The sequence below is a fragment of the Ammospiza caudacuta genome, chromosome 2, assembly GCF_027887145.1.
Source record: "Ammospiza caudacuta isolate bAmmCau1 chromosome 2, bAmmCau1.pri, whole genome shotgun sequence".
NCBI classification, from domain to species: Eukaryota; Metazoa; Chordata; class Aves; order Passeriformes; family Passerellidae; genus Ammospiza; species Ammospiza caudacuta.
In genome coordinates, this window is record NC_080594.1 from 113,891,048 (window position 1) to 114,179,405 (window position 288,358).

General features: G+C 39.7%; 4 protein-coding genes across 13 annotated transcripts; 3 read left to right on the plus strand and 1 right to left on the minus strand.

Annotated features, from left to right (window-relative positions):
• The first annotated feature begins 519 nt into the window (after window positions 1-519).
• On the plus strand, window positions 520-5,911 carry NYX (nyctalopin). The gene is made up of 2 exons (XM_058800435.1): window positions 520-544; window positions 4,512-5,911. The coding sequence occupies exons 1-2, from the start codon at window positions 520-522 to the stop codon at window positions 5,909-5,911; spliced, it is 1,425 nt and encodes a 474-aa protein (XP_058656418.1).
• Window positions 5,912-21,800: 15,889 nt separating this feature from the next.
• On the minus strand, window positions 21,801-207,024 carry CASK (calcium/calmodulin dependent serine protein kinase). 10 transcript variants are annotated; one of them, XM_058800520.1, is made up of 27 exons: window positions 206,797-207,024; window positions 157,799-157,911; window positions 127,747-127,852; window positions 121,614-121,691; window positions 120,212-120,284; window positions 102,188-102,290; window positions 91,955-92,130; window positions 89,681-89,803; window positions 87,265-87,348; window positions 85,603-85,702; window positions 80,510-80,527; window positions 72,719-72,840; window positions 57,245-57,322; window positions 55,871-55,951; window positions 51,883-52,071; window positions 51,329-51,407; window positions 48,933-49,018; window positions 47,829-47,897; window positions 42,281-42,349; window positions 40,876-40,911; window positions 37,908-38,104; window positions 37,438-37,553; window positions 32,589-32,654; window positions 32,415-32,495; window positions 30,758-30,960; window positions 28,901-28,984; window positions 21,801-23,237 (listed from the first exon to the last, which is right to left on the minus strand). In XM_058800520.1, exons 1-27 carry the CDS (start codon window positions 206,853-206,855, stop codon window positions 23,061-23,063), a joined length of 2,766 nt encoding a protein of 921 aa, XP_058656503.1. In that variant the 5' UTR covers window positions 206,856-207,024; the 3' UTR covers window positions 21,801-23,060. The 10 variants fall into 10 exon arrangements, with proteins under 10 accessions (XP_058656503.1, XP_058656502.1, XP_058656504.1 ...); XM_058800519.1 differs by having other exon boundaries at window positions 32,589-32,669; XM_058800521.1 differs by lacking the exon at window positions 80,510-80,527 and having other exon boundaries at window positions 32,589-32,669.
• Window positions 104,023-107,237, plus strand: GPR34 (G protein-coupled receptor 34). The gene is made up of 2 exons (XM_058800530.1): window positions 104,023-104,052; window positions 105,790-107,237. The coding sequence occupies exon 2, from the start codon at window positions 105,812-105,814 to the stop codon at window positions 106,955-106,957; it is 1,146 nt and encodes a 381-aa protein (XP_058656513.1). The 5' UTR covers window positions 104,023-104,052; window positions 105,790-105,811; the 3' UTR covers window positions 106,958-107,237.
• Window positions 113,856-114,896, plus strand: GPR82 (G protein-coupled receptor 82). Its single transcript, XM_058800531.1, has one exon. It carries the CDS (start codon window positions 113,856-113,858, stop codon window positions 114,894-114,896), a length of 1,041 nt encoding a protein of 346 aa, XP_058656514.1.
• Window positions 207,025-288,358: the final 81,334 nt, after the last annotated feature.

Consider the following 288,358-nt stretch of genomic DNA (forward strand, 5'->3'; position numbering starts at 1 on the left):
GTGTGGCTGAGGGCAGCCTCACGAGCAGGAGGGAGGACACAGCCACTGCCTGGCCAGGTAAGAACGCATCCTGGTGGGATTTCTGTTGGGAATTTTGGTTTCCACTAAGCTGGTTGCACTCCTCTGTACCAGCACCTATTTCCTGGGGATAAAGCCAGTCCCTCACTGTTGGTGATCCTTTCCCACCTCAGATGAGAGGAATTTGCCTTTGGCATGGCTTGTGGGAAGGACGCAGATGAGCTCCTGAAAAGCAGCGGCACAAAGCTGCAGGATTCCCTGAGAAGGTCAGTGGTGGAAGACAGATACTCACCAGGAAGGTGCTGGGGACTTCTTCAGTTTGAAAGTGTGTGAGAGAAGAGCGTTTTCCTTCATCTTCCTTACTAAATATAGATCTTTTTGTGGAAAAATGATGCAGGGAAATGACAGAGGATGAAACCCATCTCTATTCTTCCTGTGTGCTTTTAGATCCCTTAAGTTTGCTTGCCAGACCTGAAATGCCACTAGAGAATAATCAAGGTAATGTTTGCCATCGTTCTTCTAAATGGTGAGTATACTCTTACTCTGCATTATCCAGTAGTAGATTAGACAGATCATTTGGAAATGTGGTGGTTAAATATTCAATTATTGCAATCATTGCCTCTTTACCTTTCTTAAGACTCTGCAACCTTTATTTTTTGTTTCTTTTCCTTTGGTCTCTCTTTTTTCCAAATACTGAGTTACTGTAGTATTTAAAAGAGTGAAAGATATCATCCATGGGAGAAGATTTTTTATTCTTTAATGTCACAAATGTTTTTGACCTTACTGCTCCATTTCACCCTTATGCTCAAACACACATCTCATTTGAGTGCTCAGATGTGTCACTGAGGGGCTGAAAGCTTCCAGCTGCTGCCCTTTTCTAGGGAAGGGAAAGGAGTGAGGTGGGAAAGATGGGAATGTTTCAGGCTGTGTTGATCAGAGGGGATCTCACAAACAGGGAAGAGCTGATCTCTTTTGCCCTGAGCAAAAGCTCTCCCAAGGATTTGGTGCAGTTCATGTGGAGGATTTTTTCCAACTTCCTTTTCAGTAGAAAGAGGGGAAATTGCCCACTAATGCTGCATTGCTGAGGGGTTTCTCAGAGCTCCTGTTGCTGGGGGGATATTTTCTCATTGGATGGTCCTCACACTCTTGCTGTCCATGTCCCACACATTGCAAAGATGCTCTTGTAAATAGAGATTTTAGAAGCCTGCTATGAAATGCCCCTAGCAGAAGACCCAGATTTGGCACTTGTGTATAAGGAAAGCAGGCTGGATATGGCTTGGGGGCAGATATTTCCTTTATTGAGTGATTAGAGGAGAAGCAGGGAAGGAAGGAGGAGATCTGGTTATCAGCAGGCCCATTCCTACACTGCCCACCATGGGCACAGCAGTGGGTGGAGGTCTGCTCTGAAGGCCAGGGATGTGCCTGAGCTTGGGGCAGCTGGAGCTAAACATGGAGCTTGCCCAGGACAGCCTCATCCATGGGACAGCCCAGGCACAAATGCCCCTCTGGATGTCACCCTGAACCCACACAAGGCTCCCTACCAGCAGCAACCCTTGCATCCCTCATTTTCCAGACAACCACCTGCAGTCAGACATTTGGGAACAGGCAAATCCTTAATCTGTCTGGCCCTCAGTTTATGTAACAGCCTCACAAAAACAACATATGTCCCTGTTGGCAGGCAGAGGGGAGACTGGTGCAGAGGGGAGCAAACAGGGCAGCCCCTGGGCAGGCTGCACAAAGAAAGAGCAATCTGAGACCAGCTTATTGTTCCTCTTCTTGTCCTTAAACTCCAGCTGTTGTCAGGAGGATTGAAGGGGACTTTCCTTTGGCTGTGGCTGTTAGATAAGGGCATGGGAAAAAGGGGAAGAGCAGACAAACAAAATGACAACCTGTCTAAAATCCTTTCCACCTCCCAGTCCTTCACTATCATTTATCCTTGAAGTGATGTTGTTTTGCTAATTCTCCAGTCACAATAGTGTGCCCAGGCATGATGAGACCTGAATTTTGATGAAGAGGCCACAGCTCATCCTTTTGTGATGCTCTCTGTGTGTCTGAATACCTTTCCTACATGCAATAACCAGCATGGTTTGAACAGACCCAGGCTCCAGGGCAGCTCCTGGGTTGGTGCCCTTCAGCAGGGACTTGCCCAACAACTGGTTCTGCAAATCTCTTTTACACAGGCAGTGTAAACTCCTAAACACAGCCCCATGCATGTTGTCTTTAGAAAGGATGGAGGGAAGGCAGAGCAGTTGTAGCCCAGACTGTTGTTTGTCCTGTACATTAAAGCCTTAAGGACTGCAAAAATAAAACTTGATGCTTGCTTCTGGGCATGTCACCTCATACGTCTGTCCTGTTAACAGTGCCCATGGGAATGCAGCTGTAGGGGGCAGTCCCTGTGCTGCACACCACAGGGAGAGGCAGCCCAGCTGCTGGGAGCTTCCCCCTCTGGACACTCAGCAGGAGCATGGAGGAAACCCCCCTGATCCCAGCAGCACAGGAATAGATGTGGCCGTTGGTAAAGCTGTTGGTGTCTCATGTTTTGCTGAAAAAAAGAGAAAAGGGTTGTGTTTGTATGGGAGCTAATAAGCTGCAGCAGAGAACCAGTCAGCAGCAATAGCACCATTTTGTGCTTGTGACTACATGGAGATTGCTGGTGTGGCTGCTCATTTTGTGGAGGAGAAGGTAGGGGGTGTCTGGGAGAGCAATTAGGGAAACTGCCTTCAGTTCTTCCTCTCTAATGAGTTTATATTCATGAATCAGAGAAAGGAAGGGACCTAAAAGATCATCTCATTCCAGGCCCCTGCCACGAGCAGGGACACCTTCACTAGCCCAGGTTTCTCAGAGCTTTATTTAGCCTGGCCTAGAGCACTGTCAGGGCTGAGGCATCCACAGCTTCTCTGGGTACCCTGTGCCAGATCCTCACCACCCTCACAGTATATAATTTCTTCCATATCTCTAAATTTCCTCTCTTTCAGATGGGAAAAGCATTTTGAATTAAAAAAAAAAAACACTTTTAAGATTATTTTTTTACTGGACTTTTTTTCCCTGCAAAACTCCTGTCTGTGGAGGCTGATGTCTCCCTGTACTTTTGCTCCTTTTTGTTCTTCTCTCATTTCTCCCAGGAGCCTTCTTCTCTTCCTTGTTGTTCACCCACCTGTGTGGGACTAACCTGGGAGGAAACCACAGCCTTGCACCTCCCATGTCAGGCTGATAAAGGACAAAGTGGCTGCTCCTATCAAACATGAGGCACTGTGGTGGCTCTTGAGAATTGGCAAAGCAGCAAAAACTGTGCTTGAGGTGCAGAGTTTCTCATCTATTATGAGATCATGAAGCCAGCAGTTAATATCTCTTAGTTTGTTTTCACTCATGCTGCCACAGCAGTACACAGTGGGAATGTGTTTTCAAACACATTGCATTGCATCTCCTTGAGAGCTGAGAGTTCCCCTTCCAGTGCTGCACCAGCTCATGGCTCTGGTGGAGAAACGGAAGGAAGGAAGGAAGGAAGGAAGGAAGGAAGGAAGGAAGGAAGGAAGGAAGGAAGGAAGGAAGGAAGGAAGGAAGGAAGGAAGGAAGGAAGGAAGGAAGGAAGGAAGGAAGGAAGGAAGGAAGGAAGGAAGGAAGGAAGGAAGGAAGGAAGGAAGGAAGGAAGGAAGGAAGGAAGGAAGGAAGGAAGGAAGGAAGGAAGGAAGGAAGGAAGGAAGGAAGGAAGGAAGGAAGGAAGGAAGGAAGGAAGGAAGGAAGGAAGGAAGGAAGGAAGGAAGGAAGGAAGGAAGGAAGGAAGGAAGGAAGGAAGGAAGGAAGGAAGGAAGGAAGGAAGGAAGGAAGGAAGGAAGGAAGGAAGGAAGGAAGGAAGGAAGGAAGGAAGGAAGGAAGGAAGGAAGGAAGGAAGGAAGGAAGGAAGGAAGGAAGGAAGGAAGGAAGGAAGGAAGGAAGGAAGGAAGGAAGGAAGGAAGGAAGGAAGGAAGGAAGGAAGGAAGGAAGGAAGGAAGGAAGGAAGGAAGGAAGGAAGGAAGGAAGGAAGGAAGGAAGGAAGGAAGGAAGGAAGGAAGGAAGGAAGGAAGGAAGGAAGGAAGGAAGGAAGGATTTGACACACTTATCTCCCCTGCCCATTGCCAGACTCAGCATACACTGCCCTCCCCTTTTCCACACCCAGGAATTCTGTAACCCACCCACAGCTCCTGGCCTTCAATGCATTTCTGCCTGCTCCCTGGCCAAACCATGTCCCCATCAGGCAGAAGAGAAATACTGAATTCTAGGTGAGCCCCCTCTTGGGGAGAGGAATTAATCAGAGATTATATTCTACGTGACATATATTCTCAGCAGGTTTAGAAAGCCCAGAAGATTTTTAGGAATTTCACACAAGAGCTCCTCAGTCAGCACCGTGTACAGGTGGCAATTAGCTTGGCTAGAGGGGAGGAATAGACGGTGTAATTTCTTTTTGCTGCTGTAATTGATTTGCTAACGATGCATTCTTCTCTCTGTGGGGATGGCAGTGATCCTTTGGGTCCCCCAGGCGCACGGGGCGTGGGCCTGCGTGCGCTCCTGCCCTCCCAGCTGTGTGTGCACCCCGGAGCGGAGCTGCTCCGTGCGCTGCGACCGTGCCGGGCTGGGCCAGATCCCCAGTGAGTTCCCCTGCGAGGCCTCCTCCATCAACCTGGATAAAAACAGCATCAAGTTCCTGTCCGAGAGGGCCTTTGGGACGCTGCCTTCCCTCAAGTCCCTGTCGCTGAACCACAACAACATCTCCTTCATCACGCCGGGTGCCTTCAAGGGGCTGCCCAGCCTGACGGAGCTGAGGATGGCCCACAACGAGTACATCCGCTACCTGCACACCCGCACCTTCACCGCGCTGCGCCGCCTCGTCAGGCTGGACCTGGCCGACTGCAACCTCTTCAACATCCCCGACAGGATCTTCATCGAGCTGCCCGCTCTGCAGGAGCTGTTCTGCTTCCAGAACAACTTCCGAAGGATCCCAGGCGCCATCAGGGGCATGGAGAACTTGACCCATGTGTACCTGGAGAGGAACAGGATCGAGGCAGTGGCCTACAACTCCCTGCAGGGCCTGACCAAGCTGAAATACCTGAATCTGCAGGACAACAAGATAAATGTCATCCACGAGCGAGCTTTTCAGGGCTGTCAGAGGATGGAGTACCTGTACCTGAATGACAACTTGATCAGTGAGCTTCCAGAAAACTCCTTTGATGGCCTGAGGCGTCTGAAGATGCTCAACCTGGGAGGGAATTTTCTCAGGAACATTTCCAACACGTGGTTCCGGGACTTGGGGGAGCTGGAGTTCCTCTACCTGGACCGCAACAGGATCAGCTACATCGAGGAAGGGGCTTTTGAGAACCTCACCAGCCTGGTGGCTCTGCACTTGAACAGCAACAACCTGACGACGCTGCCCTTCTCCGTGTTTGAGCCCGTGTACTTCCTGGGCCGCCTGTACCTCTTCCGCAACCCCTGGGAGTGCGACTGCCGCCTCGAGTGGCTCAAGGAGTGGATGGAGAACTACAGGCTGGTCAGGGACATCCCGTGTGCCTCCCCCTCCTCGGTGGCAGGCGTTGATCTGACGGACGTGCTCTTTGAGAGGTCTCCCGAAGGTTTCTGCCTGGACCCGGAGGAGCTGAATGTCACGTCCGAGCGGCCGACCCCCAGCGAGGAGCCTTGGTCCACCACAGAGAGCAAGTTCAACAGCCTTATCTCCAAACTCCTGCTCCAGATGGGCCTTCCCGAAGAGGTGGCAAACGCCACTGAAGTGTACAGTAACAGCACACAGCTGGACGGACAGACGGAAGGGGTTTCTTCTGGCGTGGGGGAGGACAGAACCGAGGCTGGCTCCTGTTCCTTGTACCTCCCAGCACTTCTGGCAGTGATTGTTCTGCTGTGCAAATAGTCCAAGGGCTGGATGGAGCAGGGGCTCTGCTTAAGTGTTAGACCCTGCACCTACTTAGTCATCAGAGTGGGCCTCTGATATGTAAAGGGCTCCAAACTCTTCCAGGTTGGGTTTGCTGGATCTGGCTCCAGATTCTCCTGGGAGCTGGTGAGATCTGGGTCCCACTCTGGGTGACAAACCTGCCCTGTAGCAAATGGCTACTCACAGGGAGATGAGCAGCACTAAGGCTGAATTTTGCCTAGAGATGTGTGATGTTCTGCTGGGAAAGGAGGGATAAGGGGTCTGTCTGTGGGGTGTTTGTTCCATCGGGCCAGCTTCAGAGAGTAAGAGGCTCCATGGTGACTCAGCTTCATGAGAGAAAGATGAGGCTGCAGAACTGGGCCCCTCTTCGTGTCCTGACAGACGCCCACACTCATGGCAGATGCTGCAACAATGGGAAACAATTCCTGATTTCCGCCAGTGGGTGCAGGAGGGAGCAGGGCAGTCCTGGGCAACATCCTGGGATGCAGCACTAGGCCTCATGGAAACATCCAGGAGACATGTACAGGCCTCATGGAAACATCCAGGAGACATGTACAGGCCTCATGGCAACATCCAGGGAATATGTACAGGTCTCATGAAAACAAGGAAAGTGCCCAGGGGGGGCACCTGCTCCAGGCACATATGGGGTGGGCACAGTATTTTGGCTGTGACCACAGACAGGAGTTTGATCCTTTCTCCTCCCTGTTATCCTGGTACTGGTGCAGGAGAATCAGATGGACCCATGTTTGTCCAAACATTCTTCTCTGAGGCAAAGCTACTTAAACTTCACTTACTTATTCCCATAATCTCAGTGTGTTTAATTTTTCAGTGAATATATTATTTCAAGGAATACATTTTTTATTTGTAGATTGTTTCAGGGCATGGCTGCAGGGGCAGAGCACAGTGATGACAAATGCAACCAGGGCCTATGAAATATTTTGTATTTCCACCGCTAATATGTACCATGTAGTGTGTCATACTATGCCATACTGGTAATTTTCTTTTATACGATATCTTAAGTGTTTTATCTTTGAAATCTTCAATGAAAGCTGCTAATATGACCAGAAAAAATTATTTTATGTATCAAAGCAGATTAATAAAATAATTTGATATTTTACCCACAAAAATAAATTAACTGCTCAAACCTAAGTTTTGGGTTTTTTTGAGATCCTTGAACAACTCTGGTGATATTTTTTTGTAGGCTACTCAACTGGGTGCACATAAGTGTCCTTTCAGGCCTAGAGCAAATGGCAAGCTATTTATTGCAACATGAGTACTTTCACTTAGAACCTGACTGTGCTTATGTTTGTGTTAAGCAGCAGCACTTGAAAATATAAGAGACTATATAGAGATACTCTTCTGTCCAAAAAGATCTTCTGCTTTCTAATTAGTGCCAGAGATTTCCAGAGGAAAGCTGAGTACAGGGAAAACCAAGCCTGCCATGTCTTCTCAGTTATCTGACCACAGTTTCCCCAGGGAATCAGAATGCCAGATGGTTTTATAAATGCCTATTTGACCTGTTCCATGAACTAAATTCAATGAGTTTGGATTTCCAGCCTATTTATGAATCCATTAATCTTCTTAAGTGCTAAATTCATCTGAGTATTATAAGAGGCTGTTTTTCAAACCTAGTCCAGCCTGGTGCTGTAGAGGCATATTAGGTTAAGGATGCCTTTAGAGGAGCACTGTTTCATCCTGTCAGGGGAGGTTTAGCAATGGGCCTGGCACAGATGATAGGACACAAATAGTTGTATTTCACTTCCTGTAAGTACAGACGCCTCAGAGCGAATTGTTTTTATAACCCACAAATTAATTTTCTGTGCTGGGGCACATTAAAGCTGAAGATCACCTCACTGTGCAATTGCTGAGTGGCTTTCAAGTCAATCAGTGCTTCAAAGATGCTCCTGCTTTACCTGCAAGATGCAGATCTGAACGTGAAGCATCTTAAAGTGTTGTTTTTAGCAGAGGTTCTGCTGGCAGGTGATGGGCAGGAGGGCTGTGCATTGCACTCAGCTGTGTGACAGCAGGGAACTGACCTTGGGGTCCATGGTTTAAGTGTCTCTCGTGCTCAAACCCCTGCCTGGCCCAGAGAGGTTTCCCTGTGCAGCTCTGACACAGCCTGCAGAGGGTGGCTGATGCTGTGCTGGGTGTAATGTGTTCATCCTCCCTGCAGGAATGGGACAGACTGTGCTCTCCTGCTCTGAAATCCTGCTCTGGGCTGGGAGATCAGCAGTGTGTGTTTGCAGTGGCACAGAGCAGCTGGCATGTGGCACTCCAAGTGGGTTGGGAAGGTTTGTGAGTCTGTGGTTGCTTTTCTCCTCCACTCTGTGCTGCTCATTTCTTGAGGAGACACTTGAACTGCTTGCTTCATTCTTTCTTGTTTCCCAACTCTTAGCAAATGGCTTGTTTCTCTGATTACTCAGGCAGGTGACAACTTATAATTACATTTTGTTGGATAAATAGTTTGGATTTTTTCTTTATTTTCTTAGATCAGACTCTCTGCAAAATTGTGCTTCAGCCGGTAAACCTGAACCAGCTGCTGGTTACAAGTCCATGGCTCAGAGTCCCTTCACAAATCAATGCTGTTTTCAAAATCTCCCTCTGGACTGGGACACCTCCAAAGATGCCAAATCTTTGTCTGTTTGGAATAACTGCAAATATTTTTCAGCAAAGTGATGCTCCCAGCCCTGCCCTCAGCACGAGGTGCTGAGATTTTATTTGAAGCAGTGGGAAGGGATGGCTGTGAGCTGCCTGCAGTGAGGATACACCTTCTGACTGAAGTTTAATCAGAGAGCTGGTGTTCCCAGGCACCTGAGTTCTGGGAGAAGGCAATTTGTTTTAATGTGTGGTACCTGCTGACACTGCACTGCTCTGCACTGGTGCAAATGCTTTACAAGAGTTACTGTTGGAGCAGAGGGGAGAAATTGTCAGTGTAAATAGAGGAAAGAAACAATTTGGTTTTTGGATATAACCTCTGAGTCTCAGAATTCTGTTGCTATGTTGCTCCCCTAGGACCATACTCAGTGTTTTAACATGAACATCTTTATGTCCCCTCTATTTTCTTTAAATTTGCAGCTATTGCCTGTAACTCCCCTGTGAAATGAAGCCATTGGCTGTTTTGCTTCTCTTGTGGATTATCATAGAAACATGATGTGCAGGGCATGAGGAGCTGCTGTCCTTTGCTGGAGAGGCAGCAGCTGCTGTCTGAGACTGACAGCTGCTGGCCAGCCAGGACTCAGGAACTTCATGGCCAGTTTTCAAGGGTGCTGTATTTTGGCTAATTCTTGTCTTCACAACATCTGGCTGATAGCTTTTAAAAATTTGAATTTTAATTTGTTTTCCTTAAATAGTTTTTGTGCTCACAAATTCAAGAGGAACCAAATCAACTGATTTAAATTCCAGAAAATTCTTGTGCCTGCTGTGGAGGATATTAACCCTTGCAAGAAAATAGCCAGTCATGGTCACTCCTGCTCCAGTGTGAGCTTCAGAAGACAAGGATAGCTTGGGTGAGAAAACAGTGATTGCAAATGCCTGTTTTTACAGAATCAGGGAATGGGATTTTTACAGAAACACTAAAATACTGATCCTTCCTCTTCCCCCACCCAAATCTGATAGAGATCGGTGGAGTTTGAAGGATCTGCTGCAATAACCTTCAAAACAGTTTTAAAAGAAATTTAAAGAAAATGCTAACCATGGAATAAAGACCAGAAATTATAATTAAAAAAAAAAGATCTCACAAGTATTACTTCAAAGAAAATCATATAGCTAATATTTAAAACATCAACCTAAACATGTGCAAGATCAGCACCAAAGTTCCATTTCTCATGGGACAAGGCTGGTCATTTAAACTCCAACATAAAGATGAATACAGAAAATAGATATTTCTGGACAGAGAATTATCTATGCCTCTCACCCAAAGCTTGATTTTGTTGACCCTGTGGTTACTTGAACCAGTCTGATCTTGTACTCTGTGGTTAGGTTTAGCCTTGAATGGGAGAAGTTTATTTTTTCTGCAGTTATTCTCAACTTTTACCTTCACCACATCCTTTGATTTTTTTGTACTTCCTCCTTCACCTATCTTTAAAAGGACTGTTTTAAAGTTAATTTTCAACTTGCACATCATAAATTCTCAATGAAAAATACTGAGGCATTTCAAAAAAACATAAAACTACCATATTTTTTTTCTGTACACACCTGGTGGTTTACTCTTCATGCATATTCTATGTATTTGCCATTTGGATTAGCAGCTGCTTTCACTTTGTGCTGGTTCAGTGGGTTTTGTCCTGTGTCAGGAGCTTCTTGGCGTGGCTGGAGGTTTGCAATGAGGCTTGAGGCTTCCTTGTTCTGCCTCCCCTTGTATTCCACACCCTCCTTTCCACTCCTCCTCTCCTCACCTGCTTGTTTCTGCTCTGTGCCCTCACTGTGCTGCTCCAGCAGGACCAGCTGTCATTGAAACTGGATCAGTCAAAACCAACACTCAACCCTTCCCCCTTTTTTTTTTTTTTTTTTATGTCTAGATTCCCTATTATTTCCCCTAATATTTTGTAAGTCAGGTTGGGCCAGTTTAAGTGGTTTAAACTGGGGATAAGTGGAATAAAATATTATTGTTGTATTTGAAAGGGGGACAAGCTAAATGGGAAAAGATGGTGCTCAGTTTCTGCTCAGTTTGCTTAGGCCGAGGGCAGACCCACAGGCACAAGGATATGGGGAAGAGGCTTAGGGAGTTCTTGGGCTTTGTGGGGGCAGAGCAGGGGACAAACAAGTAAGCACTGAGCCCCTGGTGAGATGAGGATGTGCTGGACTCACAACAAACTGTGGCATGCAGCCAGATGTAAAAATATGTGTGAAAATATAAGTGGTTTTACTTCTGGGCTTTTGATGATGAGAACAAGGCTGAATGCACAGAGCCAGGGTGGGCAAATGTGATAAATCAGTACCAAAGGACAACCAGCTGTGCCCACAGAAATTGGGATGGAATTGGCAGCAGCAATTCCTCCCAGTGCTGAATGATTGTGTGTCAATGTGCTGTGACAATAAGAAATACATCAGACTCTAAGAGGACAGGCACTTTCCTGATGTATGAGACTGGTAAAGAGCCAGAGGGCAATGCACAGAAATAAGTGATAAACTTGCAATCAGACAAAGCTGGTTCTACAAAGATCCCTTCGTCTCTGTTGAAAGCAAACCTGAATCCAGATATCCAAAGCTGCATGGATCATGGGCAGTGTGGGACACAAATGACCACAAATTCTAGGGATGGGTGAGACATCTCTGCTCTGTGCCACAGGGCACAATGACCTGCACCAGAGGAACTCCTGAGGATGTGAAGTTGGTTTTGATTCACAGAGCTTTTCTATTTTCCTAAGAATAGGGCTGGGTTTCTGTTTTCTTGGCTCAGACCTTGTCTGTCTGTGGTGGCTCCTCCAGTGATGCTGCCAACCTTAATGACCAAATCTCAGCTGTGGATCTGTGACATCTGAGGCACAGCTCAGGACACCCCTTGGCCTAAGGTTAACAGAGCACAGGAGGCATTTATGCCAACACAAACCAATAAAAATCACCATGGAGCTCTCAAGGATACAGAGCCTACACTTTTGAGAGGAAATTTTTTTCATTAAATCGCTAAAACAGGACAAATCACTGAAATCAGAATGGTTTGGGTTGGAAGGGATCTTAGAAATCACCTAGGTCAGGTTGCTCAAAGTCCCAGCCAATCTGGCCGTGAACATTTCCAGGGATGGGGCAGTCACAACTTCCTTGGGCAACCTGTGCCAGTGCCTCACCACCCTCACAGTAAAGAATTGCTTCCTTTAGCTAATCTAACCCTTCCCTCTTTCAGTTTAAAGCCATTTCCCGTTGTCCTATCACCTTATTCTCCTGTAAAATGTCCCTCCCCATCATTCCTGTAGGTCCCCTTTATGTACTGGAAGGCTATGGTGAGGTATCCCCTCAAAAAAAAAAAAAAAAAGTGTTTGTCAGAAGGAATTTGGAAAACAAGAGACAAACCAGACAGGAGGCAGATGCAGGTCAGCAGGAAAAGGAGAGTTGCAGCTGGTGTCACACTGGAGAACAGGGTTTAGAGAAACAATGTCCCAAAGCTGTGAACTGGAAATAAACAAAACAAAACAAAACAAAACAAAACAAAAAAACGTGACTTAAATCCATGCCACAGACTGCAAGGTTCTGGATTTTAAGGTCTGTGGGCAGCTTCCTCGGCTCAATGAAGTGTTCCTGGTGAGTATCTATGCTCCCATCTTCCAGCCCTGGGAATTTCTCATCTCTCAGTCTTTGGCCACCACAGAATCCCAGAATATTCTGAGTTGGAAGGGACCCCAGGGGAAGATCTTCCACAGGATGCTGCCTGTGCAGCAGTATGAAAAGTGCTAGTCAGTGTTTCAGTAAACCCACCTGTCTTTGGGGCATGGATGCATCTGTACCACCCACTGAAATCCAGATTTGAGCCCCAAAGTTACTGAGATGGGGTAAAATCTCTGATGAAACCCCAAGTTTCCCTCACATGGGCCCTGCCTGCAGTTACAGCTCAGGGGCTAGGGACAATCCTTACCTTTGGGATTGTTGTCACCCTGCAGCCTGACCCTGGCCTGACTCTGTCACACGTGGTGTCGTGTCCCTGATGCAGCCTGAGCAGGGATGACACTGCAGGAAGAGGTGAAGGGACTCAGCCTGTCCTGCACAGCAGATGGCTCCTGCACAGCTCTCAGGTTTCACATCTGCTGCTCTTTTTCTCAGCCTTCGCCTTTTTATTTTCTGAGTAGAAGCACTTACCTTTCTACCAGTTCATTCAGTCCTACTGTTCCATTTCTACTGACAGGTACCTCAAAAATCCAAATTGGGTTGGGTATGAACTCCTGAAGTGGAGTGGATTACTCAAGTGAAGTTCAGGAATTTTCAAGTGACAAGAGATAAAAAACCTGGCAGCTGAACTATCAGCTTGGATTGAGCAGCAGTGTCACTCTTCCCTCAAGGTTCATTACTGCACACAGCTGGCACTGAGTCTGTGAGACCCAGGCAGGGAGGATTTCATCACTTTGTGGATCCTAAAAGGTCCTTTTTAATTGAGACTGGGCATGTGGACCCCAGCCAGCCCCAGAGCTACAGAACAACCCAGCTTGCAGCACAGCTGGGACAGGCAGAATGGAGAAGTAGAGAGTGGCACCCCGTGATCTCTCACTCTTTAGCTGTTTTAATGATCAAACCAGATAAACATGTCCAAAACATATTAATAAAAGTACATGTCAAGACAGAAAGTCACAGATTCTTGAATTATTTGGAGCCTTTGCCCTCAGAGGCTTAATATCACAAATTCTAGCCAAAGGGGTAACATTGAGCCCAGCAGCCCACAAAACATTTTACCTGAAATCTTGCTAAATTAATATCACAAATTGATGATGTTGGCAGAGTGGAACCCTCAGATGGCTGGCACTGAAATTCCTTGGAGGCTGCTCTGGGCAGGGGCAGCTGCTCAAATCAACAAGGAATTTTCCTGGAAGCAGGATCTCTCTCCTTTTCCTTTCCTAACACTTGGGAAATACCCTAAAACCTTTACTGAAATGCTTATTTTGATGAGTGCAGAAACAGAATATTTTACTTGAGGAGGGTTGTCATGATCAGTTACTTGTACATTTCAGAGAAAAATCTTTTTTATCCTTTATAAAGTTTACTTGCCTGCATTTTTCCTCCTTACAATAAAGGAAAATAAGTTTTGAAAGTTTTAATAATAAACAAAAAACAACCTTGTGGAATTTATCTTCTTTCATCTATGGCATAACCTCATAAATCTTTACTGATTTATGATCCAATAATCCTTACTGGGTTGTGGTTTTGACACAGATTTGTTGCTTTTGTTACATCCACCCTAGTAAACAAAAATGGCTGTAAGGCAGAGTAAGGAGATGTTTAGACATTGAAATTGTTGAATTTAGTGAAAAATGACTGAGTTTTAAAAACTTTATTTCTGCATAAGCCCGGGGTGGATTCTTCAGCATTCAGTAGTATGTGCTGGAACATTGCTGCAACCTATAATATTTATTGCTTATTAATGAAATACTCTACAAACAATTAATCCATGTCTCACACCACAGATAAGTTAGTTAAGAGATGAGAGCTTCTGTAATTTCATCCCCTTGCTCTGAACTCACCTCAGGGAACTGTTGTTGAGCAGAGGCAAAGCAGACAATTGTGCTGAAGCCATCTGAAAATTCATGCAGTGGATTAGCCCACTTCCACAAATGACTCTCATTCATCCTGGATAAAAAGGAGCAGTTTTTACTCACTTTTACATGAATTTTAATTCAAATTAAAATACTTCCAATTGATATCTCCAGTTTTGATTACAGAGTCATTTAGGTTGGAAATGAGCTCTTAAAATAATCTAGTACAACCCCCTTGGTTCAAGCAATGGGAGCTGCAGCAGGGTTTTCACAACTGTGGGCACTTGAATTAAATGTTTTCAGAACTTTTCTTTAAAGTGTTTTTTCAGGAATTTAGGAAAACCATCTAGAGCTTTTGTGCACATGCTGCAGACCCTTGATCTTTCCAGATAAGAATTTCCCTAACATGCTCATCGTGGGCTGCCTGCCTCCCAGTGGAAACTGTGCCATGTTTAGGTTGGTAGCTCTGAATTGCTCGGATGTGCAGCTGCTCTTTATCAAGGAAACACCTGGAGCTGTTGTCATGTCAGGTTCTGAAATCTGACCTACCTGCAAATAGGGTTAGTTAGAATTGCTTGGTACCTGCTCAGAATGTTCAGTTTTTCACAGTAAGATTAGGTATCTCTTGAAAACTACAAATATATTGGAAATCTACTGAAAAAATTAGCATATGTAACATATTTTACCATTGCCTGCTGCCTCACTTTTAACCACAGTTAATATGCCTGTTAATGCCAGGACCAAATTATTTTTCTTTATGGGAAAAGTGACTGGTTAATGCTGGGCATTCTACCTCCAAATACTTTTATATAATTCACTATCCTAACTTATTTTAAAGAGTTTTTTTTCATAGCAAATAAAACAAATACAGTGACTCTGGGATATTAAAAATAAAAGAGCAGGCCATAATATACACAACTTTTGAAAAAACCACCAACATACATGGCTTGGCCAGATCACAAGAGAGCAGCCAGCAGCAAAGCTGTTGTTAATGCTGTTTTTAAAAGGAGGTCAAGCTGCACCAAGGTTCAGGCAATTCCAGGAGCAATTTCTTCACTGAAGGGATGGTTAAGCACTGGGACTGGATGTGGCACTGACAGCAAAGGTTTATTTGATATAATGATGTCCAAGTTTGGACTCAATGTTCTCAGGGGTCTCTTCTAATTTTAATGATTCCCTGACTCTGTGTAATTTACAAAGTATCTGATTCTCTAATTATTTACTTGCATCAAAAATGCTTTGTTATACTTTGAGAATTTCCCTGTTCCTTTTTCTACCTGCAGCTATTTAAAAAGAGTGAATTTAATTTATGTTTTATTAGGTTGATTTCATTAATATGTTCACTGAAAATAGATCTTTATTTTCTCTCCCATTTGCCCAATTTTAATTTCTATTCCAAATTTAATATGAAGGCTTTAAATATTTTAAAATCGTTTTTGCAAAGGCAAACTTCTTGCTTCCCCCCCCCTTCTTGTAGACCTTTCTTGCTAAGCTTTACTGTATTTGTGGATTGGTTTTGGATTTCTTATTTTTTACTGTAGTTAGTCAGTTTTGGTATAAGAAGTACAGTGCTGTGCATTTTTTAAAATTTTGGGGTGAAATTTTAATACCTGCTGAACAAATCTCTATTATGACTTGCGGTAGCATAATGACAGAATCTAAACATGAATAATAGAAGTTGCCTGCATATATTAAATATAAACAAATATGGGGACAAATTCCATTACCTGAAATCCACCATTCCAGTAACTGGATTTCCTCTGCTACAGTTGTTGGTAAAATAATACTGAAATTTTTTGACCACAACTAAAGATCTTTTTTTTGTATCTATGTGGTTTTTTTGGCACATGAAGATTCACATGAACTGAAGATGGCTGAACTGAGTAATAGTTTTGATTTTTTCAGATTTTTTTAATAGTGTAACTCAGCTGGAAGAGATCTTTGGAGGTCTCAGGTTTGAAGTAGGGTCAGCTCTGGCATTGGGCTGGATTGCTCAGGACTTCATCCATGTGAGTTTTTTAAAACCTCCAGGAACAGAGCTTGCACAAATTCTCTGGGAAATTGACTCTGTTACATATGAACTCTTGCTTTCTGCTATGGGTCTCAAAATACTCTTTTATTGTTCAGAATTACCTAATGTATGAATTAAAAATTAAGTCTGGTAGACCCAATATCAGAAGAAAATCTGGAAAAGGAAAAATAAGGCAAGATGAGCTAGTTGATAACAGGCTTGGTTATCTGCAGTAAAATATTTAAAAATAATTAATCTAAATAAAAATAGCTAAATTAACTTTTTCCTTAAAAAGCCCCAAAAAAGGCCTTATAATGAAACCAAAAGAGATAACTTAATATTCTATTAGTTCAACTTTCTTCATAATTTATTTCCATATGTATGCTTTTCTTTAATCTAAGTTTTTTCTTTTCCTTAAGGCAATTTCCTGCTCCTGTTAAAGGCTAGTGGAGATTAAGTTCTTGATGTGAATAGAAACCTGATAGACCCATCAATTTTTAATTTTGTTTACATAAAAAGTTATTTCAATCCATTGCAGTAACTTCAAAATCTGTTATATGAAATGGATTTAAAATAAATTGCAACCCTGATTTCTCTAATATATTAGTGGTTAGAGTAAGACCTTTGAAACAAACTGTGTGATTGGGAAGAATTCCATGAAGTGTAGCTAACATAATAAAAGTTTTACTATAAGAAAACTGTACAATTGCTATGGAATTGACACAATGAATGACACTAATTATTGACAAGCAGCTTAGGTTTCCATTAGCTGGCTTGTGGCTTTTTGAAAGAGAGCAGTAATGCTTGTCATACTTTGGTTCTCAAAAAAAAAAAAAAACAAACCCACAAAACCCTGTCCAAAATAACCACAAAATCAAACCAACTTTTTGCATGGTTTTAATTCACGTTGCTCTTCAATACCCAGTGATCACTGCATGGAGGCACCTCAAGGTGACCCTGGGGTCTGGGATCAGCCTCCACATCACTGAGAGAACAGGACAGACCATGAGACCTTTCTGCCCTCCATGTCCTACTGAAGAGCAAACCCAAGCTGCCCTTTTCTCCTGGTGCCCCATCATGTCCTCTGCTGAGAGGAGGAGGAAAAACACCATTCCATATTCCCTTGTGTCTGCAGCCTGCAGCATCCATTCCAACCAAGCACTTCTGGAAGCCATGATGGATGACTGGTTTTCAGGAGGAGGTTTGTGATACAAGGAGGAAATTGTATTTGGATAGTAAATAAAGGTGTCAGAATTCTTGATTTCTGTCTCCTTCTTTTTCAATAAATTCCACTTTGGTTTTCAGAGCGGCACCTTCCCAGTTTGGTGCTCTTTGTGTCCTCCTTTCTCTTCTACCTTCCTTTACCTGTTCTGTCTCTTTCCTGTGTCTGTCTTTACCCATGGCAGCTTAGCCAGAGTCTCACCTCATCATTTTCCCCAGTTCATTTGCTGGAACTGCCCTGGGTTAAGTCATGAAGGCTGGCAGTGAGTTGTCATTGTAAAATCTTGCTCCACTTGGGTTTCAGCCCTTCAGAGCTTTGCCTTAGAGGGTAGGAACATCTTGTCCTGGAAACTGGAATTCCAGACCATTGCAATTGTGCCATGGATCACAGAAGGTTTCTTTGCTTGAGATGAACATGAACCTTCAGACACCTTTTAAATGAAGGATACCAAGAATACTGAGGGATAAACCACACTTCCTGACTGGTAGGAAAATGCACCTTAAAATCAAGTTTGTAAGAATGTAACTTTGAGGGGAAGCAAGTGGCAACACAGACAGATCCAAGTATGAGGCAATTCTGCTATTTTGCATCTATTTACATTTTGGGAAGAATGATGAGGGCTCCACCTGGATGGCCAACAATGGAGAAACACAGACTCATGTTCCAGCTTTGAGAGGGGCTACAATTAAAAATAAGCAAATTCCACCCTTCCTCATGGGTGCTTCCATTATGCAGACACTAAAACAAGCTATGGCTGCTGCTAAGGGAGAATTGCAAGTATTACTTTGCTAATAATCACCATGAATTCTTTCAAGCATACAGCTACTAGTTCAGTTATCTTCCACACCACCAATGGAGGCTCAAGGTACATTTTAATAAGAACACAGAGATGTGGCGAGATTTAATGAACCTGATTGTCCCATGACAGCTGCTAAGAGATTCAGCAGGATGCATGGAAATGCATAAACACTCTCCCCTCCCACTATTTTTGCTTAGAAAGGTTAAGATTACATGAGAAAACATCAACCATCAAGGTCTGAGAAAGAGGCTTAATTCTGAGGCTAAAGTTTAAGGAGTCAAGAATGTTTGTATTTGCTTCAGTCCAGCTTTCACAGGATTAGAGCAGGAGATTGTTAAAAATCACTTAAGGGGAAGAAAGTAGAAATTACTATAGGTGCACTTACTGTATCAGCAAGCAAAAAACCCCAAAACACTGCAAACATTTACATGTGGGAAGTGGCTTTCTATTTTTGTTTTGCGTAGCATTAGTAAAAATAGTCTCTTCTATTCTAAGCTTGTGCACTTGTCCCCATGGTGTAGACATGAGGCACAATTATTCAGAATTTACTTCTGTTCTGCTGGTCAATGACATGCTTCCTGTTGTGCAGATATTTTGATTTATATGTGACTATTTGACATAATGTGCAGCAGTTTCCTTGCTAAGAGTAATGACTGTCTCTGAGCTCATTAAAGGTGGAGAAGAGATTAGTCTGAGACAAGTCTATTAAGGAAATGAATATGCTTTACATAAAAACTCAGACTTTTTATGGTGCCTGCTTTAGTTCATCCTCTGTCAATTTAGCTTATAAAAACAGATAAATTTCCAATAATAGTCAGGAAATAGATAGATTTTTCTGTAGTTTTCAAAAATCCTTCTCTATGAAATATTTTAAAGCCTGAAATTGAGCTCTAACAACCTTAATTAAAATTGTTGAATACTATCTGCAGTGGAAGAGAATGGGGCCAGAACTGTTTGCATCTAGGATTTTAATGCAGATTTACAAAGCACCCCTGGAAACTCTGGCAGCATTTCCAATTATTTCTTTAGGTAACAGGACTCTGAAATAATTTCCTTATAGAAAAGAATAAAAATGGAACAAATACTGCTTAATCTGTGCTTTAACTTTTCCTAGTGGCTCTAGTACCCAGTTTTGGAGTATGCACCCCAGCCCAATGTTGCTCAGGTTGCAACACTTATTCTTCTTGGCTGTGTTTTCAAAGTCAACTGAGTAACCTTCTTCATGAAGTTTCTTAGGTAGGTAGTGATGTTTCCTTTTAGAGGTGAATGGCACAGCATTGTTCTTGACCAAACCACATACAAAGAAAACCACTGCTAGAACACATGGAAGAATTTGGGTTTAGTGATGACATTAAGAATGTCCACCCGGCAGTGGCCAGGAGTCTAAGCTAGGCTACCATTTCCATGCAATGATCTTACCACTCTGAGACACTGAGTAACCTAGTGTACTTTTATTAGGTAAATGGAAGCAGAGGTTAATGAACATTTATTGGACCAACTTAACACCTTGAAATCACAGGCATCAGTCAGACTGAGAGGCAGCATACTGATAAGATCAAGTTTTCTTTACCAATCTATGAGCCCCTGTACAAAAATAAAGTATAAAAGGGGCAAACAGAAACATTTGTTTCTTCCCAATCCCAGGGCTGCTTCCGAGGTCACATTCAGCATAAATTTAGAGAAGTCCATGTGGTGCTCCAAATTATGCAGTGATATTTACAGTACCAGGAGGACCCTTCTCCACTTGGAGACTGAAAAAAACAACAAACTGTAACACCAGCTTTGCACCTGCAGGAGCCTTCCCCATGCAGGTGAAGCTTCCAGCTCCATTTCTGCAGAATTTTGCCCTCTATGTACCACACAAACAACAGAGACATTCAGAAGGGTTTGAGCAGGGTGGGAGGACTGGACAGACTGAGGAGTCCTGGGCTTGCTCTGTCTGGGACTGTGCTGAAATCTGCCCATGGAGCTCACTGTGTGCTGTGGATCTGCTGAACTTAAAGCCTAGGCAGGGTTTCAAATTTAATCTTTTGCTACTGAAGGTTCCAAGGAAAACAGACTGTGGTAAAGGAGGCAAGACAGGATGCTAAGTGTGTGCTTTACAGTTTTTGTCTCTTGATAAAAGGTTATACAGTAATAAAAGAAACAAAGCTCTCCAATCTTTCTACGGTGTAGCATTACTGAATGGTAGTTCCACTTAAGAGAAGAAAAGGTATTAGTTACATCAAACCACTACTTATTGTCATCTACATAAGGCAGAAGCACCCTCATGGGCCTTGTGAGATTTCTTTCCTTACGAGCTGGATACACAGAATTCCAAGAAATTCACATTAACAGAGTCAAAAGTGTAGTTAAAACATTTATGATGGACTATACTCAAATTATCAAAATTACTTTACCTGTTTAATGCCATAAACATTTGAGATGAAAAATGTGGCACTGAAGTCAGACACCAATGCTCACCAGAGACGTTTGTATTTCTAACATCAGAAACACTCCACTGCTTGATTTTCAGTAGGTCTTCCCATCTTTGTGCTTTGCTGGGAAAAGAGGTAGTTCTGAGAGTGAATTAACCCTTTCACTTCCATGAGCTCAGCCACTGTGGACTCACCACTGCAAGAGCTGCCTACAGGACACCAGCTACGCTTCACCAGGACTGAACAACACAACCACTTGAAAAATTACCTCTTACTGAACAGTTCACAGTTTGCACCATCCCCTCCTTGTGGGGCTAGACCCAGAACAGATGAGCACCTACAACTCCTCTGACAGCTCCCCTGTTTCCTTCCACGTGAGGCCCACGCTGACTCTCATCCATTACTTTACACAAAACCACAACCTCAAGGGACTCAGGTACAGCTCTTGTTTTGGGATGCACAGAACTGTGATTCCAGCTGTGGCACTAAGGACACTCAGCAGGTGGGGTAAAGTGATGGATGAATTTCCCTTCTGTGGGCTGCAAGCCAGGCTCTGGATGCTGCAGGAAATAAAACACCTTTGCCTGCCCTGGCTGGGTGGGAGGAGGCACAGCCAGACTGAGATTGCAGCTGTGGATTTTACAAGAATTGTAAACATATTTGGCCAACCAACCTGCAGAAGGAGTAGGCAGGAGAAAATCAGCCATAGGATTACTGTTGTGAGAAAGATTCAACCTTGAGAACCCTTTTCTGATTGCACATGCAATGGTCCCAAACAACTGGAACATCCCACAGACCAACTCCAGCTGCAAGTTCCACTGTGAGGAAAAAATCCTGTATCATTTAAACATAAACACTAAAATTCATCTTATACAACAGCACAGCCAACCAAACTTTGAGAATTCATTTTAAGGAACAGTGTGCTTCTGACACCTAAAAAGAGGTGGCAATGCCTGCTGCCTTTAACCATTTTCAGAGAAAATGCAGATCACGTGGGCCAGCGAGGGCACAAAGAAGGAAAATGAAGTGCCAGGCCATTCATGGTTACACCTTCTCAGTTGGCTCTGCCCTAATTCCAGCCTTGTGGAAGGAAGCCTGTGCTGACCCAGGAGGAGCAGAGCCCCTGGGACAGACTGCAGGCTGTGTCCCTACAAAGGCTTCCCTTGATGACACTTTTACTCACTGCACGAGTCACTGATTTGCTCTTGAAACTCGCTGTGATGAAATGAAGGACCCAAAAGCATTTAATTGTTGAACACATAAAAGGAAGTATATTTAAAATAAAAAAAAATTGGTCAGACTGTAGAGTCAATTACCATTTTTAAAGGAATTTACAGGGCTGTTGTAGATGAGTCTTTTGGAATAGTCAGTTTATCGCAATGTCTAAACTGGTTTCTTCATTGCACAGTATTTTCTTTTAAAATGTGTGCATCTTTAAACAATTACATACATATTAAAAATCAGCATTTCTTTGCTTCAACTTAATTAAAACGTTAATACTCTCAGACAACACAGATCTGAAATGGTGAAACCAGTAACTGCCCCCTCCCACCTTACAACAAATTAAATTGAGACAAAATTACAAACACATTTCACTACATGATTATTATTAATAAAAATCAGTTTTTCTTTTTTTTTTTTCTTTTTTTTTAGAAAGTTGCCCAAAATGCAAGGGATGTGCATAGGTTTACAACTTAGTCAGAATAATATTTTGCTTTATTCCCTTGGGTACGTGTTCCCATGAACGGAATGTACTTTGCTGTAGATTACAGGTTTTATCAACACAGATACACCAACGGCATGAACGCTTGCGACTGTCCACATGCATTAAGAGTCAAGACCCAATTTCAAATTTCTAAAACTTTTACAGAGTTCTTCAAAGAGACAGTATCACATTATCTGGATGTTACACAAAAAAGTACTTAAAAATACTATCCTAGGAGAGAAAAAAAAAAAAGCATGAGAAAAAAAAAGGCCTTTAAAATTTATGAATTTGTTTTGTAATCACTAGACTAATTACTTCAAATAAATAAAGGAAAGCAAAGTATTCCAATCCATAAAATCAGACTCTAAAAAGAATGTAGTGTTCCACCCCCAAGTTAAGGTAACAGAATCATATTATTATTACTATTAAAATAGATTATAGAAAGCAGCATCTATTTTGTGCAGTTTTTAGGGGCCCTTGAAATAAAAAGCTATGATTTCCAAAAATATAACATTCCAAAAGACTGAATAGTACATACATTTAAAGATACATTTTATTAAAGTTTAGGAGAAATGATTAAAAAAAAAGATACTGTCTCTTTAAATTAGTGTTTCATCTTTTTTTCCCCCTCCTCCTATCTATTCGGACATGACAATAATTATATTTTAGGTCACACTACATCTAGGTAGTCTCTAGGGGCCAAGACCTGTTGACACAAGGTCAATAACGAAGAGGTTTTCCATGTATGAGGTGGTTCCCAGTAATGACAGATTTTTTCTTTTCTCAATTCTCTCATTCCTGGTCTAGTAGACCCAGGAGACTGGGACCCACTGGGAGGCTGTACACACGAGCTCGATGGCTTCCTCCAGGTGCCTGATGGTTTCATCAATCTCATTGTTGATAATTGTTAGGTCAAAGTAGTGTGCATATGTTCTCTGTAAGATCTCCGACTCCTTCTGCAGGCGCTGAAGGGATTCATCCTGTGCGGCAGCCGAGAGAGAAACAGGAGAAAACAAAAGTTGGATTGTTTTGTGCTGTCCCACAACAGCTCCTCAGCTGAGAAGGAAATGGGCAAAAAGGCCTCAGGGAGTTGAGGTGCTTTAGCTCTCCCACCTACAGCTACGGGAATCACATGGGAGAAAGGGCACAGCTCCCTCTGGAAGCTGACACTCAAACAGCACTCGGTTATTGACGTTCTGGGAGACAAAACAAAACACAGCTCTAGAGTTAAAAAAGCAAGGTAGAGGATGGAAGTTTGGAAAAGCAGCAATGGAGACCACATGTGAATAAATCAGACCTGGTGCACAAATAAGAGCTATTGGGCCTAGGCCCCAGTGAGAATGTGAGAAATGGGAGGAGGGGGAGAGGCTGTCAGGAATCAGCTGTTCCCACTTTTGGTAATGTTTTCTGTTCCACACCAATCCTCTGGGTCTGCTTCCTTCAGTGACAATTTACTGATAAGGAAGTTCTCACTCCACATCACTGCTCTGTGGTTTCTGTCTCAGAGCAGGGCATTTCCAGCCCCTCACAGTAGGAGATCCTGGAGATGAACCAGGCAGCTTGGACATCAGACCTTTGTTAGTGAGGTCTGCCTGCCTGAGGCAGCTGCATGCAAAAGGCTTCTTCCCAGGGCTCTGCAGCAATTGTAAGTTTGAATTATCTTCCTGCAAATTTCCTTATGAATTAAAAAAAAACCCAACAAACCCATTTGCTGTTTTCAGGAACCTTGAAATAGCCACAGGAAAGCAATCAAGTCTTTCCTGTCCCACAGGTTTGAGGTGGATTTGGTGCAAAGTGACTCCTGCTGCTCTGCAGCATCCATAGGCTGACTCTACTTGATAAATCAGCTGGGATACACTTTGCTAAACAGACACAGTGCCCACAGCTTTGTCACTAGAAATTATTCTGGAAACTGATTTTTATCCAGCTGTTAAGATGACCTCCACCTTTATTTTTTTCTGTTTCAGTTTCCCAAGTATTTGTAATTACAGTGGCAAGTAGCTGTGGAACAGGAGCTTTCAGGTCCCCTCAAGGAAACAACCTGCTCTGAGACAGTTCTCCTTCCCTGCAGCAATGAAACCAGCCACTTCAGGAGGAGAAGTTCTCTGCCAGAGTTACAGTTCTGCTTCTCTCCTGAAGCTGCAGGCTCAAATGGGGAGGGGGCTGTGTGGTGTGGTTGTCTTCACTTGAAAATTATTACAAATTTCCTTCCAAGTCAGGCAAATACTCCTCACATGCATTTCTGTACAAGGGATGTTCCCTGGACAGGCCATTATGCACCACCTGCAACTCCTGGAACTTCTGTAGAAAATTCCAGTGTGTCCAAATGTAATTTATGCTATTAATAAAGAGAACAATGTGGGTCAACACTAGTATTAAATATTTTTGTGGATTATTTCATATGGCCCAGTGTTTTTAAGTCAAAACCCTAGTTAGGTGAACTTCCAAATTCTCAGAGATTACAAAAGAGACAGCAATTTGTATCGGCTGAGCATCAAATTTTTCCTGCTTAAATTAACCTATAAAGAAAGGTCAGTAACTTGTCATGCAGACTATTTTCAATGCTTTAAATGTATCTAGCTAAGATTAATTTTGTATTTATAGTCTGTCTTGTCCAAATCATAGTGCACCTTGAAAAGAGTTTTGATCTCATGACACAGGGCTAACAGTGCCTGAGAAGCCCCTGGAAGCCTCAGAACTGTTAAGTCCTTATGCAGATTTTGAATTATTATTCAGATTTCCCATCAATGTTACTTTTACCTACAGATTTGGACTTTTCTCACTACAGCATCTATCCTATTGTGACTGACAATGAAAATCTGAAAATCTCACAGCTATCTCATCTTAAAACAAAGTGAACTGGTAAAGTTTACCTTGCACACACAGGTTCCATAAAACTAAGTCTTTCAAAAATTCATTAAATTTCAGGATTTTTCTGACTTGGCTTCTCCCAGATCCAACTTTACTGGGATCAAAGTGGTCTTTATTTTGGAATATCTAAATTTCCCAGCCTGCTGGAAATGTAATACATTACTTCTTTCATATACTTTAATGGGCAGTAATAAGTTTGGGATAAGCCATTGCAGTAAGTTTCAAATAGGTTCAAACTTTCCTAAGCTCAGCAAAAGGAAAAGAGACAAAGCTCTTGATTTTTGTTTCATTTTGGGACTAAATTTCACCTGTGTTTGTGATAGAGTATCTATCTGCACATGTCAGACTTGGCTGTTTTCTCTGAGTCTGCAAGACTTAAATACCAAAATTCATCTTTGAAGCTAGCTGTAATCAAAGTATTTGCTGTAGTAAGTTCCTCTCATCTTCTCTAAAATGTCTTAATTAAATTTTGCATACCGAACATCTCAGCTTATGTTCCAAGAAGGAAATTCTTCAGCAGTTGTGCTCTCAATAGTGTCAAGGAAGAAGATATTTATCAAAATGTTCAGTGAGCTGCAGACAAATGAATGGCCACAACTTCAGAAATTAACATTTGGGAGCACAACATCTGCATTTCCTTCTTCCCTCAGCTCTTGTGCAATAGGAATTTTATGTGGGTCTAGTTGCTGTGTGTCCATTACTGGATCAGACTTTTTCTTCCTAATTCATAATCTCTCATTTTCTTCCTAATTTCATAATCTCTCCTTTTCCACCACAGCTGAAAGGAGTTAAACATGGCTTTATCCATGAAATACCCATGTACATAAAGGCCACCAGTGGCACCTTCACTCTCTGAGGGCTGGGTTTTTAGTCTGAAAGTACATAGAACAACAGCTGCCACTTGTGGCAATCAAAGCCCAGCCCAAAAAATTACTAATATTCCCTTCTAAGGCTGTGGACAATGTGGAAACACCATCAGGCCTTTGCCAGTTTTGCTTCAACAGAAAGAAATTCACAATTTAAACAGTTGGTGGGCTCCACATTTTTAAAGAAAAATCCTTTTATTCTTTGGCTGTAGGAAGTACAACTAAAAGTCTGAAGAATTTGGCTCCATAAGGTTTACATCAAATAAATGGAGCCTGTGATCTCTTTGCTGCTGTCTGGGCAAAGGAGGTAGGAACAGCTGGAGGAAAGAGGAACCACCCCAAGGTTTTCTGATGCACTCTCTCCTCTGTTTTAGCACAACAACCATCAGATTTAAACTTCCTCTGTGATTAGACAGGTGGGGGCACTCTGGGAGATTCCCTATACGATTTACATTGGGCTTGTGCTTTGCAGTTCTGCTCAGGGTGCATTGCTAGATCCTCTGGAAAGGATAATATTTTGTCTCCTGACTCTTGCTGTGTGGGCCTCAATTACTGAGACATTTTGTGTGGTCTTTGACAGTATCATCAAGTGTCTCAAGAGAAGCACTGTTAGGATCAGGCCTCTGCACTGGTTTCACCACAGAGTTCAGATATATATCTGTAAGAATATATTTTTTACTCCATAGCCTCTCTTTTGCTAGCAGACAATTTTAGTGCAGATATCAAAAGTCATTATTATATTAAATTTTGACTCCAATGGTAAAAGTAATGTTGCATGGGAACAAGCAGGTCTACATTCTAGAACTACTGCAATAACCAGGACTACCTTGTGAGCCCCTAGCTGGTACTTACAGGCAGTTTTCTGCACCATTTTGGCAGCTATGTACAATTAGTACGAATGCAGGAAAATGAAAAGAAAAGCAAAGATGAATTTTAAGAAAACATGGGGAGGGGAAAAAAGGACAGTTGTTACAGAAACGTTCTCAAAAAGTGCAAGTAAAATAAAACAAGACAGGGCAAGAGGATCAACAGAAAGGGACACTCATTACGCAAATGAACCTTTCAAAAAGGAAGCATGAATGGGAAATAGGAAACATACACTCCTCATCCTTGTTTGCTGCCCTGCAGGCTGCTACACACAGACACACTTTGCTTATCTGCCCAGAAAACCTTGGAAAACAGGATTCTGTGTGTGGGTAAGGGCTGTTGCTATTACCATTGCCTGCCCCTCCCTTTCCTTTGCTTTAATTGATTGATTAAATTAGCACATTTTGTAAGTGTGGCCTTGGCTCAGCAATTCATGTGCCTGGGTGAAACCCTGCAGGCACAGAGACTTTTGTCACAGGAGCTTAAAACAGGTTTTACAGCACCAACACAATATTTTACTTCTACTAATTCTTTGGCATGAAGTACTTCCCCACCACTACTGTAAAAGGCACATTTCTGTTCTCTTCCCAGTGTATGAGGGAAAATGTTTTCTCCCTTACATGAACTGTCCCAAGTATCTCTGTATTACATCCTAACTGGAAGATTAAAATTTAAGTACCACTGGCAAATGAGTGAGGCCAAGGAAAGACTATTTGGGAGCTGAGCAGGTATGAAGGCAAAAAGCCTGAGCATTTGTGAATTTTACAGGGTACCTGATGCAATGCTATTTGTTTACACAAAGGAAAATTTAGTGTGGATGACAAAATTCTAGTATTTTATCCAGATTGTACTGATTCACAGCATCACACCAGCAGCTACATGAAGTGTCACTTCACTAACATGGCAAGCTGGGCTGTGCTGAGAGATCTTTGTTTTTACACTCTTGGGTTGTACCATTAGGGTGTGGGTCCCTAAGACACAGTGAAATGATATAATGCTGTGAAAGTGAACAGAGCCATCTTCTCCCTCCTGTCCCTCTTTCACTGCTTGTTCTAGCACTGGTGCTTAAAAATTAACAAAACTCCAATTTAGAGCTGAAGTAGCTCACTAAAGTATCTTAGTGAACAAGCAGAATGCCTCAGCTGTCAGTAAAATTCCAGCTTGAGGCCAAAATTCTTCACTTTCCACTTTTGGTTTCAATTATCATGCAGGTTATTTGCATTTAAATGTGTAAGTCTGGCTCCTTCCTTTCCTGCAGGCCTCTGCAGTGATGTCACAGCTCCATGCTTATGATAGTGTAGTTACATTTCTATAGAAACCTGCTCTAGTGACATGGCTTCTGACTTTGTGTTTTGATGATCAAGGAGACATCTAGGATATTTGGAACAGATTCATGATCAAATCCAACAGATTAAATATTTTAATATCATGGTTTTAGGAAGGTGTTTGTGAAAATGGAGTTTGTGTTAGTGTCAGCAGAATTGCTTGGTATCCTTGAAATCAGCAGCAAGAGCAGATACCCTATAAAAACTAGGTAGGAAATGGATGATGTGCACCTCCATGAATACTTAGCATGAATTCCACAAGCAATTACCCCTGGGGTCAAAGATCTCAGTTCTTAGAGGACAGCTGTCAAAATGAACAAGCCTATTTCTGATATTTATTTGCTGTACAGGGAAAATGCTCAAGGTAAAGGTGGGATCAGTGCTGGCATGTCAACTCACAATTGAGTAATTTGTGCCAATGATTTGGAAATGGATCTTTGAGCTGGAGCAGGGAATGAAATGTAAGAATATGTACTTATAAGAATATGTACTTTTAGCATACAGCACATGGATCCTTCCTCTTGAAGCCCACATTTTGAATTATAGGTTCATAAACAATAAATGTATGTCAATCAACTTAATAAGGTTGTGATTAAATTATTTTTCTGCCTCTTCATTTACAAACAAGGAAACAATTGAAGAGTCTGATTTGCACATTTGAACCCCATCCTTAATTCTGTCCCTGCCAGGACATCAGATTGCAATGTGCCATACCTCATTAATGCCTGGGGTGATCGTAGGTGCAGCAATAAAAACAACAAAAGGAGCAAACTCTGCAGTTCTCAGGACCTTCAATGCCTAGGGGAAAAAAAAAATCAGATACTTTAGAGGAAATCTCCAACAATCAATGTGAAGTACGTTTAGTCACACAAGCAAAAGACACAAATTCATGATCTACCAATGCTGGATTTGTTTTAACTGGAGTCAAGATCTTAGTAATACAGACACCTAGCTTTTTCTATTATTTTAAATTTTTGGTGGTCAAAACATGTATTTATCCTTAATTAAAGGGAGTTTATGAGACAGTAAAAGCTTTAGCATTTTCAGAGTGCCTCTCCCCATACAGTCTCAAAGAGTGTGGAATTCTGTTTACATTTAAACTGACTGATGAAATGCCATGTAAAAAAAATCAGGTATACCATAAATAAGGAAAAGAGCCAACTGTGTTTTAGAATATTGATTAGAGTATAAATTTTATTATTATAAAATTATTATTTAAAAAAAATGAAATGCGATGTGAGAAATTTGAAGTGTTTAAAAATTGAGCACAGCACTGAATGCAATAAATACAGCTCCAGGCTCCTGAACCAAATCTGTGCAAAAGAGAAGAGCTCTCATTAAAGAGTTCCCTTACTGAACTGAGTGACCCAGAGCTGCCATGTGTGACACTGTCACAGACCTGGCCTGAAGCGCAGGACATTGGGTTAAACACCTCAGCTGAACTCAAAGGGATGGACAAGATAAAGTCAGACTGCTAAAGGTTGCTCTGGCTTTGCTCTTTTGATTACTGTCTTCTCCAAAGCTTTTTCTTTTTAAGAAACCAACAAAAAAAACCCCCATAATCCACCCTCTCCTTCAGCTAAAAGGTTTTCATCTCTGCTGCCACCAGGAATCACCTCTGTCAGCCTGTTCCAAACAAGAGACAAAGCCCATAACTGAAATGCAAGAAAATCCATAAGAGTGGCCAAGGGAGAACAGGCAAGAGGTGTAAGAGAACCAGGAATAAATCCACAAACAGGCTGGCCTCAATGAGCTGAGATGGATGAATGAGGAAGCTGGATAGCAAAGTGGCTTGCTGGACGTGAGCTGGAGGAAATGTGGCAAAGGCAGCTGTTACCAAATGTAAATATATTCCAACAAAGATTAAAATCTCTTCTGAGAATTGTACAGCTCTTGAATTATGCATATTGAAAAAGTTTATCAAGAGAGTTTGCTGTTAACAGCTGCTTCATTTGAACTCATTAAAAATGCTGCTCTCCCTGAATGCTGTTAAATGTGGGATTTTATTTCTAAGAACATCACAACACCATCATACTCTGAACTCCCTTAAATAGTTTAGTCAGGTATCTCATTTCTGTTGTGAAATTCTTAGAAAAATCTGAACTTCCTGAATCCATTTACAAAGAAACAAGTCAGCAAATTTAAGCAGATAACCTGGGTCACAGTTTTGTCCTTCCTCCCATTTCCTTCCATCTGCTAGAATAATATGAACATCACAATTGTCTATATTCATGTTGTTTCATTTAACAAAACATATAAACAGATCCCTGTGAATTGAAAGTAATGGCTGCACAGATGTTTCAAAGGAAATGTATCAGAATTTTCCACAGATTTTATACAATGAATAAATAAACTATTAGTGTTTCTTCAGAGCCTTGTTTTTCTTCTCTGTGTTCTTCTAACCATATGATTACCAGAATTCCACAGATTGATATCCTGGTGGTTCAAGAACTTTTGTTTCACATCACTTTATGCAGCACTTACCTAGTGTGCAATCAATAAAAAATTTCAATGAAACAATGTTGAAGGATTTGTGATGAGTCCTATTTTTATACACTTCTAATTAGTTACCTGAGGTTCTACATCAAGTATTGCAATTAGTCCCTGCTCATGGATCTTTCGTATTGTTTCCAGTTTTGTCCCATACATTGCATCCTCATGGCTGCCATATTCCAAATATTCATTGTTTGATATATCCTGCATCATTTGGTCATGTGATACAAAGTAGTAATTTTTGCCATTTTCTTCATCTTTCTTTGGAGGTCTGGTTGTGTCTGAAAATATAAAATATTTTAGTACAGAAGCAATATTAAGGTTATATGTGGCTTCTTTTTTCTGTTTTTTTATCAATACTTACTCACGGAACTGAACCTGTCAGATCACACACACAGAGCAATGAAGGATGAGGGAGTCAGAATGACAGGCACTGGGAAAAGCAGGAGTTTGAGGGATATGTGTTGGAAAAAGCAGCAGTGGAGTCCCTAGGGTCTACTGAACTTAAGATACTCATATTTCTCCTAAATCCCCTTCTGTCCCAAAAACATTTCTGCTTTTTCCTTTTTTAAAAAAATTTATGAGGTTCTTTTGAGAGCGAAAAGGATAAGCCTAAAAAACTGTTTAAAAACCTGATTACCTGTGGTCAAGAGAAGTAAAGGCTACTTAGGAATAATATACTTTTTGAATATTGCTTCTACAGACTTATGTGGTAAGAGAAGTATGGCCTACTAATCTTTACAATTAACTGCCATTGTGCCTGACCTGGTATTTTTGATCTGGTTTTCAGTATGCAGGTAATTTCTTCATAAAACATTCTTCCAAACACTTCACCTAATTGAAGGCCCATCTCAAAAGCTACCTACTACACCATGGTTTTGTAAAGGGATGCAGAAAATGCATCTTTTTAGTCTTATTAAATCAGTGAAACAATTTCAGTGCAGGAATCACAGAGCAGGAACCTAATGCAGGCAACCTAAGGCATGCTCACCATGGTATATGTGAGTCCATTTTAAAAGCATCTGCAGATAAAATCACTACTTTCTGTGAAGAAAATTACATGAGTGTCACTTGTGAGCCAGGTATGGCATTTCTGAGGTCAGTCTGAAATAGAGTGAACAGGTAGGGGCTGGATGCTCTTATTTTTGGTGTGCTCAGCTTGAGGAAAAAGGATGCATCTCCAGGAGACCATGAAATGGGATCTGCAGTTCCTGCAGGGTATTCATAGAGGTTGTCATGAAGGGAAAACACCTCTGTGCTTTTCAAAACAACTCACTGGCAAGCAGTGAAATTAAGTGTGTTTTCTTTTACTTAGTGTCATCTCTGGAAACTTAAACTATTTTAGTGCAATACCAGTCCTTAAGACTTGGCAGTGTGAAGTAATTAAGACACTACAGGTTCCCTCTAAATCCAGGTCATATTTCTGCTCACAGGAATGATACACAGTTAAAAATGAGAAGTCTTTTATCCTTCATTTTAAATTAACAAACATCTGGGTAGAGAGATGTATCTCTAACAAGAAGTTTTGTGAATAGTAAGGAATATTTTATGCAAAAGTGGTGTAACTTTCTACCCTGCCCTTTGAAAAAGCAAAAGAACCAGATCCAGTCCCACACAGCTCCCACCTTCAAGGCAGGATTTGTCTCAGCTGAGCTGAACACAGGCAGTAGAAGCAGGAGGGTCTTGTCAAGGAGGACACAAACAATTCTGCAGCACACTGAGCCCTGCTACTTACGAGGAATGGGGTAAGCAAATCTGTCCGGGTGTTTTGTGATGAGCGTATTTTTTATGTGTCTTCTTCCCACACCGTGGGCACCTGAGCCACAACACAAAAAAATCATTTAGAAATATTCCACCAGAAAGGCTTCAAAGCTATGATGCTATGTTCAGAAAAGTAACTGAAAATTACCTAGTAGGACTAGTGTTTTCCTTTTGAATGCTGGCAGCTTTACTACTTCTTCATATGTGACGAGATCTAATTGATCAAACACTAAAACACAAAAGAAAGCCCCAAAGGATAAGAAAAAAAAGGCATGAAGGGTGACAACTAATTCTGCTAGAAATTATAGTTCTATCAAGATGTAGATTTATAATACAAAGTACCATGTTATGGAAAATAAAACCATTCATTCCTTATGCAATTTTAACAAGAGTGTTCATTTAAGAAATTGTTAAGAGCAGTAACAAAGCTACTGAGATGCTCAGCAAAGTTTGCATGTCCTTTCATGCAGTGTTCAGCAGACCACAAAAATCAGCTAGAACAGCATGCCATTCACGTTTGCATTCCTGAGAAATAGCAATACTAAAGAAAAATTTGTGGACAGTGACCGACATGAATGCAATATGAGAACATCTATTTACACTGAAGATAGGGATACTTTCATAATAATGTTTCAACAAGATCTATGAGAAATGCACAGTGTTAATACTTTGTGGTATTTATTCTTTCAAACCACACAACTTACTTGTAATTAGAGTTCTCTTTAAACACACGTGCTAATTAAACTGACATGCTTTTTAAAACTTGTGACAGAATGAAGAATTCTAATGAAAAGTGATGGCATTACAGAAAAGAACCTCCACCATATTTAGGGAAAAATTGTAAAAGTATTATTTCAGATATCATTTCAACTGCAGTTGAAATTGGATGAATTCCAGCATGCCTATCAATCTGTTGTCAATTGCCAGGGAATATAGTGATTGACAAATCAAGTTTTGTTCATTAATAACAGCTTATTCCTCCTGTGCCCACCAACACATCATTTCTGGTAACTCCTGCTGAATTCTAATGACAGAAGCAGGCAGGAGGCAGTTATTTATATTTGTAAAGATTGCAGCAACCAGCAATTGTGGAGCAGAATAACGAACAAGAGTTTTCAGTTCTGTATTTCTGCACGCTATGAAAAGGAGGCAGGAGAGACTCCATCCAAACTGTGGAATCTCTCTCTGAGTGTTTCCAAGGTTTAAGTGGTGTATCCATCTCAGCTATATCCAATCCATCTTTTAGGATGAATGTGGGTATCTCTCAGTTTTTCAATTTGATGGCAGTCTTTTCACCTGAGAGAGTCCAATGGCTTCAGTTTGGTGAAGCTACAAATCAGCCAATTGACACACACAACTCTTTAAAGCCTTGAAAAGATACAGATATGAAAACTTCCTAGTCCATTTGAAGCATTTTGAATTTCATCCTAAAGAAGAATCTCTTTCAACCTTTCCCCAAATACTACAAGCAAGAATTCAGTCATATCTTTCTTTCATTCCACAATGGAATTATTACTCTTGTCCTTTTTGCAACTTAACATTATTTAAACAAATCAATAATTCATTTCATAATAATGATATACAACACACTAAACAGCTTTACCATGCTAACCACCTAAGCCTGCAAGTGTCTTTTTCCATTGAAAAATAATAATGAAAAAAGAAATCAATCCTTTATTTTCTTCTTAAACAAAGCCATGTTATGTTAGATACAAACAACAGGAACAAACACCAGAAATGACACATATTAATGTCTTCATCACAAAGTAGTAGCATGGAGAAAATGTGTCTCAGTCTACATGGATTTAACTAATGATTGTGGGGTTCTCAAATGCAAAAGAAAAACGATTCATTTCTTAATATACAAAGATAGGAGGAATACAGGGCACACTTAAAGACTGAACTTCAATGCTTCTGTGTTACTAGCTGATAAAAGAAAAGGAGTTCTTGAAAGGAAACAGTAAGAAGCAAATAAAGAGGCATTGTCACTTGACAGGTTACTTACATGCACAGAGGCCATTGGGAGTAAGACAGCATGAAAAATGTACAGGGGTCATTGAGATATGGCTTGTAATATATTAGTAAAATAAAAAGTATATGCACAAAATAAACTTTACCATGCAATAGTCTAAACACAAGGCAAATAAATCACATTAAGAAATGATAAACATATTTTATAAAAGCTTGGCAATTTTCTACATTATGCATAATATGGAGCATAGTTCTGGTATGTTCTCCTCTTTTCTGAATCCCTGCAATAACTTTTCAGCAAAATAAATGAAAAATGTATCTGGATATCACTGCAGCATATCTCTAGAGCATTTATAAAAATGTCAGTGTATCTAATAATGGAAGAGATATTTCATTTTTTCTGCGGGCTTTGGTTTAAAACTGACTTTGTGCTGATAAAACATATGATCATGAAATTGCCTGATACTCTAATATGAAGCATGGAGGAAAGAACAACAGGATTACATTTTTCTTGCAAAGGAAAATGTATTTGCTTCTAATTCTAAAAAGTAACTGAAATAATCTCCTGTTTACTTCATAAACTATGTCTGATTTGCAGAATAATCTCATTTCTACTTCCAGTAATATCCCAACATGCCACATCAGCTCTCAAATCATCACAAATCTGAGTTGACTATGAATTATTTTACTGGGTCATTTCTCAGCACCCCAGAGCAGTCTCACCCCTAAGAGAAAAATAACACACAAGTCCAAATAAATAACACACTGCTGATCAATTTATTTAATTTTATACTTGGATAAAAGAGAAATAAATTCTACTTTCCTGTAAGAGCAACATTTTGACAATGATTATACTTGTTTTGGATCCAGCAGAAGAAAAGATCTGGTTTTTATTCTGAAACAGAAGCACTGAAAGGCTGCAAGGGCCAGTGCTGCCACATTTCTGACCAACAATCCTGGATGTGACAGAGCACTTCAGAGAATGTGAACTCAGTGCCACCTCAGTTAAACCTGAACTCACATGAGCACCAAAGCAATCCATAATATTCATATATTGAATACTCTATATTTGGGGTCATTCCCTGGAATATTACTGGCATTACCTTCAGTACCTCAGGGACACTAAGATCAGTAACACTTCTACAAGAAATCTTGATTTCAATCTGTGCTTGCATTAACTTTTTGACTTAGGGGAAAGAGGAAGCTGAATTCTAAAAGGAAATGTTTCTTTTATGGTCATTATCATAATTTTTAACGTTGGTATTTCTAATTCTTGGCAAACACCTGCTCTGATATAAAACAAATAAAGATGTAACACTGCTGGTGAAGGCAGGTGAACTGTGTGAATCAAAGTGCCATTAACCTACTCTGAAATGTTCCCCTATGCCAAGATGCGAAGTCCACATTCCTTTCAGGAATTTTACTGCTAGAAAATCTCTGAGCTAGGTCTGCTCCTACAGTGCTGCTTGCTCCTCCTCCTCCCTGGCTGTCCTTCCCTTAGCTCACTCCCTTGCAGCAGGCCCTGCTTACTCACAAGACATTTTCAGTTCTGTATTGAGAGATGCATTAAGAAATGGACCTGCCCTAAAGAAAAAATATCCATGTTTTTTTGGGTTGTTAGTGATCCAGTTCACAGCATGGCCACAAGAGAAGGGAGCAAGGCTGTGGGAATGTGTGCTGGGAGCAGATGATATCAGTACTGTGGAAAGGCCTTGGCTCATAAAATCCAGTTTACTCTCAACAGCTTTTGTTGTAATTATTAAAATGTGGTTGAGTGTTACTGCAGTGAGGGGGAAACATCAGAACAAGCAGGGTGTTACAGCAGCAAAAGGAAGGAACCTACTTAAAGCTTTCAATCTCTGCTTGTGAGAGCTTTCAGGGTAACAAATAGCTTTATATTCACCTGTGAACATCCTAAATGCAACACTGAATTTAAAGAGTATAAACAACAATTACTGTCTTAGAATTTAGGCTTTCTTAGAATTTACTGCCAAATTACTTTAAAGGAAACACATATTCTGTAATAGTGACACATTATGAGCTCTGATCCTGCACACCTTGTGCAGGGAAAGAGAAATACCTGAAAATATGGATTTATATTGTTTAATCAGTGTGCTCAGGAATGCAACTGAAAAAAAAACCCTAGAAATGAATGTAATACAGAATACTTTCATTACACTGCTTGGACAGGTATCTGTTCTGATTCTAATAAAAATCTCTGCAAGTCTCTCAGGAGACCACAACAACATAAGCATCACAAAATGCGCTGCCAAAGCAGGAGCAACAGAAAAGTGTTGAAAAGCAGTTTCAGCACATTAAGTATTTTATATTACAAGAAGAAAAGAAGCAAATTCAGCTCACAAATGACAGGGTCTGTTCTTCTTTACTACTAAAACTAATGAATTTTACTTGACAAGGATCTCTTACTCTACATTTCTAAAATTTTTTAAAACAATTCATTTTTTCAGCACTCTAAACAGAAGCCCAAACTCAGGATTCAGGCAGAAATCACTGCAAGGAGGATAAACCTCCACAGCTGGTTCTGTTTGGTAGCTGTAAATAACACACTGACAATGCAATGGCTCTTATTCCACTTCCAGCTGTGCCACTTCAACAAAAATGCTCTTTCATGATGTTTTCACATATGTAATCTGTAACTATAAATACATATTAACAAGGATGCTACAGAACAGTCTGTTGTAGAGCACAGTACAGTTATATAGGTTACAAAAATCATATCCTGTTTGTTTCTAATGCTGCTTTACACATAAATCCCAAACAATCTAAGCCTCCATCAGGATATACTATGATGCACTGTTTTTGTGGCAGCTTGCCCCTCACTGACTAAGCTCCATGCTTAAATAGCAAAGACCAAGCAGAGTAATGTTGGCATAATTAGAATATTCCTTATATTTTCCTAAGTAACTCATTAGGTTTATATAATACTGCCAGCTGAACAATTAATGGCAAGGCTTAAACTGCAAAAAATGTAACCTGTTACAGATACCTGCATTTTCTGTTCATACCTGCATTGTGCTTTGCCAAATATTTGTCTTTGTACTGCTTTTTTTTCTTTCCAAACCAAGTACAGCTGGCCTGCTGCTCCTGTTTGGTCTTCTCCATGGCAATACAAGCAACTCGCCTGACATAAGGAGGAGAAAAAACATTTTCTGTTGTAATCAAGGATCTTTAATGAGCTGCACAGAATGAATTAGAAAAGCAAGACATTTTTATAGAACAGGGGTACAGTAAAATTTTTAAGACAGGAATTTATTTTTTAATGTAATCACACATTAAATTGCAGGTAACCCTTACTGCTATGCATACATGAGAAAAAAATTAATAGCACACAAATTGAGTCAATATATAGACTTACAGAAAAAAAAGGAAGAAAAAGAGAAAATAATTCAAAGGCTGGCTATACAACAATGAAAAGTATGAAAGACAGAAATAAAATCAAAACAAAATTCTTTTTTATAGAAAACTTAAGTCATACCATTCCTGAAGTTCAGGAGAAGGAATAAGACCTGCAGTACCATTTTTGGAGTTCTCAAGTTTACCCTGCCACCAGTTATGATCATCTTTGCTAATGATTTGGATAATATCACCAACTCGGAATCTGATGCCAGCTTCTTTGCAAGGAATGAGGTCATCCTTTGCTGGATCATATTCAAATTGTGCTCTTACATAGATCTAGAAAAAAAAGAGTTTATAAAAGACACTGCAGTATCATCACTGCCATGGTATTCAGAGTAACAGGTGAAAATCTGATCTGTGAATGCAGCTACACACATTGGTTGCAACAAACAAAGAAAGAAATAAAAAAGGAAGGTGCCAAAGCATAAGTGATAGTTGAAAATGAAAATGCCCACTCCAGCAAATGATGGAGACATATGATGTTATTTCAAAAGCTCATGTTTTCTACATTCTATAAAACCTGAACAGCAAAAATGTAATAAACTCATGGAGTCCCTCAAACAGTTATTAACTATCACAAATCATTCCAGAACACAAGCCAGCACCTTACAACTCAATCTGTAATGTATCTTCCAACTGAAGTCCCATGGTATGTTTTAAAACTTTCTGTGAGAGGAAGTTTTACTGGATGCTATAAAGGACTTTGGCTTTATTAGTGATCTTTAGAATGAGAAGTTTTAAGATTTAAGACATTTAAAAATATATTTTTCAGGAAGTCCTGCATTGTACCTATCACAGAGTTACTCAGGAGGAATGTGGGAATTCTCTGTATGGGTTTTTCAGTAAAAATCTGCTCCTATGCAAATAAAACTCATGATTTGAGCAAGCTATTCTCTAAAGAACATGAACAGAAAGAAACCAGACTCTAACTTCACAATTTCAAGGATGATACCAATCCTTGCCTTGTGTGTTTCTGAGCTCTCAACTCTAGAAAATGAAAATAAAAGTGATACCCAGTTTGGTTGCTAATTTGAGCCCTTGTGCACCCAGGGAACTCAAAATCAAAATTAAGTGTCATGCCCTAGATGGATAATTTCTACAATTCATGAACTTCCAACATCACCCTGCAGCATCTCAGCCAGCCTTGTATACACTTACTGCTGATTTTCTAACTAAAAATGGACTAGATTTAAAAATCCCCAACAGTTACAAACTAAAATCTTTCTTAGAAAATGGAACAATCACTTTTCAACTCTGCTGAAACTCTGCTCCTGTAATAGCTGTAACTGTGCAGTGTTAGCACTATTCATGGCACTTAAAAAAGTAATCCAATCTGCACCTCAACAGGTGAATAAATTAACTTAAAATGGCTAATCACTTTTCTCTTGTATCTGATGTATTTTTATTGGTTTGCAGTGAGAGCATCAGATGACAAGACCAATACAGAACTCAACTTTTAATATATTATATCTGACCCTTGCTCTGTTATGCATTGAGTTTAAAAAAGCAACCCAACTTATTTTAATTACTTGAGAAATAGGATATTTTGAAACCAATTATGTTTACTTAGTAGTTTGTTTTTTATGAAGTAATCAATAGAAATAACCCCTTATTTTGCCTGAAGCTTATTCATACAAGTCTAAAAACACCAGCAGTATTTTTACTATCTAGACACTTCCCTGCTTTTCAAGTGCCTGCTCCAGTTTGAGCCATTATCCACCATATACTGGCAGCTCATGGAACATTACAGACTTCCTGACACATAAGAATATATCCATTAGCCAAGCCCTCACTGGTTTCAAGGATGACAAGAAAAATATGCTGGTTCAATGGGAAAAATCAGGTAAAAATTGAAAAAATAATGTAATTATAAATGCTGTGAGTAAGAGAAACACCATTATTTTGATATTGCCTAGAAAAAAGTCTCTTCTTTTGGGGAAAAAAACCCTATGAGCAAATGAAAATCTAATATAAATGTCTGGAAGGTGTTTCATGGAGCCTCTCCAGGTTTACATTCAGGCAGCTCCAGAAGAAAATGGAAAGCTAAAGAACCATAGAGAGCTTTAAAAATGGGAAGTGAAGTAAGAGCAAACCATTCTTGTGATAGAAGTTCAAGCCAACTCAACCAGACAGCAATATAAAAAGATTCTCAAAGACAAGAGTTAATGTAGCTGATTGACTTCTTGAATGGAATTGCAAGAGCTATTATAAAAATTCCTGGCAGAGAAGGAGGCTGAGTACACAGTAAAAAATTCAGAGGTAGATTCTGGAAAGACTATAAATAGCTGGAGCAGTTACTGGAGATCAATCACAAATCACTTGATGGTATCTGCTCATTTGGAGGCTGCAGAAAAAGAACAAAATTTCTTAAAATTGCAAAAAGAGAGAGAGGGAATCCTCTGATGAGCCCCACATGCTTCCTTGGAATTTTATGAGAGGGAAGATATTTCTGTGGTCTATGCTGAGTTGCACAACCACCAGATCAAGGTAACAAAGTTTATGGAGGTCATTGAAAATGGGACTAAGGACTGAAATTTCAAGAGAGCATCTTCAGATTTATCAAGCCTTAACAGACACTATCCTTAATGTTTTTCTTTGAAAAACATTGTTAATGTTAATAATTAGTTTCAGATAAACTCAAGCTTTACAATCTTTGTCAGCACAATATTTTAGAGTTTTAGACACCTGCCCTACTTGTCTCCATTCCAGCTAAAATAGAAAATTCATCTTTCCTCTAATATTAAAACCTGAACAGGTCACTGCACAACAGGAAGTCTATTAATGCATTCTGAACTAAATCAACATCTCCAGTTAAATTCTCAGTGAATTTGCAACTCTCACACATGTGGACACATGAAAAAAAAAAAAGTATTTTAAATTAGCTACAAACAAATGAGTTAAAAGAAAAATGAAAAAAATGAAACACATTTTTCAAGCGTAAATGTTTTAGTCCAGCACATACAGAATATGAGTGGGGAGAAAAGGTAAGCAGGGATGTTTGCTAGCAGCTAAGTGTACAAAAATTCCCATGGAGGATATCTATTCACCTGTCGTCCTTTTGGTTGTGTTGTCGATGGCAAGTCCTGCAGAATAAAGTCAACCCAGGAGAAGAAATTTTCATTTTACTTTTTAAGGGTACATAACACTGTTTGTTAGTAATTCATTCTAGATTATAGTAAAATGTTAAGTTAGACAAAAGTATAAAGCATTGACCCATGTTTAGAAATAACTTTTTTCTTAAAGAAAAATCAAACCCAGGCTGTTTAGCAGCAAGCTGAAGAAAGCAGGTAAAAAGTTTAAGCAGATAGAGAATGTGCTTTTTAATAAATAATTCAGCATCTTCAACACAAAAGCACCACCACGTGAAAGAGGCTCTTTATGTGAATGCCTTTTCCATTTAAGTATCAAGTTTTGCTTTCAAAAGAGAGAGGCTAATATAAATGTTAACAAACCTATGATTAAAAATGTATAATGTGATCAGTTGTGCTGAGAATTAAGATTATAACTACTTACTTTCATGTTATAAATTTAATTTAATTCACAAAAATGTCCTAAATTTTTCATTCTACTAATTAATAAGCACTTTACCTCGTGGCAAATTATGTCTAAGTTGCAATTTTTATCAATAGTTAAAGAAATAGTTACTTGGTTTTGGGTTATTTTTTTTGGTTTGTTTTTAGCTGGTCCCATGAACTCATGATATTGACAGCACTCACTGAAGAAACTTGTGTGCAGTTACTACATTGGTCCAAACACAACAAATGAGAAACAAGACGAATTTTAACACCAATGTACTTTGGGAAGAACAGGAGATCGACAGCACCTTTCTACCTGAATACATACAAAACAGAAGTACTTTGTGTTAAAGATGTGATGGTAATAGCTTGGTTTGTAGTGCGGTTTAAAGCCACTTCCTTTTGCTTTCCATATCCAGGCAAGGCTCATGTTTCACACAGTATGTGCACGTACCACGACAGCAGAGAGCACACCAATTCCTTAACTCAGATAGCGGAAACCAGTACACGTTCCAGAGGGCTCTCAAACACAAAACTTAAAAAAAAAAAAAGGATCTAAAATGTCTTGGGATACCAACTGCACAGTTACTCTCTTCCTTCAAACTCTGCTTCCAAAGTTGAGGATGGAAATAAAAGCTTCCACTTTAAACCTCTGCTCAGTTTTGAGGAAAGTGCTGACAATGATTTAAGGATGACTGAAGTGTCACAGTACAGTTATTAACATTTAATTCACTGTATGGCTTTTAATGAGAAGAACATGTTGGAAAAAGCCCTCTAAAAAAAAAAAAAAAAAGAAAATGGGGAGTTACATATGCAATAACCTGGGTTCTCTCAGCAGGACAGAATTTTCCACTGACCACACGATAAGTATAACAGTAATGGCAGATGAGCACCAACAAAACTTTCACACTTTCTCTGTGTGGAACTGGAATCTTACCGAAACAGAATTGTTAGTGCTGCTATGACCATTAGCGGGGGACTGTCTGGATGTAGAGGGGGAATCTCTCTGAAATAAGACACAAGGTTCATTAACAACACAACACTATCACAGGAACACAGAAATATTTCAAAGAACAGTTACATCCACAGCCTTATAACCATTTGCTTAGCTGCTTCATTTGCGAAAGCTTCCACTCTACAAACTCTGTAAAGCTTTTCCACGGCTTAGGATTCAGGTTTGACATTTTGATTTATCTGAGGTAATAATTATTTCTATGTTGCCTTCAGCTTTTTAATAAATAACTGGGACTTCAGAGATCTCACATGGCTGACAACGCAACCAGCCCTCAGTCACACACCAGTCCTGGTTAAGGCACCTGGAAGTTATACCCTGAACAGTACCTGGAATAGAATGAGGCCCATATTCTGTTTTAAAGATGTTTCTGAATATTTTTTCAGCTTTGTGGTGGTTGTTAGTCTCTACTCAGCAAGATGCATCTCCCTGCAGTGCCTCACAGCCACTGAGGAGAAAGCTGGATTCTCTCTCCTCCCTTCTCATCCATTCTACAGCACAATGAGGGTTTTCCTCCAACATTCTTATGGGCTTGAAAGTATCAAACCTTGCCAAAATACAACACTTGAAAAAAGCAATTCCCTTGACCCAGACTACCAGTGTGGCCCTACCCCTCAGTGCAGAGACAGCTGACACAGGGAGCACACTGGGAAATTCTACAGGAAGGATAACAGGAATTTCTGGTGGGTTTTTCAGAGCCATCTTTTTCACATGCCACTTTGACTGCACAGTGCTTAATTCCATGAGGTCAGATAATTGAGCCATCTCTTCTGAAAAGAAAATAATCCACTCATATACTGTTAAAAAAAAAAATCCCTTTTACCCTCACAGGAATTCTGGAATATAATATTCCATGTCAAAAGTCAGCTTAGGAATGTCTGGTCATTTTGTGTAACAACAAGGACAGCAGAGCAAAAGGGCTAAAATAGTTTTCTAAGGAAACAAAGTTAACCCTGTCATATTTTATCAATACCATTATTTTGTGAATAATTAAAAACCTGGAGCTAAACTGTTCATGCAACAGTAATCAGGGATTAATGTCACATAAGTAAGAACAAAACTGGCCCCCCTCAATGTGTAAGGGACTGGGAGAAATCAGCCCTAATTCTAATTACAAAATCACTCCAGCACAAGTTTAAAATATTCAAATGAGAGCAAATAAACCATTCATTACTGAAAAAATATTTAAAAATATAAAAAATGCAAAAAAAAAAAAAAAAGAGAGAAGCCTAAAGGAATCAGTATTCCTTTTTTTCTTTTGTGTATGGATTATCAGCATCAACTTTATGAAATTGTAACCATAAGAACTTTTTCAAAAAGGCAGTAAGTCCCTTGCTTTATAAAGAGATTATATGCTTGCTCTGCAATTCTGTCTCTGCTATTTTCTCACTTTGAAGAGGTGAAAAATAAATTTTAACTTTTTTTAAAATATGGTTTGTTACGATCTGTTGTCAGTGATGGTTTAGCAAGAGAGCAAGGGAAAGCTTTGGAAACTGATGCAAGCACCCAGATCATGTGGAGAGAAACAAGTTTAGAGAATGCCACTATTTCTGGACTGTCTTGAAGGATTTTGCCTTTGAAGGAAATTTTCTTGGTTTGAGAATGTTTTGATTTGTATTCCTCCAACAATTCCCAACACAAGAGAGCATATTATTCAAAGCAAATGTTCATCATAACATACTGAGGAAAATATATATTCTCAGTGCTACTCATGATTTCATTACTGTCAGAAATAATCTAACAAGTTAGTCAAGAGACATTTCTTTATGTATGACTTTTACATAATTAGGCTGTTCTGTCAAAATTTCAAAAACATTTAGATTCTTAATTTTCTAGAGACAGGAGCTTTTTCAAAAAATACCAGACTCTAAAGTTAGGAGAAAAAACTGTATTATGGACAATCTAATGAGCCAAATCAAGGAGCACAGAGATCCTTGTAGAATAACAAGACTGCTTAGGACTGGCCTGGAAAAATTCAGTTTGGATTGTGAGTTTGTTTCTCTATTAAATCAGCAGAAGCCTTTCTTATCCTGGGAACAGGGGCAGAAAAACACTTGGAGGATCCAATGTTTCTGAGAAATGTAGAAAGATTATTATAATATATTTTAGTAAACTCAACTGTCTGGACTTCCCAGCCTTCTCCAGCCCCAAGACAAAAAACACAGAAACCTTTGGGGTCCTCACTATTCAGCTGAAGAGCCACAGAGCCAGAGCCTTAGAGGAAACAACCAAAATTATTTCCAAATGATGGCAAACCCAGTTTCCCCTTGCTTCCCTATTTTGAGGTGTAGTTTTTGAATGATAAACTAAAGTATTTGAGATGCAAACCTATATGATGTCTATAAATATGACCTGATCAAATTAGATACTGACAAAAACAGGTGGAGCAATGACATTGTTGCCAGATTTAAAAAAAGAAACTCAAACAAGAAAACCAATAAAACCAAAACCTCCAATAAAAAGAGACAGAATTTCCAAAATTCTGGAAATACTTTTACATTTCTGTCTTGCTCAAGGAACACATCTGTCAGTATCTTTAATACAAATTTAAAAAAGGTTTAAGACAATAAAAACTCCTGATATTTGAGCACTAATGGAAATCATGGAAGATAAAAGAAAAAGTCCCTGGTGATTATCACCAGGCTTTTAAAAAACTCCCTGTATAAAGGCTTTTCTTCTTAATGAAACAATTTAAGAGTTTCACAAAGGGAATCTGAAACATAAAGAATGTTCATAAGGATTTTTTTAGTTTCAAGAAAAAAAAAAAAAGAGAAAAAAAAGTACTTTTCTTACCATTCTGACATATCTGACACTATAAAAAGTCACTCTGGGTGTTGTGTCAGTGCAAAGTAAAAATGCAAATGTAGCCAGAACAAAATGCTAAATCATTGGGATAAAACTGAAACCCATAAATAGTGTACATAGCCATCAGCCTTAAGAAGGATGTGTTGCAATAGTTACTTCAGTTCATGTTTATGTAAATCTGCAATTTTCCTGGTATCTGATAAAGAAAACAACACCCTGGCCCCTTGTTATCTAAGTTTGTGTGTTAACTCAGGTCATTTGCCATGCCAGTGACTAAACAGGTCACCTCACACCACATCAGCTGATCCAATTTTCACACAAGGGAATTAAAAATTATTATGTCTTCAAGCAAGGTCTGCTCCATGAAATAAAAGATCTGGTAACTGAATGGAAGGCATGAGTACAGGAAAAGCCACAAATACCTAAAAAACCTGAAGTTATTCAGCTGAGATTTTTGCAAACTGCCTAGTGACCCTGACTTACATAGTGTAGGGAAAAGACTTCCCTATATATATGCAGAAATGGCTCAATATTTAGAAAATAACACTTATTTTAAATGACTATAAAAGAAGACAAATATGGCAAGTGAAATTCAAATCCCAGTTATTAAAAAACAAACACTCAATGCCCTCATACCTTTGTAAAGGCCTAAGACAGTAAACAAAAGCACATAATCTCTGATTCTACTAATATGTAGTTTTTTCTTATTCAAGATTAACAAGATGTTTTGCAGTCCAATTATGTGATCCTGGTAGGAGCCTCAAAGCCCCCAGTCCCCAGTTCTGTTTCATATTCCTCTTCTCATAAAACTACACTACATGAGCACCAGTCCATGACTGAAGGAGGGGGGAACCAAATATAGACTGAACTGTTGCCAAAAAATACCTTAACTAGGAAGATTATATTAGTGAAGACCCAATATCTCTCTATTTATCATGCTGGAGGACGAGAAGCAAGATTTCTGTGTTAGTAATGTCAGTCAACATTGAATTTTAGCTTTTTTCAATGGTTAAGGATTTGATTCATTTTCTGAATCACCTTCCTGAAAAATTCTGTGAAAGAAATTCTCTGTGTGCCAAAGGACTAGTGATGCTTTAACGGGATGATTTAAGAATACTGGGGTTTTTGTGTACACCTGTAACTGAATAAAATCAAGCTGAAGCCTTAGTGTGGCTGAGCAGGTGGAAAGGACTCATCCATCTCTGACTCAAAGAATGCTAAATGCTACAAAGTGGGATAATTAGACATGATTTCTTTTTCTCTTTGATCACACATTTCTAGTTTAGCCATTTTCTTCCAAAGAAAGGTAAGAGTATATTTTCCATTCTTCTGTGAAATAAATAGTCATGAAAAGCCTAAAGACACAAAACCAAAGAGATTATCTGCTATTACTAAAACGACAACTAATAGTATTAATTTAAAGCTGTATGCTGAGTCTTTCCAAATAATCATCTTCTCAGCAAGTCTGCAGTTTCACCAGTTTCTGTATTTCAATATTGGGAAGTAAGGTATCTTTTAGTATTAGTCCTCTTTGCAGCACAGAAGTCAATACATGAATTTGTCAGCACGCTGCAGTTTTTTTAAAAGACTTTGCAATTCACGAAAAACTTTCGGTTTCATGTTTATTTTAAGGAAATTGGCCTCAGAGGTGAAAATCTGTCAAACCTTCTACCTCTAAAACCTTTTAATTTTTGTTGAATTCTACTAGAAGAACCGAAGGCAACCAAAAAAGCAGTAATTTTTTTTCCTTGCAAAACAGATTGTTCTGACAACCACAATAGCAGTTTCTGTGTATTCTAGCATCTGCTGAGCCATAAGAACAATTAGGGTGAAATCACAGCTCTAATTAAGATAAGGTGCTTGACTTCAGCAGGGGTTGTGACTTCACTTGGGGAGTTCTAATTCGGGAGCTGTGTGCGCAGCAAAGCGCGTGGCTGAGATTGGCACCATCCACACGCTGCAAATGCCATCTGTGTGCTCACACTGAACAGGGAGCTCAAGTAGCCATTTCATACAATTTAATCCCCTTCAGTTGCAATCTGGAATCTAACTTTGTGAGCAGAAGGGAATTAAACGTTGCTGTGCAAAAGCTGTAATACCAAGTTTCTAGTTCAGCAATAACTCAACAACTCGGCATCTGTTTTTCTTCTGTAGTGACACAGATAATTTTTTCATGGAAACATAATATTAAGCCACATGTAACTGTTACACACGACCATCACAAATTTACCTCAACAGGGTTATACAGAAACAGGTTTTTCAATTAACCCTTAACAGCCCAAAGCAGCAATATAATGTTTAAAGCCTAAAAAAGAGGAGGATCGCTCCTCAGCTCAGGAACTTTAATAGACTTACTGAAGCATGAGTTTAAATGGTCATATTTTAAAGGGGCTTCCTAAAATGCATAAGTTGAGGATCCCCTTTCCTAATTTTTTTTTCTTTAATAGGCTGTAAAGAGTTAGTTAAGGTGCTGATGAGATGAATATGAAGGCAGGGCTGAGTAGGTAGGTGGGACCTACTCGTGTTCCGTTATCTTTGTTGTAAAATTGGTGTGCGATCTAACAGGACAGGCAGAAACAATTTCCCAGAAAGCAGGAACATTCAGCCATCAGCAGGCAGTTAGTTACAGGACTGAGGAAGAAAGGGGATGGCTCATTAAATTCATTACCTCACAGGATGAAGACTGCGTGCGATAACTTGGCACAATCTTGAAGGTAATACTTCCACGCATTTCCCTCTGTGAAAAAAGAAGCACTTTGAGACTAACACCGAAGAGAAAATCTCCAAATTGTTAATGTTAGAAAGGAAAACATCATAGTCCAAGTATGAAAAGCTAAAATGCTATGGATGAGTTGTCATATCACCTATAAACAAACATTCATATTGTCCCCATTAATCTAAACGATGAACATGCATTACCAGTTTGTTCACCTGACCGGGTTTTGAATGCCTGGAATCCAGAATTGTATTTTTATGTGAGAGATTCAGAGATGTGTAGGTTTCTTCCACGTTAACCTTTTCTTTGCAGCTATATTCTTGTCATCTACAGTCTTTTCTACCAAAGTGGCATTTTCTTCCCTTTCATAATACATGTTAAACAGCAAAACTATGCAGTTTCTAGAAAGCTGCATTTTACTGAAGGTAGGAATTTCAAAAACAGTCTTTCATCAAAACAGGACATGGGGTCTGCCATTCTGCATTTACTATTGTCTAAGAATATTTATGACAAGTAGTAACTCCAGAATAGCAGCAGATTGTGACAATGCATTTTCTTAAATGGCAATCTGAATACTCATGAATACCACGTGGCTGACAACTGCAGGACTTGATCTGGACAGAAATCTGAGCAGATCACTTCAAGAGATCTCAGAGTTTCTCCCCTTTCTCTCTTTGGCTGGCTTACTGTGACCCCAAAAACATTCTATTTCCCTTGAAGCTTGTCTAGGATTAGTGATACCATCCAAGATGTCAAGGTTAGCGTTGCATGCAGAAAAATTAACAAGTGTTATGGAAATATCAAACAGACTCTACTAGCAAGGACAAAGGTGGAGTTTTACTGGAAAAAGACAGACTGTCTGAGCTCAAGGAAATGTTTTTTAAATTTTTAACTGTGAGCTCAACTGTAATAAACTGAAAGAACTTTTTGTTGCATGGACATGTAGCCTATCAAAAACACTAGAAAAAGGGGAAGTTAGAACACAATTACACAAAAGTTTTGACTAAATAAGAAGGTACTTTTATAGAGGATATGAAGAAGACTTCAGGCACTTACAAGCATTTTTTGTAGTTGCTCTACAGTTTGATTTGCCACACTGATTCCGTTTATTTCTCTGATTTCATCTCCTACATGTAGCGTACCTGCAGAGTTAACAAACACACAGTCACCTCAGTTTCTACAAACTGAAATAATTCTAACAGAGCACTGTTATTCATACAAAGGCATAAACAGAAAACAACATTAAAATATTTTTTTTGCTAGATTCAGAAAAGAACTTTGTATTAGCTACAAATCTGTGTTTCACAGTGCAGTGAATACAAAGCAAGAGATGCCCAGGCATCTCCTCAGTAAACAGGAAAAACATGTTTTTGTTATTAAAAAATAATATTGAATCAAAACCACCATATGGCCTGGAATATTATAAAGATTCTCTGATACTATTCAAAACATAAAACTGATGGAATTACATATTAGACTGAGAATCAGATTCAATAACATCCCTGTATCAAATAAAATCCCCTTTTCTGCATCATTTCCCATTTCTGTCACTCTGACAGAAGTGAATATTGTTATGTTCATGACTGTAAGGAGAAGTATACATAAAAACTGGGAATAAAGAATGGACATATGGCAGACATGTCAACAACAAACAGACAATTTTTAATGACTGAGACTGGTGTTTCATTTCTACTGAATTCTCTGGAAGGTGTGAGTAGATGGAGTCTTTAAAAGCTTTTCTTCCCATTTCAACTCTGCCACATTTGGAATAAGAACAATTTCAATCACTAGGACTAGGCAGAGCTGGCCTAGAGACAGAAGGCAACTTCACAGCAGCTACAATTTTGTGACTAGGAACTGCACAGTTTGTGTTTAATATTGCTGGACCTCAAATTATACAATTCCTGTAAGCCTCACAGCAGACCTATTATCCAGGCTCTGCTGATATTACCTGGCAGTTTTCCATACAGCAAAAAGAGACAGCAAAGAAAAAATGACCTAACACTCCCCAAAACAAATTCAAGACACAGGCCCTACCAACAGGATTCAAGATGGTGCTTGAGATCACTGTCATATTACACTTGTGTTGTTCTATTCAGTAAAAATATTTTAAATACAGGCTATGCTGAATGAAGCAGTGAATCTAAGAGGCATCTAGAGCACTAACAGAATTAGAAGCATTAAAAAAATAGATGACCATACTAAAGAAACACTGAAGTAAAGCTCAATTTCAAGTGCAGAAGCACTACCTTAGTTAGACGAAGCACATAGAGATTAAATTAAATTTCCCAAATCTTTAGAAATAAAAGATACTGTATAATTAAAAACAAGAGTTGTAATGGGCACAGTTGGATATTTTACCGAGTTTTAGCAGCTTTTAAAAGTTTTATTAGCCCCATTATGGAACACAGTCATGTGAAGCAATACTGTGCAGAGCATCACCACTACCTAAGCACAGTTGGAAGAAAACCTTGCTTCGGTGAATCTTAGAGCAATCTCCTTTTAAAACTCACTTTCAGAAGCAAAATAAATTTCAATTCAGAAGGTCCTCCAAAGACATAGAATTCTCTCTGAATTGCATCTTTGTTTGCATTAAAACTTTTCCCTTTCCTGCTTCCTGACAGATTTTACCATATCAGTGAGACAAAGTGAATATGTTTTGTCTTCCCAATTACCTGTTCCTAGCTCCCTTTGAAACAGAACAGTAGGCTAGAGAGAACTCTTCACTGAAAAATTAAGAAAATTTTTGTTTTCATCACAAGAAAAAGATGGCAGTCTGAAAAAACTGAAGTAACCCTTCCATGGCTGCAATCCAAACTCGCAGTCAACAACCTAGCAGGGAAGTTCATCTGTTTAAAGCAGGACAAAACCCAGTTACTTCTGGACATCTGATCTGAACACACAAAATGACAAAAAGGAGAAGACTGTGGATGAGAAAAAAAAGCATGTTTGTAGGATTTTTTTATGGTAGTGAAAACTGAAAATAAATTTTAGAATCTAGGCACAAGTAATATTTTTATTTCAAACTGAATTTTTGTGATTCTCAACACCAAAAATATAAAGATCCTCAAGAACTGTGTGGCTAAAGCTCTTTCATTTTGGCAAGAGAAAGTACTGCTACTTGTGTAAGGATTTTTTTTTTAAACAGAGGATTAAATAAGTACAGCTCCAAAATTATTGGTGTTCCCATCTCTTGCTAAGCTATACTCAGTAATAAGATGGTAATTATCCTAATTAAGACCTAAATGAAACACAGTGGGCCCTCACCTCAAAACAGTGGCAGACTTCTGCAACTGCAAGGTAACTAAAGCAGTTAGCAGGAGTCCATGCAGGCACAGAGAGACACTGCTATGGAATAGCAGCGATCAAAATCAGGAGAATGTACACAGTTTGTACAAAAGGATCTAAAATAACTGTGTTTGAAGACAAAGCTCTTCATGAGATGTGATTACCTTGCCGGTGAATCATTCCTCCGTGCATAATTCTTGCCACAATGCAGTGGTTCAGCTCATTCATTTTTAAAGTGATTCCCTGGAAAAAAAAGGAATGTTTATACTTTTAAAATAAAATATTAAGCACTGTGATTCTTGAGTGGTTAAGAGTAGTCACATTTCCTGAAAGCCTGAAGGCAGGGTATAAATTTTAAGATTAAAATAAAATCTTTGTCACTCACTTCAAGATGAGCAATAAGACCAGATACTATTTATAAGTGAGGATGCAATACTTCAACATATGAGTATGTAAGGATCTGGTTTGTTAAAAATGTGATTTTATACTGAAGTGTAAAGGCTCCAGTTGGGTTTAAGGACTAATTTGCTGTAGCTTTTAAACAAACCCAGCCCTAGTGGCACAGCAGCAGTGTGAGCGCACACAAAGCGTTTCAAGGAGGATAAATATCTATTCCAGTTAATTGACAACCCCACCTCAAAGTGAGGAAATGACACTAAAATCATCACAACACTGGTCTTTACCAGCCCAGAGGGAAATAGTGAGGCTCCCCCCCTACCATGGGCTCGTCTGTGTTCTTCTGGAACTGCACCAGGCGGACGCGCGTGACGTTCTCCATGTCCATGTCGCCGTTGGCGCTCTCGGGGGAGTCCCCGTTCAGGTAGGGCGAGGTGGGAGGAGGCGTCACCCGCAGCGCTTCGTCACTGTAAACTTCATGTGCCACTACATCATGGGTTTGAAGTAAGGCCTGCAGGACAGCCCAGCAACAAAATGTCACGTTTCCATCATCTCCCATGTCCCTTGCTCATTTCTTTTAAGGGTTTTTTTTGAAGATTTTCAAGGAAATCCAAGATATTTGTGCCCCATTTCCTACTGAAGAACTTTTCCTTTAAAGGAGTAAGATAAACTTTCAGACTGCAAACACCTACACACACTGAGACTCTAAAGCCTGCCAGAGTTAATGTGATTTTTACTGTAGGGACTTCAATGAGAATGATGCTGCCTCCCTTCCCCTCATCCTCTCGACACCTGTAGGGTGAGAGTGAATCCATCTTCTTGTGCACAGACAGAGAATCAGGAATCTCCCTTTCCGTGCAAACCATTCTGTAATAATTACTCTAGTAAAATGGAAAGTTACTCAGATCCCATGATATCTCACTCTAATAAAGGCAGACTGTAGATCAATACCAACTGAATGAAGCAAATACTGTTTTTTTGTTGTTTCCTACCATAATTGCCTCCATACTCTCCCCTTCCCCTACAACTTGGTCCCAGCACAACCACTGAGTTCAAAATGCTTCACAAAAATTAAGAGTGCAAAGCAGCAATCTGCTAAAATACTGCTTCATTAGCTTTCATTAACTACTTCAGTACACTTCTAAAGTGTACTGTGTGATAAAAGGTAACTTCCTAAACACTGTATGTTCTCATTTCTCTAATCGATTTGAAACTATATTTGGGAAGTCAGCACTATAATGATGGAACAAAATTCTCTAAACTAACAATGCTTTGCCCATATTCCCTTCCATTTTCCCATTGCTTCAAGCCCACTTACATATATACTATCTTTAGTTAAATACTAACCTGTATCTGCATTTCCTACTTTTCATCTCATTTTGTCAATCACTAGGCTCAAACTCATCACAATTCCTCTGCATTAGTCTGCTCTACTGCAGCAACATTTTATATTAGAGATCTGGACCATGTAAGTGAAACTACTTAAACAGTATTTAATTAAAATTTGATTTATTTGTGTGTCCATTAATGTGTGGGTACTCCAATGTAGGTTAATGGTTGGACACAATGACCTTGGAGATGCTTCAGTGCCCCTGCTTGTGTCTGTTACACTCTCCACACTTTAATATTACATTTCTTATGTAATCCAGGGGCTTACATTTTATCACATAAAATATTTGCCCTGCTTTATATTATTTTTAGCAATAATATTCACCTTGTAGGAGGTTAAAATTTGGCACATCCAGTATTTTTTAAAGTCCATAATTATACTTAATGACTTCTGAATATGTTCACAAAAATGAACACTACTTCAGAAATACATTAAAGTACAGCAACCTCAATTTAATATTGAAAACATTTAATAAAAAGATTCCTATTAGACCTTACTTACAGATGTCTGTTTTCAGGCATTTCTGCTAATTTTGATAATGTGTTTTTTTCTGTCTATTTTTACTTTGTAGAACATGATAATCCTGCTAAAACTTAGCTTAATGAGAAAACTGCTTTCTGCTGTACTGCAGGATCACTGCAGAGAACAGCACAGAAAGGCATGTGATGATAGATAAAACTTCAATATGTCATTAAGCAAAAGTCTCCTAGCAAATATTTCAACTGTTACAACATACTAAACTTAAATAATAGAATCTTTTACACATGAAATTGGCATATTTGAAAAACTACTAAAAATTGTGAAATGGAATAAAAGCTCTTTGAAATGTGTACATACATAGCAAATGAGGTACTTGACAATGCTTTCAGAATTCTTAAATTAATTACCTACTGAAAGGCCTTCATGCAAAATTTACAAACATTTCTTTAAATTAAAATGTTAAACATGCACAGAATAAATTGATAATTTATTTTTGCAGCCATAAGGCACATGAGGGCAAAAGAAAATTAGAACAGAACACCCTAAGATGTGTTACAAACACATTGGCTTTGGTTCTGTGAAGGCCTGCACACAGTTTAACCCACTTACACTGTGGTTAAGCAAACAAGACAGGTTATACTCTTTTTTCTTCTGATTAGGGATACACATTAGATTAAAAAAAATACTAAAATAGTCCATTACCATATAGGTGTTAATGCACACTCCTACTTATTACACCTAATTGATTACTGAATTGATGTGCTGTAATAACCAGAATATTGCTCTGTACAACATCTGGCAAACACATGGAGTATGGGTCAACAATATTGGTTTATATTATTATAATTATTCCTTTCTATTATAATTATTCCATTATAATTATTCCTAGATTATATACTTATAATTATTCCTTTTCCTAGTAGTTTCCTTATAAAGGTTTTTGCTCTGAAGGGAAGTTTAGCAGAATGCAACAAATGTAAAAATAATTTTATTAAAGTCTGCAACCCATAGAGGTGCATCTGGGAGCAGAAGTGGGAATGATGGAGAGGATGGAGTTGTCCCTTTGGCATCTGGAGACTCTGGGATCTGCAGGTGTGGATCCACACCAACTTATGCTGCCTTAATTGCTGCTTTACATTCCTCCCTAACACAAACTGTTTCTGTTCCCCTGCTCATTCTGGCTCTCCAGCATCCCTGTTATCCTAAATTCTTTTTGCTAAATGGTTAGTTGGGGATTTTTTTTTTTTTTTGGAGCAATTTTCTACTAGTTCAGCTGAGGGCAACATTAAAGTGCAGTTTTAGATGAAAGCCAGAACTACAAGGGAGAGGATGAAAGATGGGGAAAAGGGATAATGGGACTTCAGCAACTGGCAATTTAGCCTGGGATATCACAGATTCACTTGCTGAAATTACTCCTCATCAAAAGTACTTGTTATGGAATTGCAGCTTATTCCTTATGAAAAAATACTTTTCATAGATTTGCAGCAAAAGAATTCTGACAAATGGTTTTAGATTTGTGAGCATATCAGGGAACAGAGATACCTAAAAAAAGAGGATTTTCAACTCAATTTTCCTGTCACTTAATTTGATATATGAAATTTCTATATACCACAATCACTTTTGTTGATACCCACTCTGCAAATAATTTATACTTTAAAAATGCTCTTTCTCAACAGTGCTTCATGTTTTAGTAATACTGTGGGGTAATTACACACACAAAAAAGTAAATAAAATGAACCTGTCAGATTCCAAATGAAGCTGAGTAGGGAAAGTCAAATTCTTGATTTTAAGCTGACAATAGTGTATAGTAGATTTAAACAAACATGTTTATTTCTCAATTTATGAAATTCACCTATAGCATAAACAAAAGAAATCCTTCAAATTAGTGGACTGCAGCAACTTGAACCAAGTTACAAAGCAGTAACATCCCTGAATTTAGGACAATTTTTGCCCTCAAATCAGATTTGAGAAACAAACACAGTAAGTGCTGATATGTAACACAAATTCAACAGACTGTACAAACTACTGATTTGTTGTAAAATAATATCAAATAAACACTTTATTTTGCAATGAATTCACACATCTTTATTCTAAGAAGACCTTTGGCAAAAGAAAAAGGAGGATCCCAGCTCTATCTATGGACATTCAAAAGGATTCATTCTTCTTTCCATGTACAATACAGACCTCCAAAAACACAGTGAAACTGCCCCATAATTACACTACTCCAAACTGGTGACAGTTTTCAGCACAGTAATGAGGACCAATACTGATTCTTTTGCCAATTCTTTTGCCAGAGCAGCAGGTTAGAAATATTAACAGATGTATTGTATGCAGTTCCATCCCTTGCAGATTTTGAGAACTTACTGAAGTTTTCTAACATAAAAAATATTAAAAAAATAGAAAAAAAACCCCCAAACAAATAAGAGCAGGATCTACTTACCATGAAATGAGGTTGTGTTAAAATACGCTTTAGCTCCTTTGCATCATTGTTCTCTGGGTAACATGAAATTTCTTCCAATACCTGCAAAATAAGCAGCAGAAATGTCCCACAGTAACTTTCTTTTAAAGCTATTGAAGAAATTAAACCCCTCACTGCTCAGTCAGAATATCCCCAAATGATTATACACACCAACATTTCTGATACAGGGAAGGGTTTAAGAGAATGTGCCCCTACCCAGCTGCCCCAAGAGAATAAAATACCTTGTTCCAATGTTCTCTCTGAAAGAGATTAAAGCAGAAATTTGAAGGATTTTTATTTTTTAAACTGACAGCATTCCTCCAACAGCTAAATACATGGTGACAGGAATGGAGTGCAAACAGGTGACACACAGGACCTCCACCAGTTGTGCTTCCTTACATGGTCTCAATTTATTAAAGCAGAATTAAAAACACTCCAAAATCAATTGTTAATGACACCAAGTCTAGGTGGGCCATCTGCTACCCCACCTCCAAGCTCCAGATTTTATAAAATCTGAGTCACTTTATCACTAGGGAAGGAGGAGTAAAGAAGCTTTAACTCATTTGCCTGCAATCTGATTTTTCACATGCAGCTAGTTGGAAAATGAAAGCAGAGTATTTTGCTTCTGGAAGCACCCCCAGGATAAACTGACAGCAAATTTTGCAGAACAAGACTTGAGGGCACCTATCAGTGTGACTTTAGTTATTACATGGAGTTTTAAAGCCTTCCTCCTTTAATAGCACAAAAACCAGTTTTCCTATGATGTAACCCCTAACAACTGCACGAATTTTTACTGATAATACATAATACAATATGGGTCTGGGTTTTTTATTACCTGCCATAAATAAGCAAATAACATACTATTTGCAAGGTACAAGAATTAAGAACGTCTGTGTCTATCTTTGATCTTAGTGGGCCACCTTCTCTGCAATTTCCAAGTCTGCTCTTCTTAGACTTATCTATGATAAACTTGGGGTTTTTTCAATTTTAAAAGCTGACACTTCAAAACATTTCTTTTTGTGACTAAATTTTATAAACATCAGATTTCTGGTGCAGATAAATAACCTGAACATGAAAGATTCTGCAATTACCCAGCAGGAGTGTTCCTTTTAACATCACTACAGTTGAAGAAAAGGTTAAATGATTAAACTGAGTAATATTCACAATCCTTACACAGATAATGGAATTCTGCAAGTTTATGCAACTTGTTACATAACTTGGCTAAGCAATGGTAATATTCCAGAAATAATTCAGATAATGAGCCAGAATACACATCTTAATGAAGAAAAGTAAATTACAGCTTAAATACAATCAACCTTTCAAAGTAAAAAAAAACCCATACTTTAAAGCCATTACCTCTTTGGCTCTCTGTACAGCATCACTTGGAGGATTCCTGATTTGTGGTGAAGATTTTGTGTTTATTTTGTCATAAAGCTGAAATAACAAGAAAACAAACTACTGAAATCATATGCTACTTTACATAAATTAATAAGTATTTACAATAGCCTGCTGATGTTACCAGGATTAGGATGATTGTTAAACTGCAAAAGCCCCAGATGTTCTGTATACGAAATCTAGCAGCCTAGGGTTTTGGCTTTTCATTTTTAAACATTTCCTGATTTGAACAGTGCCATAGATTCAGAGTTCATAGGATGACATGGGAAAGTTCAAGAGGTTAAGGGCTTCTGCAAACCTCCCATGCTTTTGCCACAGATTTACAGAAACTATATTCTTCTACTAGAAGTGACCCTATGAATCTTGAATAAATGCTATAAATCAAACATTCTGCTATAAAATCAAGTTAATCTGCATATCTCACTTTTCTCAATAAATCAAACACTCTGAGCAGTAATTTAAATAAACCTTGGAATATGGGAAAATGCTCTTGAAGACAGAACATTACAAAAGCCAAATACTCTGAGAACAGAAAAACAAACTTTCCAAGAATGAGCACTCATAAAAAAGGGTAACCTTATTTTACTAGGACTTTCTGTTAGACAGAAGAATGTCATTGTATTTAAACAGGCTACTGCAAACCTTCCACATTAATTATTTTTTTAAAAATACCCTTTTAAGAACCATTCAACTATGCAAAGCACAACAGAAGAAAGATCTTTCTTCAAGTTTCAAATTAGAGATAAGACATTACAGGCTCTTCCTCATACAAACCTAACACACTGTGCATGTTTTAAAAGAAAAAATGTATACTTAAGAATAAACAGGTACTGTGATAAGCAGTATTTTAAATTAAATCCTTTTGGCTTACAATTCAAGTGATATAAAGATGGTCATGTCTGTAAATATTTCCTAATTATGTTAGATTATTTTTTTGATATATAAGACAGAAAAAAAGCACAAATAACAGTTTTAGAGAATTAGAGAAATTTTTATCACAACAAGGGTGGTGAAACACTGCAACAAGTTGCCCAGGGAAGTTGGAGAATCTCTCAACTTTGGAAACACTCAAAATTCAACTGAAATTCAAAATAATGGACATAAAAAAGCATTCAAAATACAAAAGTGACTCTAAAACCTTCAGCAAACCCTGACACTGCCAAGGATGAGGTGATAAGATAAGAAATCACCATTCAGGCTGCTCAGCAAGGAGTGCTCAGGAGTTTCCTCTGGAAGCTCACAGCTCCACTGTTTGGCTCTGAATGGCCTTGGATGTTTGAAAAAGGGAATCCTGCCAGGACACAGAGCTGCCCTCTTCTATTTCTCACACAACATGAAATACCACTCAGTTTTAGATAGATAAACTGCCATAAATGCAACCCAACCATCACCATCACTTCCCTGGGTTAACAACTTAACAAACATGTTGAACATTTCAAGCCCATACATAAATAAGCACAAAACCAGCAAACAGTGTCACTTCCAAAAAAACATTCCCTGCAGGACAGTTACACCACTCTGTTGGGGAAAGAAAAGTCAAGATAAATCAGTTTCTTCCAATGCAACAACTTCAGCTTGTGCTGCCAAAACACCACTAAACTCCACAGTTTAAGCAGCTTTGAAAGCTTTGTGATAAAACCCTTCTGCTAGTTTGTAGTTCAGGAGACATTTTATTTGTGCACACAATCATTTGTTTTACCTTTTCTTAAATAAATTAACAAAATCTACTCAAACCCCAGCACCTGCAAATTACCAAGTACCACCCTTCTATGCCTGTTAACAATCTGCACTGAGCACTGTGTCCTGACCAAAGCACAGCAGAAAATGCATGACACCCACCATGAATATTACTGATTTTTTTTTTCCTTCTTAAGAGTAATGAAATTACAGAAAAGTTACCTTGAAAACATTTTTATTAGTTATTTCTAGCAATGGTGGAGAAGCTAAGTGTCTAAAGTTGCTGATTTCCCTTGTTACTGTGACCCAAAACAACCAGCAGTTTACAGAAACAATTTCTCCCCCACTAACATGGGAGAGTTATCTTCTGAGATTAGGAAGGAGGCAAAAAGAAAATTAGGGAGCAGAGCTCCACAAAGAATGTTTAGACAAAAAAATCAAGGCAAAGTTCAGACTAAACAAGAGTGCATTCATTTTTCCACAGTGCCTTCATGCTGAGGCATGGCACTTAAATTTCATCTTCCAGGATTTCTGCTTACTGAGGTTTGCTCTGAAGGCACCAAACTATCAGGAGGAACTCTGACAGCAATTAAAAGAAAAACCTTCATATCTGCATTAAGGTTTAAGGATGATATACTACCCAAGGCAAGGGATCTATTAATTGTGGATCTAGAAGATGGCCTCACCCAGAGAATGGATGTGAATTTGGTAGATTCACTTGCATGAGGAGATCTCTTCATTTTGAAATGGCATACTCTAATTTAAGTTAGTTCATGGATTTTTTTTTACAAGAGGCAAGAAGAGCAAAGCTTATAACGTGCATTAATGCACCAGAACTGGTGAAGCAGTTCCACCTCCCTTGCAATCTTTGAAAGAAGACTGGTTTTGCAATATTTTTCAATATTTTTACACTTAAATACTAGCTATAGCAAAAGCAATTTAGAATTACAGCTTGCATAATTAATATGTGAAAGCATTTTAATGTAAAGGTTTCATTCAGACATTAAAAAGAATATTTGCTCCCTTGGATGTAAGAAACTAACACACATTTACATGAGTGTTTTAAAAGTGTGTATAAGAAAACCTTGAATAATACCTGTTTGTACACATCAGAGATTAAAGTGAACATTAATTATATTCAGCCAGGCTCTGTATGCTCCCTGTGGTAGAGAACACATTACTTTGTGCAGTTAGCTACAACATTTTCATCACAGAAACCCATCCTGTTCACAATGCTGCCTCCTTTCAGCAACCCTAAAAATCTAAGTTCTACAGGGAGCACACCAAAGGTGGTTTCTTGTAGAGAAGAATGAACTGGCTCATTCTTCACTGTTCTCTGCAGAAAACTTTTCTATGCAATAACAACAGACTTACAGCAGGACAAAATGTGTGCCCTAATCAAGGCTTTCTTTTTGCTAAGAGTCTCTATTTTCCAGCAAATAACTCTGCCCCCTCAGCCCAGAAACTCAACTTCCAAGAATTCCACTCAGTAATAAGCATAAAAATATAAATTAAAAATTTATAATAATTAAAAAAATAAGTAAAATGACACAGCATATGTAACTTTTGGCATTTTCAGACTTTTGAATACTTTGTAAGTCACTCTCACTCCTCAGCATCAATTATTCTGCACTTCGTAGAAAGAAAATTGAAATTGAGAGCTTGCTCTTGACAAGATAAACAATCCCAACTGATGTATTAATAAATTTGATATAACAAACACGTTATAGTTAATAAACAGTATAGTACTGCTTATCAAAACAACAAGTTTTGATTTAAATTTTGCATGCTAGAACACAAAAGCTCTGAAGAGAATACCCACAAGTTGAGTTCACCATCAGTTCATCAGCTTTTGCAGTGTCAAGACTTTTTGTGTTCTGCCTGTACAAAGGGAGCTCCTCTCTTCTGATATTTAAAGCAGACAGCCCAAAGCCTAATCCACAATCAGGCAGTTGAGACAAAACAACAAACTCTGCTCTTCTGACTACTTTTTCAGATGTGCAGAAATTCCTTTTTAACCATTTCCTGCAAGAGGAGTCAGAATACTGCTCCAATGCAACCCCCATTCAATGTCACACTGAAAAATTTAGATATTTCACAAGTAGCAGAAATGCAGCTTCACCACCTGGTCTGATCCTGAAGGTAATAAAGATCAGATCACAGTGAAATCAGTATTTTAGCTACCCAAACCTCAAAGTTCCCGTGAGGCAAGTGAGAAACTTCTTAAAACAAGAGCTACTGAACTGCTAGAGCATAAAGCCTCCTAATCATTCAATACAAACACACATTTTGTGGGCATCCAGTTGCAATTCAGATCAGGTAATTGGCTGCCAACCTCAAATATTAAACACTGAAACATCTAAAAATAATCATTACAGTATGTCCTTATATATTTCACTTTCTCAACAGATTAACCACAGGCAACACAGTGATATTAGAGGGTTGTTTTTCATCACTTTTAGGTTTTGGGGCCATCTAAAAACATCTTGTCTAGAGGTGCTGCCCCTTGCACAGCAGCATTTACTAACAAAGAGAGGTTTTGCTTTGTTACCTCCCACAGTTCCCTGTCCTGATTCTCCATCCACCCCAGAGGTTTTATGTGCTCTGAGACTGAAAGAAATTCATGACCCACTGAATAAATAATACTCACAAGTAGAAGTATCAAAGAATGGCTAAAATTAAAGGGCCAATTAGATTTATGCTAGATCACATAATTCCTTCTTTTGCCAGTTCTGTTTCACATCTCCTTTCCATGCAAAATATTATAATGTTCCCATGGGTGCCTCTTTTCCTGGGATTCTAAGCTCTCAAGGAAACACATCCCTCAAGCTAATAACTTACAGGAAAACAGAGTAGCAAGGTCACAGCAGAGGCTTTATCTTTGTTTAAAGAGTTTACTCTTTCCAACCCTCTGTTCTCCACTATTAAGGACTGTGCATGAAGTTAATTTTTACCATTTCAGCATCAGACCTAACATTTGCTTCCCAGCATAATTCTACAGAACAGGTTATAGTTCCATCCTGTATCAAAGTCCAAAGCATCTTTCAGACTCTAATTTGTGCCTCCTAGAGCATTTTGGCTACAGCTTCAAATATTTTTCTGTGATACTCACTGTAGAAGAGGAGCATAATCAACATCTGCATGCCAGGTCCTCACCCAGTGAAATGCTGAGCGATTCAAACAAAACCAATTCAACAAAAGGGTTCAGGAAGCAGTTTATCAGCTAAAATCAAGATTCTCTGACAGAGTGTTCACAGAAGACAGTCTGAAGCAGAACATGAATTCTGTCTGAACAAGTGTTTGTTTCTGTCATACCCCAGAACTGGCAGCTGCCAACACTGCAGCTTGAAGCACTGAGACTTTCAGTAACCCTGACAAGGGTTATGCAGATTTGAAATACTCAATTCCTCTGTGCATATTCACATTCAAGCAACACATGAATAATCTTTCCAGTAAAAAATGTTGTAGTAGCAATTGGACCCTGAATTTCAGTTTTAAGTTTGATCATTCACATGACAGAACAGAAATACATACTCTTCTTCAAATTTTAAAAGAGGAACTTTTATCTGCAAAAAGCAGGCCAACTGTACCTTGTTTTAAGAAGTCACCTATATTCCTACATACTCATAATGTGTCTTTTAGAACAGAGTGACACTTGGTGATACCTGCATCAGAAATAAACATAAAATCAGATTTTCTTACACCTTTACCTACTACATGTAGGAGAAAATGATGGCAGCTAAACTCAGTCAGTCCTATGCAATTTCAGGAAGGTGCATTCTTTTTTTTTTTATAATTCCTTATCTGGGCTTCTTCACTTGTTTTGTTATAAAACAAAATGTAACTTTTTGAAGGCAAGAACAGAGGAGAGAAACTCAACTGGACAGAACCATTTTTCTCTGAGCATTAGTTCAGTTCCCACTGTGTGTGACTGGCAAACAAGTGTATTGTAAGGAGTGGGAATGACAAACTTCACTGCACAAACCCTGAAATCCTGGCACGTCACTGAAGCTAAATGCCAACTGGAGAATGTTTAATGTGTATTAACAGGTTGTTAATGACCACATTTCTGAGGCACAGAAGATAATACCTGCTTCTTAGGAGTCAGTGCCTTGCTACGGGAAAAGGAGATACATGAACTGATTTACTTCAAGAACTGATAGAATAAAATTCCTGACCCTTCAATGTGTTGTACGGACAAACTGCCTGTCAGACAGGAAGAGCTGACAGAACAACATCTTGGTAAAACACAAATTATGAAGGTTTATTTTACTGAGGATGAACACAAATGACAGGTGAGAGATACAGTTCCCTTTAGTCAAGGTGGAACCCTGAAATGATTTTAGCCTCCTTTGAGAAGGAAAACACATCCCCTAGCCACAGCCAAAGACTGGGCATATATTGCCTTTGTACTGATCCAAAGGGTAAAAAGGATCCCAGAAAAAATGCTCTTCACTGCCTTCCCAGGGTCTGACAGAGGCAATCTGGTGACATGAGAGCTGTAAGGAAAGCACACAGCCCTTCACCTGTGTCAGCAGCAGGGAGACATTAGACATTACCAGCCAATATTTTATCAAGGATATCTTCCACTGAAATATTTTGTATGCTTGGAGACATGAGGGGAACCAGAAGGTTCAGGGAAAGAACACTGAAAAGGTTTTTCATCCTGTTATGTAGCTAAGTGTTGGTACACTTGTTGTACATCTTTTGATCAAAACCTTAAGAAGTGAAAATGTATCCAAGTTTAAATTCTCTCAAAAGGTTATAATGCTGTAGCAAAACTGCAGGCAGTCATGAACTGTGGGGAAATCACACAAAGTTTAGTCTGAAACAAAGACTACACAAACCCCTGCAGCTCCACACACTGATACAGTGACAAACAGATTCAAGGACACATTTCTGCTTACGTTGGTTCAGACCCCACAGATATTCAGTAGTATCTGACTTGTATATTCTATTTCTTTGCAAGGGTTGAAGTTTCTACCTTCAATGTAAATGAGCTATAAACAAATTTTAGCTCTGTTGTGGAACATATTTCTTTTTAGCAGAGATTATCAAGTGTTATCACTTACTCTGTGAAATCAAAGCCTTACCACTTCAGAGGCAAAAGAGCCAAGGAAAGCACTATATTTGTACAGAATAAAACTCCAGATGTGTGCATTTCTTCCCCCACAATTGACTTTTTGAATTCTGCCTCTGGATTTGCTTCACAGTTACCAAGAGGATTAATATTTATTTATTTCAATAAATAAATCAGAAATACTGATATGGTATGCTACTGGTTATGGTTATGCTACTCCTCAAAACCACAGCAGACATTATTTTCTTCTATTTAATTTCAGGTGTCCCTAAACGCCTCATTCATGTATGATGAACCCAGACACTGGTGTCTAACAGCATTTTAATTCCTTACAAAGCAGGACTCTAACCTAGTAATTTGTCTCCTATTTTAAGGAAAACCCACATTAATACTCATCATAAAAATGTTATTGACTGTAGAAGCTGCAGTTCTCCACCAGTGACAGCAGATGTTGAAGACATGCCAGACAGTACAAAGACATAACCAGTTATTCTGTTCACACTGCAAATGTTTTAACATCTTTTGCAAAGATGAAATATGCCAAACTAGCATGAGATAAAGGTACTGATTTGCACATGGCAGTACCAACAAAACCAGCACAGCAGCTGGAAAACCAAAATTCAAAGGTCCCATTTAAAAAAAGCAAAACTGTCACTCTGGAATGTACCAGTAGTAGTGTTGGGAAAAACTTAGGCTTAGAACAGTATTTCCCAAAGTACTCTGCCATATTAGTGACTTCAAAGACACAAAAATCCCATTATTTCAATAACAGAGTCACTTTTTTTTCTTCTTTTTTTACTGCACTGGATATAATTGAAGCTGATCGTAAAAAAACCAAGGCAGAGCACTTTTTAGAGATGACACCATGCAGCTGATTAGATAAAAGTAAATGTAAAAGACATTGAAGTGCTGGAGGGAGTTTAAGATAAAGGGTCTGGAACAGAAGTATAAACAGAGGGAGCAGAGAACTTGGGGTGTTTAGTCTGGAGAAAAGGAGGCTCAGAGGAGACCTTATCACTCTCTATAACTCACTCAAAGGAGGAGCAGGCTGGGGGTTGATCTCCTCTACCAAGTAACAAGGGATAGGTCAAGAGCAGATAGCCTGAAGTTGTGCTAGGGAAGGTTTTAGATTAGATATTAGGGAAATTTTTCACCAAAAGGGTTACCAAGCACTGGAACAGGCTGCCTGGTAAAGGGGTGCACTTGGCAGTGTTGGGTTTACAGCTGGACTAGATGACCTTAAAGATTTTTTCCAACCTCAACGATTCAATAAGCACCAGGAAAAACAACTCCCTCAGTACAAAAGGGCTTTATAAAGAGATTTATTCCATGGAAAACACCTTGCTACACCCCACAGAATAACCTTTGCTCCTGTCTTTCCCCCACCTTTCAATAAGGACTTTAATAACCAAGAACAGGAACTAACAGAGTTGGGTTAGGCCTAAATTTGGGCTTCATTCCCAAACCTGTTGGCCAAAGTACCTTGACAGGGTTGGACCATCACCCTGAAGAGAAAATGCTAATGACCACAAACCTCATTCCAGGGGGATACAGAACCCATAAAACCAGTAAAATCCACAATAACCAACAAGAACACAGCTCCTCCCCTGCTTTGTGATGTGGAGCATACCTTGCACCAGGAGGTGCTAATGCTGGAATTCACAACTATTCTTGTTTCTCCCTATTCACATGAATTTTTCTGCAAGGAAAATTCTGTATCAATTTTCTGAGAATAAAAATACATAAAAATACACTGCAATGAGATCACCAGCACCTAGAACAGTCACCAGGCCCCAGCCAAGAACCTGAAGGACTGGAAGAAGGAGGCAGAGAGGACCGACTGAATTCAGAGACAGAGGCAGAGCTCACTGGGCTGTTTATACATTGCCTTTGGGTTTTTGAATGCAAACTAAGTGCAGACTGAAGTATCACTGCAAAGTTAAGCTCCCAACACTAAGAAGCTGAAGCATTATTCAAGATTTGCAGCCCAGGTGCTGCAGCATTTCCTTATTTATGTCATTTCTCAGAGCAGATCCCAAACTCTAGGAGAAACAATAAACCCAAGAATCTGAAGGTTTATAAGGAAAAAATCCCAAACACAACAGGTAGCCCTCATGGTTAAAAAGAAACTTGAACTGCACACAACACAAGAAGTGAAGAAAATGTATAAAGTTAAATATGAAACTGATCCTCTTTATCTCAAGACAATATCAATGAAGTTAATTAAATATTTCACAAGTGTCAGGAACACAATGCTATTGTTCTTTGATGTATCAGGGCCCAGTAACTTAAAACCAGACTGAAATAATGGGAATTTTTAGTTCCACATAAAAAAAGAATTTGTGGATTTTGGAGTAAGAGATGTTGGTGCACACAGACACAATGACACAGGGGAGATGACATCAGGCCAAGAAGAACGGGCTACATACTGAAATTCCTATTTAAAATACATTATCAAGCTGAATTTCACTTGAGAATTCACCACATCAGTATCAAGCTTATAAATATTCAAAATGACAGAATATTAGTGAAAAAGAAAACAGGTTAAGCATAACAAAGTATCTCTCACAGTATCACGAAAACTGAGCCAGAATTTTGCATTGTTGGAAAGTGGTGGATGCATAAATTTCTCAAAAATTACTCTCAATTAATAAAAAAGTAACTGTTGGCTCATATTTGTATTAGCCTTGGGTTTAAGAGATTCACTCACTTATCAGTATTACATATTATAAAAATGTGGAACAGTGCCTTCTGCTCTGAAGACTAAATATAAAATAAATTCCCCATTTCATTTGTAAGGCAGAGGAACAGGAAGAACAAGAAAACAATGAGAGGATGCTGAGTGGCAAAGTGATCCACCTATTCCAGCAGCAGAGAATATGAAATGCAAAGGTACAATGGAAGAGAAAATTGAAAGTATTTTAGAGAATGATTATGAAATAATGCAGAAGGAATTCCAGGACAGCTTCTGCTTTTTGTGTTCTTTCAGACAGAGCTTCCAGAGAAGTTACCTGTTGGAGAACAAATGCACTGCTCTGGTGGTGATGATCCTGCCCACCTGCTGAAGGATTCCTCCCCAGTTCTCCCTAAGGCTTGGCCATTGCTCTGTCTCAGTGCTGGGAAAGGAGCTCCCACTGCAGTGTGGGACCGTCCCTCCCACGCCTGGGCTGAGCACGCTGCCTTGCTCTGGGATAAAAGCCAGATTTGATTCCCCAAATAGCAAGGTGCCTTCCTGCCAACATACTTTCTTCTGGTATTTTTTTTAAACAAATATTTTCCATGTGTTTTTGTCTTACAATGATATGAAATAAAGGACAATTAAAAAGATGAAAACAATGTGTTTTAAAAATGATTAGGTAATATTTCACTTAAGCATGACATGCTCTGAGGGCTTTTAAGCAAGGCATCCATAACACACTTTGTGGTCTGTTTTTGCAAAAGAGAAGCATTCAGGTTTCACTAAAACATGTTCCTCCTATAAGTGCTAACAAAATCAGTATTCAAGAGGGTAAGGACCAATGAACATCCAAAAAAACTCACACCACACTATGTGATTCACATATAAAATCATTCTATTCACATCAAAACACAGTAAAACTGGATGATCTAGGAAAATATTTAAGCTTTTTATACCTCTCTGCTAGTTTTAATTTCTACATCATATGATAGATATTCCACCAGACTATTCACAATTTAAAATAAAAGAAAAAAGGAAATGAAAGCAACCTGAAGAGAAAAATCTAAAAGTTTTTTGTTCCCCCCCCTTTTTAAAATTATAAAGTATATATTAGAATTGTTAAAATAATACACTTTGCTCAAAAAAGAGCAGATCAGGAATAAATACATAGAGAGTTTAAAACATTGTCAAGCAGAGGACTATAGTATCAGCCCTGCCTGGACACTGCTGAATAACTGCAACTTTTACAAAGGACATTCAAATTTACTGTGCCAACATCCAGCCTGGGAGGGTAAACAGAACAAACCAAAATAAACCCAGCAGAAAGCTTCAGCCAAACATCTAAGAAGCTAAACTGAGGTTCCAACAACATTCATTTTAGCAAAAGAGAAAATATGTTTCCTTAAAAGTCTGGACTTCAGGACCAAATCTGTTTGGATGACAGAGCTCAAAAGAAATCCTAAGGAAACTCTCAAGTGTGCACAGATGCAGGTTCCTGTGAAACACAACCATGAGCAGCAAAGGATAGCAGACACAGAAGTGAGATTCTCTTGAGAAATCAGCATGCCTTAAATATATGCACTGTGAATATAAATTAAACTAAAAAAAGAAAAGTGGCTGCGCACATAGAGATGATACAAATGGCCAGTGCAAAATTTACTTATCCTCACTTAGTTAAAACCATACGTGTGTAATGTGTTAATCCAGCAAAAAGTAAAATAAACTTTCTTGAAAGCTTGTAACATTTCTATCACAGAAATAACAACACTTACCTCAATGATTCCCTCTATGAAAATTTGTAACAAACTTTTAAAATTCACTGCCAAAAGAGATCAGCCTAGAGAACTATCTCTGCCTTGGGACAGACAGATGCAGACAAAGCCAGCAGAGAGGCCCCAGCCACACAAAAGCTGATATTGTTCTCCTGCTGGGTGAAAATCTCACTTGTAAATTGAGGGACATGTGCATTCAGAGTCAGCCCAGCCAGGGCCCTGCAGAGGTGACCACAGCACAGGAGAATGATTTCTCTCATCTCCTTCAGGGCAGGCAGCTGCACCAAGCAGCAGCTCCTGGGTTTCCATCTGAGCAGAATCCCTTTGATGCACTGACAGAGATGAAACATCATGGATAAAACACCATGGATAAAACTCTACCCCCCTAAGCACAACCTTGAAGCCCACTTTAACAAATAATAATTGAAGTAAAAGACCTCCAAAATTAGTAACCTCTTTACAATTCTTTCCAGTTCTTTATCAGTCCTGCTAACACAGGACAGCAGTGTCTCCCAGGATGTCTTTCATGAAAGTCAATAAAAAAGAATTGAATTCAAGCATTTGATAAGGCTTCTAAAAATCTGTCCATGGTAATAAAAAACTGCTTTTACTACTTAAATTTAACTCTGTTCTTCCATAAAGTTATTTATATACTGTACTGCATTCTTTATCATCTAAATTGGATGCTGGAATGAAACAGTCTATAAAGCTTCATATAGTCATAAATCCACACATTTCTAAGTGACACAGAGAAATGTCCTACAGCATTCACCAAAATTTTGATCATCAGAGATGAACAGAGCAGGAGAAAAGAAAAATCTGTCCAAACCAAAGTTACTCTTTTACTTAAACAAACAAACAAACAAAATCAGTCAATAAACAATAAATGTTTTCTAGGCAGTAAATATTTCTATATGGCTGTTTCTAGAAGGGCCTTTACTCTTTGCAGCAAACACAATTAAGTTTTTAAAAATGAAATGTGAAACTTCTGTGCAGGAAAAAACCCACTCAACACAAATAATAGGATTCTATAAAATCATGAAAAAAACACACAATGAAACTATTCAATAAACTCACATCAGGATATGCTTCTGTATTGCAGAATTTGGCTGAGAGTGATTAGCTACTTTCTAAGCAGTTGGCACATTTCTTCCCCTTGTTTTGAACACTTTTGGCCACCAAGTAAATTAGAAGAGAGCCTTAAGACAGTTACCTAAACAAATTAATCAATTAAAAAGAATCAATAGGATGATACCTTTTGTGGCCTTCAGAGGTGCCTGTCCTCATAACACCCAAGTTAATGAATTACTGAGAAAGAAGATTTCTATTTTGTAATCTGAAAAAAACCCAACAGATGGGTAACTTGCAGCCTTAACAAAATGATTGTTCTTTCCTTCCTGGCCTTCAGAAAAAGTTATTTCAGAGGCAAAATAAGATATTTCAGCAGCAGGCATGATCTACCATCATGTGCTTAATCTAAAAATAAGGATAACTCTTGAGAAAGAGTAGGAACACGAGAACAAATTTAACTGTGGAAAATGGCCACAGAAGAGAAACAGTATTTAATGCAAAGTGACAGCCACAACTTCACAACAGAATAGAAAATTCCTACTTAGTGGGATATAATGATTTATGGGTTACTTGGTCTGGAGGCTTCAGTAACCCCAAATTCTCTAAGAGGAATAAAAGTTTTCCCCGGCAGAACTTCATCCAAGTACAACTGGTGATTTTTCCTGGGAAAAAAAATTGGAATACTATTGATACAAAACCAGAAATCAATCTCCCACATGTAAGTTACTGACATGAAAAAGCTACCCTTCCAAATAACATTGAAACTTGCTTCAGGCTTTAAAAGACTTATTTCAGGACACTGCATTGTTTCACAATTTTAGTTTGTATTTTTCTAACCAAAGTATCCTTGGGAGGATTCTATCATTGCCCTTCCACATAGCATAATGAAAGAAAAATGCTTTTTGATGTCATTTTGTTCTCACAGATATCTTTATAAGGTGCAATTACCTGCATCCCTCTCTGTTTATGAGAATAACTGATGAAGAATGTGAAAATTCTACAACTTCACTGCTGGTTTTTCTTATTTGAAAAGCTAAAATATATCATTACAGCATTACCAGGTCATGAATGAAGTACCAGGAACCTGACTGGTACTGTCAAGAGCAGAAAAAAGCAAAAGCATTGCAGAAGCATGAGTTAATGTCTGGCAGACCTATTACCCTGAAAAATACTGAAACTAAGGCCATGTGGTTTATCAAAGCCCAAGAAGTTATAAGATAACACAATAATGGTTAATAAATATCTAAAACCTTTCTGCATGAGTAACACAAATATTTTGGTTCTTACTACACTCATTTTATTCTACTCCTCTCCAGATTTTTTATTTCTTGTTCATATTAACTGAGCACCTTTCTGTACTGCAGCATGCCATATACAAAGTAATTTAAGCATCTGGTACACAAGCTAGGTGAACTTAAATTGGGAAAAAAGATTCATATTTTAATGCAAATTGCAAAGATGAGTTATTGGAGATGCAATCAGGAAGTCATGAGCTCCTAGTCCCTTCCTCCTGTGTGCCCCATATAATTTTATGCAATGCCTGTTGATGTAAAATGCACGAACACTTATCAGAGAACAAAGATGAGAACTGCACTGTTGTGCCAGGGCAATGCCACCATCACTGAGCAGCAAACCCCATCTCTGGATGCTCCAGTCCAAGGGGCAGCAGTGCTGTGGGGGAGGTCTGCCAGCAGCTGGGGCCACCTCCAGACTGGAATCCCTTAAGCTTCAAGAATGCACAGAATTCAAGTGACTGATCAAACAGTAACAAGTGTACAAATCATTCACTACATTCTAAAGAGTCTGCACACCACAGGACCTGTGGCACTTTTTATATTCAGCTTGTGCTCCTGCAAAGCTGCACAGAGGAACCAGAGCATTCAACAGTTTTGCAGAAACTCTCTCAAGTCTCTACAAACATCATCATCTACCTGCAGATCAGACAGCTAGAATGACTTCTACTCCTATGGCTCTTTCACTGGGTGAAAAACACACACATCTTGTTAGATTTGTGATACTCACTGAGCTGTGCAGTTTTAGACATTGTACAAAAAGGTCATCATCCATGTGATCACACAAACATTTTGGTTTGATCCAGGAGTGCATATTTTAAATTCATTTCATTATGCCCACCTACCATTTTTTTATTTTTCACTGTACACTGTTACCAGAGCATATTTACTCTCAAACAACATTAAAATAAAAGATGCTGTTCACCTACCAGTGGTTATTCAACCCACAGGACTGCAGCACAACTGGCATAAAGTAAAAGCAGTCAGAACACACAGAAGTGGCAGCCCTGGCTCCTCAGTGCCAGCTGCTCTGCAGATGTGTCACTGCTGTGTCACAGCACCTGCCAAGGTGCCCCTGTGCATTTGGTTCCATCTGGAGTTTTTTCTCAGTGCAAGCTGTAGATTGCTTTAGAAAAAGCTGGTCTTCCCTAAAAGCAAGTCCTTTGTCTTCAACATGAAGTATGCACATATCCCAGATAAAAACATCAGGGGAAGTACTTTTTCTGCTACTTTTTTGACTTTTACTTTAGACCTCTGTGCTGTGCACATACAAAGTCACTGACAGCATGGTGTGCTTTTGAATTTGCCATTCAGGGAGTGTTTTGGCACTCAGTAAGACACTGCTGCTTTATGGACTGGCAGCTCTCCAGAACCACAGAGAAATACAGGTTTTAGACGATTGAGCATATAACATACCACGTCCAAATGTGAAAGAGAAATGAGCACACCTTGGTGGGTGCATCACACAAAAAATTTCAGATTTGTAAGAATATCCCCAGACCTGGCCTAAGATTAGTACATTTAATGATAATAATAGAACATGCACAGTTATAAAGTTGTAACTCATGTTTAAAAGAAAAACTAAAATCTAGCCCTTATTAAGGGAAAAAAATATTCTGATTAATTATTTTAAAGCAAACCTATTAACTACAACTCTTAATCACTTACACATCCTACAATACTTTATATTGCAGTCCTAAAAATGTATTTTTGCATAAAGTGCTGGAGGATTCTTACATTCTACAAATAAAGAAATTGATTTTGATATCAAACAAGAAAAGAGAATATGCTAAGGATAAAATAAAATGTTATCCAATGGACAACAAATCCAGGAACACATTCAAATTTTTATCACAGAAAACTTACATCTAGTAATGTGTGAAGATGCTGATCCTGGAAAACACTGTGAAGAAAATCTAAGTCTTTTTCACTGCAGTCTGTAAGTGCATGAATTTCTTCCAGGCTGTCCAGCACCTGTGAGACTGCTCCTATGGGGCAACAGACAGGGGAAAAAAAGAGGAAAAAAATCAATAAAGCAAAGGCTCATGGTAAACTGAACTTTGGAAAAGGAAACTTTCAATTCATCTGGTACAACTGGAATAGGATCTTAAAAAAGCTGGAGTTTTAACAGGAAAAATCACTGAATAAATTTTACATATATCAAAAGTGCTCACAGATAATGTAATTATACATAAGAAATGGCTTAATGGGAGAGAGATCAAAACCTGATTTTATTAAGCTCAGCTTTGTTCTATTTTAGCCTCGCTCCCAACAATGTCTCATGGAGCCACTTGCATTATTGGCCTGTCCTCACCATTCCCACCCCAACCTTCACTTCTCTTTTTGAACTGCCAGGCAACTTCAAATGCATACTGTACAATTTTGAAACATCAGTAAGAATTATTTTGAAATCAAATCCCAAACATTGGTAAAATCAGGAAGAACCAATGCTTTCACAAATATTTTTAAAATCAGCATCGGGATAAAGGAGGGAAGAGGGAGAAACACCTGACCACTGAATCCTGGGGGACAAAAAAGGCTGCAATGTGTCTTTGTTCTGTTTGTCCTGCTTGCCTGGTTATCTCCTACCCTGCTTTTTCAGCAGGGCATGGTTTTGGGTCAGAGGATGATGGGGATGATTTTTATATGGCACGGGGGTGAGAGAGAAGTGAGAGCTATGGAGACAAAAAGGAGAAATAGGAGGCAATATGGAAGGTGCAAGTCCATGAGGGAAAGCTGAACTCTCAGCAGGAGAGGACAAAGAAACGCAACACAAACCCACAGTAAACCACCCCACAGTGGTTCTGTGTGAAACAACTTGTTTAAAAATCAGAGTATCAGTGGTGGCTGCCACCTGTGTGCTTTACTAGGATGCCAACTTTGGCTTATCTCAACACCCATGGATCATGTCTTCACTTTTCCCACTGTGGTAAAAGCATCTGGTAAGAGGCAGCATATCCAGTCAGTGTCTGCAGCACTGCTGTGGTGGTCTGGCAGTGAACAACTGAATGCTTTTTCATAAATAAATTCTTAATTCTGGATACTGAACTCTAGACATTCTCTATTTCACTAATTTCTCATCAATATGCTTATTCTGTTTACTTATACATTTGCCTGTGTCTTTTTGACAAGATAGATAACATCTAAAAAAATTGCTGCATTCCTTGAAATTCTATCTTCTATTGCATGAACAATTCTTATCAGCCCTCCTTAACTCAAAGGCTTTTGTACTGCATTTTCAGAATGTAATAAAAACAATATACCCAACTGCCTCTTAACTACACAAGGAAAAGTTAACTTATTTCTCTGAAAATCTTGAAAAAGTTGAATAAACATAACAAAATAGACAAAAACTACTATACAAGACTTGCAACCTCATGGTTGAGGAGAAATAAATTACAAATCTAGAAGCTCTTGCATCGCATTTAGTACAAACCTAAGCCTAAAATGCTCCTCACAGTTCTCTGTACAAGGTTTGAGAACCACAATATCCCCCTCACTCACAGCTCTTGTCTCAGGAACAATAAAACTTAATTCTCTCCCATCAAGTGTCTCTGACTACTTACACCTATTTGATGGACTAATTTATGTTCTTTCAAAAATCTGTGGCTGTCAGCAAATAAAACAAATGGTTTGACTTTTAGTAGTTGTTGTGCATGAGGTTGGGTGCACTGAAAAAAGAGAAAAATTTGCTTCCTCTTTGATAATGAATAAGAATGCTCATCTGAAAGGAACCATTCACATCCCTCTACCAGAGACACAGCAGGAAACCTGAGGAAATATAAGGACAGGGGATCTGCTGGTAAGAGGATGGAGAGATCACAGCTAAGCCTCAAAGGCAAGGAAAAAAACCCACCCAGGGACCCCAAAAGGACTGCACTGTTTCCTTTCCATGTTCAGCACATCAGTTAAAGACTGATGGAATTAGAGATCTCCAAGCCTGAAGAAAAGTGCTTGACTTTCAGCATCCAGTTGGCAGAAGAAAATTTGTTAAAATTCTCTTTTATTTCTGCTGTTTTCGTGCTCAGAGGTATTTTTATTTTATTTATTTTATTTTCAAGCAAAGCTTCTTTTTCTGGGTTCAAAGCCCTTTCTGTGTATTTGGGGTATTTAAGGAAAACTCAAGAGAAGATTCACTTCAGAGCCTGAGGAACTTAAGAGCCTCTAATACTGCTCAGTGTTGCCCATAATCCCCAAAACCTGAGCCAAATCTGGAACCAGTAAGAAGTGTGTTCAAAGTTGCCTGTAGTGCTGTGTTACTGTGAAACACCAAATGCTCTGGACCACCACATTCCTTATCTGACAGTTTTATTTCCTTTGCAAACTTTATTTTGTGGAATACTCTGAGGGCTTTGAAATAGAAATGAAAATTATGATTTTTCAATATTTGCCATCTCAGCAACCTCTTGAATATTTGGGAATTCAAAAAAAATTAGGGTTTGATCATTAGATCTTTTTTTTTCTCCTGTCCATTGGTCACATTGAATAGGAGGCTGTAAATAAAGTTTCCAAGAATGTCCTTAAGAAATTTGATGGGACTTTGTGACAGTGGCTTTGTTAATCTCACAAATGACAGTTTTTACCTTATGGTTTTATTTTTACCTATAATCTCATGCTTCACCTACTGCCATGCCCCTCACTCATTTACAAATAATGTGCACCTATATGAGAAAATGGCATAGCAGCAATATACTGACAGCATGTTAGTGCTTAAAAAGAGTGAGAGGACAATTTTACAGGAATTTTTGTGAACACTTAAACTCTCTTTGTTACAGACATCCGTTAAAATATCTAAAAGTCCCTTTCAGAAGAGTTTTAAATTCGGGGAAGAGATATTACATAAAATGAAGTTAACCAACATTTACAGCACACGTGTTTCTAAAAAGATTCATATTCAAGCTGAATTTCTAACCTTTGGGGAAAGTGTAAAGCTGTTCAATATTTATAATTAAAACTTATATCCTCTTGAAATAGGATTTAAACTCTTTTCAATATTGCAAGTGCACCCACTTTAACTTTTATCACAGATGATAAAGGACTATTATTACAGTGAATTATTACAGTCATACAAACTAAAATCTCAGACTTCTCATGGTCTGTAGCAGTTACAGACAGAATCTAGAAATATGAAAATTAGAATGATGCATAAATATCAGTAAGGCAGGAAAAATCAGGAAGTTGACTAATTTGACTGGCAGTGTTCATTTGTTTTTTAAGACTCCAGAAATTAAACTCTGTTATAAAATCCTGCTCACTGTCCCAGAATTTTCAAGCAGCCCCAACTTTTGGGTGAGATGAATCTCACCCTGCACCTGAAGTTACTATAAAACCAGATCCAATTGCACAGGAAAGGGTGCAATTCCAGTGATATAAATAGAAGACTCTTCTCTGCAGAAACAGTAACAAAATCCACACCAAACATGGTTCTGTGAGAAGACTCTGGATCCTCCTGTAAATGCACAGAAATGACCTCAATGTCAAAAGGAGCAGGGACACTCTGGGCCATGCAACACAACCTTGTCTTCCCTGTATTCCCATAAGAAAACCTAAGAAAGAATGGTTGCAGCTACTCAGAGTTTCCTGGGGACTGCCAACTGTGAAAAGTTGAAAACTATGAGCTGTCATACATAAAAAAGAGGAAAAACCACATTAGAATGCTTATGACAGTCTCCTCAGTCACCACTAGTACATAAAATGCTTTTACAGTTAGTGGAATGACTTCTTAAGGATGATACCCAATTACTTCTGAGAAGACAGAGATGAATTGAGCAGTTTTCTGCCTACTGAGGCAGATCTGTTATTTATCAGAAACACATTTGCCTTGTGAGGCAGAAACTTGGGAATTTATCTTCACACTGTGTAGTCAAAGTTTCCACAGGTATTTTGTGCAAGGCTCTGCCACCACATTTTTGGAGATGGCCAGTGAAAAATAATTTTCTGTTACAGCTGAATTCTGTCTCTAGAGTCTGTAGTTGTCATACAGTGCACCTGAAGTTGCTATGGACACAGGTTCTTCAGGCTGGAAGTAGGCAAAGCCTTGGTAGTGTTGTTACTACAACATCCAGCTCTTCTGGTCTGCAACAGGTGGTTTGACTAGAGAAACTGAACTTTAAAGGTAGGGAGGAGTTGCTTACTTCTCAGAACAGAGTAAAATAGAATTTTAAATACTATTCCAAGATTTGCCTACATATTCTGCAGTAGCCAAGTGTCCCCCCAGTATACAAAGCAGCCCAAAAGTTTGCTTTTCTGAGGCTTCTCAGCACACCAGGGAGGTATAACTGGCTCCCCCTGTTATGTAACAGGCAGTAAACAGAATCAGGAACCTCTTTTCATGTGACATGATTTGCAACACTGTACAACTGAATAAAGGGTTTAGGTAAAGAGACTCAGCTATTGCTACAAAGCACAGACTACACCCTGAGCGCAAACACGTTCTGATAGAGAGCAAAAGAACTCCTCGGTTTATTTTTTAACACTGAATCTTACAAACCCTCATGTAAAGCATCATAAAAATCAGAAATTCACTTCTGAGTAATGAAAACCAAGAATTCAAGAAGCCTGACATTGTTTAAACACAAAACTATAAACACCTTTTTGCCATTCTCCTGCAATTACTATGCCAGAAAATAACTCTGCAGAAGAACTTATAATAATCATTATACTATTAGCAAATTTTTATGAAAGAGACATTGGCAAAGTCTAAATCTCTTAGATTTGTAGAACCACATGAAATGAAGTTCATAACACCATCCACTCCTTTGTATTGTGTTCATTCTTATAAACTATCTTTATTTGATTGGTTTTTCAACTATTCTTCATGTTGTGTAAACAGGTAAGTAACTGTGTCTTGAAGATTTCACAGTGGTATTTAAATGACTAAGAAAGGCTTTGCTGTCATTTGCAATTTCTCTATATGTCACAGTTCAGTCCTTAAGCCAGCCAATCTACAATAAACAGAAGCTGATTTCTCTCAGCCTCATCCCGTGGCTGCCTTCTCATGGGCAGCTGCTGGAAATGAAGTTAAAAGACCAATCCTGGCTCTTAAAGCACAGCCATTTGAGAAGGTAGGATTTACATTCTACTTTGTTTATGAAGAGGTCTGAGGGTAGTACATCCAGCAAGAAAAGACAAAAAAATCATCAGAAATTGTTAAATTTTACAGAGATCAAATATTAGAATGACAAAACGAAGTCACAGGATACAACCTCACAAAAAAACAAGCATGGGCATTATTATAAAGTGCAGACCCTTCCACTACTTTAACTGATGTAACTTCTCAGATTTAGAGAAAGCCAGCTGAGCACCAGCTGCTCTTCATCACTTGCTAAACATCTGCAAGAATCACTGGAGCTGAGATGCCTCTGATCTCACACAGTAATTTGCTGCTCTTTGCTGTTCACTGTATTCCAGAGCAACTGACTCTGCAGGCACAGATGACAGCCAAAGCAGGTGTACACATGTACATGACTGTAATAGTTTAAAATAAGGTGGCAGATACATGTTCTACATATACACAGCAGTGTAATTAACATGCAAGGCAAGTAAAGGCTCTGTCCTGCTCAAATTTGAGCTATATGGCACTTCATGACTTCTTCCTCCTTGGACTGAAATCAAACAGTGAAGTTTAGAAACACTATAAATTTACAAATAAGCTCCTACATGCACACAGTTCTGTGAATGCTACTGGGAAGCAAATAAGGCAGTGATAAAAGAAATATATGTATATCCATACACCGCATGTATATAAAACAATCAGGAAGAGTGTAGTAAGAGAACTAGAAAGGTGGAGGTTTATGGAGATGACAGCAACAATTCAGAAAGAAGACTGCTGGTGCAAAGGAAGGGTATTGGGATTTACAACTACATTTAAAAAGGTAGGAACATCTAAGGAATACAAGAAAGGAGAGAAAGGCATGTGAAGTCAGAAAAGAAACTAAAGGAAATAGGTGCAGGAGAGAAAAACAGGGAGAAAGGGACTAAACAAAAGAAAAAAGAAAAAGGAAAGGAAAACAAGGGATTAAGTGTTTCCAAACAGCAGATGGAACATAGAGGAGAGTACTATGTATAGAAAACAACAAAGGATGGGAGGGAAGAGGAAGTGGTGGGGGAGAGGACAAAGAGGGCAGCAAGAAACTGATGCTTAATTTTGAAGAGAGACTTTCTACATCCTGCACACACAGGGGCACTGACAGTGGGCAAGACTCCACTTTCTCCTGTCTCCATACTTGGCACCTTCACACAGTTTGTCAACTCTTTGTCCCAGCTACCCCTCACTGAAAATCCAGCCACAGATATGACAGAAGCCAGCCTAGTGTGGTGGCAAAGAAACATGCAGAAGTGCTGTTTTACAAACCAGACCTCTAGCTTACATCTAAGTGCACTCACATGCAACTAAACAAATGAATATTTTAATAGATGAATGCCCTTCACTACCCCTTCCTTAGATCCTATCTTCCTCCTTACAAAAATGTCTAAAACCCCCCTTCTGACCAGCATGAAGGCAGCACACCCTTATAGTCAGTTTGTGGAAGAAAAGTCTCTATGCATGAACAAAAACCCAAAAATCATGGCACAAGCTCTGTATGAGGTTTTTTTTTCTCTTCCCCTACAACTGCTTAAAAATAATACTATCACAAAACTTTTTTACAAAAATCCATTGAACTTTCACTCTCATTTTACTGGACAGGCACTCTGAGTTGAGGAAGTAAGAGGAAAATGAACAACTTCCCCCACAATCTGTAAAATCAAAAGAATGAACCAAACAACAACAACCACAAAATCCATGATTGATCAGAGATGGAGGCAGGGACACATGCCCTGCTGACATGTCCTGACCTAGGACAGAAGCAGAGCTGTTAATCTACAAGTCTCAAACTGCTGCAGGAAACCCCCACTTTCTATAGCTTGTTTTTGGGGAATTAGTTGTTTTTGAAATGGTTGTGGTTTGTATCAAAGGGTCTAAAATTTCACCGCTTCTCTTCCACCTAGTATAGTCTGCAGGTTTTAGAAATACTTGTGGTCCCAGTTTCTCACAAAGTGTGCAGCTGCTTTGCAGCAGAACCTCTTCCCTGTGTGCCAACAAGATTCCTTCATTGAGGAGACACATTTTGGATAGTTATTGAAATCAGGTGTATGCATATCCACAGTGCATATGCATAGATCAGATAACACATATCAACACAGAAGGATCAAGAAAGTTCATGCAAGCTGAGAGAAGAATATAATATTTGACTAATATTACAGTATATGTTTGGTAGTTGAAAGAAAAAAAAGCAAACATTAGTCCATGAAAACAATTTTGGAATGAAAATGCAAACCCAAAATATACTTTATCAATTCAATGAAAATTAAATTTTAGTTCAGTTTTGTTGCAAATATTAAATATTGGGAAAAAACCCCAAAACTGAGGTAATTTTAATACTGCCTCTAAATTAGAACCTTCAGAATTCCCTGGAAATCATCCTTCTGCTTTATTATACTGTTGATTATATATTACACTGTAAACAGATTTAGTCAATACCAAATAATTTTGTTTGAACAGGCAGTATTAAAACTGAAAAAAGCAGAGAGAAGCAAAAGAAAGCAGATTTTTAAACATGCAAAGACACACACCATAGCTGACTGATATGCCTTAAAGGAAAACAAAGGGATACCTACTTTCTGCTGCTAGAAGTCCTAGAAGGAAGGCAGCATTTGGACAAACAACAAACAGTATGAAGATTTCAGAACAAGCCATTTATAAAGCTGCAACCTAGCAGACTAATTTAGCCACAAAATAGTTTCAACCAAGTGACAAGGATCCCCCCAGTTTTTAATATGGATCTTCTATGTGTGAAGCAAATGGCACTGGCAGACTGGGATGGGAGGAAAACAAACACTTGGCATTGGGAAGGCAGCACATGGATACAGTGTTAGAGATCTATTAATACCAGACTTTTCCCAACATTGGTTAAACTATTTTAAAAAACTCATGGACAAAAAGGGATTTTTCAGTAAAAATATTGTAAGAATTGAAGTGATAAAATAATTCAACATACTGCAAATGATGCGCAACATATTAATATACTTAAGCAAAATTTAGCAATGTTATATTGAAATCAAAAGTTTCAGTGAAAAATGTTATGTGAACCATTTAGAAATTCAACCACTTCTTTATTGCTTTTAATTAACAGTATCTTTATGCCCTTTTAAAAAGAAATTAAACATATCAGAGCAAAGATTCAATAGCTGAAAAATCATCAAGTTAATAATGGAATGTTGGAAACACACAAACTCATGATCTCAAAACTGACAGCTGCACTTGTAATACTAGCAAAGGAATTAGTAACAATTATAAGGTGAATATAGTTTTTTTTCCCCCAAGCATTCATATTTTAAAATGTTACACAACACCCTTTGCAAATATTTACAAAATCAATGTTAATTTTTGCATAACAAAGGTGGTTTTTTTTCTTACTTCTGCTGATGAAACTGATGGGTATTAAGATATGGGCTTGTATTGACAATATTTCATGAATTCTAAATCCCATGAAACAACTAATCATTTTAACTTGTGAGTTCAGCCACTTCCATGTATGTTGGAAACAGCGAGCTCACAACTTGTCTGTATCTGTGCTGTTTGACCTTGCTCTGAAGGACTAAGAGATTTAGCTTTATTCCCATTTTCATTATCAAATTTGAAAATCAAACTATCATGCTGTTAAAAACCTCTCATTTGACACAACATTACAGAGTCTGACAAAATAGAAAAGGATTAAAATTTCGATTTGCACACATCAACCCTGAGACAAAATACCAAAAAGCATTTGCAAAAATGCTGTGTGTGGAGAAAATGAGGCAGAAGCACTGAAGGAGCCTCAGTGTGGTTGCTCTGTGTGCAGTGCAAAACTCTGCTTCTGTTTATCTGCTTCCAGAGTGACCACAGAGGCCAGCACTGACATGAATGCAGAAAATACTGCAGCACTGCCACTGCTCAGCACAGATGCAGGAGCACATTTGGCCACTCAGGCTCTTCTCTCGCTCTGAGGTTACCCTGAAACACAGCTTGAGGATCCTTTACAGGAATCCAGACCTGTCTGTGTCAAAAAGTTGCTCTGAAACCTCTTAGTCACAGTTCAGAAATGGGCAATTCCAGCAGACATCAGAGAGTAACAGCCTTTAACAAAAGGTAAGGGTTGCTTTAATTCAAAGTCAGTTATGCAGTTTTCCAAAGCCTATGGACTATCAATTAGCTTAACTCCAGCACTGACTGGGTTCTGAAAATGTGGCTACAAAAAGCTTATGGAAACATAAAGTTTACAAAAAACCTCTTCAACTTATCAGTTTTTCTAACTGCTGGCCTGAAAATGTAACCATTTTGAATCTACTTAACACCCCATATGAAACAGTTGTCCTCAACTCAGCTTCTCAAGCCAAACTCCAAGAAGCAAAAGAGGAAAAATTAAAAGCTTTACATTGGTGCTGTTCATTCCCAGCCTGAGGCACTGTTATGAAAACACTTGCAAACTGTATGTCAGTACATTCAGCTGGGGGACAAGTGGCCAGCATATGACAGAAGGAGAGGAAATCCTGTCTAGAGCTAATGTGCAATCAGGAGGGTCAGGCACTGGGCAGGGAAAGGGAGGGAGGCAGATGGGGAAGGGCAGCAGAGAGCAAATGCTGTGAATTTCTCTGGCACCTTATGGATTTCATGGTCCACTTCAAATACTTCCTACTGGACCAGTTTTCGTCCTGTGACAGATTTAGCCTTCAGGGCTGCTGACTGCTAACTTCTGATTTATGTTTGTTTCAGCATATTAAAAATATCCAAAACATTTGTTGCCTTGGGGAATACACAATTTAGAATGTCTTGAAGATAGGCAACCTGAAAGTCAAATGTTTCACATTCTAGAGAAGACCATTTGCAGCAGGCTTGTCAGCTGGGCTGCTTGGTGGCTTTGCTGCAGAAGTTACTGAACACAGACTGTCAGCAATAAAGCAGCATTGTAGTTTAGAAGTATTTTAAAAGGTTTTGTCACACTCAAAATTCAGCAAGACTGGTTTCTGCCATGTTACCAACAGGATGGTAGCAGGATTAATTCAAGTTTTTCAGAGGATGGTTGCTGACAAAAGAGGAAACAGACCACCCAGTGGTCAGCAAGTGGTTGGAACCAAGAGTTGTTAACACTGTACAAAGGAAAAGAAGATGTGTACAGAAAAAAAAAAACCTGACTGACCTCAAACAAAATTTATCTCTGTTCATTCCCATCTAATTTACCTATGCAATTTTCTGACTTTCACTTGAAGACTCTCTAACAAGAAGATCCTTTGTGATTCTGCATCTACAGAACTCATCTGACTGGCTGCATTTAGTGCCTTCCTATCCTGGGATAACCCTTTGGTAGCACAGGAAGATGCTCCAAGGTTCCAGCAACTCCAGGTTTCCATACTGAACTTTGAGAAAGAACACCTCTGGATTAACTGGGCAAAAAGAGAGAATTGAATTTTTCTGCTTCTGTGTTTGGAAAGCCTGGAAGACAGGAAATGTGATTTGCATAACCTAATAAGCATCTATATTTCTGTATATTTAACTCTGTAAGAATTCTGTATTTGTCTGCTTCTGACAAACCATTTAATTACAGTGACAGGCTTCATGAAATTTTATAGGAGGAATAATTGGCAACCACATATAAAATATTAAATGGTCTTCATTAAGAGTTTATGATCTGGAATAACATTATGAGGTACTAGGAAGGAAACTTAAATAACCTTAGGATAATCAAGTTTCTACTGCAATTCTTGAGTTTTAATTTCTCAAAACTAGCTTGGTTTAGAATCATCACAAGACCCATCCTCCAAGCCAGAAGTATTTGAAAATATTATTAGTGTACTTCTGAAGAGGAAACAAAATAGATTTCGGTATCTAGGAATTCCAGCTCAAATGTTATAATCTCTGAAAGAGAAAGCTGAAAGAGTTGTAGAGTCTTTTCTTGCAAGGCTTAGTATTCAATATTAAATATTTTGTCAGCTGAAGTAGTGGGTCAGAGAAACATGATGAAAACTACCCACTTAGGATGGTCTCCTGATCACTGTGATCCCCCATCAGTTTGATCAACAATGTCAGGTTAGAGAATAACTTTGCTTTCCTGAGAATTCCAAGTTTTTGTTTCAGTTATTTCAGAGATGAACACAAGCTAACAAAGGATCCAACATAGATATTCTTACAATTTACATGTGCACTGGATTCAAGTATTCTGTGAGCAGAAAAAAATAGAACTTGGAACTTTCCTGTATAGTGCTATCTGCAATTACATCACTCTGAGGAAGACACATGTCCTGTTGTGTGAGACTGAAACTGGAAAGCAGAACTGCTGTTTCCAGATTAGGAAAGTTGCCACTGCCAGTCATGTTGGTGGCCATTCACCACTGAAATGGGGGAAGTAGATGGAAACAAAAATTAAGGCACTGCAAGTAGTTCTAGGTGAAGTAAAACTGACTTATTCTTTCTTTAAAAGAATAGGTGGATCCTTCACTGCAAGTACAAGTATCCAAAAGCTGTGTGCCTGAACTTAAGCTATGAGGCTTTGATTACCCATTTGCAATAAAATATCTGAGATTCTCATTCATTTCCATGGGAATTATGAATGGTGTTCATGTCTAAGGACAAAGAAATGTTTTAATTTTAGTACTTGAAGTTGGATTCCAAGAAGTGAAATTGGAGAATTTCAACCAAGAAAAGTTGCCCCCATTCTTATGGGGCATATCAATCCTATATTAATGACATTGAAATAATTTATAAAAAATTACTTGCTTAAATGAAATAATTAATTTATGCAGTCAATACATAATTTTCTCACCTATAAAAATATTGAGACAGAGAATTATCACACAGCAGATCAACACACGCAATTAAGTTCCTGAAATGTCTTCCAGAGAAGTCAGTATATAGCTAAAATTTCCTGCCAGTACTCCTAAATTGTTTAGAAAAATTAAAGACAGCCCTTTTGGTCTTAGGTTTTTCTTTAAGGTTCATTTAAATTGATTCTAAATCCTAATTTTAGATCAGACAAACCAACCCAGACTTTTGCACTGCAAATATTTTGAGCAATGTTATGTCAAAATTAAGATACTAACTAAGGCAGGGCTGTGTTAGTTTAGGGACTGACAGGTGATTTAAATTTCTGAATATGGGCTATGGACAAAAGGATTGCTTGGTAATCTCACTGTCCTGTCCAGGGCCTAGAACACAGCACAAGTATTATCTTCCCCTCTGAGTAAATGTATTGACTCTCCCTGAAGATTTGGAGTCAGAAATACTGTCCAGTGTGCTTTTAACAGGACACAGTCATATTGTTCTCCAAAACAGGAGTCAGGAAACTTTGGTACATAATGGCTCTTTTTCTAAATAACTATTAGTAAGGTATTAGAGCTTTGCTCCAGCCTAAGAATTCAAGACAAAATTTCAATAAGATTTTATAATCAAGTAATATAAAGAGAAATGTGAGATTATAACACTATTTGTAATTAAATGCGCATACACTAAAAAATAAAAAAATCAAACAGAATTTCTGTAGAAGCTTAAAACTGTGTCGAGTTTTACTCTCCATTTTTGCCAGCTGTGAATGCCATTGTGACTGAAAACTATTCATCCTTCACATGTAAATATTAACTTAATATTCAATTTTATGGAATCTCAAGAAATGAGTAAATACTTGGTACTCTGGCCAGTATGGACATGCTGACTGCAGTAAATACACTTTCTGTTAAAATACCTGAGGAGGTGGGGTCTTCAGAGAAGTCTGGCAGCTCTTCAGGGGGGTCACCATAGAAGGAGTTGAATTTGTGGCTTGACACAGCTGCTAGTACTGCCCCCTGAATAAAAATACCCACACAGTCTCAATTACACAAAGCAGGATAACAAAACATTTCCAGACCCCCTGGATCACTCAGTCTCCTGAGGTCTCTTGTTTGTTGACCTTTTCAGAAAAGATCAAATATATTTTCTAGTCTTCACCTCTGCTTCCCTTTTCACAGTGACCATATCTAACAGAAGAGCTGGGCATACACTAATAAACAGTAAAAATATTCTTTGCAAGGGGATTCATCAGAACAGTTCTTTATGTGAATGCATTTTGAAACAGTAACGGTGAAGCATAAATTCACATTGTAGTACAGTGTAAACAAAAGAACTAATCTCTTTATCTTTTCCTCCTACCTAGACTGAGTGGATTAGCAGGAATAAAAATTCACTTTTTAAAGCAAAACACTATGTTTTTATTTTACAAGTTGTCATAATTTGACTCTGACAGCACTAGAATACTTTGACACCCATAATGCATCAATATAAAAATAACACAGTTATACAGACAATTACTGAGCATTACAGGGGAATTTACAAACCCAGAAAATGGTCACCGCCTCTGACATATATTTACTTGTTCTAGTAAATTACACTTTAACCACTCAGGTTTAAATGCCTCACAGTTATGGAAGTATGGATGAATTTAATGAAACATACTGCAGAACAGTGTTTTGGATAAAATGGCATAAAAAATATAATGAAGGTACAAAAGCTCAGGAAACTAAATATAGTGGCCCCCTCTGGAAGAAATCCAGGAATATCTGAAATTGCACCTAGAACAGGAATCAGGTCATATTCTAAAATGTACTAGATAACATTTTAATGAAAGGATTACCTGGGCATACAAACCACCTAAGAGAAAGAGCTGTTCATGAACTGTGGCAGCTGTGCACCTTCACCATCAATCACATGAAACTTTTGCAAAGCAGCAGCTCAGTGTGAATACCTGATTCTGAGTTTTATTACAAGTTGTAAAACAGCCCATGAACTGTAATGCTCCATGTTTCTGTCAAAATTTTCTGAACCTTTCAGTGAATTCAGAAATGTTTCTGTTAAACATTCCATGACAGGAACAGAAGGAAAACCATGTTGCTTTGGGCTGAAATGTTAACATTCTTTTCAACGTGGCTAAGAAATAAGCTAGTATATAGTTAAACATAAATAGGATAAACTGAAGAGTATGTATTTACTCTTCTTCAACAAAGACATTAAAAATTACTATGTTCCTTTTATTCTAAATGTAACACAATAATAACAGAAGTGATTGCACAATTCTCTCTAGTAATTCATATTACACAGAATTACTGAATTATTGAAGATGAAGGCCTCATACACACCTTGGCTGATACCAGACAATTTGCACTGAAATTTGAAAATGATGCACTAAGAAAGAAAGGACAAACAGCCTTTCTAAGACATCATTTCAATAAACATCTGTCAAGGCCTGCTGCAACCTTTTATTTTATTGCTGACTTCAAAGCATGGATTTCTCTCAACACTTTTTAAATGAATCAAGTATCACACAAAATTAAAGATGCGTAATTATACTGTTTTAACACTACATTGAGTTTACCTTTAGTTTTCGTCTTGCATTGAATTTTCTCAACTGTTCTACTGTTTCTGGAAGATGAATCTTGTATGCATAGCGATCTCTCTCCTTGAAAAACCCCACAAAAAACAAACCAAAAGAACATTAAATACAAGCTTTTAATATTCTCTTGACACTAAGAAACCAGACAGCAGCAGCTCATAAATATCCTAAGGAGAATGAGGATTTGTTGCAACTTAAGGAAAACTTCCAGAAATTGAGAGGGATTAAAGTGCTTTGACAGAATTCTTAACTTGGGCCAAGGATATTTTCTTTTTGTAATTGTTTCCCACCTTGCACTAAGACCCCAGTGTTTTGTTTTACTGTTGTGCTGTCAGTCTGAGTCCAGCACTGAACTTCAAAGCAGAAAGCAGTTCTGCTGTTTGGAATTCACAAATCTCAGTGAAGGAACAAGCTCAAGCACTCCTTGACAGGGTGCTGGGTACTTCAGGTGAGGCTGGGAGGTGGGGTAAGTGTCCAACAGGGCAGGAAATGCCAACCCAATGCCAGCCAGGAAGAATTCTCCATTGTAGGTGCAAATGAAAAATGTGCCAATGAACAACTGCAGTGACAGAAGGGACAAAACTTGCAGCAGCCATCTACCTTTTCCCCCTGAAGCTACATAAAAACATTAATTTAATGTGTTTATCACATTGTTCTCCTGAATTAGAGTGAAACCAGAGCAGTCCCTCCACGGCACTAAAGATGTCTCTGTCTCATGCTGTATTTGCTCCTATCTATAAAAGGTTTAGAAAGCTCTGAGTCAGCAGAGAAGGCAGTTTATTGTAGGCAAAAATGAGAGGACTGACTGGTGGAATGCCTGGCAAACAAAGTTGTCATAAACTAAACCATGTGACTTCCAAGAAATAACAACATGGTCAAAAAGAGACCACAGAGACCAAAAGTGCAAAGCTGCAAAGGCAGAACTTGCACATGCACATTACAGAATTGTCTTTTAAACAAACCTAATTAGCTTAGTTGCTCAAATAACGAAAATTACAGGTTTTCTGCCAAAATGATCCTCAACCAAGCTCTAGCTTTGGCATCTCAATGTGGGTATGCTCTCAAAGTGAAGAAAAAGTCCAATTACAAGCAGGTAAAAACTCCAATTACAAGCAGGTAAAACCAGATCATCTGTGTTTGTATGATATTCTGGGATTCCAAAACATTGTGTTCATTTCCATACCCTTTGATATTTGACACACTATGTACATCCCAGACCAAAGACAGAACTTTGCCTCTTTTTGAGCAGAATGGTTTGAAACCTGCAGTTTCCCAAAACACAGAAGAGCTGCCTTTACCACTGTCATTTCTGAGAGATGAACACTCCCAACCTCCTCTGATAAGCTAGACCATTCTCCAGCTTGGAATAAAAGAGTCAGAGGCAGAAAGAGAGCAGAGAAATGAAGAGTGACTCCATTCACTGGTGGTTACACCGTTTACTTGGACGGAGAAGAGCATAGGATCCTGTTCTTCCCAGGTTCTGTCTTTGTGGCTTTCTCTTTGTGTCATGTAGGGCACAGAGAGGCCAGCAGCAGACACCAGATCAGTACCCTTTCAAAATAAGTGCCCTGTTTAAGTTGATGATATTATGACTTTTCTACCCTGGACACCCACTATAGAAAACCAAAGCATAACTAAGGACATTGCCAATTCATCAGCTTCTGCCAAAGAAAATACAGTGCTCTGAACCAGCACTTTTCACCTTTTAATTCTGTAGCACAATCCATCATTCTCCAACCCCAATGTTTAGCACAGACTAGTGATGGACTGCTGAGAAGCTACAGGTGTATTTTCTCCTTCTCCAGTTGTAAACTTTTCAGTGTGCAGCAACTACTCTTCCACTGGCTTAAAGTGTGTTGTAAATTCTGCCATCACTGAAAAATTATTTGATTACCAGATGTCATATAATTGCATGCAGTCACAGTGGCCTTGGGGCAACACTCCACTACTTCCTTCCCTTTTGGTGGGATATTTTCAAGCATCTAATGTAAGGAAGCAGCACAGTTCAGCAGCATAACCTACAGCAGTAGAGTGCATGGCTACATGACTAACAGGCAAGAGGTTTAGATATGACTGAGCAAAAAGGAGATCAGAAATTATCTCTGGAGTTTGACAGCCACAGAAAGACACATTAACACCTTCTTTAAGCTTTATGTTATGCAGCCCTGCTCCCTGCACTCTGGTGCTGCTGAAGATGTCCAACTGAGTTTGCTCTTAAGCAAGAGTTTAAGCCTGGCAATTATCAAAATCTCAGGCTCTACTCCTAGAAAACATTTAAAGCATAATATCCCACATTTTGTACAGTTCATGTCTACTTTGAAAAGCTCAGAAAAACAAAGAAATCCATAGTTTTCTCCCTTAAATGAGAAAGTAGCATGTAAACAGCTGCTTTTACTACCTTTAACCAGGGGTGATTCAGTGCTTCATACACTGTTATCCTCTCTGCTGGATCCAGCATAAGCATGCGGCGCACCAGATCTTTGGCACTTTCAGAAATATGGCTCCATTGCCTAGGATTCATCTGATTAGGAGCAAGAAAAAAAATTAAATTAGTAATAAGAATGTACAAAAGAACTAGCGTTTATCTACAATAATTGCAGAGATTTAATAGTGGTTGGTGCTAGCGAACATTTCTGTGTAATGAACGTAAAAGGAAATTTCTAAGGGTCTTAATAACTTGTAAAAATGGAACACTAGTTACTACTGAAATGGCACAAAAATTGAAAACATAAACCCTGACATGTCCTTATTATGTTATAATCACAGTGTAATTTCTACCTACTCTACATTCTGCTCAGATAAAAGTCACCACTCACTAGATACAGCAAAACACAATTAAGCTCTGTTTAACTGTTAATGACGCATATGATAAATGCAGAAATTAAATCTACTCCTGAAATCAATATACGGCAAGAGAATTTATCTGTTTCAACCCACAGTTTCATGCCAGTGATTCTGGGAAAGAAAGGAATAAGGGAATGCCTGTTGTGAACCACGCTGATCCTGTCCTGAAGGTGCTATGGGACAATGCCTCTTCCCAATAAATCCCTTTCAACTTCACAACAGGTAAAGTTTTTCCACTAGGAAAATAAAAAAGTCCTTTTCCTTTCTTTCCATAGGAAAGCTTAAAAGGACAAGACAATACCAGCAATTGCAACACTTTCAGAGTAGAACTTTAGGAGATACAATATGAAGGATGATTTCAAATATATTTTCATTTTGTGCATATATGCAGGTTTGTGCCCAACCAGTCAAAACGATGGACACCTTATAAAACCATACCAAAGTAAGAAAATTCTTTATGTGATATAAAGGATAATATCCTTAAGGTATTTTTAGTATTTCTTTAAATTATGAAGAAGCTAAGTTTTATTTAAATGATAGACAGCTAACTTTACAAAGTATTGAATGCAAATTCAAAATGATGACCAGACTCTTTTCAATGTTACAATCTGATCATTATAAGAGGTCCATTTTATTTAAAATAAGTATTTACAAAAAATGGTCACTTTGAATGGGGGCCCTCAGCAATGTTATCTGGCTATGAAATGCACATTTATAGGTGTGAATAAATTTTTTTTCCAGCTCTAATGAAATGAAGGTAATTGCAAATTTGACAGGATTTTCACTGAATAGACAAATTACTGTGGAAACAGGAACAAAAAAGGAACTAAGAGGACACAATGTACTGGTTGTAGCTTTTTTTTAAAAAAAAAAAAAGAGAAGTTAACTTGTATCCTTCCAGAAGGTTTTAGCTGCTTAAGGGATTCCATAAAGAAATCTTCCATAAAGTGAAATATCTGTCAATCTGTGCAATCCCAAAACTAGTGCTATGGAGAAATGCTGCTGTTTCCAGGATTATAAAATGGAAAAAATGAAATATGTGCTCCTGACCAAGTACAGTAACACTGCTGTCACTTACATTGTAGCAGGCTGATAAGGTGAAATAATAAATCTGACTGACAGACATCTTTGGGAGTTTTCATTTGTAATTTGCTCATGCACAGCTCATGTATGACCTTGGTCCAAAAGCTGATCTTAGACAAACCCACAGTGAAGTTTCAGCTTTAAATTTGTCTCTACAATGGTGTGTGGGCTGAGGCTGTGACAGCTTCTATTGTGTGCACCCTGACCTGCTGTGGCTGCAAGTGGCTCCTGTTGAATCATCAGCTGCACTTTACTGTACCCTGCACTAAGAAGAAAAATGCTTGCCTGCATTTGTAAAATAACATGCATTTTGTTTTAAATCAAGGCAATAAGATGATGATGAATGTTTATGACAGCTGTTGTTATAAACAGATAACAGATCAAATTTTTGATCTGTTAGCTGATCAAAAATTTTAAATTGTTTATAAATCTGAGGTTACAGCATGTTCTAATTCACAGCTAAACCTCTTGTCTTCCTACAGGGCTCAATGTACAGTTAGGGGCTGATTGTAACACCCATTTATTATTTTATCTGAGCAAATATTTCGATATTCTAATTCCTAGCAATGACACAAAACACATCAGGTACAAGACAGACCAAGGAGGGAAAATAATCTCTTTTCCTGTGTGACAAATTTCCATAAACTTTACATTTAAATCAGGCTAAATACAAACATCAACTTTCAGAAATGTTACCAACAGAGCTCATCTCATTGGAAAAGGATTCATGTATGCTGTCATTTACCTTGTATTTGCCTTTAATAATGCCTTCAAATAATCTTTCCTTGGTTCCATAAAAAGGCAAACAACCACTTAGCAGGATAAACAGGATCACACCACAACCCCAAACATCTACAGGCTTCCCATATGGTTCTCTTTTTACCACTTCTGGAGCCATAAAGTGAGGTGTTCCTACACGTCCTGAATGGAAATAAAAAGAAAATTGAGTCAAAGTGATGTGTGTCAAACACGGAAATGAAGAATATCACTGCATCAAAAAAACCCAGTTTTAATACATTTTGTTCATGGTTTAAAGCTTTAAACACAATTTATATTTTTATATATATGTAGTGAGATAAATCAGCGTTTTCCCTTTTGTTTAATTTTTACTTTAATAAACTGAGGAATAGTCTACCCAAGCTGGCAGAATGTGAAACAAGACCTGTAAGAGCACTGGGACTCTTCAGTAAAACTTGCCATATAAAAGTAACCCATTAATTTGGACAATCTTTGAAACAGGAATTATTTAGAGAGCAAATACAAAGATGCTGTAAAGTTCTAGTCCACACTGATAATTTGAAAAAGCTGCAGCTAATTGGCAAGAGCAGAGTATGATGCTCTGCCCATACCTTGGCTGGTCTACTAAAACTGCCAGCAAAAATGCAAAATGCCAGCAAATGTGGTATTCATTTATTTGAAGAGGGCAGTTTCTTATTGCAGATGAAAAGATAATGCTAATTTCACAGAGTGCTTTCATTGAGTGTAATTAATGCTTTCCTATGAAAGCAAAATGTATTAAGCACCAACTGATCTTCTGAGCAGATAAAACTGATTAGAATAATCTCATTCAATTTCTATGTAACACCAATAAAACAATGAACATTTTAACTCTCCTTATAAATGTTTCCCATTGTAAAGAGTTTTGTCTCCATTGCAAAAATTAAGCTTGGAATGCTCAGGTTATCACTGACACTTCAAACACTGCAGTCTTTGGACTACCCTGGTTCCACCAAATACCAACAGAAGAAAAAGAACATCAGTGTAGCAAACTTTCACCACTAGTACCTCCTTCATAAATTATTGTTGCTTATTACAGTGGATTTCAGGGGCTCCATTCCAGGCCTGCAGCACCTGCTGGTTAGGAAAGCCTAAAATGCACCCCAGAGGATCCAGGGTGTTTGAAGGGCATGTACTCAACTCAATTTTGTCTTTGTAAAGAGACTCTTGTTGATCAACCTGTCCTGCTCACCCTCAGCATGGGAGTCAGCCAAGTCACAGCACTGAGAACACCTGGGGGACTATTTGGACATGGCTTCCTCAGGAAAGACCATCCTTTGGTTATCCCACCTAATCCAGGAACTTTATCTGACCATGTTCTTTTAATTAGTCCTTTTTGCATTAAAGGATTAAAATATTGTCAGAAAGACAGCAGCTTTTCAACCATACTCTTAAGAAAAAAACACCACAATTGCCAAAATTCTTCATGTGGCTTTCTGTTAAACCTTTTCAATCCCAGTTTAGCAGGGAATTCCTCTGCCAAACAAATGTTAGGGATCTGTCTGTGACAAAGGGATGTTACCTCATCACCACCAGGCTAGGCTTAGGCTAGGCTAGGCTAAGCTGGCATCTTAACAAGTCCCTGCAGTCCAGGCTGACCTGACAGCAAGGGCCAGTTCCTTCCTGAGCTAAAAAAGATTAAACCACCAAGATGCTGCAAGTCCAGCTCATCCCTCATATCACAGGAGGAGGAGGAAGGATATTTAGTCTGGACAGAGAAAGAATCCACAGAGGGGAAGATGAGTCATTCTTCTTGTGGGCTGGACACACTTTGGAGGGGTATGGCATAATTTCAGCCTGAGAAACCTCAAAGGCCAAATCTTCAAAATCACATATATGAGGTACAGAATTATCTCCTTAGATGATTCTCTCTCTTTTAGATGCCTGGTGGCAGGGAAGACAAGGAAAATGGAAATCATATACACACACATCCAGTATGCATAACTTGCTGTGATTTTTTCTGCCTTTTTTATGTGCTTAAAAACTTTTATCTGCAAAGTTTCCTCTTTTTTTCCCCCTCTGGATGCCATCACTGGTGACAGGAAAAGCATCAGCATTTCCAGCTCTGCATCAGGCCATGTCTGTGCATAAGCAGCAACACCTGCCTCTTCAAAGAGCATTTTTCTATCCCTCAGACTGCTTGTGTGATGTTTGTGGTGTACCTACCATAGACTGGAAACCTTTAACTCAGGAGATGATCACAGACCACAGAGCTTACCCAGGTCTTGTTTGCCTCAGTAGGAACTTCCTGAGGCTTGGGTGCAAAGGAACCCATGTGCAATGTTGGAGCAGGTGTAATCTTTCTTACATGTTGAAAAAAAATCTTTTGTGGTACTAAAGCACACTTAAATATTTTTCATAAATACAAATGGAAAATTGTATATTCTCTGAAAATTCTGCCTTCCCACCATGCTTTATAATTGCTGTTATAAAATCTGACAAGTGTGGAAAAGAGGGATTACTCTGAAGACAAAGAGGGGAAATCAGCAGAAGACAAAACATCACATGGGATAACAAGCTATTTAAAAGAGGCATTAAGGTTCAGTTGTCTGGAGAAAGTAGCTAATGAAACCATGAACCTTAGATATCAAATGATATCTAAGTTGATTTAATGTGTATTTTCAACAATTATGTACCAGCCCTCTCAGGTCAGGAACTTTTTGTGGTTTCAAATAAGAAACTGCAGAGGTGAACATGGTGCAAAAATGACTGTGTGCTGTGAGAACAGCACTTAAAGGTTTGGGTTTTGGCTTTGGGGTTTTTTGTCAATGCACTTAAGTCTGCTGGGTTTTTCAGTGAAGGGTAACCTCAAGAATATCCTGTGTCCTGGCAAACAGCTGCATTTTCTCCTGGTGTAAATAGCATATTTAGCAGCAACACATGCTATAAAAGCAATCCAATAGCATGATGGAGTGTAGGAATTTAGGTGTCAAGGTGCTGGCACTGGGACTGCAGGGGTGGTCTCTGTGAGGAGGGGCTGGAGCTGCCCCATGCCAGACACAGTTCCAATGGGATCACTGCAGGCACAGCTCAGCCCAGCAGTCAGGACAGTGGTGTGAGAAAGCAGGGAAAGTGTGTGTAAGAAAGGGAAAACCTGCCCAGTAAGTGAGGAGATTGGGAACTGCCATTTCCCATCCTCCCTGAACCACCTGGGGCTGGGGGGTGAGTCAGGAGTGAAGCTGAACCTGGGAAGGTGAGGAGAGGAGGTGGTTAAATTTCTGTCTTTGCTTCCCACTATCCAAACCTATTTGATAATTCAAAGCCCCTATTTTGCTTCATCTGGTGACCTCACATCAGAATGTGAGGCTGCACCTTCACTTGGTGCTCAAGTGCTCTTACAGACAAGTGACAGTCAAAACCCAGGCCCTCTTTGATTATCACACATCTTCTTTCTGGTTCCCTGAAGTTAGAAGGTGTTTCTTCCACCACAGGTAGAAGAATTTGATCTTTGTTGGCCTGGTCCAAACTCAGGACACAATAAAAATCCACTTTGATGAACTGCTTGTCATGGAGCAGAAGGAATAGAGTGGTTTAGTAAAAGGAAACACTACACAGCTGTTTAAGTCCCCACCAGGCTGCTGCCATAACCCAGATGAAAAATGGATGTTGCTTAAAAGCAAACTGAAAAATTCAGTGTTACTAAACCCTAATACTCACTTTTAAATTTAAAATGAGAACTTCATAAATACAAATTAAATTAAAAATAAAACTAGGCTAGGTTAATGATATCCTGTCATTTACCACTGCTAGATTATAATTAGTGGAAACAGTTAAAGACAGATTTGGTTTTGTTAATGCCGATAACAGATCCCAATACTTTAGGTGAGAGGGATGAAGTGGGTACTTATGATGGTGGAAATCACAATTTTATGTCCATGAAAAAGCAAACCCAGAAGAAGCAGAAATGTAACTGGTTGAGACTGAACTGTCCAACAGTCAAACAGGATTTAAAAATGCATATATATATATATATATATATATATATATATGTGAATATGTACTGGAATCTTAAAAAGGCTACAGAAGTTCAGAAGTTTCTGGGCCAGCTGTTGTCCTTGTGACCATTCCACTGGGTTCATCAAAGGAGCAAATGATGATTTTGAAGTTATTCTAAAAACTGACCTGAGCAAGAACTATTGAGCTGCACCTTTGAACTGAACTTAGCTCAGGAAAATGAACAAAGTGCACACATGAACTTACACAGATGGGGAATTTTCCTATGTTGAAACTACAAGAACTGTAAGGAGTATCAGTAACAGCATAAATACAGTTAATAGACAGCAAAGTTGTCTAAAACCATGGATATTCATGGCCCTTTAGCTCAAATATCACTTCTGCTGAAAATTATTTAGCAGAAAATCTGCCTTCTAAGCATGTCCAGTGTAAAATTTTAAAATTCTTCTCAACAGCTCACTTTTAAAATATTTTAGAGATTTTCAAATTTTTTTGGTATTTTGGGAGAAAGTCTGCACTTTTTGGAGGCAGTTTGAAAAAGAGCAGTAGTTAAAGGCACTTTTCTCTGAAACAGGTGACTTCTTCCTTCACAGGCTTTTTATTCTTCACAACATAAGCACACTCATGGATATATTCAAATGACTGTGCATGAAAAAACAACATTTTAACTGAATATAGATTACATGCATGCACACACAGAGGATTTTTAGCTGTATCCATACATGAGAAGAAATCATATAGAAGACTGGAATCAATTTTCTGTCTGTGTCCATTTAGATTCTTTGTTCTAGAGTGGCATTAACTGAAAATCATCACTGTACAAAGACTCAACAGTGGCATGTAGTCCATGTGATACCTGCCTCCATCCATTTCACTGCAAATGCCTACACCAAAGTGTTTGCTGAATTAGGAAGCACTCAGTGCCTGGACAGGGACATCCAGGTTACACTGGAAAGGATACCTTATTTCTAGAAGTAAACTTTCTTACCAGCCAGTTTTTAAGGCATGTTGGCTGCCTGTAAATTTATAAAGTTGCTAATTTTGCTGGTTTTTTCCTGTGGATTAACAGAAAGCTTCAGTCTTCAGGTGCTGTCAAACTGACATAATTTACAAGCACTAAAGATAAATTTTGACTTACCTTTGGTAATTTAGTTTCTATGACTCTTTCCATATTATTCCAGACAATAGGGCTATGCTTTCCACAAGAAGAAGAGTATATACAGAGACCCAATCAGATTTTGTCATCCCTAAGGCAGGGGATTGATGACCAAGATATCAGAAGGAGAGTCTTTCAACAGCAGTAGTATCTGAACGATGTATAAGGAAACAACTGGAACAAATAATTTTTAGGAAAAAAAATGTGAGGTACTAATAAACATCACCATCTGACCTCTCACAATAGTGTAATAAGAAATATGCTCACAAATTAAAGTGTTTCTAAAAGAGTGGGATGTCCAGAATAATGTGGAAGGAATCAAAGAATCACACACAACAGATCAGAGAGGGCAGTACTTTACTACTATTAATTCCTTTCCACATTACTCCAGACAATAGAGATGTTTAAAGCAGGTCTACAGAGGAGATGAGTAGATTAAAAAAAAAAAAAAAAAAGGAAAAAAAGGGGGCAGAAAAAGGGGTAATTTAACTTCAGCACAGAAGACTGTCTGAAGAAAATGTGTTTAAAAGATGCATCAGCAGACAACTGGATCACTAGATATGAGTGTCCAGAAAACAAACAAAGCAAAGTTCACAGGTTAATGAGATTAATTATAATTCATTCAATAGCCTTTTCTGTCATAAAACTATGATGGAGGAAGTAAATCCTAATGATTTCTCAACACATTAACCTCCTGTAAGCACTCTCAAATCAGCCCAGATGTGAAGTGACATTTCTGTGAGAAAGTAAACCACAGCTGTATCTTTTAAATAAAACAAAGTCTCTTAAAGGCAAATCTGGGAAGTGAGTCACATTCTTTTATTTTTCAGGAAAAAAAAGAAGTGAAAACACTACCCTGTAAGAGAAAGAAGAATAGTAGTGTAGGATCTCAGCCTACAAAATTTTACTTCTCTTTGGAAAACAAATGAAAGCTTTGAAATACCAGACTCTGATGATGAAAAGGAAAAAGCGTCTGCGCAGTATAAAACCACTCCAACATTAAAAACAAACAAAAAAGAGTTTTCTAACCTGGGGTTTATAAAACCACCAAGCTCCAGTTTGATGAAGCACTGAAGATGCTGCCCAGAGTGCTGGCAGATGTTCCACCCCTGCAGACATTCAGGATCAGGTTGCTCTGAGCAGCCTCATCTGTTGGAAGGTGCTCTGCTCCTACCAGGGGGTTGGACTGGATGAGCTTTAAAGGTCCCTTTTCAACCCAAACCATTCTATGAGCATTTTTACATTGATGAGAAAAAAAACAAAAAATAAGGAACTCTAAAAAATTCTGCCCCCTTTCCCCCCATATCATAGTTTTAATTAGAGGGAAATTTATGGCAATGCCTTCTTTTGCTGTTTTTGTAGTAAGTCTAAAATACAGCTCACAAGGAACCAAGAGCACTTGGTATTTATGGGCTGTACTGACACTAAGAACATGTAAGATGTTTTCTAATAAGAGAATAATTTACATTAGAATACTACAGGATTTTGAGGCAGCCTAGGGCATCTAACTAATAATACATAAAAATTAATACTGGACTGGATTAGCATTATGGTATCTGTGACCTTTTGCTGCTGAAGGTAAAATGTGAAAGTTAACTATTGACAGTTAACTATCCCCAGATAAAGAACCTCATCCTACTTAGGTCTGTACAGTTATCTTGGCACTAATTGAAACCAGGCGTCATGGTTTGAGAGGAAGTAAGTTTTCTGAGATGCTGTGGTCACACTCATAGGTGTAATTAAGTAGATTAAGTGAAGGAAATATCAGTTGTGAACTTGATGATTTCTGTTCCTTCAGACTTTTATACCATATACTAGCTAAAAATCCCAAGATTTAGCATCTAAGATATTTGATATCAGATAAATCTGATGTCACATTTAAGAAAATACTGTGACAATTCATACTATGCTCTGCAAGAAAACTCTTCAAGGAAGGAGACAGAGATCATAATGTGAGATTAGTCTATTAAATCACTGACTTTCCAGAGGTTCCACTACTCCAGCTGCATCATAACAATGCAACACAGACTGTTTATTGTCTTATGGAACTGTGCTGCTCCTTAAAGGAATTCACTTATAAATTATGTTGTTCACTAACTCCTGTGTATACTGCCAGAGGTCCTTTATAAAGTACTTCAAGGCTTCAAGTCACAATTTTCCACTACTGATCATAAGAAGTGAAGCAAGAAGAGACCTTCAGAGACTGGTAGCTCATGAAACCTATTACCTCAAACTCAGATGACAACACATGAATCTTAGCCATTTATTGCAGCTTAGGGGCAAATGGAGTGGAACAAAGAATATTTCCTTACATTTCCCCCTCTGGCCTTATGAAGAAATGAGTTATGGCTACATACTTTTTGGTTTTTGTACTTTATTTTACTTACATAAAGTAAATAATAACTAAAATGGAACTTTCTTAAAAATAATGTCAACTGAGTTGTTAGCTGATAAAATAGAGTCACTCCTAAAATCTCCTCCATACACATTTTCATCAATGACATATAGTATGATGTCACAGCTTGTTCTCATGAGCTCTCTTACACTTCTGTAAAACAGCCATCTACCTGCTTGAAAGAAAGAATCCTATAGTTACAATCCTTCTAAACTTCACAAGTCTGTCTTTGGACTTATATAAAAAGATTTTAATAACTGGGGTTTAATTTAACTCCAAAACAAAAATTCCTTCCCCAGCAAATTATGCACACTCTGATAAAGATGTCTTTGTCAAGTCAAAAAAATGTTATAGTCCCAAACAAAGCAAAAGCTGTAAGCTTGAAGGCTGGCTTCAAACACACTGAGGGAGAAAATTCCCTTTAGTTTGTTCTCCTGAGGCTACACACAATCTGGGATTGCCAGGCACAGGTGTGTCAAGGTGTACAGAAGTAGGAAAAACAGCACAAACAAAGCACAGGGGATTTCAGGTTAGCAAAATTATCTTAATGCCATGATAGATTTTATTTAATAGAGAATTTCTTTTGTTATGTACTAACCACCAAATGCAGGCATTGCCAAGCTAAAAGGGAAATAATGCTATGCTAAAAGGGAAATAATTGACTATGTCAAGAGGAATCAATGTTTTCCACTAAAAATTAGAAAAGCAATGTGAAAGTGAACAGGTTGGTTATGATGCTGTTCAGACTTCTCTATTTGGAGAATTTCTACTTTTTTTAATGAGACAATTGAGAAATAAGAAGTGCTTGTAAATTATTCTTAGTATTATGACAAAATTTTTCCATATGAATAACACCCTTAAACAAATGTGTAGACAAACACTGATTTATAAGGAACTTATAGTCCAGTTCAAACATCCAGTATTGACAGCTGTCAATATTTCATATAAAACATGTGTTATATTGTAAAACTGAATAAATAAGACCTTGCCAGCTCTGTGTAGGGAACTGTCTAGTAATTTGTCTTCAAGTAGGGTTCTGGCAGGGAAAAGAATTGTCAGAAAACAGAGGTAGTTTGTGCTTAAAAGACTGGAATGGAAGATGAGGAGAAAGAGAGGAGTCAGTTAAGGAGACTTTCCACAGTAAATAAATGGAATGGAATTATTCTGGGTATCCCTGAAAATGAGTGGAATTTGAAGCTGAAAGCCACAACTGCCAATGAAAAGGCTGCAAATTGGAGATGCCAAGTTGAGAAAAAAGGAAAAAAATAATTGTGTGAAGGCAGACCAACATGGCAGAAGTTGAGGTGGAAGAAGCAAAAGATACTGATAAATATCACAGTGATGAGGTTTGGGATCTTCTGTGAGAGCTGCCAACAGAACCCCCAGCAGTGATCACTGCTGCAGGTTGAGCACAGGAGCAGTGAGTGGGATCACAGCACTGGGAACAGCAACACAAAAGGAAGGCCATGGCAAACTTCAGGAAAAATGCAGTAATTTTTTTTTTCAAAGTTGAACTTGAATGTTTCTTGCTAGACAATTGGTAATCTGAAATCACACTGCAAACTGACTACCTCCAGAAGAGTGGCTGAAACAGACGGAGTGGATAAAGTTGCTCAGCAGAACACAAAGAAGAAAAATGAGATAATTAGAAACAAAAGTGTAGAAACTGCCACTAAAAAAAAGCAGTGACTGAGGTACAGATAATTTGAGTAACACAAGAAAAGTAAAGAAAGCAATGACTTTTTTATTACAGCTTAACTGAATGGGTATTTTCTTGGAAAATATGTCTCTAGTTAATAAGATACTTGGATATTTCTAGGGTATCAGCAATATCTGGAAGGAAATGGAAGCTGTTGATATGTTTATATTTGATTTTCTTTTTATTTAAAAAAATGTACAAAACTCAAATTGACACAGGATGTTAAGTGATTAAATTAGGAAATCTGAGATTTTGAAGATGCATGGTACTGAAGAAAGTTATTAATTCAGAAGAAAAAAATAGTAAAACTAAAAAAGTGTTTTGTTGTGGTCTCCTACTCTGGCAATGAAAGCATCAGAAAATTGATTGGGTCTTCATCTGTGCAGGCTGATTAAAGCATAACCCTATTGTCTGGAACAATATGGAAGGCAGCTAGAGGAAATAAAATCCACAGAAAACAAAACACGGTCAAAAAATATACATACGTATCAAGATATTGATATCTTATGCAATAATTACAATGAAATTTTAAAACACAGAAAAGAACCACATGTGAAAACCAGTAAGATTTTGCTATTAACCAGCACAGCATTCTGACAGGAACTGCCTATCCAACAGGGCAGCACTGAGGATGCTGCAGTAAGTCCTTACTCAAGTGCTTCAATGACTGCATTTTTATTTTCTTTGCTTTACCAAGCATGGCAGAATTAAGCCAAAGCTTGTATTAAAGTGGAAAATTCTTTGGGTATTATTAGTTTTATTTTTATCAAACCAGCATGAGCTCCTGTTGAGTAACATTTACAGGGATTTAATGTTTGAATGCACATTACATTCCACTACCAATTTAGCTTGGCTGTGTGCATTTACCATGTTAACTTAGTCTGTAGTGAAATATTATTTTTGAGCTCTTGTTTTGCAGGCCAGGCTGTGTCAGAAGAACAGAACTCTGCAGTACAACATGCACAATACTAAATAACTTAGAAGGAAAATTTCTTACCTCCAGCAACTAGCCCAGACTCTCCTAACTGAATTGCTACCCCAAAGCCACCAAGCTTTACTGGGGCTGAATTCTCTTTTGAGGCAAGCAGTACACAGTGTGGCTGAAAAGACAAAAATCCAGACAAATTATTACACTGTTTGAGAAAAACAATCTGCAATTTAGCACTTATTTTCATAAAGCTGAGAGCAGAGGTTAGATTTTGTTTTTTAAAAATAATGTCTCAATTTCCATAATCTTCTTTTCTGCATGGACTCCTCTTTCTACATTGGCTTCCCTTCTATTGCCCCAGGCACAGCAAAATCCTTTCAGAACTTATCAGAACTAGCAAGGAACACAAAGTGAAATCATGATTAAATGAAGATAAAAAATTCATGTGTATAATTTCTTACCTGGTATTACTTTTCATTTTTGTCTTCCATCCTATTAACCCTTACACTGTTTCAATTCCCCAGCTGAAATATCCTGCCTATGATATGTTTTGTGGGGTCTTATGTTTTCCACAGAGAACATAAAACTCTGTTTTGAGCCTTAATCACAGGATTCACTCAGCACTTCTTAAGTGCAGGAAAGAAAAGGAACACCCCTGGAATATTCCAGTGAGGGATATTCTTCAGGTGCCTAAAGTGGATTCCAGCCATAGCCATCTATATCTTTGATTTTCCACAAATAACAGTGAGGTGTAATATATAAAAATGAAATAACTGAATGAATTATAATTATATAATAAATATATAAGTGAAATAGAATTATACAACAATTCAGATGGGTACTGATTGCTGCAGGAGGAAGGAACGTACAGACAAAATCTATTAGAACACAATTTGGTATTAAACACACATACCCAAACAATTGCATTTAATGCAGAACTTCCTGCATTTACTCAAAGCCTCTCTTTTCAATACCATATTACTTAAAATGAAGAACCTCAAATTTGTATACTACTTCCTGAGAATACATTACTGCTTAAATTGCAAAACTAAGAACTCAAAAAAGTGCACAGGACCTACCAGAAGTTCCTTCTGACTACCTCTGAAGTCATCATCTCTAACTACCCACGTGTTTTTGTAAAAGTTTAAATTATATGAGAACAAAGACCTTCAAAACAATGTTCTTGAGATTTTAATTTAATTTAGGCCTAGTCATATTAGGTCTTCTAGAATCCACTCCTAAATTTCCAATTTATAAATGTAATTTTCAATTCCTGTGCACCACTTGGAAGAGTATTAGCAGGTGGTATTATTGCTGCATACTGTATTTCACTTCTGCCTTAGTGAAATGGTTCAGATGCACACTTTGGGCACTTTCACATCCTCTTGTCATTGTCATTTGGAGTGAGAAAGAATTCTAAAATTCTAATCCCATGCAAGGAGAAAGGTAGATGGGAGAACTATATAAACATTTACAAAATGTACCATTACCCTGTGGTGCTGACTTATCTTTACCCTATACTGGAAAAAAGTGACACTACTTCCACGAAGTATTAAAGAGATGACAGATAGTACCAACATCATCATCACCCAAAAAACCACTGGCACGGCTCACCAGAAACAAAACCTATGAGAAAAAAACTTCCGATCTCCAAATCAGAGCAAAACTGAGAAAAATTGATTACAGAACCTCTCTCAGCAGAACACAAATAAACTGGGTAGACCTAGATAAAAATGTCTTTAAAAAAACAAAGCAAACCAGTTGCAACACCAGTTAAAACTTCCCCCTGTTGCCAATTGTACGAGTCAGCTGGAGCTCGCCACTTTCACAGAGAAGCTGCTGCTGCAGCTTTCTAATAAAAGGACCTGCACGTTTCTCCTCCCCGTCTTCACCAGTGCTTTTGAGAACCAGCAGAACTTCTTAGCACATAAATGGTAAGTGAATTCTTTTATACTTAAGCTATAGTTCTCTTCATTGCAATTCTCTTAATATCTAGGTTTAAGCACGTCTGCTTGCTTAGAGGTGACACAACTTACGAGAGTGAAAAGTTTGTTCCCAATCCATTCGCAGCGTAACCCAAGTTTCTCCCTAATTGATCTAAACTTCCTTATACAAGTCCCCATATCAAACATTTTCACAGAAAAGCAATTTAAACATGAAGTCATTGCAGTAGATGGGTTTCAAGATATATTTGAAAACATTGCAGTTTGAAATCAATCTCTTGAAATTACTTGCCCTGACAATATCAAGTGGCAAGTATGAGAACAGCTGGTTTGGAAACTGCTAATGTACCCTACCAGTTTAATGTAATTGTAGAGTCAGACAACACAGGATGTTAAAATATTTTAGACTCTCCTCTCATGAATTCAGATTCTGTAAGTACATTAGGTCTTCTTAGAATTTTGCCCAAAGTGTTGCCATGTTCACTGCTGTGGCTGCACCACAGAATTAAATGTAAATTTGCATTTTTCAAGACCTAGCATGCAAATTGCATGGCCTAGACACAGAGCTAGCATAAAATTTATTTTAAAATTACATATACAGCAGTATGTATATGGTTTTTTGGTTTTTTTTTTTTTCTGTAACAGTTGCCAGAAAACTAAGTGCAGAGTGCTAAAACCACTTCTGAAAATTTTGTGAGATTACAGGAAAAAACCTCTTTCCTCTGTAAAACTAAAATATTCTAAATAAACATTTGTATGGCATTTCTTGTTGCTATGACAAACAAGTCGAAGGCTGAAGTTTTATCATTATTTATCAGTAAACATCTCTCTAAACACCTTCATGTGATGGCTCTGCAAACCACACACTTCTGGTTTTCCTTTGTTGGTCAAGGCTGAGTTTTATCTTTCACATTGTACCTTCCTGGTCAGCAATAAGCTTAGTGAAATAAAAACTATCCAATGAAAGCAAAGAAAAACATGAAAACAAGAAAGGTTTGTAAACAACCTGTTACTGCATTCTTGTGATTTCCAGCTAATAGTAGTTTATTTGTGTAATACTGATTTGTCTTACATTTATGTGAAGGTACAGATTATTAAAGACAAGCCACTGCAACAAACTGTCTCACAGGGTTACTTATAACACAGCACATAGCCAAATAAATATTATTAATTAAAGAATGCTTTTTTAATTGAGAACCAGTGAGTTGCATGTGAGAGATGTGAATTATTTAAAATTAACACAGATGAGTTTAGACTTCCTTTAATATACTTTGTGTCAACACTGATAATACTCAGCTATGTTTACCTGTCCCTGCACCTTAGATAAATTTTTTTCTGTGCTAGAAATCCTGGTCCCAAGAAGTGAATTTAAAAAACTTATTTACTCTTATAAAGAAAATGCTTAAGTCTGCAGGAAAATAGTTGTAATAGTTGCAGGAAAATTTTTGTAATAGTTGACTTTTAAAACAACACAAAACAGTAATAATACTGTAATTACAGAAATATTTATCTGTGAGTACTCTACATATCTGTTCTTTCTTGCCTGCAGATTACCTAGACATATTATTTTATGAAGAAACGCCTTCTATTCAGCTACACCAATACTTGGTGCATTTATTCCTTTTAGCTACTCCCTTTTATTTTTATATCACATTAGACTGTAGGCTATAAAGCAAACATACTTGAATGGAGATTTAATTCTTAAAATATCTCTTTGTCTTTTTGCAGAACAGCTAAAACCCGTTTTCAAATGATGGATGCAACTTCAGCTGCTTTACCAACCATTGGTCCACACAAGGAAGAATTCTGGAGTAACCAAACCAACCTGACCATAAATGTCTCCGAAAGTCACAATCATGCCAGCTGTTCCTTGGATGACAACAACTCACTGTCACTTGCTTTGATAGTTTTTTACTCCATTATTTTTGTTGTTGGATTGGTTGGAAATATTGTAGCCCTTTTTGCTTTCCTGGGCATTCATCAGAAGAGGAATTCTATCCAAGTTTACTTGCTAAACGTGGCTGTTGCAGACCTCCTGCTCATCTTCTGCCTTCCCTTCCGGATCCTCTATCATGCCACCAACCGCTGGATGTTCGGGAGGGCTTTTTGCAAGGTTGTGGGAACTCTGTTCTACATGAACATGTACATTAGCATAGTACTGCTGGGACTAATTAGTCTGGATCGTTATATAAAAATAACGAAGTCTGTGAGGCGTCCAAGGATGCTCACCACCACCCGGAGCGTGCAGATCTGCTGCACGGTGTGGGCCATTGCACTGGCAGGATTTATAGTGGTGGTTGCTCCATCTTTCTTTAAGACTGAGGACAGCAACTCTACCAAGTGCTTTCATTACCGAAGCAAACAGAATGCAGAGAAGACAGAAGCAATTTTAAATTATATCACTGTGCTCATTTTTTGGATTGTTTTTTTCCTTTTGATACTTTCGTATGTTAAAATTGCCAAGAACCTTCTGAAAATTTCGAGGAGAAGGGCAAATTTTCCCAATGCAGGAAAATACACCAAGACAGCAAGAAATTCCTTCATTGTTCTCATAATTTTCACCATCTGTTTTGTGCCTTATCACATGTTCAGGGTTGTCTACATCACATCACAGTTACAATCCCCATCCTGTTACTGGATGCAGATCATTCACACGTGCAATGAGGTGATGCTCATATTTTCATCATTTAACAGCTGCCTAGACCCAGTCATGTATTTCCTAATGTCCAGAAGTGTCCGTAAGACTGTATTCCAACTGATTTGCAGAAAACTTCATGGAGAGAAAAGCCTAAACCTGGAGAGCACTTCAGACATAAAACTTGGCCAATACGCTCAAGAGCGATTATCTAGCACCACTCCTCACTCCAGCTACTCAAGGAAGAAGTCTGTGATTTGAATGTTTAAATGGATCTCTGTCACTCCAGGTCACCGATTTCAGATCACAAAATCCTCTACTCTAGAGTTACTAATTCTGCCTCTTTCCTCCTGTTAAGAAAAATGAGAAGTCGTACTTCTGGCTTGTGAAAATGAGAAGTTACTTTTCAGAAGAATTTTTTCGCTCTTGTTTATCCAAGAAAACAAATTAGGAAGTTCTCAGACTTTTTTATGTTGGATTAAACTAGAACACTAACTCTTTAGGGACATTTCCACAAAGGGGTTTGAACCTGTAAAAGTAAACTTGTATATATACATTAATATTAGTAACTTGTGTGTGTAAATAATAGATGAATTTTGCAAAAAGTAAATTCTGTCCTATTTGAAAGATTTAGATACCATTACAGATTTTATGTATTTTATATTTTTTCTGTTTTAATAGGTTTCCAAGAGATCAGTATTTTTGCTACATTTATAAATGCATTTTAAAAGAAAATATTTGAGAATTTAGTAACATGTATCTTAAAAATGAGGTGAAGAATACAACATCAATTCAGTTTTAAGTACAGAAGACACTCTTAGTTTTATTAAGCAGCAAATTTAAAATATTCAATCCTACTAAGACACTTGCATTTCCAACATTTTAATGAGTGTCAAGGTCAAACACCTGAGGAAAAGCAAGCAACGCCTTCGGAAAATTCTAAATAAATGAAGGAGAGATGATGTGGGTATTTCCTAAGATTTCCTTCAATGCGACCAATTTGATGACTGCACAAAGTAGTTCAGCAAGGAACATCAACTCACAGAGTAGAGTAAAAATATCAGCCAGGCTCAGGCACTGGTCAACTCCTACATTTCCAAAGCCACACATTCCAGCTGCATGCTTCTTCCCTGGCAGGAGACTTTTCTTTCCATGTGATTAAAATAATTTTGATAATTGCTGATGCCATGTAAACAGCAATGTAATGACAACCTTTCATAGCTACAGCTACGTTTTTAGATACTAAACAGCTTTATGTATTTAGGCACAAACAAATTTCAAACTGTAACATTTCTCAAAAACCAGAGAGCTGAAGGTGGGGAATGTCTGGCACCAAGATGACTAAGGCAGCACAACCATGAATAAATTAAATGTCTGGGATAACAGACCAGAAAGGTGAAAGATATAGAGGCCAGACATAAAGCTCTGTGAAATAAGGATTTATTGTCTTTACACACACAAACAATACTGCTCAAATAAGTAGGTGTAAACAAGTTGGTTTTAATATGACTACCAGTAACTTTTTTAATGCATCATGTGACTGTTAATGCCAAATCTGTGCCAAAATGTGTGGGTTTTTACTAATTTCATAGAATATTCTGATTTTACAGAGGATACTCATAACACTCTGATTGAACAAAGTAAACATAAGGCTTCACCTCAGCTAGATATAAACTTGGTTTAATTTTGATGTAAATTCATATCATTCAGATTTGATGGAACTGGATATAAACATGTCAAAGAAATTACAATGACTAGCCAGTAATTGTTTTGTTTTGTTCTGCCCTTTTTTTTTTTTTTAATAAAAAATTAGAGGGTTTCCTTATCTTCAAAAGAAAGATTCCTAAAAATGTGTAATTTCATAAAAATATGATGGTAACTGACTTTTTCTTAAATATTGCAGCATACAACAGAGGTGTTTGTACAGTAATTTCTGACTGATTCTCACAGAAATTGCATTTCAGGATCTTTTATCTATCATTTTGCCATCCTATTCTATTAAAGCTTCTCTTGTTTTGTATTTGTCCAATGCAATTTTATTATGCAATACTGTCGTTCTACATAATGACATCAATTCTGGTACATCTAGTGGAGTTTATAAACCATAATTTCACAAGATTTATATGTTATCTCATCCTTCTTTCTTTTCTATACTCATTCTGTGAGCAGTTGGTTGATGATACTGAACAGCAGGTTGGGGTGAGGGTGTGGGCTAGGGAATTCAGGAGAGGACAGACATGAACAACAGCAGCTTGAACAAAATGTGATTTCTAAAATTCTTTTGAATGAAGTGTTAGACCAGAATTTTCATTCACAAGGTTTGTAATTCACGGACACAGCAGTATTGCCAAAATAAACTCAGATCTCTTCAGAAGATCAAGTAGTAGTACAGGGTTTTGATACTGATAATCCAAACTCCATTACATTTTCAGAAGTGAAAATCTGAGAAGGAACAGGTCTATAAGAAAATCTAAGGGCAGATATGGCACAGAAGAGGGGAACAGGAACGACCACTTGATCTTGGCAAAGTGCAGCACTAAGGGAGCAGCAGTCACAACAAAGAGACAACTACAAAAAACAATCAGAAAATACTTTTGGATTTCTACAACTCTATAAATCAGTGCTTGAAGATGTAAGATGCCAGATGTATCAACTGGCTCAGAATGGGATCTGAAACTAGACAGCACTGTCATGTAGGAAGCAGTCACGACTGACCAAGAAACAAAAGTAGGTATATTTACTCTTTAAAGAAAAAAATTAATCCTTACATATTTTTTTCTGCAAACAGTTTTCCCAAATTTAAAGGGTAACACACCAGGCCTTACAAGAAAATATTACTGAATAACAAACAGTCCTGAAACATCTTGGGAAACCTGCTGAAAGCCACATTGTGACGTGTCAAATGACCACAGAATCAGTCACTCAAACAGTGTGTCTTACTTCTCCTCTTCCCAGTGCTTCCTGATTACCTGAGTCTCCAGAAGAATTTTAACATGAAGGTAATTCTATTTATTTTGCTTTCTGTATTTAAGGGCTAACTCAACACACATCCCTATATAACTGCATGAACCTCATTTTCCTCAGATCTATAAACACATGAATTTCAGCTGATGTACCAACATGTACCAGTGTAGTGCTGGTTTTGGCTGTGGTTTGAACTTGTGAACAGAAGTGTTGACAGCCAGGGATGCTTCAGCCATTGCTAAGCAGCCCTTGCACAACAAGCAGGACTTGACTGTCCCTAAGAACAGCTCAGCAGAGACAGGCTGGGGGTGCACAAGGACATGGAGGGGACACAGCAGGGACAGCTGGCCCCAGGGATATCCCAGAGCACATGGTGCCATGCCCAGCAATAGAAGCCAAGAAGGAAGCCTGGCTGTGTTGCTATTTTTAGGAACTCACTGGGCACTGGTCAGGTGGGGTTGCTTTCTATCACTTGGTTTTGTTTTTTTTTTTCTTTAAGCTTACTAAACTCTTTCTCATAAACCATGAATTTCCACTTTTGCCCTACTGGTTCTGCCTTCCAGCCCACTGGAGAGGAAGTAAGTGAATGTGTGGGATTTAGGAGCTTTCTGGGATAAACCACAACCATCTACTTTGGTAGACACTGGCAGATTTGATCAGTGTTTCAGACGAAGTAGGAGGAAGACCAGAAGGGGGAGGGTCTGTTCTGCAGCACAGCAGCCATAAGAACAAGAAGGGGAAGAGGCAAAAATAATAAGCTAGGTTTTTACCCTTTTGATTCTTCCCGTCCCACTGAGGGGGACTGGGTGGGCAGCTGTGAGGGCTCACCCACCTACCAGCGTTAAACCACAACAACTTTCATTTTTGCACTGAAATTAAATGCAATTATGGTTTTTACTAGCAAACTGTTTCTGAGAAGAGACAAACATATTATAAAAGAGGAGTGCAACTTATACCACTGAAAAACAAGTGAGAATCCTATTATTCCCAGAACTGGGAGGTTCACACATGGAAGATTTAGTCTGATGCTCTGACAGCACACAAGGCTGTGAGAGACAGTGTCAAAGCCTTGCTCAAGTTGAGGAATTCCACCACTGGGAATTTCCTGGCTTTTGTATTTTTAGGGCCAGAAAACAAGCTGTCTGCATATGATGAAATGCAACATCTGCTGCCTATTGGCAATATAAAATCTAGAACATGTATACACTAAGAGTAATCATGGTTCAAGAATAGAGAAAATTTAAATCATTGAGGTGAGTAATACACATAAAAATAATTATGAAGAACTTAAGAGTGAATGGCATAAAAATGCATGTGTTCCATTTGAGTATCTTCAAACACATTTAGATAAAGCACACTATTTGTAAGTTAGGTGAAAGGAAATAGTCCACTAAAAGAATAAGGAAGGTGCTTGCTACAGCTTAGAACCAACTGCAACTGTATTCCTGGAATTTTAAAAAAACTTATAATACTTCATTACTTTGCTATTGCTCTCAATAATCCATTCCAAAATAAAGTCTGATAGACTCTAGTTCACTACAATAATCTATTATCATACAGTAATTCAGAAAAAAAATGCAGCAGTTATGTCTTCTTACAGCATGAATTATTATCATTAAATTATAAATACTACAGGCAACAGTCAATAACCAACCAAATAATACTAGCAATTAAAAAAAAAACCTGCTAACTGGAATTGTTCACACCACTCTCAGCAACTTTTCAAAATATGCATTCTTGTATCTAAACCTCAGTGGAATGCCACAGCAACAAGTTCTTCTAATACCATTTAAGAAAGTATTAAGCATGTAATAAATAGAAGACTCTCTCTGTTAGAATGATTTTTAATATAATATACATTCAGAAGTGGAAAATTAGGTATAATTAAATCTAACAAGAATTAAAGCACATGCAAACTAATTACAGCTTTACAGCCTAATTACTAATACTCCACAGCAAATAAATGTAATTGTAAATGAGTTCAGCTATGAATTCAGAGTAAGAAGCCAGTCCATTATATTAGAAAAAAAAATAGTAATAATGAGACTGAACAATGATAACAGATCATGAGGCGAATTTATGCTTAAACATAAAGCCAAACTGGCAAAACAAGAACCCTACCAAACTTCTGTTCTCATAAAGGAACTTATGTAGAGGTTATCTTACACCACAGATGTATCAGAAAGCCCAAAAGTCTCAACTTCTGCAGAGGTGACCAGAGTTTGCCCTGTGATCATACCTATGCTGTGGAGGAAGAAACTGTCCTGTGTACACCTCTGGATGCTTTGTGTGAAACACTGCATTTCTTGGACAGTCCATTGAGTCCATTTTCCCTGCCAGAACCCTTGGATGTATCAGGTGTAAATTGTTTCCCCACAATCCACCACCTGACCAGACAGAAGAGATGTGTCCATGCGGTCACTCATGAGAGGACAGACGTGGACACTGCACACTGCACGTGGCCTTTGGGAACAGACAGCTTGTGGAGCTGAAAACCTGTTAAATATGACTGAAAGGACAAGTTTTCATGCATAAAAGAGCAGCGTGAAGGAAAAAAAAGGGCAGTCCTAAAGAGAACTCCTCCACCCCCAAAAGGGGAAAGCGCTACACAAAGGATTGTGAGGTGTTTTTTCTGTGCTGCACCTAAAGGACTGTCACAGCTGCTCTTCCAGGCTATCTCCAACTTTTTTTTTCCCTAATGGAGCTGATCCTGACTTAATTTCAAAGCCTTTTTAGTACAGACATCATATTTTCTGAACTTTAAATGCCTACCTGCCTCCTGACATTGTAAAAGGAAAGCGTGCACTCTGAAAACCCAGTTATGTCAGAGAGAAATTTTTAACTGCACTCTCCAGGTTCCAGTGCCATCACTTTCACTGCAGTAGTGGAGAATAAACAGATACCAGACAGAAATATTTCCTCTCAGCAAAGAAGGTGCCTGCAACTTGTATAGGTAAGCTTAAAATTACTGCTTTGTTTTACCTCATGAAATTCGGTCAATTACAAAAATTTTCATTAGACTTCTAAAATAAGTAAATTCATTCATTCATTCAAAATTCATTAATTCATTCAAAATTTACTTCTTTACTTCTAAATAAGCAAATTAACAATTACTCTGTGAATTCAACTCATTATAATAAAATAATTTAATACATTTTGGTTCAACAATACATATAGAACTTGGTGTACATTAAAATGCAAGAGCTATAAAAGTTAGTTTAATTTGCAAGTTTGTCAAACACTGCCAAAAGCATAGTTTTTCCACTTGGTGTCTGGGCTTTTTACAATTGCTACACCAAACCCTCTTTAGCATCTGAGTTCATTTGTTTACAGCTGTTTTAAAAAAATTATTATTAGTCTCTAAGTTCAAAATCTGTTTTTTTTTTTAATATGATTTGATATGGGGAAAAAAACTAACTAGGATACACTCCACTACAATATGTATGTATATCTATGCATACAACAGTAAAAACTCTCCACTACAGGGTTGTAAGCTGAAATGTCATTTTTTACACACAGTCATTGCACTGAACTTTCATTTCTTATTTTCAGTTTGGAAATTGAGAAAAGACTGAAAAATGAACTTGGAAGAAATTAATGTACTGCAGTTTTCAATAATCACTGTATATATGAAAAAATATAGACTGAGTTGCTAAATGTACATCTAACATTAGAGCTGTGATAAAGTAACACCACATACAGAAATGAGCACAGAATAAATATATATAGTGAGATTCTTGCAGTATACAGATTAATTTATAGTTAAATGGAGGTACAGATACTCTTCTGCATTTCTGGAATTAAAGTAATTCTTTGCACTTAATTTGCTCATTTAATTTTAAATGGTCTGTAAGTGATTTCCAAATTAGGTTACAGACGTTCCAGAAGACTGAGAAATAAACCAAGATCATAGAAGTTATTGCCAGCTCCTAGCTTGAACCTTCAGCTTCCTAATTTATTTTATTAGATTCTATGCACATAAAAGTTTTGGGGTTTAATTTTTCTTCATGAAAACTTCAGTGGAAGAGAATGCCCAAACTGTAACCTCATGCAAACTTAAGGTAACAGCATGAAAAGTCAGGGAGACAGAAAGAGCTCAGATAAAGAGCAAAGAAGAGATGTTAGATGCACATTATAGAAATATTACTTTTTAAATTGTGTTTCAGCTCTGACCACTCAAGGAATCCTGCCATAAATGAACAACTCATCATGTCTTCAGCCATCGCCAGCTACCACCGTAGCTCTCCCCATCCTCTACTCCTGCCTGTTTCCCGCTGGAATCTTTGGGAACATTCTGAGTGCCTCAATATTTTTACGTAAAGTGCCCACCAGAAGGACTCAGTACATTTACCTGGCCAACCTGGTGGCTGCAAATCTGCTGGTTTGCAGCACCATGCCCTTCCTGGCCGCCTACTTTGCCGAGGGGCACCGCTGGCCCTACGAGTCGGTGGCGTGCAGGATCGCCCATCACCTGGGGACGCTGGTGATGCACGTCAGCATGTACGTGACCATCACCATCCTGTGCTCCACTGCCCTCAGCCAGTATGCCACCCTGAAGAAGAACTGTGGCCCACAACACTCCCCAGCTCTGCCAGGAACCCTCCACGGGCGCCTCCTGCACGAGTTCCGGCGGCCAAAGTTCGCTAAATATTTGTGTGCTGTTATCTGGCTGATTGTGCTGTGCATTACAGTCACAGCCATCACCTACAACGTCCTGGAGAGGGTTTCAGGAGAGTTCCCCACGTGCTACAACATCAAGGTAGAAGCTGGTGAACGTCCTGCAATGATTGCAGCTTATCTTGCCACTGTGTGTTTCTTTCTGGCTTTTATGACTGTTTTGTGGTCATACTATTCTCTTACCAGACATCTGAGCAGAATACAAAAAAACACCTGCATTGGAGAAAGACATCTCATTTACAGAACAGTGAAAAGAAACATTCTTGTCATCCAGATGATATTAACTGCCTGTTTTCTTCCATATCATATTTTCAGGCCAATTTTCTATGGATTTCTTACAGATAATGACTGTCCAAGATTAAATTATCTAGTAGAAATTAAAAATGTCCTTACTTGTCTTGCTGCTACTAAAAGCAGTTTAGATCCACTTATAACCCTTCTGTTAGATAAAACATTTAAGAAAAGTTTTTATGCCCTGTTTACAAAATCCACACCAGAGGATCAGAAACGTAATGATGACATTTTCACTGAAATGGGAAGGAATATGGAAAGATTCTAAAAGACTATAAATAATAATTAACTAATTTAAACCTTTAGGCAAGCTTTGATATAAAATGGCAAATATTTAAATAAAATGGTAACATACTGCATTTCCTTTTCAAATCATCTTGCTTGCTGCATCAACATTGGCCATAATAAATCCTATGTGTACATTCAAATGAATCCAAGTTTGTAGAATGAACAGTGTAATACCCATTAATCCATGTAATACAAAAGATGTTTTACATTTGACCTATGGACACTTCCTTTTACCTAAAAAGTCAAGGAAGAAGGCAAAAACTAGGCTGGAGTTGAGGACCCCACTCTCTCTTGTTATCAGCAAAAGTTTTGGACACAGGTTTCCTTTCCAAGAAGGTTGAACAAAGCACAGACACTTTCCTTGGGATGGGTGAATCACAACTGTGCTACACATCCAACAGCCAAATAACCACAGCAAGGCAGAACTGAGCAGTCAAAGCTTTCCAGATGACAAAGTGCTGCTGGCAGGACTGGTTTTAGATCATCAGCTGCATTCTGGGTGAGCAGAGCTGTTCACTACCAAAGTGCTCTTCTGATCTGCACAAACCTAAACCCAAACCCCACCAATTCTGTCCTTCCTGAAGTACAATTTAGAGGGAATGTACCTGAATTATCTCAGCAAAATGCCTGCCTGGTCTTGTTTCTCTTAACACAGTTTTTGAGGGCAGCATAGGCTGCCTAAACTTTTCTAGCCACAACCACTTGTTCCCCAGTGCTTATAAAAAAGGCAAGAAAATTTTAGGAACTACTAATCGAATACAACTTTGTGACAGACTCTAAGCAAGATCTCATTCCAACACTTCTACATAGCACAAAAAATTATATATATGCCTGATTATTTTCCTATGTAATCTGCCTGAGATGATGTCCTTTGAAGTTCTTAACTGCATCAAAGTTTTTCTTGTTTCAAATAGTGGAAAACCTTTTGTGCAGTATAGGCAATTTGAGAAACTAAAAATTGAGTCCTGCACTGATCTAGCATTTGACAGAAGACTTCATGGAGGAAAATCCCCCAAAACTTAAAGGCATGAAGGATGAGGAGAGTTAGAAAACACTACAGCAAAAAAGAGCTCATGTGGAAAATTTCTTTCATTGCTTGGACATGCTAGTGCCAAAACCAGAAGTTAGCAGGTGACATGTGAATTGTTTAATAAAAACAATAAAATAACTCATTTCTATTGCAGTGAACACAAAATCATAAGGCAAACAGGCACAGCACCTGGTTTGCAAAGCAGTTTAGAGACCACAAGAGCCTGTCAAATTTTTGGTTAAGTCACTCAAATGTGCTGCATGGGAAGCCAGCTCATCAATCAGAAGACACGAATTTTCTGAGTGTGTGAGCAAATGACTGAAACATATAAACTTATTGACCATGAAATTTTTAAATGTTCAACTCCAGGTAGGCCAAGCAGAATAAATACACTTTTCTCAGCCAAACTGCTTCTGAACATACTAACAGGTCAACAGGAAAAGGGCTGGACAAAACAAGCACAGAGACCTTGAGATAGGAAGTAGGGGCACAAGAGTGAAAATAAACAGGGGAAAAGAGCATTGCCTGAAGAAACACTGAGAAATGATACTGAAAGTTTTGTTTTTGGAGTCTCTTGTACATTGAATGAGGAAGTGTATCTCAGAAAAAAATGTGGCCACTCAATTGCACCTCTGAAAAAGGGGGTTTTGCAGCCTTAATCACTTTTTAACAACTTAATATGCAACAAAATCCTCACCAAGAAGTCGCTACTGGATCTCAAGGATCTAGTAAGCTCTAGAAAATACAGAAAAAACACCAATTATTACTGTATGTCCCCAGAAAGCATAAAAGAAGTTTCAAAGTGAAAAGACTGGAAGGAAAGTAACATGCAACAGATTTCTTGTTCTGGGTATTCAAACATGGAAAAAGATAAAGAAAAGATTCTATCCTGGTAATTTTTTAAATATCCAAATATACAGTTACATAAACACACACAAACATATATATACTACTTTTACTCATTTTTTAGAAATGCCTAAAAGCAGAAGTGTAGGAGTTGAACTCTACCAGCAAAATCTGAAATGCTAAGCTAGAAGCAGTTCAGGCAATGAAAGACAGAAGTGGTAACTGAGTGTGCTCTCAGAATTCATATCATGGGTTAAGTTCTGTGAAATGCAAAAATCAGTATGCAAATCTATCCACAGGTCAAGTCTCAGGTCACCTGCACCAGCTCAGATGTGTATGTGACACACAGTACAGAGCATAATATTTGGTCCTATTCCCTGGAAAAACTCCCTGGTTTTGACTCCCAGTCACAGAAATATTGAACTGAATCTTAATGACATAGAAGGTAGAATATGTGCATTTTTGCATTAGCAGGTTTTTCTATTTAGATGATCACATGTAGGAACAAGCAGTAATACCTACCCAGATAAAGCCATAATTAAAATTTTGGACGTCTGCATTTTGCTGACAGGCTTACCCTGACCCCCGTTGCACACTAATTTGCTAATCAGTAACATATACAGGTATGTGGAAATCATGGAACAAAGCTGGAGCACTTGGAATGAGGTAAGGATGAAACTTCAGCAACTAAAGCTCTTGATGTGATTAAATTACTCTTACACCTTATATACTCTCACTCTTATATCCCTCAGTTATACTAAAAGGTATTTTTATAGCAACAATTTTGCAACTATGGAAAATTCTACATAACAATAAAGGCTCAGAAAGGATTGCAAAACCTCTTGATGTTTTACTGATAAAAACCATTCTGTTAAAGTTATTGCAAAAAAAAGCCAGTAACAAATGGTACTCAAATTGCAGCAGGAGTTTTACAGGAAAACACAAGAATCTCACTTCAGAGCCATATCCCTCCCTTTCCTTTTTGCTGCTTTCTGACATAAAAGATTTCTCTGTACACAAGCTGCTCTGTAATAACATTTGGTAATGGAAAAGACTTCCTTTCAATGCTGCTATTTTCAACAGTCACCTTCTGGGTATTCCTGACACAGCAAGGTTATGACAGAAGAAAAGGAATTGCTGAGTCCTCTGTCAGTAGGGTGAAAGAACAGGAACAAATGCTGTGGTAAGGGAAAAAATTCTTGACATTCACATTTCTGATGCACAACTGTCTTGAGTTTTCTACCTTCCTGCACCTTCTGTTTTCCTTACCATGTGATCCAGCTTCCAAGCACTGCAGGATCACGTTCACTGAGGGTGAAGTAGATTTGTAATTGTCACTGATTATAAAGCCTTTAAGCAATGCTGAAGGGGCCCAAATGATATACACAGGCTCAAGAAATATCTGGTCTCACAGAGCAATTAGGACAACTGCAGGCCGTCCTGTGAAAGCTTTCACATTTTCATTCTGACATCAGAGGTGAATGTTGGGCACAGCGAGTTCGTCCCAGGCTGGGGTGACTTGGAAAAGTCAGGTGATGTTTCTGGCAGCAGACAACAGCAAATTTTATTTTGTATGCTATAAACTGTCTAACTTCCTAATCAGCCAGGAGCTAAGGGAGCACAAAAACAGCTGAAAGACACCTGAACCTTACGTGGACTAGAAGGCGCTGATCTTCCTGTGCAGCAAAAAATGACCAAGCATTTTACGTTTCAAAATAACATTCACAGAACATCTAAAAGGGAGAAAAATGTAGCCTATATCAGCCTTACAGATTTTATCAAAGCACTTTCACTTTCACCCATTCAGGTAATTTCTAAAGTGGTCATTTAGTCTATTTCCTTTCAAAACAACATCTACAGTGACATCTAGAGCCTGGATACTGCACTTTAATGTGTTCAACTCCCAAGCCCCACAGCTCTGCACTGCTTTTGCCAAAACAAAACACTGCTGGTTTAAACAGCTTTACACCGATACCTCAGACATTTTTTTCCTAACCCATGTAATTTGAACAGGTTAATTTCTAAGGATGGTATTTTAAAAAAACAATCCTGTGAGTCTGAGGTTCTAAGAGACAAGATAGGCACTAAAATAAATCCCAACTTTACCCTCAGCAAAAAGGCCTCCCTCAAAGGCCCTTGAAGCTAACACTTGTTTTTTTTTTTTTCAAGAAAAGCAAGTGGAGCTTTCACAAACACACAGCAACATAAAGATTAAGTTAATTCTGAAATTCATGAGGTACTAAAACCAAGCAATTAAAAGTACCTAGAACCCTCAACACACAACAGGATGAGACATTCTACCAGCAATTAAGAGCTGGCATTCAAAAATTCTGATTTTTAGACTCTGTCTTAAGAAATGACTATTAAAACAAAAAAACTTCAAAAGAAAGCCTCTTAATAATCTTCTTGATTTTAAAAGGAAAGGAGTAAGAGGTTGTGAATGGTCTGCAATGTCTGGGTACAGAAGACCAAATGACTTCTCATAAAAACCACCAGTTCAGTGTCTCTACTCCCTCCCCTCACAGGTCACCTGCAGGAGTTTGAGGCACAGTTTACCCTCCCTCCATCTTCTCTGTTCACTAAAATCCAAGAGTCACTTCTCAAACTTCACCATCAGAGCTTGCCAGTATTTTTCTTACTTCCTACAGTGCTTGACTCACTTTGGATGAAACCAAACTCTTGGAGAAGTGGGAATAACTACTTTAGGCAATGACATTAACAAAGAATATGCATATTCAAATTGAAGAGAGTCAAGCCCACTTGGGTTAAAACTCCCAGCTACTTACAATGAAGTACTTTAGGATAAACTACTTCCATAAATATCCATAGAAACAGCACAAAATTTACCAGATTAAAAGCAGTATGCACACACACTGGTCTTAAACACGGCATTTATCCTCCCAAATTTATTTTTATTAAAGAAGTTTTCATAATAATAAATGTTTATTGGACTGTCTCCAAGAAGCAGATAATATTACTAATATTGTAGCATTGAAGCCTGTGCATCTCTATGAAATCTCAGTGTGAATGAGGGCTGTCATTATGCTGTCAAATTGATGCCAATAAACTACCAATTCCAGTTGAATTTATGCAATTAATTTATATACACATTTTCCTAACAAGAAGAAAATGCAAGCAGATTCCCTATGCATATTCAAAAACTAGAAATTAAACTGACTTTCAAAGCATGTTGTAATCAAATGCATGTACAATTTGCGAATACAGACCTCCTAAATGTTCTATATTGATGGAATTAGGGTGGGCTTCAATCTTACATGACACAGTAAGAGTAAAAACACACTCAGCAAATAGAGATTCCTTTTCTACAGCTCCTCTCCCCTCTCTAAATTATAGAAATTGAAATTCAGCACTTTGCATTATGGTGGTGAAGGAAAAAAAAAGTAATTAAGCCCCCTTACCTTCACATCTCTGTGAATTATATTATTATCATGACAGTAACGTAGAGCTTCCAGTATCTGTCTCATGTAATGACTGAAAAAACAAACACATTATGCATGACAAACCTGCAGGAAAAATTACTATACACATTTAACCATCTAAGTATTAAGAGTCTAACTGTATAAAACAAATCAACCAATTTAATCTCAAATACACAGAGATGAATGGAGAATGCAGTTTAGAACGGAGTTTAGGTTTATAGTAGTGAATAATACAATCAAAAGCTTGAGAATTATTCTGATTGAAGATGAGGTAAATTAGAAAAGAAAAATCTGTGTTTTCCAGGTTTTTTTAAAGGTTCCAAATGTTCAATAATTCTGCTTGATATGACAAGGAAGTCAGGGACCCTCCCTTTTTTTTTTTTTGTAACAAAACACAAAGGAGAAAAGAAAGAAAAAAGTGAGTATCAGTGCCTAATTTATCTGGAAAAGGACTGCACCAAGGTCTTGGCTTGCTTGGTGCAGACTGGAGAGGATCCCTGTTCTCCACTGTGTCCAAAGGATGCCCAAAGAGACCACAGCAGGGCCAACACGTGCAGCAGCACCCTGGGCTGCTTCAGAGCATCACTGTGGCTCAGGGAGCCAATCCTTGTTCTCTGGGGGCTCCAGCTGGTTAAGGGCAATGTTTTTGCCCACAGGAACATCACAATGCACTGGATCAAGCTGCTCAGGGAGGCTGTGGAATCTCCCTCCTTGGAGGGATTCTAGACCCCACTGGACAAAGCCTGAGCAGCACAATACAAATGCTGTGCTGAGCCTGAGCAGGAGCCTCAAACACAGACATTGATGTCTCCTCCAACCTGGCTCCTAGCATGCTAAAAAATCCACAGTGTTGAGAAAAGTAAACAAAGAATGCTGTGGGCTTTGAGCTCAACTATCAGGCCATCAGGACAGTGGATTTCATTACCCTTTTGAAATTTTATAGAGTCTTTCATCTTAGTTAATCTCATAAGTGAAAAGGTGAGGTGACTATAAATACAGTGATACATTAGAAAGAAAAAACCCAAATCAACTCCATCTAGAAAGAAAAAACCAAACCAACTCCACCAGTAAAATTCTCACCCTGTTAGGCAAGTCACTTAATGCCATCACATGAGAGATCCATAAAGGCAAACACAGCCAATTATATATCAGATGTGAAATAGAGTTTTACTCAGTTATCTCATCCAAATCTGTAACTAGTAAATGGCAAAATGCTCCAAAATTCTACTTTGATTGTGCTAATTATTGCAATAAACATCTAGAGTGTGGAAACAGGATTATTTATAGTACAATTTTCAAGTTTTAGCTAACAGATTGTACAACACAATATTCCATTCTTTTCTATTTATCCTGAGGGATTAATTAAAATTATAATAAATACCTGGCTACAGCTTCACTGTAGACAAATCCAGCATCTGCTCTCTTCACAATTTCAAAACACAGGTCTGCTCCATCCATACTGCAGGTAAAAAGAGGCAAAAATGCTTAAAACTGGTAACTACAATCAATTACATAAAAATGCTTTAAAAAATGTATTTATTTCCCTTACATAAATCTTATACTCTAGATACAAGTACAGTGCATTACTCATTAAAACAGCATTTAATGGGTAATCTAATAGAAAATGGCTTGCCACAGGTTAACCATTTTATGTCCCTCAAGTCATGTAACAGTTCTCTAAAAGCATTACCAATACCAAACATTTACTTAATTGTTTAAACTGCTCATTGAACAAGGTGTGCAAGAAAAGTCAATGCTCTGCAAAAAGGACACTGCAATTTAACAATTAGCTCCTGATATTAGGTTGTGTTCTTATAAGCATTCCAAGTGCAACTCTATACTAACAACTGTAGTAATAAAAAAATATTACTCAATTTGAATTTTAAATTAAGACTTTAAAAAATACTCTAGAAATACAGTAGAGTCTTGCCAGTTGGCATTCTCCTCTGGATAATTAAGCAGCCAAGATGAGATTTTACAGCTCACAAACACCTGAGAACACTGACAGCCCACATACTGTATCACCAGCTCTGAAAGTTGATACCTTTTTCCTCTTCTTCCTCATTTTTCTGATCACCAAACTTCCCACAATGAGCAGCACTACACTTTGGATGGAGACAAATTCACAGACCTTAGTCTGAAATTAGGCTGCCATTTCTCTAAAATGAAAGCAGCGTGGTGCTGCCCTTCTTTTCTCTCTCCTGAAAGGGACCTAAGATTTTTATCTAGAAATGTTCTCAGCCTGATGGGGCAAGAAGAGAGCCACGAGTTAACAGAACAATAAAAATCACATAACTCGTGTTTAATAAGGCACTTGCAAAAATATTGAATGTAACACGACATCTTCAGCTTCACACCTTTTCTTTTTACTCTCCACAAAGAATAAAGGAGCCATGGGGCAGGGACCTGGAATTTACTGGCTCATTTGAAAAAATCCCTCATGTCAACCTCTCAACCCTCTCTCAAATGTAGAATATATAAAATGTATGATCAGTTACCAAAAATAAGGAGATGTCATTCTCATGAAGCAGCAGAACCCTTTAGAAGACGAATTATCTGTACTTTATAACAAGTCAGTGAAATTAAAGATCCAGAGGTAGTCAAGCTTTTTAGAGCATCAATAGTTTCTGAGACAGGGAGGGAGGAGTGTGATGTTTTTACATTAATTTTTCTATTACACAAGGTGTTTATTATCAGCATGGTCTTTAACATGTATTTCTACCTCCCACTTACAGATTCCAGCATTTTTAATTGAAATTTTGTACCAGTAAGTGCCAGTTTGAATTTCTTCTTGGCAAATATGTTTGAAAGTTATACTCCATTAAGATGAACTCTGTTGGCCTCCCAAGCACTAACAGGAGTCAGGTGTGCTTTAATCTCTCACTTCAATTGACTATTTTTTCAAGACAAAATCTTTTTTTTAAAGAGAAGATTGTGATTAATGTGTAAAGAGGGCTTTTATCACTCCATTTGATACAATATATTCAAAACATGACATTGAATTTTACTAAAAATCATGAGACTTTTGTCTAGCTGAGGCTGAAAAAAATCCAGAGTCAACCTCAGTTATAAGAAATCCCAGCAAATTCAGTGACTAAAAACTCAGCAACAGCTCAATCACAAGATGAGTTTGCAGAAACTGAAAGCCTTGTATGATAAAAAAACAATAAAGTTTTGGAATACTGATGGAAGGAAAGTTCAGGAAGTCTCAAGGCTTTGTAACTATCAGCATAAGCATGTGAAAACCACAAAAAAAGAAAAAAAGATAAGTTAAGATCCACTGAAGTAAACACACAAATATATGCATATTGAAGACATAAGTGGATGATGAAAAAAAATTTGGGAAACATCAGAACAGTTATAACCTGAGAGAATTCCCTGCCACCAGCAGAGGGAGCTCATGGAAGGGACATGAACTGACTAGGACTGATGTATTTTACATAAATAAAAAAATACACAGAATAAGTAAATATATATATATATATATAAAATCTGCTCTGACACCAGCAGTGACTGAAGAGCAGACAGCATACTGCATAAGAAATCTGTGCTTTCATATTGGGGTATGATAGCTTTGAATCTGCAGACCTAAAGGGATGTGGCTTACAATTTAATTTATAGATGAAGAATGAAAAAGCTTTAGAAGCACTGCTTCATTTAGGGAACTGAATTATTACTTAATGAAAGTAAGATAAAAAAATTCAGAGTTGACATACAGCTCTTACTGAGTTTACTGAGTTTTGTACCATGTATGTTCAAGGCTTGTGCACAATGGCATTTTCCCCCTCACCTGGCCAGTTTTTATATATTTGCCATCTTCACTTACCTCAAATAGGCCAACTACAACCCTGTTAAATATTGCTTTTATGAATTTGAGATTTTAAACCTGAAGCATTTTTACATGCTAGCTACATGAAATGGCAATGCTATGTGTACACAACTATATTTATATATGCATCCTAACTGCTCAACCTTAACACATCAGTTCTTCTAATGTCCCAAGATATAAATCTCTCTTAGAATACACCAAGAAAAACAAATCCACCTATGTATAGTGGTGAGACAATATTGTGCAAATTACCAAATATCAAGGTATTTTGGAAAGCACTCACTGCTCCTGTATCTGAGCTCTTCAGCATGGAAGTACTCTCAGTCCACATATACTGAGGATAAACTGCAAATAATGTACCCATAAATCTAAAATCTAGTTTTCAGACCCTTCAAAGTGAATATTTGCTTTCTTTTAGAAATATTGCAAGTAGCTCTGAGCCTTCTCAAAGTATTCTCACTGATAAAAATCAATGATCATTAGGAAAAAATGTAACAAGCAATAGAATATTAAGTGACACTTGTATCCCACAGAGAAAACACTATTCTAAATTAAACCAGGAGACTGATGGGGACCTCATCAGTCTCTACAAATGCCTGAAAGAGGTTATAGCCAGGTCAGGGTTGGTTTGTTCTCCCAGGTAACAAAAGCAATCACAAAAGGCAAAATGGCCTTGATTTGTGCCAGGGGAGGTTTACATTGGATAGCAGTAAAAATTTCTTTACTGAGAGGGTTGTCAAGCATGAGAACAGTATGCCCAGGTTAATGGTGTAGTCACCATCCCCAGGGTTCTTTAAAAGATGTGTAGATGGGGAGTTTAGGGACCTGGTTTAGTGGTGGACTTGGCATTGCTGGGTTAATGGTTGGACTTGATCATCTTATGAGGTCTTTTCCAACCTAAATGACCTCATGATTCTATACAGCTGCCAGCAAATAACACCAAAAATGGGAAAGAAAATTGCAACTTTATAATAGAGAGTAGAATTGGCCTTTCCCAGATGAAAGATGTCTCCAGAGCCTCCAAGGGATCATTTCCTTCAGAGTAAAAAGCCCCTCTGTGGGGGCAGCTGGGATGTGTGTGAGGGAAATCATTTTGCACAGGTAGATCCTCTCTCACTTTTAATGCAGTAACACCTAAATACTTTTAAAATAATATTTTCAGCTTAGCAATAAGGCCTTGTGGGATAGGGTCTGCTTCTTACTCTACACAGGCACTTCCTCTATTATGGCCATGTGCTTCACTGCAATTTATTACAGCAGCACCATGCAGCCTGCTGGTACTCTGAGATATAGGCCAGTCTAAAGAGTGCTTGGGGCTGTGCATGAATAAGGGGCTCAAAACAGAGCTCATTTTTTGGTGTTAAACCTCATTGCTACTGTGCATCTTCATCAGTGCCTCTATGAATTGCAGTTTGATTTTTTATATGTTTCTTTTCACAAAAGCTTTGAAAATTGGGAACAAATTGTACATTTTCCTGAGTGGTTCAATCAGCGGTTCCCAGGTACATGCTACATTTTCTTATTTCACTTGTATTTTTCCTGTATCATAGGTTTGGCAAGGTATTCAGGGTTCTCCTAGCAGCTGCCCCATGCAGCTCACAGCCCATGAACAGCAGTGAACCAATGCATCATTTATGTGCAAGTGATGGCACCAAGTTTTAGCTTTGGTTATTCCACACATTTTATGTGCTGGGCCTGCCGTAGTTTCCATGCAAAGCACCTGCCAGCCCACAAATCACTCATCACAGATGGGTTTATGTCTCCTCTGCAGATCTGTGTTATCTTCCCCTTTTCAGTCCCTTCAGAGTAGCTAGACCCTAATGAAATCTATTTTATTACTGTAGACAGAAATTTGCTGTAAATCAGTTGAGCTGGTTACAGTAACAGCATAATGAACAGAAAGCAAAATGGAGGAAAATGAATTACCTACATGTACAGAGATGCTTTTGTGCTAACTCCAAGTTTGTTTTTCTGGTCACAGCTACAGAGTGTGCCCCTAACTGATCAGACTCAGACAATGCAGTCTCACTCCACACAAACACCAGCCTGCTGTGGATCCCTGTACCAAAGCATCCCCCCAGCACAACACCACATCCTGCCTCAGCCCTTCCATTCCCTCCCACATCTCAAGCACAGGTGCTCCTACTTTCTCATTTTCTATCATTGCTACAAAAGACTGATGTTTTTTGTGTACAAAGGAAACAAGGACGTACATGTGATAAACAATCATCATCCCTCAAATAATTTAGCTTTGTAATTCCTTCTTTCATGCGGCCTGAAGTCAGGTGCAGTATTTGTGTAGTAATTCTAATTGTTCAGACTTGCTTTTTGAGTGTACAAACATAAATTAAAATTGGATTGTCATTAAAAAATAATTACTGCTTTTGTCTCATATTTCTGAGCTATCAGCATGTTAAAAATAGAAGCAACCCCTTTTTTTCATTTCAGAATCTTGTTAATTATCTGAGTATGACTACCCAAGGTGTACATAATTATTTCATAATAGGGTAATTAAAGTGTCTTGGTCAATGCTTTGGGATTTTCAAAATAAAATGCAAGTCAGTATTGAATCAAAATGTACAGAGAGGAAAGCATATAACAATTATTTCACAAAACTGTAGGTTTATAAACTCATTTAAAAAACGCAGAAGACTTGCAAACAACAATTTTCTGCTTTACCTAAGGTTTTTATTGTGGATTTTCTACTACCTCAGTGGTAAAACATGTGAGAATTATTTTTTATGTGGACATCTCAAATCAAATTCTTGGCTCTAGTGGGTAAGCCAGTTTTACCTAACAAACCTGTGTGATGTGGTTACTCCAACATCAGCAGCTCAAATCCACCAGAAAACACAATGGAGGAAGATCAGAGAAATTTAGGAGGTACAATTACACATGCCCAGACTGACTAGGAATGAATATATGGGGAGCATAAAAAGAAGAGCTGGTAGGCAGAGAGAAAGAAGATCAAATACAAAACATGCACAAAAGACGATTTCACATGTATGGTTGTATCCTTCCCATTTAGATAAAACCTAACTCAAGAAGAACTAATAATTTTCTCTCAAAGAAAGAATGTGGTAATTTCAGGGCTGCCCCCCTTCTTGGTTTCTTGATGTTGAATAAAAATACCTATCCATTGCTGAAAAGTCATATTTTGTTGCTTCTTATAACTAAATTCTTACATTCAAGCTTTCAAAACAAATCTTGTAGACAAAAGCCTCTTTTCATATATTGTGAACAGGTATATTGATTTACAAGAACACTTAAAAACACCAATAACTTTACTTTCTTATCTAATAATAGGAAAGCAGTGCTAAAGAAGCAACAGTGTGGAAAGAAAGAAATAAAATTTCACAACTGGAACAAAATACCCTCTGTTACCCAAAGATGATGTCTACCAGCAGATTTTCAACTTGTCCTTTTACCCTGTAGCCATCAAAAAAGATCATGCCTGTCTTTGGAAAGCCCTGGTATTCACCACTTAGACAGTGGAACACTTTTTTTTTTTTTTTCTTTTTCTTTTTTTTTTTTTTTTGGGACAACCTGAACTTGCCAGAAATAAATATTTTCAAAGTACTCAAGCCATCTGAGCTACAAAACCTACAGGTATGAGCAGCCATACTTTTAGGATTTTATTTAGCAAATGACAACATGGAATGTAGAATCAAGGAGAGAAACTTACAACTCAAAGACCATATAAAGCATTCCATCTGAGCTGTATGTCTCCAACAGTTCAACAATGTGAGGATGCTTCAGCATGTGACAAATACTGGCTTCTCTCTTCAGATCTGTGGAAGATAAGAAGGTAGTTGCAGGTTAGCTATATATTCAAGCTGTTTAGAACACAATGTTTGGAAAGATGTACACATTTGAAATTTCTAAAAAACTCATTAATCTTTATAAAGAACTCTGACAAGTGGATATTTAATTATGTTTAATTCAAATACTCACATATAGCTCAAAATTTAACAGATTCTTGAATTCACATATTAATAGAAGATCTCTTTGGTCATAGACTGAAGAACTCTACAGAAGTTCCTTGAATGTACAGTTGCAGACTACACTGAGATTTTCATCCCAAACATTTAACAACACTGCAGAATTCCCTCCAAATGCACAAGACAGACTTTCACCACACTACAGAATTATTAATAAGTGGAGGTCTCTAAATCCTCTGCTCAAAGCAAGGTGAACTGGAGCAGATTGTGCAGGGTCACACCCAGCTGAGCTCTGAACATGTCCAGGTATGGAAACTCAAAAACCTGCCCAAAATACCTACACCAGTACCTGATCATCCTCAGAAAATAAAGAAGTGTTTTTCTTATGGTTAAATTTCTTGCAGTTTACTTCTTCAACAGTATTTATTTAAAATCACATTATATGAAATGACACTGGTATAAATTTTCATCAGCATACATTAGTTTGAATCTCTGCTCTAGAGGAGAGTGAATAAAGCAGGAAAAGTTGCAGCTAAAAGAAGAGCAGAAATCACTCTGAAATCTCTCAAAGCTTAAAAGATTTTGTTTTAAACAAGTCCTACTTTTTCTGATCACAAATCAATCCTTCTGCACAAAAAGAAATGCACAACACCAAACCACACTGCATTAATTTTCTTTCTTCTTTGTTGAAACAATTTGGTATTTTTGTTACTTAATCATCCTTAAACTTTTTTTCTTTTCACTTATCTACTCGTATTCTAGAAAAAATAGCAAAATCTTTAATGAATAGCTTTGATGATAATTTGATAAGTGAGGAAAACATCAGTCTGAATTCTGAAACAGACATTTTACTTTTCTATTCCCTTTCCATACAATTGGTCATTGTTCAAGAATGACCTACACATGCGCTTATGGAGATATAAAAATATCATTTCTTGGTTTGAGAATATTCTCCATATAATTGGGCTACACTAGAAAGAAATTTACAATGCACTATTTTCACATGTGCCCTCCTACATTCTTAACAGGAATCAATTATATTGAAAAATGCAAGCAGCAAGATGAAGATTTCTTTGTAAATGTGAAACATTTAACAGGTAACTCAGATTTATGCTAGACTCTGGATCTTTCAGCCATCTAGAAATTCAGATGAAAAGCTGAGAGTTTGGAAATGACTGAATTTCAATTAAAAAAAAATGTTCAGATCCACAAAGTGCAAATTTTGTTACCAGAACTTTCATATGACACCTGCAATTTGTGTCCCCTCCCTCACAACCTTGCAAATACAATCTAAAAGCAAAATGACAGAGCGATGCTTTAGAAACCACCATGTAATGGCACCTTAGGAGCTGCAAGCTGAACAGCAAACAGAAATATCAGTCAGTGATACAGGAGAAATTTTCATCAAGAAATTAATGTAAAATGTGGCCTTTATTTGTCCATCTATTTATTTACATGTAATTCTACAACCTAAGGAAACACCTGTGTGTCCTTCACTAAAATATTCACAATATCAGTTCTTACACCACCTCGATGCAGAATAACTACTAAAGCCCCACTGTAACCTTCCCTTCCATCACAAAAGGCAATGAGTTGACACTAAATGGTTCCCATCCCTGTCCTAGCAGGGAGGTTCACTCAAGTACACATCCAGTCCTTTCCAAACAGGATCAGGGATGAGCACTCTGAGGAGCAGGGTAAGGGAATGAAAATCTGTGATTCTGTGAATGACTATGATCTTCAGAAAATTGGCTGCTTGTATTTTGTCTCTCACTTTGTAACAACTTTAATGCCACCACACTTCACCGTGGATCTGATACCTATTTCAGATGGAAAGCCAAGTGGAAATAACCAACATGAAAGGGCAGGAAAGTTCTGCTTTATTTACAGGTGAAAATTGCTCAAAATTTTGACTACTCCCTTAATATTTTGTGGGCTTTATTTGAAAGGAATTAGAACTGAAAGGAAGAAAGTATATGCTGCCATTTCCCTCATTCCTCTGTGTAATATTGCATGAGTGCAGCAATTGCTCAGACTGAGCACCAGCACATGAGGAAGGAGAAACAAAGTGGAAAATAAAATCTCCAAACAGGAAAACAAATGAATAGAAGTTACAGAACAAGGCTTTTTATGACTAAGGGGTCCTGGGGCTAAGAGCAGAACAAAGTCCTATTTTAAACACAGCAGGGACTTGTTCAACAGTAGGCCTATTAAGAAAAAGAAAATGAGGTATAAGGAGACAGACAAGCACGTACCACACTGATTCAAGAAAGCCACAGGGCAGGAAAGAGATGATGGATTCTGAAGTACATTTGGACCATGACCCAAAGGTCAAAGTAAGCCATGTTTCAGACCAGTAAAAAGGAAAGGAGAGGAGGAGAAAAGGCAGAGATGACAAATATGTTTCATTGTTTGCACTTAAAAAAATGACACCAGCATCTACTCAATCCTTTAGCAAATGCTTGTTCTAGACTGAATTAAATTTTACCTCTGCAAGTCAAAGAGGTAAATAAAGTCCCAAGTACCCACAGACACATTATGAATGCAACACAAACCCAAGCAGATGATATCCCTAGAAAAATCCCATTATTGTCTTGTGAGCCACAATATTATCTGTGGCATCATTCTGAATACCACATTGCATGAACTATTTGCTACCTCCTGCTAAGTTTTCTAAACTTCTGCTGAGTATTTGAGCCATGTTGTGTAGTAATAAAGGTCCCAGACACACATCCCATATTCAAATTAACTTTTCATACTCCAGACACCTACAAAAGATTCAAGACAACTCCAGAATCTGCCAATGGAGAGAGTTGGCTTTAAGCAGCAAGAGGTGATGTGTCATTTAGTAGTGGCCATGTGTCCCATATTTACAGCAGTCTCCTCCACTAGTAAACAACATTTAGCTGAAAGAACACACCCTGCAGGTCTTGGAATCTAAACCAAACTGTCATCTTTTACTGGCTGGACTATCTAACTTCATTTGAATCCTTTCTGAACCCTTCATCTATTCATTTTTCTCTTGTTCTTGATATGGCTGAAGAAATTACTTTCTGGTTCATTCTTTAAACCTTCCCTGCCAGCACTTTTTTCAAAATTAAACATAATTGACAACAGGGATAATAAATAGAACCGCAAGTTTTAAAAGCACAAGTTTTATAAGTTTCTTTGCCAGCTGCATGAAAGGTATTGTCACACAATCAGGAAGAGGGACAAAACCCTGGTGTTCCATTTATCTTGTTTAACACACAGGCTCATACTTTACATCACAATTTAAAAAGCATTTACAAGCTATCCTTTTACACAACTGTTACCAATAAATGTTCCAGAATTTCAGTCTGTTTACAAATCTTTGAGGGTTTTTTTAGCAACTGGAGACACGTTAAAGTTTCCATTTAAGACCTGGCTATTTATTTAGAGAGGCACTCAAGTTATTTAAAGGGCAAGAAAGTTCAGACTTTAGTAACAAAGAAGAAAAGTTCAAAGATGGAAAAGAGAATTCCCAACCATAATCAGCACACGGAGAAAATGCAGCCTCATGTGTGGAGAGCGACACTGAAAGTGAATTGCTGGAAGCACTAAAAAAGATAACTGCTCTATATAATTGCACAGAAAGATGTATCAGTCTTTGATAAAAAACATAAAACATGAGTATCACTTAAAATTCCCACAGGAATTAACAACCCAATATCCTACACATCCCTGACAATTCTGGCAAACACCTAATTTCCTTTCAAAATCTGCTACCCAAGGTTTTAAAACACCTCAAATATACTGAACACGTTTTCAAAGTACGTTAATGGAAGAATTAGATGATCTCTAGCAGCCTACATAATAGCACCATTTCATAATTTTAAAAGTAACATGCACAGACTGTAGCAGCCCCATCTTTTTTTGGGACAGACAGTTTCAAGTTTCTTAGCGTGATGGAAGACCCATGTCCTTTTTCTGTGCACACAATTCATTTTTATACATACACTATTCTGATTTTCCAGGTTCAGTCCTTTAAAGGATTAGTTTTCCAGCCACAGCTTGGGTATGACAGTATTTTGAAAGGAAGTATCTTCAACAATAAGCTTCTTCCTTAAAATGCTTCTATATGTTTTTAAATATGATTATTTATAACTTAAATAGATTTGGTAGTACTAAGTTTTAAAGGGAAATCAATATGCTTTGTTCACTTGGTTATGTCATTCTCACCAACCATCCTTAGGTGAGAATCATGGAGAAGCTCCTTACCACCCAAATGGAATTTTTCCAGAAACAGCTAAACTGAACTGTGTGTCTTGAAATGTGCCTGAAGCATGGACAAGGGAGACACTGAAATCTCAGCCCCAGCTGTTTCACCCTACACACAATTGTCCTGTGGAATATTAACTTTTGCTAGATGTTAAACTCCCATTCAGCTGGGCAGGGGTAGAAAATAGAAGTAGCAAGAACAAAAAAACCTCATGGGCTGAGATAAATACAGGGAGATTGTTTATCAGCTATTTTCAGCCAAACAAACAGTCTTGATGAAATTAACTTATTTTTTGCCAATTAAAAGAAGATAAACATGAAACCAAGAAATTTCCTCTCCCCTTTCATGGGCTTACCTCCACTGCTTCACTTCAGCCCCTCCAGCCCCAGCTGTGAGGGGTGCAGGGGTGAGGGCCATGCTCTCACTGCAGGCCCCTCTCTGCTACCCCAGCAAGGCTCCTCCATCCGCTCTGCCATGGCCAATCCCCTCCTTCCCTGCCCTTGCTGTGCCCTCTTTTTGTTCCACACTCCCTACACTCTGTCCCAGTGTTTCCCACCCCTCCTGCAATGTATCTGTACAAAGCACCACACACGAGGCCTATGGGTTCAGCTTGGGCCCACTGGGGCTGTCTGGGAACCCACAGGCCCGAGCCTCTTCCCACAAAGGCTGTCCCTGCACCCTCCTGTCATCAAAAACTTATATCTAATCCAAACCTAATTCCCTTTCTGCTGTAGACACCACACACCTGTGCCGCAGATCATCCTGCTAAAGCCCCATGCAACATCCTGCACAACACCAAATTCCAGCTGAACCATCACACCCTACCTGAGGTCACGCTTCCAGGGAAATACTGACTCAAAAAATTTCCCTGTCTCCTCTCTTTGCCCATTCTTGCTGCTCTGTGAAAATTACTTCTAGGCTCTATTCTTCTAATAATACATCAGGGAAGTCATAAAAGCTCTCAATGCAGCCAACACACCACAACAGGAACGAGGAGCTGGAGGTGGGAACATCCTGTATTGACACTGGCAGTGAACTCCTGTGCTGCAGAACCACAGCAATGTTTCAGCCCCAAAGTTTTGTTCTTTTTAAGTATTTTTTTTTTCCTTCCATGAGAGTATTCCCCTTTCCCTTAATTAAAACAGCACTTCCTGCCTTCCTGGGACACATGAGTGATTCCTCATCACACAGATACATCCGACCAGTTAATGACTCCTTGCCCCAACAAGCACTAAAAGCTTTTCCAGCCTCTCCTCCCACACACCTTGGGGTGGCTGAGGCTCTGGGGTAGCCAAGCTGATTTAACTGCTGGCTGTTCCCCCTTCATCCCACACACATTCCTGCCCTCTGTTCCAGCAGCCCGCAGCTTGTCACACCACACACCAAAACCAGTTCAGTGTTAACTCAGTTAAGGAAAATATAAATTTATTTTTGTCTCCACTGGCTCGCTGTTTTGCAGTTTTAGCACAGGAAATGGCTCATGAGCAACCTCAATTATGGAACTTGACTTAAAAGAAAGAGAAGGAATATGGAACAAGTAACACCTTTCCCTGAAAGTTTCTCCACTGTTACCAAATCCTGATTGCATAATCCATCTGTACCTTAGCAAACATGCTCGAAATATGCACTAAAAAGAAACAAATGCATGGAGAAAAAAAAAAAAGAAATAAAGGGCTGGTGTGGCCCTTGATAAAAACACCATGGGAATCAACAAGCACAGTAGCAATGAGAGAGAATCCATCTCCCATCAGTATCTTCTGTTTTAATGCAACTGTAGTGTTTGCAAACAAAATGCTGGCATGAAGCAAGAACAACAAAATGCAGTTATAGCCAATATTTCCCTTTCTGTGATCTCCATGAAGAAATCCATGGAAATCTTCATTTTGTGGAATTAGACTTTGTAGATGTTTGCTAAATTCTGAGTAACTTTCACTTGCTACTCTACTCTTTCTCAGTGTTTGGACACATATAAACACCTTATTGGCTTTTTAGCTGGAGCTGGGTGTCTTAGGAGACTTAAAGGCAATTTTCCTTCCTCAATTTATACTCTGTCAGCTATGATGAACACAAAATTGGGTGTGAAAAAATCCTACTTCTCTCTCAACTTCTGATACAGCCACCAGACTTGTCCAGAATCAAGTATCTGACAGACAGTACAAGTTGTTTCCATGATTGTGTCCATGACAACAACCCTTTCCTTTTATTCACTTCCTCATTTTCACTGACATGCAAATAAGCAATACTTCATAAATAATATGGCATATTTTAGGAAATGAATCCAGTTGACTAACAAAAATGTTTAAGAATGCCCAAAAGATTATTTAACAGCTGCCTACTGCAGATAATCTAAGCCCATTTAATTTAATTAAATGGTAATTCTTAGCAACTTTTTACAAAGCACCCACCATATTGAAAAAAAATCTAACATTTTTCAAGGAAGAACAAAGATTAGATATCTCTCATCTAAGACTTTCCACATTCTATGTCCTCTTGCTTAATACTCAACAGGTTCAGAGGTAGGGGGAAAAGGGAAAGAGGAAACTTAAGAATGTGAAAGCAACGCTTTCTGGATTATTATTGTTTTTGAATTAATTATATGCACAATCTGTCTTTTCTCTACAGCAAAGCAGCAGTTTCTGAAGTGCTTAACAAACTCAAGAAAGAATTTAAGCAGAAGCGGAGTTACAAACTCTATAAATTGATTTTAAAAGGAGTAAGAAGGGTTCTCTCTGTTGTGAGGTTGGCCTTCCAAATAGAAATGGAATTGTTGCTAAAGACATTTTACAACCTGTGCTGCAAAATCTGAAACACTTCTAATGTTACACTGTTTTCAATAATTAATGAAAGGAAATTGAAAATAGCCATTGACTCTCAAGCTGTGATCAATCAAGTTATGAAAGCAGGTTCACTACTGATATCCACATTTATTAAATCCCACGTTCCCACCTGTTTCCCAGCACTGTGCAACAGCCTGAAACCCAACACCTTCCCAACAGACCACAGGTTTTTACACTGCAGACCACAATTTTAAACACTTTGTGATACAATGAGTTCCTTAAAAGCATGAAGTGCAGCAGCAGATCTGTCAAGAGTATGCTGTGAAATTTCTTTTAAAAACAAACAAAAAAAACCCAGAGAAATAATTTGCCATAAGCTGTGTATTTGATAAAATCATTCTACATGCTGGCTGCAGCACTGAACCGGCAAAATTCTCACCTCCATGGTCACAGTGGACTGCACTGAAATAATTGCAAGGCTGTAATTTCATAAAGTTACACTGATTGTGCTTTCTTGTACTGAAAACTAACACTTTAAAGCAACAGCCCCATTAAATGCAGCAATTGCTCCCTCTTTTGCCAGCTCCTTCTCCCCTCCTGCAGCATCTTTCCCTTCATGCTGGTGCAATGCTTGTGCAACTGCAGCATTAACACAATAAAGGAGTGATCCACCTCAGCTGCAAACAATCCTTCTCCCACCTCAACTGCAAACAATCCTGTTCTCTCTGCCCTTGGTGGAGCCCTGGTTGAGCTGTTTTTCCACCAGACTGGTTCTGGCTAGTCCCGGGAACCTGCACAAACACCTCTGAGCCCAACAACGTTTATAGCCTGGCAATAGAAACAAATGGCCAGATTACAGTAGCAAATCATATCTGACAATCTGACAAATCTCAACAGTTTGTACATTGCTGTCCTTCTAACAAGTAAAGAAGCCACAAAACCAGATTTCACAACATTATCAGGAAATGCTAACTTGCCTTAGTTTTATGTTTTCATATGTTTAACTACACCTCAAAATAAACTGAGACATGAACTTTAGGTCAGGTGATATTTCTTTTCCCCCTCTGTAGTGTCCAGTTTGTGCAGTTCCACGTGGAACCGTGTCCCTGCAGATTTCTCACTAGGTGGCAACGCAGCTCCAGCTTTGATCCATGTGCAGTCAGCAGCTGAACACACACAGAGCCTGCATGGATTCAGCTGCAAAGAGCTTTGTTTGGCCAGCTCTGCACCCTCGATCTCACTAATGACAAGTACAGCTCAGGCCTGAGAGCAGAGAAAAGATGCCACTCAAAAATATTTAAGGTACATCCAGTGCTAAGTGCCTTTTTATTCAGATTCTGTGCAAGACCAGTCTCTGCTCTGCTTTCAACCAGAGATGGCCACACACCAGTATCCTACTACAGTGCACACATTGAGAGGTGTATAATACACATTGAGAGGTGTATAATACAACTAGAATACATTTAGTTTGCTCTCATAAACCAGAAGTTCCTCAGTTAATCCACAAAATATAACACAGAGTGTGTTTATTGCTATTAAGTCTACCAAAAAGCTTTAGAAACTCAAAACCTACAAGAAGTTCATTTTAATTCACTGGAATTTCTCCTTTTTTAAGGGTTAGTCACCCAGAGTGGAGTTCTTAGTTTCATTTTTTTGTACATTTGTTTGTTTTTGCTGCAGGTGTGGGTATATGTGTGTGTGTGTGTGTTCAGGGTTTCTCTCCAACCTTTGACCATGGCAGCACAGGCAATGCATTATCTCAGAACGTGCTAAAAGCATTATTACCAATGTTATGCTTAGATTGGCACAACGTTTTTGTGCCAAACGCTGATATCTTCTGGCCAGAATTCACTTAGCTGATCAGGTTAACTAAAGGTTATAGACATTGCAGTCCTTTAAGCGAGTTTTTAGTACTCATGTACTAAAATGTAATGACATTAAATCAAGTAAGTGCCCTCAGAGGCAATGGAACATTATCAAGAAAAGGATATTAGCTGATCCTGAAAAATTAAGTGATTTCTCTTGCTGATCATGCTAACATTTGAAGGTTTTGGCTTTTCTTTGTTGGAAATGTCTTTTCTTCTGTGACTTAGCCTTTACTTAAATGTAATGACAGGCAAATTTACTTTTTGATATTAAGAGAGAATTTCAGTTTTACAAGAAAACCTCTGGTATTTTAAAGATACAAAGCAAATCTCTTTATAACACATTCAGCTAGTCTAGACAAACTGTCTGTAACTCCTACTCGAGGAAGGGTTAAATAATCCATCACAGCTTCTGCTGCTGAACATCCACAGTCAGGAACAGCCCAAAGGCACCCACAAAGGGAAATGACTGCCTAAGATGCTTCTCATGCAGACAAATGTACTTGTTTGCTTTGATCAAAGTTCCTTTGGTCTTGAACTGCTGGGCTCTGCACAGCCAATACAAAACAAAGCCAGTTGCACACTAATGTTAAAAAGGAAATAATCTACTTTACCCAAGTCTAGACAAACCAAGCAGCAGCAGCATCTAAAATTTACTCCAACTCCACAGTGCCACAGAGCTCAGTGACTGACAGTGTTTTAATGGGCAAACAGCTCAGGTTAATTTAGTTTTTCTCAGGTAAAATAGTACAAGCTGCAGTAAATGCTGCTGTGAGGGACAGCTGAATTCTCAAAGTCCCTGCACAGCACAGGGAACTAAGCACAAACAGCACCTACAGTGCACTCTGAGTAATAGACAACTACCTAGCAAATGTAAGAATGATGCCAATTCTGTTCTACTTGGAAATCGTGTAGTGGAATGATGTCTGAATGCTAGAGAACAACTACCTTAGCAAAACTTGTTTTCTGGTTCAGTGACAGAACAATGTCAGGAACCAGAAAATTCTTCTCAGGCAGTAATAATCCAGGATATAAGAAAATTTAATTTTGGTTTGTTCCACTTCTGCACATGCTTCTCTCGGCAAATATTGCCAAAAGCCACAAGACTCTTTTTTTGTTTTCTTTGTTAACTGACATGTTATAAAGCAAGTTTTGTAAAACTGGTCTTAGTTCAGTCATTAAAAAAATTCACCACAGAATGAACTTTTAGCAGCAGTTTCAGGATTCCATACCAACAAACCAACAAAGTTTTAATTAGACTTGCTGCTACTTACCAAATACCCATAAAGTAATTCTGCATACCAAATTACTGTAATTATTGTAATGCTTTTAAGAAGCACATTGTCCCTTTTGTGCTTGTGAAGTTGCAATACTCCTCCAAACCTCTGAAACCAATGCTCTTAAAACACACTCTCCTCCTTTCACTCCACAGAAATCAGATGTTAATGATGAAGGCAGTGCAACTGAGCTCAAGCCTCTTTCTAGCAACATTGAGGTCACAGCTCAAGGAATAAGGTTTTAACTTTCCTGATTTGTCTCTGATTTTACAAGAGGCTGAAAATACCACAAATCTTTACAGACTGTCACTTATGCTTTCCTTTCTAAAACAGATTAACCTGACAGAGGTAACATACCCCCATAAAGAACCAATCCAGTGACAATTCTGCCTATTAACTGAGTCCCAGCACAATTACAGGTCATCAAAGAAATATTTTCTTTCACAACATCCAGACACTTCTCATGTCATTTAAAGGACAATTTCTCTTCACCAATACAGACAGGAAGAGTTTTTCTTTTTTAATCTCAACCAACCATTAAGCAAACAGTATTTCATTTCCCTTCTTTATTATCTGGTGATAAGCAAAAATACACCTAAAATTCATACTTGGTAAAAGCTGAGTTAGAACTCAACTAGTTAGCTTGATCAGCTACAAAATCTGTGAATTTGGAAACTTCATCGAAGACATGGGACTTGCAAACAGTGCACCTGCATGGCTTTTTACCTAACTTTTGAGAGAGTTTCCCACTGCCTCTGTACTTTCTTGTGATGCCAACAGCAAAAATCACATTGTAATACACAATTTCCTTCACTGACACAGGGTATTTTGAGGGACTGACATGGATATATAAAGCTTTGTAGTAGCCAGCTGGGAATAATGGACTACTCCTCCTGCTAGACAGGGCAAAGATTGTTTAAGTACTTGCATATAAACCCTTTCAAACTGAATGAGCCTTTCTCAGGTGCTAAAAGGTTTGACTCAAATTTGTTGAAATTTCTTTCACAAGTGTCCAAATCTGAAATGATGATCCATTAGACTAAGAACAAACCTTTAAAAATTCTGCCAGTTTTTCTTGCTCTAAAGTGCAAGAGCAACAATAAGCTTGTATATATAAAAAATTATCAAAACATATATGCACAACTATATTTTAGAAGTCCACAGAAGTAAAATAACTGATGAAAATTTGTATCCTCTCTGCAAAATAGCTTTACAAGAGCACTGTAAGAAACTGTTAGCAGGGTTCTTTTGTTAAAATAAACCCACATTTCTGTTCCTCACAAGTTTAATGCCTGTCAAGGATAAAGAAAATCACTGACATGATAGGGTACATGGAAATGTAAAACGTGACACATCAATCATCTGAGTTAAGGAGGGCCCTGACCCATTCCACAAACTTTTCAGAGCACCTCTCCTGTCTGCACAACAAAAATTAAAACTCTCTTAACATGACAGGGCATGAGTCTCCGGCTGAATGCAGCCTTGTCTGGATTGTGAGAATAATCTGAAGCCCAAGGAGTTGCACAAGGTGCTCTCCCCACCCTTTCTTGAAGGAAGAAGCAAACAGTATTTCAGAGCCCAACCTCCCTTTCCTCGCAAACCTCTTTTGGTGAAGTAACCTGTCCAGTGTGTCTCAGGCTGCACAACCTGTTCTCATTCTCCAGAACAAGAAACTGAGGCAGGGAGGGGCAGAACACTTCACTCAGAAGGGAGATGAATTATGCACCTGCTACTTTGACATAAAAACTCAAATTTGCAAACCCATGAGCTGTTTATGCTGGTTGTATATGCATCTGCAACAGAATTAAAAGTCAGCTCAGGTCCTAGCAGAATTTATGAGCTTAAATGCAGTATATGCACAGCAGTTCTGCTGCTTCAGGGCACGATGATACAGAAGAGTCTCTGCCAGTCAAAACCTGGATTAATAAACCATGATGGACCTGAGTTAGCACCACACAGGGTCACCTCAAAGTCACAGGAACCCTGATTCTTGAGGATATATTAGTCCAGCTAAACACAAGCTGTGGAAATGCCAATGAACACCCCCTGAAATGGAGTGCCAGGAAAATGGGGGTGCCACTCCCCAAAGGGTCAGTTCTGGACTGGTGCTATGGTAGAGCTCACAAACCTTAGGAGATAATAAAAACACACTGTACATGTTTTGCATATCCAAATGCTTTCTAACAATAGCAGTATTATTGCATCTGTTTTTTTCTTATGAGCTACAGTACACCTCAGTCTCCATTTACATGGAGAATTAAGACTTGACTGCTTAAATCATCCTGCTCCCTAAATCTTCAGTCATGAACAACTAATTAAGGAAATAAAATGGCCTCAGAGCACAGAGAAATTAATACTATATATATGTGTGTGTGTGTACATATATATATATATTTATAAACTACATATTACAGTCAGTTTGGCTAGCCTATTCATAATTCCTAGGTAAGCAGGATTTAAAAACAGCCTAACTGCATCATAACATTCTTAAGCTGAAAGAGGAGTAATTAAAACTCAACACATTTTTTACAGCTTTGAACCATCAGCACTGAACCTGAGCCTAAAGCTTTGAACTTTTCTGCAATCTTGAAAATTTATTAAAGTGGCTTTCCTCTCCTTTTTGTTTCCCAAATGCCACAGAGAATCATGAAACTGGAATCCATTTAAGCCTGTTGTTACCAAAAGCAATATAATTCAAGTGATACTTGTGCCAACTTAAGAACAATCATAGACACAGAAGTGCTGCGTGCTGTCAGCAATGAATACTGGAATCAAAGCAAACAACACATCTGTCATAATCCACTTTATGTAGCAACCATTTCTTCTATAGAGTATTTTCTTTGGTTTGTTGTTTTATTACTGCAAATTTAACTTTAAAATACTGCTAAGGTTCACATGATAAAAATTAGACAAATCCAGTAGCCTGCTGGTAGTCATGAAATCTGATTCATCATCTCCAGTTTGGAAAAGGATTTTGAGATACAAATCTATTATTTACACATAGTATAATTAACAAGCACAAAGAACTCCCAACCTTGTAAGAAAATTTTAAAAAGCATTAATTTTTTAAATTTAAAAGTGAAATAATTTTCTTCTTTTCCTGGTATACAGATATTCCTCACTGCTCTAACACTTGTTCACTGTACTCACCTGATACTACAAGTTACAAAACCTTCAGCAATAACTGATCATTGAGTTGAAGTTTGATCACTCTTTGAATGGGTAAAATCTGATGGAGAATGGACTTGGACATTGAAATAACTCATCAGGATAGCATCAGATGAAAGGGTAAAAACCACTGACTTTCTATCATCTTTTCAGATCTAAGGAGCCATGGAGTTGCAACAGGACCCACCAGAGCCCTGCCCAGACAGGAGGCTCAGGCAAGGCCCAGAACAGAGCTGGCTTGTTTGAACAAGCCCTCCTGAGTCCTTCTTGGAAACAGGTCAGGTGGAGAGAATCCCACCAAAGCCAGTTAGCAGATCTCAGAACACTTTTCCTGTGTCTGACTTTGTGCAAAAGCCTCCAGACCAGATGAAAATGACACTTTACACCTCAGTAATTTAGGAACACAAACAAAACTGCTCCTCTGTCCCTCCCAGAGTGCTTCAGAGAACCAACAGCTGCCAGGATCTCCATTTACACAAACAAGTAACAACACATGCCACATAGCAAAGAAAATTAGTGTTACACCACTGTAGTCCTTAAAGTCTCTACATCTTGTCAGGAACTGGGCCCTTCTTCATTCAGTTCAACTTTTCCTGTATGCAAATGTCAAAGTGACATCAATTAACTTACTACCAACACAGCAAGACTGTCTGCTGCCAGACAGGCTCCATCCAACTATGGAAGGAACAAGAATCATTGAGCTCACAGTCTCAGACAGCTGCAGTGGAAAGTTCAATCTGTAGGGATACAAAGACAGAATCTGTTCACTTGGTGAGGTAAGGAACTCTTACCTTCTCCTCATTAATTACAAGAAGGGCAAAACAAAACCATGTACAAGTGCGTAACTATGCACCCAGTACCTACAAAACATAAATGGAGCAAGAATGGCGTGATGCAAAATTTAGAAGCTTTGTACCAACTGACACAGGAGGGCAGAATCTTCAAAGACATACTAAACAAATCCCGAAACTGGCCTTATCTCAGCAAAGCCAGTGTCCCCACATTTATCAGTTCCTACTCATTAAAAGCAACCTCAGAACCAGACCAATTGTAATTGATTCCTGTTTTGGGCCAGCAGACAAACCAGGACAATCACAAATACAGATTCAAACTGTGGCAACAAAGCATGTACAGGTTCTGAAAGTCTAAAGCTTGTTATTCAGTAGAGTTATTGCAAATCCAGCAAAACAAAGGACTGCAGAATCCTCTTCACCTGGTACAACACTCTTCAGAGGAGCTTCTTCCCTTGTGCAAATCCAGCCATCAGTTTGCAAGAGGCAAAGACAAAAGTGAAATGTAGTGCTGAGAGCAAGGGGGAATCAAGTTACTGCAGTGCCACACGAGAATACAGATTTGATTCAGGATATGAACCTGCCTTCCTATCAGCAAACAACTGTCACCACAGCATGACCAGCTCTAAAGCTCTGTTCTGCAACTTAACATGTCTAAATGCTGACACAGAAGAGACACAATTTTATAAAGAGACCGTCTCTCCCCATCTGGGTTTATAACAACAATCTTGTAGTAGTTATTACTACATGGAAGACAGAAAAAGACTTCAAAATGTAAATTATTTTTATAAAAATAATTATATTATTATAATATAATGCCCTCAGTCCTCAGACCAGCATTTGCAACGCAGATTAACCTGCCCTGAAGCTGTGAATAGCTTTGACTGTTACTGTACAGCCCATAATTCCTCAGTAGTTACTAAATAATACAACATGACCAAGGCAGAAGATTTGATTGTGTTCTAAAACACAGAAGGATAAGCAATGAACAAAGCAATGCCCTGCATCAGCAAATGCCCAAGTTTTCACATAGGAGTGAAAAAGCCAATGTGTGGCTGCTGGGATGGAGACCAGGGAGGGGGAGGGATGTTTTGCCTAAGCTTGAATGTGTTTGTTTAAATACCAGAATCAGTAACTAAAAGTTTGTTAACTGACAATTAATTAATTGATTGGAATTCCCTCCAAATTAGTGAACTCTTCATTTGGGTATGTGATAGGGAAAAGTGAGGATGATGACACAAAAGGTGCTGAATTACCTTCAGTAATCCAGAGTAAGAGGAGTTAATCACACAGACAGACCACACCAACTGAACAGGATATGACAAAACAAGGAAATTGGTGGCAAAAAGGCTGGTAGCCCACACCATTTCTAGAATAAAGTGCATATTTTCAAATCATTAATTTGTATTTATTTGCTGACCAGTCCTACCAAGTAGACAAGAACACAGATAAGCTACGATTTATTGCAGTTCTGATAAGATTTGAGGCTTTGTCCTCTCCCTCCATTGTGTTACCTTGTGCATGCACTTTGTCCAGCTAGGGTGCTTGTAGTTTAAGGCAAAAAAAACCCCCAAGAACAGCCAGAACAATGCCTATGAGCTATTTAGGAAAGAAGTGAGGTATCAGCCATGGCTATTGACAATACATGCTCCTATAGTTCCTACTCCAAAAACCCAGCCTGCATTTCTGTCCTGAACAGAGTCACTGGTAGCCCTTGGAAGAAGAGAAAAATCTGTTTTCTGACCATCTCACACCAGTTTATCTCAGGTTCCAGAATAACACAGAGCACGCAGAATTATCTTCCCCTATAGGAAATATCCAAAGTCTCAACTGAACAAACTCAAACTATGTTTGCTTGTGCTTTCCCCCTTAAGAGGATAATTCCTCTTCAAACCTAACAGGTTTCTAAATAAGGTGCATTTAAAAAAGGAAGCAAGCCAATCCACAAGACAGTAAAGACTAGGAGACTTAGGGTGCACGTCCTCTATTCACTTTTTCCCCCAACTTGAATTAAAATAAATCAGCCCAAAGGTAAAAAAAAGTACCAAGCAAATCCAAATGAAGCCAGAGGAGTGCAGAGTAAGGAAGGTGGAATGAAGAAACAGAGCTTTGCCTTCTCCTTCAGCAGCCAGGATCTGTTCAGTCCTCCTGAGGGGGAAGGGGAGGACGCAAAGCACTGAAACTCACCCACACACTGCAGACAGTGACAACTAACAAGTGTTACCATCCCACATTTCCAGGGCAGCCCAGCTCCTTCACTGCTTTTCCCCTCTATCAGATAAGCCATTCAGAGGTGGAGATGGTGGGTGCCCTATCAGCCTGCAGCACAAGATTGGCTCCTGTAGAGCTACAACACCAGAGATGAAAAGCTGCTCTGCAAACCTGTCAGCCCCACTTGTCCAGGCCGTGCTGGAAACACAGGCTCCAGCTTGGAACAGCTTTTCAAAGAGAATGGAGGACACAGGAGGATACAGCCATGATAACCTGTACAGACCTGAAAAGAGATGTGTAACATATACCTATTGTAACAAACATTTCTGTGGCAGCAACTTGGATTCAAATCCTAATTTGATTTGGCAAAGGAAAAAAAAAATCTACTTTGCTCAGGCAAAGTAGTATTTCATAAGTCATTTTCACTACTCCTAATGCTATAAACTAAGGCAGTATTTTCAATAAGACCTGCAAATGTAAATTGTCACTATATCACAGGCAATGTTAAAAGTGACAAGACATTAAGAAATCTGCAGTAACTGGTTCTGTCACAGTAGATAAAAATGTATTTTTAAAATTTAATTTTATTTAGTCTTCTAAAGGAAATCAAGAAACTTGGGGTTTAGACTGCTGACTGTGCTAGGAGCTTTCAGTGGAACTTAGAATATATCTGTTAAGTAATTTTTTAGTTATTTAAAGTATTAAAATTAAGTTCTCATTTAACTGCCTTAACAAATGCTAAGAGACCCTGAAACAACAAAACATTACTTTTTAGCACTAGCCTCTTTTGCAATTGGGCTTGTTCTTTCTACAGCAACTTCAAAAAACAGAAAAAAACCCTGACCACTGAATATTGTAAGCAAAAGAAATACATAGAACAAACCCCCTCCCCCAACCAAGAAACACACCATAAATCTTACTCATATGAAGTGATCTAAAAAAAACCCCAACATCCCATGAAAATCTATGTCATAGATTTTAAGTAAACCAACCATAGATCACAGTGATTTTACTTACATTGCCAATTTACTCACTGTCACTGTGTGTATTTGTTGGTTGGATTCATATTAGGAAATCAAATGCATACAATATATTCAGTGTGAGTAGCCTGTCCCTGGTAAATGTCATCATTAAAATAAATGGCTTGTAGCTGGAAAATGTCATGCCAGAAAGGGCTCAGCAACACAGAGCTGTAACACACAGAGCTGGTTAACACAGATCTCTCTCCCCAGCTTATGCTATTATATGTTTTAAAACACAGAACCAGAAAAAAAAAATCAATGCAGTATTAAAGATAAAATTTAGTTAATATAAAACATCTTCATTCTATGTTTTATTAAGTGAATTTTTACCTAAAATGTAACTGTACAGACAATAATTTATTGCTGGTACCTAACTTCTTGCACTCCATTAAAACAAGGACTATACTGGAAGAAAAGTGATGGTAGGGATGGTAGAACTCGAACATCAGATAAAATGTACAAAGTCTTCAAGAAACAAGTTCATAGATGTCCTCAGGACTTTCAGATCTTAGACTTATTTAAATTTTCATGCTTCTCTTGACCGAGCAGCTAAAAAGCTTCAGTATTCTACTGTGTATGATAGCCAAGTGATACTTTTACAGGACAGTTTGCAAACACAAATATTTCCATCTGCCTACATATGAAGTAGACCTAATTGTTTCTCTTAATATTTGTCTTTTTTCAAATATTTTCTTTACTTAAAAAGATTACAAATCTATTCTTTTTTCCCCCTTTTGAAGCAACTCTTACCCTGGGAAAGAGCCATTGCTTGGCACTGTGTACAACTGACTAAACACTCTCCTACATAATGACATACTACGGAGAGCTCTCAGCTTCTACATATTTCAGGTATTGCTCATAAGTATTTGCTGATGCAGATGTTAGAACGAAAATTTCCGTGGAGATCAGTGTGCAGTTTCTACAACTGCAGTACAATTGTGGCACTCTGTCACTGGTCTTCAGCTTCACCATTTTTTCCTTGCTTCATTTTGCAGCTGGAAGAGCAGTTGGATCATATGAGGATTATGCTATGTGTGTTCAATTTATTTTGAATATACAGACATATATACAGTACAGATCAAAAATATGCCCCACATTTTAAACTCTATAATTCTCACTCCCAACTAATTATTTAGGGGGTTTATTAAGGTTTGCTAATACATCCTTACTTTTGCAAATTTCCATTGCCTATAGCTCAAAAACATGTTCATCTCAAATCTCATTAAAACACCAGTAAGTGCAGAAAAGCTCCAAGAGGAATGTTTGTAGCTGACTGATGGGAAAATTGCCCAAGATTGTGACATACCTACCAAACTTAGCAGAAAACTCTGGACACTACAAAAGAACAGGAATCTGTGCATCAGAAACCATAAATTCTGTTTTTATAAAATAAATAAATAAATATTTTAGGCAAGGTTTGCAAAGGATTGAAACTGTCCCAGCCAAAACTCACACAACCAAAAGACAGGGGAGGGGTTTTACCCACATCCTACTGCTATGGCAGCACACAGGTTTGTCATTCTAACAGTGCTGCTGCACAAGGATCATTATTTATCATACCACAGTGACATATATTTTTAGATTCACAAAACAACAAATCCCAGCATTTAAGAGTCAAAAAAGGTTCTCTATGGATCAATGAATTAACAGAAACTGCAGCTCAGCTGCAATGAATTTTGAATTTTGTTGATTGCACAAAGCAGAACAGAATACACGCTAGCACATCCAAACAGAAAATATTTGAAAATACAGCTGATGCTTATTATCCTCCTCCCCTGTGTTTGTAACCAGCCTGAATTCCAGCAAGCACAGCTAGAGCCTATTTCTGGACTATTGGCAAGAACCAGGATTCGTTAGATGAGTACAGAGCGTGTAAAGAGACAGAAATGTTTTGAAAAACATTTTAATTTTTCAGAACAGGAGTTGGACATACCTCATGAATTCATGCAGAAATTAAAAACAACAATGTTTAAGAATGAAGTCTTGAGAATGTTTATAGAATAAATATTTTTAAAAGTGTACTTACAGATTTTTAAAAATAAATTTAATTAAGACTTTGATTTGCAAAGAGGGTGAAGAAACACACCTTTGTCACTTGGTTTATTGTTTTGGTAAAAGCTCCAAGCACTGTTTACTGCTCTAGGATAGCTGGAGCAGGAATATCCTTCCTTATCCCTCCAACATAAATTTCTTTTTCAAATACATTTGCTTTACTCAAATTCTGTCCCAAACACTGGAGGATGCTGTAATTTGGGTTTTAGAAAAGAAAAACAGGGTTTTAGAAAAGAAAAACATTATGTTATATGATAAAACCTCATCTGCACACCCACAAAGGAGCACAGAGGAACAATGGCACGCAGGGCAGGGAAGGGCCCAAACACTGCCCTGCTCAGCTGCTGCCAGGGGCTCACAGCAGAGCCACCAACCCACCAAAGCTGTGAAGTGGAATCCCAGAATGGCTGAAGGGACCCGTGGAGGTGATCTGGTCCAACTCAAGCAGGGCCACCAAGACCCCATGGCCCAGGACTGTGTCCAGGCAGCTTTTGACTATCTCCAACAACCCACAATCCCCCCAGACAGCCAGTGCTTGGTCACTCTCACTGTTTACAAAGTGTTTCCTGGTGCTGAGGCTGACCCTCCTGTGCTTGTTTGTGCCACTGCCTCTGCTCCTGTCCCTGGGCACCCCTGAGCTCTGTCCTCTTTGTACCCATCGACAAATCCCTCCTGAACCTTTCCTTCTCCTGGCTTAAAAGAGCTGACAATACTCTGCCCAAGGCAGCCCAGGATGCCACTGGCTCCTCTTTACCACAGGGGTAAAGCTCATGGCTGGCTCCTGCTCACCTTGGGGCCAGCACAGGAGAGACATCTGCTCTCCTCCACTCCTTGGGCACCTCTCCCTGTCTTCGTTCACTCCAAGATTATCCTGAATGTCCTCTCTGTGGTATCTCTAAGCTCTGTCAGCACTTCTGGGTGTCACAGACAAGATTTATGAAAAATCCTTTCCTTAGGACTTTTTCTCCTGAGAAGCTGGGAGGCCTCAGGAACAAAATGTAAACATTGATTATCTGCTGCTGTGGAATGCAACAGGTGCATCTGTAATGGGTCTCATGTGGTTGTTTTTAATTAAAGGCCAATCACAGCCCAGCTGTCCGGACTGTCTTGGTCAGTCACAAGTCTTTGTTATCATTCTTTTTCTATTCTTAGCCAGCCTTCTGATGAAATCCTTTCTTCTATTCCTTTAGTATAGTTTTAATGACATATAAAATAATAAATCAGCCTTCTGAAACATGGAGTCAGATCCTCATCTCTTCCCTCATCCTGAAACCTCTGTGAAAACCATCACATCTGGGTGCACATCTGTCTAAGTACATTTAACAATTCATTATTCTCAGGTATTTCAGGCCTGTTTCAGACTGGCACAACACTGAGTTCTCAGACATCTCCTTTGCTGCATACTTCACATATTTAAATACCAAATGCAAATACATAAGTCATCACACTCTTAAACTGTCCTGTGCATCCAACTAATACTCAGTAAAGGGACAGACAAGGCTGAAATAGTATGAGATTTTAAAACATTTTTTGAATAGCAGTGAAGCAGTGCGCCTGTGATATTTTATTTTTGGGCAGAGCAAGGATTAGGCTCTTTAGAATCTTGCTCAGCTACAATCTTTCGCACTGTGGTTTGGGAGATAAGATTTGCAGAGCAGAGTCACATTCAGAGTGCCTGACTGAGGGTGCACCTGTGGCTGACTGGGATGAGCATTTCAATGACAGGCTTACCACTGGCAAAGCCCCCACAGAACAAGCCTGGGACAGCCATCTCCACGACTTTTGTAAGCTATTCAGTACACCCACAGGCATCATCCTCTTTGGAATAACTGGTTTTAACTGCAGCATACCTTTTCACTTCTGTGATTCATGCTGGATCACAAGCCCTATCTGAAAATGTTTCTGCCAAACCCACTAAGAATTTAAAGCATGTTAAAGCTTAATTTTCAGTGAAACCTGCATTCTAAATGGTTGTCAGCTCCTGGGAACAGATGGGATTCAAACAACAGGTTTCAAGGACCAGCCAGTTTTTGTCCAGGTGAGGTGATGTACAAACATAAATCTTCACTGAAGTTCTCCTGAATTAGCAAATACCCTGTAACACTTGAAATTACCAAAATGAGCATAAATTATGTTTATTTCCTTGAAAAATGGTTCAATATTATACACTGCTCAAATAGATTCACTAGTTATTTCAGTAAAGATTTTAATCAAATGGTCCCTAAGCCCTATATTATATGTATAAAGAGGAATTCACTTTTAATTGAAAAACCTTATTTCACTGAGTTAAATGACATGAAGTTTAAAGGAAATTTTCATAATAATATTTCTTGGCATTGGTCTTCTTTTCTTGTTTACAAATGTGAATATATTTTCTTATTTCACATATATGGAAGTGTGATACAAAATCACAGGACAGTATGGGTTGGAAAGGACCTTAAAGACCATGTAGCTCCAAACCCCCTCCCACTAGACCAGGTTGCCCAAAGCCCCATCAAACCTGGCCTTGAACACTTCTAGGGATGAGGCATCCAAAATTTCCCTGGGTAACCTGTTCTAGTGCATCTCATATAAAGTGAGAAAAAAGATTACAGAGATGTTACTGTAGGAACACTTTTTAATCAATTATGATTACTTAAAAATCCCCAAACTAGGCCAACTGAATACTCAGTTATGTAACAAAAATAACAGTTAAATTATCTATTATCTGCTGCATAAATTCTGTTTAGTGTTAATTACATAATCATTTCCATTATTATATGTGTTCTAAGAATTCCAAGATACAGCAATTTTTTAATTAGCGCCCTAATAAGTTATTCTTAGAATGAATATTTATTAAAATGCCAGTTAAATACACTTGATGTAATTGCATTTTGAAACCTGTAAAGTGTACCATTTTTATTTATAAAGCCGGAAAATGTTGCCTGCACTTGCTGCTCAGCTGCACAACACCTTTCTCAAAAGCAGCTTCATGAAAATGTCAGGCAAACATCTGGCAGCAAATCCACAGTGGTTTCAGCCACTGGGCACAGCAGTCATTTCTCACACTGCTGGCACCACAGTGAAACCAAGAGCAGAAGAACAAAGCTGTCAGAGCCAGCACGCAGCCAAGCAGCAAAGATTAAAGGAGAGGGAGGAAGAGGAGCACCCCTACAGAGCCATTGTGTGTTCAGTGCTGTAGTAAACCCAGAAAATCAGACACATGTTAAAGGCAAGGGACTGAAGTCACACAGCAAACAAAGCTGTCCTTTTTCTGGAGATTAGAAGGAATAAAGAACCAATTGCTTGAGACACATAAAAAATTATTTTCCTTTTACTTAAGCAACAGTGCATAAAAAAATTAGGTAAATGTGCTTTTATGCTTTAAAGTGGGTGTAATAAATTCCCAAGCTTTCACTGCTGAAGATGGAAAAGAAAAATGTTTCATGAACACTGCTGTTAATATGCTTGAATCGGTATTTCCAGAAATTTTATGTTCTTGAAGTAAAGTAATTCCATGTAGTTGATCTCTATAACTCTTTGCTATGATCTGGATAATAGGCTATATTTCCCTACAGAACATCACATTTGCTCCCTGGGATGAATCAAATTTGCATGTGTGACTCCAAACAAGGTCAGAACAATGATGATTTGGTCAGTGACACTTAGTATCCCTCCCCTGGAAGCCTGTATCTGGGCACATGCCAGGAAATCCTAAAAAAAAGAGAAGACCCCTAATACAAAATGCTGTATTTCACACCTAAAAAAAAAAGTGAAATGTGGCCCCAAGACTGAATTCTGTATTTACAACCAGAAAAACATGGGCATCATTTCTGCAGTGAACTGACTTCCAGTAACAAGGATAAAACGAGCCCTTAGAAAGAAACCCTTGTTGAGTGTCCACACATTCCTGTGATCCTTTACATGGATCTGTTCTATGGTTAACATGCTGCCACACTTACAGAAGTGTCTGCTGCAGGAAAGGCCTGCTTCCATCTCTTATGTTACATTTCTGCACTGAAGAATTTAATTCTAATGACACTTTGTCTATGGAAGTCACAGCAGAGCTATTAAAGTTAGATATTTATGAAATTTGTACTCCTTATAGAAAGAACTGTATTTATAACCAAACCAGCTGACAGCTTCTCCAGAAAAACAAAGAAGAAACCCCAAATCCTTCATTAAGTTAAAAGAAGCAAACCCCTTAGAAAGGCTCAGGTAACATTTCCAGTACCAAAACAGGACCAGTTCCTGGTCCTATCCCTTTGTGGCAGAAGGAGAGCTGAGACAGGAACAATGCATTCCCCAGAAAGGCAGAGTCTTGAGATTACAAACATCAAAAGTGACTTCAAGTATTGATCTTCAGGTCCTCCTGAGAGGCATAAATTACTACAGGTCCCTTCCATCATAACCCAGATAGTCTTAAAAAAAATCCTAAAAAGCATTAATTTTTATATTTTATTTTATATTACCACAGGTACATGATTAAGTTAAATTCTCCCTACCTCTTTACCCTTGCTTTATTGTTTGTACAGCCTACACAGAAACTACAGTGGTATTTTAAGTACCAGCAACATAAACTCCATGACAGTCAGCTACCAAGATTTTAGAGTTTCTTTTCAAAATTCCACATTCGTGCATTTTCTTATGAACAGAGGTGTCACTAATACCATGTGATTTTTGTGGTCTATAAAAAGATGCCTCAAGCTCTTCACCACTGAGACACACACACACACTAGATGAATCTTTAAGAAAACTCGTGTGTAACAGTTATACCTGCAACACTACAGTCACTAAATACTTGGATTATGGCTTCTTGTGGGGTTAAAATGGTAATTCAAAGCAAAGTCAAGCTGGTACAGAGCTATTAATTCTCTGAAATATCCTCATATTTTCTGCCTTCAATGAAATGAAACCTATAATGGTGCCTTCCTCGTGCTTTCATTAGATCACAGAAAAGCTGGTAGGAGATGATCTCTGATGGACTCTGGGTCCAACCCCCACTCAGCATAAGATTACAGCACACACTGGGTCGGGATTGCTGTGATTTCATTGAGCAAACTCTTGAAAACCATGTCCAACCTGAACCTGAGCCTTCCAAGCAACAATTCCTGGCCATTTCCCTGTGTTCCAGCAGCTTCCACTCAAGCTCAGCTCTGACATTTTTGTAGTTGAAGACCACATTAAACACCCTCTCAGCCTCCTCTTCACCAGACCAACCAAACCCAGCTCTCTTTGCCATCGTGTCCTGCAGGCTCCTGATTATCCTGTCCTTCGCAGGGACCTTTCCAGCTCAAATGATGAAGCCCCAAACTGGGCACAATAGTTCAGGTGTGGGCCCAATAACGTCACACAGCAGGAAGGCACCTCCCCTTCTCTGTGAAATATGGTACAACACAGAACTGACAATGACCAGAAATTCCAGATTAGTTGGTATTTCCAAATCAAAGGCAATGAGTCACTCGTTCTTTCTTCAAATTCAGTCTATATATGGTACACTATCATGAAATATGATGACATACAGATTTGTAGTATTTTTTACTCAAAAGAGATGAGCTCAATGCTGACAGTACAGTTTTTTCTGAAACCTTGAAAACATGCAGAGAGGGAAGTGCAGAATCTTACAGATACTTTTGTGAAAAATAACTTATGATTCACTACAGCTTCCAAAAGCTAAAGATACTGTCATGCAATTCCACTATGAACTAAATAAAGCCTTTTGCAAACACTGCCCCCACAAAATTATTCTAAAAAATGGAAATCTAAATAGATTAAATAAATAAAAACAAGAAAACTGAAAAGGGTAAGATGTTTAATGAAATAAGCGGAACAAGAGTAAGGTCTCAACTTTAAGAAAATCCCTCACAAGCTGAAAGTTAGTCAGGGGTAAGATCTGTGGGCCCCTTTGTGGGGAAAAAAACCCCAGAAGACAACACCTGAAACATCACAAAACCCTCCCAGTTTTCATTCCAATGCCCCATCAAATAATTTTGGAATTTTTCTCCTAAAGTGGATGATGCACAGCAAGACCACTTTTGATTCAATTATCATGCCCCTCTCTGTGCTAGAAGTAATCCAAGAACTGTATTTAAAACATTGCTTTCTTGGTTACAATTTTGCCCTTTGTCACAGACAAAGGTATTTTGCAGACTGTTTTCACAGCCTGCTTCCAGAAGAACCAGTTTGGGTTCTGAAGGAAACTTCAATCTGCCCTTATCAGCTGATTCATTCAGCTTCCCATGGCCTGACTGCATACAAACCCGTGTATCAACCACACACACCACCCTAATAAATAAGGTGTAGAGTATTAGAAGGCTGGAGAAGAACTGGTAACCAGTTTCTGTGTGAGGACATTTCTATAGAAATGAATTACAGGTAAGAGAACCTTGTATATATTGAATGAAATTCTGAAAAAAAACTTCAATGCAGTATAAGCACAAAACACTGCCCTTTAAATTGCTTTAAAAACACTCAGCATGTTACAAGAAAGCAATCTGGATTTAAGAAAAGGCAGATAAGTAATAGCATTGGCTTCTAAGTAGTAAGGACTGATCACCATTCTGTTCCTGAGAAATGGTGGCTGCACTTCAGAGATATTTGGTGTTAGAGAAGGTAACTAAAATCAGACATGCAAGCTGAGAAAAAAGACAAGAGAAAATGCATGGAATGTGAAGAGAGCTGCAGAGGAAATGGACAATCAAACCAAGATGTGAGCTGTAACAAACTCAGAAATAAGGAATATGCTTCTCACAGTTTTCTATACCAGAAGTTCTGAGTATAGCAACTAAGAGCTATACTTGAAAATAAGTTTATTTACACTGATATATTTTTTTAGACCTCAATGAGTCTGTTACTACTGGCTTCTGAGAGCATCAAGTGCTTTTCCACATGGATTCTTTCAACTGAACAGTAAAAAAGAGACTCTTATGTCTAAAAATATTCAACCTTCACATTTTCTAATTTTTGATTCTTTTGTATCTCTATGATGAGTGAACTGTAGTAGAATCTGTCAACATGTAAAATATCCAACATTAATCCAGCAGACCACGTGGCCACTTGAGCAGTGACAAGGTGTCAATATACTTCATTAATATGGCTGAATTACAACACTACAGAGATTGATGATACACAATATGCAAGACCATGAATACTAATACATAAATCCAATAGAATTTAGCCTAGATTAGATTTGCTAGCTGTCTGGCATCGTTACATGGCATTAATTTTCCCTGCCATTATCAAACCACTCCAGAGATGCAGCGAGACACAAAAATCACTTGAGATGTCTGTGTCTACACATGCTGTGAGTACTGAGCAGCCTTATGGAAAGAACACCATACCTGATAAAAGTTTGTCTTATGAGCTAGAGGCTTCTCCATCATATGCCACAAATGTTCACAATAACACCAACTGGTAACACATCAGCCTAGAGAAGCATTTCAGCTTGGTTTTGTTACCCTGGTAAGGAGATACCATTATTGTAAGACACCAGTATGTATTTTTCTAAATGAATTGTTTAGAAAACAGTCCCTTTAAAATCTATTCAGTGCTCAGCTGCCTCACAGGTTAAAGAAATCAAAACTAGTTTAAAAAATTGTATCAAAACTAATTTTAAATTATCTCCTTTTTAGCACAGTAATGCTATGCTTAAATTTTCTCCCCATGTAGAATTGCAACTATATTGGCCCACAGATTACACATTGCTACAAACACCACAGGATCATCTAAATTGGAAGGACCCGCTGGAGGTGACCTAGTCCAAACTCTTGCTCCAAGCAGGTCAAAATAGACCTGGCAGCTTGGAGCCTGGTGCAATCCACTTCTGAGCACCTCTGAGGATGTTCTCCACGAGCTCTCTATGGAATCAGGTGCAGATTTTTCTTTTCTTTGTCCCTAATTTGCATTTCTTTATGTTGCAATTTGTCCACATGGCCTTTTGTCATTCACTGTGTGCCCAAATCAAGAGATTGGCTCCCTCTTCTCTATGTCCTTTTATGAAGTAATTGAAGACAGCACCAAATCTCAACTCAGCCTCTCTTATTAAGGCTTGACCAACTCAGTCCATCTCTGCTGGACTCCTGCCAGCACATCACTGCTTTTCCAGTGCTGGAGAGACCAGGACTGCACACAGTGCTCCAGGTGAACAGAGGGAACAATCTCTTGCTTTGCCTCGCTGGCTGCACCTCTGCAATGCTCTGCTCTGCCTTTGCCACAAGAGTACACTGCTGACAAACACAAATGAACTTCTTACCCATAAACACACCATCCTACAGGGGTATTTATGTAAAAGCACTCAAGATTTAGTGCTTTTAGATTTAGATTTAACCTCAAAGTGTAGAGGCATATTGGGACCTTTAGCTCTAAGCACTCTAGATCTATGTGAATTAATGGAAGGAATTGTCATCAGCTCCCTCACATGCAGAATGTCCTGTTCTCCCACTCCTGTGCCTCAAAGAAAGACTGGAAGACTGGAGGTGGAGAGTTGTGCAAAAATAACCTTCAAGAGCAAATTGAACTTGCAGAGGTCAAAACTTCAAGGTAAAGAGTATCTCCAAGGGTTAATCTTATCACTTCATTACAGCTCACACTTAACACAGTTTACAAACACAGCTTCCTCACAGGTATATTTACTTTATACCAATACCACCATGGTGGCTGCCCACCAGTGTGCTTAAGGAATGCCACATTAGAAATAAACAAACAAACTAGAAAAAAAAATCTTTAAAACCCCCCTAGAACCTAGATAGAGCAGAGGTGCAAAAAACACCCAACTAAAAAACAAGCCAATGAAAAACAGGAAAAACAAAAAATACAGAAGATGGAAAGAGTCTGTGAAAAATTCACATTCTTATGTAGAGGTAAGAACTTGTTCCATGCTCAGACATTTATGTGTCTTTGTATCTTAATATGACAAATCTAAGGCATAACAACTCAAAACCTTTTAAAGAACCAACCCCAAAGCAACAAAAACAAAGAAACCCAAACAACAACCCAAAACCACAAAACAAAACAAAGCACCACTAAACCCAGAAAACGTTTGTGATCGTACCTCAATGATCTGCTACCTTGAATTAAAATGACAACAATACAACAAAAGTGGAATTGGAAAAACCCCAGACTTCTTAATAAAGTCCCAAGCCTATTCTTTAGACCCAGGCACAAATTGCAAACCATCCACATTTATCCTTTTTTCAGCTAGTCTATTTTTACTGTTGGCTTTTCTCTTCCTTCTGATGAGTCCCTTCTCTTTTGCCTATGACTTTTCCCTTTCAGAAATTCTTCAAGGCCTCAAAAGTTTGGATTTTACTGTCATGGAGCCAGAAGGGTAATATTCCACCAAAGGCAGAAATGTGTAATATCATCAGCAGTTCAAATGAGGCTTAGAAGAAAAAGAATTTGGGCACAATTTATTTAAAAGGTATCAAATAATTTTAATAAACATTCAATAGCTCAGAATGCCATGGTTTTGGTATAACTTGCCAAAACCATGATGGAGCTAATCAGAAGTTGAATATTGTGGAAAATGTGGCTTATATTTTGTTATAGGGCTAGAAAAAAGAAACAACAATGGCATGATTAAATGAAAATACCTGGTAAAATTTGAAGCAAGACCTGTGATTTATCTTGTAAATCAAGCTAATCATTAAGGCTCAAGATACTGTTTGTTATAAACACCAACAAAATCAATTGATCCTTTTTTGCTGAAGTAGGATTTACAAGGATTTTGATGGCATCACTGGAACCCCCATAAACAGTACTGTACAAAAGAATATTATCTCCAGAAAAAAATATACAGGACATGCAGAATTCAGCAAGTATCACTCAGCTGGCAATGCTCTCCTCCTTGTAGGGTAAAAGAAGAACTTTATGCACACACAAGTTGAGTATTCAACATAGATTGTTTTACTCTAAAGCAGGAAATGTTAGAGAATTACAGCCTTGGGTTTACACTGTAGCAGTTCTGCATCAATGCCTGTGATCCTGACTACATAAAAATATATTTTTATATAATTTGCACTTTAATAGCAAGTCCTCACCCATTTATAGCAAATTACTTGCTAAAACTAGTATAACCAAATCTCATGTTCTTGCTTTACTTCCTGTGTATGCTTTTTTGACTCGGAACTACCTTTTTTCTTCACAAAATTCGCATTAAGACAAAAAAATCCAAACAAAAATAGAAATGGCTTAGACCTAACTATCTTTCTAGTATTTATGATCACCACTGAATACATGTAGAAACACTTATAATTAGAAATGCAAGCACTAGGCTAATTTTGAGATCTACAACCTTGCTTTAAAACTTCTAGAAAACATAAACCAGAAAGCATCATAAAGAGAGCAAACATAGAAAAGGCTGACAAATCAAAAAAAAATCTGTCTGCTGGGAGTTTGCTTAATTATTAATTCTTACCTTCTGTGCTTAATCCAGGACTTGAAGTGAATTTTGCTACATCGACGATCTTGACAGCGAACTGCTGTCCCGTCTCCCTGTTGATGCATCGCCGCACGACGCTGAAGGGACCCCTGCAACACAGAGACCAGCCATGAAAAACCATCCTCCTCCTCCTCACTGAGCCACAATTCCCCTGCTTCCCCACAAGGTTTTGATTTGTGCACTCAGGTGTAGTATCTACACAGAATATACCTCTCATCCTTGCTGCCTGTTAAATGTAAAATTAATGGTTCTGACCATTGACTGGTGTGAAGAACATCATGAGTTCTGTATTTTCCTGTATTAAAGACATTTCTCTTGCCCTGCCTCTTCAGAAAGGCTATACTCTTAGAAACTTTATGTAATATGCAACTGACATCATCGTTATTAAAATTTAAGTGGACCTTATTTAGAGGCAAAATCCAAATGGGGAGGTAACCAGAGGTGAGAAACCCATTTCTTCTTTCAGTCCTAATCCGAAAGGATAATGGACAACAACAAGACTAACAGAATTGTGAGCTGTTTCAGTTTGTCTGTTTTACACAAACTAGGTTTATTTCAATTTGGCATCACTAGATACAAACTTGTGATGCATCTCGTACATCACAATGTACTCCATTACAATATTCTGAAATTCCAAAAAACCTCATCTATGACACTTAGAGAACCCCACAAGTTAGAAATTAAAAGATTAAAATTATTTCAGGGAAATGTCACTATTGCACTCAAATAAAAAAGAGTGGTTATTTTTTGATATTGAAGTTACATTTGCCAAAACATCAGTTAGAACAATGACAACCTTTTAAAAACCATCAGCACAAATGTGTATTTTTGGAAGCACCTTTTAGTAGGTGATTTAAGTTTTTGTTGCCTTAACTTCTAGTATGGAATCTTCTGTCCAATGTTAATAACAACCAATACAATCAGATAAACAGGGTATGTCAAGCTTTCAAATGTGAAATATAAATGTGTTATGAAAACATCATAGGATTGTTTCAGGAGTGCACTAGCTGTGGCAAATCAATCCTCTTTTACTGCTACTTATGTAATGACAGACATGTGAGTTCTAAAGAAATCCATTCTGAAGTCTTCTCAAAAAGATGTAAGGGAAAAATTGAGGATGGAAAGAGCCTTTGTTCAGAGTTTATTGAGTGAACATTCACCTGCTGAGTGAAATAAATGCTTTAATACAGCTTGAAAGAAAAATTCTTCCATTCAAACAACACACTGGAAGTTAGCTGACATGTTTCTGAGCAATGGGATTGCAAAGCAACACCATTCTCAAAATAAAGGGTACCCTGTGGAGGCAGAAATGTTCCTCTGAGGGCACTTACAAGCCTTAATAACTGGCTTTTGGTATTCCTTTACACACCAGATGATCTGAAGTGTGTAATCCATCACACTACCAAACCTGTACTCACAGAGCTAAACTCCAGGTTTTGTACTCTTTCAATGTTCAACATACTTGCAATGATTTCTTGAAAAAGGATTTTTTCTGACAGAGAACATGAATACCAAAAGTAGTCAATGAATGCCAGTCTAAATATTCACAGTAAGGAAAATATTTATTAGCACAACTATGGACACGTGATGTACTCAAAGTTACTCAAGAAAATGCATGTTTGTTTTCTTTCTTCGTTCCTTGCTCCAAACACACGATGAAATCCCCCATACTGATGACTATTTTCTCTTCTGAATCCACACCCCACTATTATTCAGTACTTGGTCTTTTACCAAAAATGACCACAGATATTTTTAAAACTATGATCAATTAAGCCTCTGATGCATAGAAATCCACTTTCATCATTACATGGAAAAGATTCAACTGACTTCATTTGGCATTGGAAGGATACAGCTATTGGCTAAGAATCCCCCCTCCATGTTTCAAAAAAGTGATTTTTTATTAAAAAGTTCCACTTTATACAGATCAGTGTCACCTTCTTATTCCAAGTTCCTGCTTCCTCTTTTAGCATTCAAAGTAAAATTGCTTTAAAACAGTATCAATACATTTAGATTATGTTAACTTAAAATATTTAAAAACCTAAACCACAGCTTTGGAATAATGCTGGCAACACCTCCTTTCACTCCTAATTGTCATAAATCACTAGAAACTAAACATATGTCATTAAAATGATGCTTTTTCTTTTCATTGCCATTGTTTCTTCCACCCCACAAAGCCTTTCTGGATACATGAAATAATGCTTTTAACATTACTCTGATATAGAGAGTAGATCACTGGAGTGCAAACACCTCACAAGACCATATCCTTATGCAGGCATATACCCAAATTCTGTAAATTCACCCAAACTCTACAAATATTAGAAATTCTCACAGTTGCCTGAGCTACTTTTTTATCTCCTGGTTTTGCCAAGCCTGGGCAGGAGAGCTTGCCCAGCCACCAGAGTGCGTGTAAGTGCTTTGAGCAGGCAAAGAGCTGGAGGAATCATAAATCAAAAAGGAGCCAATAAACTGCAGTTCTGAGAGGATCAGATCTGTGTGCAACCCACCTTTATCTTGTACCACCATGCCCTGATTTCTCCTTCCATTATCTATTAACATTTTAAAATCCTGACTTGAGCAATGTCCTTCCTGCATTTTAAATCTGGGACAAAAAATTTAGAGCATTTTATTCAGTTCTGTAACAGAAAAGGTACAGAGACACCCCTACAGTCTCAAAATTTATGGTCATATTGAAACTACACTATAATTATGACAGAAGCTTCTCTACTTGGATTGAGGAATGTCAAAGACTCTTAATGAAATGTGCTGTTATAGAATAGAATACAGAATACAAAAATTGGGGTTGGAACCAAATGATCTTTAAAGTCCCTTCCAAACCAATCCATTTTATGATTGTGTGAATTCAGTGACACCCACAATTAACTCATTCTATTGAAACAATACAGCAATTTCATATAGAAATAAAAGTACTTTAAAACACAACCTGAAAAAAGACTTAGCTATTTACAAACCTCAGACTTGCAACTTTTTCAAAACTCTCTCTCTGACACTCAAGCTATACAGAGCCTCAAAATAGTGTTAAGACACTACATGAAATGAATGCATCCCATGACAATAGCATCACAACAAAAGCTTGTACAGTCCAATTTTAGGTAATTTTAAATCACTCACGAGACATGCCCTGATCAATTAAGCAGACACCATCACTTCCATGTGCCAAGTAACACAAAGGAACTTTTAAATAAATTATGGTTGCAGTTATTCCTCTCTAGCTGCAATGGCACACAGCAAGTTTACAAATGAAGTTCTAACAGCCCACGGTGATGCCGTATAACCTGAGTCAGGAAACCAGAATCCCTGTTTCCCAACACAAAAATCTTTCAGGCCACCCTGAGTCTCAGCACTGCAACCACGCAGTGAGGAAAGGAAGCACAATTCATCTCTCAGCTGAGATGAGGAGCTGCTCCTGCTCAACAGTTGTGCCTGCAGATGGGGAATGTGTATCACATCCTTGCTAAATGACAATTTCCAAAGCTCATTTTGCCAACCCTGCAGCTCAAATCTTACAGATCTGAAGTACAGAGGTGACATAGACTGGGGAAGGAACAACTGTAATCCCAGACACAGATCACCAAAGCTGTCAGAGATAGATAAGACTGTTTATTTATTAGGAGTAACTGAGTTGAGTTGTGTAAGACTTCATTTTCTAAGTCACACAAACTGTAATCCTGTCATGTGCTTTATATTTCATTTCTCTCTGTGCTACCTTTAACAGACACAACCTGAGCTTACAAAATCTTTCCCTGCAGACAGCTGGCACACCAGGGACTACAGCAGCTCCAATATGAGGATCCTTAAAACATGCAAGCAAGCACTAAAGACAGATGATTCCTTCACTGATATTTTATCAAGGTTGGCAGCAGCACACTCCAACACCTGGAACACCTGGAGTGCCACCTACACTGCAAGCCAAAATCCAAAATGTATGAGCTTAAACTGAAGCTGGGATGCACGATGGGTTTTTCTGTCTTATGCAGATGGAAAATCAAGAGTTACATTACTGAGGAGGTTAGTGAGTACATACAGGCCAGAAATGTGGATTGCAATGCTAAAGAGGCTGCTCAGCTCTTTTCATTAGTCCAAAATTTCAAATTAGCAAAGCAGGCCTGATGTAACCTTAACCCTACTGAAACTATCTTCTGATGGTAACTTTACAGAGCAGTTCATTTTCTATCAGGTAGACACAAACTTGAAGAAAATCAATTATTAATTACTCTTTCCTTCAGGAATACATCACCTGAATAAGAATAAAACCTTAAAACTTTGATAACATTAAAGCCTTTTTTATCATCTCCTTCACTTTAAATTTTTTTACTCTGTGTGTCATTGGGACTTCAAGGACAATGATCATAAACCAATATATTGCACACTATCTTTTAATACTAAAATTTTGTCAGTTTATCTGTCTGTTCTGCCTCCTGTCTCCTTTCCTTCAATCCCTGGTGCTCTGCAAGAAGGAGAACTGGTTGTGGTTGGAATATTCCACAGCCTGTTGCCTCCCCATGTCCCTCATGAGCCCACCTGTGGGAATGGAATTCCTCTAAAGACATTTCCTGAAGCTTTTTGCTTCAGAGCCTCAAAATTTGAGATTTTAGATCATTTCAGACCATCATGAACTTGCTCAACATCTCTTCCAAGTGATTTTTTGAGGAACTTAATATCGAACAAGGCGTTTTGGCTCTCTAATTATTTTTCATTAAGTTAAAAAAAAGGTAAGAAATATAAATTGAACATTTTGACAGAAAAAAAACCCCTGGCTCATTATATTGCCAAATAATGAGCAATATCTCCTCCCTTTAAAATGATGTTCCATTTAGAAGATCCCAAGAAAAAGGCCCAGGACTCCTTTATTTAACAAGATTTAATAGTTAAGAACTTGAAACATGCAACACAGGTCTTAAAGTCACCTTAATTCAATATTTTAGATCAAGTGTTTAGATCAAGATCAGTGTTTTCTAAAAAAGGTTTTGTCAGTTTGTTGGAATAAGATACCACTGCAGTATACACATAAAAAAAATTACATTTATACCAAGATTATTTTTTCTTTTTTATTTAAAGGCTGTACATTTGCTTACCTAAGCAGCAAACACTGCTTTGTATTAACGTGGTTAATACTTTCAAAACAATTGTATTCAAACTGATGAAAATTATTGGGAAGAAAACAATTTGCTACTACATTTAAAGAGACAAATCTTTTTCTTTCTTTACTCATCTACAAAATTTATAACATAGATTTGTTCTTTAAGTTTCCCTTTGCCTTCTATTGGACCTCTTTAGAAAATTTTTAGAAAATTAAGTATTTCCAGAATTAATTAAACCTCCAATTAGTCGCTGTATCAGCTCATTTACACATGGCACTGCAGCTTAAAATAGTGATTGAACCTTTCTGTGAAATAGCACTTCAGATTAGAAGGCATCCACATTTAGAAAGCCATCACTGGCAATGCTGGGTTGACACTTTTTGTTTTATTCTCAAAGGAAAATTTAAAAGAATGCATTAGGATGACTATGGCACAGAGGAACATTTGGGTTGGAGATGTGATACTTTGGAAAATTAGATATCCCAGTGCAAGCCACAAAACTGAGTTCCCAGACAGCAATATTTCTATCACATTCTATCTATTTCTACTTTTCAACTGCTCACATCTTTGAAACTCAGCTTTAGGGTGAAGCCTATAAAGAACAAAGAACAAGACAGCAGTTCACTGGATCTCACCCCAATATGAATATTCATAGATACTTTAATGTTATTCCAAGAGAAAAAAAAAAAAGATTATTTAACACCAAATCTTAACCATTGCTTTCCATCCACAAGAAACCCAAAGAAGGAGCAGCACTCCAGCGCTTGTGAAAGGGAAATACTCCCCCAGAAAACCTTAGGGTATGCTTGGAATTCATGCAGCAAACTGAAAAAATATTTACCTTCAATTTTAGAGATTTTCTGGAGTAGTTCAGAATTGTGTTTCCATGGTTTTGACAGTATAAAAGCAAAATACAGGCCAAAAGAGATTTTTTTCTGTTGTCCTGTCTTTCATATCTCCAAGCTAAAAGGGGAATAAGCTATCCTCATATGAATGATCAGCCACTTCTACTAATAAAATGGGAAGTTTGTGGTCTGATTTTTCTTCTTATCAAGCAAAAAAATCACAACCATTTTATCAGTCACTCTATATATCTACTAAATCTCTTAGGCATCCATTAGGCATCCATTATAAACAGATGCTGGTATGTAAAAATATCTTTAACGTATATATAGCTTGTAAACAACTCTTACACTGACTGGGATGTTGAAGGGATGGAAGAGGAAGAACATTGAGATAAGATGCTCACTAAATTTGCTATTCTATTATCAAGAAATAAATATTTCAGCACCAGGCACCTGCAACATTCTTCATACACAAGGGATTCAAAAAGTATTTTTATGTTTACATATACTTCATTTTCTGAATTTCACAATTACCTGTTAACACTGACCTTACCCTTGTCAATTCTCCTATTTCATTCATGGAGTCACAAAAGGGTACTTTTGGAGGGTACTTCTGAAGTGATGTGCTTAATAAATTTTATCAGAACATGCACTTGTTGCTATCAAAAATGATACATCCATGGTTTGTTTTTTTAAGAAAACAAACAATCTCCCTCTTCAAAAACAAGCATTTCCAAATAATGATTTACTCCAACACAGAGACAAGCAAAATCTGTTTTCAATAAATATTTTAATAAGAGGTTTCAAGGTCTTAAAAGAATTGCAGCTGTGGCAGGTACAGAGACAGGAGATGCATTTTGTCAAGGCCTCGTGGAGGAAGGTCCAAGAGGAGCTGCTGGGTGTCTGCCCAGGGCCCCAAGGCACAGCCAGGCGGTGACAGCACAGCATCTCCAGGGCAGGGCTGGCACTGCACTCTGGGGACTGCCCCAAACACAAACAACAGCTCCACACACAGGAGAGCCCTTCAAGAGCCCAACCTCAAACCCTCCCTTGCTATTCTTCAACTCATTAAAGGTCATTTCCTAGCAAAGGTCAAGACCTCAAATTCAAGTAGCTACTAAGTAGAACTTCTTAAGGAGTTCAGGCTCTTGGCTCCACAGATTCTTTTTTCAGCTCATTTCCTCCTTGAGAGTAGTTTCCAATGATTCACTGCTAATTTACTTTTTTTTTTTTTCTGCAAGATTACACGCTGGACACTCTTTTCATTCTCCTAGAACAGCACATGGGTCCAAAACTATGATTCCAGAATTAATCTTCAAGGAAGTGATTGATTCCCATTACCAGGTGGATGAAAGAAGGAACAAAAATGATTTTTGGGCATGTATGTACTATAAGCATACACAGGTAAATGATGAGACATTTCCCTGAGGTATAAATAATTATCAGGATCTCAGAAAATGGAACTTAGCAATAAGGTTTTTTTGACTAGTTTTTTAACTCTTGGTATGAAAGAAGAATCAAAATTGGTTCATTATGCTGAAATGAAACATTCTGTCCCCTCAGCAATAAAGAACTCAAGAAACTGATGACAAATATAACTTTCTCTCCGGTTCACCTTGAGGTAGATGAGAATCTGTAGCTCACACAAGAAGTGATTTTGGGCCAGCGAAGAGTGATAACCAAAGCACAGATTCTAGTACTTAAACAGGAGAGGGGAGAAATAAGGAGAGCTTTGTCCACTGATATATTTCCACTGTGAATATTGAAATAAATGCATAGACTCAAAATCCTCAAAATTTTATTTTTACACTCAAGCATCCTGTAACACTTCACAAGATGCCAGCAGCTGAATCAAAAGCATCAGCTCAAGAGTGTTCAGAAAAGCTGATGCTGTTCTAACAGACTCCTTTAATACATGACCAAGTGTTTTTGCCTGTTTCTCCTCCTTGTGAAGAAAAAGAAGAACAGGAGGAAGTGAATGAAAACAGAGAAAAAAAAAAAAGCAGAACTACTTTAGGTATTAAATCATTCAAAAGTGAGGAGAAAAGCAGCAAGAATGAACGAATGTGTCAGAAAAAGCACTTCAATTATAGGAACAAAAGGGAATATATTAAAAATAACAGCTTTGCCTTCAAAAGAAGAGATGTTGTAGAGCACCTTTAGACTCAGCTCATCAGCTGGAGATGATGATCACTATTTTTCTGTTTTTCCATTCAGAGAACTTTTTTACCCCATTCCTGTGTAGCACAGCCTTGTTCTATCCATCCCAGGCTGTGGCCTCACCAGGATTCCTTCAGCAGAGCACTGGCCAAACCAGCAGCCCCACCATCCCAGAACAGCCTGGGCACGGCTACACTCGGCCAAATCAAAGGAGAAACTAAAACTACTCAAAATACCCCAAACAAACCAGTTCTTCCTTTTTTTACTGTGTTGTTTTTCAGTCAGGGCAGATGCTTGGTTTGGCTTGAAGCACAGCTGTGCAAAGAGCCGTGTGCAGACAGTCAGACCCAGGAAGGAACAGGAGGTCAAACAAAGGCCTAACAAAGCAGCACTGCTGCTGCTAAAGCTGAGCCTTGTCTCAGACCCCAGTGATCCTGCAAGGGTCCCACAGCCCCCCGTGGTACCTGCACCCCTCCTTCACACCTGCACTCGTGCAGAGGAGCAAAGGAACTGATCTGGCAGCCTTGGGTAAATCCACACACAGCTGCCCCCACTGTGTTTGTTAGCTGTGCTGCAGCCACAACTGCCTTTGACTGCATGCAGCACACACAGCAAGATGAGTAATAAAAACAGGAATATGTCAGCCACCACTGTTGTCAAAAACTCCTTCATGAAATTACACCCTCAGGTGAATGCAGATGCATTAATCACTCCCTATATCATCTCTCCCCTTGCATTCTGGTTATATTTTAGACTTCTTTATAACTTCTAATATCCACTTTAAATCTATCAGTCCTGCTAACAAAACTGAGCTTACATACTGTTTTCTCTACTCTCTCTCACAGATCAATGCAACCCCAACAAAACACTTTTTTTTTTAATGTCAGGGTCTCTCATTTCAGAATCTCTTCCTAGTGCCTGCTGCACTACTAATTTTTCTTAACAAAAGTAACCATAACTGTGAGTAGAACTCCAGATGAGGTCTTAGCGAGAGTTTGCACAATGCCAACAATATTTCCCTCTCTGCTGAAATATTGTGCCTGGTACACAGTCCTGTGCTTGCCTTGTTGACACACAGATCACTGAGCCAGCTACTATAGCTGTGTTCTTCTGTGAGCTGCTGACACTCAAGCAGCCTCAGCCCACCCCACAGGCTGTCACCACTTTTTCCATTCTCAAGTGGTGAGTCCTCTTTTAGAAGTTCATCATTTCCACTACTAAAGTCCTTTCTGGATGGTGTCCAGGTCCTCCTCTGCATTGTCCTCAAATGTTGCCTTGCAAGAAGGATACTTAAACTGTAATAGCACAGTTCAATTTAGCACTTTTAAATTTTAAAATAACCTGACAGATATCTAATCAAAACTGGATAATGAAAAACCTTCATTTTTACACTATTCCTTCTCTGAATGCCCTGTGTTAATTTCTTCTTTAATCCAATACAGACTACTTAGATTTATCATATTGCCATCCTCTGTTTGTTTTAAAAAATGCCAGCAGCTCAAAGTACAAGAGGGAAGTCAGAGAGAAGCACTGGAAGATCTGATTCATAAAAGTGGTTTTTTTATTGCTTGAAATACACCAGCACTAATTCAGCTGCCCAACTACTGCCTTAAAAAATCAGAAGCTTCTTACAGGTTCATTAAAAAGGACAAAACTACATCTAATTTGCAGAGGCCAACACAGAAGCAGAGAAGAAACTCAACATTTTTAATGGAAATAACCTAATTTAAATATTGCTATTATGCCTGTGATAACATATGACAGTTCCTCAAAACTGCAGATGTATAACCTTTATATTGTATTATATACAAAAAAATCAGCACTTTTTTAAGGGCCTCTCTGTTCCCAGTATTTGACTAATAACAAAACTGCCATTTAACCTGCTACCACAATATAGTAAAGTCTGAAACCTGAAAAACAGTAATGGTCAAACAAAATATTTTTATAACACACACATAGAGCTAAACAGAATTCACTCTGATAGTCAGTTTAATCAAAATTGCTTTCTGTGTAGCTCAGTATCAATTCTTATTTAAAAAATAAAAAGCCAACAAACGCAAACCAAACCCAACAACTCAGTTCAGTCTGGCTGTCACTAACAATCCCAGGCTCAGGGATATTTCCATGTGCATCCCAATTCACAAGACCCTTTAGAAGCAATAAAGAGAAATTACTGAGGCCAATTTTCTAAGTGAGGATGTTTTCCATTGCAGCACTGATCAGTAAAGCCAAATTATCTGAAACATCTTGATCCAGACTTTCCTGTACTTCTTACAGGAGTGTGGCCTCTGAAATGCCAAAGATATTCATGTGCTAGGAAAAGGAAAAGTATCCTGAAAAGAAAGTCTGGCTTGTAGGTTTCAAAACTATTAAATTTCATAAGTTGTCATCAAAATTGTGTATGAAGTGATGGAAAGCACAAATACTTGAGGTTTTCTTTAAAAAACGTTGGAAGACTTCCAGTATTTCAGAAATTGAATTTGCTACTAAAATCACCAGCCTTTAGGGTCATTCATAACATTTTAAATTATGGAAGGATTATGGGATTTAGTAAGAACATTCAGCTGAATATTGGGAAAAACCTTTCCGGTTTCACAGAAGGTTGCTGAATTCTCTTTGCAGGAGAGATATGAATGAATTGTGACCTCTTAAGGTCTGAACTTTTCAACAGTGTACTGAAATGAAAAACCTGTCACAGATGAGGAAAATTTATTTTCTCTGCCTGGATCTGTTGGGTTTCTGAACAGCAGTTTCTTGTATTTTTAAATATTTTATGCATTTAAACTTCTGTTTGAAGTCAAAGTATTTTTTTATAGTTTGGGGTGGTTTTTTTCTAATTTTTAAGTATAGATTATAAATTTCTTTTAAGAATATATTATATTTCAACAGTCTAGGAATCTCTATGAGAAAAATATTAGTCTATACACCATCTGTATTCAGTTCAGCCTTTTCCTGCATCCAAAGAAGCTAATTTTAGTGGTTTAGTTAGAGTTGGACTCTATGATGCGTAGGGGTCCCTTCAAAATCAGAATATTTTGTGATTCTGGGAAATATTATCTCTCTTGCTAACTTCAAAAATTAAGCTAAAACTATTGCATGATTGTACAATTCTTGGGAAAAGCTAATGCAGCTACTAGAAAAAACTTTGAAACTGAAAATAACTATTTACCTAACTAAACATCTGGATGGTAACAAATACCTTCCCTAAGCATTTAAACATAAAATAACAGCTTCCTGTAAAACAAGCGTTCATGAATTTTAAATTCACGTCTTCTCTCCATGTGCCAAAGCAAAGTTTAAGGTCTGTCCTTAGCAAAATCTTGCCATCATGAAGAGAATCTGTAGAGAATCTGTCATATTAACTGCAGGACAATTACTCCTGTGTGAACTATAACCACCTACATGACAATCATTAGTACACATGCAGCACAATGCATTACATGAGCATTTCACAACTCCTTTATTAAAAAACCCACAATGTTTTCTAATGGCTAAACATTTAGCAGAACTGTTAACTGAAACTAATTTAGTTTAAGCGAAGCCTTTATTTAAAAGCCACATAAAATATTCCTCTCTTTTTTTGTCCATTACAAAAAGGGAAATCTGCCTGGATGAATTTCCCAGTGAGCTCTGAGCACAGCTGCACTCAGGTTTGTGCCAGCACCACTGTGAGGAAAGCACAGGGAGCCAGGAGAGGACAAGGCCTTTACTACTGCTTTTCAGAAAAGACCAAACAACAAATTACTCCTGGAAATACAAAAAGCAGGAATCAGAGCATTGACTCCATCAGCGCATGACCAAATAAAGTGCTCATGCTGAAACACCCCAGACTCCTGCAAGTGATTATTTGACCTTTGGGACACTGACAAAAATAGGAAACTGAATCCATGGTCCAGGTCAGGAACAGCATCAGCATTTCACCAGGTTCCAGCTGCCCTTTATTTATGTTCAAGGACTGAACAGTGAAACGAAGCAGCCAAGAAACACCTTGGGTCCCTGAGCAGATCTCAGTTTGTTTCCTTATGTTCTCGCACCAAAAAGCAGAAAGTCGAAGTATTCTTTCAGTAATGTCACTTCAAATTCAAATCAAACCAAAAGTGATTTCACCTGAAGTGATAAATGCTGTGGTTCCTCATTTGGGCCATAGAATCAAATTCCTTTCCTAAATTAGAATTTGGTTTGGTGTCTCAAAGCACCAAACCACCTGTGCACCGATGCTCTTAAAATAAAACAAAATTTAAAATATCCAGTGACACTGGTAGAAGTCCTGAAGAAGAATTAGGAGACTGATCAGTAAGAAACTTTCTGCAGCCTATTTGAGACATTCCCAAGCATTGCTGACTTGGCTGCCACAAGCAGCTGGTGCTGCTGTCAATGCAAAGGAGCCCAGCAGCAGAAATGCAGCTTCCAGCTTTGTTCCAGGCTACACACACATGAGAAATAAGCACATCTCCACACCAACCTCCCTGGCTGCAAAAAGGCAAAACCAGAGAATTCAACTGCTCCTCTGGTTTGAATGATGGTGTATTCTTGAAGCTATGAAGAAGCCCAAGTAACAAAAAAAATAGGGTTACAAATGTGAATAAAACCAGGATTTAGAAGTGCCAATTGCTTTTGGACTAATAGTATATACCTACACTATGGAGCCCTACCATAGCAGCCTGCTGTTTTACACTAGAAATTGCATTGAAAATTCAAGCCTAACCATATTTTTAGATGAATTGAAGGCTACACAAAACAGAACCAGAAGTTAACTGCTAAGAAAGGCAACATTTAGGAAAAGTGAATGAGGAGAAATGCGCTGGCAGTTGAAGACGGGGGAGAGGGAAATGGGACTAAGAAATCAAATTATCATACTATATTTTCTTTATTATGCTTCTCTAGTCAAAACAATTTGAAGAGGGGAAAAAAAAAAAAGACAAGTGCTATAGACTGCAGAGAATACACAGCATTACTCAACCACAGAACACAACTCCCTATTGGCATGCTTCTCAAATAACTACACAACACTGCTTGCAAAGATGTGAAAATATAAATACCCAACACTCAGTACTTTGTGAGATGCACGTGAAAGTGAAAACCAAAACCCGACCACAGCCAACCTCCAAAACTTTCAAGAAAGCTTATGATGATTGTTAGTCCCTTCCAACACCCATCCAGCACTGCTTGAGTCAATAACTGGGCAGCTGTTTATGCAGGTGAAGTTGTCAGCAAAGCTTTATTTGGCTTTTAGGAGCACAAGATCAACTTTGACAGCTCAAGCTTGTTAGGAAGGGTCAGGTTCCACAAAACCAGGGCAAAGCAGCTGTGCCAACAGTATAATCACCCTGGAAAATGAGCACTCTACACTTTTGTCCTTTTATGGGCTGGGGAGAGTTAATTTTCTTCATAGCAGCTAATATGGGGCTGTGTTTTGGGACTGAGAGGGAAATAAGGACCAAAGCATAATGTCTCACCACCCTCACTGCAAACAATGTCCAAACTTATGTCCAACCTACTCTATTTCAGTTTAAAACTGCTGCACACATTTGTCACCATAAGCCAATAAAAAGTTTCCCTACATCTTGCAGTCCCCTCTGAAGCACTGAAAGGCCACAATAAGTTCGCTCTGGTGCCTTTTCCAGGATGAACACCCTCAAATCTCTTGGCAGCAGAGGTGACCCAGCCCTCTGGTTATCCTGGTGTCCCCTCGTCCATCAGCCCCAAATCCTCCCCACGCTGGGGACCCGGAGCTGGAAGCAGCACTGCAGGTGAGCTCTCCCCAAATAAACTCCTCCAACAAGTGATGGCTTCGCTGGAACCCCAGCAATCTCCTGAAGGGTGAAACTTTATTGGTTAATAGCACTAAAATAAGTTTCTAACAAAAATGAACACATTGCAAGATATTTAAAGCAGCAGTTCCTGCACACCATGAGAAATTCCTATACTAAATTCCCTGGTAAAACTGCTCTAATATTCAAAACTCATTCAAAACAACAGCAATTTCAAGGAGATTGAAAGATTTAGCCTTTCCAAGCCAGATTTAGCCTCTCCAAGAGTTGAATGAGTACATTTTTTGTAATGTATATTGGCATAAATACATGTGATGCATATATTCACACCCCAAACCTCCCCCCATATATGCACACATAATTAAAATGTGGTATAGCAAAGCAATTCAAATACATGTTCCTGTCAAATCTCTTGCAATCAATTTAAAATCTGCTTTTCTTCTCTGAAAATTAAGTGCATCCGGGCCGTCATTAAGTAGCTCAGATCATTCTTCTGTATTTTAATTTTACTGAAGTTCCTTTTCTTCAAAGACCAAGCATACAAGATACCGGACCAAGTTATTGCCTTCTGAACAAAAAAAAAAAAAAAAAAAAAAAACCACAAACAAAAAAGGCTGATATAAACATGTTTTCAGTTTCATTTACTCTTGCATAAAATGCACATCTGAGGTATCAATTTCCCCTACCTTAGATATTTTAATTATTATAGCACACCAGCACAAAAACATCTCACACAATGGGTCAACCATGAAAAAAACCTCAGTAATTTAAGTTATATTAAATGTGATAGTGTTTGAAAGCCTTTATCAACAATGCAGTGCTGATCAATCAGCAAATTGAGCCTTCCTGTAAAAATCAGAGCTGAGCAAAATTCAGCAGTGATACACTTCAGCTGACTAAAAGACAGAGAAGTGCTCATGTCTGAAGCACATCAAGATTTAACTTCTCAGAACAGCAAAAACCCAATTCAGCAGGACTGACTTTGATATCTCTTGTCAGCTGCTAAAAGCTCTTTCATTGGCACTCTGTGTTCTCTTTGCCCATTAGCTAAAATCTGCACATTAGTGCAAAGAGAAAAACAAGGACAGACTTTTGTTGTTTCTTCAGGAAAGTTAAAGAAGTCAAATCCCAATGAAAGTGTAAACTCAGTGCACTGCTGAAATCCACCATTCTTCCTAATAATTACTGACGTGTAATTTGCAGAAATCACTATTTAGCACATGGAAAGCTCCACTACTGCAAATTGCAAGCTAAAAAGCAACACAAGGAGCCCATGCCAATTTTGTGAAGTTTATATTCATGATTTATAATAAAGAGTTTCTTTAGTCCAGCACAGATCTGGATTTTTGGTTAGAATGCACAGTTATGTCCCATCTTCTCTGTCTGCCTATCAATCTTTCCCATCTATTGACAAAGGTTTAGCTTCAGATCACAATCTAACAACAGACAGCCCTACACAAACATTTTAATCAATATTTTTATGTTGTGCATCAGATCTTTATCTGGGAACAACAGGCCCTGAATCAAAAGAAAATTTCTCTACAGAAGCAGAAGTGAAACAGAAGGATCCATTTAGAATACAGACTATTTGCAACAGTTAAGTTACTTAAATCCACAGGCATAATTTAACAACAACAAATTATCTGAGCACCACAAATTCTCATTTCCAAAGTTCTTAAAAAAAAGTTGTGCCAAAGGCTTTGAAAACTGGTTATGTTTCCCCATTGATAAGCACAGATATTCACAGGAGCTCACTGCAGGTATGCAATGGTATCTGGTACTCACATCCCCTCTCCCTGGCTAAACCCCTGGTTCCAGCTACAGAAGGAAATTACAGGGGACATCTCTCCTTCACCTCTCAGCTCTTCAGGAGCTGTGAGTGAAATGCAGAGCCACAGGATCTTGCCATCCACCCAAATGACATAGGAGAGCCCTTCCCTACTTTTTAAAAATTTCTCGAAAAAAACTGCAAAGATCTTAAAAGCCACTTCACAGCCTGCCTAAATTAAAGTTTCCAACTGCTCTACTGAGGGCAGATAAGGCCAGTTTGGGAGAAGAAAAAAGCAGTTTATGAAGTTTTTCATTTGGAATTCAAGTCCTGTGATACCAACCAAGAAAAAGGTACCTCTGTGCATTCGTGTACACTAGAAGAAATACAGATATCACAAATTTACCAACAGAGAAAACACAAATGGATGGGACTCCTTTTTTCAGAGCATTTTAGTCTTCTGCTGTTTGCCAAAAGTCATATTGAAAGTTATGAAAACAACCAGAGCTGCCAACACAGCAACAGATGAGAACCTGCTCTCACTTCCTTCATATCAGAACTTTGTAGTAAGCTCCTAAAATTCTTCTCTCCTCCATGGTCATGAAGCTTAATTCGACAGTTCTTTGGTTGCCTCCCTGCAGCACTCAAAACTCCTATATTTTCTTGAAATCTTCAGTAGTTGACTAAGGACATCTCACTAATGGAGGCACTTCCTATATGCAAGAGCTACAGTTTCAGTACATGTTTTTTTTCTGTTGTATTTGTAACACAATTAAAAAGTTATCCTTAAAAGCTAAACACTAAAAAAATCTGAATTAGTCACAGGTTATCAACTGCAGTTCGTGGAAATGCATTGTTTTCCATTTTAAGCTCTCTCTGCCTCGCACAGAGCATCTTTCTTTGCACCTTAAGATCAACACAGGCCACACCAAAGTGCCTGAATGTTACAGCTGTGGCTGAATGACAAAGTCAAATGCACAAAACAAAGCTACAAAACCTTTCACACTGCTTCTGAACAGAAGTCTTTCAAGGCTGGCTGCCTTCCTAGCAGCCTTCCTTCCCAGGAACACCCAGAGAGCAGGTTGAGCATTGGACAGACTGCAGGAGCAGCTGTCCTTAATGCATTAAAATAACAAACAGAACACACATTTACTAAAAAAAGAGAGTATAAACATTTTTGTACATGCCTTAGAGTAATTTAAATGCAATTTAGGCACTGTTTTGGGTCAAAACCAAATACCACCAATAAAAAACTCTATTACTGAACATGAATTTCCAGCACAAGCAGAGAGCTTTCCACTCTTATGTGCCTACTTTACACACAAGCAGATTATTTTGGCCAGACTTCAATGACTCTTTTGCTGTGCTCTGCTGCACCTCTGGACATTTTACAAAAGCTGAAAAGTTGGGGAAATGCCAAAAGTGACTCCAGCTGCCACCTGGACTACGGCTGGGTGGGTGCTTCAGGAAGAACTATTATATAGGTAATGGCAAATGAGGAATCCTGTCCTTCCCCTTCTGCCAGGCTCCTCCTGGGCAAAGGGGTGAGACAGGGGTGAGACAGGTAAGAAAGGGACCCAGTAAAAAACAAAACCATCACAAAGAACTGGGTATTTGTGGGTTGGTTTTCAGTTCTATTCTGGTCCCTGAAAAGGATCATCTCCTTCAGAAACATGTTACTGCCATCAGCTTGGAATAAGGAAAGGAGAGTGTAACTTGAGTGCTTGCCAGTGTTGAAGGACAAAAGATTGTTAGCAGAATCAGACAGGTCTCAAAAATATTTGAAAAATTTTATTTACAAAACAGGTTTGGCTTCTCTTTGATATTGATACTCTTCTATTTTACACTAATTCAAATTACACCAAGATTATTCCAGCCAGAAGCTTAATTATTAAAAAAAGCTAAGATCTTGCTCATATGAAAGCAAAATTCCCATCCCATGACGTTTCTATCAAAAGCTAATTCCCTTATGCCTAAAGTTTAGATTCAAATAGTTAACCTATCTTTCAAAACCACATCTCAATGAGGTGAGAATCACAGGATACAAAATGCTGAAACAAAACCATTTTGCTCTTCCTACAGCTATTAAAAATCCTGAAATTTTAATGATTTAGTATACAAATAGATGACCACTAAAAAGCAGCTCTCCAAAACACTTATTTCACTATCCATTAGATAACCCACACTGCACTTCTGTAATTATGCAAGTTCAGAAGTTATTTTAGGCATAACACCTGCCTGAAAAAATCTCCCAAGTCACAAGCCAAATAGAAAATAATTTTAAGTGAGCACTACTTGGCAGACTTTCCAATATGTACATATAAACAAATTCCTAAATTATGTGCACAAACCCCGTCTTTTAGAACAGAACCAACTATTTAAAGCAATCCAGTGCTATTTCCCACAGACTTTGGACCATCTGCATTTTCCACATTTGCTTCCATATTTGTTTTTTAACTGTAAAGTGCATTTCTCAGGTGGGAAAGAACCTCTGGCAGCCATTTGGTCCAAGCCTCTTCTCCAGCAGGGCCTCCTAGAGCCATGGTCCTGCCCAGGATCATGTCCAGGTGACTTCTGAGTATCTCCAACAATCCAGAATCTCCCTTGGCAGGATGTGCCAGGGCTTGGGAGCCCTCACAGTTGAAAAGTGTTTCCTGGTGCTCAAGCTTGTGCCTCTGGCTTTGCCCTGTTTGAACCCTCTGTTCAGATATTTGTACATCAGTGAGATCCTTCCTGAGCCTCCCCTTCTCCAGCTCTCCAGTAATGTCACAATATTTATACAAGAGAATGCACAGTGCACTAAACCACAATGTTTTGTTCTGCTAACAGGACACATTAAATTGTCTCTTCACATCTGTGTTGATGTCACTCCATCAGGTTTGTGTGAGTCTTGACACACACCACAACCAACATCTGCATTGTCACAAACCAAAAAACACATTAAGGTTGGATGGTCAAGAGAATTAATTCAAAAGAGCACTTGTGAACTGAGAAAAAAAGAAGAAACAGCAATGGAGACACACTGCAGGTCTACTGATTTTAAACAATATTTCTCTGTTAAAAAGAAATCTAAATCTTATATTGGCAACAGAGAAAAATACATCACTTCAAAACAGCCTAAACTGCAAACACAAAGGGATTAACACTGTTACATCTTTTTTGCACATTTGTTCTTGGGGAAAGATAGGCTCATTTTCAAGAACTAGATGGGTAAACTTTGGAGTGTTTAAAGATGCTTTGAGAAAGGCCAGAAGTGTCACATAGTTTACACAGTTCTGTTAAAATCTCATGTTAATATCCATCCTCCTCTCAAACAGCATTAAGAAACCGTGATGTGACTTGGAAACATTAAGTCATACCACTCTTAGGCAGACATCTGGAAGAAACAGTAACTAAAAAGAAAAAATATCAGATAAATGCAAAATTATAACACCTATTAAAAATCTAATTGTTTCCCTTTGAAGAATTAATATTAAGAAGTGACTGAAGAGTTCAATTTGCTCTTTTTCAAATTTACATTGCATAATTAATCTCTTGCTTTTCCTTTTTTCTTTTCTGAATTCACAATCTGAATGCTAAATTAACTTCAACATTTCAATGCTTTGGCAGCAATCTTCTAAAAACACTCTATGGGGAGACACACCATGTAATCTATGGGCAGAAACAGTTACACTCCTTTTCACATTTCCAGTATTATCTGAACTTATTTCCAGGCTTTTTTTAGGATCACAGGTATATGTCCTAAATCATAATATCCAGCTGGAGCATCTGGAGGGCAAGATTCATGCAATTTGTATGAAATTTAGCCACATTCACTGCATGAGTATAAAATACAGATATATTAAGAAAATTACTTTCACTGGCTCATATTCTCAGTACTAGTTAATAATGGCACTATGTTGGTAACTGTTGTGGGTTTGATGCCTCAGGTTTTAGCTTTTATGTTTTTCATATTCTGTGCTGTTTTAGTGTGTATTTCTGAGCTTCATATGAGGGGATGGTGAGCTCTCTGCACAGACCAGGGAGACAAAACAATTCCTTCTGTAGCTGGGGACCAAGGACAAATGATCCAAATCTCAGGCCCAAGAGCATAAACAACATGGACTGAAGAGAGAAAAACAAGAAGGATAGAACTTCATAATCTAAATCTGTAATTGGACTATGAACTCCAATATGCAAATGGACAACATTTTATATAAGTGTGAGACCCCGTGACTGGTTGTCCATTTTGTGACCATCTTGGGTGCAGCCCTGGCTGGGCTCTTGTGCTGCCCAAGGTGGATCCACTGAGGCCTTTTAATAAATCCCTGCTTTATTCTTTAGCTCCATCTAGTCTCTGTCCTAAGTCAGCCTTCACAGGGCATCAGGTTAACCCAGCAAGGAGCAAACACAGGCACTCACTCACTCCCCATCCCCAGCAGGATGGGGGAGAGGAAAAAGGAAAGTTGTGGGTTGAGACAAACACAGCTGAATAGGACAGAAGCAAAAGGAGAAATTAGTATTAATAATCATTATAATAATCATTATAATAATTATTTATTATTATTACAAGCCAAGCAAGTGATGCACAATGCAATTGCTCCCCACCTGCTGGCTGACATCAGCAGCCTGAGCAGCAGCCTCCTGCCATCTTCCTCCCTTTAGTTTGTACACTGAGCACTTTATATGGTCTGGGATATCCATGGGTCAGCTGTCCTGGCTGTGTCCCCTCCCAGCCCCTGTGCAGCCCCAGCCTCTCCCTGCTGGGATGGGCTGAGCACCAAAAAGGCCTTGGCTCCCTGGAAGGGCTGCTCAGCAACAGCACCAACATCCCAAACCCCAAACACTGCACTGTCCCAGGCACTAGGAGGAAAATTATCCCAGCTGAAAGCAGGACAGTGACCAATGCAGAAAGAAGTTTTCCAAAAATGACACTCTAGAAAGTGGGATTTGTTTAGCTGTACACTACAGAAGTTTGTAGAAGTTTGTAGAAGTTTTGGTCCCAGGCACGGCTGCTCAAGTCACAGACTTGATGTGCTTTTTCCCCCCTCAGTTAACATGAGGATGTAAGAATCAGCTAACAAGAGACGTTTCAGCTAGAAAGCAACTTCAGTATGTGCCACAAATTCAAAAAATGAGCACACAATTCATTCTGTTCTTCAGTTTGAAGAGTCAGTCAAAGCAAAGAGCAAGCTGCTGTAACCAGGGCTTGGAACAAAAGATATTGCACTGAATGCTTGATCAGCTTTGAGCTGCAGAGCTATGTACAGATAATACTAGAAACAGAATAACGTAGGATGTAAGAGATTTAAAACACAGACCTGTTTTGCTAGCAAAATCAGTAAGCCAAGTTTGCTAGATATAACATTTCTCAATTTATTAGTACTGCCAGGGCACAACTTTTATTTAAAACAATGCAGCTCATTAAAAGGGTTTTTTATAATGAAAATGTCAACCCTAAGTTATATTCACACAACCTTGAGATAGATTATACTTACTTCTACGTATGTAAAAGAGACAATACAGAATTCTATTTGAGCAAGATGTAACTCAATTTACCCAAAGAATGTGAACTGCAGGTGTAAAGCAAGCCATAGTCCAGAAATGGTGAAATCTCTTAAATGTCTGCATACCTGAATTACCTGATTTACCTGAAATGTCTATATACCTGAATTATCTGAATTAGTCCTACTGCTTATCTGAATGCAGACTTAGTGTTACCAATATGAAAGAAATAAAGCAAATACTTCTACCAATACTGTAATATGCCCAAGCCATAATAACTATGGAAGAACAGTGCTTGTAGGAAGAAGTTATACAAGTTTTACTCATATAGGTTGAAAAATCATAAAGACAATACTTCCTTTAATGAGTTCTGACAGTAGAGTTTAATGTACCTCTAATCCCATAACAACATGCATTTTACTGATTGCACTCCAATTCTGCTTGAATATTTTATCATGAACATGCAGTAATTCTAACAATTCCCAAAACACACAAAGTCCAAGGCCAAAATCCTTGTTAAAACTAATAAAAATGCCAGGAAACCAATAGTTTTGTCTCAGAAACAAGATTAAGTAGCTCTCACTCACGAAATTTCACAGACAGGAATGATTACATTAAACCACACAAAGAGGGGCACTCTCTCCTCTGCTCCAGTTTGAACCATCTGTCAGTGCTAGAAAAGCCACACACAAAAGAGGAGTTTAGAGACCAGGAGTCTGCATATCTAACACAGAAAATAAGATGCTACCCTCAACAGCCACAACAAAATAAAGCCCCTTGCAGTGCTATGTATTTTAATTTAAGACACACTGAGAACTAAATACATAGAACTAAGTTCTCCACATATTCCTTATGGTCACCTAATGCATTTAATGTTATTTCATTACTTGAATGACTCCACAGCCTCTGTACACACATAATGTGGCTCTTCAACAAGAAATGCAGGGAGGGTTGGATGCTGTGTGTGCTTGTGGGGTTTTATTGTGTTGTGGGGGTGTTTTTGTTTGATTTTGTTGTGTTTTTGTTTTGTTGTTTGAAAATCCTTTTTCAGTTTGTGCACAGGATAAACTTTTTTGCTTTTAGAAAAAAAAACCCTGTAGTATTACTTTGAGATGTATTTTGGCCATTGAAGATGATGTATGGAGATAAGTTTATTTTACTAAACAGCAGTAGTACAGAAATTTCTACAGCATGCAATAAAATTACCTGGAAATTGTACAGGAATTCCACAGGCACTTCAATGATCATTAGCTCTTTGGTACATATTCACATCTAGTTTTATTCAGTATCACAAATTATTCTTCAGTTTTGAACAGACAGATTAACAGACCCATAAGGAATATAAGAAAAGCAGCTACAGGAAAAGTTATAAAGAAGAAAAACTCAGAGTTAAGGAAGTTGCTAAGAAAGTTGTAATTTTGTCTAACTTACACCATTGTGCTTGCAATCAAAACCAGTAGCACTCTTGGTTTATATTAAAGAAGCTCTACTCACTGGAGGCTGATTTGGAAAATATTTCATTTCTGTTTGCACTTAATTGAAAATGGTCTTGCCATTCATAAGCAGCATCTGCTCAGGCCACAACCTTGGGTTTAGGGAACCTTGAACACAAGAAATAAAACCACTAAAATTACTGCCCAAGGACTAAGCTCTAAGGCATTACCACACACAGGACAAACCCACTTAAACAGTGTCTATATTAATAAGTTGCACTATTTCCAAAACAACAGAATCTGATTAATTATAACACTCATTTGCCTCTGCTAGTGATGCTCCTTGTCAAAAATTTCTCAGAGGTACCAAGAGCTCCCAGGAAGAGCCATGCCAGAATGTGATGACAAATGTTAATTTTTCTCCATAATGTTATAAGATGAACCTTCTGAAAAAATTATGTATATTTTTCTAAGAGACAGATTAGACACCCTATAAATTCTGTTTATATGCATACACAGTACACATAACAAACACAGCTCTAGAATATTGTGCTTGGAGATACCAATGTGGACCTGGTGTCTTTTTTATTTCTCAATTATACTAGAAAAAAATTAAGAGTTCTAAATAAAATGCCCAAATAATACATTCTCCAATTACTAGTGAAATTATTTTCTTTATTTCCCTGTGTACTTGCCAAAGCAGGACTTGTAAGAATTGGCAGGGGGAATGTGCTCCTGAAATTGTCTTTATGTACTGATATTAAAAGTATTTGCCACAATTATGTTAAAAAACAGTTTTGTTACAGAATATCAATATTTTCTATATCATGGCCAGCATTTAAGGCTATAACCATCTACTTAACCCCAAACAAATTACATTTGGGGGAAATGCAAGCACACATTAATACTCACTGCACAAAGGAGCACAGATTTAAAAAACCCAGCTTCTCCCTAATTTTAATTTACTGCCATACTATTTTTCAGCTCATAAGCATAAAGAGATATTATTAGTTTTCCAGCTGTTAGTCTCAGTAGTTTTGTTTTAAAATTAATTTCTCTGCGACTGGGTTGCAAATCAGAAACGTGCCTTAATCTCCTACATGGTCAATACTTCCAAGTAAGTGCCTACAATAACTAATTCCACTATTAACCAAACCAGCTTACAGAGAGCACATAACTGACAGGCCTCAGTGCTGCTAGCACCTAAACACAAATCTTGGCCCTGATAATGAAGGAACTGCTTTGCCCCCCATGGAATTCCTCCCTGTGTGTCACTGTACTGTACAGAAACCAAGACATGCTGCTTTGCATAAAACAATTACACTGCACAGCACATCATCACAAATATATTTTTTAAATGGATAAAGCATAATAGACAATAGCTCTGATGCACTTCTGCCACTTTGTATACATGTGTGTAACCACTTTCCGAAATTAATCTAAATAGTCCTTCTTTGAAGACCTAATTACTCATCAAGTGCCTACAAGGTCATTTAAATTAGAGAAATAGCATTATGCTTTCCTGAAAAGGATTTTTAAATTTTTTCTCTTGGCAAGAAAATTATTTCTACCTGACGACCCCCCTATCACCTTAACATTTCTGTAAAAATTTAAATTATATATATAAACAGTTCAGGTGATCTCTGGTCTCCCACTCTCGTGTAGCAAATTTTGAGGACATTTGTTCCAATTACCACACAAGTTCAAGTATAATTTAACTATGGAAAAGGTATTTTACATTTACTGTTCTGGAGCTGCAGGTTTGAAACATTTGTGCTCTTATACATATCAATTTATACTTACATCTTTTTTTAATCACCGAGGAAATTATAAATTATATCATTTGTGATGGGTGAAGCGTGGTATACTCAGAGAAGAGCTGAACACTCTCTGGATATTTGACAATGAATTTATCCAACTAATTACTGAGGCATGGTGCTAACTCCTGAAGATTTTAAGAGCTAAAATCACTAGATGGATTCATCTCCTTCTCTTCTCATAACTAAAATTTTTACTTCTTTTCTAATTTACTTTCATCACTGAAAAAAGGTCCATTGAAAAAGTGATTTAACTCACCAGGTGGGTCCCCCAGACACAGGTCAGGCTGTAAAGCCCCACAAGCCTGTTAAGGGGCCTGCTGCCAAGGACTGACTTTACATCTATTTATAGCATAAACATGGGGAAGGCCAGATAAGTCTCATTAGCCTATTTAACAGCTATTTGAAGATTTGTTTATTTAAGCTGCAGTAGCTTAAAAATAGCTGCATAAGCTTCAGTTTCTTCAAAACATTTTAAAGCTTAAGCAACACCCTGTTAAGGTTGTTAGCAACACTTCCCTTGGAAGCTTTTCACACCTTTAATAACTGCAGATATTGCTGCATTAAAGGACCTCCTGAACCCCAACAATCACAGCAAACAAGCCTTTCATTACACCACCTTCAAGTCAAAGCCTATATGTGCACACTAAATCAGCAAGACAAATTCAAGAACTAATACCTTTTTGTAACTGGATTTAAATAAGCTAATTTTGGTCTTTGGCACTAGGTCTCAGTAGCAGGAAAGAATCTTAAACTCACAGACCCACGTGGCTAAACCAGAGGAGAGTAAACATTACTGCTGCACAGATGCCACTGGAGGCACAAGGATGCAACTTGGAAAAAGAAGAATGTGATGATCAGATTTTTTAAAAAAATGAAAAATAATCTGAACTGGTTTTATACAGTGGAGTGAAAAATAAGATACTTGAATTGTGTGCCAGAAAGGCAAATAAAGCCCTAATAATCATTCATGGACACATTACTGTAAATCAGTCAAAAGAAACAACTTCCTCTTAGGAAACAAAAATTCCTGAGTCACAATTAAGGCTGAAAAGAAAAAAAAGAAAGAAGAAAAGAACAAGCAGAACAAACCATGAACTGCAAGCAGCTGAGAACATTTTGCTACAGGAAATAAAACAATTAATGATGACCCTTTTTTTACACCTGACTTTCAAAGTGAGGTGTATCCCTGTATAATATCCCTCTGGTTTACATTTCAGTTTAAATTTCACTATCATTTGAAGGGGAGGAAAAGGGAAATCAACTCCATAATTATATAATGGTTTTAAGTTAAGCTCATTTTTTTCCACTCCTGTGCAGAAGACTATTTACTTCTAGTTTAGCAATGATGGTCCAGCAACCAAATGTCTACATTAATTGAGCAGAGATTTCAGTGGAAAAGCTACCTTGTACCCATGTGTTTTACCTGTGTTGTTATCTCCCCTCCTGAGAGAATTCCACATGGAAAACCAAGAGACAATGCATGTTCATTCATGTTTCTGTGATAGATGCAGTGAAACACAAGCTCTGAAAAACATTTGATTTTTTGCTTTTCTTTACAATGCAAAATTAGAGGAGGCTGAGAAGCCACTAAAACTTTTAAAATAATTAGGTTTACTATCACATAACTCCATGCAAACCTTGTCTAGTCTCACAGCTTCTACAAGAAATGTTAACTGGAATATGCTGTTCAAACGGAGGAACACAGGATCCTTGTTAGCTGCAGCTTTATTGTCTTGTACCCTTTTAAAGAATGATTTATTCCAGTTGTTACCAGCTTTACAGAGTTAAACACAATAGCACCACACTGTGGGAGAAAGCATTGCCATATACACACAGTGAATGAGGCAGCAATTAAGAATTGACACATCATCATAAGAAATGTTTCCAAATCTTTTGGAAGTTGTGCATTGCCCTCAGGTTTAGGATAATTAAGAATTGACACATCATAAGAAAAAGTTTCCAAATGTTTTCCAAGTTGTGTATGGCCCTCAGGTTTAGGATATGAGGTCTGAAGTACTGTCTAATAACTTTTAGTAATAAATGAAAGCTCCAACTTAAGATGACAAACTTGAAGGTTTATTACAGCCAGATTTTGAACGCATTTCTGATCTCAGCAAATCTGAGCATGCAGAATTGTGCATCCCATTCCCACTGGTTTTATAAACTGCAAGATACTGAATGAAGTACAGAGGCCATTCCACCTCAGAAACATCAAAACCAGCTGCCACATGCAAACCTTGGCTGCATCCAATTAAAAACTCAATGCTTCAGCCTCCTGCTGAGAAACTTGTCCCAGACCTTACAAAAACCTGGAGTGACGTTTCTCTAAATCATGTGCACAGAATAAGAGAATGGTTGAGGCTGGAGGGAAACTCTGGAGGTCATCTGGTCCACCCCTCATCATCAAGCAGGGCCACACACAGTGAGCTGCCAAGATCCATCTGCTCTGAGCCATCTCCAGGGATGGAGACTCAACAACCCCTCTGAGCAATCTGGGACAGTGCTCAGTCATCCTCACAGCAAAAACCCCAACTGTCTCGTGTTCCAGCCCATTGCTCCTCTCACCTCACTGAGCCTCCTGGTGACACTCCTCCTAAGGCAGCCCAGGATGCCACAGGATGTCCCTTTTGTATCACCAGGGATCATGGCTAGCTGGTGTTCACCTTGTTGGCCACCAGCCCAGATTGTCCTGCAGACACCCCCTGCAGCCCGTCTGGTTGCTGGGGTTGTTCCTCCCCACTTTCCACACTTATCCTGGTGGGATTGCACCAGGCTCCTGCCAGCCCATGGCCCCAGCCTGCCAGGGACTCCCTGGGTGGCACCACCACCCTCTGGGGCACCAGACCCTTGTCCCAGTTTGGTGGCACCAGCAGAGCTGCCGAGGGCAGACTGTGCCATCACCCAGACCACCCATGAGGGTGCTGAGCAGCACTGCACCCACTGCTGACCACGGGGTACAATGATGGTTTCTGGCCTCCAGCTGGACTTTGTGCCACCGATAAGCACCGTGTTCAATCCTCCTCACTGCGTGCTCAACCAGCCCCTATTCCTTTATTTTCTTCAAGAATCTTAAGGGACACATTTTCAAAGCCCCTTCTGAAATCTAGAGAGGCAACATCCTTTGCTTTCTCTTTATCTACCATGATTTCTTTTTCCACAGGGGAAAAAAAGATGAGCCAGCTGTGAGTAGACCAAAGATCCCTGAAAACAACTGACAAATCAACTGTCCAATTAAATTTCAAACATTTGTTCCATGAGGGCAAGCTGAGGAAAATGAACTTGTGTAGCCTAGAGAAGAGGAAGTGTAAAGGACTAGCTGGCACTAATCTTTCAGCAGCTAAGAGGTTCTCAGGAATACACAGCCAAGCTCTTTGCTTTGGTCCAACAGCACACACATAGTGATCATGCATGGCATAACTCATTCATTTCCAAAACTTCATTCACTTATCCGAGTCCTCAAGCTTTTTTTGTTTGCTTTGCCCAAGCAACAATGCAACACAAATCTTATTTATCCACTCTACTGCCTCTGGAATGATGGGTCACTATACAGGAGAGAAAACTGCAACTGCAAAAAAGGTTTAAAGGGATATTCTTTTTTTCCCCCACCAATAAATCTTCAGACACTGAAAGAGGCCAGCAGCCAGAGAGTTTGCACTGCATTTTTTACTATACAATACATTAAGCATCTCTAGCCTTATTAGTCTGAGGCAGAGGTGACAATGCCCTGCTTCTTTCCAGCAGCATAAAAGACAGAAAAAATCTGTAGGGAGGAGGGACAGAGCACCATTTTCTATTGTTGACCGAATATAAATAACTGTCTGATTGACACAAAACCCCATATTCTGACTACATCCATACACTGGAATCTTCCTTTTCAGTGACAGATAAGAGCATCACACAATTCTATAGAGACATGGAAAGCTGAATGGCATCACAGTGTCTTGCACAATTCTAAGAAGGAAATGTAAAATTACAATGCCTGATTTCTGGTAAGCCACTATACAAAAATATTACATGAGCGAGGGCTATTTTTTATTAGGTCTATACAGAAGGTTCTTTTACAGAAAAGCAGTGCTTCAAAAGCTAATTTTCAGATTAATGTTTGTAAAATAAGTATTTCTACATGGCAACATCCTTCCAAGAACATTTAATCAACTCTTTCTTTGTAAGATGCCAAAAGCAGCTGAAGGTGAATTCTGTCTGTTGCTGACCTTGCACAATCCCACCCTTACTCAGGAACACTGTGAGGATACAGGAAATCAGGATACAAGGATTCAAATCAGCCTTATGCTGATTCCTGTGCCACTCATTCAATTCCAGACACTGGATTGAAAAAGCCAGTCTGGTTACAGTGTTCACACTGCACATCACAGGAAATGAAGAAAGTGTCATACTTGCTAATTTTAAAAGTCACACTTACTAAGTAGCCCTGGATAATTTTTCAGTTTGCAATGCTAGCAGGATTTTTTTTTTTAAACTGATGACTTACATGCGTCATATGGAAGTGTTAACGAAAACCAAAATACTAAGAATTTAAAAAAGTGGAGAAACTTACTCTTTTGGAACAAAGACAGAAGAAGTACTAGTAGGTAGATAGATTAAATCCACAGGACTCAGAATTTTGATGTTAATAGAGAATACACTGATCACTCAACTTCAGAAGACTAAAAAAAAACCAAACCATCACACAAACCCCTACCCCAAAGCACCAAAAAAACTCCACCAAAACTCAAGCAAACTAAACAAACAAAGGAAAGGTCTGCTCTGACAGCAAGATTTTTAGAAAAGTCTGTCAAGAGGTACAAAATTCTTCTGTATTTTCTACACTGTCTAAAAATAAGTCTGGCAACTGAGCATGAGTTGACAAATTTTGCCCAGTGAATGTCTTCAAGGTCAGCTGTGCCAATAATTTTTCATATGGTGTTAGCAAGTTTGTATTAATAAAAAAAGGCCCAAATGACTTTTGCTAAATTGAGAATTTCTATGTATTCACAAGACAGCTGCAGTAGAGTGCATGCAAACAGGATCAGGTAATCCATGCTCTCAAACAGAGCTACAACCAAGGGCTGTTTCCTGTACTGGAGATGAACACAATTCCATTCCTCACCTTGGGATTCCTGCAATTGTTCCCTAACCTGCTTTAGTCTGGTAAGCTAGGCTAACATCACAGAATTTGTGAAACATTTAAATTAACCTTTTTTATTTAAAATTAAGGGAGCTGTGCCACAAGCACTAGAGACAAGGGAAGAGCAAGAATGAAGATTTAGCAAGAGTAATCTAATCAGTTAAAATATAAGGATTAAGAAACAGGGGAAATATAACTTGAGATGGCTGACAACAATCAACTATTACCAAACACAATTATCCCATGATTCAGCTCAGTACAATTTTTTGAAGTCAACATTTTTGTTCATATCTTATTTTAACATACTAAGAATCTCTACTCTCTTTGCTCTTCTGGCAAAATGGCACACAAATAAAGAAATAAATCACTGCAATTAAATAACATTCAACTTCAAAGCCACTGAATGCTGAAGACTTGATGGCAATAACCTTGTCAAACATTCCATCCCTACTCATGAATCAGTCTTTGTGCCCTTCTGCATACTCTACTTTGCTAAAATGGTCTCTCTCATGTTTGATTATCACCTCACTAATCCTAATCCTGCCTTTCATGAATCTCATTTCCATTCCTCTTCCCCCTTCTCCAGCACCAGCTGTGTCTTTTCCACAATCTTTAGCTCATCTGGGATGTTTTCCCCCGACTTTTACAAATATCCTGTTATTAACCAGCAAATCAATTTCTACTTGCTGCTGCTTTTCTCTCCCTCAACCCACTTTGTCTATCCTTGCAGGCTGGCAATCACAAGATCTCCTCTGGTTGGTTGTTCAATTTCACTTTTCAAACTGTTCCTTATTCCTTCTTATAAACCTACTTTACTCATCTTTTTTCCTCTCTCTTCCTCCCACAGTCACCCTCAGCAGGAATCTTTCTCTCAGCAGCTTCCTAATCCAACTTCTGCTCCCCTTCTTTCTCATCCTGCAGCATCAGCAGAAGCTGGACCGTGCTCCAATTAAAAAACAAGCTTCCAAAAATCCACTTGGCCAGGATTTCAATGATTCCTGCTCCTTCCCCTTCAGGAATAACAGAAAAAAAGAGAAAAGGCAAAGCACTGAGACGTGATAAATTTTTTTAAACTAGGCTTTAGTTTTAAAATAAAATATGTAGATTTTTCACAAATTGTTAAAGAAGCCCTAAACCTTGAAGTCCTTCACTTACCAAACACACATAAACAATGAATCAGTCACTTATTTAAAAGCTGCTGCAGGAACTTTTAAAATTATTATTTTTCCAATGTATTGTCTGTACCAATGACTGCTTTTTATACCTTTCCATAAAACATTATAACACTGTAATTCTGAGTGAGAAAACAAAGGAATTTTTACTCTTGTATGCTCTAGAACATTTTTGCTTCTGCTTTCCTACAGTCTTCATTTTTTGTATTTATCCACCTTATAGAAGTTTTGTATGTTGGATCTAAAATGCAACTATAATCAATTCTAAAGAATTCTAGGTCAGTTTTCTTTAAATATTGGCATCTATTCTCCTTCTTTTTCTACCATTTTTTCTGGATTTGTTAAAGCTCTCTTTATGACTGTCAATGACATTCTTCAGTATTAACCTCTACTACTTTTGTTACTATATACCTTATATCTTTTTATACAAGCTAAACCAGTTATTACTGCACAAAAGACAGTTCACCTGGAAAAATTAATAAACCAAACAGACTCCTCAAAGCAAATAAAAATCCCAAACCACAAAACACCAAACCAAAACCCAGCATTCATGAGATGAACTCTACACAAACAGCCAGAAGGAGCACATCACACTTTAATGGACTGAAGTGCTCCTCCTTAGAGCAGCACAGAACAAGATGAATAAACAGAATTAGAAGCTCCAACCCGTAAACTGCAGCTTCCTTCACAGGCAAGAATATAACCTAAATCCCCCACTACCTGTAGAATTGTGTATTTTTGGGTACAGAATCACCCAGCTAGAACAGCAGGATTGTAGAGCTCCACACCTGACTGCTCCAGAATGTTACTATCAATTCTTTTCAACACAATGTGAAATTAAGGTACATAGAAAGCTTTAGAAAAGTACATAAAGACACCAGAACACTTACAAAGTGAACCACAGCCTACAGCCAAGGCTCTGCCAGGCTTCTCCAAGTAGAATTTGGGCAAAACCTTTGGTCTAAACACAGCCCTGAATCAATTCCATTTAATACACAGATGTAGATTCTTTGTCAAAAGCAGTGGCTGGAACTCACTAATTACTTTAGCAGGCACATTATAGGACTAAAGCTAATTCTGAGGGGAAAAAAGAATGAAATGACATTGTGGAAATATCAAGCTTTTTTTTTTTTTTTTTTAATGTAGAACTTCATCCCTAGAAATTGCCTATTTACTGCTACCAGGCCAAAAAGCCCAATGACTAACTCAATGCCATTAAACCACAGATAAGTATCCTTTCAGCTTGTCACAATAAAAAAGCTCAAACTTTTAATTTGCTTTTATGTGTAATAACCCATAAGAGATGTGAATATGTTCCAAAAACATCTGCACTGGGGATATTTGGAAAAACATAATTGTTTTATTCATCTTAAAGCAGCAATGGCAAAATACTAATTAAGATAAAACTTGGCAGCACAGTATGAGTGATAGGTCCAAAAAAAGCAAAAAATGACATCTTTAGCCTGGACAGAGCAGCATGAAAATATTTCAGCAGGTAGTTTTCTCTGAGTATATATTACTTTTTCTGATGTAAGGTATCTGATAGTGTTCAGCCATTGTTAAGACCTGAAGACAAGTCAAAGGAGGGGGGAAGTCCCAGAAATGGAATTAAAACAAATTCTCACAAGACATAACATCCAGCTACCTCTATAACAATAATAACAATAACAACAATAATAACAACAGTAGAAGGCAAAATAAAAGACGCTCACAGATGCTACAGCAAATGCATCTACCTGCCTCAAATTTGGGTGCAGGCAAGGCTCAGTCTCGGCAATGAGAAAGTGGCAAAAGACAACTGAAATACACACTGGGACTGTGGTGAAAGACTTCTATAGACACGGCAGGAAATGATAAATCTGCCACAGCCTTCGGTGCAGATGCAGCTTCAGGACAGCAACAACAAGCAGAAAAAAGTTTCAAGGCTGTTCCACACGAACCTTCCCAGCTGGAGTAAGGCTGAATGCTGAAAGGAAGGATTTATGGCCAAGCAGTTTGTATGAAACTTAGTTTTTCTCCCCCAATATGCTGAAAATTATGCTATGCATGTGCTTTAAAAACAAGCAAAAGAACAAACTCGTTTTTGCCCCCACAGACATTATCAGCTTATTATAAAACTCTCTTGGGTAAGCTTATGCCATATTTCAGAATTGAATGTACTAATTAAAATAAGGATTTGCAGCAGCTCAGCAAGGTTTTCTTTCATCAGTTTGTTAAAGCATTTATTTCAATTCTATCCTACTTTGCAAAAAACTGAGTCTGATTTACTCCTACCTGAAGACCCAGCGACAGAACCGGGAAGGATGATGGTCACAGTAATCTGCTTTTCCTCTCCACATTCAAGTGAGAAGCAGCTGAGTAGGTCAAGAGCTGCCACCTCAACTACCCCTACTAATGGAGATCCCACTTCTGATTCTCAATGCAAACAGATACTACAGACTGAATACTCAAAGCCCCCTTCCCCAATTTTAAATTAAAGTTCAACTGAAAAGACTAAAGCAATACTGCACACACCTCTTGAGAGTCAGATCTTGCTTCTTCCCTCTGGGTGCAGACTTGGAATGCAAAATAAATACAAACTCCTGCATACCTTGGATCTGCTCTCTCCAAATACCAAGAGGGTGATTCCCACTCCCCAATTTATTATGGAAATCTTACTCAACACCAACTGCCATAGCCAAAACCAGAAAGAAAACAATCCATGAAAAGAGTGCTATAAGGAATCTAGAAATCATTTTAGATAGTTCACAGATGTCACAGTTCAATTGTGTGTCCAGGGTAGCAGCAACCTGGGGTTGAGCCACACTTACAAAATTGATTATTTCCAACTGTTTGCTCATTTCATCTCTTAAGGAGAAAGGACTCCCTTCATATGGCTAGAAAATTCCATCTTTACAGTCTTGTCCTTTCTGCAGGTATCTGCCTAAACAGAGCTTTAAAACAACTGCTTTATTCTCAAGGGTTTAGTCCAAATGTGACTTCAAATACAAGCTGGGGAATGCTATGCCAAATTAAAAGCACTTTCAAAAAATAAGTATATTCAAAACTGCTAATGACCTCCTGATCCTCCTCCACACTTTTTTTTTTTTCCTTTGGATCATTCAAGAAAGGTGCTGGTCTGGTTCTCAACAAATGAATTTCCACATGTGACACTCAAGGAATAGATAATTGTGTTAACTATGTGATACCCCTCTGTGACAAATTACATTCCAAGTACCACTGAGGAAGCATCACTGAAAGGCCCCTTCTCCCACTGATGTTTTCCAGCACATGACAACCACATGTAATCAATCCACTGAGAAGCAGAAAATATTTGTCTGGGACATTAAAAAAAAAAAAATTTATAATCTGTGCTCTCCTTCCAAAGACACAGACTTGTAATCTTCTTTCTGATAAACTGGTTTCCTGGTTTAACTGTTTTCATGGCTTCCAACTGTTCCCCAGTTCCTATCCATGTGAAGATTAAAGTTTTAAGAGTAATTGCACTGTAGTTGGAAAACTGGCCAAAGTCCCTGAAGAGAATGACTGAGTGGGAAACTTATGAAAGGGGTGAGAGGAGAAAGATATTTTTTAATCCTCATTTTTTTTCATCAGTCTAGTTTAGCCACCCAAAAGAGCAAGAACAGGAACAAAAATGAGAAAAAGGGGTGGGGGGACACATCTCAAGGAACACTGCTCGATAAGATTTTTTTGGGGTTTTTTAAGAACTTCATTGGACACACTTTACTACATAAAAAGCCTTGAAAATGAACACTTGCACAGAAACTCCTTCCTGGACAAGACAAAGATAAACTTGAGCTGTGATATTAATATTGTGAATATTTGTACTACTTGCAGTCAACTTCCTCACAAGGAGATAATTCCCATTTTACAGAATTTCCTATAGAAAGCTGTAGGATTTTCATACACTGCATAAATGTTACCAACTCTTTACATAAACTAACATGGACTACAATTTAAATAAACTGTTTTTATAAGAACTATCTGACTATAGTTAGAATCTCTACTACTAGACACTTTTTCTCAAGAACTTAAATCAAGAAACCATTTTAATTGGTAAAAGAGTATATGCTAATCAATTTTAATTAGCAACTCACCTTCAACATAAAACTGAGCAGGCTGAACACAACCCTTTTTTCAGTCCACTCTGAATAGCACTAAACATTCATAAACACACTGAGAATTTTGGACACTGGATCACTCCAAACCACACTATCATATTTACCTTGTTGATTACTAGCGCACTAATACTGAACAATAGCCCTTCCCAACATACCTGTTCAAAAGGAGTAACATAAAACATGCTCTACTGAGAAACAGAACTAGCTAGAGAGGACTGTGAAAACACCTGGAACTACTTGGGGAACAAAACAACAACCACAAAAATAGAGGATATTTTCACATCAGATCCACACTGTCCTCTTTCTCACTCCTGGCATGCAGTAATTATGCCAGGATCAACAATGTGCTCCTGATTCTGGCTGTAACAACTCAGCTCCCATCCATTAAAGCAGACAAAAATATAGGGGCTCTGCAAGTTTTGCAGGGTCTTGACTGGAAACAAGTGAAATTACTTAATTAGCACTCAGTCAAATGTGATTTTGGACTTGGCACACCTCTGTGCATTTGAGCTGCTTGAAGGAATGCTGATTAAAGACTTTTGCACATCACTAAAGAACAGAATATTTTCTGAAGCTTTATAAACAACCTATTTCCAAAGAGCATTTAAGCTGACAGGATACAAGGTAATATTTATGTTTGTTAGAAGTGAAGGAGAATGGGCAAAAAAATGAAGCATTTTACCAGCCCATTTACATGTGTATAAATTAAAAAAAACCCAACCCAACATACAGCGTTGGTATCAGCTCTGACATACTAACAGGGCAGGATCACACAGCTCTTCCAATGAGTTTACTGCTGTAATATTTTCCACAAAACACGAGCTCCTGCACAAGATATGCTTCAGACTTTGGAGATACAACTTTCTCCTTTCTCTTGGAGATTTGTATTTCTGAAGTCCTTTAACTTGAGCAGTAGGAATGTAAGTTTTCCTGAGATTTCAAGAGTTATCCTGTAAGACATTATGTTGTCTAAAGAAAGCAACAAGGAAAAAAAAAAAAGCAGCATTTTTTAATGCAAAATCACAGTGATTAGAAAAAGTAGAAAATGTGAAAAATACAAAAAGCAGTTTCTTCTAATTAGAGTATACAGGAAAGAGTGGAGCAGGTTCCACTCTTAAAACTTTATTATAGGTTTATACTTTTTAGGTATAAAACACTTGGTTTATAAGTGTTGTTGCTGAAAAACCCTTATTTTCCCAGAAACTGACTGGGTAGAGAAGAATGGTTGCTAAGACAAGCAGGCCAAGATCTTATTTCCCCCTGGTGAGAAGAGATCAGATAAACTTCCTCCTTCCACACATGCTCACAGGAACACAATTCCACTGCAGAGAACCACCTCTCTTCCTTGAACCCTAGGCAGAAGCAGTGAAGCCACACAATTTTAGTTTTTCCATGCTGCAGAGGCAAAGTCAACCTGTGAAAAGAACACACTTTCCTCTACAGCTTTTACAGGGAAAAAAACCCAACCAAATCAACAAAAAAATCACATTAAATACCTGAACTGTCATCAGGACTTTGAGACAGCAACAGAACAGGTTACCCTGTACCACCCCCTCCACAGAAAACAAACACAGGTCTCAACACCTCAACACTACAGTCTCAGGTGGCTGGAGATTGAAAGATAAAACTGTAAAATGATGACACTTTTTCAAAGGTCCTTGTAACTCTGAGAAACCTTTTGTTAGCGCAGGTTTCAGACACTGGAACTGCAGTTTGATTTTGCAGCAAGCCAGTTTCCATGGGAGCAAAATTGTGACTGACAGCCATCCCAGAGTCTGCTGGGAGCCCAGGGAGACTGAACAAAACTGAAGGAGATCTCAGCCAGAACACACCATGTGAAACTTTGTACAGAAGTTGTTAGGAAAAGTTGTCACTGATAGGAAAAGAAATATGAGGCAAAACAAGGGGAAAAAATCCAGAATGAAGCTTTGGCAGAGCTACCGAGGAGTGTCACATTACAAAGGAGATGCTAAAAGAATGAAAACTGGCAAAGAAACACTTAAAAACCATTCAGGTGTATTGACACTCAAACTGGAAGTAAAATGCTGGTACTGAAGAGACCAGCAAAACCCAAAACTGTTCTGTATTCAATAACCAACCAACAGAATTTACTGTCTTTATCACAGTAAATACAGTAACAGGATTATGACTTAAAAAATTTAACAGACAAAATGAGAGCAAAAATGCAGAAAGTTGGGTTATTAACTAAAGCTGTATCTGAAGGTGAAACAAAGAAGAATACAAGATATTAAGAATACAAGATATTTCTCCTTAGAAAAACTCCCTAATGTATTCTCAGGGGAAAAAACCACAGGGGACATCTATTTTCCTCACTGATACAAGCTTTACAAAACAAATTCTTCTAACAGCAGCCATGAAATCCAGCCAAAATCTGTCTTTTTAAGAATACAGATGAAAATGCAGGACTAAACAGCAGCTCAAGATAAATTTCATCAAGAAACTAGAGATGGCAGCAAAGTCTCAAGCTAGCATCTGAGTGTAAGAGGGAAAGTTAAATGAAAAGGAAAGTTCTGAGTAATTCTTACAGCTTTGCCCAAATGGTAAACATTTCAAGTTGCTTTTTCTTTTATCCTTTTTCAAACAGTGACAAAAAAAAGGAAACCTATCAGTAAGAACAGCTACAAACCACTGCAAAGCTCTATTTTTAAATGCAAAAACATCACAGATCAATTTTTAGCACATATGAGAAAAAGAATTTTAAAGCAGCTTTCAGCAAAGCACACATGTTTAAATCCTAATATGCATCAATATTCTCACAAATCACTGATTTCTGAATGTTCCAGCCATATATATGAAACCACATTTCAGGAAGGTATTATTTTTACACTCTTCCTTGTCTTTGCAGCTTTAACAAATACTGGGAAGCTGGATACAGATGGGTTTTGAGAAGAGAATTTCCCAAATTAGTCTTCTGGAACACTTTAAATTTTTACAAAATACATAAGCAATATGAGAAACTAAGTCCCACTGTGAAATACAACTAACATTCAGGGAAAGAATCACAGAAGTTTCATCCCTTTCTGCTTAACTGCATCCCTGAGAATAATTGCAGATTATACTTCTGAGTTTGCTGTTTAACACAACACCTAAAGGATCCTGGATATTGAAAAGCACCATCTCAAGAGACACTGGAGCTCATGGAGAAGACCCAAACCAACATCCTGCTGTGGATTTTGCCTCTGCTACCTGGGACATGTTCTCAGAACTTGCCAGCCCATGCCACTGCATCATCAGTGCTTGGAGCAATCCTCCCAAAATCAGGACACTCAAATTAAAATCCTTCCCCAAAACACAGTGCCTGTGAAAGCACTCACCAGGCTAAAAAATATGGGAATCAAAACTCACAGCTGATGTTTTATGGAATTATTTAAATATCACCAGACCCACTAAGAAGGGAAACGAAGCACCCATGATGATAACATTCACAAAGCAAAAATCCAATTCCCAGTCCCTGTTCTGAGCAAATTTTAAGTATTTCAAACACACAACACTAAACAACTCCACAGTCAGCAATCTATTTGGAAACACCTCTTATCAACACAGCAAACAGACAACTTGAACTTTTGAAAACTTCAAACCAAGAATCCAAGTAAGAAGATTCATCTGCAAGAGCTGAGGAAGCATCCTCAAAGTGTATCTCAATGGCAGCTAGGAAGTTTTGAATACTTTACAATTACAAGTGCCTGCAGCTGATAAAAAAATTGACACACTTGAGATCTAAGATTAGGGAAAGAACTTCTGATATTTTAAGCACCCTGTTTACTTTATGCTTTTAAAGATAATTGAACCTTAAGGGCTGAACATCCGAGAATCTCAGCCAACAGATAACTGCTTTCTCCAGAAAGGAAAAAGTAAGAAAAATAATCTTAATCTAATAGCTCTAACAGAGCAATACAGTTCTGTCTGACCTTCTGTTTTGGAAGCTCCTTTTGTTCCTGTCATGTCTGTAATGCTGAAGGTCTGAAATTAAGATAGTTGCAGAAACACACTAAGAAAAAAGGTTACTCCTAGTTTAGGGGCTGTAGAAAGGTAAACAGTTTTCTGTAAATGGAAGTTGGTACTTTTCAATCTAAACTTGATCCAGATGCACTAACACAGAACTTTTACTAAAAAAAGGGGAAATAAAAACCCAAACAAAAACCCAAACAAAACAAATTGACAGATAGGCAGATATTTTTACTGAAACAAGTTCTTGATCAATACAATACATTTTACATTTAAGTTTAGAGCAAAACAAAATCTAAAAATAGGTGGCTGAGGAAAACTTCGGTTTTGAATTTCTTCAACATTCCTAAATATGCTATCAGAGCTTTTGCACACAATCACACCAGAAGCAGAAGTAACAGATTTGGTTTCTATAAAGATTAGAAATACCCACAAACATCAAAGCACACTTGCTGTTCAGAGCACACTCAACTGTGAACTTTTTCTGTTCTGAAGGACCCAACAAGGCACATGCACATTTGAAGAACATCTAATCATGTCAGAAGCTAATATACTTCAAAGAATTAATTCAAATATTCAACAAATAAAAATGCCAGAATCAGTTGCCTTCCTAATTTTAATTGGCTGTGTCACCAATTAAAATCCTAAATGAAGTGAGGTTCTGATGTAAAGTTATTGCTTGGTTTTAGTTACAGGGAATAGGAGTACGTGTATAGGAAAAAGAAAAAAACAAATTAGGACCATAAAAACAATTCTTTTTTTTTTTTTTTTTTTTGTGTGTGTGTTAATAATTGCATGTTAATTTGGAATGTTTCCTTTCCCCTCAAAAAAAGTAATCGGTTTCCCTTTTTTCTTGCCCTTTCCTTACCATTGTCTGGATTATTGCAGAAAAGGGTTTGAAGCTAACTTCCTGATTATACAAAAAAACCCAAACATACTTTTAAGAAAAACCTGACAAAGCATTTTATGATATGGTCATAGTAATTCACTGCTGCCAAAGGTGAGAAGAGGGGAGAGGTGCCTGCACACTTTATCTCTCTCCATCCCTGAGCCTTCCACCTTGAGCAAGCCCTGACTGCACTGTAGGTCTGGTGAAGCCAGTGAAAATAGCAGAAAAACCACAATTTCTGTGGTGCACCTGGCTCATACAGACAGGTGAATGTGGGAGTGTACACAGGTGAAGGGTGGATCACTCAGGGCACATAAAGAGAGCAAGATCTCCGAGAGCAACACCTCCTCCTTCCAGCAGCAGCAAACTGAATTCAGCTCCTGTCACCAAGATGCCCTCACGCACTGCTCACACAGGGCACAAGGAGGAGAAAGGGTACCACTGCCATGTTCACACAAACATCCTCCACACAGCTACAGCTTGTCACAGCTCTCCTTCCTGAACTATGATACACTTGCTGAGGCTGCAGGATCACAGAGGTGCAGGATTTCACCTCAATTCCCACCCTGGTTCCTGCTCTGCATGCAGCCAGACCAGTGCTGAGCAGACAGGTCTCTTCTAAACACATCCAACACAACCTATCTGCTGCTGCTGCATTCAAGTTCAACCCTGGCAAACATAAAGAGCTGCACAAAGCTCTTTTCTAGGAAAAATTACTAGCTTGGATCACTACTGATGTAGAAAAGATCATATCACTTAATACATAATTCCCTAAACTGTTTGTCATCCTCACGGGCCACCCTCACTCCCACCTCCTCTATCATCTCCTAAGCAGAAGGAGGGGGGTGGAGGAGTGGTTTGAAGAAGGGAGATAAGATTACCTCACTTGCTTCCTCACTATCCCTTCCATTTACAGGTGTATTGATCCCTCTAATTGAGTGTAAATGAGTGCTTTCCCACGGTTCAGAACTGCTCCCCTCCGTTCAGTATCGGAGCAACATCTGGAGCCAAAATACAAAGGAGAAAGTGGGCAGCTGACAACTCCATTTGGATGATCAGGGTTTCCCTGGAGCAGTGTGGAAGTAAAGCAGTTACACAGCCAAAGGTTCCAGTTGTAAACCCTGTCCCCAAAATGAAAGTGGGAGAAAAAAGGAGGCAGAGGAATATGGCTAAGTTCTGAGATGGTCAGGACAAGCTGAACTTTCTTTTAGGAGAAGTTCTTTAGATTTTTCTGGGGTTTTTTTGTTTGTTTGTCTGGTTTTTTTTTCCTTTTGATGGTGTTATGTCTACTTCACAGGCCCAAATAACAAGACATCTAGAAAAAGATTTCAAGATTTCATCAAGTTCTGAATATCTTACAGACTGTACCTGAGAAGCCTCAACCTTTCAACAACTAAGACTTCCTTCCTTACTCCTAGTGATCTTTGGATCAAAAATTCAACTTGCAAAAGCCAACTGCCTTCCAGACTCTGGTAGCTGAATTTACATGAAGTCACAAGTTACCCTAGAATAACGTGTTCCTAGGAAAGGCACACTTTGAAATTCTAAGGGTTTCTTAATCTCAGCTGCAGCAGAACTGACACTTTGATAAGATAAAACTAGTTTTGCAACTTGCCTTAAAGTGCTTCCAAACAACTGAACAGAACACATTTTGAACCACTGTAAATGCCTGTACACCCCAGCTTTTACTTCTAAAAAATTTGTTCAGAGGAAAGTTTTGTACAACTTTCTTGGTTCACATATCCTAGGAAATTTACTCACTATTAAATGCTAGGAATAACTGCTTATGCCCACATAATCCAGAAAAGAAAATGGAGATGTTAGTTAAAAATGAAATCAGAGTAGCTGCAAGCAGTGGCCTCCCATTGGGTAGTCAAAGAAACAGGTGAAGGAGCCAAGTAAAAATCTATTCAACCAAATGCTACTTAGAATCCTTGGTGAAAGGCAAATATTCAGAACTTCTTAAACAGACAATAAACTTTGTGAGTTTGTAAGAACTATGCATCAACTATTAATGTTTTCAGGTGCTGAAAACATGTTCTAACTACTGACTCCTGAAAAAGTGAAGTCAAAACAGAAATTGGCAAAATATTGATAAGACAAGAATTCTGACAAATCCTAAGCCTGGAAGAAAAGCACAGCCCCACTGCAACAAAAGACAGAACATATGAACTAATTTGCTGGCTACCCCTTCTTATCCTATTCTAGAAAAAAGTGATGAAAATAAAAGAGCAAGGCACTTGTTAACCAAGGTACATTCAATTCTGTCCTGTGAGAATATATTAGGCAATAGTCCTCAGTCCTTTTAGTCCTAAATTTATCCTGTAAAAGGTTTTTAGTAATATCTCCAGAAAGACTTTGCTTCTCATACAAACTGAAGGGAAAAAATAAAACCTTATTACAATGTAAAGGTCTTTTATGGTCAAGCTCCAAAAATTATTCTAACCTTATTTTCACTGTTTACACCTCCAAAAAAAGATACTGGTAAAAGAGATCTTAAATACCCAGCAACACAAAGGTAACTGAAATGCCACAGTTCTGCTGTGCGCTGCTGTTTGCAACAAGGGCAGCATTCCTTGCGCCAACAGACACCTCCCAAGGAACCCTGCAACCCACCCTGACTGCAGCACAAGTTTATGAAGAGAAGGCACTAACCTGGCACACAAAGCACAGTTCAGTTTACAGCCATGCTGAACTCAAGGCACTCTCTCCCCATGCTTTAGATGCCTCACCAAGGTTTCCTCTTACACACTTATCTGATGTAGGCAAAGAAAAATAAAAGCTCCTTGGGGTTCTTTTGGTGGGAATAGCTGACACACTATCTCAAGAAGTTAGTTTAATTTTTTAAACAGGTAGGGATGATAGTTCTGGCCATGCTGATAGTCATGCTGCATATTAAAAAAAAAACAACTCCCTTCATTCATGAGAGTTATTTTTATCAACTCTGCAATTGGGCACGAAATACCTACTTATAACAACCACTCGTTTCTGGAGTCATCCTTCTTTAGATGACACATTTAATGTGACTACAAGTTTCTGAGAAATGATCTTTGGAAACATCATACTGAGGTTAATAATGCTTGATTACCTTTCATAGTAGTGACATCTGCATAAAAGATTATAAAAAAGCACAGTGTATCACACAGAGGGCTAAGTAGGTGAGTGGCTGTTGACATAAAATGTGTCTCTCTTCTTTCCCTAATATTTCTTTATCCTAGAGCATTTTATCTTAAGTACTATGTTTGAATTGAAATTCAAAAGATTGAATCAAGAATTACTTGGGTCCTGAAGCCTGGCCCCCATTTTTCTGAAGCTTCATACTATTTCAATAAAATGATCAAACTCCTAACTTATCAAATCTTCAAGTCAAGGTCACTTTTTTCATCTCACAACTTCTCACAGACATCTGATCCAGAACCTCAGTGGTGAATTGGTCTAAAATCTTCAAACTTTCAGGCTGAAAGCTGAAATTACACAGGACTAGTCTGCTCAGATTTGCTCACTTTTAAGGATTCCTTCTCTTGGGTGTTTAAACACATAGATTGTGCAGGGGCTTTGTAAATATGTTTTTCTCAGCTTGTATTTTCCCAGATTGAGTACCTCTAAACTCCCCTCTTAAGCAATCCTCGATTTCCCAATCACTACAGCTGTCTTGTTCACATCACAAGAACCACAGAATCATTTATGTTGGAAAAAAACCCCCAAGATCATCAATTCCAACCTCTGACCGATCCCCACCCTGTCAGCTCAACCACGGATGGCACTGAGTGCCACATCCAGTCAGCTCATGAGCAGCTCCAGGGATGGTGACTCCTCCACCCCCTGGGCACTCATTCCAATGCTCAGCAACCCTTTCCACGAAAGAATTCCTCCTCAAGAAGGAGCTACACAGGAGTGCTGCTGGTTATCAACATCAGAAAAAGCTGCACAAATAGAGAGTAGTGGTTGAAATGTACTCTGCAACCAGGTTTGTTCATTCTATTCTGTGTTCAGCTGCTTCTCTTAAGTAGGCAGAGCCTCTTAAGTAGAAATGGGTCACTGCTACAGCTAAAATCCATGGCAGAATAACTTACCTAAGGTTATACTCTAACAATTATACACTACAAATAATCAACCACTACTTTCCTGAAGAAGCGCACATCATGACCTCATGCTTAAATCAAATATTTATTATAATCTGTTACTCTTATGTACTGTAACAGTGACAACAGCCAAGAATGTTTTATTAACAGAGAGTTTCAAACAGCACTAAAAAACTCAAAAGCTGAACTAGACAAATCAGTTGCCATACCCCAAAGAAACTCCCTTCCCCATCTTTACAAACAGTGAGTACATACTACAGTTGTTTCACATTTCCATTTGATTTGTCATTAATTACACCCATCAGTTATTTGCACTGGTTTTACAGGAAATGCAAAATCTCAACAGTGTACTAGACTAGAAGTATGTTTGAGAGTCAACAGCATTCTAATTCCTGTGAGTGAAAATGGAGGCAATAATGAAAAACAATACCACTGAAACCATCAAAATACCCCTACATAGTTTTGTTACCACAATAATTACAATTATTAAAAGTTTTCAGTATTTCTTGGACAAGGAATCCACAAACTCTGTCATCCTTTTCATGAACACTCCCAGACTGAGGCATAAACCCAAAACATCTCCAACTCCAGCTAAGAGCTTAGGATGGAATTGCAATTACCATCCCCTTGTCTGACTTCAGTGGGCTAGAGGCCTTCAAATTTTAATGAAAAAAACCAAACAAATAAATAAATCCTGTCCCATGATTGCATCCTCAGCTCTTATCTGTGTTGTTCCAGCTGTGTTATCAGTCTGGAAGGAGAAGGGAGCAATGCCTGCTGGCTCTTGCCTTTTAACTACTCTTTACTAGATGGAAGAGCCCAAGCAGAGAGATTCATCCCATCACAGAGCAAAGAGGGATGACAACAAACTAAAATCCTCACACGTGCAGTGCAGGAGAGGATTAGCCTCAACCAAGATTGCAGAGAATGTCCTGGAAGCTCTGACAGCATTAGCACCAAACATCATGGTATCCTTGGGTACTGGAAATGCCAACAACTGCACTACTACACACACAGTGATGGCACATACAGCCCACACACAGAAGAGAAAAAATACAAAAATGTAGTTTAAGTGACTATTAATGTCACAGAATGGATCAGGCTGGGAGGGACCACAGTGGGTCATCTGGTCCCACCTCCCTGCTCAAGCAGGGTCATCCCACAGCACATGGCACAGGCTGTGTCCAGATGTGTCTGGAATATCTCCAGTGAGGGAGACTCCATGCCTTCTCTGGACAATCAGTTCCAGTGCTCGGTCACTCCACAGTGAAGGAATTCTTCCTCATGTTCAGGTGGAACTTCCTGGCCATCAGTTCCTGTCCCATTGCCCCACAGAGCAGAGCCTGGTCCATGCCCTGAGCCTCCCTGCAGACACTGACAGGGATCAGGGCCCCTCTCTGCCCTCCCTTCTCGGGGCTGGACAGGCCCAGCTCCCTCAGCCTGTCCTCAGTGAGATGCTCCAGTCCCTCCATCATCTTTGTCACCCTTCACTGGATCAGCTCCAGGAGCTCCATGTCTGTCCTGTCCTGAGGAGCCCAGAACTGGGCACAGCACTCCAGGCGATCCCCACCAGGGCTGAGCAGAGGCACAGGATCCCCTCCCTACAGCTGCCAGCCATGCTCTGCCTAATGCACACCAGGATTAATGACTTCAATTGTGACCAAAGCCCTTTCAAACACAAATAAACAACTATCATCTTTATCCCATTGTATTTACAACTTAAACATTTGGAGAAATTTTAAGTAAGTCCTACTGTTAGAAAGGTCAGACAATCTTTATGGTTCTCCTTTAATGCTAACATAAACTGATATGGATCTTAAGAGGTACAGAAACGTAAAACCAGATAATTTAAAATAAAGTCCTTGCAGAACAAGGCTCTATCATAAAAACCTTGCCTCATTCTTCTAGATTCAACACCTACTGAAGACAGGCATTCTCTCTCTGGCATAAAGAAAACTCCTGCTATGTGTACGTGGAGCTTCTCTGATAGAACAGTCTGCACCTTAGATGAGTAGCCAAGAAGTTTCAATTTTACACCTACTACATTTTATAAACTCCTCCAAGCATTTTGAATGAAAATTCTAATAAAAAAGAAACATGTACATTTAGCACTACTATCTGTGAGCTGTCAATCAAACGCATGGTCTGATCCACATAGGAACAGCCTTAAAGATTTTACACTGTGAACTTCTCAACCAATACACAGGGAGAATCTCTTCAAAGTCACCTGGAAGCAAGTTAGAAAAAAAATTGGCACACTTGTATTTTTCATCACTATCACTTATCCTGAGATATGTTAACACATTTTTGAAGGCTAAAAAAGAAATCCTCAATTTATTTCTTTCTGAAGAATGTTTGTGTCAGCCAAGTTGAAGAGATGCTAACCTCAAACATAACATGTCTGGTTAAGTAAAAATACATGACTAATGTTAGTGTCATAAATGCCGCTTTAAAATGTTCAATAAGAAATTGGGATTGTTATTCCAATTTGTATTTTCAAATAGCTTTCAGCAATGGAAAGGTATACTGGAAATATATGCAAAATAAGATTTCCCCTAACATTTTCTTCTAATGAAAACATGAATTAGAATTTCTCTCTATCCCTCCTGGCCTTTCTTTCCACCCACACCCCTTAAAAATGAAAAACGCACGCTTGCAGAACTTAAACACCCTAAATGTCACATAATAAACAGTTTATCATTGTCATTCCCATCAATTCATTCATATACTACTACCCTGTAATTGTTCCTCACCAAAAGCTATTATTGCTGCATTTACTCAAAGTCAGTCTTATCAGTTTATTGTATTTAGAAGTGTTTAAAGCTTATCCTAAAGATCAGAATATGCCTCAACAAATTGGACTGCCTACTGTCAGCCAAGAAAGTATCTCCTGATTTCTCTAGTAAATTGTATGAGAACTTTGACTAAACACTCAGACATTTTACAAGCAAAGACCTCTTTCCCACACCCTTTATGAAAATACCTTTTGCTACCTTAAGTGACAGTGGTAACTACCTATTCAGGAAAGATAAATTACATTTCAGTATTTTATGTGTCCAAAATGCAAATGAGAGCCAGATGTGCTAGCTGCAAGAACCAAATCACTGTATCAATCAATAACAAATCCCAGGGACATGCAGACATTTACTGTATGTTTCACTGAAAGATGTTTGCTCAGATGCATATGGAGCAATTCAAAGCAGATCTACAGCAGCTTTCCTGATGTTTCTTATGGACAGACAAGGTGGTAGCCAGAATCTGTAAACTAAATAAAGATGCTGCACCTCTGGTCCCTTGGAAAAAATCCCTGCGTAGCATTGCAAAGAAACAGGAATATCATTCATGAATTGTACATGAAAGTTGTGTATTTATATTTTAAATGTTTGGGTTTTTTAGAGGATGGACTTGACATCTGTGCGGAAAAACCTGAGTAATCCCAAGCAGCTATCAGCCCTTCACACCACCACTGCTGCTATTTTCAGTGAGACACCCTGTTTTTGCTACAGTGTTCTTGGCATCATCCTGCTGCTGTGATTCAATATTTATCTGTTACATCTAGTTACATCACAACACTCTCTACAATACCTAAATCTCGTGTGGAACTTGTGCAGTTTACACCTAATCCACCGGTTTTGAGCTCTCCCGTCGAAATTCTCCAGCCTCAGAAGAAAAAGTCGGTGGAGATGTGCAAACATCTGGCCCCGTGTGAATCGACCATCCATCCTCTGAAAGGGTGTGCGGTCATGCATGAGCACTGCACCTTCCTGCTAATGGCAACCGGGCAGGAATGAATCCCAGTGTGAACTGCAGTGCTTACCATAAAACCACTTGTGAAAGGAGAGTGCCAAAAATTGCATTCAAAACACCCTTAATAACAACAGTTCTGCTCCTACAGAAGCTCCTCAACAGCATCAAGTTATAATAATACACCATTTATGATGGCAAACAAGGCCCTTGGAGCTTAATATTTTTAAAAGTTGTGTTAGGAGCAAGGTGGCGGTGTCTTGTGAAGCGACACAACTGAGTGCTGAAACTTCTGCTGACAACAAAGCCACCTGCTATGTCCAAGACCAGCATTTCAGTATAATCCTGAGAAAAGATTAATTCTGGAATATTTTTAGCCCTGGCTTTGAAAGCAGACAGCACTCCACATACACTGAAAAGCATCAGGGTGGAGAGCGGGCAAGAGAATACATGCAGGAAACATTCTTTGTTTATAACCAAAACACGCTCAATTATTCTCATAAAATACATTGTCATGAAGAAGAAAACTCCAGGCACACTGAACAGTGTCACTACTAAGGCTTGCAGAGCAATCTCAGCTTTGGAATCAGACACACAGAAAATCAGGCAGTCTCAGTATCACCGTATCTTCCCTGTCCTTTTTGCAACACAGACACAACTACAGAAAATACATGAAAGACCGACGAAGAAATAAAGAACGGATTTCAAAACTGAGCAGTCACGGAAATATGGGGGCAGGGGAGAATGGAGTTCATGTTTAATTCTTTATCACCATCTGATTTGGGGGAGTCTCTGCACATTCTTGGTGACTCGGATTGTCATTTTCATCCAACAGCGGTAACCCGAAACAGCAGCTGGGGAACGCCAGCCGCTGCCTCAACTCCCAGGTTTCATACAAGCCTCGAGCATCGGTTTAACAGCAGTTGCATAATAAGACTCAAAAGGCCAAGCACTCCTCCTGCCTTGTACATCTCCATTTCCACACGAGCCACAGTGATGGATCTGGACGAGAACCGAGCACTACCCGAGCGCCACTAGCAAGCCGGTTATTATGCAGCAAAGAAGAGGAAAACCCAACACCTGGCGCACAAATATGCAGACACCCAGCGAATAGGTGGATCTACGGAGAGAGCTATCTTCCCTCTCCCTTCCCCAAGAGGCAATCCTTGATGGGTGTGCCAGGAATGGGATATCGGAGGGGAGGAGAAGAAAAGGGGTGGGAAGTGGTTGCCGCTTGCTGCAGCCAGGCTGAGCGATGGCGAGGTGGTTAATCATGGTGGCTGAGGAAACATGGGGTCACTTCTCCCCCTTCCGCCTCCCGTGTGACGAAGACGGTGGGCACCGGCCACGGGGGGGACCCGCGCCCCGCACGGACCCGCCGGCGGCGACTCAGGTGGGTCCCGGGCGGAGCATCCCGGTGCCCGGTGCGGGCGGGGGGCGCGGGGCAGCGCTCCCCCCGCCCAGCCCAGCCCTGCCCGCTCCCCGCCGCACTCACTTGCCGATCACCTCGCAGAGCTCGTACACGTCCTCGAACAGCACGTCGTCGTCGGCCATGGTCCGGGCGGGGGGGCTCAGCCCGAGAGGCGGCGGCCCCGGGGACGCCCGGCTCCCCCGCCGCTCAGCGCCCACCGCCACCACGGTAAATCCCGGCCGCTCCCAGCGCCGCCCGCCCGCCCGGGGCTCCCGCGGCCGCGCCGGGACTCCCCGCTCCTGCCGCTCCTCCTCCGCCTCCTGCCGCGGCCGCCGCCGCTCCCCGCGCGTGTCGCACCCCCCGCGCCCCCGCCTCCCACCCCCCTCCCGCCCCCTCCCTCCCGCGCTCAGCCGCGGCTCCCGGCGGGCGGCTCCGGCTCAGCGGGGCGGCGCGGGAGCCATGGAGGGGATCGGGGCGGGCGGCAGCGCCGGGTCACTCCCTCGCCGGGCGGGAGCGGGGCGCGCGTTCCCGGGCGGGCGGGAGCGCCGGGAGGGAGGATAATAGTGGGAGGGGGGAAGGGCGGGGGGAGCCCAGGCGCGGGCGCTGATTCTGCTCCCGGGCGCGAAGAGGAGGCGGCGGCGGAGAGGCGGCGGTCGCGACAGGCGGTCGCGATAGGCGCTCGCGGTACCGAAGGGCGGGCGGGCAGGCGGGCGCGCGCGCGTGCTCCCGGTGCCGCCGTCACGCAAACCCGTCACGGGGGCGGGCGCCGCCGGCCGCGCGCGCGCACGCGCGCGGGGGGCCACGCCCCCAACCGCCCGCTCGAGGGGTCCGGGGAGGCGCGAGGCGAGAGTGGGGTGGGGGCTCGCGCAGGCGCGGGGCGCGGTGACGTCATGGAGCGGGGGGGGGTGTGACGTCATGGCGCGGGGAGGGGGTCGGGGCGCGGGTGGCGCTCGCGCTTATCGCTCCGGCCGCCCTTATCGCCCTTATCGCCATTATCGCCCCCATCGCCCCGCGGCAGGCACGGGGGGTCCCGCCGCCTCCCCGCGTCCGCACCAACCAGGCTGCGGCAATAAAGAACCTCAGCGCGAACCCGGCTCGTACAGCTCTGTGCAGTGCTTTATTCCCATTCAGTGCATTCCAGCGGGATGTGAGTGTTTTCTGCAGCACGCTCTGAGCCGCCTTTGTCGCAGGGAAAGCCGCTCTTTATCCCCGAGAGGAGCGAATTCACCTTTGGGGATGCGCCTTCGGAGCCGCTCCAGCTGTGCGGCACCGCTGGCTGCTGTTCCTGCAACAGCCCCAAAACACCGTGCGAGACACCCGGTGAGCCTTAAAACACCCCAGTGCCTTCCCCATTCATGGTTACACGGTTTTTAACATGTTGCACCCGTGTGCTTCTCCAAGTTTTTGAAAACTCGGCTGGTTTGTGGAAGAAAGGAAAGTTCTTTTTGAAGGAATTAGTCAGGAACTCATGCAGTTTACAAAAAGTGTTTCTCTCAAGGTACATTAGCACACGTGCAACTTCCTAAAACTCCTTAACTGAGGTACATTATGGAATTGTTCCCCAGACAAAGGAAAAAACTGTCAGAGTGGAATTATCTGATGAAATGGGTTAAAGGTTGGCTTTGAAACATAGAGCTGACAACACTTTACTTTGTTCCTGTCTCCAGGCAAATTTAAAAGGAAAAAAACCCAAGAAAATGTAGTGAAAATAATTACATCTAATTAGTTATGTCCAATAATTACATCACTGCACAGTGCTGTCTTCCAGGGTGAGAGACATTCCTGTGGGTCTGTGCTCCATCCCATAACAAACCTTTTAAAAATATTTAAACCACCATCTGCTCTTTGGACTGCAAACAAAAAGCTGATATATTTAAACTGTTTCTAAATTTCGCACAGCTAAACGTGGGCACCCATCTTTTTCCTTTTGCGGGCCCACAAGGCTGAGTCCCACACAGGTCACTCAGAAAGAATTTTTAGAATTTGGGTGAGTGTTCACTTTATGCTTTGAGCTGAAGTTGTCTGCAAAGCCATCGTGAGAAGCTACCATAAAAAAAAATCAAAAAGTGCACAAGGAAGAAAATTGCTGGTGATGGATCTCCTCCTGAGCCGGGGCAAATGCTTTGGCTGCTCCAGCAGCATCACCTGAGGTGTTGCTTCCTCTGGATGCCGAGTTCTTGGTGTCACACCAGGCCACAATGCCCAGATGCGACAGCTTAAACTGAATAAAAGTTTACCAGGTATAGTATATGGGGGCCTTTGTGCCAAAATATTGTAACAGAGCAAAGAACAGAATTTCTTAAACCCTTTAAGAGCTTGGGAAGACCCTTGGATTGATTTTGGGAATAGGAAACACATAAACATGGCTTTCTGCTAAAGGACAAGGTCCTGGGGCCCAGGTTGGGGGTTAGTTGGGAATGAAGGAAGGAAGTTCCTGGGAAGGAACTTGGAAGACATGGAACAAAAATAGGCTTTTGCTGAAGAGAGGTGATCCATTCCCTGGCATCTTGCTTACTTGAGGATCAAGGGCAGTGGCTGCTTTTTTAATCTGATGGACTGAGTTTACTAATTTTTGAGGGTTTTTTGTTTATTTTTTGGTTTGTTTTTTTTTTTTTTTTATTCCCACCCTTGAGCAAAGAATGTGCTTTTTAGAGCAGCCCCAGCATTCTCTAGGCTCACAAGAAGCAAGGTGGGTCCATCAGACCTGTCAGCTGTCCATGCTCAGTGCAGGGGAGGGTGAGCTCGGGTGCTGCCTCCCGTTTGAGTTGCATGAGAAGAATCTCTCTGAGGCAGGGTTTGTGAGCAGATCTGGATCATAAAAAGTTGCACAGCGAGGCAGCAAACGCAGCAAGGACACCACTGCATCAGCAGTTACTGGAACAATTGAGAACTGTGCTGTAACTCTGTTTCACATTGAATGGGCTCAGGAAAATGTGAGCATTTGCCTGCCAGCAGCCAGGACCCAGCAGCAGGATAATCCAAGGAAAGCATTTACCGGTGTGTTTGTGATCAGAAATTCCAGCCACAAGTTCAAAAGTAGTCATTCCCTTTCATAAGCAAGCATTCTTGATTTTCACCCATGTATCCAGTGTGGATCCTCATAGATTCTGGGATTAAATGAATAAATCTGAAACATGTACATCTAACATCTCATCAAAAAGTGTGTAACCATAACGTTTGACATAGGAGCAGAAGAAACTTTGCACTTGAGACCTGAAATGATTTACTGGCAAGGTAATGGTCTGAAAACAGTTATTTCAGAGGTGGGAGAAGGACTTTTTGATCAGGAAGGAGCAAGAGAAGGACGCTGAGTGCTCACATGAGGAAATGCCCTACAGCCCCTGGTGCCCTTCCCCTGTCTGCGAGATTCTGGACAGGCTGGTTAAGGTTGTGTATGCTTAGGTTAGCCAGTTTTGCATTCAAAATATGCTAAGGAGTAGCTGATTGTGGGCTTGGGCACTAGAAAACTTATTTCTAAAAATTCTGTGGGGTTTTTAAGTTTTATTCTCAGGTTCTTGTCAGGGTTTACACGTACAGTCTGCACAGCATGAACCACAGGGCAGGTAAGTTGTTCAAAAGTTGGTTTAACTGATAACAGTAGTTATCAGTTATTAAAGAATCTTTATGGTATTTTCACTTAGAAGTTTGATGTAAAAGGTACATGATGATGAAGAACAAGAAATTTCAGTGGTTTGCCAGCGTTCTGTTATCCCACAGATGTAGGAAGCACCAAATCCCATTCCTCAGATTCCAATTATAACAGGAATTCCAATTGTAACAGGTTCCTGGGTGCTTTGATCTGTAACCCAGGTATTAATTCCCTCCCTCTTACAAGGTTTGAGAACAACCCTGAAGATGAGTATGAGCTGTTAGTAATTTGTAAGAGAGAACATTGCAGGCCTACCAGGTTTGTGACAAACTGCAATATTGTTTAGGTGTGCAAGTTTTATGAGCTGAAAACAGTTCATACTTTGGGCAGTAGAAATGTGTTTGGGTTGAAATGAAAAGAGAAGGTGTTTTGATCCCAGGCACAGACATTTTCAGTCCTTGTAAAAACTGTTAGTGAAAAGAACCCTCAAAAGCCATCATCTGACCTGGAGTAGGTCTGGATGACTCCTTGCAAAAGTCTGTAATTAAATCAGCTCAGAATCTGCCATGTGGCAGGGCAGGCTGCAGCTGCAGAGCTCAGGTGCAGCACACAAGTTGTGCCACACGGTAATTAAGGAGGCCAGGTTTCCCCTGAATGCTTGTCTTAACAGGTGAGTGAAGTTTGTCTACGAAGAATATCTCCAACTGCATTTTCCCCCTCAGTGGAGTTGTTTTTGAGCTTCTTCACAGTGTCAGTTCTCCATTGCTCAGTGAGAAGGGGACTCTCTGTGCCACCTTTCCTCTCTCAAGCCACCACCAGGTCTCTTTTCTGCAGCCACTTCTCTTCCAAAAGCAGTTGGAGCTTATCTCAGGCCTCTGTACCTTGCCCCCAACGGATTCTGTTGGAATTGACCGCCAGGTTCAAAAGTTCCTGGGAAAGCTGGGTGCAGTGTGAGCATGGCAAAACCTCCTTTCCTTGGAAAGCAGGCTGGGAGCTGACTCTGGAATGAGGAATTTGCTTTCACTGCCCTTGGGACATGGTGGCCACATTCCCTTCCTCTGGCACGGCTCACACTGACCCAGTAACCAGACAGGTCTTGGTCACTTTCCTCATCTGCAATTAGACTTTGCTCATAATTAAACAGAAATTATGGTAACACTATTGAAGATGGGCATTAAACTAAACCAAAGCTGACCCAATCTGATTCTGTATCACAAGTCACCTTTCAAAATCAACTTCCAAAGATGAAACAGTCCCAGGTAAGAACAGCTGACAATATCAAAAGAGAGAGGAATTCTTTAAAATTACACAAACCCTTACTTAATTGAGTTTCTTTAGCTATTCCTGTTGTGTAAAATTACACAAACCCTTATTTAATTGAGTTTCTTCAGCTATTCCTCGCCATTCTGCTGATTTTCCCCTTCCTTGTGTACCATATAGCTGTGTCTTGATTGCATTACTGGAGGTGTTTATTTATTTCTCCCCAGCTGCAGCTTTTCCTCATTGATGAGTATGGATTAAATTATAAGAACTGTAGAGGAAATTCTCCAGGAAGCTTTTATTGAAACTTTTTAAAATTAAAAATGTCTTAGAGGGGTTAAAACCAGGTAATAAAACCAACTGAAAATTCCAGTTATCTTTTCATATTTGCAACCATATGCTACAGTCATGCACCTATACAGAGAAAAATAATTAAAAATCACATTATAAAGACAATATCAAAATGCTAAGTACTAGCACAAAAAAATGAAAACTAGTTACCTTTTTATTTTCATGTCTGTCTTTCCTTCTTCCTTGCATTTGTCACTCTCCTGTCTTCTGTACAAGATTATTAAGCTCTTTTGACTAGACAGGTGCCACCCTCATAGAAACTCCAGAAGGGCCCCACAAAGCAGAGCAAATGAGGAACTTTGATGTGGATAAATGGCAGGGAACACTTCATTGAGAGGAAATCCTCATCCACACCATCACTGCTGGATGCTGGGCTTGGAACTGGTGGTTGCAGCTTTGGGAAGATCCCTCAGACTCATTTTTCCAGGCATTTTTCTGAAACCACTGCTGTGAGGTGCAGTGACAGTGACAAAAAAAAAGCCAAGGCAGTGTTGGGTGTGTCAGGTGAGGCATGAAAACAAGGCAGAAAGTGTCATTTTACCTGCACATAAAACTCCTGTGCACCCACAGCTGGAGGTCTGGGATGTTTTAGGCCTTCCCATCTCCAGGATGATGGCAAAGGAGTTTGCAAGGGAACAGAGAGAGAATGGCAACAAAACCAACTCAGGGATGGGCCAGCTGCCTTGCAAGGAGAGGGAAAAAGGCTGGGATCTGTCAATTTGCAGAGAAGACACCTGAGGTAAGGTATACTTGAGGTTTACAAAAGCATGAAGGTGAAAACAGACTTGGTGTTCAAACCCTGCACTACTGAAACCAAGGGATGATCCATAAAGGAAGTGGGAAGGTAGTTTAAGACAGACCCTGCTTTCAAAAAATATTATACACACACACTGGATAGCAAACTTTTTGAGAATTTGCTGCTACAGGAAGTTGTGGACACCAATAGTTCGAAAAAGAATTAAAACATTTCAGGAATGACACATCATTATAAAAATTCCTGGATGGAATAGGCAGGGGTGGAGCAGACCTGGTACAACAACAGAAGGCGCTGGGAAAAGGAAGGGTTGCAGGTTGGGACCAGGCTTTCATGCACTTTCAAAGCTATCTCCTAGTGCCACTGCTCTGTTTCCATTTTTGAAGGTGTAAATTCAGTTTTCACTTTAAATTATACAGTCAGCTTCTCCACATCCAGGTGAGTCCCCAGAGTCAGCACACCTGGAGTTCAATTAATCTCCTTACCCAGGAAGGCCACATTTCTGATCTCAGTGTTCCCTCCCAGCTAAGGAGGGCTAGGTGAGCCCTTTAGGGCGTTTCTTGTGTTCTCAGCCTCTTAGTTTTATTCTGTATTTCATTTTTCATTCCAAACTTTGTCCTCTATTTTGTCCCCATTCTGCCACCAATTTATTTTCCAAACCCTCTTTATGAGGTTTAAAATACCTAATTTTTCTTACTGCATTTCCCAGATCACCATTAATGTGCAGTAATGCAATACAAAAGCTGACAAGGTTTACAGTTGAAGGCTTCTAAGACACAGCTATGGCTTTACAACTTATCCTATAGCCTCAGGGTAAGCTAAGCTTGCCACATTTTAAAACTTTAGAAGAGAATACTAATTCTGTACGTCGTTGTTTACTAAGTATTTAATCTTTGTTATCCAGCTTTTTTCTTTTTCTCCTGGTGTTCTCAGCCACCTGTTTTTCTTTCAGATGGGGAATATCTTCACAGAAGAGTGAACACCCTCTGCCTCACCATTTAGCTACTTTCCACTTCCTCCTCCCTCTTATGCTTTCCTTTTCTGAAGTATTTTGCTGGGACTGCATGATTATTCACACCCAGACTTCAAGGTTGTTTTATATTTCATGAGTAAAACCACCTGCAATGGAAAGAGTTGGTTTTGACTTCCTGATTCAGACTGGCCAAGTTGCCATTGAGAAAATTCTTGTAAAACTTTTTACCTGTAGGAATCCAAGATGGTTTGCAACAGATCTTTGAAATTTAGCAGGAGGAAAACTCCTGGAGGGCAAAGGGGTAAGGTTTTCCATGTCCCATGAAATTCTATTCATGTCTGTCAAAGGGAAAAACTGGGAGAAAAATGTTCTTTTTTCCTCTGGCTGATGTTGGCAGCAGGGCTCTGAGAGCCATCCAAGGGGACTGGCCATGGGCAGCCTCATCCCTGGCAGTGTCCTCAGCATTCCCATTGTGCTGGGGCCTGGCACTCTGGCTGCAGCTGAAAAGCTGTTGTGAAAGTGAAGTTTGGAGACAGCAGAGAGAGAAAAAGCCTGCCACACTCTATAACAGCTCTCTCTAGACCCTGTAGACAGCCTCTCTCTGATCACTCCCTTTGTGGGCTCTCCCTTATTTTGAAGAAATTTCAGCCATTCTCCCTTGATGATCACCTGGGCGCTGCACAGGGTCCAAATCTCAGCAGAGACTTCTGTGAGTAGCTTGGGGCCTTTTCATTTTTAAGGAGGAAATGCTTCTACTAAGGCATTTTTTCCCCTTGGGAAAAGGCACTTGTGTGCTAAGTATGAGCCTTTTTTTGTGATTGCTGCCCTATTTGCTCTCACTGTTGGAACATCAGTGGAGAATGTAACAGAAGGTGGGAAGAAGTGGGAGAAGGATCTTGATTTAAGGACAGGAGAGTGACACAAAGGAGAGCAAATTGTTATTTATGCTGTAAAGTGTGCTCCTCAGTGCTGCTTTGCCTGGTGTTTTTACATCAGGCCAATATGCTCAGCTTCAGGCTTATTTTGGCCATCAGTGCTCACCTGGAGACAAGACTTGCCCTCAATTTTCTCTCAGCTCCAGGTGTACAGCATCATCAAACATCTCTCTGCTCCTTCACCAATGTAAAATATGTTATCCTAGAAGCAGAGGAAAACCAAGGATCATGGAAATATGTAAACACTTTCTACAGAGCTGCAAATGCCTGTTCTAACCTCATGTTATGCATGGTGACTCCTAATCAGAAGCTCTGTTTGATGCTGGTGATTCCTTAGCACAAGGAATACAAAAGAATCTAGCAGAACTAACTTCTCAGGATTATATTTTTACAGAACTAAGTTCTCAGAATTATATTTTTACAGTAACTTAAGAAGGAAAAAGCTCTAGGAATAATTAAATTTTCTGTGAAGAAAATAGCCAGAAGTAACACATGTTGCTGATAGTCCATCCAAACTTCTGTCCTATAAGAGGCACAGGGACAGAACAGAAATACACACTTGTGTCTTTCTCCTGCTGTCTCCCTCAGATCCCTCAGTCTCCCTTGCTGTTTGACTTCTCTTTGGGGATTTTGCAGTGCCATGGTGTCCATTTTGTGCTCCACACCCACAGACTTTGGCTGTGCCTGTGCCTGATGTCAATAAAGGGCTTCTTAGACTGGAAGCTTGAGTTCTGTCATAATAATTGGTTATTTCAAACAAGGGCTGGACAGGACTAAGTGTTTTCTCCTTTCAGAAGACAGGAGATGTCTAAAAATCTTCTAAGAACTTATTTACAGTAATTGTCAGATCAGTGGGTAAATCCCATCATAAGTGAGGAAGCTGTGACTCATAGTACTAAGAGGTTTACACGGGGTTGTGTTGTCCTTCTTTGGTGCCTTTGGCTGGAAGCATGAAGACAATCAGGGAGCAGATGTGGCCCAGAGTAGCTGTACCTGTCCAGAATCGTGTCAGCTCAAGGATGTGAAGGGCACAAAGACCAGGAATGAATTATGGACAGGGAAAGGCACTTGGTTTGCCTCTGCTGTGCAGATACAGCCAGTGCCCAGCTGGTCAGGTCAACTAAGATTTTGACAAGCAGTGGTCAATTCTGTTTTCTCATCCTGTAGTTTCTGACGAAGAATCAAATACAAATCATCTCGTGAACTTTAGGCCTCAATGGTCTCCATCTCAGCTAATTGTCTGGATTTCCTTGACAGACAGTCAACAGATAGAGACATTTCTGAGGCATAATCACTCTGGATGTGCTGGGGAGGCAGTAAGGAGCTCCAGCAAGTTTCCCTTAAAAAAATAGAGATTTTTTTCCTTTGATCTTTCAAAAGGGGGTGCTTTAAACTCTTCTGTTAATATAGTAATAGATGCCCTAAAAGAAAAGGAGATTACTAGCTTTTAAAAAAGTAATGAGAAAGGTATTTTTTCCTTGTCTGGCTTTCACAGAAATGAAAAAATGTCTCCTCAATATTTCCTTGTTCTGGAACCAGCAGGCACCACGGAGTTTGATAGGGATCTGTCTGACTTGGAGTGTGAGCTCCTAACAAGAGCAGTGCAATTTGTAGCTTGTATTTAACAACTGGTTCAAGCCAGAACCTCTTAAAGACAAGGTTCTCAGCAACTTCCCTCTGCATCCTGAAATTAAACATTAACATAATAAGGAAGTTCAGTTCCTAACTTAATCTAACTTAATGAACAAGCACATGTTCAATTAGTCTGAGGTGCTCTGCGCTGATTCATGGAGTTGGAAATATCTCCCAGAGTATCAATACTCCTGCTGTCAGATGGCAGCAGGTCTGTTAGCTCCACTTCTGCCATGTCCTGAAACAAATTAATCTCAGCCTGTGGGATTTTCCAGGGTCCCTGTCGTTGGAAGGAAAGATTAATCTGACTCCATGTTCTTAGAAGGTGAATTTATTATTCTATTCTATTCTATTCTATTCTATTCTATTCTATTCTATTCTATTCTATTCTAGAATGCTATACTAAAGCTATACTAAAGAATAGAGAAAGGATTCAGACAGAAGGCTAAAAGATAATAATGAAAACTCGTGACTCTCTCTAGAGCCTCAACACAACTGGATCTTGATTGGTCATTAAATTAAAACAATTCACATGAAACCAATCAATGACCAGTTGGTAAACAATGTCCGAACCACATTCCAAAGCAGCAAAACACAGGAGAAGCTAATCAGATAATTATTGTTTTCATTTTTCTCTGAGGCTTCTCAGCTTCCCAGGAGAAGAAATCCTGGCAAAGGGATTTTTCAGAAAATATGGCAGTGTCACAATCTGCTGTGGCTCTTGGCTGTCAGAAATTCTCAGGTGAGATGGCAGTGCTGGGACTTCTCCTTTGGAGAAAGTGTCACATATTCCTCTGCATCTGTCCACCTGCTGTGTCAAGCTTTGTCTCTGGCCACAGGATATCTCTTATAACATCATTGCTGTTTGCAGTCATTGCTCTTCATTCCCACCGTTGTTTCTTACAAAATGGTGACAGCTCCTGGTATCCCAGATTATGCTTCTCTTTTACCTTCCCCTACTTCATATTTTTTCCCATTTATCTGCTGGTTGTTGTGACTTTGACATGAATTCCTAGTAAGCACTCAAGAGCAGCCACTCTTCAGTTTTCAGTTGAATAAAATGTAAGCAGTAACAAGTCATGTTACAATGGTGCCGCTCCATTATTAACAGCACTAGGTACAGATCAGAATTGGCATCCATTCCTGTGTGTTCTTTAACATTTTCTGCTGGCCTGTAGAGGCTGGAGATGATGGAGATTATGGTTATATGACTAAACTTATATTTCTGAATAGAATGGTTAAACAGGACCCCAATAGATGTCAGACATTTCTGTATCAGGTATGCCAGGCCTAGCATCAGGGTTCAAATTTGGGATGCCATCTTTCTAAGCTGTTATCTTTTCTAGCAGCACTGTCCCAGGAAAATGAGAATACTCTCAATGCGCATCTAGGATAAGGGACTGCTGACTGCAGATTTTCCTTTCCAGCCAGGACATGCTAGCTCGTTTCTCCTTTGCATTGGGAACAAGTACTTGCTGTATCATATGGCAAGTCTCACCACTTCCTTGATGAATTCATTTGTTTAGGATCAGGACAAATCTCTTTACCCTTTTCTCAGAGTTTTCAATCCCTAAATGAATTTCCTTCCCTCATTTTATAATTTTTCAAAGACATCTTAAAAATGATCAGTCTCTGTAAGCATCCATCTGACATTAAGAGCACCCCCCAATTTGAGCTTGATAAAGATTATCAGTAAAGACAGAATAATATACTAGGCACAGTATGTAAATAGTTTTAATTACATTTTGTAAAAAACTTGTTTGTAAGAGCAGGTTTGACAAACAAAGTCTGCATTCTGTGTTTACTTTTTTTTTTTTAATCTGCTTGATTCATGTAAAATCTGACTCTGGACCTTGAACCACAGCTCAGTTTTTAAGTAGGTGAATGTGCTTGCAGCCACCAAAACTTTCCTAAGTTTGCTTTTGCAGCTGAATGTTGTTCTTTAAAGTACTACTTCCCAGATCCCTGTGGCAGACAGCCAATTTCAGCCAAAACTTATCTCTGGGGAATGGGAGCATGAACCTTTTTAGTTGTGGTGCTGGCAACTATTGACACCCACATGCAGCTGAAAGAGAATCACAGAGTCACAGAATGGCTTGGGTTGGAAGGGACCTTCAAGATCATCTCATTCCAGCTCCCCTGCATGGGCAGGGACACCTTCCTCTATCCCAGGTTGTTCAGAGCCCCATCCAACCTGGCCTTGGACTCTCCCAGGAATGGGCACCCACAGCTTCTCTGGGCAGCCTGTGCCAGGGCCTCAGCACCATCCCTGGGAGAGAGCTTGCACCATTCTCATTCTTGGAGTGGGAGGAGGAAAACTTGATGCTGTGATGACTTTCACAGGCCTCTCACTGCTTCAGCTCCTCAAGAGCTTTGTGACTGGCAGTGGCACTTGTTCCTGGAGTGCTTTGCTGTGTCCTCTGCTCTGCAGAGTGCCAGCCTTAGAAAGCTGGTTCTGGCAGCTCTGCCAGGCACAAATTTGCATGCAACATTTGTCTCTCCAAGGAAACTTCAAACCCTTTCTTGTCTGTCAGGCTAGGTGTACTAATGATAACATCAACCTCCCTCATGTGATCATTTCCTAAACCATTCTAGAAAATGAGACGGATTAATGAAGACTTATTATTTAAATTGCTCAAGGTAGCCAGCTCATTTTTGACTGAACACAGGAGCTTCTGCCATGACTGCCACAACCAGAATGGATGTCTATTGGTCCCTAAGCATCCCCCACATCCCAGTTTTAAGATTATATGCTTTAGTTTAAACCTCATGAACTAAAGCAGCTATGACCAAATTTCTGAGAGTGTGCCCACTGGTTAAGCTGGTTGTATATGAAAGCACAAAGCTGTGCATGGGTTAATTTGCTCCCCTGAAAGCTCTCTGATTTCAAATTGCCTCAGGTATCTGTGCTGTCCATTGCAGCCTTCAGTGTAGTTACACCCTTAGTTTTATTTTTGGTCCTGGGCTTTATTTTCTAAGCCTACAGAGCCAAGATGTTTGAGTGATTCATTCCTGCCGTGGCTTAACCTGGCTCTGCGCTCCAGCTCTTGGCATTTTCCAGATCTCTGGAAAGCTGTGGTTCCCTGCCCTGGCTGCTCTACAGCTGCCACTGTCAGCCCACAGTAGCTGTGGCTCAGAAAATGTTCAGGTCTTGCACTTTGAAGTCTCTGGATGTCACTCATAACTAATCACTCATCTCTGAAATGTTCTCCCCAATGCTGAAAGTGTTTACAGAAATAATTTACTGTGGGTAGGCAAAAAAACCTGCTGGCAATTTAAAAGTAATTAAAAATTTTCCATTTCAACACTTGAGGGTTTCCATCTTCAATGCAAAAACATCACAGGTCTCAGCAGCTGTCACCCTCAGCAGACCCTGCTTTTATTGGAATTACATTTGAAGTAGAAAGGTTTTCAAAAGAACTTCTGATTTTTGTTTTCTTGTAAATTTAACCTCTCACTTCAAATAAGAGAAAGCTGGTAACATTGTTTGCCCTGTTTCTTAGATACTGGATTATGCACTTGCCTGATTTTTATTTTACCTTTTCCTCTTTATTCTTTGATTTTCCGTGTTACAAAAATGACACGGTAGCCCTAAATATAGCAGAAGATTGCTCATGAGACCATCTTAAATTAATCTTATTAAAATAATTGATTAAACTTGGTTCTTGACTAAAAATTAAATCTTTTTTTTTCCTCTTTGTTTGACTCAAGGTCAATTTTAAGCACCTTTGTCATTCTTTGGCAGATAGGCACAATGTCCTGGAAAACATTTTGAGGAGAAATAGCACAGAGAAAGCTTGTTCCCACACAGTTCTAAACCCCTGGGGTTCAATTCTGTAGCACAGTGAAAGATCACATGTGTAATCTGCTTCTTAAACTTGGGACCTCTAATATGTAGGGCTAAGTGTGTGTTTAAGTATCTGAAAACTTTGTGTTGTCTGTTTACCTGAATCAGCCCTCTGGATGGTGATAATTTAATCCAAGTACCCTCTGAAAGCATGCCTGGCTCATTTTGAACCACTGCAGTAAAAAGACCTTTCTCCAAAGGGGAGATAATGCAGGGGAAATACTAACTGAGGAATCCCCCACCAAATTCAGTATATAGCCTTGCCTTGGATTATTTCGTTGCTGCTTCTTGCTGCTGGATACACCAAGCCTTTAGAGTGCACCTTCAGGTCATGTAGACTGGACATAGACATGGAGAAATTATTACAATTCTATTTATTTTTTCTCCTGTCTTCCTAATGCACTTATGGGAGAGATACTCAGTGAAAAGTTATCTTTACAGTATGAGGGGCTGTTGCCAGGAACTCGACATGAATGATCAAACAATTTTACTAATCTGTTTTTAATACAGCATACAGAGGTAAGGAAGAATTGTGTCCTACACAAATATAACACAAAATCAGAATAATACTTTCTGATTCAAGTATCAGCATGTGGAAAAGAAAAAGTTTGTTCTGAAGTCAGCCATTTAGATGCTTTGGCAGAGAGAAAGTCAAAAGTTCTTCTGAAATAAGGAAAGAAATACGTGGAACATGGAGATCAAAGGCAGCCTACACTGTAGGATAACCAGCTGTCATTGGCTGGTCTCTCTGTGGTGCATTTATTTAAATACCCGTGTATTCAAATAGTAATTGTTCTACATTTCTAAAGCTCTCTCTCTTCTATTTGCATATTGGTCTTGCATAATTTTGAATAGGACTAAATTGCTTCACTAATTTTGACTAATATTTTAAATGAAGCTGCCAAAAAGTTACAACCCTAATTTGCCTAATAGATTTGCTTCTATGAACTTTCCTTCAAGCTGCTGCCTGGGTAAATATATTAAAAGTTCAAGTGGTGTAATTTATCTCAGACCTTCTGCAGTTAGGGTACTGTGTAACACTTCATGTAGTAAAAGCCAATACAGTGCTAAAATGGCAATACTGGAACAAACTGCTCAGATTCTTTATTATGTGAAATATGTCAAGACCTTGAAACTAATATCTGCAGCATATCAGTACTTTAATTCTGCATTTGAAAAGGAAGATTTGACAAAAAATATTTAAATACACAATTACAAGGACCAGTTGAAGGACAGGAAACAGTGGGGCTATTGACACAGAAACTAGGAAAATGAGTGGTGTAAAACATTTGTACAGAAAGAATATTTGGTTTTTTATAAGAATTTTCCTCCAGCCCAGCATTAGAATGGTTAAAGTTGAACCCAAACATTTGGCAACTGTGCCCTGCTTGGAAATATTTACAGAAGTCTAATACCTACCAGGTGGTAAAATTTTCCTACCAGGAATCCCCAAGAATTTTACAGAACATTAATAATCAGGCTTCATAAAAAAATGAAAGCACAGCTTTTCCAGATGTGTCTGCTCCTGGAGGTGGGTGGTTTGAAGCTGTGCCTCTGCTTGGTGCTCCCTGTTCCACCCAGAGAGGAAATCCTTGGAGAGCTGTGAGAGCATTCAGGGATGTGCAGATGAGCAGGACGCTGCTTGCTCTGTGCTCACCTCCCCTGGCTTGTGATGCTCTGATGGAATTACGGAAAAAACCCGCAGGAATCAGCACTGAGACAAACAGGGATCTGGAAAATCTTGACTTTTTAAAGCACCACCTGCACTGGAGAAAGGAGAGAGGTGTGGAAAGGTCAGGAAATTTACTGAAGGTGACACTGCCAGGAGCTGGCAGAGCAAGGATCCAGAGCTGACTCTGAGCCTTGTGCCTTCGTCACCAGGCTGGCTTTTATTCCAGGGAGCTGCAGCTCAAATGGGAAATGAGAGACACTGCAAAGGTATTAGACAGCTGAACAGATTGTAAGTGCTCTGGACAATCTTGTGATTACAGCCCTTGTGAGCTTTGCTTAACTGCTGGGTAAATGGGATTAAACAATTATGAATAGGTACGAGGCACCTAAGAGGATATAATGTGGTAGGAACAAACATTTTTCCATCAAGGAAGATGCAAGATTTTCTACAGAAAATAATAATTTAAAAAATACTTAATTTATGAAAAATTCTTTGTAGAAACCCGCGAATAAAAGCTAGTTGTTGTGGAGGAAGAGAAAGTTGTTATAGAAACATGGAGAGACGGATACAGAAATGTCAGAATGGCCTGGGGCTGAGTACCAGTACTTGGTGATTAATGTAATTTGCAATCTGTAAAAGAATGGTCAGTGAGGTGGCAACGTTTGCAATACGACAAAATTGTCTGGGATAATTAAAACAAGAGATGACCAAAGAGCACTACAGAGATAGCTCAGCTAGGTCACTGAGCATCAGATGAAAATTAATGTGGGTATTGCAGTTTGGAAGAATTACCTGAACTGCTGTTAGAGGTCAAAGTTAATGACAACCAGTAAAAAGAAAAAAAATTGAGTGAAAACACTGGTGCAAACCTAGGAGGGGCATGGAAGAATTTATGGATTTATATGGAATAAATCTGTGGTATGTTTATTTGGAACCTCTCAGTTCTACATATCATATGAAAAGAATGAGTGGCAGAAAAGAAGAGTTTAGAAGCAACTGGGACAAATGACGTGGAAAAATTTCCATATAAAGGATTTCCATATTAGGATTATCTAGATTAGAAGAGAATATATAGCTGTAGAGTGCACGTTAAAAAAGGGAAGATATTTCATGTTCTTGTATTTTTAATTGCAATACAAGAGCAAAAAGATGTTCAAACAATCCAAACAAAAAAGATAAAACATCATAGTTAACTGAAGAATGAATAATAGGTAGCAATGGATGCAATACTGTACTATACTTCTGAGGCCAGGAGCAGAACCAGATGGAGGAATGTAAAAGATATTTATGTCCTCAATTAGAACATACTAAACGATACATAGAACTGAAGAGAAAGGATAGTAAAAACAAACCTTAAAACAAGGAAATGGAGAGGCTGTTTCATCTTTGCATTAAAAAAATGGATTTTGTCTTCCTCATCTGAAGCACCAGAGACTGTCAACATCTGCTGACATGATCCTAGATGAGCTGGTGTCTGAGTCTACCCATTTGGAAGTCAAAGGTGCTAATTAGAAGAATGAATATGAACAATAGAAAAAACCAGCAGATTGAACCACTTTCATATTTGGGATAGTCAGATGCTTCATTCTTTTTAACCAGGTAGTTTATTTTCACAAGGGGTATATAAAATTAACTATAATAATTAGTTTAGGCAGTATGCTTATACTTAGATTCAGGTATTTCTGTTTGTAAAGAATGCTTTCATGGACATTTTCAGTCTCAGTCAGCAGGAGACAGTCAGTGTACAGGCACAGAGCAGTTCCTTTATCAGGTTGAGGAGCTCATGACCTATATACCCTGCCATCTGCCCATCTCTTACGCCAAGGTAAATCTGCCTCACTCAACCACTTCATAAAAGAAAGGAAATGCAGCAAAGGCCAATTTATTAATAACCAGAAATCCTCAACTGTCTTATAAACATCAGAACAAGGATCAGAACAAAGTGGTTTTGCTGTAGCTATCTGAGCAAACCAGAGGTCAGAAATATTCCCATTTAAAACAAACAATCATTTGCAGAATAGCAGGTTATCCCACAGAGCCACAGAGACTCCTGTCTCCATCTTTGTTTTCTTCCTGTCTGTTTTAGTGGCTGGGTTTTCCACCCTGCAGAAGGGAGCAGAATGTGCCTCAGGTGTGTCCCAGCTCATTACCTTGTCCTTTTGTGCTGCTGAGTTTGTGTCTATTCCATTTCCCTAACAGTGTGGATGTCCACAAACTGAGAAGTCTCATGAGCTGTGTCTTGTCAATTGATCTTAAATTTTGATGGGCTCAATGCAATGTGAAATAAAGGCCATAAATCTCCTGGAAGACAGCTTTCACTTTGTGATGTAATTGGAATGGAGGCAAGAATTAAGAGGCACAGATGTGATTTTTTAGCATATATTGCCTTCAGAAAGAGATTCACATGTCATGGGTGCTGGGCAGGCAGAATACATAACTAGGGGGACCTGTGTGGTGACCTGAGTCCTTTTGGTCACATAAAACTCAGCAGCACCTCAGGTTGGTGGCAGAAGTGACTGCCCTGGCTGTGACCCCCCTGTGCCTGGGGCTGCCTCTGGCTGAGTGGAACTGGGTATAAATAACCAGAGTTTCCTGACCCAGGTGTTACAGAAGCCTTTCCCCCACTCTGCTTTTACCTTATTAAAAGTAGTCACCTTGCCCCCACAAAAGAACTGTGTTTCAGCAGAAGCTTGAAGAGTTTACATTTTTCTCATAATGAGGAATAGTTTGCTTTTAAAACATAGCTCAAGTAGCACTTAGAGAGTTGCATTTCAGTAGCTTGCTGTAGCTCTTCAGTCCATACCTATATCCTTTTCTCTCTTTTTTTTTTTTTTTTTTTTTAATTTCTCCTGAAAAACAGCTGGTTCCTATCTTCTGCTGTATTATCCAGTATGGAGGGACTTCTGCTGAGGATGTGCCAGTGTCACAGCTTCCAGTCAGGAGCACTCAGCTAACAGCTGCCCCACAGCAGCTGCACTGGGACCCCTTTGCTCTCCTGCCAGAGCTGATCCTGCTCCACTGCTGTGCTCCAAGGCACTGGAATTTGCTCAGGCTCCACCAGGATGAAGAAGGAGGTGTTAGGCAGAGGAGAAGACATGGGCATGTGTCTGCTCAGCCATTTGCTGCTCTACAGTGTCAAGTGCGCTCCATGAATGTGCTCTACCTCTGCCAAAACACCAGTTTGTATTTCCACAGCATTCCTGGAGCCATAAAAGTGTCATTCCACACCTCCTCAGGTGTTAAAGCTTATTTAAAAACTCCTTCATCCCCTATGGCATTTTATAGCTCTTGCTCTAGAGACCTGAAGTTGATTGGACATAAGCTGGTGAATCCTTATTTTGGGATGTTCACAGCTGAGCTCCTTGAATTTGAAGGAATTCTGCACTGAGAGCTTGGTCTCCTGTTATGGAAACAAGGCCTATAGTTATACCCAGCCTTTTCTTAGTTCTGTACTTACAGTTCCTCAGAGTTAATTTCAGGTTTTTAGTACTCCTAAGCTCCCTTTGACCTCTCTTTGGCCCAAAAATGCATAGCTTTGTTCTTTAGTCTTACCTATAAATAAAAACATTTTTTCTCTTAATCCTGGTGTCTGTGATCCTCTGTCCACATCAATCCTGATAAAGGTTACAGTTTTGAACTTTGAAACCTTTTCTAGGGAATATTCCCGTATTTGTCTGTGTGCCTCATTCTGATTTTTACCTGATTTCTTACATTTTTCTCATACCTCCCTACAATCCCTTCTCCCTCTGTTCAGTTTATTCCACAGCCTGCATGAGCCTCACTCAGCCAGTGTCTGCCTTGTCACACTTCACTCCCATTGCCAGGGCCTTCTCTTTAATGGGCAGTTCAGGCTTCCAGAATTTCCTAATTTCCCTCTGAGCAATCTTTTCTGAGAAATACCTCCCCTTTTAACTCAGCCATTACTGCCTACCAGTAGTAGGGCTTTGGGGATTCTTTTTTAAGCTCTACCTTTGTTGCATTTAAACCCCATTGGTTTTAATAGCAGGGCCATTAAAGAGTCAGAGAGTGAGAGCTGCAAGAATAATACACAGCATCTTAACTTGGCTATTAGGGGAGAGTGGTTTCTAAACACCAGAAGTGTTGTCAGTGAGACACTGCCTGGGGCCCTGGAAACGCTCCAGCCCTCAGTGTGGGAGTTTTTTCAGGGTGGCAGTGGGGTGTGAGCAATCACATCCCTACCTGGTTTGGATGGTTGCTGTGGCTCAGAGCAGCTGCCTGGCACTGCCAGGGCCAAATGCCACCAGCAGGAGGTCACAGCCCACGATGCTTTAGGCACTCACCTCATATCAGGGTGTAGTGAGGGCCTTTCAGCTTCTTTATGTCCACCTTCCTGCGCTGTTCAGTGCCCCCTTGCCTCTCTCTGCCTGTCCTGTCTGCTCACAGGATTGTTTCTCACATGGTGCCACAAAGGCTTTTTTATGACTCAGTGATTAGAAGGTGAGTCTCGCCTGCTCTGATTAGATCTGGTTCAGCAAGGTTAAAGCAGCTGCTTTAAAGATTGTCTGGCGGGCTGGGGAAGGATCTGTCTGTCTGTCTGTCTGGGCTGACTTCAGACAATCCCCTCCCAGAAATCCAGCTGGTTTGATAAGGATTCCCAAGAGTCAGGCCCCAAGTTCCCAGTTCTAGGTGGGTGAGCCTTCATTCAGCCTGGCTCTTGCCACCCAAACCAAGGGATGTTTCCAATGTGCTGTGCACTCAATAAACCCCTGGCCAGAAGTGCTGTAAAGACCCTAAGCTCTAAACTGAGACAAGGTTATAAAACTGGGTTATAAAGGTTGTAAACTCCAGAAACCTGCCTGTTGTTCCTGTGTGTGTCAGATGCTTTGTGAGACACCAGCTCAGCAAATGGATCCTGTAAGTGAAGACTGAGCTTCTCTCTAGCTTGTGAATGACCAGCAGCAGCATTTCTGAGCTGGGGACACAGTTAATGACTTCCAGTGAGATTACTGAAGTCCAGTGATTGATAAAGACACCCCAGTTTAGGCTCCCAGTGCTCCAAAAGCAAAATGTAGTGAAGACTAACATTTGTCTATAAAGATTTGGTGACTTAGTCTATAAAGGAAGCAGACAAATTCAACTGAGAATTGCAATTTCTTAAATAATTTCCTTCCATAACTGTATTACAGGTTATTTTATTGGGAGATGCTGTTTACACAGAAATAAAAGTATGTAATTTCAGATTTCATACCAGGCTATTTAATTTCATAATGAGCAAAGAAAAAAAATTGAAATATAGATAGAATAAGTTGTTTGTATCAATGTGAAATGGCAAAATACTAAACCAAATAAAGTCCCCTAAATAAACAGCCATGGATGAAACCCTGTGCTTAAAAGTCAATTCCTTTTTGATGAGGCTGGAAAAAATGTTGTTTTTTCCTCCAGCCTAAGTACTGTCAAAAAGATATTCAAATACACATGCTGGCTGGCTGTTTGGGAGAGAGATTGCTACAAGCCTTGCTTATCTGGGTATTTGTGATGTATGTGTTATGACATCATCCCAAAATGTATTGCTGGCAGTAATGGAACTTTGTAGAAGGTATGGAAGTTCCTGTTTATATTGTTTAAATTTTTCTGATTTATCCACTCTGCTTGGGGTTTCTTTTGTCTAGCAGCCTTGGTGGTGTTTTATGTATATGCTATCATTGGAGATGTAATGGTGAGCACTGCTAATGGGCAGAGTGAGGTGAGTGCCAGCAGTATTTACAATTTATTTACAATATTGGACAACTTGCAGGCTATCTATTCACTATTAATCTGCCTAATATCCAAGTGCTAAATCAGAAGAGGGCAGTAAAGGAAAATTACATGGGAGACGTAACAATGGGGAAAATATTATTCCCTAAGGAAAAATAGCAGAGTGAAGAAAAAAATGCAAACTCTTCCTTGCCTGGCTTCATCCAGTCTAAGAATGTTTACTCTTCCCAGGATTTGAAATCAAAAAAAAAGAATGCTTTAACTTCACAATTCTCATCCCTGAAATAAGAAGTGGGTTTACAGCAAATAGAAGCTGATAACTACACAGAGAAAGAGGTGGGGAGGAAGAAAGGTGCATCAAATATAACAACTTGTTAATTCAGGGAGGGGTAGAAGCGGGAGCTAAGGGTGGTAGAGATTAAACCAGGGCAAGGAGATGCACATCTATGGACATCAGTCACTGTGTGAGTGTTCCTTCCCAAACAGCTTGTGCCTTCCTGGACAATGAATTTTCAGTGCTGTGTTCCCTGGCATTGGTTTGAGATGTCATTGTTAGGTTGGGCACTATATTGGGTTTGCATGGCCTGGTTTTGGTAGCAGGAGTGGTTTCTGTGAGAAGCTTCTGGAAGCTTCTCCCATGTCCAGCTTCTCCCATGTCCATCCCTGTCAGGTCCAGGATGGACCCACTGCTGGCCAGGGCTGGGCCAGTTAGAAAAGGTGGTAACACCTCTGGGATAACAAATATAGGAAGGAAAAATAGTTATAGTGCAGATGTAATTGCAGCCAGAGCAGAGCAGGGTGAGGATGTGTGAGAGGAAGAGCCCTGCAGACACCAAGGGCAGGGCACAGGGAGGGGCAGGAGCTGCTCCAGGGGCTGGAGCTGGGATTCCCTGCAGCCCTGGAGAGACCCTGGTGGGGCAGCTGTGCCCCTGCAGCCCAGGAGGGCTCAGGGATGCAGAGATCACCTCAGCCCAGAATGGGGCTCAGGGATGCAGAGATCACCTCAGCCCAGAATGGGGCTCAGGGATGCAGAGATCACCTCAGCCCAGAATGGGGCTCAGGGATGCAGAGATCACCTCAGCCCAGGGAGGAGACCCAGAGAGGGGCACAGGGAATCTGAGACGAGGCTGTGAACCCATGGGAGGCCCATGAAAAGAGGAGACCACCTTGGAGCAGGATTCCTCAGGACTTATGACCCTGTGGGGACCCACACTGGAGCAGGCTGTGCCTGAAGGACTCACCCCGTGGAAGAATAACCCACAGTGAAGCAATTTGTGGAGAACTGTTGCCTGTGGGATGGACTCACATTGCAGAAGTTCATGGAGAGCTGTCTCCATGGGAGGGATCCCACGCTGGAGCAGGGGAAGGAGCAGTGACAGGAGCAATGTATGATGAACTGACCATAACCCCATTCCCCATCTCCCTGTGCCACTGGGAGGAGGAGGGAGGGAGGGGAGGAAGCTGTGTTTGCAATTTATTTTTATTTCTCATTTTCCTGCTCTGATTTTATTACTAATAAATTCAATTAATATCCCCAAGTCGAGTCAGTTTTGCCTGTGATAATTTTTGGTGAGTGATTTCTCCCTGTCTTTAACTCATGAACCATTCACCGTATTTTCTCTCCCCTGTCCACCTGAGGAGGGGAGTGACAGATTGGCTTTGGTGGCTGTCTGGCATCCAGCCAGGGTCAACCCACCACAGTGTTTTGGGTGCTGAAACCCAGGATCATGAGGATTTTGAAAGGGTGGTAATTTGGAGAGATAATGGGGAAAACACAGATTGGACAATGTTAGACAGTAGGAAGATCAAAGGGTTCTTCTGTTGTAATTGTGGTGAAAGGACAAGGGGTGGTTTTGGTTTTGTGTAAATTGCCCATATTGTTCTGTGTTGCATTGATGTTATTTTGTTTTTTATGGTGGGGAAATCTTTTTGTTGGTTTCTTGGTTGGGTTTGTTGACATACATGAAGGTTGTGTGATGAATGTGGATTGCAATGATAATTCTTAAATAAAGGATTCACAGAGATGAAGGGTGGAAGGGGAGACACAGGGGGGACAGCAGGGAGACAGGAGGTTCAGCCTACCACAGGTACCCCGACCCCTGTGGTACAGTGATTTTATTACCTGATTTCACCTGATTGAGGGTGCAGAGAACCATACCCATCACCTACCAATCCAAAGAGAAAAAATTGACATATTTTCCCCTCTAAGACATATATACAATATGAAACTAAATCATGTGAAAAATGATATGCTCAAAGCTCTGTGTCTATTTCAATAGCAACTGATTCAAATTCTAACACTGTTGGTAATTTATTATGAAAAATTAAATTGCAATCTAGACAAGAGGCTTCTTTGCTGAGTTACAAATCATATTAAGAGATAATTTTTACAAAACTAAAATGATAATCATCACTATTATTAGTAAAATGGCATTGCTGCATCATAAGCCCTCATAAATGCAGCGCTGTTTGGTTTATGGAAACCTCCATGTAGTTCCCTGTACTCCTACTAAGAAGAATTTGAAACAGAAAGATTTTAACTTTCTATAATCAAAGTTCCACATTTTACCTCTGGAGTTTTTAACAAAGGCCAGGTTGGTTGTTTGGGTTTTCGGGCTGGTTTTTTGTTTGTTTGTTTGGAGGTTTTGGTTGTTTCTATTTTGTTTTGTTTTTGTTTTCATTTTGGTGGTGTTTGGTTTTTGGTGTTTGGTTTTTTGGGTTTATATTTTTTTTGTGGGAGGGTTGTTTATTTTTTTTTTTTTTTTGGTGGGTTTTTCTGTTTGTTAGGTTTTTTTTTTTTTTTTTTTTTTGGGTTTTTTTTTGTTTTTTTTGTGTGTTTCCTTCATGATAGTACTTCTTTCAGCAGCCTAGTGCTGTTCTGGCCCCTGTGCCTTGGGATTTGTCCAGAAGCCATCCTGGCAGGACACAGGACAGATGAATTTGTTCATTCAGGCAGGACCTGAGCTTGGGTACTCAGGTTTTTGGATCCCAGATCTCTTCTGAAAGGAAAACAACTTTTAATTGAAGAAATGGAGGCTTTATTCAGGTAACATCGCATTCCCATCCTGGCTGCCATTGGTATCAGGGTCCTTGGTTTAATCTCTGAACGTCACACCAGGAGATCAAATTTACCTCTGTCTCTGAGTTTGTAGACCCACACTGGACTGTTGCATGCCTTTTCTTATCTTTTAGAAGAAATTGAAGGACCAAATCTTTTCCAGCACAGCTTCCCTCTCCATGGCACACAAACCCCTCTGGAAGCACAGTCAATAATTTTTGCTTTTTGTAGTCATGCAAGTGTTAGAAAATGGAGCTAAATATTCCCAACCAATTACTGACCACAGGTAACAAGAGTGCAGGGTGAGGGAAAGAGCAAGATTCAGCCTGACCCTGCACACTCCAGTTCTCATGTAACCAAGGACACCAATATCACTGTATTTTCCCCTAAAATGGTTGGTGCCTTTGGGCCTGGAACATACAGGAGCTTGTGAAGACATGGCTCTTGCTATCCCTGAGCTTTCTATTTACTGAGCATCACTGGAACACCACTGGGAGCATCCTGGCTGTTGGCACTTTTAGGCACCCTGATTGCCTTTAGGAGTTATGGATTAACTTTCTCCTTACTCTTTTACCTCATTACTAAACCACACTCCAATGGGAGTCTGCAGTATGTCTCTCTAGGTTGAAAAAAAAACTAATAGTCCAATTTAAAGTCTAGGGAAAACACATGACTGTATTTTTTATTGCTGCCTAAGCATTATTTATGCTGTAACAAGTGGCAATTATAGGCTGCTCCTGAGAAGAGTTGCCCATATTCCCTTGCCTGTATCACTGCCTGCAAGGGGCACCAGTGGTGAACCTGAATGTAAAAGACCCATCAAAAACATTTTCACAAGCACAAGATTCCCCCAGACTTCTCCTGAAAATTTCACTTTCCTTCTCTGGCAAGAATTTCTTCCATGTATTGTTAAATTGAGTGTTCTAAAGCTTGTATTGTGTGGTGCTGAATGTTGGAGCTAAATACCGAGTGCAATCCAATTTTATTTTGTAAGTTGCAGTTTAGTGTTTGAAGATGAGTTGCTGTAGCTCATCTGAATAATGGTTTTGTTCTTAAGAGAGCTAACAGCAGTGCTGTCCCAAAGCACCAAATTAGGAAGCAGGAGAGCATGTAGGAGTTTAATTTGTAAGCTTATGATGGGGCACAAAACCAGCTCATCTGTTAGGAACACACAGATAAAAGACAAAACTGGTGGATCTAATAATCGTGTTCAACAGTTAAGTGTTTGGGGATTGTAATAGTTGGAAAATTACAGAAATCTCTCTAGGTTTCTCTGAAACCAAAGCTGCTTTGGAGAAGGAAAATATTTCCTACTGTATTCTGCCAAAAGGAAAATATTGTAATTATGATGAACAGATGAACTTTTAGAGGCAACTAGTAAGTTATGTTAATTTTCATTTTTCAGGTGGTAATGATTTTTTCTGTACTTAGTAGCTCAATAGAAACTAGTTGCAAAAATGTCAAAAACCATTCTTATGCCTTATTGAGGAAAATAAAGATAATTTATATAATTGAGGTCCATTTGGGAAAAAGTTGAGATAATTGTACCCGACTTTGATTAGCTTCAGTTGCCACATCAGAGCTGAAATTCCTCCTTTTCGTCAAGCGTAGGATCATGGCCTCTCATGTGTGGCTTCAACCTTCTGTACTCATCTGTTGCTGAAGTTGCATGTTTTGTTGCAAATTTTTTTGTTGAAAATTCCTTTTGCAGATTCTTTAGCTGCATGTTTTGTTTGCAAATTCATCTGGTTTAATGGTAGAAGGCTTTGGGGTTGTCATGGCCTCCAAATATCTCTAGTCATCTTTTAGAAAAGTAGCTTTGAAATCTTGTGTTTGTTCATTTCTTAAAATGAGGCTGTATTAATTTTTTTCTTTCATGATTCTAGTGTGTGAACAAGCCTTTAAAGAGATGATGGGGGCCATGTATGTCCTGAGGCAGTGTCCCTCCAGGAGAGGGCACAGGGCCATGAGGAATTTCCACTGGTGGAGGAGCAGGTGACCTGTATGAGCTCACATTGCCATGTCCCACCTCCTTCTCCTTCTCCTTCTCCTTCTCCTTCTCCTTCTCCTTCTCCTTCTCCTTCTCCTTCTCCTTCTCCTTCTCCTTCTCCTTCTCCTTCTCCTTCTCCTTCTCCTTCTCCTTCTCCTTCTCCTTCTCCTTCTCCTTCTCCTTCTCCTTCTCTTCTCCTTCTCCTTCTCCTTCTCCTCCTCCTCCTCCTCCTCCTCTCCACACCTGTCATGCTGGTCATCCCTAGAGTCTGTTCCCTGCCAGTTCCTGCTCTGATTAGCTGGGAAAAGAGGTGCTGAGCCCATCAGATGAACAGACACCTTCTGCCACTTCTGCTGCCTGCCACGAACTTGTTGTTTCCCCTCGTGTGCAACGTCCTTCTTGAAAGATTTGGTGCAGTTTATCCCCATGTGGTTTTGTGGCAAAGTGTCACATGTTCCTGTATGCTAAACATTCTCCAGATGAGAGGAAGAGTTTTTAAATGTGATGAAAAGTGAAGCATCTCTGAAGTTTGGGAGGCATCAAGGCTCTGTCTGCCCCCAACCTCTGGCAGCATCTCATTACAAGACAAGTAGGCTTCTAAATATAGCAGTGGCTAATTGCTTCCTGGATTTAAAAAAAAAAATCCTTAACATTGAGAAATTCTCTCATGTTGCTCTACAGCTCTGTCCAGCTGGCAGCACCTTCACTTGAACCACAACGACAGCAGGTAATTGTAACAGAGCAGTCCATGTCAAAACAAGGAAGATCTACTATGCCACTGGATAATGAAATGGAACAACTCATGCAAGCAATAAAGAAAAAGCACTGCTGGAAAGATGGAGAGTCATATTCAGGCCTTTAAAGACTATAAAAACAGTACAGGAAAGGAGTGGGCTGTTGAGTGTAGCACTGCACAGCAGAGAACTGTGCTCACAAGCAGCATCTGCGGACTTGCTTTGCACCAGGAATTCCTGCTGAGCAACTGTGGTGTTAATTCCCAGTATTATTAGCACTTCCTTCATAGAATCCCTTGGTGGAAACTCCCCTATTCCAGTACACTGGTAGTTTCTGACACCAGTCCATTCCAAACCATTAAAGAAATGGTGTAGAAAACAACAATGAAATGTTTCATGTGTAGTCTTCCTAAATTCTCAGAGTTAAAACGGAGCTTTTGCTGTTTGCTTTGCATTAGTGTTTTTCAATGCTTTGTGATCTGTCTCTTTGAAGTTATACAAACTTCTACCCTTTTCTGGAATTATTTTAATTTTTTATGCCTAGCAATGTGAACTCTATCAACAACTATGCCTCGTGTGCAAATCTGAGTGTGTTTCTTTTCTGTTTTACTGACACTGTGTTAGTGCTGGCTTATGTGAAAAAGTAATTAAGGAACATCCATCTACCTGCTGTACACGAATCATTATTTTATGCGTAATGCTATTATACTTTTTAATAGTAACTGAAGTGCTGGGAGGATGCTCAAGTCGGTTTCCAATCACCTCTCAGCTGCTGCTGCTGCAGCTCTGAGCACAGCTGGGGCTGCCAAGCCCACCCCAGACAGAGCCAGACCTGTGCTGCTGCTCTGCCAGGAGCAATTCCAGCTCCCTCAGCCAGGGCTGCAGTGGGGCTACAACTTCATCTTTCCACTGCAGAGGGTTTGTCACCTAATTCAGTGACAAATTCACCTAATTCGTTTATTTGTCACCTCATTCAGTGCTTGTTTATTAGCAGTTGCCTCTCTTTCTGGGAGCATGTTTGCCACATGTTTATGTACACTTGTTTTATCAAAGAACATGCAAAGACCAAGTTCTTGGGTGTTCTGGAAACACCACACATAAATTACAGTATGTGTATTCATGGGTAGGAAGGACTTTCCTTTCACTTCATTACTCTCAGTATCTTTTCCCTCTGGTAAACCACAGTGTGTTTTTTTTCTAAAGGATTGACCTTCCAGTGGCAATATCCTTAGGATCACAGCAGGAGCAGATGACTGTGACATTGTGAGAGGGAAGAGGCTGCCCAGTTCCTCACCCTCTGAGCTGTTTTGGCCCTGCTCCCCCTGGAGTTTCTATTTTTATTTCTGCTCCTGGGACTGAGAAGAAAACCCAAGGGTTGTGTGTCCCTCTTTGCAGTTGCACAATACCACTTCCAATGAGGTCCTCTTAGTGTACTGGATTTTTATCTAAGATTTAGTGTCAGAGGCATTGTATATTATATTATTCACTATGTGATGACAGCAATTTTTTACTATTAATTGCTTTTTCAACTTCATGGTATTCAGGAGTCAGAAAGCACCAAAAGAAACAAAAAAAAAACCCAGAAAACCCCCTTGTTTTTCTGAGGGCAACAATCTAACTCTTATTTAAAATTTTATGATATATATATGTGTGAATATATGTGTGTGTATACATATGAAAATGTGTATTCTCCTGTGTTCAGCTCAGGCAGCCTACAATTATTATTCAGACAGTGTCACCACTAAAATCTTTACAATTTTGCCTTTGAGAGAACATAAGATTACCATACTATTCCTTAGGTGTTTTCTTTCCTTAACTGAGGGAATGCTTTCCTTATATTAATTACCTGGAAAAGCATTTATATAGATTTTAAATGTTGACAACTACAATGTTTACAATGTCTGCCTATGATTAATTGCACTTTGGCAATGTGTATAGAATGGATACCAGCTATAGTCAATAATATTTCACTCTTTGGGGCACGTTTCTCAAAAATAATTGCTTTTTGTATTTGTGTATTGGTCTAATGAAATGAACAATCTCAAAGCATAGGGCAAGGTCAAACAAAGCATCTCCAGCTGTGTCTGGGAGACACCACTGGAGAAAGTAATTTATATTGCTTCAATCTCCTGGGATGAGAGAAAATCTGTCTGTCCCTTACTCTCTTCATTCCATAGCCCTGCTCCCTTTCTCCACTGCCTCTTGCCCTGCTGACCTGTGTTATTTGGCTCTGTTGGGTGCAGTAAGAAAGTTGATATTTGCATTTATTTAGATATGTACAGATTATAAATTGTACAAAGGGTGTTTTACTTGCCATCACTTGGAAATTTTAATTCTTCTCCTGGTAGCTGTTCTCAGATGACACAAGAATATGGTTTAAAGGTATAATTTTTCTTCTTCTTTCTCTAGCACTGCCTTTAATCCAATAAAGCTAGGAGTTTGTTTTATTTAGTGTCAAAAAAGTGCTTTATTTTAAAATGAGTCCAACTTAGACTTTGAGGAGTCTCCAATGGCAACTCCCGGGAGCGGAAGCACATTTTGAAGAATGTTTGCAGAGTATTGGGCCGGTAGCTGTGTGCCCTCAGCACTCAGAGATTAAATGCGTGCATGGCCTTTTGGTTGCTGTAGCATTATTGATGTGGAATGAGGTGCAAAAAACCTGTCAGAAATGTGCAGTGCAAAGGGTGCTGGAAAAACACTGCTTTCTTCTTGTGCAGCTTGTGTATTTGCTTAGAGGGGCTTCTGCAAGTATCTTTTAATGAGAAGAAAACACAACAATTAGATGAACCAGTAGTCTGTCAAGCTGGCAGTGTGGACAGTCAAAAATTAATATAATTTAGATACAGGCTATAAATGCCTGGCAACAGTGAGTTTAGATTGACAGCATGCATTAATTTGCCTGCAGTCTTTTCTGTGCAAGTTCCTTCTACATCACATCTGAGATTGACACCATGTAACCTTTCTCCTGGTTGCAACAGTCAGGATCCTCCTGTTAAAATCAAGAATTCCTAAAATAATAAAATAAAATAAAATAATATAAAATAAAATAAAATAAAATAAAATAAAATAAAATAAAATAAAATAAAATAAAATAAAATAAAATTGAAAGAACGCTTTGGATGCACAGGAGTTTCTACCTGTCAAAAAGACTTCATGGAAATCGTTTCATAGGCAGCAAAGAAATGTCACAAATCAGTGCCATCATCCTCACTGTTGAAGCAGTGGGAAGGAAGGGGGAAGGAAAAGGGGACAGACACCAGGAGCAGGCTGCAGTGGCACTGCCATGTGCAGATTTGTTCTGCTTCATGCCCCCCAAGTGAAGAACTCAAGTTTAGCCCCTTGCTGGGTCTGCAGCCTGGTGTGATTTCCTTGGGAGTGCACAAGGATCAGGCTCTGTGAGGGCTGTCCCTTCAGGATGCAGGTGACAAACCATGAAGTGTTCTCCCTGCCTTCCACAAGGCACCAGGAGCTGACATTCTGGAATGAGTCTACGTTCAGGAATGCACTTTTCCAGTCAAACTGCTGAATGAATATGCTCTGGCTGATGCACCCTCCAGGGTCACACACAAAACACAAGTGATTATTTCAGACGGGGAAAGGAAAAAAAAAGGTGAAAAGGAGAAACAATTAAAATGAAAAGTTGAAAAGAAAGCTTGCTGATAGATGGAACTAAATATGTGTCAGGGAACTTCAGACTGGACATTAGGAGAGGGTGGTTGGTCACAGGAACAGGCTCCCCAGGGAAATAATCGTGGCACCAAGCCTGCCAGAGCATCAGAGTACAAGGAGCATCTGGATGACATCCTCAGTCATATGGTTGAGTTGTAGGCAGTTCTGAAAGGAGCAGGGAGAATGGCTTGGGGATTCTTATGGGCCACTTCCAACTTGAGATATTCTGTGCTTATGTGAAATGTGAGCTCTGGTGCAGAATCAGTGATCAAGCACAGTCTGGTCCATTTTCTGAAAACAGAATTACAAGGTCCTCTCTGGTTTCATCCATAATCCATTTCATATGGATTAATACATTGACAGAGGTGAGGAGAAGTCACAACCTTGTTTTCCTGCATGTGTTAATATTTATATTGTCATCCATTTGTACCTTACTCTTTCCAAAGCTGGAACAGTCACTTAGGCCCTCTGCCATTTGTTTTGTTCTTTAATTATTGTTTATAACCATATATCTTCACATGAACTTACAAACATATTGTTTGCCTTTACCTTTTTTGAAATAAAACATTTTTAGGAATATTTACAGGGACAAAAAATGCTGTGAATATCAAGCAAATTCCTGATTTTCAATCCAGACTTAACACTTGGAAGTACACTTCAGCATTGTTCACCCAAGTCAAGCTAATATTTTTAATAGAATACCTTTACTAAAGATATGAAAAGATACATTTGTGAATTACTGGATTGCTGGCCAAGATATGGAGGTGAAAGGAAATAAAGTACTGTTTGATGGAGGGAAATTAAAAAAAACCCAAACAATAGAAGTGCCTTGGCTGTAGCTTCTACTCATGTCACAAACAACGCTGGATTGATAGAGCTGGCTGCTGTTTTAAAAAAGGCAAAGGGCAAAAAACCCTGTTTTCAGTTGTACCAACAACCCCAATCAGCCTGGGCCTGTTTGGATCAAGTCACAGGAGGGAAATGCCCTTTCATCCCAATGGTTTCCAAAGTTCCAAAGAGAACCTCTGAGCAGTGAACAGGGACTGTACAGGGGAATTATGTGGTGGATGCTAAATTCTTTTCCTTTTGCTCTGAATTGCACTGATGCTTTGCAAGTTGTCTCCATTAGTCACTTGGTGTCAAGGGATGTCCACTGCTGACAGCCACTGCCAGGAAGCTGAGCAGATGATACAAACAAGAAATTGTGCCTTCTTACAGTCTGAAGACAAAAAAGGGAGGCTCGGGAGCTGTGTGTTTGGTGAGATGTGAAAACACGAGATTGCTGAAGCCAGAAGCTGTGTCAGCAATGAAGTTAATTCATTTAATCTCAAGTGTTCTGTTTTCTCAGTTTCTGTGTCTGCTGTGACCTATCATTATACCCGATGAAGATGCTTGGCTGCACTTTCTGCTCCTCTGTCTGTCTCTGCTCCACTGCTGCCTCAGACTATTTCCAGAGACAAGAGGAGGGGCTTTTCACCATGCTGAGGAGCTTTTCACCACGCTGAGGGGCTTTTCACCACACTGAGGGGCTTTTCACCTCTGATTTCACCAGGGCTGCTAGGCTGAACTCGTGTTTCACTGGACAGTGAAAAATACAAGCGGTACTTGGGTGCTGGGTGTGACTGAGATGTCCCAGGGGTGAGATTTGAGAATGTCAATTAATGCCAGATAAACTGGATGCTGAGCAGCCCAGAACCAGGTGATATTTTGTCCTGTCTATAAGCAGGACTTGCCTTGAAGACAAGGAAACTGAAGGACTCTCCCCACATGCTTGTAAAGCAAGATCATATCTTGATCAGTTCTATTACATACCAAGTTTATAAGGCACCTTGGGAATTTACTATACAGTGAAAAGAAGTGAGAATTACAAGATAAAAATTAAAATGATCAGGATTTATACACACTCAACTATAAGAAATGCCTTCCTGAGGAGTGCAGTTAAGCAATTAACAGCCCTCCCACACCCTGTTATAAAGTGTGCGTGCATTTTGGAATTTGAAGCAGGGCTTGTTGCAGCAGAAGACATTTAGCTCAGAATTGGCAGTACTGACAATCAGAGCCTTAAAATACTGTCAGTTCCTGCTGACAGAAAGCAAACCCCAATCCCTTGTGCTGTGGGTGTAAGGGATTTGCTACCTGGTAGCTACACCTGCCTTTTTCTGATCTGGGCACTGTTCTTGCTCTGACTCAGATGAGGACACCACAGCTTTCCACACTAAAAGTGAATATTTTGAGTGCTCTGATGTTAGTTTTAACTGTATTCCAGGAATAATAACCATTATCGCACACAGTTTGTGTTCCAATAGCCCACAGAGGCTTTTGCTCAGGCTAGTCACAGCTTTGTGCACTGTGTACCCAGTGACCAACGGCTCCTGCCTGAGAAAGGAACCATCCAGGAGGAAAGAACCCTGGAGAACTCTGTCACCATGTCCTTGTGTCACTGGCCAGTCATGCTGGAGGCCCACACTTGATTTTCTGAGGCTCTGGCTGCTGTGTCATTGTCACAGTCTTTCGGCTTCAAAAATTACCCTCCTTTCCCTCCTCCTGGTGAGGTTCTACATCTGACTTGTGTTGGGGTTTTTGTGTTTCTTGTCATGGAATGTCCTGTGTTCCTTTCACACCTAATTAATGCCATTTTTCAACCCCTTCCCTGATCTCTCTTGTGATTATTCCTTCAAGTCACAAAGGGACATCCTCAATCCTGAAGTGCCAAACCTGCAGAGCCCACACTGCACTGGGGCAGTGAACATTGTTCCAGACTCCTGCCAGTGTCTTGATACCTTCCCTTAAAGACTTATTTCAAACCCTTCTTTGACTTTGAAAATGCTTTTAAGGAGCACAAATTATTGAATAAAATTTTAAATAAGGAAAACCTGATTATGTTCTATAAATATTAATCTCAGAGTGTAATTGCTTTACTACTGTATTATATTGCAATAAGCTTGCTGGTGTTGCAGCATTTTAAATAAGTGTTAGATGATTTAGTTTGTTCTTATGCTCTGCATGGAAACAATCTTCAGTCTGAAACAAGATTGCAATTTGCTGATTACAGTTGTATCACCTCATCAAGTGACAGTGAGGAGATTTTTTTTCCCTACTTTTTTCTTTTTATTTACTCTTACAAAATATTTCATTTTTGAACAGCATGCCTTTTCTACTCCTGCTGTTTCATTGGCATTAATAAAATGTAAATGTTACTAATCCCATTCACCTGGAAGGTATCACATATCCAAGGCACATGATCAAGGTTTGGTTTGGAAATGGGAGCTCTGGGAAACTCTTGGGTGGCAGCAGACCCTCAGGATGTAATCTCAGTGTAAATTTGGATGTGGTAATGTTTCATGTTAGTTTTACTGATTGCTTCTGGGACTAGTGGGAAGGCTTTAGAAAGGGGAGCTGAAAGAAGTGGATTATATTTAGAACTATTTCTGCATCAGAATTGTCGGGAAGAGCATATTGGAACTTGTATTTGGTAAAAATACCAAGGTATTATTCAATTGACAGAGGGCTTTTGGCTCTTCTCTGGAGCTGTCTGTGAGATGTGAAGAACAATTGAGCATCATGAATAAGGCCACAGCAGTTTTTCCTGGACTAAAACAATTTATTTCAAGCTGGTATTTGTGTCCCTCAGCCCAGATAGAGCAGTGGTGGAATCCATGCCATGCCCAGAGGTGCATTCCCCACCACATCTCATTCAGTTTAACATCTTATTAGTTGCAGTCAAATATTTTCATCTCTCATGCCTGTGCTCTTAATGATCTATTCTTCACAGACAGCTGGAGTGGGAAATGAACCTGCACATACAATGAAAGTGAGTTTTTACTTTTAAGTAGGCTCACTTATAAACATTCATGCACCATTCTTTGCCCTGTGGCCCATGCTACTTTTCAGTCTTTTCAGCCAAGCTGAAAACAGATTATTTAGAAAAGATAAGGGGAACTGGCCCTGTAGAAGTGACTCAGAATGAGTTGACTTCTGGCATAGTGAAACACCTGAGGTTTTTAATCTATTTTTTTGGTGGGGCAGTCTTATTTTTTCTTTCCCATTTCTCTTGATATTTGCCATGCTACAAATGTCTTTTTATATCATCAAATTGAAATTGCTTTCATTATTGTAGAGCACCCCCCTCATACACTGTCATGTAGCTTTTACACATCTTTAACAAGTGATGACTGCATGTCCACTTCCATGTGGACAACCTTACTGGAGAAACTTCCCTTCATGGTGGAGTTTGTCTCAAATGTGAGGCCAAGCACAATCTAAACCAGTGGCAGGTAAATACCAGAAAGTCATGTGCATAAGAATAAAAGTTATCATCCCTGTGATCAGGTTTCTTAGTTTCATATTTCTTGGGATAAAGCGTCTTTGCAGGCCTTTGCAGAATGAGCACCTGGCCTTGCTTAGCCTGGAGCCTTGTTGGTGAGAGTGGCGCAGTTTTTGGCCTACACTGATGGATAGGGATCAGCACAGGCATTTGTGCAAGGAATCATAGAACCAGGGAATCACTAAGGTTGGAAAAAAACTCCAAAGTCATCAAGGCCAATCACTAACCTGTCAATTTTACCACTAAATTGTTTCCAAGCACCCCACCTTTGTGTCTTTTTGAATGCTTCCAAGGACTGATTCTACCCCTTCCCTGGGCAGCCTTTTCCAGTGCTTGACCACCCTTTCTGGGAAGAAATTTTCCCCAATATTCAATCTTTACGTGGCACAACTTGAGACCATTTCCTCTCCTTCTTTTCTGGTTACCTGGGAGAAGAGTCCAACCCCCAACCTGTCTACACCCTCCCTGTCAGGGAGTTGTGGAGAGCAATAATGTCACCCCTGAGCCTCCTTTTCTCCAGTACAAAAATAACTTATTTTTTCCTTTTGGACTAGCTTAAATATACCCTTATTAATCTTGAAAGCACTAGGTTCTGATTTGGGGTATAGCCTGCATTGCAAACATGGGTGTGAGTGGAGAGCAGAACAGCAATCCACAGCCTAATTGTGAATTAACAAAATGCAGTGGTCTGGCTGTAGCAGTGCCAAGCTCAGTGTAATTTCTCTGATGATTCTTGCCTTTTAATTTTAATAGACATGGTTAATCAGGCAAATTATTTCAATTGTGGAAGCATTAAAGGAAGAGAACTGGAAATACCATAGCTGTTGCTTTCCAGCAGATTGCTGTTAGAGCCAGGTGACTTCAGCTCTGTGGTGGCAATTTAAAAGTGCCACAGGAACACAGATTGCTTCATCAGGGTCTGTTATGCTTTAAAAAAATCTTCATAGTCATTGTAACAAGTGGGTGCAACTGTGGTATCACACATATTAAAAACAGAGTAAATGAATGTGTTTGAAATCAGTTCTTTTGGGCTTTTGCTCAGGTATATCCAATTGTCAACTAGTGGATGAATATCTATTTTTTCTTAAGAGGAGGTTGTAATTTTCTCTTGCAGTGAAGGTTTCTCCCAAATTCAAGCATGTTTCCTTCCTGCAGTTAAAAGCTGACTGAACAGAACTGTACTTTTCAACTCATAAATCCTCTAAAAAGGAAATCTCATTAGTGTAATGAATACATTGAATGGTTGTTTGTTATAGACAATTAACCTCCATTAATTGGAGTGGTGTGCTCACAGAAGAGAGATTGTTTATTTGACAGAATGATTTTATTTTGTGGGGATAAGGAGACATTTCAGATAACTTGCCAAAATAACTTCATCTCTGGCTGATGGCACCAAGTTACTGAGGGCAGTGCAGATCTGTCTGCAGAGCTGACACTGCATGGCCATGCAGTGAAACAGCAGGTGAAATTCAGTGCTGATGGGTGGAAAGCAGGCCAAAAAGAGAATTTTTCCAAGATTTACATGCACAACAAGAGGGTCTGACCTTACTCTTTCTGCTTGGGAGGAGTCCAGTTCACCCACTGGGGAGGTATTTTGGAGGGTTTGGGATATTAACACGTAGAAAAGGGGGAAACAGGGCAGGCACAGAGGGGAGTGCCAGGGAGATGTCTAATCCTGCCATCCCCTGATATCCTTGGGAAAAAAGTGTTACTGCTCTGTCTCCCTCTGTTTAATTTAGTGGCCTTCAGGGACTATTTCTCAGTCACAGAAAGATGAGCTTTAGAGTCTGGAGCCCCGATATCACAATCTTTCCTACTTTTACAAGCAGCAGAGTAGAACATATATGCAGCAGAATGGAAAATGCAATAATTAGTATATTTTATATTGATCTTGTATTTTCTTCAGCTGCTGGATCATTTTACTTTCAGTTTGATTTTATTAGTAGGTTTTGATAGTTTTTTTTTCTGCTGTTCATTTTTCCTTGTTTCTGAGGCAGAATTGATGCTGCTATTAAGGATCTCTGTTGTTTGCTGCCATCACAAATGTAAGGGAGGCATTGTTATCTTTATAAAAGTTGCATTAGCATTTACTGTTGTGGTTAATTCTTAGGCATTCTGTATCACTGTTGCTGCCTATTGTGAAGCTGAGAAAATGTTAATGGAAAAGGGTCCAATTCTAAAGTGCTGCAATCAATATGCAATCCTTCTTACATGTTAACCTTTACCATATGGATTTAATATCACGTCTGATTTACACCTAATAAAACAAGAGCCTGCCTCTAGAGTTATTCTCTCTCTCTTTTTTTTTTTTTTTTATGGCTAGAGCATTTTCTGCTTTGGATATTACTGCATGCTACACTTTGCTTGAGGAGAAATCCTATGGCCTTACCCAGCTCCCCTTACCCAAATTCAGCAAAAAACTTCCTGATCTCATTTATCTGACAGCCTTGGATGAAGCTGGATCTTTTCTTCCACAGTTCTGATGCCTTAAACCTGGCAAAGAGCAGAGCATGTAAGGAGCATATCCCATGGCAGCTTCCTTGGTACAGCTAAATAATGGAATATGTTTGCAACCAGTACATATCTTTTTCAGACCCCGGGTCTTTTTAAGCAGATATTTTGTGGTTTTTCTCTTCAGTGCTTTAACTTGTCTCTTTAAGTTAGAATACTTCAAATTTTGACTGCATTAAAAAGATATGTATTGACTTTCTTCTGGTTTATTAATAAACATTTAACTCCAAGTCATTCACTCACCTTCTTCACTTGCTTTCAGAATGGTATTTATTTGTGATTTTCTGCTCAGTAGGCCTTGCACCCTCTACAGAGGCAAACAACAAGAACTAGCTTATTCCTCACATACTCATCTATTCTCTTTTCTTCAGCTTCCTCTGAGCTCAGTATCACACCTGATCACTCACACTGTTAGGAGTCAAAAAAAACACAGCAAAGGCTTGGAAAGTACCAATTATTTTAGTTGTGCTACTGAATAATAGACTGGAGAGCAATGTCTGGAGTGCATCAAAGGCCCAGTGAAGGTCTGCAGAGACGCCTGTGTTATTTTAGGGATAAATATGTGCAGCCTAAGTAATGTATAACTACTGCATTTAAAGATCTGTGGCACAAAGAGAACACAGGGTGCTTCCAGTGACAGGAGCTTGAGAGCACCCTTGGCAGAGGAATAAAGTACAGTAACTACAAAGCACATGGATATTTTCATGATGGAAGTTGATAATCAGTCAGAGAAACACTAAAAAATGGGTGAGAGACAGGACAAATGTGGATGGAGAGAAGCTGTAGGGTTGGGGTGCTGGACAGTGAGGTGCTTTTGCTGTTCAGTGCAGGATCCCACATTCCATGGGCTCTGCCCTCAGCAAGGAAACATGGGAGAGGGTCTTGTGCTGAGCTGGGCAGCAGGACAAGGAGAAGGGTGCATTGTCCCTGCATGAGAGGGGCTAGAAACAGGCTTGGGGCTTCCCACCAGGTGAGCTGCTGCCCAAGGGGTGCCAGCAATCCCAGAAGTGCCCTGGGGAGAGGGGGCTGTGGGGCAGGAATCTTTGGGAAGATGGATGTGGCTCTGCTGGGTGGTCCAGGATGCACAGCACCAGCACCTGCTGAGCCTGCAGCTGCCTGCTGATGGTGTCTGTAAGGAGTTTTTAATTCCTCCCTGAAAAGGCAGTACCTAGAGAGGCTGCAGGTTTACATCAGTCCCTACTTGACAGCCAGGAGTGGCTCATCCAAGAGCAGTGGTTCATCCAAAACAAGTGATTCTCCAAGACCAGTAAATCCTCTTACAGGTTTATCTCAAGTGTGTGTAATATTGCTGTGACCTTGGGGTGTCTGATGCCAGGGATAGGCTCAGTGTGAGAGGAGAAACAGATTTTAGGTGGTCCTTTGTGTCTCTTGTTCCCCCAAAACTCCTCAGAGAGGCAGTGAGCACCAGGCTGCACCCTGAGACCAGAAAGGCTGGTGAAACATGAGGCATAGTCATATTATTCCAGGCAGAGTCATACTATTTAAGCAGGTGTTAGTGGAGCCTGAGATCCTGATTATAGCATTCCAGTGATGAATTAATTCTTCATGGCCAGAGGTGAAGATGAAAAGAGCCTCCAGGAGGCCAGACAAGCCCCGTGCAGCCTCTGTGGTGAGAGGCAGGAGCTGTTTCAGAGCGATAAACAGCTGCACGCTGTGCTGGCCTTAATGCAGCTGCCCAGAGAGCCTCTCCCAGGGTAAGCTATGGATTTCACAGCCCAACACTCCATTACTTAGTCACACATTTATAGTTCCCCCCCTTCCTTTCCCCCCAGGCATCTGGCTGCTGTATGTGAAGCTCATGGTGGCAATTAAAAAATGTGTCCTGAGAAGCCATCCCCATCCCTGTGGCACTGCGGGGGAGCAGCAGCCAGGACCTAGCACGGTGTGTGCTGGATGGGCACCTGCTGGCTCAGGAGCACCTGCTGAGCACCCAGGCCCACCCCAAACTCTGGTTCGAGTTGTACCAGAGCTGGGACCAGTTTCTGCACCATGGTTGCATGATGTGACCCATGGGCAGGGACCATTTCCTCTGGCAGCAGTGACAGAGGTCTCTGTTACATCATGCAGCTGGCTTTGGTCCTCACTAGTGCTCAGGTCAGAATAGAAATAGATCAGCTAATATATTTTGTGTCTGATGCTCCATTTTCTCCTCTGTGCAGTTTTTTGTTCCTCACTGGAGCAATGGTCCCACACCAATGGTGGCCAATTTGCTTCTCTCGGGGCCTGTGCCTGGGGCTGCCTCTGGGCTGGGGCGGGATGGCAGCCCCAGGCACAGGCCCTGTGTGCTGTGCAGGGCTGTCTCTGGCATGATTCTCTGCATGCATCCCAAGGTTTTAATCCTCGCTGTGAGGTACATCTTGAGCTGGATGTTTCACTGGCTGCAGGAGCTGGGATCCTCTCTGGAGCCCTGAGGGAGGAAAGACAGCTCCTGGAGCATGGCCCATGCTGGAGTCTCTGTGGCTACCGGCGTTTCCAGACGTGTCCAGAGGAGCCAAAGCTCTGCTGTGCTGGGAGAGATTCAATGAAAGAAACAATATTTGGTGGATAAATGTGTTCCACATGCAGAAGGGGGGCAGCTGGCACCTCTAATAGCAGCCAGAAGGGATCAGACAGCGAGGAGAGAGCCCAGCGATGCTTGTGTGCCCCACAGCAGGTCACGCACATTATGCTCTCTGCCAGGAGAGATTTCTCTGCACGTTTCAAAGGTAGCCTGGAGAAAAACCTGTTTTTCAGCAGGCAAGATGTGAAGCTAAAAATGCAGAGAACAAAAACTGCACAGTCACTGGCAGAGGTCAGCATTCACTACCTGTTATCACGTTGTGCTTTCTAATGTGCCTCTGTTATTTCCGCAGCGTGTGCTGTGCTGGAGCACAGAGATCTCGGTTGTGGCAGCTCCTTTCCTTGCAGTGCTGATGGAGGGTTCAAGGGCCTGACATCCAGCTGATCCCTGGGCCCTCAGTGTGAGTGTGGAGCCTTTAAGTGCACCTGCCTCACAGGATTTTATTTTACCTTGCAAGTGCTTCAGCTGGGACGTGTTATCCTGCAAAGCTCTTTGTTGTTTTAGCACTTCTGCCTTATCTGCTCTTGTGTTCTCGTTGAATATATTTGTGGTGTCTAGGTGTGACTGCTGGCACCTTTGTGTTTTTCTGAAGCTGAAGGATACCACTTGGACCTGTAGATAATCCCATTTTCTCCCATATGTTTGTAATGGTTCATTTTAAAAGATATCACACTTAAAGATTATTGCAGAACTGTTCTGATGCTGTGTACAAAATTGGTGTAGAATATTCTTCTATGGCTCTGTGAGTGCTTCATATTACTTGTAAAAAATCATGTTCTATTTAAGTGAATTTGATTTTTTGTTGTCCATTACCTTCCCAAGTATTTTTATATAATTGTTTCACTTTCAGAATAATTAAAAGAATATTAAAAAAAATTCTTTTTTCTAGCCCTGGCACATTTACAAGTCTTAGTAGGAAATTCAATGGCAAGAGCTGAGTAAAATCTAGAATCTTTGTTTAGCAGCTTTAATGCTACTCTGAAAAGAACTACAGAGATAAAGAGCTCTCTGCAACTGTCAAAACCTCTGTCGTAGTCATCACCTTATTTATTTTACAGCATTATTCAAGTCCTTTGAATTCAAGTCTTCTGCACAGGAGAGCTGTATCTCAGCTGCCATGAGCTGAGTAGGTGAGATACATTCATTTTCCTCTAAGGAGGTGTTTCAGAAGGAGAAATAATCAGTGGAGGAAGAGAATAATTTCCTAAGTTTTGATGCTTTTGTTGCACAACTGTCATCTTTCAAATTCAAGAGTTCCATCTAGAGGAATCCCATTTCATGAGCTTGGTTTTGCAGGCCTCTTGAAATGTGTCATGTCCTGTGGCTGAAAATAGATTAATTTAGTCCCCTTTCTCAGTCTTCTGTGTTGAATACCTGTGATTTTTTTGTTTCTTCCTAGCAGTTTTTGAAACACTTTAACATGAGTATTTTCTGCTTACATTTAAAATAAAATGTCCACGTTTCTGTTTATTGAGGTGATGAAGAGATACAGAAATTTTGTTTGTGTCTGACTGTCACTTATGAATTTGTAGCCCAGGAAGTCACAAGCCTCAGATCTTCCCATCAAGAGATATATTTTATATACTTGAGCAAAAGAAATTTAGAGTAAGCAAGCAGACTCTGGCAACACTGAAAATATGTAATAATATAGAAACTGCTGAATGCAGACAGACCCACTGAGAACTAATACTTCTGCAAATAGATATAAATCTTTGTTCAGTTTGTTTTAGGAGTGACTGTTTCCAAGTCTTTTTTTCTTAACCTGTAGAGAAATCTGAAAAAAATCCATCTGAAATGCCAACAGAAGCAATTTGCTATTATCCTTTTGGGTTAGGAGCTAAATTCCTGTTGTTTTTTATCTAATGAACCTTTTGAGACCCTCCTGTGGGTCAGACACTCCAGTTAATCTTTTTTAATATTGTTTGTCAAACAGAGATTAAATACCTCAGTAATGTTTAATAATGAAGTCTCATATCTAATACTGGAATGATCTTTGTATTCAGATGTGTGGAATTTGTCTAAGACAGGAGGCAGTCAGGAAGGAAATTTTTGGCTTTTAAAATCACATTAGAAAGAGTGTGGCATGGTGCAATGGATGGGAATGAGCTGAAGAAATCCCCCCGTGTTTGTGCTGTGCAACTTCAACTTTGCTGTTGCAGCTTAACTTGATTAAAGCAAAGCAAAATAAATCAAAACAAAATCACTGGGAACTTCCCCGTGGCTCTACTTTCCGGAGCAAAATGAACCAGATCCTGCAGATCCTACCTGTGCTGAGAGTGCAGCAGCATCCCTGGGCTGCAGCATCTCTGCTGGGGTGGCTGAGTTAGCAGAGCTTTGCTCTGATCACTATTTGAAGAAAACCCTTTGAAGAAAACCCCTTGAAAAGCAGTGACAGAGCTTACCCTGACCGTGCCTGGATGGCTCAGTGGAAGGAGACCAAGAGGACTCTGCAGCTGAGTTCGGTGGAAGGGCCTGAATTTATAAAATGCTAAGAGTGTGTTCCTCAGCAGCAATTCCAAGGGTTGGAAATGCCTGGCTGGGACAGCCCAAAACTGATCTTGTGAGGCAATGTCCCAGGAGTTAACTGGGCTGAATGATCAGGAGTGATCAGTGATTGCACTGGATCAGTGGGTTCCTTCTAAAAGTACAGATTTCCCTTTGCTGACATGGTTCACGTAAAAAACATAAATACCTTTGAACAGATAAGCAACATGAACTTAGCTGAGCATAGCAGGTAAAATGCATTTCTTCACTTAGTTATGGTTTTTTTTCCTTTCAACTCAAAGTAGCATAAATTAACTTTTACCTAATTACAAGATTTTACCCGATTAATTAGAAACCAGACCTTATTTCTGATTTTCAACCTAAAGGCTTATTTCAATTTTGACTATATACTGACAAAAAAAAAAAAAAAAAAAAAAGAGCTTCTTTACAGTTGTCTTTAGCTTTTTTCTGCCAACATTTTCTGAAAGTTTTAGGTGTTGTTATAAAGACAAATTAAAGTAAATTCCATAACCTCAGGCTTAAATTTGTTTGTGCCTTTAATGAAGTCACATTGTGGTATGCAATCACAAGTTGTTTTATCTAATCTGACACCTGCCAACTTTTTCTGTCAGTGTTGACTTCAGAGTTTATTGCAGTTTTCTATAACTTTCTCTCACTTCATTTCATAACTAGCTTTGCAATTGGGTAAGTTTAGGAATTCAGCAGATGCAAAAATGGAAGTTTTTATGATTTTTATTACCTGTTAGACTGCACTTATGGGATGATAACCACATGGATGTTTCTGAACAATTGCAGTCTGTGGTGAGACGTTTGCTTAGAAAGTATTTCAGGTTCTGATTAAAAATGTGGGTGATTTTTAAAAGGTTGCCTAAGGACTGCTGAAGCCTTCTGCTCCTCAGTGTCCAGAACTGGGGAGGTGAAATTATTGTTCACTGCCTGCAAAAGGACAAATTCATCAACATGTCCAAAACTATTCAGAAATAAGTTGCTCACTAAAGAATGTCTATTTATTTGTGCATCTATTTGGTTTACTCACTAAGCTTAATTTAATCTCAAAAGTAATAGTATTTGCACAGTGTAATTTCAGGAAACACTGTGATCCATAAAAAAAGTTCCCAAACAAGACAACAGTAAAGAAGATTTAATAGGAACAATTTATTGTTCTTCAAAATAATGAGGTTGTTTAATAAAGATGAAAAAAGCATTAGAAATCCCAGAAGCAGGCAGTGCAAAGTCTGCAATGTCCTTAATTTTACCCCATGTCCATCATCTATCAGCTGAAGTTCCTAATTAGCTGTCACATGAAATGTCACTCCAGAGTGTGCCTTTGATTTTTGCACAATGGCATTTCTACCCAAACCTGCTGTCCATTGAATGTTAAGTTGTGGTCCAAACTGAGAATTCCAACCTGGAGAAGGATTTAAATATACTTTAGCAATGAAATTAGGCACAGTAAAGTGTTCCCTTGGTTGCGACCAAGGAACTGATCTTTGGATTTCCAGGGCCTGGTGACTCATCCTATGGATGCCCAATTTTTTAAACAGCTGATTGGTGCAAAGTGCAAACTTCCCTGTCTGAGCTGCAGAGAAACCTCAGGAAGGTGGACTGATGCTTCCATAAATAGAGAGTGGAAAATGGATTTTTTTTTCCAGTGGGAAGTGTGTAATTTAATCAAGGTGGAAATATCGCATATGAATGTGCTGTTTTCAGGATAATTTTTATTTTAGAAAACAAAATCAGCAATTCAAGTATTTTCATTGCTGAGTCTTAGAGTCTCAATGTTTAAAGGGGAAGTTTTACATGAACATTCATACAGGATCAGGCTATAGCTGGCATTTGAAAGAGAATGAATGAATTAGTAGATGCTACCAAATATAATTTGTAAAGGATTCCCTTCCTGAGAAAGTAGCAGAATTTAAATGACTGCTTGAGTGTATTCATTGCCAGCATCTGCCAAGAATATTCATAAAAAAGAGATAGGCTAGAAGTGAATTTCAGGATGATCTTTGGAGGCTGAGGCCTTCACTTTCCATTAGAGAGATACAAGGGCAGAGCTAGGGGACTTTTATGGAAATTTGATTAATATAATCCCCCAGACATATATAAAATATAATGTATCTCCAGCAATCACAGTAGGATAGAATTAGAAACAGGACAGGTGATTTACTTCTACCCTTTTACTAAACTTCTCATGGGGTTATACTGGGTGAGATCACTTTTATACCTATTTGTCCCCCAGGTTCTTGGCAAAAAATATTCCATATCTTCATTGTCAGCATGACCAGTGAGAAATCTTCTGTTCAGTTTTGCCTATTTTGAATTATGAACGCACCAAACTTTTAGTATGGAAAGTCACAAACTGCTGATTCTATGTCCTGAAAGAGCAGCTCCTCCTAAAACCTGCAACTTCCAAACATTTTCCTGTGATTGGGATCTAACCACGGAGCAGTGCAGAGAGGAATGTGCTGAAGCATTCTAATGAAATGAACTTTAAGACCAAAATTGTTCTGAAACCTCAAATAAAAGGTAGCTCCTGTGACTGTATTATTATTTACTCACAGGTCAGATGACTCTTTATTTTTGCATTGGCATCGTGTGGCTAAACTTAACTGCAAAAGCAAAACGTTGATGAGTCAGGTAGCTCAAACAAGATGCAGCATGCAGGATGCTTCCAGTATTGCCAAACATTTTCTGTAAGATCTATCTAATTAGAAGTTAGTTCCCTATTTAGCAGCAGACAACAGATGTCTCCAGAAGTGAAGTGGGCTTTCTTTCACCATTTTTGTCTGCACAGGCTGGATCAGGATTCTGACCATGTAAATGTATTTTCTGTAGTTATACATAAATATGTTTTATATACTTGGGTGAGTTTCCCTTCTTTTAATCAAACTAATTATGAACTCCTACTTATTTCCTTACCATTTTCACTTCAAAATGAAAAATATAATAACAATAGTAGTAACAGTTAGAATAAAGAGCTTTGTGCTAATGGTTCATACAGACTTTATAATGTGGACAGAAACCCAACCATTTTTATTTTTTCTGCATTTGGCTTTGTTTCAGCTTCAGAAATTAGCTGTGGGATTACAGATAAACATACACCATACAGAAAGTTGCATTCCACCAAGTGAACCTCACCCTGAATGACCCTGATGTTGTGTCTTTCAGAAGCAAACACTTCCAGAGCAGGAGGGTGATGTGGACCAGCTGGGAGCTCTGTGAAAATCCCCAGGGAACATCTCCATCTCCAGATCTGAAGGCAGAGAGTGGTGCTTGCCTGCTGTGAGTGGAGGGAGTGGGGATCCTGTGGTTGCTCTGATATATTCAATAGTGTAGCCAGCTGCAATGGTCTTTTGTTTGACATCCTTGGTTACTCATTGCCAATTTTCAAAGGTGGGCTTTAAAATGTAGAACAATTCCTTGAAAAATTACCCATTCCAAAGGATTTCAGGACATGTTGATACAAATCTTTAGCTCCTTGCCCTTGTGTTTGTACAAATATCTCATTGCAGGTTCCTCACTGCAACTGAAATAGTAGAAGGTGATCCTTCTCCTGTTATCAGTGCAAGATTTAAAGGGCAACATGCAGCTTAATTTCTCTCCCAAAATATGTGGGAATTTTTTCCCCCTTCTGATAGTAATTTCTACTTCTTGAGTCATCTTCTCTGAAGTATTTAAAAAAATTAATCCCAAGGATATTCAAAGCTAACAGCAGTGAGAAGGTGCAGAATACTGCTAAAGCTTTAAATGCTCTACACCAGGTCCTTGTGGCATTAACCAATGAATCCCCACAGCACCTCGAGAACTGCAGCTTGCAGTAAGCGTTTTGTTGTCTGAACCCCATCATAATTAGTAAAAATCAACACACAGACATTCAAAGTAACTGCACCTGTGTCATGTTCAGGAGCAGCCAGCTGGTGACTGGGCACCGGGATGAAAGCTTAGGAAGCAGGGATCTGATTTCAGCCCCGTGTGGGAATTGTTAAAGCTTTTCTGCTTCCTAATGCCTGAAGTGCTTTCTGATTATGCATGCACATGTCAGAGCAGAACATGGACAGGCACCAGCCTCTCTAGCATTTCAGTTCTTTTTAAAAAAACCCCAGGGCTGGCAGGCTGGGCAGAGTGGTGGTGGGCTGTAGATCACAGAATCACAGAATCACAGAATCACAGAATTTTCAAGACTGGAAGAGACCTATAAGATCATCTAGTCCAGCCGATGTTCTAACTGTTCAGCTAGATCATGGCAGCAAGTGCCACATCCAGTCTTTTTTTTAAATTCTTCAAGGGATGATGCCTCTACCACCTCACTGGGTAAATGATTCCAGTTTCTGACCACTCTTTCTGTGAAGTATTTCCTTCTTACTTCTAACTTACATCTAGCTTGATGCAACTTGAGACTGTGTCCTCTTGTTCTATCCGTTGTCGCCCGGAGAAAGAGGCCGACCCCCAGCTCACTACAGCCACCCTTCAGGAAGTTGTAGAGAGTGATGAGGTCACCCCTTAGTCTCCTTTTCTCCAGGCTGAACAACCCCAGCTCCCTCAGTCGCTCTTCATATGGCTTGTGCTCCAAGCCCCTTATTAGTTTCGTTGCTCTCCTCTGGACACGCTCAAGTAACTCAACGTCCCTCTTAAAGTGAGGGGCCCAGAACTGGATACAGTACTCCAAGTGAGGCCTCACCAGTGCCGAGTACAGGGGAAGAATGACCTCGCTGTTCCTGCTGGCCATACCATTTCTGATACTGGCCAGGATGGCAGAGAATGAGGATTACAGGGCTCATATTCTGGCTGTTAAATCTGTAGCACCTGTCTAGTAAGCTTTGACAAGGCTAATTACTGCAGGGCCAATCCTTTTCCCTCTGTTTTGCTTCCCCTTTTAAATCACCTAGTATTTTTTATTGTAGTCTCTGAAGGACAGGGAGAACAAATGTTGCTTAACAGTGTGGACAGGAGTTTAGCATGACTAGTTGTTGCAAAACCTGGAGTGACTTGGTAGAACTTCCCAAGAGACAATCACTACCACTTAAGGCAAGGCAGCACTGCTCTGTATCCTCTATAAATCCTACTCTGCCACACTCCTTAGATATTTTAAATATACCTTAGAGATGCTCAAGCAGCGTATTAGCTCTGTGCTTTCCTTGTATACATCAATATGTAAGTGACTGAGGAAGTTCCTGAGTTACCATGGAGCTGAACTGCACAGATCTTGGGAGACAGTGAAAACCAATAAAGCAGAATGAGAGAAAAACTCCCTGGGAACTGGATTTCCAAAGAGCAAATAACTGAATGCTGCATCAAATATACTTTTACCCCTTTCTTAAAAGACAGCAGATGTGGATGAACTTTGCCAGTCCGATTCCTTTGTCAGGCACATCCATGATGTAAAGCTTAGGTTTTTTTTTCCAGAGAAAATACAGCCTAGGATTTCCCCTGAGGTGAATTTCTGATGCCTTTGTGTCTCTGTTGGACTCTGCTAGAAACTCTTTACTTGGACACGTGCAATTTCTTTCTCCTTTAATCCTGGCAAGCACTTCCCCAGCGCTCCCCATCAGAGGCACTGCTCTTTCCAAACAAAGTTTGAGCACCCAGGCTCCTCTTGGGCAGCTGCAAGAGCAGCAGAAAGGGAAGTGTGTTCCCTCCTGAGCAATTCAGGGAATGCAAGCAGCCTTAGGAGAGGGTGGGATTTGTTTTACTAAGTGTGGATGCTTTCATGTGAGCAAGAGGTCCAAGTCACTGGAGAGAAACCCCTGCATTTAAGCTTCTATTTTTGCCTGAGACCACCAGCACTGCACTGATCACCTTGCCATTGATTATCAGACCTTCAGATCCCACTTCTGCTCTCCCCCAGAAGCCCCTGGAGTGCCTGTCTGGCTGCACTGAGCATTTTATCCTGGATGTTCATGTGGCCATGGACTTGTTCCTTGATTGACAGTATCCCCTCTTGCCACCATCACCTCTTCTCATTAAAACATTTAATTCTGCTCCTTCAATTCTGAATCTGGGGAGGGAAGATAAAGCTTGAAGGATGGGAGCAGGGACTCGAAGATCCCTGGAGACAAGAATGTTTCATTCTCTCTTCACAGAAGGAAAATGTAGAAAAGCTGTTATTCTTCTGTTTCTTCTGGGCATTTCATATATGACTGGGGGGATTAATTTGTTTTCCAACCCATGCAGCTTTGTTATCCAATTTAGCATAAATTCCTACGTGTATTGGGAGAAAGCAGCTATACTCCAATGGATTTTGTCAAAATGCCTCAGAAAACCTACAAGTAAATTCAACAGAAATGTCGAAAATTTTTAACAAGGCTAGAATGACTTCATAATCATAAGTAAATATTATGAATGCTTGTCAGTCATGTATTGCAGGAGAATTAACTAGCAAATCAGATTTTAACTAGTTTTTTCTTATGAACAATAGAAAAAATCTGAAATATTGAAATATTCCTACCCCAGAAGAGCTGACACCAAGCTTCTGGTTAAATTACTGTCTGCATTGCACCTCTTGATCATATACAAGGAACAACCAAAACTCCACAAGAAAGCTGTTTGAAAACCCTGCAAATCAATTGATTCTACCTTGGTTTGGTTTGTTGTCCTGGCAATCACAGGGGATATTTGAGAATGGAACAGATATAATTTAATTTTTATTTTTTTTTACAAGAACGGGACAAAAAGGAATCTATTTGGAAGAAAATAGCAAGAAAAACATGAAGTTTTTTCCCAGGGGTCTGCATGATAAACCTGCTCACAGGAAGTTGGATGTCTCAGAGCAAGAAAAGGGAAAAAAGCACCCAGGTAAAGTCTACTGGCACTGATTTCTCATGCACTGGTTCATCTTAAAAACCCATGGAGGCTCTGTAGCTTTCTTGGGAAGCATCTAACCCTCATTACTCTGAAAAAGGATCCTTCTAGGCTCCCTTAACCCAGTGAAGTGGAGGATTGTGTCAGTGCAGTGGGGAAGTTCTGCTCCATCTCTGGCAGGACCCTGCCAGGAGGAGGAGGAGGAGGAGGGAGGAAACACGAGGCCATTTCTGAACTTCAGAAATCTTCCCCATAATCCATCATGAAAATTGGTGGATCATGAGGGATATCAGTTAATTTAGCTAGAGTTCAGCTGAGTTTGTTTTTCCTAGAGAAGAATTTTTATATAGCATTCATTAGGGATTTTAAAATTATTTTCAGCGAAGGAGATCGCGGAGGTTCCCATTCCCTTCTCGAGAGCCAGCAAAACAAACAAACAGCAAAATTCACTTTGCCTCAAACAATTTGCAAACTATAAACAAGTGCAGAAATCAGCAAACAGATTCAGCAAACAGGCTGGGGAAGCATAAAGTAACAGCCAGACAGTTATGGCCAGCATGAGATTATTATGATCAACAATCTACATTATTATTGTACATCCCTAAGTAGCCTATTCTGGCAGCCCCATAATGTATGTAACACACTGTACCTTCTGCTGCTCCATATCTTCATAATTGGTTGCCAGTAATTTCTGTTTTCATCACAGTATTTGGTGCATTTTTGATTGTTTCTTCTGCTGAATGCAGGCAACAGATAAAATTTACATTCACAGCACTTGCAGTTGCCTGGCTTCTGCAGAATTTTTAAATTACAGCAGTTGAAAAATAATCTTGATTTAAGTTTAAAATAAGTAAGATACAATTAAAATAATTTAATTGACTGTCAAAAAGCTTAACTTCAAAGGAATTAAAACCCTCTCTAAGATATATTGGCACCTCACAGTCCATTTGCTATAATTTGAGCACTTTTATCAACAGGGAATCTTACCAAAGGCTTCGTGGACATGAGAGATGATTAAAAATAGAAGATCAAAGCCCGCAAACAAATCCTGTTACTATACTCTAACAAACAGGGATTGTTTTATAACTAAATATGAAGCCAACTCAAACAAATATTTGGAAACACTGAAGACAGATCCCATTGTAGCTTTTGGCAGGGTGTGCTTTATATATTATGAAGACATTTTTGTCCTGTTGCCACTGCTCTGACCAGAAGCCACATGTGTGGACCATCATGGCACCTCCCTTCTCTCCCACCAGCATTTTCCTTTCTCAGTGCTCTGTTTCAAGACAATCAGGAGCTAAATTCAATAAAGAAGCAGTGAGCTTCTTTGAAAATATTGCATTAAACCCCTCAGCTCAGCATCAATACATGGAGTGCCTGCTGGGAAGAAGGACAACTTGATCATCTCCATATTCCACAGTGGAGTACCAGTCATCTGGGGGGTTTAACTAAGTTTCTCATGCCTTCCAGAAAAGGTTCAAGAAGCAGAATTTGCACTATGGGGTTTTCCAAATCTTTTTTCCACGAATATTACTACTATTAAACAAACATTTTGAGGTATTATGTGAAGGCTGTGACTAATTTGCCTTTGCCCATGGTTAAGCAATACAAACTGCTTCCCTGGACTCAAAATAATAGACTGAAATATTCCCATTTCCTGCAGATGAGTGAAAATAAACAGATCCAATCTGAGTTGAAAGAATGTAAGTAGAACAGGCCTTCGTTTGTAGGGGAAAATAAACTTTGCTGATCCCGTAGGCCTGGAACTATAAACAGCATCCTTTTTCTCCCAGGGCAGTGTATAATGTGAGTGCATGGTTTGAACATCCTCAAAATAAACAGCTAATCACCCTTTCTGGCCTAATTAGGTTATGTTCTGGCTGCTGGCTCTGGGTCTCATGCGAAGTGGCACTGAGGGAAGCCCTGCTCCTCTCCCAGGAACGAGAGCCTGTCCAACTCTCTCTTTGTTAGTTAACATTTGCTCCTTGAGGATATCCAGCTCTGGGATCTTCCTTGAAAGCTTGGCAGATCCAAGGGCAAGAATATTCTTGTCACTTTCCACTGAGAACAAGGGTAGCCTTTTCTTCCTCTCTCTGCTCACTGCACAGTTGCAATGGCAAGATGAGCAAATAATATTTTTTGTTCTTTTATTTATTTATTTTTTTTTTTATTTCTGGATTTGGATTGTCTGCCTGTTCAGTGTGTATCAGCAAGTTGTAACTGGTTAGATTTTTTTGCATGGACATTTAACTCACTCTTTGCAAAAAGGTGATTTGTCCTCAGCACAGCTGTGACCATCCACTGCAAATGGTAGCTAAACAATCCATAAGGATTGCATAGGATCCACTGTTGTTATTACTGCAGCATTGCAGACAAGGGGCTGGAGCACAGATGTGCTGTAAGGCCTGCCCAAGCTGACACTTTGCAAGGAAAGACCCAAGAGCTCAGAAGTTGCTGACTGAAGCTCCCAGGCTGGATCCTGCACTGCTGGGTCCTTAATGGGGCTCCTGGTGCACTTCAGCTGCTGCCTGTGTGTCTTGAACAGACAGGTGTCTGCTGAGGAAGGCAGGAGCCTCCCCTGAAATGGAAAATGTAAACTCCCTCCCTCTGAATTATTATAATTTTGAAATTAAGGGGCTCTCAGGTAAAGATATGGGAATAGGAATAACAGTTATTTACTAGGAAAAATAAAAATGCAAATGTAATAGTACAAACAACAACAACAACAAAAAAGCCTACTGACAGAGTCAGAACATGCCCTGCCCCTCTGTGTGTCAGGGGGGTGTCCCAGCCCCATCCCATGGGGGCTCAGCCCTCCTGCAGTGCCAGCTGTGGCTCTGCTGCAGCAGGGATCCTGCACAAGGGGGGAGATTTCCTCTGCAGCTCCAGGGCTGCTGGAGATGGACCTGGGCTCCCTCTGGCAATGCAGGGCAGCAGAAAGCTGCTCCTCTGGCAATGCAGGGGGCAAAGGCTGCTGTGGTGTCCCAAACCTCAGATTGTACCCAGGTAGGAATGCTTGGCTCCTCCCCTGGGCAGAGCCTCTCCCAGTGGGATGATGGAATTTGATCAGCCATGCAGGGACACTCACTGGCCATGGACAGAAGAGATCTTCTGAAGGGAGGGTTGGGTGTGGAAGAGATAAAGGAAAAACTGCCCAATTAACAGAGATTACTGCCCCACCTCTGACAGATGGCAATAGAATACACACATCATCTTTCAATCCAGGATGCTGTGATTCATAGCAAACAAATAATACTGGGAGAAATCAGTAGCAAAGGCCAAGTGGACTTTTAGGCTCTGATTTATCAAGGCCTTCTGGGCTGCAGCATAGGGCCTGTAAGAGGAGAAAGATCTGACCAGATTCAGAACATTTCCATATTTGCACTTTTCTAGATTCCTCTGAATGTATGCTTAGATCCTGAAATATGTTCCCATTTTTCATTGCTCTTTTAAAATCATTGTTCTTCTGTATCAAAACCAGACCATCCTACCTTTAATCCCTTTTCAAAGTTTCTTTTCATCTTCAGAACAGCTAAAGGTGCTCTGAGGACTGTTTAAACTGTAATTCTCGAGGTGCTAATTTCCTTTTTTTCTCCTTTCTGGTGAGACTTGCAGAGCTGCTGAGGATGCCAGCAGGGCCCATCTTCCCCAAGCTGTCCATGGGTGGGGACCAGCCTGGCCATGGCCATTTTCCTTCCCTGGCCCCACTTCAATGTCCAGTGAGTGCAGGAAGCAGCTCCTGCATCCCGTGGTGATTCTAAAGGCACAGACCCATTTTCAGTGCCCTTTCTCCAAACTGAGAAGTGCTTAGCACAAACTGCTCTTTTCAGCCTCTCTGATCTAAATCCTCACATTTTTTCTTGCTTGTGACTTCCTTTTAGGAAGTGCAAACCGAGGAAAAGGAAAACAGCTGAGCAAAGGCATTTCTGAGCCACAGGCATTGAACTCTCCAGGACTGCCAGGTAAAACACTGATGCTGTCCTGCTCCCTGCTCCCAAAATGCATTTCCCCACTTTCACCAAAGAGCTGTGTCTCCACCTGCAGCTGGGACTTGCTGCAGGACCCTGTTTGTGGCTGAGGCAGTGGTGGGAAGGGAGGTGAGGCTGTGACAAGCCCGTGGTGAGGGCTCTGGTGGGAGGGGATGTGTGTGCTCAGCATAGGAGAGACAAGGATGCAGCAGCAGCAGCGTTACGAGTGGGAAAAGCTGCTCATTTTTTATTAAAAAGTTGCAGAATTCACAGGTTGGGCCAGTTGCTGTCAGGGTGGAGTTCAAACTGTTTGTTATTGTAATCACATGTCATTTTTGTTGATGGTTAAGAATTCCCCCTTTTGTTGAGTGGCACCCTGCTGCTTCCTGGAGGATGACACCCAGATGGTGAAGAGGAGGGGACATTGGAGTTGACATGGAAATGACATCGGAGCCAGCATGCAATGGGAGAGACCCCTCACCAAAGCTAGCCAAAAACCCCTAAAAAACAATGAGCCAACACAGAATTGATGAATCAAAGCAATGTGTAGACGTGAGGAACAGAATCTAGTAGCCACCAAGACCCTTTTTACCCCGGACCCTAACCTAAAAAGACCTTGAATGTTGAACTAAAAATCAAGGGAAGCTCCTGATGCTCTCCTGAGGATGGAAACCCCAGCTCTGCCCACAGACCAGTGGAAAAAGCTGTACTCTTTCTCTGAGTCACTCTTGGGAGCAGTGGTGGTGTGAGTGTGGACCCATCGGTTCTCTCCACCCGAGCTGATCACTTTTAATAAAGGCATTAAAAAGGAGAAAGATCTCCTGCCCGTGTTTATTTCAGCAAGAGTGTTCACAGTTTAATATTTCACATATTTCACATTGCCACAGCATCCTCTCAGCTCCCAGTGTGGGTATCTGAGCAAGTGACAGACTGCACGGAGGGGCTGTGACAGGGAGGCCTCTCCCCTCGAGCCACACTCTCGAAAATCTTGATGACGGATGCAAATCACTTGGAGCCAAATTAAGAAAAGTATATTTAGCAACCTAGAGCAGTAAAGAGACACTTAATAGGATTTTCAAAAGTGTATAAGCAGATTAGGCATCCAGCTCCTGTTGAAATCAATGTGGATGGAACCTTTAAAAAAAAAAATAAAAATCTTGAAGTATCTCAGCACTGCTACAGCCTGGGTGCATTGCAGGGGGTGGTGAGTGGGCTCAGAGATAAGCCTTACAAATAACAGGGCTCTCTGCTGGTACCAAGCCTCCAAAACCACGGGAGCAAGTTCTTAAGATCCCACAAAAGCTGAATTACACAGGCCTGTGGGAATAAAAGAGCAAGGCCTGGAGGGAGAGGTAATGCTCTTCCTGTGCCTGCCAAAGGAGCAGCAGGACTTCTGCAGGGACAGAGGCAGAAAGTAACGCAAACCTAAGGAGACAGAGCAATCACCGTATCTCTGCTCAAGAAAAGGCCTTGCAACAGCTTTTTTTTGGTTACAGAATTAGCCAAGAGGGGCTAGGTGAAGAACATGCTGGTTGTTTGATTTTGACAAGGAAGCAGCACTTTTGCAGTCCTCGTAAACAAATATATTTGACCCAAAGAAACATCTTCTGCAGCCAGTTTCTCTCTTGGGTAGAAAGTGCTTGTCAGGACCTGGGTTTTGCCTCGTCCTGTGATTTATACATGGAGTATAATACAGTAAAGTCAGTTCCCTGCCTTCTCTGAAATGCAGCTCCAAGTCTGTTGAGCTGAAATCAGTCCTTTTTTGCTTTACTGAGCAGCAGTGATGATACATGCATTAAGGACTGCAGGCTCTGTGGTAACTGGGGCCAATTAGCTGCTACCCGAGGGCAGTAGCTCCCAGATGTGGGATATCAGACAACTGAAAACCTACAGAACTGCTAACAGATCACTCATTATTCTCCTCCAGAGGCTTTTAATTGGGGGGATTAACACACGGTATTTTTAGTGACTGTCCTCAGAACATTTATCTTCTTCTATGGCATGTCACTCCCTCAGGGAGCACTATTTGGGAAGCAACCATTGCTGGAGGTGACAGGGAGGAGTTATCTCCTCTGAAATCCCTGTTGACAGGAGTGGCTGGTGCAGACAGTAGGCAGAAGATAGGCTTGCCATAGCTGCATTCCCAAACACAGGAATTACACTGAATAAATGCAGCAATCTCAGGTTCCTTATGGGCTGCTGACTCCAGCCTTGTGCCAGTGGTTTCTAAACTGAAACTGGCAACAAACTACAAAGAAGAGTAAAGGAAATGAGAAGCTGGATAATTCAGAATGGTCATTAATGGGAAACATACTAGAAGAGTCAGGAGGGGGAAGGAATCCAAGTTGTGGCCAAGAAACCTGAAGGTAGGGGAAGAAAACTTCTCTGTGTTACATCTTACCTGATCAACACCATTAAAAACCAGTAGGGACAAGTTGCTAGGTGCTGCTGGGAAAAAGGAATTTTTAGGGCTACTCTTCTTTCAGCTTCCTAGCCCCTTTCCTGTAAAATTTAGACCCTTCTGAGCTGACTGTAGTGGTGAAATATCTGCAGTTCTTTGCCCACATGGAAAGAAAGCAGGAAGGAACCTTAGTAGGCACTGAATGCTTAGATTTATTTATAATATTTTCTCTGGGTTTGAAGTGCTGAATTATTAGTGTTATGCTAATAAAATCCATTTAAGCTCATGGAACAGTCTTTCATTTAAGGAGAAGTGATCCTGGCAATTTGCCAGCAGGCTAGCAGGATATTAATCAGACAATACCTAGGGACCAACACAACTATATTGCTTTTAATCTTTTGACCAGCAAGGAAAACAGGAAGAAATCCATTTCCCTCCTTTCTTTGCTCAGTGGGATAACCAGCTGGTATAGACAAGCTGCAATCAGCCCAATTTGGGAGTAAATATTTGGGTTTTAGCTGGGTAAATGGAAGAGCAGTGCTACTTTCATGCAGCCAGGTGCCTTTCATGGTCACGGTGGGGCCCTGCAGGGTTTTGGCTCCCAGAGTCACATATTAATAACAGAATGTCACCTTGCAAAGGAAAAGTCCAGAGCTCTGTTCAGATGTGCCTGGAAAGGAAAAGTTTGTTTGAGTGTGCCAGACAGTCATTCAAGGTGATTGTGGGGGGTGCTCAGGGCTGGATTTTCAGCCTCTACACTGACTGTGAGAGTGCAGCACCAGGGAGGAGAGGAGGAGGCTTCCAAAGCAAGGACCACACCATGGCAGGGACTTGGCACTGCAATGTCAGGATTATATTTTGTTTTGTTTGTCTCCAGATACCAAGAAATAGAGTACAGCAAGAAATGTGTCATATTTTAAGAGTCCTCACAGAGCTGCCCTTTAAAGATGGTGGAGATGTCCTCTCTGAAGCTGCAGCCAGTCCTCCACTGTGTGTTCCTGTGCAAACCTTCAGGGTTTCCCCATTTCTTCAAAGTCCCATTTCTTTGGTGGGGTTTAGGCCTGAGCTGGTCCTGCCTTGTTTCTGTGCTCTCAGATGAAGAACAAAAATTAATCACCCAGATCTTTAGGGCACATGTTGGAATGAATGGAATAGAAGCCTCCCTGAGCCCTTCAGAGAGACAAAGAAATGCAGGGTTTGAATTAGAGCCTTTAGAGAAGCTGAAGTACATTAAGCCATAGAGACATGAAATAGAAGTCTAAGTTTTAAGTAAACAGAAATATATTTTAAGTGCCTTAAGAAACTGTGTTAGGTAGGGGTCCAGAGCAAACTACTCCTCCTGAAGCCCTGAAAAAAAGAGCAAACCATCTAAAAAGAAAAGGCTTAATTTAATTTCCTATCCACATGGTCAATTGAGAGGCTTCTACTCGGGGAAGAAAGGAAAAGTGGTTTTTCTGTTAGCTTCATCCAGAGAGGAAAAAAAATCTTTGAGGAATTTTCTGGCATGTGGCTCCTGTTAGGTTTCAGCCAGCTGAGCTGTTTTCAGAAGCACTGGAATGTAATTTCAGCAATAATTGATCAACAGAAAGAAAGGCGGTGAGGATGTTCTGTTGCAGAGAAGTCCTGGGTGAAAATCCATACATTGTGTCTAGCAACAGAGATTTAACAAATGTGAATCTGGAGAGTTGAATTTCTGGAATCTGGCTCTGCCCTGAACCATGGAAAACTGGAGCCATTGCTGGATGGGGAATGGTGCTTTTCAAGTCCAATTTCAGTCAGTTGACTCAAACTCGTCTGGAAACCTTTGGCACTGAAAAAAATTTAATTTCCCATGATTTTTAAAAATTTATTGCTCAGAATGCCTAAGTCCTAAATTAGACATAGAGATTTTTGTATAAGCCAACATAATCCTTTTACCACAGAATCATTCTGTTATATAGTATTTTGACTGCTCTGTGCAGTTGTACTGGGATGATGGAGCCACGTTGCTCTCAGAAAGCTGAGCTCTCCAGTCTGCTGAGGAGATTCCTGTTGCCTTTCAGCCTTTGCACCAGTCCATCTATGAAAGAATTACTTATTCCTGCCTCTGGTGGGAAAAGCATTGAGAATTCTGTGTGAGGGAACTTGGAGCCATTCTGCTGGCACTCATGGCTATGCACTTCTGGGAAGGGAAGTTCCTGTTCTCTGTTGTCTCCTAAGAGAAAAAAAAATCTAAAAGATCTGGTCCTCCATGTGATTTGCTTATACAGTAATTTTCTTCTCCTGAATGAAGCCAGGAAAGAGTTTCCCGTTACATTTCAGGGAAGTTAAGTGATGTGCAGAGCAGATATGTCAAATAACAGAGCTCCAGTGTGTAGAAACCAAGTCAACATTAATAAAAGTTTGCTGTCTTTCTAAGATGATCTTATACATTAGAGTGTCAAATGCTCTAGGACTTATAATGCAAGAAGACTGGGTGAATCCAAGGCAATGAAATGGAACTAATTAAAATGTCAGATAACACAACTATGGTTGTTTGAAACAGACCTTTATGTAAGGTAGTGAGGTCTTCATTAGAGGGCCACAAACTTAACTTTTTAATAAGAAATAATAATTTTTTACATCAAGTCTGGCCTCTGCTGCCTACAAATTTGGATTGATATATCAAAGCACATATTGCCTTTAATGTTCCTGTCAAACCTGAGCTGTGATGCATGGAGTTATTCCCTACTTGGAGGGATGATTCTGTGAAACTTAGCTAATAAAAACGTGACACAGCTGGTGAGTGATGTCTGTTCTCTCAGGGTGTGTTAGCGTGGGACAAACTCTGCATGCACATTCTCTTCTTGACACTGAAAAATGAGACACATCCAGTAAAAAACCATAATGGATGCTCTAATGGCCTTGCATTGACCTTCTCCTTGTCTTTCTGCCTCCTCATGCACCTTTCTTGCCTCTTGACTCTTTTCCTCCCTTCCCTTGCAGGCTGCGAGCCCACAATTTATCTTCCTGCTCTCTGATGCCTCTGAGTGCCCTGGCAGGGTCTGGGCTTCCTCTGTGGGACATCCCAGGCTGCTTTTTGCCAGCTTGGACCACGAGCAGACAAAGAAAAAAAGCTTTTCCTGGTAAAATAAAGATACACTTCAAAAATCAAAACAAACCTCAGCAGCCAATCCAAATCCCAGTCCCAGCAACCTGGTAATTTGTCAGTGCCAGGCGTCAGCCCACTATTAGTCTTTTTCTGGATAGAGATGACAGAGCTCTGTTGACAAGCTGCAGGGCTTATTTTGGGAGCTGGCACCTGGCTCCTGGCACGTCCCCCTGTGACTGTGTCACACTCCTCAGAGCTGCCTTTGGCTCTGTAGGGGCTGGAGCTGGGGTGGGCTGGCACTCCCTGGGTGGGAACCTCGTTTTTTGCTCCCATAATTACACGTCCCTGTTTTCCTCAGGGCTGGCAGGAAAGGTGTCCCAGGGCACACACACACAGAGCACAAGGCTCCTCACCCTTCCCCAGAGAGGTTGGAAGGTGCTTTGGCCCCTCTCTCCTGCATCCCCCTGAGCTGCTCCCCTTGTCCTTGCTCAGTGCCACAATCAGGGCCACTGGATGTGTGTGCTTCCCCTCCTTCCCTTCCCACAAAAAAAGACCACAGCATCTGATCTGGGGCCTTCCTGCTCCCACTGCAAGAAAATATTTAGCATTTTAATATATTTTTCCTCATTTTTAGAAGTAATTTATGTAGGAATATACACAGTGCTTAGTAATCATTTCTCAGATGAATGTGGAATTTTTCTAAAATTAAACTATCATTCTTTTCTCTTCACACTTGGCTGTCATATCTTTCTTAATGCAAATCAGTCATTGACTAGAGACACCTACTGTAAGAAGCTATTTTAGCTGTCTGATCGGTTATAAATTGATTTTGGAAGTGAAGACCATTATGGGAAGATAAGCTGGAATTGGTAGGGAATGGAAAAAATAATTCAAAGGGGAAGTTTTTATTTGAATGTGACTGTTTACCTCTGTGTCAGAGCAAAGGCTGTAATCCAGGGGTCCCATCTCTCCTCCTGCTTTAATTCTCAGACCACAAATCCTTCACCTGCCTTGGCCCTATACAATGCAGAGACCTTGAAGACCAGAGACAGGTGCCCCAAGGAAAAAATATTTCCCCTTTCAGTCTCCATTTGATACAAGAAACTTTATCTCTGAAGGAGCCAGGCTACTCTTGTGCTCTGAAGCAAGTCCCTTAGTGCAGGAATGAAAAGGAATCCATTATGGTTAGTTTCAGAGAAACCTCTCTTCCCCGCAGTATTTCCTCCTGCTATGCTTCAAGTGCTCTTCAGAGGGAATATTCACATTTTGCAGGCAAAGAAAATGCCTTCACTATCACAGTAGTGGTCTGCACAAAGTGAGAGCAAAGCAAAGAGTGTTCACTGGATGCAAGTTGGGAAGTTGGGGAAAATGAGAGCTGTTTTCTGGTTTTCTTTTTTCCACTCATTATTCTTCAGGGCCAGCTCTGATGTTGTCTGCTGGGGCTTGAAGAAGGAGCTTAATTTTTGAGGCACGACTTTTCTCTCTGCATTTTTTAAAATTTTCTGTTACTTGCACTGCCAGTTCTTTGTATGTAATTAAAAGTATGCAAACAGTGGCAGAGTTTTTAAATTAATTCAGTTTGAGGGAACATGCTTACCAACTTCAAGGTTTGCATGCTGTGTCTATAGGAACAATTGTTATCCTGGCAGGAGTTTTGGGAGTCAGTTTTGAAACCACAAAAAGCAAACATTGAAAGCAGCTTTTACTACCTACAAATACTTCTGTGGTTTCCAGGTTTGTTAAAACATTTCTTTTTTCTCCTAGCAAATTACTAGTGCAGCACCATTCAGCTTTTGATTACTTATGATCAATCTACCTTGTCAAAGATTCTGAACACTGTTAGTCAAATGTATTTGAATAAACAAATGCCTGTAACAGTTGCAGCAGGTTTATGGATATTCATAAAGCAGAAAAACAATCTAATAAATCACATCAATTACAAATTGCCTTTTCCTTGCACAGCTCTATTGTCCCCTGAACACTTGTAATTGAGAGCTCAAAGGTGAACATTCTCACTTCTGTAAGTTTTAAGGAAGCATGTTTTCTTAATGTCTAGGCTTGTGGTTTCTCAGATGTGTACAGGATTTTATAACATGCACCATTTCATACAAAATTCAGGGCAGTTAAATCCTCCTCTACTCCTGAGCTAGAAACAGAGTCCTGGATCAGATTGCAGCTCTGGAGTGAGGCCAACTGCTGAAGGAAGCAAATCTCCTGCCCCTCACCTTCCATGCATTAAGAGATACCCCTTGCTGGCTCCCAAGGAAGCTCCCTGGGAGCCCAGAGCTGCAGATGCACCAGTGGGAAGCTGTGATGCCTCTGGCAAGGAGGTGCAGCATCTCCTGGAGCCACCCAGTTCCACCACCCTGAAAAAGGAAAGCACTTCCCAGCTCCTTCTGACAGCTCTTCACATCAGCTGAGCTCAAAGCCTTCTGCCATCTGCTTGCATCTCAGCTGGAACCTATCAGAGTCTGTTTTATTGGGAATTCAGCACCAGTGCCCCAGCTACAAGTGAATGCAAGCACAGGGCTTTGCTGTAAAGGCACAGGAGCAGCAGGGAAGCCTGAGGGCAGTGTCCCCACTGTCCTGTTTTGTACTTCCCACTGTCCTGTTTTGTACCAGCAAACTGTGGGGTGAGAAGGGCTGGCCCTGCTGGGCCCCCTAAATCAGGAGACAGACGTGCCACCACAGCCAGAGATGGAAGGACAGCCTCAGTTCATATCTGAGCACTGTCCTGCGAGGCAAGGGCTGAAAATCACTGCAACACCAACACACCCTTGGGACACAGCATGGCCCACCTGGCTGTGCCACTGCCAGGCTTTCCACCAGGCTGTCCCTGGGCAGTACAATACTGCAAAGTGTTGTCATTATAGTGCAAGAGTTCTGTTGTCATTACATTGCAAGGGTTCCATATTGCCAGAGTTTTGTACCTCCTTGATGTTTCTTGTAGGCAGTCCCTCAAGGCACTGACTTTTCCTCATTCTCACAGCAGCCAACTGACTCCAGTCCCCTCAACCAACCAATCCACTCTTTTATAACACTCTTCTTATTGGCTACAGGTGTGGCCTGCTAAAGTCAGGCCTGCTCCTAATCTGTAATAATTGGCTCAGCTGCAACTCTTTAGGGGGTAAGATTACTTTCTATACTACCTTTATTTGCTTGTATTGTATCCCCCTACAGCAAAGCACTTGAGCTCCCACCCATGTCTTCCACCCCAGGGCTGCTCTTGCATCTCTGCTTTGGGACCTTCTGATTTGGGACAGCAAGAATTGCACAGGCAGTTCTGTGTTCCCTGTCCCCTAGAGCTGTGACAGCCCCACCAGTGGAGCTCTGCCTGCAGCCTCCTGTGCCTGGCTCAGTGGGGAGCTTTGAGCTGATGGCTGGGCAGGGTGGGTGCCAGTCCCAGGGTCACACATGGCACCGTTCTGTGCCCTGCCCGCCTCTGCCAGGGATTTATTCTTGGCTGATCTTTTGGAGGCCAGGACATTCATGTGATTGCAGGGATGGGTCTGCAGCTCCAGCTCACACACACATATCTATCCCACACTGGCCCCTCTGTAACTTGTGCAGACCTATTGCCATGCCAAGATCTGACTGCCAGACCTCTGGTGTCTCTCTGGTATTCAGCCTCCCCCAGAGCTGCCTCCCACACCCCTTATCCTGCATGGGCACTCCCAGCATTGATGTTCCCTAGGGAAAAGCACACAAACACACACTGGTTTCTCCAGATGCTGGTGCCCAGACACACAGGCCCTCTGCTGCATGGTTTGACTCCAGCTGCTGCACACACTCACACACATGCAAACAGGACATGCTCCCTGACTCAGGCAAGCAGTCAGAAATGCAATTTAACAAGAAAATCAGGGCATGACCAAACAAACATAATGACCAGCAGCCTGTTCACATGCAACCGGCTCTTTTTATCCACTTATCTCTGTATTTATAATGCTTGTTCCTTTGCAAGCAGCCTTCACCCTCCTCTTCTTGCCTTTGGTCTTTACCCTTAAAAACCCCTAAGCCTCACACATTCCCAATAACTCCTTTAAGACATCCTGGAGTACATTTCACATCATTTCCCAAATACCCATCCCACAATGAGCCCTGAGCACCTGGAGGCAATGACCCTGCTCAGTCTGCAAGGCTGTCTGGTGGCAGCAGCTCCTGCAGACTTGTCCAACACCCAAACCATAGTTGGGTTGTGTGTGCTGAGGTCCCTGGGAGTACCCAGGACCAGGTGCTATGGGGCTTCCTCTGCTTGGTACTGTGCTTGTGCTGATTAACTCTTCATCACATAACTAACAGTTCCCACCACTGTAAATGGGGATTGCTCTCAGAAGAGTAATCCCTGAATTTACAGCATTGTCAGCAGATCTGAAGTTTGATCTTCAGAAATCGTGTGACTCCTGAGTCTCCATTGATAGACACTGACTTCTTCAGCCACTACAGTTTTTACAGTACCACGTGGAAAAACTCATCTCCTAAAGCACATTTACTGCTGCTTTTTAGGAAGTCGCAATTTGAGGTTAATGAGGAAGGTGAACAGCATTTAAACACTAAACAGACTGGGCCATCCTGTGCCTCATTCAGGAACAGGAGAGGAAGGCAACTTCTGCCATCAACTCTCAGCAAGGCATTGTGCTGCTGCTTCCTTCTGTGCCAGAAGTGTGTGTGTGAGAATTCTGTAGCCTTCAGGATGTGACTGGGAGAATTCCTGATACTGTGTGAGGGGAGTTCTTTTTCTGTTGCTCTTTGAAAGACTCTATCCAGAAAATTTCACACTCTATGCAGAAAACTTGCAATTTATTGCTGTAAGATGTAAAGAAGGGACACTCGACGTCAGAGACAACTAGCAGGGCTGGGGATGGGATGGGCCCTCTCAGATTACAGAGCTCATCAGAGATGTAGTGCATGCAGGAGGGGACCTGGCAAAGACATTATTTTGTTGTCACATTAAAAGCAACCCAGCAATAAATCACAATAAATCAACATTTTGCTGACCACCTGCCCTGTGCCATCTCCTCTGGAAGAGGCAGGGATGTTAAGTACCAACATGTCTGGAAATACTGAATCTGCCAATATAAATGTTTTGGATTAAACTCTGTGCAGAGGCCACGTGCTTGGGATACAACCTCATGTATAACCTCATGGGATACATGGAAACATTACCAGGGTGGTGAATTCAAAATCACATTTGCAATCTTGTGTTTACTATTGGCAAACGTTTCCAGGAGATGTTTGTGAGGAGTATGTGTAGAATTTGGCACCATAGCTGGAGGCTTTATCCATCCAGCAGCTGCTGAAGGGATGGCATAATACCTGTGTTGTCACAGTTAGAGTTGAAGAGCTTCTTTAGATTAGCATGGAATTAATTCCTTTCTTGGCTACAGAATAGTTATATTTGATGTTGCTTGGAAGTGATGCTTGAATGGATCGACAATGTTTTTGATAATATCTGCCAAGACCATTTTGACTGAGTCTTTTACTCACTTTTACTCATTTTTATAAATCATGCATCAGTTTAGAGTATAATGCAGATAATGAAAAGGTGTTGAAACCCAAAACCTAATAGTGTTTTGCATTTCTTACATTCATGTCATAGACTTTATTTTGGAATGAATGAAGTTGTCTGGAGAAGCAGGCCAGATGTGATTTTAAAACCCCATCAAGACTTTGATTATCTGGACTCTTTTGTATAATAAACTATTTTGGAAGACAGATCTACTCATTAGCCAGTCAGTTAGCAAAGCCATTTCAAAAATGACTGATAGCATGAGGAGCACAGAGGCTGCTGAGGAATACCACCTTGATGTGCAAACACACAGTCTGTGGTTGCAGATATGGGCTGCGAGACTCAGTAGTGGAGAAAAATTGAATCAGTCACTTCTCATCCAATTCTTTTTCAAAGACAGAGGGAAAATTGGCATTTGGAAGATAAAAGAGATGACATCACTCTCTAGAGCTCAGGCACATGTCTCTGCTCCCAGCCAAGCAGCAATCACTGTGACAAACCCAACTTCTCCAACCTTGCAGTGAGGAGGCAGGTGAGAAAATTTCTGTGCTTGTCCTCCAGCTCTGGGATGGTGGATTTAAACAGTTATAGTCACTGCTGAAAACAGTGATCTATTTTGGGGCTCAGCAAATCTATTTCTTGCCAGTGCACTGGAAAACCAGAAGGTAGACCTGGGAAAGATTCCCTTAGAATAATAAAATGTATTTTGGCTTGGTACTTGCACACAGACAAGCCACTGGTTGTCTGTGTGCCTTTTAGAGAGGTAACACTGTTGATATTTTTGAAGCCAGAGGAATTCTGGCAATTTAAAGCCCATGCAAAGGGATTATATTTAATAGAATTTTGCTGATCTCGAGCAAACACAGGAGCTTTTGGCACAGCTTTCAAGATCTACAGGGATTCTTGAGTCATCTGTGCACCCCTGAAGCTGCACCAGCAGACACCAACCACTGCTGATTGCAGCTGCTGTGACAAATGGGGTGGAAAAGGCCCTGATAATCTTCTGCCATATGAAGGAAATTTAATGCAGCTTACACTGATAATTCTCTCCCAAGCATGAGGTTGGAAACTCTAATTCCTTTGGTTGGAAATGGTGCTTGCAACAGGTGAGCTACTCTCACCTATCCTAGCCCTGAATGGCTGGGTAAACGATGCCAGGGAGAATTCCCAGCCAGGGAATGCCTGGGCTACAGCATCCACAGCTACTGTGACTCCTAACAAATGCAGGTGCACCCCTGGCTGCCAAGACAAGGACTTTTTGTACCTTATTTATGAAGAAAAGTGAAAAAAAATACAGAGGCTACAAACTGGAGGATGCAACTGAAATACGAATTATCAAGAGCGAGATGGAGCTCAGAATAACTTCACTGAAGATGTAGAAGGAAAAAAAGTAGAGCGGAAATTAAGTGAAATATGTGGAGTTTTTCTGAATATGTAAGCAGTGAATTTTATGGGGTACTCATGTCTTTTAAGAATTTCTTTTGAGCTACATATTTGAAAACTAAAAAAAAAAAAACCCATTATCAAATTAAGGGCTTGCTGCTATTAGGTATATTCTCATCATGAGAATATACCTAATAACCTTAGAAAAGGTTATATCTAGATGAAATCTGATAAGAAACTTACCACCAAAGCACATCTTTCTTATTTTTCATGACAAACAGTGAAAATGGCTAAAGTTTCTCACCTTACTTCACAACTAAATAGTGAACATCCTTTCTGTTATCAAAAGCTGAATTTGCTGACCTTTTAGGGAGGCCTGAATGCACACTCTTTAGCCATTAGTTTTGTTTTGTGGTGGGCCTGTTTGAAGGTTTTGATATGTTTTATGTATTTTGGAGTTATTTGCCTTATTTTTGTTAGGCTGTTACATGGCATTTTTGGTTATAATCCATTGCAAATATGCCCACATGATATATAATTGGCATATGTGAAATAGATGCAGAGCTGCTGAAAGTAGCTACTGAAAATACTGAAAGTACCAGTAATGTCAACAGCAAATATGTAAAAGGACAGCTACTACTGATTTACACTTTTACAGAATAACTGCATTTCCCAAATAGTCACCCAAATAAAATTGTGGTTGTACTTAGAAATATTTTTAAATATAATTTTTGTCTGTAGACTTTTCTGTTTCCTGCTGAAATAGTGCAACATGGAAGTTGATTAGAATTCTCTAACAGTGAACCTACAGGTTGAATCCTGCTGTTACATTCTATTTTATTGAATAGTGAGATGATGAACAGTGCAGGTAATGCTGGACACAGCAATATTCCTTTATTTAATTTTCCAATTTAAAGTTAGGAACATTTTGGTTAATGGAAAGTGAAGATAGTGTTAAGGAGGTTATTATTTATTGGTGATTTATACGGCAATGGGATTGTATTGTAAAGCACTGAGTTATAAAAACTGACATGTTAAGTCTCCTTAACTCTCAGGCACTGGAGAATTACCCTGGGTTCTAGTTGAAAAATACATATTGGCTGATAGAAACAAGACACAAACTGTGTCTAGATTCATTTAGAACTCCCAGGTGGGAAAATCTGAGTAGGTTTTCAATGAAGAATCTATTATTCCTTGGTAACTCAGAACATCACCTATGAAAACTATGGCATCTAAAATGAGAAATCCTAAATCCAGCCAGTGCTGGCTGACAATGTCATATTCCACTTGTTGAGCTAATCATTGCCTTTAATTACCAGAAATATTTTTGTAATGGTAACATTTCTCAGATGCACTAGTGAGCTGTTGGCCTAGTAGAAATGAAAATTTAGCAAATTCCTGTTAGTGATATGGTGATATCTTATTGCTAAAAAACAGAAATAAGAAAAAAACCAACCAAACCCTGCTTACTGGTTGTGTTATTTTATCATGTCTAAGATAACACATCTAGTAAGCTGCAAATTCCCTGGGACAAAGACTTTATGTTTATATTTGTGATCTGCCATTCAGACCAATGGGACAATGCAGTCCATAAACACTAACAGAATGCCAGGTAATTTCAGATTATAGGCTGTACAAGAAATGCAGTAGTTTGCTTTTTAGGCACAGTTATATGAGTGTCGTGGGTTGACAGCCTTTATCCCAATATCGTGTGTTGTGTCTGGCAGCTGTGCCTTTTCTCTCTTCCCCCCCCCCACCCCGGCCGTCTTGCTGCGGCGGGGCGGGGAAGAGAGGGGGGAGTGTTTGACCAGGCCTTTTTGCTTTTGGCTTTTGCTGCTTGGCTTGGCTAGCCGCTTTGCTTGCTTGCTTTCTGCTTTTTTGTGCTGTTTTTTTCCTTTTCTCTTGCTCCCTCTTTCTTACCCTCCCCTGAAGATACTTGACCGGCTCCGGACGTGACCTGAAGACGTCCAGGACATCCGAAGCTTGCAGAGAAGCGCCGCGCCCTCTCAACACACAGTCTGTTTTTTCTGTTTTCTTTTCTTTTCTTGTGTTGGGGAGTGTTCTTTTGTTACTTGTAAATAAATAGGTTTTGTTTGCCACTTTGCTCCTCCGAGAAATTCCTTCCCGAACCCGGTGTTGGGGGAGGGGTGGTTGGAGGTTTGTTTTGTTTTTGGGGGGCTCCCTTTTGGAGATTTCCCCTAATTTGTCCTAAACCAGGACAATGAGATTTTATGTGATGATTATCATTAGAGCAGCAAAAATTTTCATGTGATATCATGCCAGCAGAATATCCACAGTCAGTCTAACCCAAATGCCTGTGAGGACTTGCTGGATCTTTCAATGTAAGTGTTGCTGTTTTAATCTGACAAACTTAATCAACATACTAATGTAATGACTAAAAAAAATATTCTTTTTCCTAAAATCTTATATAAAAGAAAAAAGTTCTTATGAGGATGTATCAGCAACACATATTATCTAGCATGGAGGCAATGCTGTTTAACAGAAGCTAAAGGCATATTGGTCTGATAGTAATTTCATCTACTTCTAAAACATATAAATATAAAGGGTAGTAGAAGTCTGAAGATGAAGATAACAAGAGCTGCTGAAGCACAGAATGGCAGAAAGATAAGCAACAGTCTCCTACTCTTCAGGTGTGTCACATGAGGCTGCCTGCCAGAATGAAACCAGTGAAAAGTCACATTTTCAATGCTATTTTCTAATTTTTATTACTATTTCAAATACTCCTCTCTTTAATTACGGCAACAGCTGTTGGCAGCACTGTACAATATGTGTCTGCACAGTATGTGTTCTCTCACATTTTGTTCTGCAGAGAGTGGGGCTTGGATTTATTTTTATTTAAAGCTAAAGAAAGGATTTTATAGGCTGTTCAATAACTGGAATCCTTGAAAATTCACCTTACAAGGTGTGAGGAAAGCCCACTGTTCAAATGCACCACACAATGCCAAGGGAAGTGTGGATTCTTCCTTCTCCTCTTCCTCTCCTCTCGGTGATGTAGGGATGTTTTTCAACAAATAATAAGTGACAATCTCATGTATTTTATAGTTGCTCAAACATTAGTCAAACATCTGCTATACAGTAATACTGTGATGTGAACTGCAATCAACTAAGGCTTGTCCCTACCAGAAAAGTTGATATATTTATTGAAGACACCCACAGAAGGTGCAAACTTCAGTCTGATCCTGTCTGTTTTCCACCTTTGTTGTTCATTCTTTACATGAATATATATATGTATATATATACATATACATACATACACACACATATATATACATATACATATATATATATACATATATATATACATATACATTTACATATACATACACACACACACACACACACACACACACACACACACACACACACACACACATATATATATATATATATATATATATAGTCTATGTGCTTCCAGGCCAAAAGCTGAAATGAAATGACAGTGATGTAGGGATATGGACTCTGGGCAATATTAAAGAAAAATCCTGTGTGCCTGTGAAATTCAGATTCCCATTTCTAGTGATATCTGGAGAATGCCAAGTGACTTAAAGGTAACATTTAGGCTTTGCTGGCCTGTGTGCCCTTGTCTGAGCATGATGCCATTTAAGCATCATTTCCACTCCTCCCCACTGACCCTCCTTTGTCTCTTCTGTCTCCCTGTCACCCTGTGTCTGGCTGCCAACAGAAATGCCTAATGATCTGAAAAATGCTGGGAACTTGCTGTTTCCATCTGGATCTGTTCCGTGATGTGTCCCCAGTGTGAGCACACACAGCTGTGCTGCCCTGGGCACAGCACTGGCAATGATTTTAGCTGGGTGAAGTTGATCTGTCACCACCCATGAGACCACAGCCTCAGCCATTTTCCTCCTGAGTCTCACTCCAGAAATTAACTCATCAGCTACTGGCACAATGTCTCCTGACATTCTTGAGCAGCTTTTTGATATCCACAGGGGCTCTGCTGGGAATTGGGAAGCAGAGGAAAAAGCAGAACCAGGCTGCTTCTTTCGGGGAAGAGCTTGCCTTACACCACAGTTGCAGAAAGATGCTCTTTGTCCCTCTCCAAGGTTGGTTGCTGCACTGGAGCTGGCCACTGAGCCCAGGTCTCGGGGTCTTTCGAGTCAGAGTGACCCTGAGAATGTTAAAAGTCTCTTTTCCCAGCCCAGTGCTCGAAGGAGGAGTCAGAGCTCTTAATTTCTCGGTCTCAAGGTTGTTCATTGTTTCTTATCTATAAAAATTTTCTCCTGCCCTGCCAAGGGCCAATTTTCTCCATCCAGCAGGACAGTTCCAGGCACTCTGCCTGCCCCCAGGGAGGTATTATCTTTTTATCCTAAAAACTACGTGTAAAATGTTTACAATTACTTTCCAATACCTATCACCTATGTTAGACAGTGAGCTTCTACTCTAAACCAATCCAAAAGTGCCAACATCACAGCAGAAGATGGAGGCCAAGAAGAAGAAGGAGAAAGGCAGGACACACCCAGATCCCTCCATCTTGCCTCCTGAGCCCCCATACCAAAACCCCCAAAATCTACTTTTTAAACTTCACTATTATTCTGCCTAAACTGTTGTGGCTTGCTGATCTTCATATAAAGTTGGTAATTTGCCCCATGGGTCATAATGAAACCCACAGGTGTTTTGGGCTCTGTGCCAGGGCTTCTGAGCCCCCTGGCAGGGGTCTTGGCTGTCCTGGACAGCCAGAGGGATGTTCTGGGTTCCCACACCCAGGCTGCATTTCACCTCCCAGAAACCCAACTGCAGCGAGAGCCCTGGCTGATCTGTCAGTCTGGAGTGAGCCAAGTCTGAGGTGACCCCAGGAAACTTCAGAACATCTTTGGGGACTTGCTGAATGGCAGCCTTGAACATTCTGTTAGCATATAAATGATAGTCTTAGGTGAGCAAAATGATCAATTGGTGTCAAAATATCTTTCAGGATATGTTCTCACTTCTTCCTGGTGGAAGCCAAGACTTGAAGGTGAAACTTGAGTCATGGGAGAAAAGACAGGGCCAGAGAGTGCCCACAGGGACAGCTACTGGCTCACAGAGGGACATAAAATTTATTTTTCCCACCCTCTCAGTTTCCTCCAAGCAAATGAAATGATAATCTGACCCTTTTAGTCTGATAATCTTTGAAAAAGAGTTAGGCTTGCCAAAACCCTCTGCTAATGCACCAAAGGAAAAGGAACCAAGTCATAACACATGTTTTGGATCAAACAGTAACATTCTGTTGCACACATCTCAAACTCAGTGGAGGGAACACAGTGCAGCTTTGGAGTGTGCCTGGGGACATGAATCACATATTAGCTCAATATTTGCCCAAAGTGTATAAATCACCAGGATTCAGGCAGCTAAACTTTGTTTGTAAGAGCAGCACCAGTAAATGTGCACACTGCAGCCTTGTTTGTCTTAACTGGGCATTTTGAGGCTTTACCTATACACCAAGTAATATTCAGTGTTTTTTTCCCTTCTTTTTGAACAAGGAAATTGTGTAAATAACACAACAATGAAAGAAATGCTCCACCTCAGAGACAGCAAAACATCAGCAGCATAACCAAGTTTGACATTCTTATGGATTTGGGTTGACAACTTTGACAATAATAAACAACAGATATATTAAATCTAAATTTACTACTAGACATCAAAAAAACAAAAAGGTGATCGGTGCCATGTAAAACTGGCTCAAGAAGAAAAGCAGTCAGTCTAGTGAAGATCAAGTTGGGTGAGTCAGTTGATTATTGACTGAAAAGCAGAGTTTGGGGTGAGTCTGCAAGTTTTTGGCTCTGTGGTACTGTGAGAAGAGGGTGAGGGTTTTCTGTCACCTGTCTGGTGGCCCTCTGGGAACTTGTGACCCTCGTGGGAACTTCAAACCAAACCTGGGAAGGGGGAGCTTTTCCAGCCATCCTAATTCATCAATCCCACCTGGCAGGTGAGTGAAGGACAGAGGTTTTCTTCATCTCTTGTCTGAACAAATTAGTGCTCTGTGTTGGGTTTGGTGGCCCCGCAGCTGGCCAGGTGGCAGATCAAATCTCCAAGCTGTTTTTCCACCCTAGTCCCACTGTCTCCTGCCCAAGTGTCAAGATGGAAAAGAGCAGCAAGGGCAGGAAGGAGAAATGAGTGGATGTCCTAGGGTGACGTTATGATGCTTGTATTCCCATTCATGTGCTCTGTTAATGCTGGATATTATGTTCTGTACCTTTAAGACTGGCTCTGAAGATGAAAGTTTTGTTTTGGTTTTCTTATCAGCCTGGTGGGACACAGAGACTGCGGCTTTTGCTTTCTCTGCTTTTGCTTTTCGCTTTGCTCTCTCGCTCTTGCTCCTGCTTTGCTCCTGTTTGCTCTTGCTTCTGCTCATTAGCTAGTTTAGCTAAACAGTCCAAATTTCTTTCTGGTCTGTTTCTCCTTTCGTTTTTTTGGACCTACTCAAACCTGCTCCGGGCTGGGCCCTGGGAACACCGAGAGTTTGCACCCTGTGGCCCAGCGGGGCCTACTCTGGGCAGCAGCTGCCCCAGCGCCGGAGGGACTGAGAACAGAGCGACCACCCCCAAGAGAGACTTTCTGAATTTGTCATCTTTTTCAGAGTGGTGAAAGAGTGGTGTCATCCTGTACTGTTCATTTTGTGTGCTGTGTCTGTTAAATAAACAGGTTCTTTCCACTTCTCTCTGAGGAATTCTTCCCGAACCAGTTGGAGGGAGGGGCCCTGTGGGTTTGCTTTCTGGAGGGGCCCCCTTTGGAAATTCTCTACCAAATTTGCCCTTAATCAGGACAATGGAGTCACTAGAAAGTCTGGGAAATATGAAAGCAACTGGAGAAAACTGCAAGGCAAAATATTCTAGGGGCAAGGTCCAAGGGGGCATTTGGTGAACTTACAATGCTGGAAGCAGAGAGATGTTTGGGGTTAAAAAGGAAAGCTCTGGGACATTGAACTGCAGGAAATCAGGGTTCAGTAGTTCTGCTCCTCAGGGAGCAACTTGTCTTCAGAGCCTGACAGTATTGCATTGTGGTTAAATGTGTCTGGAAGGATTGGTTTATTGCTATCATGATATATGAATCTTCTCCAGATACTTATCTCAGAGGTTGTGGAGGGGTTCAGTAAGCAATGGCAGGCTATAAATGGGGGAGGAGAAGGATGTCAAGCTTAACATCAGGGAGGAAGGAAAGCTAAAATAATAAATATTGATTTGGAGTATGTCTCTTATTATCTCTGAGCGAACAGGAAAATGTTATAATAATGTGATATTTATGTGAACCATAAATTATCCACGTGGAGCTCTTCTGCATTGGTGTTGACTAACCAAGGAACAAGGCTGGGGGTGGCTGGCCATGCTGCTCATCCAACAGCTCAAGTTCATTTTTGTATTTCACTGTATTCCTGCAGGCTCTACATTTTTATTACTTTATAGCCATTTGTGGGATGCATCCCCAGACCCAAGGACATCACTTTTGCCAAGTGGTTTGAGTCAGTGAGAGGCTTGTCCTGACTTTGGTGATCCTTTGGTGATCCTTTGGTCTGTTTCCTGCTTTACAGCTGAAGGGAGCTGAGTAAATCCTAATGACAGCAAACATTTGACTGAGTTGAAATCTTCCATGTGGATTTTGACCATACAATGAAAGGAAGTTGTAAAGCCAAGCCAGGCACTGGACATGCACATTTAATGCTGCTTTAACCCTTTGGCAAGAGGTCTGTCAGAATTGGAGACTTAACCTGAAATTTATTTGGACTTTAGCAGGGAGTCTCCACACTCCTGGACTCCACACATCTTGGGACTGCATTTCTTCACCTTCAGATTGAGGTGCTAAAGTTTCAGGATTACATGTTCAGACCCTTCATTGCTTCAAATCAATTTTAAAAATTCACACAATATTTGCTTAGAAAGTGTTCTTCATGTGGAGCAACATGAAAAGGAAAGATTTATTGTCCAAAAAAGAATTCCCGAGTAGAAGCACTAATCACATGGCAACTTGTGATTCCTTAATACATAGATGAGATGGAGGAAATGTTAATGAAATGATAGTATGAGTATCAAGTTTTCCCCATGCCAAAGTCAAGGTGGAAAAGTCATCCAAAAGGGCAGTGCAGATGTTCCCCATGTGCTCACATGCCTTTATTCTGTAGTCTGAACAGATCAATACATGCAACAAAGGCATTGACATCTCATTAAGTCTGAAAGCACTGATATGGTGTCAATGCCTTAGTTACATCTATTGAAGAGGATATATTAAGGTTATTTGTGTCTCTTAGAGTGCCATTTTGTACTACTTGCAGAAACCATGGTGGGTTTAGGGTACACCTCTGCGGGTATTTACTTCTGTGTAAGCCTCCCAGTTACAATTTTGTCCAATTTCCATTTTTTAAAAAAGCTTTGCTTAGATTCAAAAATTATAGTGCCATTCTGAGATGGACCAGGTCTGCTTAAATCTGGGATATTTTCTGATTTTGGTAGCCTCTCTGTCCTACAGGCTTTGAGCTGCAGGCTGGCTGAAGAATGCACCTTCACCTGTGCACATGTGACACAAAGGAGGATTTTCTTTTACATTTTCCACTCTAAAATTCCCCTCTTTTGCTTATTCAGCATAGCTTGTGAGGCTCAGGCCATCTCCTGGCTGTGTACAAAGGATGTGGAAGCTGAGAAAGTACATTCAGTCCTACCTGAGTTCTCTGAGCTGTGCAGGTGCAGTCCTTGTGCAGGGGCTGTTGTGACTCCTGCAGACCCATCCCAGGCAGGGTCTGGCAGCAGATCCATGATCAGGCACCAGCCCCAGCCTGAGGAGCCACGAGCCCTTCCCTCCCCTCTCTGCCACAGCAGAAATCAGCTGCTGTATTTGTCTGCATAGGAGGGTGACACAGATCAAAGATCAGAGCCAATTTACTGGTGCAAAATCAGATTGCATCATTAACAATAAAAAAAAGAGGATGCTTTGGTTCTAGACCTTTTTTTTTTCTTTTTTTTTTTTTTTTTTTTTTGTATCTCTGATATTCCATTTGTACAATTTCTTCTCTCAGTTTATGAATTTTTTTTCAGTGTACTGTGGAATTGTGTGCAGATATGTCTATATCATGGTGTAATTTCCATGTACTATGTTTCATGGCCCAAGAAATGTGCTGTGTTCAAGGCTTTGAACTTGGAACACATTTAAGGGTCTGATTTTGCATGGTGAGTGAAAATCAGATCCCTGTAAAGTTTCATCTTAGATATCTAAAGACGAGTTCATGCAGGATCAGTGACCACTTACAAATGTTTTTCTCCTTACCAGATCTCCTCATTTAGAAGACACTGTAAGAGACGAATTATAGGGTTTTTAAAACTTATTTTATTTTATTGGAGCATTGCTGCTCTGAGTATTTGGGAAGGGCTGTTTCTACTGATGTTCTTTGGTATTGGGACTCCAATTCAAATTAGCAGCATGTGCCACCATCAGGGTTTTCTGTCTGCACATTGTTCTGTCTGACACTACACAGTTCTTCAAAAGGAATTCTTGTAAACCTTTGAAACACCAATGTCTGATTGCTTTGAAGTTTTAACAGTGTCAAATATTTCTTTGAAACTGGGGACAGTAAAATGAAAGCTGAACAGGCAGCTCTGCCCACACAAACAAGTTTTTTTTTTTTTTTTTTGCATTTTCAAATGTTTCTGCTGCTGGTTGCTATCGGAACTTTGAAAAGTCTTTCTAGTGCTTGAAATGTGACACAAACAAGGGACTCTTCCATTTTTCTTTTTCAAAGATGAGGAAATTTCAAAATTATTGAAGGCAATAAAAAGGAAAATGAAAAGCAAAAGCAGAACAATTTTGATGTTATCGATTTTACAGTGTCAGTGTCAAAGGGAAACAGGAAAAAAGGGAGAAAGTCTCTCTCTGTGTATGTATCTTGAATTTGTCAGGTTTCACATTGAAGTTTTTTTGTTTGCTTTTTTGTTTCACAAAAAACTTTCCTGTTTTACAATAATAACAATTTTTCTTTGAAATACAAATTTTAATTTTCAGAGAGTTCTGAGGATAAGTCTGCCTTATTTTTAGGAAAAAAGAATCCCTTCTAGCTATGCAGTGAAGTGCCTTTTGATGTCTAAAGAATTTTACATTTGGACAGTTAAGTTAGAAATAACTAATAATATGTTCATTGATTATATGTCTTTGATTCCAACAATCCTCCTTCCCTGAATTATGAGAGAAAATTAATTAAACCTTCTTGATAGAAAGAACTATCTCATGCCTCTTCCTCTAAGCTGTCCTCTGCAAATATGAGTAAAGACTAATAATGTTACACACACTGAATTTCAAGGAAATTTCTTGCAATATGTAAAAGTAATCATGTGCAAATATGTTTGCAGACTGGAATTGTATTCTCACCCAAATATATAATGCAGTTTCCAGGTGGTAGCTATCTGATATTATGTCTATTTTTGTTTTAACACAATGAATACTCAGAAGCAGAGTAATACTGCTCACTGCCTTTTCCTTCTAATATTGTTCATGGCAGAAATCCAATTTATACAGTGCAAATAATCATTATTTCCAATAGGTTGAGGATCTTTCCTGGCAAGAGCATAACCAATGCCTTCTACTCCTACTTGTGTAATTCATGGCATTTCAGTGATGTGAGTTAGCATATAAAATCCATTACCCATAGAAGGATTGTGGAAAGGGGAGGAAAAGAAAAAGAGAAAAGAAAACAGGGAGCATTCCTAACGCTTCCAGGCACAGGGAGTTAAAGCAATCAGCAAAGTTGGTGGAAAAAAATACAACAAGGAAGTTTAATACCCTGAAGAAGTACAGGGATCTTGTGGCCCTGGGAGAGTTTGGCTGTTTCTGAGCAGTTTATTACCAGGGGCTTGCCACAGCTCCCAGCCCTTTCCTGGATTGCTTTGGATGCACACAGAAAGGACTTGAGCAGCAATCCCTGTCTCACCTGGAAGGCTGTGGGGGCTCAGTGCCAGGCACTGAACTCCTCAATTGTCTTTTGCAAGAAGCCTCCAGCAGGATGCTAAAGCAGGAGCATGTTTTCATCGCCGGCGTCGCGAATGGGAGTGACTCATGTGCCATCTGTTTTGTCCCTCCACCCCATCATATGGGCTCCCTGTTTGTGCTGGATAATGCATTTGCCATCTATTAAAGGGAGAGGAAACTTTGGAACAGCCAAAACAAATATGCCTGAGAAAGGCTGAAGTTTTTGAAAGGGTCTGGCTGGAAAGTCATTCTCACTTTGCACTGAAATGTGACTCTGGGGTAGGGACATGTCAGGTGACACCAGGTGACAGGGGAGCAATGCATGGAAAAGGGACAATAGGCAGGTTCAGAAAGGCTGAGGAGATTTTCAGCACCTCTCTGAGTGGTGGGACTTGCTGCAGGACGCTGAAATCTTATCTGGTGCTCGAAAGGTGCTTGAATAAATGAATGGAACAAAATTTCCATCAAGAGCACTAAAACACAATGACAGCCCCTCAGGCTCGTTCTGCAGTGTAAACTCTGCGTGCTGCTGGCACTAAAACTGGGACTCTGAAATCACCAAGCCTTGTAACAGACTCGAAATACTGATGCCAGAATAAACTGGAGAGCTGGATTAGTGGTGCCTTGGCTGTTCACAGACTGAAATGCCACCAGATTTTTTGCCTCTGAGGTTGCAGTGCTCAGTTAAAGGGTCCAGCAAGGTGGCAATAGCCCCATCTGAGAAAGACTATGCTGAGGAGTAACCAGAACATGGCACACTCCACCCATTTCCTAAAACACTGTCTAATACAGCTATAATGTGCTGTATTATACAGTATTTTCAGTGTCTAAAACACTGTCTATTAGAGGGGGTTTTAGGTGTTTTCAGTGCTTGCTAACATTCATGATGGCATCATTGCAGGAAAATCAGTGAAACTGTGGACTCTTCTTAAGCCCACATTAATTACTTCAAAACAATATGCAAAAAGCATAAGCAAGGCCAAGGAATGACTTACAGCACAAGGATCAGCCTTTCCTCAACAAACACCATCTTTCCCTCTCTGCCTTTCTGTTACATGCTTGTACACCATCCCTCCCAGGGTTAAAGATGTTATATTGATACAGAAGTGCAAGACGTGCTGCATAAATGTGTTAAAAATATATCTTGATTTTCCTGTCATTTCAGGTCTGCCTCAATGGGCAGCCTGACCCCATCACATCTGATACCCCAGAAAGAGCTCACAGGATGGGTGACACAGTTTCAGCCTCCCAGCTCAAGCCTAGACATGAGCCAGGATGTGTCTCAGCCTTGCCCCAACTGGTTTGTGTTTCTCCCTAATGAGTGAAAATGTTACCTAGCTAAATGAGTATGAGGAACAAACTGTACCTACCACCAGAAAAGCTCTCTTGAAAACAGTTTCCAAACATATGCATGAGGTAATGAGCCTGTTTCCCTGCCTGTGTGTCACAGCACTCTGTGCTATTCTGGTTGTGTTCCTCAAGCTGGCATCGCTTTTTTAATGCGCTCGCTCCTGGTCTGCTCTGAGTCAGTCTCTGCACAGTCTCAGGCTGCCTTTGGGAGGATGAGGAGCTGCTGGGCAGCCTCTGCCATCCCCAGCCTGCTCTGCAGCTCTCCTACCCTCAATTTTTACCCCTCCCATCTCCAGCCATGTCTTTTTTCAGTGTGATGTGAGACTGAAAGGTGCAGGAACCAGCCCAGGGTTCTCTCTCCTCTCCCTTGCCAGGAACAGCAGAAGCAAACCCACAATGGTGTAATTCAGCACATGTGCATTCAGAAAACAGGTGTGAGGTGTTTAGAAAGCTCAGCCTTCTGCTGATGAAATCTCCAAGAGCTTCTTGTGCATTACATCAGTTTTCTCAACAGTTTGTAAATGGGTTTTTCCCCCCTCTGGAAATATTTGTCACAGTAGATTATTTTACCTTGTGCTGCTGTATGTTAAATGCAGAATGCTAATACTTTATTTGGCTAAACATGTATAATTTGGGAAGACAGGTGAAGTGATGGATTAATCATCAGGCTTTTAACTCTAAGTCTTGTTAGCTGCTGTTTTAAATGTTGTTTATTTGAAATTACAGTGTAAGTATGATGTCTAAGTGGAAGCTCTTTACATATGTAAAATAAAGCTGCTTTTTCTCTTGGTAATAAGTGAGAGGATTTATTTAAAATCTGTCATTTTCCATCATACCTGGTTGTTCAGATAGACTTATCACAAATAACTCACTAGCAAAGCTACAGCTACTAAAGTACAACAACATTTTCCTTCTTCTTTCTATGAATATCTCTAAGCCTTGACCTGCAGGACCTTTCCTACTTATTCTGGGAAGGTAATTTTACAGACAAAAAAAAATACAGATATCTGGATAAGTGGCTATGAGTTGAATCCAATTCTGCTTCTCTCGTTGAGTAGGAAAATTGCCCTTTATACAACTCACAGCTGTCCCAAGTTACCTTCCTCACCATCTATTTATAGGTTTTTTGCTTAAGACATCTCAATTTCAAAAGAAATCCTTTTTAGGAGAGCATGAAGTATTGTCTGGGAAGATAGGGGTCCTCCTGCTTTGAATTTGTGCAGTGCAAGAGAGAGGTGAATATTAGTTTTGTCAGAATGGCAATTGAAGCAAAAGAATGGAAAAATGTTCATTTGATGCTGAGCCAAGAATGGTATTTTAAAGGATTCTTTATTGAAACTCAAATGCTTTATTTAAACTAAAAGGAGATTTTTCATTTTGGGAGTATTTAATCCTTTTAACCTTTTTCTGCTTTAGATTTTATTTAGATAAATAGTGTTGCAGAGAAATGGTTTGCTTTGTTGTCATACAGAACATGTTGGTATTTCTGAGATGAAACATTGATTAAGCAGCATCCAAACACTGTGTTTTGGTGTAATATTCCCAGCTCTGTTACACAACAAACTTTTTAGTTTCCAGGGATGTTTTGCTTGTTTGAGGCATGGGCTGGTGGCAGTCAGTCAAAGAAATGACAGAAAATCCTTCCTAAAAGAGAGACAAAAGAGTATTTTGAGAAGCAGATTCTTCTTCCTTGACCAGTGCTGGAGGCAAGCAGCTGATGAAGCAGTTGATCATCTTTAGTGATGCTGGATGATGCTCTTCTACATTCTGCTCTCAGGAACTGGTACCTTTCAGCTCTGAGGGAAGGCACAAAATATCTGTGTTGCTGACTGGTACAGCAGCTGGCATTGAGCAATTTGTTTCCACAGACACTACTTTGCATTAAAGTGTTCTAATATTTCAATTTCATTTGTGGCTGCCCTGTATAGAGGTGAAAGCTGTGATGGCTCTGCTCAAGCCCAGCCTGTTCCTAACACTGGAGAGACACCTTGGGCTGCCAGAGTAGATTTTCCCATCCCTGGGAAATACAATTTTTTATCCCTGGGAAATACAGTTACCCTGAACAAGAAAGGGAAGTGTGAGGAAATCATACTGAGCCTCACAGTGTCCTGGGGGCATGGTCCTGGAGCAGCCTTGCCAGCACTAGCAGGGCACATCTTGGCTTTGTGCTTCCACCCTAGCTCATGTCCACCTTAGCATGGCTTTGACAGGAGAAACTCTGGAAATCAACATTTCCAAGGGAAAAACAGGAGATGAGGGCTTGCCAGCATTTATCATCTGACAATAAGTAAGTAAACAGGCTGGCAGCCACATCTAAGATTATCTCCTCTCTGCTTGGGACTGTGTTATGTTTCAGTTGAGCTTAGGATGGAAAAGAAGGGCTTGTGCTTATTTTTATCTTCAGCTTTCACATTCATAGTTGTCTGTGTTCCAAGACTCTGTGGTGCTTGTGGCTGGTCCAGGATGGAAGGTGTTGGGGTCCAACAAAGGAATTCAGGGGAGTCACACTGCAGTGAGGCCACAAGGACACTGTGCCACAATGTGAGATCATCACCTCCAAGGCAGCTCAGGCACACCCTTTTTCCAGAATGTGGTTAAATCCTGGCATCAGCTGCCTTCCTGGCAGGAATTTCTTCTAAACTGTCTGTTACCTGTTTTCCTCCTTTTAAATCACTGCTCATAGCTGGCTGTGTACTTATACAGCTTTCTTGCAATGAATAGCCAGTTTTTTCTTTCAATTATTGGAACACATTAAGAAAAAGAGTTGGGAGAAAAGGAATCAGCTGTGAAATTATCTTTTCATAGCATTGGTTTCCTGTATTTACCAACCAGTTTTTCACTTGCCCAGATAAAGGTATTTTATCCTACTCATTCCTGTTTGTTTTCTTGCATCAGAATCCTTCCTTCCTTCCTTCCTTCCTTCCTTCCTTCCTTCCTTCCTTCCTTCCTTCCTTCCTTCCTTCCTTCCTTCCTTCCTTCCTTCCTTCCTTCCTTCCTTCCTTCCTTCCTTCCTTCCTTCCTTCCTTCCTTCCTTCCTTCCTTCCTTCCTTCCTTCCTTCCTTCCTTCCTTCCTTCCTTCCTTCCTTCCTTCCTTCCTTCCTTCCTTCCTTCCTTCCTTCCTTCCTTCCTTCCTTCCTTCCTTCCTTCCTTCCTTCCTTCCTTCCTTCCTTCCTTCCTTCCTTCCTTCCTTCCTTCCTTCCTTCCTTCCTTCCTTCCTTCCTTCCTTCCTTCCTTCCTTCCTTCCTTCCTTCCTTCCTTCCTTCCTTCCCTCCCTCCCTCCCTCCCTCCCTCCCTCCCTCCCTCCCTTCCCCTCCCCATTGCCTTGACTCTAGGAACCTTAATTAAGCAAATGAGCAGACCTCTGCTTTAGCACACACTGTCTTTTACCCATGTTGAATGAGTTTCCTGCATCCAGTGTCATCACAATTCTGAAATTCCACATGGAGCACTTTTCACTGAGCTGCATTCAATTATTTATTCAGGCTCTGGTTCCATCCCCACTGAATGCAAGAGCCCTGACTTCAACACAAGGAGTAGCTGGCATACAGCTGGAAAGGGAAAAAATGTAAATTAAAAGTCATTTAATCTCCTTTAATCATATTTCCTCTCCTCCTTGACCAAAAGCTTTAGAAAATAAACAAACTCTCTGAAAAGGAAAACTATTAAGTAAGTTTAAAAGTCAAGTTCATGCCAACTAATATTATCTATTTTAGGACTTCCTGCCCTGCTTATCTCCTTTTAATTAACCTATTTCTGACCTGGAGCATATGTTTGCCTGGCAGACACAGTCCCACTCTGCAATTGCTCTTGGCTCAATAACAGAGTCTGTGGTGGTGTTTGTGATCAACATTGCTGCTATGTATTTCCTGTAGCAGAGCTAAGGGCAGCCTGAGAGGGAGGCTGGGCAGCAGATGTGGAGCAGGAGCATTGCAGAGGGGAGGCAAAGCTTTCTACTCAAAATGCTCCACATTGGAGCCACTGTTGAAACAACGCGGTCAATCTGCTCTGTCTCCCTTTTCCTACAGCTCAGATGTCTGGGCACAACCCTGGAGCCAAGGGGAGCACAATCAGCAGAATTTCTATTCATTCTTATCTTCTAAAGTGCAGA

Excerpts from the sequence above, each read along its gene's own strand:
- CASK (XM_058800519.1), bottom strand. The coding sequence starts at position 206,855 with ATGGCCGACGACGACGTGCTGTTCGAGGACGTGTACGAGCTCTGCGAG. Across the intron at positions 42,350-47,828 it reads CGCAGTCTTCATCCTGTGAG|AGAGATTCCCCCTCTACATC; the intron begins GTAATGAATTTA and ends GTCTTATTTCAG. Across the intron at positions 28,985-30,757 it reads TACTTGATGTAGAACCTCAG|GCATTGAAGGTCCTGAGAAC; the intron begins GTAACTAATTAG and ends TTTTTCCCCTAG.
- NYX (XM_058800435.1), top strand. The coding sequence starts at position 520 with ATGTTTGCCATCGTTCTTCTAAATG. Across the intron at positions 545-4,511 it reads TGCCATCGTTCTTCTAAATG|TGATCCTTTGGGTCCCCCAG; the intron begins GTGAGTATACTC and ends TGGGGATGGCAG.
- GPR34 (XM_058800530.1), top strand. The coding sequence starts at position 105,812 with ATGATGGATGCAACTTCAGCTGCTTTACCAACCATTGGTCCACACAAG.
- GPR82 (XM_058800531.1), top strand. The coding sequence starts at position 113,856 with ATGAACAACTCATCATGTCTTCAGCCATCGCCAGCTACCACCGTAGCT.